General features: G+C 47.4%; 3 protein-coding genes across 3 annotated transcripts; 2 read left to right on the top strand and 1 right to left on the bottom strand.

The window, feature by feature from the left end:
* The first annotated feature begins 9,262 nt into the window (after positions 1-9,262).
* LOC135881412 (neurotrypsin-like) lies at positions 9,263-36,628 on the top strand. Its single transcript, XM_065408065.1, has 15 exons — positions 9,263-9,334; positions 11,768-11,813; positions 15,036-15,272; positions 17,779-17,902; positions 19,609-19,784; positions 20,400-20,547; positions 21,452-21,630; positions 22,033-22,174; positions 23,457-23,659; positions 24,864-25,005; positions 25,565-25,770; positions 27,823-27,901; positions 32,625-32,747; positions 34,161-34,441; positions 36,321-36,628. The coding sequence occupies exons 1-15, from the start codon at positions 9,263-9,265 to the stop codon at positions 36,626-36,628; spliced, it is 2,466 nt and encodes an 821-aa protein (XP_065264137.1).
* Positions 36,629-100,224: 63,596 nt separating this feature from the next.
* On the top strand, positions 100,225-222,735 carry ZSWIM8 (zinc finger SWIM-type containing 8). Its single transcript, XM_065407085.1, has 26 exons — positions 100,225-101,235; positions 161,770-161,923; positions 164,787-164,881; positions 174,760-174,932; positions 176,764-176,871; positions 180,142-180,223; positions 180,666-180,786; positions 181,231-181,432; positions 182,624-182,799; positions 185,675-186,674; positions 188,804-188,935; positions 191,434-191,613; positions 192,936-193,119; positions 193,700-193,798; positions 194,800-194,924; positions 198,504-198,738; positions 201,552-201,704; positions 202,573-202,795; positions 202,980-203,269; positions 204,530-204,753; positions 205,069-205,551; positions 209,329-209,497; positions 212,105-212,278; positions 218,175-218,294; positions 219,638-219,816; positions 221,712-222,735. Exons 1-26 carry the CDS (start codon positions 101,058-101,060, stop codon positions 221,913-221,915), a joined length of 5,463 nt encoding a protein of 1,820 aa, XP_065263157.1. The 5' UTR covers positions 100,225-101,057; the 3' UTR covers positions 221,916-222,735.
* An 11,767-nt stretch (positions 222,736-234,502) lies between these two features.
* Positions 234,503-267,555, bottom strand: NDST2 (N-deacetylase and N-sulfotransferase 2). Its single transcript, XM_065407692.1, has 13 exons — positions 266,199-267,555; positions 256,093-256,180; positions 255,585-255,739; positions 253,842-254,027; positions 253,061-253,189; positions 246,551-246,733; positions 245,637-245,733; positions 244,761-244,884; positions 242,829-243,003; positions 242,402-242,572; positions 237,661-237,770; positions 234,864-234,966; positions 234,503-234,628 (listed from the first exon to the last, which is right to left on the bottom strand). Exons 1-13 carry the CDS (start codon positions 267,189-267,191, stop codon positions 234,503-234,505), a joined length of 2,640 nt encoding a protein of 879 aa, XP_065263764.1. The 5' UTR covers positions 267,192-267,555.
* Positions 267,556-288,358: the final 20,803 nt, after the last annotated feature.

Here is a 288,358-nt window from a genome sequence, read left to right as displayed (position 1 = left end):
ACATAAAGCGTCTTCACCAGATGCGCTGCAGTCACGCAGCTGTATCGGTACAACTGGGTCGCTGCAGCACTATATGTATAGACATGGCCTTAGTGAACAATAGAAAGAGGGAGGGGGCATAGCACAGGTGTAACAGTAATAAGATAATGTTACCTGAATTCGTTTCTGCTGTTACTTGTATTACAGTAGTTCCTAGAGGCCCCAACCAAGATCAGGTCCCTGTTGTGCTATACAGTTTACTTACAGACAGACCCTGCCCCAATCAGCTTACGCTCCACGTGGACAGGACAAAACAAGTGGTGAGAGAGGAAGCAGGAACAGAATGGCAAAGTGACTTATCAAAGATGACACAGCAGGGCAGAGTGAGGAATTGAAACAAGGTCCCCAATTCCCAGTCTGGTTGCCCTTCCCACTGGAGAATTTTTGTTCAGTCTGATAGTTCCAAATTGTGGTTTTCTCTAACTATAAATTCATGAGCATTGGTTGCATTGGATTGTCCCACAGCCTAGCCAGTATAAGATGGCAGACATTACTTGTTGGCATTATGGGTCTTGAAGAGGAATCTGAAAGAGAAAGAGGATGATGTCCCTACCTGTTGGTTCAGGGAGGAAGTTCTGTGTATAAGGGCACACCTCACGTGGCCTGGATTTTGTGGTGCATTCTTCATTTCAGGGTTGGTCTCCTTGGCCCACAACACTGCCAAGCCAGATGATGTTCTGTGGATGAGAGACTTGCCAAATACTGTTTGGTTAAATAGAATGTGCACTAAGCTGCGAGCAAAGAGGCCATGAATTCTCAGATCACCTCTCCCTCTGACTGCTCTGTCTATTCTGTACTCTAAAACCTTTAGTATTGAGCATAACCTCATGCCCCTTACTCAGGTGGAGAGACAAGTATCTTGTTCTAAATGTATCTGATATGAACATCAACAAATAGCCTCTTATTACAGGATAGGGTGAAAAAGAGGGAACTCATCAGGGTTTTTTTTTTTTTCCTTCACCCTTCATCTCAAATAATTCATTCAAGTCACTTTAACTGTATGTTCCATGCTAACTAATCCCTGCTTTTACAGTCGCATTAGTAAATATGCAGTGCTTCTCACTGATGTAGTTGCCTTCTCTGATCATTTCAATCTCTGCTATATCTTTACCATAGTCATAGTATGCCACACTTGGGTCTTACAGTTGCTAAAGTACGGAATGTGCTCTGTTGTTTGTGTTTTTTTCTTTTCCATTAATGCACTTAGGCATTACAATACTTGTTATTTCTTTAAAAACTACTTTTGACAGTTCACTTGGCTCTGGATTTCATGCTGTGATCATTAAGTGTTGATGCTGACTGTGTCCTGGGCAGTTATAGCTGCTATGATCACCCTCTATCTGACTATTACACTTGTAATTAAGCAGAGAGTCTGGGGTGTTGAGACATTTACTTGCTCACTAACAGAAAAAGTCCCTGGGATGCTTACTGTGTGCAACTGTGCAGAGGATGATTATCTCCTCTTAATGAGTTCTGTGGGAGCACTGCTGGATGATGTACATGGTGATATTGCTGGATCATGGAAGCTGGATGTACGTGTTAGATTCTGCTGCTCCATGTAGCACCACAGACTTTCTCAAGAGTGCCTCACCTTCATAGTAGGGAAGTGGGGAAAGTGTTAATTAAATGAAAGTTTACTTATCTGTTTTTCCCTCTCTAAGATTTATAGGATTTAAGCAAACCTGTTGGAATTCCTTGATCTTATTCTCCCTGTTTCTTCCACTCACCTTACAGCCTGGCTATCACCAGCTCTGGGCATGATTGCGCTCTTAAATTCCTCTCTTATCATTTTATCATATAAGGTGTATGGAGGAGGCAATATTATCTCTTTACTTCCCTGAACACAAACAGTGATCTCATAGGAGGCAGGAAATCATTCAGAATTCCTGAGGAGTACACAGACTTGAAGGCATGGGGTAACTTTCTTCTTGCACCCGTTCTACCTTTGATGGGTGTGAGTAATATAAAAAAAATGGCCTAAGGTAATGCCTGTAACTTTGTAGGCTCACTGACTTCTGGGCACAGTGCCAACGGGGTCTGTATTGATATAGTGTGGATTTGCTAAATAATAGGTGTGATTATTCAGATTTATTTTAATACCTTCGCGCTTCAACCTCTCTCTTGTGGGAGGGGATATCCCTTGACATCCCCACAGCACATTCATGTCACTAGAGTCTTAGAAGGAAGAGAGTAACTTGACTCTTTGGCTGCTAAACATTCTCTTCTCTCCCTGCCATCCACCCACCCAAACAACAGTCACAGGGAAATCCACTGCACTACAGTTATGGTTCAGGCAGCAAAGCTGATCTGGATTAACTGGCTCAATTAGTTACAAGCACATAGATGAGGAGGTTGGGGAGTGGGGGTGTACAGCTCCTGTGTTAGGGTGTGTGACCTCCACATTACTGAGGAAGTAAAAGATTGCCTCTCAAGGATATGAAGTCAGTGACACTTCCTGATCTTTAAACAAATGATGTTCTCTGTGCTGAGCCCACAAGGATGAGGGACTAAGGCTATGTCTACACTACCCAGCTTTTGTCGCTACAGCTGTGCTGCTAAAAGTTGTGCGGTGTAGCTGCTGTTTGTCTGCTCTCCTGCCGACATAAAACTTCCACCCCCAAAGACCAGCATTTGAGTTGTCAGCAGGAGAGTGCTCCTGACGACAACGCGCTATTCACACTGGCACTTGTCATGGCAAAACGTTTGTCTTTTTTGGGGGAGGGGAAACACCTCTGAAAGACAAAAGTTTTGTCATTCAGTTGCCAGTATAGACAGCCTAAGGCCCAAGGCTTGAGGCAATGAATTCAGGAGGAGTCTTGCCATTGACTTCCATATGAACAGGATTTGACACTACGGCAGCAGCAGAAAGCAATTCCACCTCCCTCCTTCTTGACAAAGGGGGATTGAGATTATGACACTACGCCCCATATTCTTCAGAGAAATATTGTTATAATGTGATTATAGCATATCTAAGATGTATTTTATGCAAGATGGGTTGTGTGAGATATCATTGGAAAGGTTATGATTTACTAAATAGGGTTATCATATTTGTATGCATGTATCATTTTGTTATCTGAAGTTAGGAATATTGTCTATGCACCTATTACAAATGTGTTTACACCTGGTGAATGCCCACTAGACAGAATACAATCAGTCTAGATTGCTGGCTGGAAAGGGCCATCAGGAAAAACAATAGGTCTTTGAAGATGCTAATCTCCCACCTTCCTGGAGAGCCTTCCTGTGTATGCTGTAAATAGACTGAGATATGGCTGCAGGGCCATGTGATCATGTCTCCTGATACTGGACTCCATGATAAAATTAGTACTTTTCCACTGACGGGGGTGGGAATCACACTGGAAGACAAAGGATTCCTGCCATATGTAAAATCTATTTAAGGCAGGGGAATGACATAATCGTGGTTCCTTCTTCACTGTCTGCCTGCCCAAGATGACTGCTATGATGACTGCCTAAGTCTGAACTGGGGAAGAAAGGATTGAACCTAGGCTGGAGGGTGTCTTGTCTGTGAAAGAAATACCTGGAGTTTTAAGCTGCAAGCAAGAGCAGCTTGCTTTCAAGAACCTCTGCAGTCTGCCTAAAACAACATTTAGGGTGAGAATTTGCTAGTTATAACCAGTTTCTTTAGAATATTAAGCTTAGCTTGTGTGTTTGTTTCATTTGCTAGGTAATCTGCTTTGATCTGTTTGCTATCCCTTATACTCACGCAAAATCTATCTTTTGTAGTTAATAAACCTGTTTTTGTTTTCTCTAAAACCAGTTTGTAGAATTCATAATGGGGAGGGGGGACAAAAGGCTGTGCATATCTTAGAATCATAGAATATCAGGGTTGGAAGGGACCTCAGGAGGTCATCCCTGCTCAAAGCAGGACCAATCCCCAACTAAATCAATCTCCCTCCACATTGAGGAAGGGGACGAATTTCAATGAGCTTACGCTGCATAGTTATCTGTGCCTCACAAGATGATATAATTTTGGGTTTACGTTCCAGAGGGGGTATGCACTTGAGTGCTGGGCAATTCCTTAGCTGAGCTTTCTCATGCAGAGCTGATCTCAGCATCTGTGTGAAACTGCAGCTAGGCATGTTCCTACCTGTTTGTGTGCTGGTAAAGCCTGAGGGCTTGGCTGATTTACCTCAGCAATACAATGTGAAGGGAGCCCAGCTGGTGGGACAGGTGGGCTCAGTGGTACCCCAATTCCAAGTGGCACCCCAGGGGAAACCCATCACAGGCATGTTGCATCTCTAAGGGGAAGACCTTAATCCTGAGCTGTGCTCATTCAGTGCCCACAAATAGGTCAAAGGGAAGGATAACTCTGTCTCTGTGGGGGCAGAGCAATGTGCAGTGTGGGGGCAGTTCATCAGTGCTATGTTTACTGCTTGCCACTACTATGGAGGAGACCAGGATCAGCTCCTCAGGTCAATAGCACTGCAGGGGAAGGGAAAGCTTTTCCTTGCTCAGAGGGGTCAGTGCAGATCACATAGGAGCAGCATGGGTAGGTTGGCTGTGGAGGGATTCTAGTCTGCTGGCTATGGCTGAAAGGTTTGTCCCACAAAGGGACCAAGGGATGTGCTGTAATCAAAGGGGGGGGGGATTTCTCTACAGATACACACTGGACTGAGGTGATTTGCACCTAGTTAGGTCTTGTCTACACGGGAAAGTTATAAAGTAAGGTGAGGACTTTAACTGGTATAGCCCCCTCTCCCCCCATTTGGATACTTATTTTAGTATAAAATGGCCCTTTTCAGTTTAGTTTGTCATTTTTGGAAGCAGTTTAAACCAAGCTGGAAAAGCCACTCTTATTCTGAAATAAAGGTGTCCACAGGGGGAGTAATCCTGAAATACTATAGTGGTTTAATGATACCAGTGTAATTACTCAGGTATAACTGGTAAAACTTTCTGTATGGACAAGCCCTGATCTCACTTGGACAGCAGCAGAGTACAAAATGGTGTGTTCTGGTGGGTAGGGAAAGGGCAGATGGGCAAAACCCAAAGGCTTCCAATGGCCAAAGTCAGTTTCATTTGCTACCACATGTTTGTTTCCTTGATGCAGTTGCCAAACTAAAATAGTGTCAGGTCTCAACAAGAGTGAAATTGTAGCCCTGATAACAGTCCATTGCAGAGGCGCACATGCTGCAAGTTCAAGTGTCTCATTGTCTCTAGATCATTGGGCTCAACAGGTACTGATCAATGGCTCCATGTCTAGTTGGCAGCCGGTATCAAGTGGAGTGCCCCAAGGGCTGAGTTGCCATTTTACTCGCTCAGTTTGAGCACACTCCTCCCCTCAGCTTGCATTAGGAAAAGCAGCCCTAGAACTCTGAAATCCATGGGCAGTGAGTATTGTAGGCCGGGGGAGGCTGAACTTCCCCAAACAGCCAGGCGTGGCCCCTCCCACACTCTGCCCCCAGACCCCCTCTTCCATGGCCCAGGCTGGCTGGGGCGGCGCCACCCACCTAGTGCTCTGGGGCTGGAGACTCTGCAGCCGCGCTGCCCGGCTAGGGTTACCAGGCGTCCAGTTTTCGACTGGAATGTCCAGTCAAAAAGGGACCCTGGTGGCTCTGGTCAGCACTGCCGACCGGGCCATTCAAAGTCCAGTCGGCGGTGCTGCGGGTCTAAGTCAGGCTAGTCCCTTCCTGTCCTGGCACTGCGCTGCACCCCAGAAGCGGCCAGCAGGTCCGGCTCCGGGCACTGCCTCCGCCCCGAGCACTGGCTCCACACTCCCATTGGCCGGGAACCGCAGCCAATGGGAGCTGGGCGGTGGTGCCTGTGGGTGAGAGCAGCACGTGGGGCCTCCAGGCCCCCACCTCCCCCCGCCTAGGAGCTGGACCTGTTGGCCACTTCCGGGGCGCAGCGCGGAGCCAGGACAGTCACGGAGCCTGCCTTAGCCCCACTTACCGGGAGCCGCCCGAGGTAAGCCCACACCCCAACCCTGAGCCCCAACCCCCTCCCCAGCCCTGAGCCCCCCCAAACCCGGAGCTCCCTCCTGCACCCCAAACCCCTCATCCCCAGCCCCACTCCAGAGCCTGTACTCTCAGCCGGAGCCCTCACCCCTCTGCACCCCAACCCACTGCCTCAACCCACAGCCCCCTCCCGCACTCCGAATCCCTCATTCCCGGCCCCACCCCAGAGCCCGTACCCCCTCCCACACCCTAACCCCCTGCCTCAACCCGCAGCCCTCTCTCACATTCCAAATCCCTCAGCCCCACCCCCAGCCTGGAACCCCCTCCTGCACCCCAAACCTCTCATTCCCAGCCCCATCCCAGAGCCTGCACCCCCAGCCGGAGCCCTCACCCCCTCACTCCAACCCCCTGCCAGCCCAGTGAAAGTGAGTGAGGGTGGAGGAGAGCAAGCCACTGAGGAAGAGGGAATGTAGTGAGTGGGGGGTGGGGTCTCAGGGAAGGGGCGGGGCAGGGGGTTTCGGTTTTGTGCAGTTAGAATGTTGGCAACCCTATGCCCGATCGCGTGGCAGTCTGGGACTGGGGGAGCTCAGACGGGCTGGGGCTGGGGTGTCAGCCGCAGTGGGGGTGCTCTGGGCTCCTGTGGGGGAGGAAGGGGCAAAAGGGGAGAGGCGGGGCCTCCGGCAGAAGGGGACGGGCTGGGGGTTAGCCTCCCCCAACGGCCGGTTCACCAGCCGCCCATGCTGAAATCCCTTTCTTCTCTTCCCCTCCCTGCCACTGCTGCTTTCTGTGGCAGGGCCTTGCTAGAGGCAGAGCCCACCAGGGTGAGGCTCTGTTTTCAGCCTCTCTTCTTGTCTGCCCTTCTGCCTCTCTGTCTGCTTGCTTAGTGCTGTCAGTTCAGAGATTTGTTCCCAATTAAATGATTGCAATTCTTGGCCAGACAAGCAATGCCCAGCGCACACTGCAGTAGGATCCACCCAACAGCAACTGCTCCCTCCTCCCATCTTCTAACAGCATTGCATTGCATTTGATAAGCAATTGTGGATGAGACAAACCAGCAAGACTGGAATCAATGATTGCTGGTAATGAGCAGGGAGAGAGAAAGAGGCTTTGCATCCAGTCAAGAGGGACTTCAACAGCCTGTTCCATGTTTTTGTGTTGAAGGTCTCCTGGAAATCTTATCCAGTGGACTAGTGGACTTTCCCCTTCTGAGATGCAAGACGAACTCTTTTCTAAGGCGAATTCCACATTTCCATGCTGCAAAATCCCAAAAGAGTTAATTCCCGAAGAATAAAAAAGTACAGTTATAGGGAATGTCCATTGAATTGAGCTGAGACCAGCACAGAGAAGGTGTAAAGACCCTTAAAATTCCTGAACTGTGTCAAATGGATCCACTCAACAGAAACTGGGAAGTGGACGGAGGCAGGCCCTCTGCTTATATTTATTAATGATAAACATTAAGGGGTGTATAAATATATCCACTAGCACTGCCCATAGTGGGCAGCAATAACAGCCAACCCCTGTGACAATTTGGGGTTCCACCCAGACTAGTGAGGGGTTGTGTCACCGCCTGCCCTGCAACTCTGGATGCCTTCAATGCTGTGCTGCTGCGGACTCCAACAGCCAGCAAACATGCAGGTCCTAACCTGGCTTCCCCTGTCCAGTTACTGTTTGAAGAGTGATCCCAACACCTCCTGTAGTCCTAGATTTCCCTAAAACTGGCTCCAGCAATGTTCAGCCCTCTTCTGGAATGCTCAACAAAGTTATTTAGTTTGCTGCTCCTTTAAAGAGCCAGAAACACCATCTTGTGAGCTTGGCTGGAGCTAACAATCTCTTCAAGTCAGTCAGAGTACGGGGCTGGTTTAGAGAAAACGTAAAACAAATTTACATAATCAGAGAGTTTTTAATTGAGTTTGGCATGCCAATGTGCTTTTCCTTGTCTTTGGTCACACCTTGCTCCATTTACATGGGAGACCCATTCCAGCAGGCAGTACTGCATTCCTGTGTCTGGAAAAACCCTCTTTATTAACTCCCCCCGACATGCCTGGTTTAAATACATTTTAATCATAATTCCAGCAGCTCTGTGTAATTATTTGTGGGTTGACCGTACATACATCACACATGAAGATTAATCATCAATGAGCTGTTAGTTTTCCAATGACATATTACTTGACATCTTAGAGATGCAGATGATAACAGTAGCAAGTTGGGGTACACTGAGCTGGTCAGGCCAGCTGACACTTAGTGCTAGACACCAGTGCTTCTGGCTTAAGGCTGCTCTTTGGGTCTTATCCCCTACCAAGCACCCCCACCCACCAAGTGGAAACAACTTTCCAGCCTTAGCCCAAGGTTAAAGAAATGCTTGGCTGAAAAGATGAACCTTGGAGGTGATCAGGATCTGGCAGATCAGCAATGGGAACACCCTCGAATTGGGGTGGGGGTTATCCACTGAGAGTTCCCTGTCACCTATGCTGTTCTCTTAGGAGACGTCTTAACCTGAAATGCTCTGTCTCTGATTTCCCTGGGTTCAGAGACCAGAGAAGAGGGTGTTCTCAGGGAGCTGTAGGTGGTTGAGCAAGAAGACAGAGGTTGGAGGATAAAGTCCAGTTTCTTCAAGACATAATCTCGTGCAAGCACACAAAGGATTTCCCCCCACACCTTCAGTTTTATTGCTGGAATTTTTCTAGCTGGGAGTTCCAAATCAACACCTCCCAGTTCCACCAATCCCTTGCAGGCAGGAGAGAGATGAGGAAGAGAGAAGAATCAGTGGGGGAAAGGAGGGAAGTGTCAAGAGAGGAGAGAACTGCTGGGCTAGGCAGCAAGGTAGGCAGGGGAAGAGAAGGAGGCTTGCACTAGAGAGAGATGTATACCTAGAGCAAAAAAAGAGGCTGGGACAGCAAGAAAGAGGGAGGGGAGAGAGCTAGGGTAGGAGGCAGAGAGAGATGAGGTGTGGAAGCAGCCTGGAAGGCTGAAGGCTGTACCCTGCCCGTCTGCACTTGCCTCCTGCTGTTTTCGAAGGTAGATCAGAAATTCTCGGGACACATTCTCTTCCCCTCGCTCCAGAACAAGGAAATAGAAGAGAGAAGAAAGCAAAATCACAAGCTGCTGCTGTGAGCTTTCATTCCCTTCCTTCCCTTCCCTGCATTGAAACGACAGAGTTGTGCTGTACAGATCCTTCCAGTGCTGTGCTGCTCCAGCCCTGCTCCCTGGAAAATAGAACAAGGGAAGGAGGGAGAGGAGGAGGCAGCTGAGCCCAGCAGCAGTGAGAATGTGAAGCCTGAAGAAGCTTCTGCCCACTTTGCTCAGGAAGAAGGATGGAGCTTCCCAAAGCTCTCAGGTGCCTGACCCTGCTGCTGAGTTTGTTACCCTGCCTCAGATGTGTGGAGGTAGGAGATTTTTTATGTTATAGCTTCTTATAATGTCACATGACTTTTTAATATCCTGTGCAAGTGGACATTCCACTTAGCAAATATGCTTTCTGAAGCACCCCGGTATCTTCTGTCCCTGGACCAGAGGGTTTATACTGGAAGGAGGGCTATTTATCTTCTTTTGCCTCTGTAAATGCATAATCAGAAAACACAACCCACAGGAAGCTGAGCAGGGTGCATGGGGTGCAGCTGCTTTGGCTCATGTTTTCTCAAGCTCTGCAGTGACCAAAGCAGGAGGGTCTCTTTGTCTCTGCCCATTGCCGATAGATTGATCTCAGCTATTAGTGTTGTGGACTGATAATTTATAGCTACATGGACCTGGGGCCAAGGATGTAGGACAGGGTATTTGCACTCGTGCTAAAATGTGAGGGGGTTGACCCCGCTAAGGGGACCTGTCTTTGGTGAGAGGGCTTTGGGAGGAGCACATTGCTCCATGGGTCTGGACTGCAGTCCCTTCCTTCACGGTCAGTCTCCAAGTTGTGGTGGATCAATTGTCCACACGGTCCATTATTAATCCAGCCTATCACATGCAGACTGGCCTGGGCATGCACATCCTGTGGGTGCAGGGAGTTGGGAGACATGGATTCTGGTTCTGTCACATGTCTTGCTGTGGGAGCTTGGGCAAGCACAGGACTCCTGTGGCTCAGCTTGCCCGGCTCTGAAATGAGGAGAATCATTCCCATCTCTGTAAAGTGCTTTGAGATCTTCAGATGACTGTCGCTATAAAAGTGCAAAGTATTGTTGGTTTACTCTCCATTGTGTGGGCTCAGTGCTGTATGACACAGAGAGAGAGAGGGGCTCCCTGCTCAATGGAGTGTAAAAATCTAACTGCTGTTTACACACACACACACACACATGTACACCCCCCCCCACACACAAACGCCCCTCCTTGTCCCAGCTGATCTGGCATTTCCAAAAATGTCATTGATACATTTCTGATCTAGAATTTCAGGTCTGGCTTTTCTGGGGTGATCTTGGTGCTGTCCCATTGTCGACAGCACTTGCTGATCAGATTCAGTTCTGGCATAAGCAGGTCTGACCCCTGTTAAAACCAATGGGAATTGCCTCAGTTTACTCCAAAGATGGATGTGGCCCACAGTCTTTAGTACAGCCAAAGAATTAGCTTCAATCCCAAATTGTTCTCTCCCCCCTTTACAGAACGAGAGGTGAAGCTGAGAGAGACGAAACCATGGCAGCTCCAGTAAAAAGAGAGAGTGAGAACAGCTCCCGATGGCAGGTCCGCCCAGAGGATTCAGGGGACCTGGGGCAAAGCAATTTCGGGGGCCCCTTCCATAAAAAAAAGTTGCAATACTATAGAATACTATATTCTCGTGGGGGCCCCTGTGGGGCCCGGGGCCTGGGGCAAATTGCCCCACTTGCCCCCCCCCCCCCCGGGCGGCCCTGCCCGATGGCTAGGCTTCTAAAGATACACTTGCCCCCACTCTGTAAATTAGCGATCCTTGCTCATGTAAAAAGCTGCTGGTTATTTAGAAATAAACTGGAGTGTGAGGATCTAGCAGAAATACTTCAGTCTCTTTGCCTCACTCTGTTGCCACTGGTCTGGGAAGAGCTTACACCTGCCTGCAAACCCTGTGAAAGCACCAGGTCATGTCAGAGCGGAGATCTCCCTCCCCCAGCCAGCAGTGGTGTTGATACCACCAGAAAGCATCTGCTCACACCACGGTATGCAGCTGGAGCTAGGCAGCAGCCACAGAAACCCCAGAGCTTTGTTTCATATCCCTTGTGCTTGTTCCTAATATGTCAGGCCCTGTTTGGTGTAGTGTGAGGTATCATTGCACTTCTTAAAGGCCCTGTTGAGTTCCCTCTTATAGACACTCATCGTTTTGATGAGGGTGTCCTCTCTGAGTGTGAACACTGACTCCTGAGGGCACCACCTCATCAGGTAGATGCCCTCTCTTCAGACCTGTTCACTATCACTGCCATAGGAAGTTGCTCTTCCATGCTTGTGCAAGGAGAGAGGGAGGGACTGCTAATACATTTTTAGAGGGTATTACAATTTCTTTCAGTCTCCCCTTTTTCCCTCTACATCTTGCTCAGGCCCCTATTTGTCCCTTCCTCTCCTGCTTGCTCCAGCTCCCCATGCCTCCCAGAGTACTTGGATAAAAGCCTGAAGATGACTCGCAGCAGCCCTTTAGCGGCATGGTTGTTGTATGAAGGGTAAGCTTCTGCAGCCCACAAATTATTCATTTTGTTGTTCGTGGGCAGAGCTGTGATTGGGTTCTAAGAGGAGTAATAGGGGAATCAGGGAAGAGGTGGTTACTAGGGTGTGTTTCCTCAGAGCAGCCAGAGACTGAGCAGCTTTCATGACTTGCCCACGTTTATTTCACGGGATAATCATCTCTCTGCTTTTGCTCTGTGTTTCTTTCCCAGGCTCTCCTGGGATCGCAGCCCAGCCAAAACCATTTGCAGAGTGCAGGTAAGAACAAGAAGTTACTAATTCAGTCACCCAGTCAGATTCCTCACTGCCGCAGTGCCCTGAGACTGTGAACAGAATGTAAACTGTTGGCTTGCTCTCATCCTCTGTCTCGTCCCATCATGCCATTTTCTGTTCTGTTGCACTCTTGGGTTTCTGTTTCTCTCCCTCCCTCACATTTCCAGCCTCATTTTTTCTTCATCTCCAATACTGCTGCAGTTTTCCTTTCATCCCACATTTTCTTTCCCTTTCCTCTCTCTTTATCTCTTTCACACTGTCTCCTTCTTTAATCTATTTTAATAAATATTGAGGTCTCACCGACCCCTCATCATGGCTTTGTCGGTGAATCCAAGTCAGGCTACAGATCGTCTTCCAAGTGACTCTCTCTAGACATTTATATTGCTTTCTTCACAGTGTATCGGTACCTGCTGATATAGACTGCACCACAGCCCGTTCCAGCTGGGCTTGCAAACATCTCTGTTGTTTTCAAGGTCAATGGCACCAGGGCCGGCTCTAGGTTTTTTGCTGCCCCAAGCAAAGAAATTTTGGCTGCCCCCACGCCAGCCCCGGGCTCTCCCCCCCACCTGCACCCCCTGCTGCCCCAACCCTGGGCTCTCCCCCCCACCCCACCCCACCCGCATGCCCTGCTGCCCCAACCCTGGGCTCTCCCTCCCACCCGCACCCCCTGCCGCCCCAACCCTGGGCTCTCCCCTCCACCCCACACGCACCCTCTGCTGCCCCAACCCTGGGCTCTCCCCCCGCACCCGCACCCCCTGCCACCCCAACTATGGGCTCTCCACCCCACCCGCACCCCCTGCCGCCCCAACCCTGGGCTCTCCCCCTCACCCCACTCACACCCCCTGCTGCCCCAACTCTGGGCTCTCCCCCCCACCCAACCCTACCTGCACCGCCTGCCGCCCCAGCGCTGGGCTTCCCCCCACCAGCGCTGACTCCGCCAGCTCCCCCCTCACCTCCAGCTGGTCCAGCACTGGCAGGGTCGGGGTAAGCAGTGGGTCTCCCGGGCCGCGCCTCAGCCCAGGGTCCCTCCAGCCGGGGCTCCCGCCTCCAGGACCGGCCGGGACCGGGGAGGACAGAGCCGGGGGACCACCCCGGCAGGGGGCTGAGGAGCCGGGGCAGGGCAGCCCCAGAGGGAGCGGAGCCCCGGAGAGCGGGACGCGGACCCCGCATGGCAGCACCCCGCCCTCTATGGCCCCGCTCCTGCTGCTGCTCCTGGCCGCCCTGCCGCAGTCCCTGGGCGGCTCGGGCTGCTTCGCCCAGCCCCGGCTGCGACGCTGGGGGGCGGCCGCCCTGCAGCACCTGCAGGTGGCTCCATGTGCCCCGAGGGGCAGCCCCCAGCCCGAGTGTCCCGTGCTCGGAGCCCGCCCGGCCATAAGGTGCGGGTGCTGTTCCCCGACGCGAACCACAGCGGCCCCAGGGCGCCCCCGGTGCAGGACGCGCTGCTGCTGCCAGGGCCGGCTCTAGGCTTTTGCCGCCCAAGCGCCAAAAAAAAAAAAAAAAGAGGCTGGCTGGAATGCCGCCCCTGAAAATGTGCCACCCCAAGCACCTACTTGTTTGCTGATGCCTGGAGCTGGCCCTGTATGGCACAGTATAATTCTTTTGTACACATCAGCTCTTTGTCATACAGGACATATTTATCCTTGCTGTTGCAGAAGGGTTTTCTAAGAGTGTTGGCTTCTGTTTGTTTATTAAATGAATAGAGCTATTATACTGAAATTCATTCCAGGGTCTTCTCACACATGCTGCGCTTGGAGAGACCTATCTGGTATAGAAAGCCAATTCTGTTTTTCCCTCTCTTATTCCAGATGAATGAAGGAGGATTTCAATCTGTCACAAAAACTACATACTTAATTTACTGATATTTTTTTCACAGGCAGGAATTTTGGATAAACACTGGTCTGGATTAGAATGGGTTCTCTGTACTCCCTGGAAGCCCACTGCTTTCAAACAGACAAGCTGCTGTACTCACGTAAATAAAGAACATGCATATGGTGCATGCTGGAATAAGAGTCTCCACATGGGGGACTATAAATTCACTGCCTCCTTTGCAGAATCTGATTTCACAGGGTCCTGGGTATGGCTCAGCTGAAAGATGAAGTGTGGCTTTCAAGTAGGCTTATGTCCAAATGTAGGGCTGTCTTATTCAGGAGTCAGAGTGGGTGGGATGAGAAGTAGTATTAGTGGAGCTTGGGTTCTGCCTACCATCCCAGAGTAGCTGGGAGTCCTCATTAGGGTCCAGAGTTAAGAACATAAGAACGGCCGTACTGGGTCAGACCAAAGGTCCATCTAGCCCCGTATCCTGTCTTACAACAGTGGCCAATGCCAGGTGCCCCAGAGGGAGTGAACCTAACAGGTGATCTCTCTCCTGCCATCCATCTCCACCCTCTGACAAACACAGGCTAGGGACACCATTCCTTACCCATCCTGGCTAATAGCCATTAATGGACTTAACCTCCATGAATTTATCCAGTTCTCTTTTAAACGCTGTTATAGTCCTAGCCTTCGCAACCTCCTCAGGCAAGGAGTTCCACAAGTTGACTGTGCGCTGTGTGAAGAAGAACTTCCTTTTATTTGTTTTAAACCTGCTGCCCATTAATTTCATTTGGTGGCCCCTAGTTCTTGTATTATGGGAATAATACAAGAACTAGTATTATAATACTTTTCCTTATCTACTTTCTCCACATCACTCATGATTTTATATACCTCTATCATATCCCCCCTTAGTCTCCTCTTTTCCAAGCTGAAAAGTCCTAGCCTCTTTAATCTCTCCTCATATGAGACCCTTTCCAAACCCCTAATCATTTTAATTGTCCTTCTCTGAACCTTTTCTAATGTCAGTATATCTTTTTTGAGATGAGGAGACCACATCTGTACGCAGTACTCAAGATGTGGGCGTACCATGGATTTATAAAAGGGCAATAATATATTCTCCGTCTTAGTCTCTATCTCTATCACTCATTTCAGATGATGGGGGAGTTCACAGCTCTCAGTACTATTATTTTTCAGGAAACATTTGATCAGATCACATTTACAAGGCTTTCTTCACAACCCCAGGGCAGAGAATCTTGATTTGTAAAAGAAAATGAAGGTTCAATGTTGCAGAAATGGAAGGAGCCAGCAGAAGAGGGCTGTTATGTGACACATACTGGCTTTATCCAAGCCCTTCTTGGCAGCAAGCCATCCTGAAAGCTTCCTTTCTGTCTCCAGGGTCCGGCTTGTGTGGCGTTGGGCCCCTCGGGTATTACAATGGCTTGTTGGCTGTCACTGAGTCTGGGTCAGAATGTTTGAATTGGGCAGAGTTCCCTGATTATGTCCAGCAGTACCCAGACCGGGGCTTAGGGAACCACAACTACTGCAGAAATCCAGACAGGGGAGCCACGCCTTGGTGCTTCTACCGGCTTGCTTCTGGAGCAATTGGCTGGGCCAGTTGTGACTGTAACCAGGGTAAGTACCCCTCAGCATCGCTGTTGGGGTCTTGGCTGCGTGCTCTCAGACCTTACCCATGGGCGGGCGGGGGGTGAGGGGAGAGGGGCGGTGGAGGTGCCAAGATGCATACAGCATGGTGTTGGACCCAGAGCGATGAGCACAGCACAATAGTTGGTCAGAATTTTCAGAAAAGTTTGGCTTCAGTTTAGGCCACTAACCAAGGACTTGTCTCAATGAGAAAATTATACAGGTCTAAGGTGAGGTGTGAATTTATAACCCCAGTGTGGACACTCTTATGCCAGTATAAAAGCATCTTTCTCCGCTTAGCTTAAACTGCTTCCAAAGCGACATAAGCTACAGTCAAAAGAAGCCACTCTTAGGCTTGGTTCACACTAGGAAGTTAGGTAGCTATAAATATGTTGCTTAGGGGTGTGAAAAATCCACCTCCCTGAACAACGCAGTTGAACCGACCTAAACCCCGGGGTAGACAGCGCTAGGTTGATGGGAGAATTCCCTCGTTAACCTAGCTATGGTCTCTCGGGGAGGTGGATTACCAACGCCGACGGGAGAACCTCTCCTGTTGGGGTAAGTAGCATCTTCACTGAAACTCTACAGTGGTGGTGCTGCAGCATTTTAAGTATAGACACGCCCTTGTTCTGGAGTCTGAGGCTATGTCTACACTATGGACCTTACAGCAGCACAGCTGTACCACTGTAAGGTCTCCCCTCTCTTTGTCAGCAGAAGAAAGCATAGGCACTGGAACTAGAGATGCTGCTGCACCGCCTGGCTTGAAGTGGTTTCCATCATATCCAGGGTTTACAGTTTGGTTTAATGATTCTCAGCACCCCCACTATACAAATTGTTCCAGCAGCCCTGGGAGAGAACTCTCCTGCCAACATAATTAAACCACCCCCAACAAGCAGCATTAGCTACGTCGGCAGGAGAGCCTCTCCTGCCGACACAGCGCTATCCACACCTGCACTTTTGACGATGAAACTTATGTCGGTCAGGGGGACGTTTTTTCACACCCCTGACTGACAAAAGTGCCAGTGTAGACAAAGCCTGAGTGTCCACATGGGAGCTATACCAGTATAACTATAGCAGTTTAACTCTGGGTATGTCTACACTTAAAGTGCTACAGAGGCGCAGCTTCAATGTAGACACTCATTACAGTGATGGGAGGGGTTCTCCCATCGCTGTAGTTAATCCACCTCCCTGAGAGGTGGTAGCTAGGTTGATGGAAGATTTCCTAGGAGTTAAGTTAGCATAGCTATGTCTGTGTGGATTGTTCACCCCCCTTAGAGACATAACTATGCCAATGAAAGGTCCTAGTGGAGATCAGCTCTACAGCAGTGTAATTATACTGGTGTAACTATAGCAGTGTATGGAATAAATATCTAGAAGCTGGCCTTTTGTGAAAATCTGGCTATTAGTGTCACAAGGGAAGCCCATTATTTCAGTGCCTAAATGAGAGCTGAGCCCTTTAGAAAATCTGGCCCCAGTTGTGGGTGCCGAGCCCTTGAACATTTGGCCTCACAGCCTTATTTGCATTGTGTTAAGAAACAGTATTTCAACCCCTTTTTAAAAATACCATTTTAACAAAACGAGGCTCCACCTTCTCCCGCCAGCACAAACACTTTCAAATATGGCTTCCTCCAAATGAGAGATGCCTCGTGTGGGTGGGGCCTATGCCTGCCCCTCCCTCCTGTGTCACTTTCTTTTTCCTCAAAGCCATTTCTATTTGAGGCCAGCAAGGTATAGCTGTGTGTTTCTGTCCCAGTGCTCAAAGCATGTGGGTGGGGTGGGGTGAGGTGGGGGTGGAGGGCAGGCCCTTCCCAGTAACTCTCAGTGGGGTGAGGAGCTCTCCAGGTGTTGATGGAGATCTGTTCTATTGTAGCAATTTAAAGGGAGTGAATTCCTGCCTCCCCCTTTTCCTGGTGCAATCGCAGAGGAACAGCCCATTGTTACTGGCCCTCTAGTCATACCGCTTCCTGTGGGGCCATTGACCTTGGGGACAGTCTAGTGCACATTCAAAATTCCTGATTGGTTACACAATCAAGTGTCTCAGTGTAGGAGTTTCAGAGATTGATAATACCTAAAACCCTTTACATTCGTATACCTCACAGCTGATTACAAAGATGGATAAGTGGAGTTATCCCTATTTCACAGATGGGGAAACTGAGGCATGGCGCTGAAGGCAGATCCCAGGTCTCTGGGCTCCTCAGTCTCCTGCTCTATCCATTGTACAGCCCTGGCTCTCAAAAGAAGGTGGCAAAGGCCAGCCTCCCAAACAGCTGTCACTGAAGTGGGGAAGGTGCCGGTGTGGTGCTTCTCATACAGCACGGCCTGAGTAATAGCCCTGGCAAATGGGGGTGAGAGAGGCTGGCTGCAGCTCAGCCGCAGCATGGGAAATCAGGGTGTCCAGCCCGTTTCCAGAGCCACCTCGCACAGGGCCTGAGCAGCATGCATGGCTGCTGAGAGTGCAGCAGGAGGCACTTTGGCATCAGAGTCTTTCTTTCGGAAGGTGCTGTGCGGCTGTCTGAAGGCGGCAGGGTGGAGCTGTACTTCAGCGGACTCTGGGGCACCATCTGTGCTGACCGTTGGACAGACTGGGATGCCAGTGTGGTCTGCAGGCAGCTGGGAGTCAGGTAGGAACTTCAGAGGCAGATTCCAGGGATCACCCGCAAAGAACAGTCTCTGTCTCCTTGGTGTCTGAATTTGCTCTGTCCCCTGGTCTCCCAGTTAGCAGTGCTGAATGTACACTGCTGTTTTCCTTCTGTGGCCATGGCCCATCCCCTATCCAGACTCCCAATCACCACTGGCAAGAAGAGAGTCTAGACTATCAAAGCTCAGTGACTTTCTCTGAGAGATTCCGTCCCAAGCCCCATCCCTTTCCCCTCCCACCGGAACAGGAGAAGGAAGGAGCTTTGCTAATTCACACTGGCACCCCCCACCTGCCTTACAACATGAAATAACGGTGAAAATCCCATTGGCTCTGCTCCCGCAGCAGGCGAGAGACTGGCTCCTCTTCCTGCCAGGGAGGCCTGGCCCCTCTCTCTGGAACCTGCAGCCTTCCTGAAAAAGGAGCAACTTGGCACAAAGGCTGCCTGTGTGGCAGGACAGTTTTGGCCTTGGCCTAGAAGGTTTCTACTGAATTTTGTATCCCCTGGGAGTGGTGCTGGCTAGTGACCTGGCAAAGCAGCGTTCATCACCTTGGGGGACCCAGTGAAAAGCTCAAAGGGCCCCCAGAAGGGGAGTGCCGACATAGTGCCACCAGTTCTGTGGGAAGAGCCAGGAGCTCATGCTTAGCACTGGGGTCTCAACAGTCAGTCTGCTGAGCTGCCCCTGATTTGGAAAGGGGGAGGGGGTTCTCTCCTTATGAAGGGGGCTCAATGCCTGCCGAGCATTCAGGGTGGTGTTTCAGCACTGCCCCAGATTCTCCAGGGGGAGGAGAAACATGCTCCTGTCTCCTCCTGAACTTGCCCCATCTCAGGGATTGCTGCCCTCCCTTCAAGCAGCTGGCCCCACCCCCTGGTGATGTACCTGAGTTGGGGGCAGGGCTTCTACCTGAAGGAAGGAAGGAAAAGAAGAGGGTCATTCAAGAGCCACTAACATCCACATGAACATGAAAATAAAAGGAAGGCCCATGACTTACCCCCAGCCTTGCGTTTATGATAACTGAGGCCAGTGCAAATGAGCACAGCTGCACTTTAAGACAGCCTACAGCTGACAAACTCCACAAAGACCAAAACCAGTCAGGGTCCTGTAACACGGTCCTACAGAGCTGCCAGTGTCCCCTGGAGAAGCCGCTTGCCAAGCCTTCCTTAAGAGCAGTGATTTGAATCCTCTTCCAGCCCGGGCCCCACATTACAAATAGAAGAAGTTTCAGGACTCATCTGTCCAAAGTGGGAGGATGGGTCATCATATGCCTCCTTGCGAACCCATGCTGCAGAGAATCAGCCCTGCTCCTCTCCCCGCTCTTTGTTTCTGTGCCTCGTTCTTTATCGCTAGCATGACGAGCAGATCCTTTTAGACCCACCTGCTCTCACTACTTTCTGCCTTTGAGACATGATCCTCTCTGCATGACATCCTTATGTCTTCTGCAGCAGCTGCTGGGAATGGGGAAGGCCTCTGTGCCCATTGGTGGCTTGCCACTTGGTTTCAGATGGCAGCCCTGGGTGCATGCCTGCCTCTTTGCGCTTGGTGCGTATACAGTACATCGTGGCTGGGGTCCGATTTAAGTTCAGGTTACAGGCACCACATGAAAATGTGGGAGTGACAGTGAGGGGGGATGGTGACTCAGACAGTGCCAGAGATGCTAGTATTGTCCTTGTGCTCTCCTCTCTTTGCTCAGTGAGATAGGCACAGCTGGGAAGAACAGCCATGCTGCCTTGGGGCCAGTTCCACTCCATCTGCAGTCGGCAAACTGCCATGGGGATGAGAAGGCCCTGCTGCAGTGTGGCTACCAGGAAGCTGCGTCCAGATCCTGTAACCAGGGAATCGCAGCAGCAGAGTGCGTTCCTCCTGCAGGTAAATCCCCAGGGAAGGGAGCTGGGAGAGAACATGTGGAGGGGACCCCCGTCTCTCAGGGCCAAGTGACCCAATTCACAGCGTTGCCACCAGGATATAAAATCCCAGCTGGTAAAGTTGCGGCGATGGACAAGATGATGCAGGCTTGGCTTGGGCTACTTACTGCTGTAAAAATGGGCTCCGGTTTCCAGCTGAGGAACAACCAGCCCCTCCCAGCCCTGAGCACCCAGAGGGGAGGCATGTGGGGGCAGAAGAGAGCTGCTCCACTTCTCCCACAATCTGTTCATAAAACAGTGGAAAATGTCAGCAGTGAGCAGCCCCTCGCCCTCGGTAGGGGTTCCCTGAGCCAGGCCTCTGCCCCAGGGAGCATAGCCCCTGCTCATCGACGTCCCTTGAACATTTGTGCCTTGGCTCGCCTTTGGTGAGCCATCTCTTGGCAAACAGCCCCCCCCACCACCACTAGGGGAGGGCTAACAGCACAATCACTAGTGTTCAGAGGTGGCTGGGAAAGGCCAGGGCAGGTGCTGGTGCATCCTGAAGCCCTGTAATGGGTCTGCATCCCCAGCCATCAGATGCACTCTCTCTCTTCTGCTTGCTCCCTTTTCTGAAGAGCAGGTGCCGGGGCCCCGCTGCGGCTGGCTGGGGGAAAGGAGAGCTTTGAGGGGCGAGTGGAGGTCTACCACGACGGCAGGTGGGGCACCATCTGTGATGACCAATGGGACGACCGGGATGCTGAGGTGGTTTGCAGGCAACTGGGGTTCAGGTAAGTCCCCTTCTGGCTGGTGATGGGGTTCGGGGAGACTTTGGGACGTAAGAATTGCAAGGGTAGATCAGACCCATGGTCCATCCAGCTCAGGGTCCCATCTCCCACAGTGGCCAGCAGCAGCTGTGTCAGAGGGAGGATGTTCTTGTCATCCATGTAAATGTCTAGTCCTTTGATGAATCCTTCCAATCACTTAGCCTCAGTAATACCTTGCAGCAATGTGCTCCACCTGCCACGTGTGAATGGTGCATATTGCCTTTGATCAGTTTTAATCGGATTGCCTTTCAGTTTCACTGACTGTCCCTTTGTTCTTGTGCCACACGAGAGGTAGAGGCAGCTCCTATTCACCTTCCTCTAGACTTTTCAGTGCTTTTATGAGAGCTGCTAGGTGCTCAGCACCCCTGAAACTCAGGTCACTTAGAGAGGTGCCTAAATAGGGACTTCAGAGCCTAACTGTAGATTTGATTTTTGAAAATCTTGGCCCTGGGTGTTTGAGTTTTGCCCATCCCTGCTGTTGAAATGTCATTGTCTCCTTGATCTGCCATGTTTCTGGGTCATCCACGTTGCCAGCAAATTGCCAGGATATGATGTAATCATGTCACCAATGTTCAGACATGAATAAATGGATTTTACTTATTTACTGTCATGTACCAATTGCAAAACCTGCCTTTGAGATACTGAGGTTTCACATTGGGCTAGTGAATGGGCAGGTCACGGTGACTGAAATGCAGATGAGCTATGGAATTAGCTGGAGAATCCCGGACTGCCAGCCCCCTTGCTGTAACTAGGGCCCCAACAAAGGTAGCATCCCTATGCACAAGACTTTGTGTCCCACTGTAGGTGAGGGTGGGGGCGGGGGGAGGTGTATCTTCCCTCCCTCTGTGTATGTCTGTGTCCTCTGTAGTGGGACTCCAAAGGCCTTGTCATGGGCTCACTACGGGCAGGGCTCTGGCCCAATCCTGCTGGATGAAGTGGAGTGCTCAGGGAACGAGCTGTCACTGGACCAGTGCAAGAAGAATAACTGGGGACAGCAAAACTGTGATCACATTGAGGATGCGGGAGTGTCCTGTGACCCCTTCACAGGTACAGATCCACCCCACCTCCCCCTGTGCATCCTGTCCCACCCCTGTATTCCACAATCCTCTCAACATATAGTCTGTCCTCCCTCCAGCGCAGGCACCTCTTTCCCGCTGGGCAGAGAGTGGGGCAGAGGCAGGAGCAACTCAGAGCCAGACAATGTAGCCTTTCCACTGTCTTGCATGGGTGCAGCAGAGGCCAAGGGGAGTCCTAGCCTGTGCCTTGTGGGCGAGCGCGTCTGCGAGGCCTTTCTGCAAAGCAATAGGGTGTTCCTCTGCTGAGTCTAACATGCACTTGCTATCTCTTCGCGCTCTCAGACTGCACACAGCCGTCAGCAGAGGAGGGGCTGGGGATTGGTTCCTTTCTCCTTTACTAATTGCTTGCCTTTTCCTCTCCCGTCCCCTGCAGAGGGCACGGTCAGGCTGGCAGGAGGCCGCACCCCCAGCGAAGGGAGAGTGGAGGTTTATTACAGGGGAGACTGGGGCACGGTGTGTGATGACGGCTGGACGGCTCTCAGTGCCCAGGTGGTCTGCAGGCAGCTGGGCTTCAGGTACTGGAATGATGGTATTTCTAGAGGAGCTGGTTTTACAGGTGGCTAAGTTCCCTATTGGAAAGGTTTAGGTGCCATGTCCCCTCACTGGGAAAGCTAGGCCTTAGCGTCTCCTGCCCATGCTTTGTTAGAGAGCTGATCTCCGTGCTACCAGCCTTCCCAGGGAATGGTGAATCCTTTCTCTGGTACCTTCCAGGTTAGAGAGCGGGGCAAGTGCCAGTGCCCCTTCCTAGGGAATGCTAAGCTTGAGCATCTCTGCCCCTGGCCCACTTAGAGAGCAGTGTACATGCCTGGTTCCACCTTCATGGATTCCTCCCATTAAAGAAAGAAAGATCTGTGCTTCTAAAGGATACTCCTTACATATCCAGCCATATGACCTTGGGCTGTGGGCTCATCAGCTCTCAGTTCAGATGGGTTCAGCTGGCTCAGTGCTTGAATGGGACACCTGCGAGGAAAATTGCAGTGGTGTTTGTGATTGTGGAGATGGTGCTTCCCTTTAAGCCAGTACTGAACTGATGCCCCAAAGGGGTGTGGGGAAGTGCTGTCTTTTGGATGAGATTTAGAACTAAAATAGTCTAGTCATTAAAGATCCCTTGCACATTTTGGTATGAATTGGGGTGTTACCTGGTGTCCCTGTCAAATTCCAAGTTAGACAGTTGGCAAAATGGCAAACTAAATTTCTCCCTGCAGTTTCAACTGGATACAGTGTTTTTCACTTCCTGTCCTAAACTGCTCTGTAGTTTTAAACAGATGCCATGTTCTACTCCAGAGTTGGCTGCATTTCAGTGGTGGGTGAGACAATTCCTGTATGTGTATCTTGTCCATAAAATAGTATAGAAATATAGGCTATTTTATACTTAAAGCTGATTTTTTTTTGAGCAAAGGAACAACTCCTCTCCCTACCCATTCCCTCCTGCTGGGCCCCTGGTGTCATACCTGTGAAGCAGCCCCTAGTGAGAATTGCAAAGCACATGCAAGTGTGATTGTATGACCGATGGACACCAAGCAGTGGATTGGTTTTATCAGGTCCCCCCGGGAAGCTGAGCCTATGGAGATGTCCCGGCTCCTCCCACACTGTCTCCCATGTCACGTCAGTCAATGGAATGGGTTAGGAAGGTTTGTCTCCTTTACCATCGAGTTTTTCTCCATGTTGGCCTCCTTGGCTGTGCGGGTTCTTGAGGAAACAGGGCTCCAGCTAGATCTGGGAGTTGGGGCAGCATGCAGCGTTCTGGGGAGTGGTGAGAGATGATGTTTGACGTGCTTTTCCATTTCCTTCCCCTAGTGGCCCTGCCAGCCTGGCATCTGAGGGGGAGTACACACCCGGCCAAGGCTTTATCCTTCTGGACGACATGGCTTGTACAGGCACAGAGTTCTCTTTCCTGGACTGTCCCCACAGCAACTGGGGGCAGCATGATTGCTCGCATGCCGAAGATGTGGGGGTCCGATGCTCCCCTGAAACCAACAAGATCATCGAAGACACTGCTGGTACCTTACTCTTCCTCTTTCAATAGAGGGTGCGGGGAATGGCTTACTGTTCCATCCCTTCTGGAGATTAAGGCAGGGGAGGGAGCTCTCCTAGCCTGTGGACTGCTCCATGGATGGGGTTGCTTATGGGGAAGGGATTCCAGTGGCCTTCCTGCTATGATTATGCACCTGCTGTGAAGATTCCTAGTTATCCCATAGCCGGACCACCGAGTTGATGGTTCCACATGTTAAACGTGATGCACAGTGTGACCATTTCCTGCTGATGCTAAAAGATTACATTTTCTAAGGCATGTTCCGCATGGCCACTGGCCTGTTCTTCTCATGCCCCCACCAAGCCCATGATCCCACCCTCACACTTCTCCTTCCCACTGTGCTGGCCTATCTATCTCCCCCTTCCCTATGTGCAGTTTTCTTTTGCAAATCTGTGTGACTTCCACTGGCAGTGACTCCACCTTGTAAATAGAAATGAAACCCTGGGAGCCGCAATTGCGGAAGGAGGAGCTGCTGCCCACTGCTCAGTAGTGGGACGCTTAGACCTTGTTTACAGAGGAACATTGTACCCTTTTGACTAAACCAGTTTAGAAACTGTTAAATCAGTGCAAGGACTTTGCAAAGACAAATGGACTTAGGCTAAATGGATATCAGGGGCTGTTAAGTTGAAATCAGTGTCCATGCAAGGGGGTGACACCCATTTAATGAAATTGGTATGTAAATGGATTTAGTTAAATTGGTTCAATTTCCTCATGTACACAAGGCCTTATTCCCCATGGCCTTCCGTACAGCAGGCATATCCTTACTCTCCAGCTGGATTTTGTCATTTGGCTTTACAGCAGGACTTTCTGACCTTTCCCAGGGGGAGGAAGTCTCTCTCCCCACTTGAAATAAGCTCATCATTCTATTCCCAAGGTGCATGTGCGCTTGCCCACTGTTGGCCCCATATTTATTAACTTTCCCCCCTCTCTTCCTTTTCATGTTCCCCTCTTTATTCAGCTTGTGGTAAATTAATTTCTTACACCCAGTGCCCTACTTCTTCAGCAGGGATGTGGTGATTGGTGGAGAGTGTGGACGCTGCTTTATAGATAGAACTATTGGTGTTTCCTGGCTTCTGATGTCAATTCTGTGGGATTCAGCTTTCTGTCCAGATCCCCAAGTCTCACTCGATGCATTTCCCTTTGTTATGATCACTGGGCTTATTCTCATGCAGGGCCCCCTGTGCGGCTGGCAGATGGAGAGAGCACCAAGGAGGGGCGGGTAGAGGTGTTCCTGAATGGGCAGTGGGGCAGTGTCTGCGACGATGGCTGGACAGACAAGGATGCAGTTGTGGTTTGCAGGCAGCTGGGTTACAGGTAAGAGGATCGGTCAGTGTAACTTGTAAGCAGGGGTCATTTCCTTCTGCCTTGTCCTCCAGGAGGGAGATTTGGGCTGTTTTGTATGTTTGAGCATTGCTGTGTGTACAGGATAGCTGTACTCTCACACACACCCTGCAGCTGTGGGGTGCTGGGCATACTGCAGGATTGGAATAGTGTACGTCTATGCAGAGAAACCGATATTATTGCCACAAGAGTCTTTTGCTTCACATTCAGGATATGTCTACAGTACAGCTGGGACCGTTCTTCCCAGCCTGACTAGACAGACACAGGTTAGCTCCGCTCAAGCTAGCGTGCTAAAAATAGCAGCATAGCCAGGGTTTGCATGGGCAGCAGCTTGGGCTAGTCACCTGGGTACAGAGTTGCCTGGACCCCTGGGGTCCATACTTGGGCTTGTAGCCTGAGCCGCTGCTCCTGCTACCCCTAGCTACACTGCTATTTTTAGTGCGAGTCTGTGTACCCGAGCGTGAACCACACCTCCCTGCTGCAGTGTAGATGTACCCTCTGTGTAGATGGGTCATCCCTTCTCTCGTTGCAGTGGCGCAGCAAAAGCCAGGACGATGGCGTATTTTGGGGAGGGGCACGGCCCCATCCATCTAGACAACGTGGAGTGCAGTGGCACAGAGCGCACACTGGGGGAATGCGTCAAACCCGACAATGGGATTCACAACTGCTGGCACAGTGAAGATGCTGGTGTGATCTGCGACTATATGGAAGAGAAGGCCCAGGACACCAGAAACGCAGGTGCTCCTGCCCCTTGCCCTGAAGAGTCTCCTGCTGGGAGAGGCAGGGCCGTCCAGAGGGGGGGCAAGTGGGGCAATCTGCCCCAGGCCCTGGATCCCGCAGGGGCCCCCATGAGAGTTTTTGGCGGGTCTTCGGCGGCACTGAGTGAAGGACCCGCTGCCAAAGACCCGGAGCTCCTTCCACTCCGGGTCTTCGGCGGCAATTCGGCGGCGGGTCCTTCACTTGCTCTGGGACCCGCCGCCGAAGTGCCCCAAAGACCCGGAGTGGAAGGACCCCCATGACTGAAGACCCCAGGCCCCCGGAATCCTCTGGGCAGCCCTGGGGAGAGGCTGGCACTGAGCAGATGTGAGCTTCCCAGCCGCTAGTGCAGCTATTCCCCTTGTCTCAGTGTCTTCTGTTAGAAATGTGGCCTGGAGTCACTGTGTGCTGCCCACAGCCAGCACTGCTGCTCCACCCCTTATAGTGCCTCTGAGCCTGCAGGAAATCCAGGCCACCAGTGTTTCTGCCCCATTGTGCAGTGCAGAGTGGCAGTAACTGTGCTCTCCCTTTGGTCTCTAGCAGGCTGAGGAAGTGGATTCTGCAGAAAGGGCTGAATGGCTCCTGCCCCAGACTTGGAGCTAGAATCACAGCGAATAACCATCTCCAGTCAAAGGCAGGGCCGGATTAACCTTTTGTGGGCCCGGCGCCAAACATATTTGTGGGCCCCCATGGGGGTAATGGAACATGGTGTGGAGAGGTCAGGTCCCTGGAGGTAGGGGCCGGCCAGGGGCAATGGGGCATGGTGGGGGCGGCCCCACTCTGCTCAGCCCGGTGTGAGGGCACTGTTTACAAACCGGCAGTCGCCAGACGCACACAGGCCCACCTGGCCCTATGCTGCCAGTGGGCCCTTTCCCCTTGGGGGGGGCGGGCTCATGCCGTGCCACACAGCCCCCCCCCCCCCCGCGCCCCGCGCCCAACAGCCCCCAACTCCCTACGCCCAGCGTCCCCATCCAGAGACCCCCCCACAGACTGCTATGCCCAGTGCCCCTGACCCACAACTGCCCAGCACCCCCCCACAGCCCCATCACAATTGCCCAGCACCCCACACAGAACCCCCACTCCCTAGTGCCCCAACACACACACAGATCTCCCCCACCCCCATTGTCCTTCCCCACAGCCCCACCACCACAACTACACAGCACCCCACACAGACCCCCCACTGCCCAGCACCCCAAAACACACAAACCTCCCCCACTGCCCAGCGCCCTCCAACCCCTCACAGAGCCCAGCACCCCCTACAGACCCACTCCCCCCACCCTGCACCCCAGGTTTCCCCCCGGGGCTAGCGGACCCAGAGCAGCTCGCGTTCCCAAAGCCCTTTCTCAATCCAACTCCAACCCCCAGCCTGAGTGGTGCTGGGGCAGGCGGGGAGCAGCGTCCAGCCTTGCAGGGGGGATGAAAGTTCTGGCCAGGGGCCCCCCGCACACCCAGCTCCGGGAGGAGATGCTGCTCTCCAGTGCGCACAGCTCCTGGCACCTGCCACCCCACGCTGGCTCCTACCTTGTTGATCTCCCAGGGGCAGAGAGAAGCCCCCATGGGGGGTTGGCAAGGGGGAGGGGATCCAGTGGCCAGATGGGGGCTTATTCCGCTTCCCCCCCAGGGAGGGACAGCAGAGTCAGAGTGCAGCACAAGTGGAGTGGGCTGGGGCCCCTTCTGAGCATGAGCCTGGCACCATTGTAAACCCGGTACTGGTCAAATACCATTCTCACCAGCCCCACAGAAACAAGTGTGCTGCACATATGGCTTTCACAGCAAAGTTCTTAATCAGACCAGTCTACTTCCTGGAGGATGAGGGCCCCCCAGGGAACAGGGGGTGGTGGCTTGATGCTTGTCAGTTAAGCAAAGGGGGGGCTGCCTATAGGGTGACCAGATGTCCCTATTTTATAGGGACAGTTCCAATATTTGGGGCTTTTTCTTATATAGGTGCCTATTACCCCCCACCCTCTGTCCCGATTTTTCACACTTGCTGTCTGGTCACCCTACCTGCCTAACCATTCTGGTTTTGCTGTGCAGGCTCAGCATCTGGCATGTGTGGGATGCACTTGCTTCACCGTCGCAAGAAAAGGATAATTGGTGGAAACAAGTCCCTCAGGTACTGTCCTTTGATGGCTGGGGAGAGCAGAGCTGGCACCAGCTTGCCTGCAAGGAGGCAGGGATGTGGCAGGCCATGCCAAGAGGCAATGGTGCTTTTGAGAACCCTATTTTCTTCCCACAGGATGCAGGTTTCCTTGGGACAGCCAAATACCATAGTGGGCCAGAATGGGGATCCTGCTGTTTTGTTCTGTGCTGCTGGCACAGCAGCCCTGGAGACTGAACTCTATGTACTCACAGGATAGGGGCTGCAGCTGTGCAAGCTTTCCCCCTGCTACCTGGGTACGAGTGGTTCAGTCTCCATGGCCGATTTAGCCTGAGGCCCCTCTGCAGAGGCTATCATGAGGGGCAATTAATGCCAGTTGTGATAATGCTCTCAGTGACAGGAATGCTTTCTGCCTGGGAACAGAGCCACTGGGCTAACTCATTATACACAGGTTTCAGAGTAGCAGCCGTGTTAGTCTGTATCAGCAAAAAGAACAGGAGTACTTGTGGCACCTTAGAGGCTAACAAATTTATTTGAGCATAAGCTTTCATGGGCTACAGCCCACTTCATCAGATGCTTGTCATAGCATCTGGTGAAGTGGGTTGTAGCCCACAAAAGCTTATGCTCAAATAAATTTGTTAGTCTCTAAGGTGCCACAAGTACTCCTGTTCTTTTCATTATACACAGGCCACCCAAAAAACACCCAGGATGACTCTGGGTCTCTGATGATCTGGCCCAGATTTTAACTGATGCCTCTCACAGCCAACTTCTCCTAATAGAAAGCAGCCTGGAGCAAGTTGTGTTATTGATATATGTTTAAACTGCCATCAGCGCCCAATTAGTTAGTACAAATTACCAGGGGAATAATCTCCGTGATCCCGTATTGCAGTATCTATCTGTAAAAGTGGGAGGATAGTGTTGTGCCCAGGGCAGGGCCGCCCAGAGGATTCAGGGGGCCTGGGGCAAAGCGGGAGAGCTGCGGCGCTTGTACTCACCCGGCGGCGGTCCGGGTCTTCGGCGGCATGGGGCCCTTCAGTCGCTCCGCGTCTTCGGCAGCACTGAAGGACCCGCCGCCGAAATGCTGCCGAAGACCCGGACCGCCGCCGGGCCAGGGCTCGTGGGGCCCCTGCGGGGCCCGGGGCAAATTGCCCCACTTGCCCCCTCCTCCCCCCGGGCAGCCCTGGCCCAGGGTCCCAGTGGGGGCCAGCTATGGTCACTCAATTAGGGTGAACTGCAAAGAATGGGGCAGACAATCCCCATAAAGCTGGTGGATATTCTGTGACGATGCGGCTCTGGCGGGACCCAACTGAGAGTGCCAACTCAGGACAAAGTGCTTAAACAGGGCAGTTACAGCCCAAGGCTGGGGTTTTTCCACCTCTAAGGCAAACCAAACCAGCCAGACTAAGAGGACTTCGGTCTCACCCCACTGGCTAACCACAAGTCTCACAAGCAATTTCCTTAGACACTCCAGTTTCCCAGTATCACCACCAGTGCCACTCGTTATGGGAACAAATGGTTATGAAAACCAATACCCCAATAAAAGAAAAAAAGTTCTCCTGATCCCAAAGGACCAAGCCCCAGACCCAGGTCAATATACAAATCAGATCTTACCCACAAATCACGCTGTTGCCAATCCTTTAGAATCTAAAATCTAAAGGTTTATTGATAAAAGAAAAAGATAGAGATGAGAGTTAGAATTGGTTAAATGGAATCAATTACATACAGTAATGGCAAAGTTCTTGGTTCAGGCTTGCAGCAGTGATAGAATAAACTGCAGGTTCAAATTAAGTCTCTGGAATACATCCCCCGCTGGGATGGGTCATTCAGTCCTTTGTTCAAAGTTTCAGCTTGTAGCAAAGTCCTTCCAGAGGTAAGAAGCAGGATTGAAGACAAATTGGAGATGAGGCATCAGCCTTATATAGTCTTTTCCAGGTGTAAGAACACCTCTTTGTTCTTACTGTGGAAAATTACAGCAAAATGGAGCCTGGAGTCACATGGGCCAGTCCCTGCATACTTTGCTGAGTCTGAAGGCATATTTGCCTTCTCTCAATGGGTCCATTGTATAGCTGATGGTCCTTAATGGGCCATCAAGCAGGCTAGGCAGAGCTAATCCCAGCTTGTCTGGGATGTCACCCAGAAGCATAGCATAAATTTGCCATACAGACAGTATAGAGCCAATATTCATAACTTCAACCACAAAATTGATACACACATATAGACAGCATAATCATAACCAGTAAACCATAACCTTGTCTTAGACACCCCATTTGACCCCCTTTATACAAGATTTGGGTGCCACTACAGGACCTTGGTTGCAACAATGATCTATATGGTCCCAGTTTATGTCAATAACGTCACATATTCCAATACTTAGATTTACCAAGCCAGCATAAAACAGCTTCTTTATTACCTTACTGGTTACTCAGAAGTCCAAACAACACAGTTCCCTTAAAGTGATCCAGCCTCAGGCCTCCATCCAGGTACCCACGTCAAATATGATGAAAATTTCTGTAAATCTTATTTCATCATGTAAAAGAAAAGGTTCCAACAATCCCAAAGGATTGGACACATTACTTCCCAGGTTAATGAATGTTTCAGATCTTACCCATATACACGCTACAGCCATTTCTTAATAACTAAACTAAAATTTATTAAAAAACAACAGAGAGAGAGTATGGTTAAAAGATCAATATACATACAGACATGAGTTCAATTCATTGAGGTTCAGATTCATAGGGGATTTGATAGCTGCTTTCAGCTACTTGAAAGGGGGATCCAAAGAGGATGGATCTAGACTATTCTCAGTGGTACCAGATGACAGAACAAGGAGTAATGGTCTCAAGTTGCAGTGGGGGAGGTTTAGGTTGGATATTAGGAAAAACTTTTTCACTAGGAGGGTGGTGAAGCACTGGAATGGGTTACCTAGGGAGGTGGTGGAATCTCCTTCCTTAGAGGTTTTTAAGGTCAGGCTTGACAAAGCCCTGGCTGGGATGATTTAGTTGGGAATTGGTCCTGCTTTGAGCAGGGGATTAGACTAGATGACCTCCTGAGGTCCCTTCCAACCCTGATATTCTATGATTCTATGATAGCATAGATGGTGAGCTTTGTAGTTGCAAAGAGTTCTTTCAGAAATAGTTCATAGGTTATAGTCCAATGTCCAAATATCATATTCAGGGTGTACCAGCTTAACTGGGACCTCAGTCTTGTGACACAAACTTCCCCTGATGAAGCCTAAGCAGATCTGAGATGACAGAATCAGGACCCAAGGATCTTTTATCCAATTTCATGTCCTTTTTGACAAGTTGGAGTTCAGAAGGTAATGAGCATGACTTTGAAGGAAGTCCATCACCGGTACTTAGCTATAGAATTAACATAAGGCAAGTTGCTTGTTCCTCCACCATTCACAGATTAGTTGCTATAAATCTCAAAGAGAGATGAATGCACAGATATCCCTTGTTTACAATTCATTTAAATGCTAGGATGTTCTTTTGATCTCTGAATTATCAGAATACAGCATAGATAGGGACTGTTGATTACATCATTGATCCTACTCATACATATGTAAATACACAAACATTATCCCTCCACATGTCTTTTGAGGGTTATTTATTTTGCAGGATGTTTAACCCTTTCTGGCCATGTGTCACTGTTGTCAAGGGTGGATCATTGTTAGTTATGTGGGATTATATAAGAAATTAGCCTAGGCACCATCCATCACAAGGACGGGGCAATAATAATATATTACTGTATTCTAATGTTCAGTTGAATTAAGAAATGATTGCTACAAATCGGCAGGAATGCTATTACCCAGGGATACACCTTCATATGTGAGGAACAGAGATAAACTATTTGTATATAAGAATATGCCCACTGATCTTTAACTCTACATAACCTATTGAACTGAAGAGTACCTAGACTTGCTTCTTTCCAGCAACCACACTTAAACCCACATCCAGCCATGGACATATAATTGCCTATTATTCATGGTGGGGATCTTACACCTTTCTCAAGCAAATCAAGTGCCTGCCTCTCTTGGAGACAGGATACCAGACTAGTTGAACCATTGGTCAGATCTGGTATGGCAATTTTTTTGTTCCATCTACAAGCAACCTGGAAAATACCAGCAATTGTCCTTCCTTGCCAGCTTTGGGCTGCAATTGTTCTATTACCCATTTCCCTAAGGGCTCCTGGAGACTTTTTCTGAAGTCCAAGATTCTTCATGCTCAGTCCCACCACCACATCATGTGTGTTAAAGCAACAGTGATGCCCAGACTCTAGCTGCGAATTGAAAGGCATTGCAATACTGGTTTCTATTTTCTGCATTTTGCCACTTGTGTGTATTCCAAAGTGCTTGTGGGACAGTCCATCATGGACTCCAGTCCTCGTTACCTGCCCCCACCAAGTCACTTGGAATGCTGGTTTCTGCTTTCAAAGCTGAGGACAGGGATCCCAGGCCTGTTTCCTGTCTTCCCCAAAGCAGTGACTAGCAATGCTGAGGAAGCTGGAGGTGATACGGCTGGAATCGCTCCTTAATTTTTATTGTGCTCCCAGTGGTGAGTACAGCTTCACTAACTACCTCCCTCCAGTGGTGATTCCTGATGTTACCTTGACTGAAGAGCAGCGCTAAGGGAGGATGAGAAGTGGCTGAGGCAAGATGGGGCAGTGTGGGTGGGGCGGGAGAGGACAGCACCATGCCATTGTGTGCGTACTGCCCATTATTCCTCTGTTTCTCTTTCAGAGGTGGTTGGCCATGGCAGGCCTCACTGCGGCTAAAGGGGTTTCACAGAGACACTCGTCTGCTGTGTGGCGCCACGCTGATCCACAGCTGCTGGGTCGTGACTGCAGCGCACTGCTTCAAAAGGTAACGGGGGGAGGGGGAGTTCTGGTTGGGGGGGGTGAGCAAGGGACAGGGAAGATAATCCCGTCTGACTCAGTCACCGCCCTGCCCCCACGTATAGCATCAGTTCCTTCCAAAGAGGATGTGATCTCTGAGGAGCGGGGTTCCTGTAAACAGTTGCAGGAGCCATGAGCTCTGTGCACTCCCAGCACTGCTGCTGCTAGAGAGGCCAGCCGAGAGCTAAGCCATGACCCAGGGGTTACTGAGCTATTTGTGTGGGGCACGTGAGCCTGTAACTTCCAAGTGCTATAACGTGGAATAAACCTGCTCTTTGGTACCCTGCCTATAGTTTGAGGAACAGTAAACTGGGGTGGTCAGGAGCCTGGAGTGGCTTTGGTCCAGTCACATGTTCCTGCTGCCTCAGTCTAGAGCAAAGGTCCCCAAAGTGTGGGGCGCGCACCCCTAGGGGGGCATGGAGAAACGTCCGGGGGGGTGTGCAGAGGGCCCAGGACAGCCCCCACAGGGGCAGGGAGGGAGCACCACCCAGCCCCTCCCCGCCCCCAGCTCTATTCCGGTCCCGCCCCTAGCCACGTCCGCCAGCCCCACGCCTGGCCCCATCCCCAGCCTCGGCACAGCTCTGCTCCTGGCCCCATAGAATCATAGAATATCAGGGTTGGAAGGGACCTCAGGATTTCATCTAGTCCAACCCCCTGCTCAAAGCAGGACCATCCCCAATCCCATGCCAGCCCCAAGCCTCAGCTGCTGGCCACAGCTCTGTTCCTGGCTCAGGGCCAAGGCTGGGGGCAAGGCCAGGAGCAGAGCTGCACCTGGCCATGGGCCTGGCTGCTGGCCCCCACTGCAGCCCAGCTGCGGCTCCGCTCCCACTCCCAGCCTCGTCCCCAAGCCACGGCCCTGCTCCCAGACCCACCCCTAGCTGTGACCCCAACCTTGGCCCCCTTATCCCGGCCACTGCCCACCCCCTTTCTCCCACCCCCCTGGAGTCACAGTCCCGCTCCCGGCCCGGTGTGTGTGTGGGGGGGGGGGGGAGAAGGGCATGGAGATGGGTAAGGGGGGTCACGACCCTCAAAAGTTTGGGGACCACTGATCTAGAGGATCCGGAAGATAATTCATAGCCTGGTTCATGTCAGACAGAGAGTTGGGGTGCTTGGTGGCGGCATGAACAGATGTTCCCTTCACTGCTAATGGGAACCACCAGTCCCCTGCTTAGCACTGACTTGCTGGGGACTGGGAGGAGCTGGCTCTGAGGCAGCTTGTGAAGTGACCAGACAGCAATGCTCTCGCCTGATGCGCTTGTGGGCACTGTAGTGGTACTGTGGCCTTTCTGCCAGGGGCATGGTCCTGGATCCAGCAGTGCAGTGCTCATGCCCCAGGTGGTCACCACGTGAGCTCTTAGGCGGCTCTTTGTCACCTGGCCAGGTTTGGCACTGATGTGCGCCGCTACCTGCTGCGGGTAGGCGATTACCACACAGGCGTGAGGGAGGCGTTTGAGAGGGAGATTCCCGTTGAGAGGATCATCCTTCACAGGAACTACCGGTCCAGCAGCAATGACAATGATATCGCCCTGGTCAGGATGCGGGGTAGGGGTAGCCACTGCCTCTCCTTCAATCGCCACGTCCTGCCCATCTGCCTCCCTGACAGGAAGGAGAAGGCTGCCATTAACAGGCAGGCCTGCATTATCTCCGGCTGGGGAGACACAGGTGAGTCAGAGGCAGGGCCGGCTCTAGGCACCAGCAAAGCAAGCAGGTGCTTGGGGCGGCAAATTTGCAGGGGCGCAAGAATCCAGCATGGGAGCTGAGAACCAACAGGGAGCCCTGGGAGCTGTAGTTCCTTGGTTAGCTCCCTGCCTATAGAGCCAGCCCTGGAGCAGGGAAAGAACTACATTTCCCAGCATTCCCTCGGCCGCAATTAACAGGAAAGGGAGGGGGAAGGAGTGTGGAACTGAAACCTCATGCTGCAGCTTGCTGTAAATGGTAGGGACAGAGCCAGCTCTAGTTTTTTTGCTGCCCCCCACCCTAGCCCTGGGCTCCCCCCGCACCCCTGTGTTGCCCCAGCCCTGGACTCCCCCCCGCCCACACCCCCTGCTGCCCCAGCTCTGGCCCCCACCTGCGCCTCCTGCCGCCCCAGCCCTGGGCTCTCCCCCAAAGAAAGAATTGGGTGGACTAAATGGACATTGCACCTCTCTATCTGAAGCCTAGCAAGGCAGGTACGTGGATCCCACTAGAATTTAAAATGAAAAGTAAGGGAGGGGAGGCTCTACTAGACTGGGCAGTTTTAGATACAGTACCAGGCACGTAGGAGGATTTACACTTCTGAACCATGGAAGCAGAAATTGACTTTTCTTTTCCAGATTTAGCTATTCAGAAAGGGAATCCAGCACCTGCCTTCCAGATTTGAACACCCTCAAAATTCAGGAGTGCTCAAGCTCAATTTGGGCAGCTGTTACTTCATTTCTCCCAAATCAAATATACTGATCCACTGTAACTTGCTGTAGAAAAAGTAGAATAAATTGAGCAAGAAATGCTTCCCAGTGGTTATTAGGACTGGAATTGCTATTTTCAACAGCCATTGCTTTTATTATTATTATTATTATTTTATTTTTAAGTTTTAGTTTTATTTGTTTAAAAGGAAGACAGTGATATTGCATTGGCAAATTCCCCATAGAAACAAAGAATGGAACAAAAGAATAATAAAGGCACCTCAACTTTTCCTCATTTATGTAGGACAGTCTTATAATATGCATCCAGATAGCCTTCAATCACACAAGCTGAAAATTATTCCACTTTACTGCAGTTCTGTAACCATATGGGAGCCAATCCTGTCTGTGTTCTGTGCACATCCAAAATTCCTGCTGAATGACCCGCCCTGGGAGCGAGTTACCAGTGACCCAGGGCTGGGGCGGCAGGAGGGTGCAGTGGGGGGGCAGCCAAAATTTTTTTTGCTTGGGGCAGCAAAAAACCTAGAGCCGGCCCTGGTCAGAGGTGGATGGTGCTCATGGGAACAGCCTCAAGGGAGCGGGGGCTCAAATGCTGGGATATTCCCAGGTGAAAGGACTTGTGAGGAAGAAGCCCGGACAATAGAATGGTTGAAGGGATGGGCAGATACCATGGTGCAGTATAAGAACCTGAACAGAATGGATGCGCTGAGATGGAGGCAGCATGCTCACCTAGAACACCTGTATTCAGTAGTCTGCACTGGCTACTAATTTATTTCTCGATACAATTCAAGGCAGTGTCCCTGATTCTCTTACTCTCTTTCTGTGCCCAGTGCCATTTTGTGTTCTCTTCTGGGGTCTCCTTTGGAGCTGTGAGCAGCAGAGACCGACATAAGTTTCAGTGACAGAAGCGCTGGTGAGGACAGCACTATGTCGGCAAGAGATACTACATCGGCGGGAGAACTACAGCTGCTCGTTAGGGGTGGTTTAATTACGCTGGCCAGAGAGCTTTCTCCCGCCGGCATGGAGCGGCTACACGAGAGACCTTACAGTGGTGCAGCTGCAGCAGTACAGCTGTGCTGTTGTAAGGCCTGTAGTGTAGACATAGCCTGAGTGGTGAGTTGTGCTGTTCTGTTCTGTTTCAGGGAAGTCCTATTCAAGAACATTGCTCCAGGGCATGGTGCCCCTTCTCCCAAGAGAAGATTGTGAGGCTCGTTACGGGGGCAAGTTTACTAACCACATGATCTGTGCTGGAAACCTCTCTGAAGATAAGCGGGTGGATAGCTGCCAGGGTGACAGCGGTGGGCCACTCATGTGTCAGAGGTCAACTGGACACTGGGTCATTCTGGGGATCATTTCCTGGGGTTATGGGTGTGGCCGGAAGGACTCCCCTGGAGTTTACACTAAGGTCAGCAAGTTTGTGCCCTGGATCAAGAAAGTGACCAAGCTATAATGCAAGTCCCTGAGCTCTGAGATCTTCATCATTTAATCCCTCTTGCCCCTACAGAATTAAAACTTTGGCCCACACTTGGGAAATGTAGCTTCCTTCTACCTCCACGGGGGCTGCTGCTTCTGTGTGTACCTGGCAGAGACTTGTTTTGTCCTTGAACACTGAGAAGAGACTTAACCACCGGGGGAAATAATTATGCCTGTCTCTTGGAAGTCTTTGCTCTCATCGTAGTCCCTCATCTCTGAAGCAGGGAAGTGGATATGAGCTGGCAAGACAGACTGCTCTGCTCCTGTAGCTATCAGAATCCTGTAGAAAAATCATACATGTCCCTCTGCTCCCAAATGGGGGGATGGCTCTGTCAGTATCACCTACAACTTTTGCATGTTCACACATTTTGGGCTTGTCTACACTTGGAATGCTATAGCAGCACTGTTGCACCACTTCTGTGTAGACACTACGTACGCCGATGGAAGGGGTTCTCCCATCGCCGTAGGAATCCACCTCCCCAAGAGGCGGTAGCGCTGTCTACACAGGGACATAGGTCGGCTTAACTACATCACTTGGATGTGCATTTTTCACAGCCCTGAGCAACGTAGTTGGGTCGATCTAATGCTCTAGTGTAGACCAGTCCTTTGATGGCACTGCAAGAGAAGATGAGATTCATGAGAAATGCCACCAGGCTTTGCTGCAGGGATCTTTGTAGCGGATTGCTTGTAGCCACTTCCCAGATCCTACCTCTTGGACAGCAGGACTGGGTTGGGAGGAGCAGGATGAGGAGGCTGCACCTGTTCTCCTCTTTCCCCCCCCCCCCAAGAGGTTTTTTTCTCCCTTTCCATATCCCCATGAGGGACTTGCTCTCTTTTGAATATGAGCTCCACTCCCATATTGTCCCTGGGAACATCTCTATCCCTGCTAGGAGATTCCCAGCCTTCCACATGTGCTCCCCTGACCCCATATGCTCCAAATTCTCTCAGTGTTGTGAGACTCATGATAAAATTGCAAGAGCTGGCAATATTTTTGTTTTTTCTTAAAGCTCCAGCTCCTGGAGTCAGATGATCACATGAGAGTCTGTTCTCATTTAAAAAAACCCAAAAGTATCTAGCCATCATGGTTGCAAAGGGAAGCTTGAAAATGTGACCACCAAAGGCTGAAAACCCAGAAGGTAAACAACTTCCCACCCAATCTATTGTTAAAGCCACTCTCAAATGTTTGGGTCATGATTTGGCAATACCTCCATCTACCTGAGGTAAACCCCCATCCCCTTAGCACCTCACAGTCTTTAGTGTATTTACCCCTGTGAGGTAGGGAGAGCCTGTTATCCCCATGGGGGAAAGAAAACAGAGACTTAGTGACAGGAAATCCGTAGCAGACCAGGGACTTGAACTGATGTCTCCTGCAGCCTAGCCTAGCCTAGCCCAGTCCCTTACCCACTGGGCTTGTTTTTGCAGCATGACCCTTTTCATCCCCCTCAGGAATCAGAAGGCCAGTTGGTATAAATTGATGTAGCTGTATTGAAGTAGCTACACACTACGGATCTGGCCTATGGTCTCATTATGAATAGAATTAATGTGATCTTAAGAGAAAAGATGGGTTGTGATACTCACCAAGACTCTTCCTTGTTTTCTGTTTCTTCCACCCTGGGGTGGGTGACCAATGTAAGAAAATCCTAGGACTTCATTTATTTATTGGAGACAACTTATGCTTTTTGAGTAGGTGGAAGCAAATGAAGACAGACAGGAGTTCTCAGTGTACCTGTAGTTCTAGCTGCACACAGCAGAGCCAGGAGCGAGAGGACAAATTAGAACTACAGATGGTAAGCAATAATACCTGACCAAGGGGTTGAAGATGGTGCCAAATATCCACGCCTTCAGCGTAATGCTAGAGGATGGGACCAGTGGTTCTTGTGCTAGCTGTGCATGCTTTGGGTTCAGTGTCACTTTGGAGGGTATGCATTTTCGGGGCTCACATGCATGCACCCGCTGCCATCACGCATGGGAGGGTGTCTGCACACATTGCATGTAAATATACTACTAGTGTACAATAGCTGTGCAAGAATAGGTGACTGACACAGGGCTTACGCACATAGTGGGTGAATTAACAAGACAAGTGTCGCTAGTGTTTCAGTGCATGAACACTATGTTACAATAGTAAACCTCAAGGCACATAGTGGTGGGGTTCCAGACACGTGTTTTAGGTTTGATAGGCGGCAACTGTATACCACATTTGCCTTAGCTCCACCGAGAGACCTTAGTTTAAAGGGAACCTACCAGGTTAAAAATCTAGCAGATTTCCCCACTTACATTAAACTGAATAGTTCTCTCTCACTCTCTCCCCTGTTTGCATGGTGGTTGGGTTGTGAATACTATAGTGGCAGAATGTTTCAAACAAGTTTCTGCTGGGATTGTTAAACTGTGTTGGTTGAGGGATGGGACTTTGTACAGAACTTGACTTTGAGTCAGATCTGATTTGTCAGTGCCCCGTTAAGGGCTGAGTGTCTGCAGTGCCATATATATGAAGTGCATCCACAGTACTGTAACCATGTGGCCTGTACCACCAGGCCTGACCTGTGTAGAATGGGGTGTGTGACTCCTTGTGGGTTTGCTGTCCCGCAACTGCTGGCAGAAAATCCCCATCAGACAGATCAGCTTGCTTCCTCCCTCAATTTAAATGACATGTTGCAGGGAGGGGAGGCCCTAGGGAATGGGGGGTGAATATTTCCTAGAATTCTGGTGTGGAGTGAATTCTGCCACTGATTTCCATAACAGCAGTGACAGTAACTGACTGGGGAGCACACTGTGGCTTGGCTTTTACTTGGGGCAGACCAAAGACACTGTTCTCAGCTCACGTGGAGTTTCTGCTTCTCTAGCTGCTGACACCTGTCCTTTACAGCCTTGCTGAGCTGACCAGCTGTGCCCAGAATCCCACCAGGCAGAGTTTTTCTTGTGAAGGGAACAAAACTCTCTGTATTTAGCTGAGCTGGCAGACAGGGTTGATGCAGGTGACCCACGTAAAAAGTTACCATTTAACAGACACAGGCCAGTGTCTCCTCTTTGAGCCTACCGTGTTCACATTGCTGTTTCTCCTGGTCTTCACAGTCACCATTGAAGTTGTGAGATGCCTTCAATAAGTCCCTGGGATGCTACGTAAGGCAGAATGAATGAAGGGGTATCACTTGTACATCATCTCATTCATTTTCCACGCTCCTTACCAGTACCCAGAAACAAGTCAAGTCTGTAAATACTGTTCTTAATTCTCCTGACCTGCCTGTTTCAGAACAGCTCTCTTGATAGTTAATTTGGAGTATAATTCCACATTGACTTAATGTACCTTGTCACAGGGGAGTAATGGAATGGCCTGGCTGGATCAGACCAGTGGTCTAGTCCAGTCTCCTGTGTCCAGGAGCAGCCAGTATCAGAGGCTTCAGAGGAAGGTGCAAGAAACTCTGTGCTGGGCAATTAGTTGAATAACCTCCCCTTAGGGAAGCTTGTGCCTGACCCTTGTACCCAGTTAGTGGGTAGTTTATGTCTGAAGGGGGTGGTTATGACTGTTTAAGGAGCGGTAGTTCAAAAGGTTATAACTTTTTTTTGACTCCTGGCTAAGGTGACTTTCCCCACTTCCCACGGAAATGTCTAATACTTCATTTAATTCAGCTAAGCTCTTGACCTCAATGCAATGTGCTGGCAATGCGTTCCACATATTAATTTTGATGCTACACAATACATAATTTCCTTGTATTGGATTAAAATGTATGCCTTTCACTTTCATTGAATGGCCCCTGATCATGTGTTCTCTTACTTATTAGTGTAAATAGGAGTGCTTGTTTTCTCTATACCATCCATTATTTTATGGGTGGCCTCTTCTCTAAACAGTCCCTGTCTTTTCAGTCTGTCTTCATACAAAACTATCCATGTTTCTAGTAACTTTTGTTATCTGTCTCCTTCATGCCTTCTGTGTCTGCTAGATCTTTGAGCTCTAGTAACCAGAACTGAACAGTCCCCCAGGATAGGCTGTATCATCAGTTTATTTTCTAGTGTACTTTTTAGCTATGTTAAAACTTTGCCCACTGTTTTGATGGCTGCTGCGTTTGAGCAGAGCTTTTTGTCATAGTGGGGCTCAGGTCTCTGCCTCAGTGGCAGTGCTTTTTTCAGAACCCAGGAAATGGACTTGGACAATGTGCATTAGTCAACATTGAGTTTCATTGGCCACCGCATTGCCCACACGCCTAGCTTTGTTAGGTCCCTTTGAAGTCCCTCATAAACTTCTTCAGTCTTGACTAATCTACATAATTTTGCCTTTTGCAAATGTTACCATCTTGCTGTTCACCCCTTTGTCATATCCTAAATAAATACTGGTCACTGCCCCCAAAACAGCACATGGAGGGAGGCGGGAACCCTTTTATTTCCTTTTTGAAAATGGACCATTTATCCCTACCGCTTTCTATCCATCAGCTAGTTTCTAATCTATGACAACACTCTTGCTTCTCACCCCTTAACTGATGAGTTGTCTTGATAGCTTCTTATTAGTGACTTTGTTAAAGGCTTTTTGAAAGATTGAACCATGTCAACCCCATTCTTCTTCATCCTCCCTCTTGTGGACATGGTCAAAGAATTCTAGTAGATTAGAGAGGCAGGAATTTCCACAACAGAAGCTGTGCCCATTGTTTCCCTAGGATGTTCATCCAAGAGTTTATATTTGTGTTTTTAAATGTTCATTTCAAACAGTTTAATCAGGTACAGAAGGGAGGCTCACGGATCTGTAATTCCCGGTAGCACTTCTAGCACCTTTTTAAAGTTGGAGCCATCAGCAGCTTCTCCTTACACAACCGCTGAAGGGAATGGCTATAGGAGTGAAAAATATGTCTGTGGGAAGGTTAGGCTTCACCACCAGCATTAGTCATCTGGGTTGAACCCTAAACCTGGGGTAGCGATGCTGCATAGGTTATTTCTCTTTTTGTGATGTATACGAATTCTTGAAGATCCCTGGCTGACTAAACAGTTTGTTTTTCTTCTGTTTTATTCCAGTGGTTTAGGTGCCTCTTCTTACCTGCCCCATGCCTAGTAGAATACCTGTTTTGTCCTGGAAGATTGGCAGCTGTCCTACATTTCCTGGGCTTGCAGTATGGGAAGAGGTGTTATACTTTGATGCTGCATGAAACAACCTCACATTGTAGCATGACAGAGCTGGTGCTGGGATAGGAGCGCATGCCCCACTAGGTCAGAGTTCGGAGGCAGTAACTATGCCAGCTTGACTGTTTAAGGAGAGGTAGTTAGACTCATAGACTTTAAGGTCAGAAGGGACCATTATGGTCATCTAGTCTGACCTCCTGCATGATGCAGGCCACTGAAGCTGACCCATCCACTTTCCCTTAACTCAGCTGTTGAAGTCTCCAGATTGTGATTTAAAGACTTCAAGTCACAGAGAATCCTCCAGCTTGCGACCCCTGCCCCATGCTGCGGAGGAAGGCGAAAAACCTCCAGGGCCTCTGCCAATCTATCCTGGAGGAAAATTCCTTCCCGACCCCAAATATGGCGATCAGTAGAACCCCGAGCATACAGGCAAGATTCTCCAGCCGGACCCTCATTTTACCAGCGATGACATGTTATTGCCTAATTGACTAAAATCATGTTATCCCATCAAACCATTCCCTCCATAAACTTATCTAGCCTAATCTTGAAGCCAGAGAGGTCTTTTGCCCCCACCGTTTCCCTCGGAAGGCTGTTCCAAAATTTCACCCCTCTGACGGTTAGAAACCTTCGTCTGATTTCAAGCCTAAACTTCCCCACGGCCAGTTTATATCCATTTGTTCTCGTGTCCACATTGGTACTGAGCTGAAATAATTCCTCTCCCTCCCTGGTATTTATCCCTCTGATATATTTAAAGAGAGCAATCATATCTCCCCTCAGCCTTCTTTTGGTTAGGCTAAACAAACCGAGCTCCTCGAGTCTCCTTTCATAGGAAAGGTTTTCCATTCCTCGGATCATCCTAGTGGCCTTTCTCTGTACCCGTTCCAGTTTGAGTTCATCCTTTTTAAACATAGGAGACCAGAACTGCACACAGTACTCCAAATGAGGTCTCACCAGCGCCTTGTATAACGGAAGCAGCACCTCCTTGTCCCTACTAGAAATACCTCGCCTAATGCATCCCAAGATCGCATTAGCTTTTTTCACAGCCACGTCACATTGCCGACTCATAGTCATCCTGCGGTCAACCAGGACTCCGAGGTCCTTCTCCTCCTCCGTCACTTCCAACCGATGCGTCCCCAGCTTATAACTAAAATTCTTGTTAGTCATCCCTAAATGCATCACCTTACACTTCTCACTATTAAATTTCATCCTATTACTATTACTCCAGTTTACAAGGTCATCCAAGTCTCCCTGCAGGATATCCCGATCCTTCTCCGAATTGGCAATACCTCCCAACTTTGTGTCATCCGCAAACTTTATCAGCCCACTCCTACATTCGGTTCCGAGGTCAGTAATAAATAGATTAAATAAAATCGGACCCAAAACCGAACCTTGAGGAACCCCACTGGTGACCTCCCTCCAACCTGACAGTTCACCTTTAAGTACTACCCGCTGCAGTCTACCCTTTAACCAGTTCTTTATCCACCTCTGGATTTTCATATCGATCCCCATCCTTTCCAATTTAACCAATAATTCCTCATGCGGTACCGTATCAAACGCTTTACTAAAATCGAGGTATATTAGATCCACCGCATTTCCTTTATCTAGAAAGTCTGTTACTTTCTCAAAGAAGGAGATCAGGTTGGTTTGGCACAATCTCCCTTTCGTAAACCCATGTTGTAATTTGTCCCAATTGCCATTCACCTCAAGGTCCTTAACTACTTTCTCCTTCAAAATTTTTTCCAAGACCTTGCATACTACAGATGTTAAACTAACAGGCCTGTAGTTACCCGGGTCACTTTTTTTCCCTTTCTTGAAAATAGGAACCACATTAGCTATCCTCCAGTCCAACGGTACCACCCCCGAGTTTACAGATTCATTAAAAATTATCGCTAAGGGGCTTGCAATTTCTGGCGCCAGTTCCTTCAATATTCTCGGATGAAGTTCATGCTGCACAGTTGCCTCTCATCAGGGAAAGTGTTCCAATCCTCCATGAATCCAATACCTCCATCCACAGTCAGTGGTTGGCCCTGGTGTTCACTCCCTTTCTGACCTGTAATGCCTGCACAGGTGCCCTTATCAGCCCTCTCTTGAAACCAGTCCAGGCTCTGACCAGCTGGTGCTGGATTAGATGTCTATCACTTTGAGCTGTATGCTGTGCAGATAATCTCTATGAATTACATTCCCTGCTACAGTTAATCAGGCAGCTGTTTATTAACTTCTGCAGGAGGCCAATTACCCTTGTATTGGAGGGTAACAACTGTTACATACATGGCTATAGAAATGCGTAAGGAAATTGGGGGAGTGGCTTATTTGAAGTGCTATCTAAGGCTTTGTCTTCACTACCCGCCGATCCGGTGGGTAGCAATCGGTTTTTCAGGGATCGACTTACCGCGTCTAGTGAAGACGCGGTAAAATCGATCCCTGATCGCTCTGCCGTCGACTCCGGAAATCCACCTCGGCAGGAGGCGGCAGCGGAGTCGGCGGCAGCGCGGCAGCGGTCGACTTTCCCGCGTCCTCACCGCTAGGTTAGCCGACCTAAAATACGCAACTTCAGCTACGGTATTCACGTAGCTGAAGTTGCGTATCTTAGGTCGGACCCCCGCTGCAGTGTAGACCTAGCCTAAGCCGCTGCAGCACAAGAAGCTGCTGTGACCCAGTAACAATGTGGAGCAGCGTGTTTACATTCACATGCAGCGGCCACTGGGGGAGATTCTCTCTGTGGATGGGCCTGAGAAGATCAATTGGTTACAGTGTGATTTTTTTTTTTTTCTGAGTCACCTTGACAGATTCACAAGAGTCTCCTGCAGCCAGAGAAGGTGGATACATGAGTGGGCACAGGCATTGAACAACCTCAGGACTAACAGAATGCTCCCAGGTTCTTGGGTGCTCCTTGTGAAATCGGTCCAACTGTGACATGCTCAACTGCACCCCCCTTGTGCTCTGTTTTTACTTGTTTACAGAACATTTAAATCCCCAAATGCAGGGAGAACGTCTCACTTGGGGAGGAGCCAACCTGGTCTTGTTATAACCCTCTTCTGCCATCCAGGGGCTGAGCCCCTCCTCTGAGCGCTAGATGGAGTACCTCTGAAATTAGTTAAGTGCTAAAACTGTTATATCCACCTGGATGAACAATGACAGCTCACAAAACATGTTAATAAACAGATTGCACTGTCACTGTGTGGGATTGTATGTTATTTTGTGGTTAGTTCTCCTATGTGGGTAGGGTTACCACCTGGCTGGTATTTGACTGGCCTGGCTGGTTTTTTTAAAGGATTTGCCAGTGGCCAGAAAAATAATTTAATCTGCCCTGGGGGGGGGGGGGGGGAGGGGCGCAGGAGGGGAAGGGGTTTACATGGGCTAAAGATTTGCATTATTACCACAATACGGGGGATAGCTAATGGTAAAAGCTTCATGTCCAGCTAAAGATGCTGCCATGTTCCCACTGCCACCGTTTAAGCAATAACAGATCAAAACTGTTGAACATACAGCAGCTGTCTGCCCACGGACACACAAGTGCACTGTGTGTGTGTGAGAGAGGGTTTGAGTCACGCGAGAGTGAGGAGATGTGCGATGTTATCAATCTTATCTATGTGTGTTCTCTGTCTAGACACTATCAGTGGCTGTTCAAGGTGGGGGGTTGCAGAGTTGGCTTGTGGTTGGGGGTTGGGGTTGCCGAGGGCTTGCCCTGTGGGAGGGCATGCCGGGTTTTTTGCATTTCAAAGGTGGTAGCCCTACATAAGAATGGCCATACTGGGTCAGACCAAAGGTCCATCTAGCCCAGTACCCTGTCTTCCAACAGTGGCCACTGCCAGGTGCCCCAGAGGGAATACACAGAACAGGTAATCATCAAGTGATCCATCCCGTCGCCCATTCCCAGCTTCTGGCAAACAGAGGCTAGGGACACCATCCCTGTCGATCCTGGCTAATAGCCATTGATGGACCTATCCTCCATGAACTTATCTAGTTCTTTTTTGAACCCTGTTATAGTCTTGGCCTTCACAACATCCTCTGGCAATGAGTTTCACAGGTTGACTGCATTGTGTGGAAAAAAATACTTCCTTTTGTTTGTTTTAAACCTGCTGCCTATTAATTTCATTGGGTGACCCCTAGTTCTTGTGTTATGAGAAGGAGTAAATAACACTTTTTTATCTACTTTTTCATAGATTCTAGGACTGGAAGGGACCTCGAGAGGTCATCGAGTCCAGTCCCCTGCCCGCATGGCAGGACCAAATACTGTCTAGACCATCCCTGATAGACATTTATCTAACCTACTCTTAAATATCTCCAGAGATGGAGATTCCACAACCTCCCTAGGCAATTTATTCCAGTGTTTAACCACCCTGACAGTTAGGAACTTTTTCCTAAGGTCCAACCTAGACCTCCCTTGCTGCAGTTTAAGCCCATTGCTTTGTGTTCTATCCTCAGGCTAAGGTGAACAAGTTTTCTCCCTCCTCCTTATGACACCCTTTTAGATACCTGAAAACTGCTATCATGTCTCCTCTCAGTCTTCTCTTTTCCAAACTAAACAAACCCAATTCTTTCAGCCTTCCTTCATAGGTCATGTTCTCAAGACCTTTAATCATTCTTGTTGCTCTTCTCTGGACCCTTTCCAATTTCTCCACATCTTTCTTGAAATGCGGTGCCCAGAACTGGACACAATACTCCAGCTGAGGCCTAACCAGAGCAGAGTAGAGCGGAAGAATGACTTCTCGTGTCTTGCTCACAACACACCTGTTAATACATCCCAGAATCATGTTTGCTTTTTTTGCAACAGCATCACACTGTTGACTCATATTTAGCTTGTGGTCCACTATAACCCCTAGATCCCTTTCTGCCGTACTCCTTCCTAGACAGTCTCTTCCCATTCTGTATGTGTGAAACTGATTTTTTCTTCCTAAGTGGAGCACTTTGCATTTGTCTTTGTTAAACTTCATCCTGTTTAACTCAGACCATTTCTCCAATTTGTCCAGATCATTTTGAATTATGACCCTGTCCTCCAAAGCAGTTGCAATCCCTCCCAGTTTGGTATCATCCGCAAACTTAATAAGCGTACTTTCTATGCCAATATCTAAGTCGTTAATGAAGATATTGAACAGAGCCGGTCCCAAAACAGACCCCTGCGGAACCCCACTCGTTATGCCTTTCCAGCAGGATTGGGAACCATTAATAACAACTCTCTGAGTACGGTTATCCAGCCAGTTATGCACCCACCTTATAGTAGCCCCATCTAAATTGTATTTGCCTAGTTTATCGATAAGAATATCATGCGAGACCGTATCAAATGCCTTACTAAAGTCTAGGTATACCACATCCACAGCTTCTCCCTTATCCACAAGACTCGTTATCCTATCAAAGAAAGCTATCAGATTGGTTTGACATGATTTGTTCTTTACAAATCCATGCTGGCTGTTCCCTGTCACCTTACCACCTTCCAAGTGTTTGCAGATGATTTCCTTAATTACTTGCTCCATTATCTTCCCTGGCACAGAAGTTAAACTAACTGGTCTGTAGTTTCCTGGGTTGTTTTTATTTCCCTTTTTATAGATGGGCACTATATTTGCCCTTTTCCAGTCTTCTGGAATCTCTCCCGTCTCCCATGATTTTCCAAAGATAATAACTAGAGGCTCAGATACCTCCTCTATTAGCTCCTTGAGTATTCTAGGATGCATTTCATCAGGCCCTGGTGACTTGCAGGCATCTAACTTTTCTAAGTGATTTTTAACTTGTTCTTTTTTTATTTTATCTGCTAAACCTACCCCCTTCCCATTAGCATTCACTATGTTAGGCATTCCTTCAGACTTCTCGGTGAAGACCGAAACAAAGAAGTCATTAAGCATCTCTGCCATTTCCAAGTTTCCTGTTACTGTTTCTCCCTCTTCACTAAGCAGTGGGCCTACCCTGTCTTTGGTCTTCCTCTTGCTTCTAATGTATTGATAAAAAGTCTTCTTGTTCCCCTTTATTCCCGTAGCTAGTTTGAGCTCATTTTGTGCCTTTGCCTTTCTAATCTTGCCCCTGCATTCCTGTGTTGTTTGCCTATATTCATCCTTTGTAATCTGTCCTAGTTTCCATTTTTTGTATGACTCCTTTTTATTTTTTAGATCATGCAAGATCTCGTGGCTAAGCCAAGGTGGTCTTTTGCCACATTTTCTATCTTTCCTAACCAGCGGAATAGCTTGCTTTTGGGCCCTTAATAGTGTCCCTTTGAAAAACTGCCAACTCTCCTCAGTTGTTTTTCCCCTCAGTCTTGATTCCCATGGGACCTTACCTATCAGCTCTCTGAGCTTACCAAAATCTGCCTTCCTGAAATCCATTGTCTCTATTTTGCTGTTCTCCCTTCTACCCTTCCTTAGAATTGCAAACTCTATGATTTCATGATCACTTTCACCCAAGCTGCCTTCTACTTTCAAATTCTCAGCGAGTTCCTCCCTATTTGTTAAAATCAAGTCTAGAACAGCTTCCCCCCTAGTAGCTTTTTCAACCTTCTGAAATAAAAAGTTGTCTGCAATGCAGTGCAAGAATTTGTTGGATAGTCTGTGCCCCGCTGTGTTATTTTCCCAACATATATCCGGATAGTTGAAGTCCCCCATCACCACCAAATCTTGGGCTTTGGATGATTTTGTTAGTTGTTTAAAAAAAGCCTCATCCACCTCTTCCACCTGGTTAGGTGGCCTGTAGTAGACTCCTAGCATGACATCACCCTTGTTTTTTACCCCTTTTAGCCTAACCCAGAGACTCTCAACACTTCCATCTCCTATGTCCATCTCTACCTCAGTCCAAGTGTGTACATTTTTAATATATAAGGCAACACCTCCTCCCTTTTTCCCCTGTCTATCCTTCCTGAGCAAGCTGTATCCATCCACACCAACATTCCAATCATGTGCATTATCCCACCAAGTTTCAGTGATGCCAACAATGTCATAGTTGTATTTATTTATTAGCACTTCCAGTTCTTCCTGCTTATTACCCATACTTCTCGCATTTGTATATAGGCATCTAAGATACTGGTTTGATCTTTCCTCCCAGTTTTGTCCTGACCCTCCTTTCTCTCTGCCAATATAGCCCACACTCCCTCTCGTTTCCGACCCATCTCCCAGGTCTCCATGTTCCCCACTTACCTGCGGGCTTTGCTCACCTGTCCCCGTCGAACCTAGTTTAAAGCCCTCCTCACTAGGTTAGCCAGTCTGTGTCCAAATAGGGTCTTTCCCCTCCTCGAAAGGTGAACGCCATCTCTGCCTAGCAGTCCTTCCTCAAATAGCATCCCATGGTCTAGGAAGCCAAAGCCCTCCTGGCGACACCATCTTCGCAGCCAGGCATTCACCTCCATGATGCATCTGTCTCTGCCCGGGCCCCTACCTTTGACAGGAAGAATCGAAGAGAATACCACCTGCGCTCCAAACTCCTTCACCCGTACTCCCAGAGCCCTGTAGTCACTCTTGATCCGCTCAGTGTCACACCGCGCAGTATCATTTGTGCCCACATGGATGAGTAGCATGGGGTAGTAGTCAGAGGGCTGGATAATCCTCGACAATGCCTCCGTAACGTCTCGGATACGGGCTCCCGGCAGGCAGCATACCTCCCGAGATGAAATGTCAGGGCGACAGATGGACGCCTCCGTCCCCCTCAGCAGAGAGTCTCCGACCACCACTACCCTACGTTTCCTATTCGCAGTGGTGGCAGCAGACCTCCCAGCCTTAGGGGTACGAGGCTTCTCCTCCTTTACTGTAGGGGGTGATGCCTTCTTTCCTGTATCAAGAAGAGCATAACGGTTACCTATTACCACAGCGGGAGGGTTCGGAGCAGGGGTGGAGCACTGCCTGCTGCCAGAAGTAACCAGCTGCCAGTGTCCACCCTGAGCCATCTCCTCCTCCACCAGTGGTGAATCAGCAGTCCTGTGTACTGGGACAGCCACCTCAGCTGTCTCCACATGGACACTGTCCAGGAACTGCTCGTGGATTCGGATGCTTCTCAACCTAGCCACCTCCTCCTGTAGCTCTCCCACCTGCTGCCTGAGAGATTCCACCAGCAGGCACCTTTCACATTGGATGGTCCCCCCAGCCTGGATATCAGTAAGTGGAAATTGCAAGTTACAGTCTCTGCAAAACCACACCAGGATCTGGGTAGAAGCATCCATGCTCAGGCACTCTGTCTGGCTACAGGCGCAGGTGGAGGAGACAGAAGCAGTGCTGGCACAGGTGTTGCGGGTCTTCCTAACCATCGTAAGCCTCCCTCTGTCAAACTCCCGTCTGCAGCCCCCTGTCCGCTGAAAGGGTTGTTTAAGCAAGAAGTTTTAGGTTTTAAGGGGAATAAAGGGAAAACAGATAGAACCCTCACCCCTTCCCACTCCCCTTCCAAACTCCCTTGCGAAACTCCCTGTTAGCAGCCCCTGGTCGCAAAAGCTCCCTGGTCGCTTGTGCGCTGCTTTATAAAGCCCTGGCCTGTATGAATGCCCCGCCCACTGATTAAGGCTCAGCCAATTACCAGAGGCTTCTAGGTTTCAAACCTTCCTTTGAAGCTCACAGCTTCCAACTGCCAGCCACAGCACATGGTCCTTCAAACAACCAACCAAACAAACAGACTGACAAACACAAGCTCAGCACACAGCAAGTAACCCCCAAACACAAACAAACTCACACTACAGACAGTCACTTACCCCAAAAGGGTGCTGTATTGCTCCTCCTTCACCTGGAGAACTCCCTTGCGAAACTCCCTGTTAGCAGCCCCTGGTCGCAAAAGCTTTCTCCATACCAGTCATGATTTTTATAGACCTCTATCATATCCCCCCTTAGTCGTCTCTTTTCCAAGCTGAAAAGTCCCAGTCTTATTAATCTTGCCTCATACAGAAGCCGTTCCATACCCCTAATCATTTTAGTTGCCCTTTTCTGAACCTTTTCCAATTCCAATATATCTTTTTTGAGATGGGGTGACCACTTCTGCATGCAGTATTCAAGATGTGGGCATACCATGGCTTTATATAGAGGCAATAGGATATTTACTGTCTTACTATCTATCCCTTTCTTAATGATTCCCAACTTTCTGTTCACTTTTTTTGACTGCTGCACATTGAGTGGATGTTTTCAGAGAACTATCCACAACTCCAAGATCTAATTTAGACCCCATCGTTTTATATGTACAGTTGGGATTATGTTTTCCAATGTGCATTACTTTGCATTTATCAACATTGAATTTCATCTGCCATTTTGTTGCCCAATCACCCAGTTTTGAGAGATCCTTTTGTAGCTCTTCGCAGTCTGCTTGGGACTTAACTATCTTGAGTAATTTTGTATCATCTGCAAATTTTGCCACCTCACTGTTGGTCCCTTTTTCCAGATCATTTATGAATATGTTAAATAGGACTGGTCCCAGTACAGACCCCTGGGGGACACCACTATTTACCTCTCTCCATTCTGAAAACTGACCATTTATTCCTACCCTTTGTTTCATATCTTTAAACCAGTTACCGATCCATGAGATTCCATCTTATCCCCTGACAGCTTACTTTGCTTAAAAGCCTTTGGTGAGGGATTTTGTCAAAGGCTTTCTGAAAATCTAAGTACACTATATCCACTGGATCCCCCTTGTCCACGTGCTTGTTGACCCCCTCAAAGAATTCTAGCAGATTGGTGAGGCATGATTTCCCTTTACAAAAACCATGTTGACTCTTCCCCAACCAATTATGTTCATCTATGTGTCTGACAATTTTGTTCTTTACTATAGTTTTAACCAGAAGTCAGGCTTATCGGCCTGTTAATTGCTGGAATCACCTCTGGAGCCCTTTTTAAAAATTGGCATCACATTAACTATCTTCCAGTCGTTTGGTACAGAAGCTGATTTAAATGATAGGTTACAAACTAGTTAGTAGTTCTGCAATTTCATATTTCAGTTCCTTCAGAACTCTTGGGTGAATACCATCTGGTCCTGGTGACTTATTGCTGTTTAGTTTATCAATTTGTTCCAAAACCTCCTCTAATGACACCTCAATCTGGGACAGTTCCTCAGATTTGTCACCTAAAAAGAATGGTTCAGGTTTGGGAATCTCCCTCACATCCTCAGCCGTGCAGACCAATGCAAAGAATTAATTTAGTTTCTCCACAATGGCCTTATCGTCCTTGAGTGCTCCTTTAGCATCTTGATTGTCCAGTGGCCCCACTGGTTGTTTAGCAGGCTTCCTTCTTCCAATGTACTTTAAAATGTTTGCTATTACTTTTTGAGTCTTTGGCCTGGTCTACACTATGACTTTAATTCGGATTTAGCAGCGTAAATCGAATTAACCCTGCACCCGTCCACACAATGAAGCCATTTATTTCGAAATAAAGGGCTCTTAAAATCGATTTCTGTACTCCACCCCGACGAGCGGAGTAGCACCAAAATCGATATTGTCATTTCGAATTAGGGTTAGTGTGGCCGCAATTCGATGGTATTGGCCTCCGGGAGCTATCCCACAGTGCACCATTGTGACCGCTCTGGACAGCAATCTGAACTCGGATGCACTGGCCAGGTAGACAGGAAAAGCCCCGCGAACATTTGAATTTTATTTCCTGTTTGCCCAGCGTGGAGAGCACAGGTGACCACAGATAGCTCATCAGCACAGGTAACCATGCAGGCCGATAATCGAAAAAGAGCACCAGCATGGACCGTACGGGAGGTACTGAATCTGATCGCTATATGGGGAGAGGATTCAGTGCTAGCAGAACTTCGTTCGAAAAGATTAAATGCCAAAACTTTTGAAAAAATCTCCAAGGGCATGATGGAGAGAGGCCACAATAGGGACTCAGATCAGTGCCGCGTGAAAGTCAAGGAGCTCAGACAAGCCTATCAAAAAACAAAGGAGGCAAACGGTCACTCTGGGTCAGAGCCGCGGACATGCCGCTTCTACGCCGAGCTGCATGCAGTTCTAGGGGGGGCCGCCACCACTACCCCACGTCTGACTGTGGATTCCGAGGCGGGGGTAATCTCATCAGCTACACCTGAGGATTCTGTGGACGGGGAGGAGGAGGAGGACGAGCTTGCGGAGAGCACACAGCACTCTGTTCTCCCCAACAGCCAGGATCTTTTTCTCAGCCTGACTGAAGTACCCTCCCAACCCTCCCAAGCCAGTATCCAAGACCATGACCCCATGGAAAGGACCTCAGGTGAGTTTACCTTTTAAAATATAAAACTTGTTTTAAAAGCAAGCGTTTTTTAATGATTACTTTGCCCTGAGGACTTGGGATGCATTCGCGGCCAGTACAGCTACTGGGAAAGTCTGTTAACATGTCTGGGGATGGAGCGGAAATCCTCCAGGGACATCTCCATGAAGCTCTCCTGGAGGTACTCCAAAAGCCTTGCCACAAGGTTTCTGGGCAGTGCAGCCTTATTCCGTCCTCCATGGTAGGACACTTGACCACGTCATGCTAGTAGCAAGTAATCTGGTATCATTGCATGACAAAGCCTGGCAGCGTATGGTCCCGGTGTTTGCTGGCATTCAAGCAACATCCGTTCTTTATCTCGCTGTGTAATCCTCAGGAGAGTGATATCGCTCATGGTAACCTGGTTGAAATACGGGAATTTAATTAAGGGAACAGAGGTGGCCGTTCCTACTGGGCTGTTTGCCTGTGGCTGAAAAGAAATCCTTCCCTGCAGTTAGCCAAGCGCGGGGGGGAAATTGGCCTTGAGCTTTTCGCGTTTGGCTAGCAGGGATCTTCCCTGATACTAGCCACGCGGTGGGGGAAGGGGTAAAGCGATCATCCAGAGAATTGGATGGGGGGGGGGGTTAGTTTGTTTTCTGCTGCTGAAGGTTAACAGGAAAACCGCAGCACTCAACAGGCTTTGCTTGGTATGTGGGAAAGGAGGGCGCAGAAGCCGAAAGACAATGGCTTACCATGGCCGCATGCAAGCCGAATTCTGTTGCCCGGACCTGCGTCTGTGATCTCTAGCAGCAAAGCCACAGGCACTCAATATTAAGAGGCAAAATGCGACCTTGCACAGAAATCACATGTGCTATGTAATGTGAATAGTGTTGGTCACCATGAAACAGTATAAGCATTGTTCTGCAAAATGTATCTTTTAAAAAAATTCTCTCCTTTTTTCCCTCCCTCCAGCAGCTGCAAATTTTTCAAGCCTCCCTCCTCCATCCCGAAGGCTATCTCAGATAAGGCGTCGGAAAAAGAAGACGCGAGACGAGATGTTCGCGGAAATCGTGGAATCCACCCACAGTGAAAGAGCTCATCTGAATGAGTGGAAGGACACGGTTTCAAAGTATAGGAAAGAAGCCAGTGAACGTGAGGACAGGAGGGACCAACGTGAGGACAGGAGGGACCAACGTGAGGACAGGAGAGATGTTCGAGATGAGAGGTGGCGGCAGGAAGATCAGAGGAGGCAGGATGCAACGCTGGGGCTGCTGCGTGAGCAAACAGACATGCTCCGGCGTCTGGTGGAGCTTCAGGAACGGCAGCAGGATAACAGAGTGCCGCTACAGCCCCTGTATAACCCCCCTCCCCATGTTCCATAGCCTCCTCACCCAGACATGTAAGAACGCGGGGGGGGGGAGGCTCCGTACACCCTCCCATTCCACCCCAGTGGACAGCCCAAGCAAAAGGCTGTCATTTTTTTAACCTTTTTTTAGTGGCCTTTTCCTTCCCGCCGATCCTCCTTCCAAACCCCACCCGGGTTCTCTCCCTCTTTTTATAATCAATTAATAAAGAATAAATGATTTTTAAACGATAGTGACTTTATTTCCTTTGAAAGCAAGCTGGGGGAAGGGGGAGGGTGGGTTCCTTACAGAGAATGAGTCAATAAAGGGGGTGGGTTTTCATGAAGGAGAAACAAACAGAAATTTCACACTGTAGCCTGGCCAGTCATGAAACTGGTTTTCAAAGCTTCTCTGATGCGCAGCGCTTCCTGGTGTGCTCTTCTAATCGCCCTGGTGTCTGGCTGCGCGTAATCAGCAGCCAGGCGATTTGCCTCAGCCTCCCACCCCGCCATACAGGTCTCCCCCTTACTTTCACAGAGATTGTGGAGCACACAGCAAGCAGCAATAACAATGGGGATATTGGTTTGGCTGAGGTCTGAGCGAGTCAGTAACGATCGCCAGCGACCTTTTAAACGGCCAAATGCACATTCTACCACCATTCTGCACTTGCTCAGCCTGTAGTTGAACAGCTTCTGACTCCTGTCCAGGCTGCCTGTGTATGGCTTCATGAGCCATGGCATTAAGGGGTAGGCTGGGTCCCCAAGAATAACTATTGGCATTTCAACATCCCCAACGGTTATTTTCTAGTCCGGGAAGTAAGTCCCTTGCTGCAGCCGTTTAAACAGATTAGTGTTCCTGAAGACGCGAGCGTCATGAACCCTTCCTGGCCAGCCCACGTTGATGTTGGTGAAACGTCCCTTGTGATCCACAAGTGCTTGCAGCACCATTGAAAAGTACCCCTTGCGGTTTATGTACTGGCTACCCTGGTGCTCCGGTGCCAAGATAGGGATATGGGTTCCATCTATCGCCCCACCACAGTTAGGGAATCCCATTGCAGCAAAGCCATCCACTATGACCTGCACATTTCCCAGAGTCACTACCTTTCGTAGCAGCAGCTCAGTGATTGCTTTGGCTACTTGCATCACAGCAGCCCCCACAGTAGATTTGCCCACTCCAAATTGATTCCCGACTGACCGGTAGCTGTCTGGCGTTGCAAGCTTCCACAGGGCTATCGCCACTCGCTTCTCAACTGTGAGGGCTGTTCTCATCTTGGTATTCTGGCGCTTCAGGGCAGGGGAAAGCAAGTCACAAAGTTCCATGAAAGTGCCCTTACGCATGCGAAAGTTTCGCAGCCACTGGGAATCGTCCCACACCTGCAACACTATGCGGTCCCACCAGTCTGTGCTTGTTTCCCGGGCCCAGAATCGGCGTTCCACGGATAGAACCTGCCCCATTAACAACATGATCTCCAAAGCACCGGAGCCCGTGGTTTGAGAGAATTCTGTGTCCATGTCCATGTCCTCATCACTCTTGTTGCTGCGCTGCCATCGCCGCCTCCTCCTCTCCTTGTTTTTCTGGTCCTGGCTCAGCATAAATTGCACGAGAACGCGTGAGGTGTTTACAGTGTTCATGACTGCTGTCTTGAGCTGAGCGGGCTCCATGCTTGCCGTGGTATGGAGTCTGCAGTGTTCACCCAGGAAAAAAGGCGCAAAATGGTTGTCTGCCGTTGCTTTCATGGAGGGAGGGGTGAGGCTGTACCCAGAACCACCTGCGACAATGTTTTTTGCCCCATCAGGCACTGGGATCTCAACCCAGAATTCCAATGGGCGGGGGAGACTACGGGGACTATGGGATAGCTATGGGATAACTACCCACAGTGCAACGCTCCGGAAATCGACGCTAGCCCCGGTACATGGACGCACACCGCCGAATTAATGTGCTTAGTGTGGCCGCATACATTCGACTTTATACAATCTGTTTCCAACATTCAAATTATATAAATTCAGATTAATCCCGTAGTGTAGACATACCCTTTGGCTAGCTGTTCTTCAAATTCTTTTTTGGCCTTTTTTGGATACATGTGGGTATCAGTGTAAGCAGAGTCAGGATAAGCTCTACCCTGACATCTGGTGGTGAATTATGGCGAGGGTGCAAAAGAACTTCAGGGGCTGATCTTGTTTGCATAGGCACACCCACCCACCTAGCCTGGGACAACAACAACTGAAAGTGGTTACTCTGGCTGGTGTGGGATCCCCAGTTTCTCTGTTATTGGGGCAGGAAGAATAAAGTGTTGTTACCCTGATTCTGTGAATGAAGGCCAGTGGAACTGTTGTATGACAGAGGAACTCACCAGTAACTAAGTAGCACTCGCTAGACAAGGGGCATGGGTTACAAAACCCAGTGAATTGAGAGAGGGTGGGGACAGGTATGTGTACCTGATGGTATGGGTACCTTTTGAGGGCCTGGAACACCAACTGTACTACCTCCTCCTCTCTTCACTGTTGAATAGCAGAGCTAAGTTTGTTTCCATTAGGAGTCTAGCTAGAAGTTACTGAACTGAATTCACTTTGGGCCAATGGTGCACCAGCACTGGGGCTCCCCTACTACAAGCTGAAATCACTAAAAGAGCTAAAATTGCTGAGCTGAGATCACTGAGTGCTGTGTTAACCAGTGGGGGAGCCTGAAGATATCTTGCTAAGCAGCTGGCAGAGCTGAGCAGTTTGTGGGACGGTTGGAGCGGCCCGTGGGACGGTTGGAGCGGCCCATGGAACAGTGAGCGGAGCGGCACAGAGCAGAGCTGAGCCATTTGCGGGGGCAGCTGGAGCGGTTCATGGGACGGCTGGTGGAGTGGAGCGGCTGGCAGAGCTGAGCAGTTTGTGGGATGGTTGGAGCGGCCCATGGAACGGGGAGCAGAGCGGAGCAGTTTGCGGGGATGGCTGGAGGAGCGGAGTGGAGCGGCGCAGCGCAGCGCGGCTGGTAGAGCGGAGCCATTTGTGGTAAAGGCTGCAGCAGAACTCCACGGAGAGGTGGGGCAGTCGGCCTCGGACCACATAAGGTGCCCCTTAACATCCCGTGTGCCCCCCCCATTTCTGCCCAGGCTCGGGGGGTAAAACTCTGCAGATAAACTTTTGAACTCTGGGGCGGCACTGACCAGGGACAGAGACTTTGGGGTTGTTGGACTTTGGGGTTATTGGACTTAAGACCCTGAGGGGAAAAGGACACTGCCAAACTTACTTGGAGGTGGGTCTTTTGCTCATGGTTTGTGTTATGAATCCTGTTTGAGGTGTTTCCCCAACATAATGCCGCATTGTTTCCCTCCTTTATTAAAAGGCTTTTGCTACACTCAGACTCCGTGCTTGCGAGAGGGGAAGTATTGCCTCCTAGAGGCGCCCGGGGGGTGGTATGTAATTGTCCCAGGTCACTGGGTGGGGGCTCGAGCTGGTTTTGCATTGCGTTATTGAAACGGAACCCCTAGATACTGAACCCGGCCCTTGTTGCTGCCAACTCAGAGGGGCAGAAGGGTTACATCAGTATTTTGATCAGTGCCAGACTAAGCCAGTTGAATTTTTCTGTTAATCTTACATTGAGAGAGCAGCTTGGACCCTAAAGCATTTTACAAACATAAGGGATCAGTGTCGCTTCATTCACCACCAAAATGAAACACAACAGCTCTTTCAGCGGCATACTCTGCAGCCCTTGAGAACGAGCGAAGGCTATTCTCACACTTCAAAATCAAACCTCTTACATCTAAAACTCAGAAAGTTTTGGTTTAAATCACCTTCATAATCTGTCAGTGTCAGAACTGAGTTTTTTCTAATACTATACTTTAAACCAACTCATGTACTACAGATGGAGAACCACTGCCCTGCTCCATGGGCAGTGGAAGGAGGGGAGAAGTGACCCCAGTTTGAATTTGGCCAGGACACTTGTGCTAACACTCCTTGTCAAGGCTGTATCCCCACTTTGAACTTTAGGGTACAAGTGTGGGGGCCTGCATGAGGACTTCTAAGCTTAACTACCAGCTTAGTTCTGGTCCGCTGCCACCATTCCCTACCCTGGGAAGCTTTGAGAACTTTTTCACCAATTCCCTGGTGAATACAGATCCAAACTCCTTGGATCTTAAAACAAGGAGAAATTGACCCTTCCCCCCTCCTTCCTTTCACCAACTCCTGGTGAATACAGATCCAAACCCCCTTGGATCTTAAAACAAGGAGAAATTGACCCTTCCCCCCTCCTTCCTTTCACCAACTCCTGGTGAATACAGATCCAAACCCCCTTGGATCTTAAAACAAGGAGAAATCAATCAGGTTCTTAAAAAGAAGGCTTTTAATTAAAGAAAAAGGTAAAAATCATCTCTGTAAAATCAGTATGGAAAATAACTTTACAGGGTAATCAAACTTAAAGAGCTCAGAGGACCCCCCTCTGTCTTAGGTTCAAAGTACAGCAAACAAAGATAAACACTCTAGTAAAAGGTACATTTACAAGTTGAGAAAACAAAGTAAAACTAAGACGCCTTGCCTGGCTTTTTTACTTACAAGTTTGAAATATGAGAGACTTGTTTAGAAAGATGGGGAGAACCTGGATTGATGTCTGGTCCCTCTCAGTCCCAAGAGCGAACAACCCCTTAAAACAAAGAGCACACACAAAAGCCTTTCCCCCCCCCAAGATTTGAAAGTATCTTGTCCCCTTATTGGTCCTTTGGGTCAGGTGTCAGCCAGGTTACCCGAGCTTCTTAACCCTTTACAGGTAAAAGGATTTTGGAGTCTCTGGCCAGGAGGGATTTTAGTACTGTACACAGGAGTCCCACTCACAGTACAAAGTGTTATGGCTTCAGGCTGTTTACACATGTCTGTTATCTCCAGGCTGCTATTGGGAGTTTTGCACTGAAGGGAGAATAAACCTGTTAGCACTGCAGCAACTTCATATCTGACTTTAGGGTTCCCTCATGGACCTGTATTTTTTGAGGGGAGGGCAGGGGAGGAGGAGAAAGGGGTAGGTAATTTGATTTAACGGAAACACTCAATTCCATTACATCCCCAACTTGCCAAATTCATCCCAAGAGCATTTTGAAAGTATATATCAAAACCCAATGGGGGCTTAGTGCCAAAGCAGATGGCTGGTGGAATGTTTGATGTGGATGTTGAAACCAAAGCCTGAGTCAGCAGAACAGGAGCGCCAGCTCTACCGTTTTTGTAGCAATATAGCTAGTCCCGTTAGAGAATACCAGCCCAACCCCTATAATGGACACAGTTATACTGAGGTAAAGGTGTCATAGCAGACTAGCTTATTCTCCTTCCTGCGTGGGAAGAAAACATACTGGTATAAGCAACTTTATACTGGTGTCAGTGCATCTGCTCAATGGGGTTGTGCCTCTTTAAGTATCATAGTAGTTGGTAAAACGTATGTATAGGAAAACATTTGGCCTTCAGAGTTGCTGGGGATGGGGAGACAAAACCCAAACAAGTGTAGTCTTTTCCCTGGCCTCCCTCCCCTCTTGAAAACCCACCTGTTGTGTGCAGGGAACGTGAGAAAGGGGCCCCTCTTTATCCTTGCAAGATTGCAAGATTGTAGCCTGTCTTCTGACATGAAGAACAGGCAGCTGCTGTTTGCCAACTTTACCGAAAGGGAAGCTATATTACCATAATGTGTGAACCAAGCATAAGGTCTGATTATTTCTCTTCCTATCCATAGCTGCCGGTGCCCTGGTACAGGCACCAGGGTGGCTTTGGCTCAAAGAGCTCAAAGAGCTGAGCTGGAAAGAAGATGTCACTCAGGCCTGCACTTAGATTAAGGAGCAGGCCGGGGGAACCAGCTGGCAAGAATTAAAACTGCAACAAATTAATTCTGCTGCAAAGCCCTTGCTGAACACCAGGGATCCTAGAAACTTGTTTGCTGCGGGAAAAATACAGAACCCAGTTTATCTGAGCCTCCATTATCCAGCTCTCCATATTAATCAAAATGGGGCTGACTGGCCACGCCCCACGCGGCGGGGCTTGGGCTGTCAGCCCCGGGCAGCCGGGTTTCTGCCTGGGGCTGACAGACATAGAAGTATGTGGTATATGTAAGAAATACAAATTGCAGTTCTATTAATTGTATTATACTGATTGATAGCACCGGCAGGCTTCAAACGTGCTTAAAAATTGTAAATATGTCAAACATTGCATTCAACTGATACCTATATATATTGCGGCTAGAGAAACTAAAGTTCAGCATTTCATTTGGATTTTTATGTCTTTTTATTGGAGAATTTTGGGGGTTTTTTTAATCACAGAAAACAAGGATCCCTGCTGAACAAATTGAAACTCCAAACTCGTGCGAGCCCAGGAGGGGTCAGGAGCAGGGGCGGCTCCAGGCACCAGCACTTCTGGGGCAGCAAGCCGCGCGGGGCGGCCTGCCGGTCGCCGTGAGGGTGGCAGTCAGGCCGCCTTTGGCGGCTTGCCTGTGGGAGGTCCGCCGGTCCCGAGGCTTCAGCGGCAATTCAGTGGCGGGTACGCCGAAGGCGCAGGACCGGCGGACCACCCACAGGCATGCCGCCAAATCCGCGATACCAGCGGACCTCCTGCAGGCGTGCCGCCGAAAGCCGCCTGCCTGCCGTGCTTGGGGCGGCAAAATACATAGAGCCGCTCCTGGTCAGGAGCCAGCAGATAGCTCGCAAGTGCTTTGCTGTATAGAGGTCATACAGCAGCTTCTCTGTATTTGTGTGCATCAGATATCATGCTGGATGTTGGGCATTCCTCCCCTTGCTGGGTAGGGTAATAAGCACTGCAAAGAGATTTGCAATAGCAGCTTGCCCTATTGGTGACCAGGTGGTCACAAGAAGGTAAAAACAGTGACCAAGATGGATCTTTAGATGACTGGATCAGCCTGCTGGAGTCATCTGCAGAGAGCTTACATTTCTTCTTCTAGTGACATCCCTGTGGGTGCTCCACTTCAGGTGTTGATGCGTTTCTGCGCCTTTGATCAGAGAATTTCAAGACCAGTGCCTGTCCAGGTTGCACATGCATAGTCCCTGTCTCACGGAGCCATTGGTGCCTCATGTAGCATGTGTGTGACCTGATCCCCTCAGTTCCTTCTCAACTGTCCTCGGCCTGAGATGGAGCTCCCAGCAGTGTCACGAAGTTAGCTCATTTAGCATTAAAATAGTTTGCTTAGCATAGTTTTAGCTTAGCAGTTTGATTACTTACCCTTTTCCCCATTTTCCTTCCTAGTTAAAAAAACAAAACACTTTTTTTTTTTTTTTCAGAGACTGACTAAGTTCATCCTTGGAGTGAACCGCTGACTTTTCAGTTATGCCTGGTTCACCAGGCTTTAAGCACTGATGGCACGTCAAGACACCATGTCAGTGTCGGGTGGACACGCACAGTTTGTCCGCTGCTTGGGTGAGTCACACATCCTTCAGAAATGTGCTCATGGCAGCAACCTAAAGGCTTGAGCGTGGAGGGACAGGGATCTGCGCCCAAGCGCCTCTTAATGGAGGAGTCTCTGCACCCAGCTTCAGACCCAGGCCAGCAGACTCCCTCTGGACAAAGATCTCCAGAGACCTCACCCTCTTCTCAGAGAAAGGCTTATTCCTCTAAAAAATCAAGGAAACGAGCAATGACTTCTCCTCAAAGAGAACCGACCAAAAAGAAGCGATCTCCAGCTCGGTGTCTCTCCTTGGTACCAACCACACCGCTATGAGACACCAGGATTCTCCGTTGTCGCCCGCACAGACCTCTGCTGATCCCAAGCACTCCGGTGTGGAGTTGAGAGGCAAGAGCAAGCCTACCTTCTCCACTGTGGCACCGTCAATCCCGCTGAAGGAGACGGCACAGCGACCTGCCACCTCTGCCTGCTCTGCCAGCTTCATCGGCACTGATGACCATATCAACAATGCACCGGCAACTCTACTGCCAAAACCATCAGCACAGTCTACTGCGACACCGAAACTCTGAGCACCAACCTCTTCAGCGCCAAGCCACTGGCACCATGCCACTTCCTTCATCAGAAGGACCTATTAGTATCGTCAACGTCAGATTCATCACTTTTCAGCACCAATGGCTCCTCGGTGCACACGGTACCAGAACAACCCATCTCTCCAATAGCCCCTTCATTTTCCAGCGAGGAGGAACAGGATGAGGAAGAAGGTGTTTTTTCCTCACACCACTCCTCATCCATCAGCAAACCTAACCCCTGGATCTCTATGATCAAGGTCTCACTATAGGCAAGACATACAGCTATGGTATGGGCATCCATGGATGGGACCATCCATGCTGTTTCCCACACAATGCCTTACTAGGCAGCAGTCCCTATACAGAGGGGATTAGATTGCCCCCAACACCCTCAGTGCCTGCAACATCAGAGCCCACAAGTCCAGGAATGTGAGGAGAACATAGAGCAAGACACCACACCACCTACTAACAATTCCTGCTCTTCCCCGGACGAGACCATAATGCCTCCGCCGCCCAGAGCCCCCACCAACTTTAAGCACATTCAGGAACTTTTTAAATGTGTGGCTGACAGATTAGAGATCCCTCTTGTGGAGGACCCAGAGGCCCAACATAAACTGCTGGGCATCCTGCAAGCCTCCTCAACTTCCAGAATAGTGCTCCCGATTAATGATGCCTATTTCCACATAACAGTACATCCCACTCATAGGAGGTTCCTCAGATTTACCCTGGGAACAGACCATTACCAATACAAGGTCTCACCTTTCAGCCTATTCACAGCACCATGAATTTTCTCCTAAATTCTCGCAGTAGTAGCAGCACACCTGCGCAAGCAAGGGATAATATTCCTCCACCTGGATGACTGTTTACTAAAAGCTCCCACTCGGGCAGACACTGTCGACATTACTCACAGGATGATTGCCCTTTTCCAGAGTCGGGAGTTACAGATAAATGCACAAAAATCAACTTCAAAACCCCGTCAACAGCTGGACTTCATCAGGGCCCATCTCGACTCCCTGGAAGCCAAAGCGTCATTACCAACAAATAGGTTTATTACTATGATCAACCTCATCTCTTCAGTAATTAATAGTCCTCACACATCAGCATGCACCTGCCTTCAACTCTTAGGCCACATGGCTGCAACCACATCTGTGGTATGATGTGTGTGTCTCCACATGTGCTGTATTCAGGGCTGACTCAGAACTGTCTATATGCCACACAAACACGGCCTAAACAGACATCTTACGATGCCAAACAAAGTCAAAGATTCTTTACACTGGTGGACACAACCCAACAACGTGTGCATGGGGGGTCATAAGAACATAAGAATGGCGATAACGGGTAAAATTAAGGTTCACTCGGGATACATCCTTTATGATACTGTGACAAAGTTCCTCCTCTACCTTGGTGGGTCCTGCGCTTATTGGTGGATTTGCTCGCTTCACAGATTCACCCTGTGGGTCAGGAAACAGTCCAGAGACCTTCCCCTCTGGTAGAATCTATAGTCCAGGTCAATTCCTCCTGTGTTTGATCAGGAGTTGGGAGGTATGGGGGGAAGCCGGGCCCGCCCTCTACTCCGGGTTCCAGCCCAGGGCCCTGTGGACTGCAGCTGTTTAGAGTGCCTCCTGGTACAGTTGCACGACACCTACAACTCCCTGGGCTACTTCCCCATGGCCTCCTCCCAACACCTTCTTTGTCCTCACCACCGGACCTTCCTCCTGATGTCTGATAACGCTTGTGCTCCTCGGTCCTCCAGCAGTACGCCTACTCACTCTCAGCTTCTTGCACACCTCTTGCTCCCAATTCCTCACACACACTTCCTCTCCTCTGGCTCCCCTGGCTTGACTGGAGTGAGCCCTTTTATAGCATCAGAGGGGCCTTAATTAGAGTCAGGTGCTTAACAGCCTCACCTGACTCTTAGCAGGTTAATTGGCGTCAGGTGGTCTATTAGCCTGGAGCAGCCCCTGCTCTGATCACTCAGGGAACAGAAAACTACTTATCCAGTGGCCAGTATATCTCCCTTCTGCTACTCTGCTGTTCCCAACTGGTCTGGGTCTATCACATATCCCTCCCCCCTGCTCAACACCAAGGGGTTGGGCAGCTTGGGACGCCAGACAGTGTACACGTGATAAGCCATCGGCGCTGCCATGGCGACTCCCTGCTCTGTACTGTATGCGGAACTGGAAAGGTTGGAGGGATAAGAACCACCTGGTTACCCTTGTGTTCTTTTCCTTGTTCCGTTGCATCCATTGAAGAGGGGCATGGTCGGTCACGAGGACAAATCTGTGCCCCAGCAGGTAGTAACGCAGTGTTTCCATGGTCCATTTTACGGCGAGGCATTCTCTCTCCACCACTGCATATTTTTGTTCCCTCGGAAGGAGTTTCCTGCTGAGGTAGAGGATTGGGTGTTCCTCTTCCCCAGCCATCTGCGACAGGACAGCCCCTAGCCCCACCTCGGATGCATCTGTCTGAAGGATGAATTCCTTGGTGAAATCCGGGGCTATCAATACGGGGTTACTGCAGAGGGCAGTCCGTAGGTCTGCAAATGCCCTCTCTGCTGCGTCAGACCATCTGACTGGATCCGGACCACGGGCCTTCACTAAGTCCATTAGGGGACTTGCCCTTGTGGCAAAATGGGGAATGAGACGCCGGTAATACCCCCACTACCCCTAGGAATGCTCGGAGCTGCTTCTTACTACTTGGTCGTGGCCAATTTTGGATGGCCTCTAACTGGTTCAGTTGAGGTTTCACCAGACCTTTTCCTACCATGTAGCCAAGATATGTGGCCTCTGTGAACCCCACAACACACTTAACAGGGTTTGCCGTAAGGCCAGCTCGCCCGAAGGTATCAAGGACCTCCCCCACCTTCTTCAAGTGGGTTTCCCAGTCTGGGGTATGAATCACCACGTCATCCAAGTAGGCCGCAGCATAGCTGGCATGGGGGCGTAATAACTTTGTCCATGAGGCGCTGAAAGGTAGCTGGGGCCCCATGTAGTCCAAAAGGAAGGACCGTATACTGGAAAAGACCCTCTGGTGTAGAGAACGCCATCTTCTCCTTTGCATCTTCAGCTAGGGGAATCTGCCAGTACCCGTTTGTCAAGTCTAGGGTCGTTAAGTACCGGGCATTCCCCAGACGGTCTACTAATTCGTCTATGCGGGGTATAGGGTAGGCATCAAACTGGGATATCTCATTTAGTCGCCGGAAGTCATTGCAGAACCTCGTGGTGCCATCAGGTTTGGGCACCAACACTATTGGGCTGGACCACTGACAGTGAGATTCTTCAATGATCCCCATCTCCAGCATTTTCCTGACTTCCGCTTTTATTTCCTCCCTGCTGGCACCCGGTAGGGCCTCATTGTTACTCTGGCCCCAGGGTTCGTGACGATGTGATGATATGTCCCAGTTGTGCGACCCGGCTTTGTTGAGAATACATCTTGATATTGGGCAATCATCTCAGTTACCTCTTTCTTCTGGGCTGTCGTTAGATCGGGAGACACCCTCACCTGTCCAGGGTTTTTGTTCCCTGGGTATAGGTCTTCCCGAACCTCTGTGCACGCCTCTCGGGTATGCCAGTGTTTCAGAAGGTTGACATGATATATCTGTTCTACTTTTCAACGTCCCGGTTGTTGCACCTTGTAATTTACTTCCCCTACGAGTTCAACTATTCACTATGGGAGTGACCCGGGCTATCCGGTCCCTCATCTGTAGCACATGCTCTATTATGTTCTTCCCCTCACTGGGTTCCTCCTCCCAAATTTCCTTGGCTATGTCCAGGATGCCTCGGGGGTTGCGCCCATATAACAGCTCAAAGGGGGAGAATCCAGTTGAGGCCTGAGGTACCTCCCGGATAGCGAACATAAGGTAAGGTAGTAGGGTGTCCCAGTCCTTCCCGTCCCAACTTAGCACCTTCCTTATCATAGCCTTGAGGGTTCGGTTAAATCTTTCTACCAACCCATCAGTCTGCGGATGATAGACTGAAGTTCTCAGGGTATGTATATGGAGCAGCGTAGAGAGGTTCTTCATTAGCTTCGACATAAATGGGGTTCATTGGTCTGTTAATATCTCCTTTGGTAGCCCCACTCGGGCAAAGATCCCCACCAACTCCTTAGCTATCGTTTTAGAGGCCGTGTTTCGCAGGGGGACGGCTTCTGGGTAGCAAGTAGCATAATCCAGAATGACAAGTATATATTGGTGGCCCCGGGCTGTCTTCTCCAGGGGTCCCACTAGGTCCATGGCTATTCGCTCAAAGGGGACCTCTATGATGGGAAGGGGTACTAAAGGTGCCCTCAAGTGGGGACGGGGACTGTGCAGCTGACACTCTGGGCAGGACGCACAGTACCTCCGCACTTCTTCATGTACTCCGGTCCAGAAGAACCGTCGTAGGACCCTGGCCAGGGTCTTCTCTATCCCCAAATGTCCCCGAAAAAGATGACTATGGGCAAGACTTAATACAGCATTCTGGTGTTTTTGAGGTACTAGGATCTGCTGTACCTTCTGCCCCTGTACTGGTGCAACCCGGTATAAGAGATCCTTCTTCATTATGAAGTAGGGTCCTGGTCCCTGGGTTTTCCCTTCCACGGGGACCCCATCTATTTCAGTCACCTCCTTCCTAATGTTGTCGTACCTTGGGTCTTCTGCCTGGTCCCGTCCAAAATTTCCTCTCCCGGGGCTAATCTGCCCGAGATCTAGGGGGCCAGTCTCTGTTGCCTCTACTGGTTCAGAAGTGTTAGGGTGGGGGTCAGACTCGGGTGCTTCTCCCTCCTGGGTGGCCTCCTTTTCAGCTGCTTGGGTCCGCCTACCTACGAGAGCGACCCTCTGGCTTTGGGTCAGTATTCGGGTTCCCAAGGCCTTAGCTGCTCTCCTTTCCCTTTTTGTCTTTCTACCCTGTCTGGGAGTGGAGAACAAATCTGGGGATATTTCAGAGAAGACTGGGGGTTGACAGTCTACTGTGGATGCCTCTCTAACTTCAGGGTTTCCCCCTTTCTCCAATCCCCTTACTGGGAGTAAGTCTCCAAACCCTGGGAAGTCCACCGGGTATGGGAGTTTAGGGACTACACCTGCTGCTACCTCAGAAGTGTTCCCCTGAATCTCGATTTTTACTGGGATGGTAGGGTAATAACCAACTGTCCCATGGACACAGGTTATCCCCGTATGCTTAGCCCACAGCAGCTGACTATGCTTCACAAGCTTCCCCAAGACAAGCGTGATAGCACTCCCCGAATCAACCAGTGCTGTGGTCTCTACCCCATTTAGTTTCACTGGTCTGGTATACATATGTGGGATTAGTGAGACCCCCACAAGGTGGATTAGGGACCATGGGTCTGCCCAGTTCCCCAGGTTACACTGCATAGGCTCCTCAGCATTGGGACACTGTGCAGCTATGTGTCCCCACTCCCCGCAGGCATAACATCTGTATGGAGCCCTAGGCATTCCCAGGTCTCTTGGTTTGGGCAGTCTAACATCCCGATCCTCTTCTCCCTCAGTGCTCTGACTCTTTGTGGCCTCTAGTGGGCCTTCAGCCCCTCTCTTTTTCCACCTGGGCCCTCGTGGTGGCCCAGTCACCCGACCTTTGGGGCTTGGTGCTGCTAGTTTAACCCGGGGTGCCTCTTCCTTAACTGGTCGAGTCAGCTCCCTCGCCGTCCTTCTCTCTACCAATGCGACAACCTCGTCGTAGGTGCAGGGTTCGTTCTGGCTTACCCAGGCGCGAAGGTCTGGCGGTAGTCCCCTCATGCATTGGTCAATGACCAGAACCTCTAGTATCTCTTCCGGATTCCGGGACTCAGTTCGCAACCACTTTCGTGCGAGATGGATGAGGTCATACAATTGGGACCGCGGGGTTTTGTTTTCCTGGTACCCGCACTGCAGTCGTTACCCCAGATCTGGCCAGGATCTCTGCTTTCAGCTGGGGGTAGTCTGCTGCAGCCTCTTCAGGCAGATCATAGTAGGCCTTTTGGGATCTCAAGGCCAGGCCTCCCGTAGGGCTGTCCTCTCAAAGGCCAGAAGGTATGCCTCTACATCATCCTCCCGCGTCATTTTTTGCAGCCAATGGCTGGCCCGTATGAGCCGCATCCCTCATGGCCACGGTTCAGCTCTGTAAGGGTCTTTACCTGGCTTCTCAGTTCTCGCAACATAGCTCGGTCTTGAGCAGCCTGGTCCATCAGCAGGCGATTAGTCTCTTGCTGCAGCCGCACTGCCTCCTGTTGGGCGGCTGCCTGGACACGGGTAGCCTCCTGCTGGGCCGCCATAGCTTGTATCAGTGCCCGCACTACGTCATCCATTGTGGTGAAAAAATAAATAAACCCTCTCCTTTTTTTTTTTTTTAAATCACCCTCCTTCTTCCACCGCGCTGTGCACCCTAAATCCCACTCCTGACACCAGTTGTGACAAAGTTCCTCCTCTACCTTGGTGTGTCCTGCACTTATTGGCGGATTTGCTCACTTCACAGATTCACCCTGTGGGTCAGGAAACAGTCCAGAGACCTTCCCCTCTGGTAGAAGCTTTAGTCCAGGTCAATTCCTCCTGTGTTTGATCAGGAGTTGGGAGGTATGGGGGGAACCCGGGCCCGCCCTCTACTCCGGGTTCCAGCCCAGGGCCCTGTGGACTGCAGCTGTTTAGAGTGCCTCCTGGTACAGTTGCACGACACCTACAACTCCCTGGGCTACTTCCCCATGGCCTCCTCCCAACACCTTCTTTGTCCTCACCACCGGACCTTCCTCCTGGTGTCTGATAACGCTTGTACTTCTCAGTCCTCCAGCAGTATGCCTACTCACTCTCAGCTTCTTGCACACATCTTGCTCCCAGTTCCTCACACACACTTCCTCTCCTCTGGCTCCCCCTGGCTTGACTGGAGTGAGCCCTTTTATAGCATCAGAGGGGCCTTAATTAGAGTTAGGTGCTTAACAGCCTCACCTGACTCTTAGCAGGTTAATTGGAGTCAGGTGGCCTATTAGCCTGGAGCAGCCCCTGCTCTGGTCACTCAGGGAACAGAAAACTACTTATCCAGTGGCCAGTATATCTCCCTTCTGCTACTCTGCTGTTCCCAACTGGTCTGGGTCTATCACAATACTCACAATCGATGCTTCCTTGATAGGCTGGGGAGCTCACCTGCCACACCATATAATCTAGGGCAGGTTGTCTCCCTCCAAAACACTGCTACACATAAAGCTATTTGAACTCTATGCAATTCGCAATGCATGCCTCCACTTCCTGCCGTTGATAAGGAACGAGACCATAAGAGTAACGACCAACAACATCGTTTGCATGTTTTATATAAATTGACAGGCAGGAGCCCAATCCCACTCCCTATGCACCGAAGCCATGAAACTGTGGAACTGGTGTATCTGAAACACAATATCAACATCTCAGCCTCCTATCTCCCAGGCTGTCAGAACACTACAGCAGACATATTAAGTAGATAATTTTCTCATGATCACAAATGGGAACTAAATGACATGGTCCTGCAAAACATATTTCAACAATGGGGACACCTATCTATTGATCTCTTTTTGACATCACAGAACTGCACATGCCCACAATTCTGGTCGAGAGCAGGTCTGGGGCCCCAGTCACTGGGGGATGCCTTCCTCCTCAAATGGGAAGTGCCACTTCTATATGCGTTCCCACCAATAACACTACTATTGAGGGTAATAAACAAGATACATCCGGACAAAGCGAAAGTCATACTGATAGCCCCAACATAGTCCAGAGAGACGTGGTACTTTTACCTGCTGTGGATGGCGCTATGTGCACCATGCACTCTCCCACTCCAACCGGGCCTGCTATCACAGAATAATGGACAGGGCCACCAACCTGGAGAGACCACCTGAAGGCGTGGCTCTTACATGGTTCCATCATGGTGAACCAGCCTGTTCGGAAGAGGTTAGATACATATTACTAAACAGTAGGAGGTCAACCACATGCAAAACCGACCTTCAGAAATGGAAGAGGTTCGCCATATGGTGCCAAGCCAAGCAAGTCACTTCGGTTTCCGCACCTCTACCCTTGATATTGGACTAAATTGTGGAGCTAAAAAACTCGGGACTATCCACTATTAATGCCTTCCATCACAAGATTGATGGAATGTCACTGTTTGGGCACCTGATTACCAAACGCTTCCTTACAAACATTCAGAAAATTTACCCTGAAGTACATGCACCCACGTCACCATGGGACTTGAAGCTGGTATTATGCTGCCCCCCTGGGGCCCCATTCGAAACCTTAGCAACATGCTCTCTGGTACATCTATCAATGAAGGTAGCATTTTTAGTAGCTCATTGTGTGGGTGAGTTAGGAGCTCTCATGGCTCACCCTCTTATACCATTTTTTTCACGGACGAGGTCACCCCAAGACCACCTCTGAGATTTATACCTAAAATATCTTCATCCTTCCACATAAATCAACCAATCCACCTGTGACATTCTATACCTTAGGGGAGAGTGCTGTAACCCCCATATTCCTCATTTTCATATAATCGTGAGCTTACATATAAAGCATGCCTTGTAAGGTATCAGGGGAAAGGTTATGATCTGCTGAAAGTCATTTTTCTATCCATATATTTATATCATTAATGCATATGAAGTTATGAGAATTGTGTAGTATGGTTGTCACTAAAACATACTGTAAATTGGTTGAATCAGCCAGATATTAGCTCCCTAGAGGCAACAGCAAGGAAAGTAACAAACGCCTGGGCGGAGTGTCAAACAACCCATCAGCAGCCATTGTCTAGCAAGGGAGCTACAATGCAGTGACTTACCTGCATGAGGCCAAAACAGGGGAATTGCTCAGCCTTGCTTGGAGAGACTCAGTAGTGCTCACCTGACTCTGAAGGGAGGGTGGGGGACAAAGCCAAGAGGGAGGAAAGGACATGATAAAAGGGAGAGATGGTTGCCATGCTCTTCCTCTCTCTTCCACCTACATCTACAGACACCACCACACCAAGCGCCTGAAGTGCTGATCAAACGGGAGAGCCTGGCTGAAGAGCAACCAGCCAGCCTGTAGTGAGAAGCATCTAAGTTTGTAAGAGCATTGAAAGTGTTAAGATCAGCTCAGAATGCATTTTGCTTTTATTTCATTTGACCAAATCTGACTTGTTGTGTTTTGACTTATAATCACTTAAAATCTATCTTTATTGTTAATAAATCTGTTTGTTTATTTTACCTGAAGCAGTGCGTTTGGTTTGAAATGTGTCAGAGGCTCCCCTTGGGATAACAAGCCTGGTACATAGCAATTTCTTTGTTAAATTGATGAACTTATATAAGTTTACAGTGTCCAGCAGGCATTACTGGACACTGCAAGATGGAGGTTCCTAGGGTTGTATCTGGGACCGGAGATATTGGCTAGTGTCATTCGGTTGCAAGTAGTTGGGAGCAGCTTACATGCCAGAGGCTGTGCATGAACAGCCCAGGAGTGGGGGTTCTCACAGCAGAGCAGGGTAAGGCTGGTTCCCAGAGTCAAGGATTGGAGTGACCTAGTGGATCACCGGTCCAGACAACACCTTCCTGTATTCTTTCCAAAACTTCAGAAGAGCACACAGGACTCAGTACTACATATCCTGGATGTTAGACGTGCACTAGCATTCTACCTCGATAGAACTAAGCCTTTCAGAAAATCCCCGAAGCACTTTGTCTCCACTACCAAATGCTGTAAAGGAGCCGCAATTTCCACACAGAGACTTTAAAAATGGATCTCAGTGTGTATTCACCTCTGTTACCAACAAAAGAACCTACAAACCCCATCCGGGATCAGAACTCACTCTACTAGATCTGTTGCTACCTCAGTAGCCTTTCTAAACAACGTACCACGCATAGACATGTGACCGGGGATCCCAGGGGAGCCAACTGAGGTCACTTAATTAGGGTGAACTGCAAAGAATGGGGCAGACAATCCCCAAAGCTGGTGGATATTCCAATACTTAGATATTTACCAAGCCAGCATAAAACAGCTTCTTTATTACCTTACTGGTTACTCAGAAGTCCAAACAACACAGTTCCATTAAAGCAACCCAGCCTTAGGCCTCTACCCTCTACTCATATAAGAAAGTTCTACCAATCCCAAAGGATCGGACACATTACCTCACAGGTTACTGAATATTCCAGATCTTACCCAAATATACGCTTACAGCCAATTCTTATTAACTAAACTAAAATTTATTAAAAAAGAAAAGAGAGAGAGTATTGGTTAAAAGATCAGTATACATACAGGCGTGAGTACAGTTTCTGAGACCAGATTTATAGTAGAGATGGTGAGCTTTGTAGTTGCAAAGGGTTCTTTCAGAATAAGTTCATAGGTTATAGTCCAATGTTCATATTCAGGGTGAATCCAGGTTAGGACTGGAGATGTCAGCTTTTTGGCTTAAGCTTCCCCTGCATGAAGCATCAAGCAGATCTGAGATAAAAAGGATCAGGACCCAACGGACTTTTATACAGTTTCAGGCCCCCTTTGACAGGTCGGCGTCCCAAGGCGAACAACAGGCAATCAGGGAGACTTTGAAATAGACCTATTTGCTAAACATCACCGGTCATTAGCTATATGGATTAACATAAGGCAATTGCCCATTTTCCACCATTCTCAGGTGATTTGCTATACATTTCAAAGTGAGATGAATACAGTGATATCACTATGTTTACAGTTCATTTAAATGTTAATATTTCCTTTTGATTTCTGAATCAATAGCTATAGTGACAGACAGGAATTGTCTGTTTACATGTGGCTAACATCTGACAAGATATAAGTACACACATAAAATTAGTATCACCTCCAATTCTCTAACAATACAGGTTTGCATTTCAAAGTTCTAGCCTATCTAGCATGGAAAGGCCCTAATTACCATTTACATACTTTTCTAACATGTCTCTAAAGGTTGGCTCTGGGTCATTTATCCTGCAGGATGCTTAATTCTTTCTGGCCATGCATCACACTTTGTATAAGATTCGTTGCAATTATATCACAGTGGTAGCAATAATGATTTGCATGGTCACATTCTAATTAGATAATGTCACAAGACATATGTAGAGCTACCACCTGGGCCTCTGAACATACGTTCACAAAACACTATGCAATCACCCAGAGTTCAAGATCGGATGCACTGCTAGGGCTAACAGTGCTGTCTTCACTCACTAATGCAACTCCGAAGCCTCTTCCATCCAACGTGGGGCACTGCTCTACAGTCACCTGAAGTGGAGCACCCATAGCGACATCACTCAAAGAAGAAGAGAAGGTTACTCACCCTGTGCAGTAGCTGAGGTTCTTCGAGATGTGTGTCCCTGTGGGTGCTCCACTACTCACCCTCCTCCCCTCTACTTCGGAGTTCAAATTCCGGACTCCTCAGTAGAGAAGGAATTGAGAGGGTCGGGTCATGCACACGCTAGATGAGGCACCAACAGCACCGCGAGACAGGGACCATGCATGTGCAACCCGGATGGGCACTGCTGCTGAAATTCTCTGATCAAAGGCCCAGGGATGCACCAACACCTGAAGTGGAGCACCCACAGAGACACACATCTCTAAAAACCTCAGTTACAAAAGAGAGGGTTTCTTACCCTGTGCACTATCACCTATCCATCAAAATACGGACCTGCCCCAGCAGTTGAAACGATCTGCTCTGTTTAAAGATGAGCTACACAGGAAGAGAATGGGCTTGTCCTCTTTTCTTTAGGAGAAGTTTTCGAGGAAGGTTTTTATGTTAGAATATCAGTTTCTTCCTGCTGTTTTTCCCCACAAAGTCTTTATAGATGGCTAGAGAACAAGTAAGACTATGATCTATCATAGAATCAAGACCTGATTGAGAGAGGAAGTGTGTATTATTCAGACTGTTTAAATGTTTTGTTTCTGTTAGTGCCAGTAACCAAACACAGAGGCGGTCAGAAATGCTGTTTTTTTAAGGAATCTCTCATTCTCTTCTTGGCTATTCTATCATATCTGGTTGGTCTTGTTCAGAATACTTGCTATTAATGAAACTTAACCGGGATTTCCAAAGAATGAACTTCACTTTTCTTGTTCTAACAGTTTGTCCCATTCAAACTTACTTTAACTTATCTACTGTAAATAGTGGATTCTCTGTAACTTGAAGTCTTTAAATCATGGTTTGAGGACATCAGTAACTCAGCCAGAGGTTAGGGGTCTATTACAGGAGTGGGTGGGTGAGGTTCTGTGGCCTGCAATGTGCAGGAGGTCAGACTAAATGATCATGATGGTCCTTTCTGACCTTAAAGACTATGAGGAGACTAATTAAAAAGTCAATGCTTTCAATAGCTGAGAGCTTCCCATTTCCTCCAGCAAGACTAGGGAAAGGAAGGTCTTGCGTGCTGCATAGCTATTGAATAGTTTCGGTGAGCTCTCAGCTGAATCCCTTTAGCTTCCCAAGCAGTTAAACCACAAATAGCTTTGTAAACTCTGAATATCCTTTTCTGATCACTAAGGCCTTGTCTACACTACAAAGTTTTGTCAACAAAAGTGACATCGACACTCAAATCGACATAATAAAAATCGGAATGTCATGTTCACACTCGCTCCCATTGTTGGCAGAGCGCATCCACAGTGGGGGCACTATCATCGACAGTGTGAGCAATGCACTGTGGGTACCCATCCCACAGTCTAGCTTGACACCTTCTGTCGCTAGGTGTTGTAGGAAGGCGGAGCAAATCGTGGCGCATCTTGGGACCAGGCTCAATGTCCCATGATGCATTACGTTCTATCCCAGCACTCCATGGGCTTCCAGTTTTCTTTCATGGCATTTTTGCAATGGCCTTTGTTTGCTGTGCATGCCGGCATCTTTGTGAGAAGGGATGGATCCCGCCCTGTTCTCCTATGCTGTTAACTGTCATGAGGACATCGCAGATGGCAGTGCAGTTATTCGTGAAATTCCTAACTGAGGACGACTCCCAGGTGCCTGACATTCTGTGTGATCTGGATAGGAGCAACTTTAGATTGCTTTTGGCATTTGCAGAACAGCTGCATAGGATAGATCATCACTTTTGGGCTCAGGAAACAAGCACAGAATGGTGGGATCATATTCACATGCAGGTGTGGGATGATGAGCAGTGGCTACAGAACTTTCGGATGCAGAAAACAACTTTCCTGGAACTGTGTGCGGAGCATGCCCCAGGTGTGGTGCAAGGACCCCAGAATGAGAGCTGCCCTATCAATAGAGAAAAATGTGGCAATTGCTGTGTGGAAGCTGGCGACTCCAGACTGCTACCAGTCGGTTGCGAATCAATTTGGAGTGGGGAAGTCGACTGTTGGGGCTACGTTAATGCAAAAGTGTTCAGGGCAATTAATCACATCCTGCTATGAAAGGACCATGACTCTAGGAACTGTGTGTGAAATAGTGGATGGTTTTGCAGAAATGGATTTCCCTAACTGTGGAGGGACGATAGATGGCACACATATTACAATTTTGGCGCTAGACGACCTTGCCACGGAGTACATCAACAGGAAGGGGTACTTCTCCCTGGGGTTGCAGGCACTTGTGGATCACCATGGGCATTTCATTGACATCAGCGCAGGGTGGTCCGGGAAGATGCATGACGCGCGCATCTTCAGGAACACCAGCCTGTATAGAAAGCGACAAGCAGGGACTTTCTTTCTAAACCAGAAGATTACAGTGGGGGATGTTGAAATGCCCATAGTGATCCTGGGAGACCCGGTGTACCCCTTACAGACATGGCTCATGAATAAGGCTACATTTTAGTCATGGGTATTTTTAGTAAAAGTCATGGACAGGTCACGAGCAGTAAACAAAAATTAATGGCCCGTGATCTGTCCATGACTTTTACTATATACCCCTGACTAAAACTTGGGGGGAAGCATCTCAGGGGGGTGGCCCTGGGGTCACCGCAGGTGCTGGAGGGGGCAGCCCGGGGGATGACACGGGTGCTGGGGGGGTGCATGTGCTGGGGGGGGCGCAGCCCCAGGAAGCACCACGGGTGCTCGGGGGGGCTTGAGTGCTGTGGGGGGCACTGTGGGTGCTGGGGAGGGGGTGCAGCCCGGGGGGCACCTTGGGTGCTGGAGAGGGGGACAGCAGCCAGTGTGAATGGCCCAGGGGCTGCCTGAGCTGCTCAGGTGACTCCTGGGCCAGATGCACTGGGCTGCTGCAGAAGTCACAGAGATCACGGAAACTCACAGAATCTGTGACTTCCATGACAAACACGGAGCCTTACTCATGAAACCTTACATGGGACACCTGGACTGCAGTAAAGAGAGGTTCAACAACAGGCTGAGTAGGTGCCGGATGACAGTTGAATGTGCCTTTGGCAAATTAAAGGCACACTGGCGATGCCTTTATGGCAGATTAGACCTTAATGAGGATAATATTCCCATGGTCATAGCCACGTGTTTTATGTTGCATAATCTTTGTGATGCTAAGGGTGAAAGGTTTGCTCAGGGGTGGAGTCTTGAGGCAGACCACTTGGCTGCTGATTTTGAGCAGCCAGCTACCAGGGATATCAGAGGAGACCAGAGGGGGCCAATTCGAATCAGGGAGGATTTGAGGCAACACTTTGAAAATGAGAACCAGTAATGTACATCTCTGTGATTGGTGTTACATTACATATAGTTTTCTAGGAAGCAATGGTGACATTTGGGGCCTTACATTCTAGTAAGCAAATGATTAAAATGCCTGTGCATGTATTGGTAGTGCTTGCTTTCTCAATTTGTAGGAAACAAATAAAGATGAGTTACCATTTGAAAAATTCACTTTTATTGCACAAGAAACAGCACACGCAAACACACAAAGATGCTTGGTGGGAAAGGAGGAACCAGGGAAGGACAGACTTTCACAGCTGTGTGTAGGTCCAACTATCATTGTGAAAGTTGTCCAAGGGGGTAGAGTGAAGGGGAAACCGAGAAGTCCTGGAAAGTGGAAAGGCATGTGCAGGCAGAGTTTGGGGATGGGGGGCAGGGCCGGCTTTAGCAGGTGCAGGGCTCCACGCCGGGACGCGAATTGTCTCGCGCCCCCCCGCCCCAACTCCGCCCCGGCCCCGCCCCCTCCCTGCCCCATTGGATCCCTCCCCAAATCCCCGCCCTGGCCCCGCCCCCTCCCTGCCCCATTGGATCCCTCCCCAAATCCCCGCCCCAAGCCCCGCCCCCTCACTGCTCCATTGGATCCCTCCCCAAATCCCTACCCTGGCCCTGCGTCTTCCCCAAGCACGCCACATTCCTCCTCCTCACCCCTCCCTCCCAGGCTTGCGCTGATTAGCTGTATGGCGGCGCAAGCGCTGGAGGGAGGGAGGGGGGAGAAGCAGGACGCGGCTTTTTTTTTTTTTTTTTTCCTTTTTTTTCTTTTTTCCCCCGCTCCACCAGCAGCCCCAGACGTTGCGGGGCCCTCTTAGGCGTGGGGCCCCATTACGGGGAATCGGCCAAATCGGCTTAAAGCCAGCCCTGATGGGGGGCATGGAAAAGAGTTCTGAATGTACTTCAGGGGAGGGCGGGCACGAATCTGCTCAGTCTGCAGCATTATTAAGGACTTCAGCATCTGCGTTTGCTCCTCCATTACTTTAATCATCCTCTCAGTTGCATCCTTAACGAACACGTGATTCTCTTTTCTGTCCTGCCTTTCGGCTTCCTAGTACTCCTTGCGTTCCCTTTTCTCTGCATTGGAGCACTGCAGTACCTCCCGAAACATGCCTTCTTTGCTGCGTCTTGGGCGCTTTCTTATATGGTAAAGACAGTCGGCCAGGGTGTGTGTGGGTGTTCCTGAAGGCCACATCTGCCGAAGCACAGGGGACAATGAACAGAAGCAGGATTATTAAATTCACACACAGCATTGAAACATTTCAGTAAAATACACCTTTTGCAACATAACAATCACTTTCTTACTTACTCTTGGTAGGCACACATCTCTGCAAACACCCAAAGCATGGTGAGTGTTGGCTGCGGGGAGGTGCGCTCCACATGGGGAAAAGAGCATACACTCAGAAAGGGTCATGCTGCAGCAGACTAGGGAAAAAATTCAAAAATTCTCCCACACTTTTCCACAGGCGGGGTTCATTCTAGCAGACATCTCACTGCTGAGGGTAAGCAGGGAAACGAGGGTACATCTACTCCATGCTTGTGGCTTCTGCCCTGCTCCCTATGCTGCTTGCCTATGTGCTGCTTTGGTCCCTGCACACGTGATTGCTGAATGGTGCGGGAAAGTTTCCTACAATGGGGGGAGGAACAAAGCAACTCTGCCATGGAACCTTCAGCAGAGGATTGCCAAGTACCTCCAGGAAACTTTCCTGGAGATCTCTCTGAGGATTCCCATGAGATCTTGGTGGGCATCAACATCCTGTTCCGCCGAACCAATTAGCTACACAGGGAAATGTCCAGCTCACAGAAACACAGCCCAGCCTCTACATTTCTATACCCTGAACCCACCTCTGCACTACAGAAACCACAGCCACTTACCAGGTGTCTCCTCTCCTGCTTCTTGCTCGCCGGAGAGCAACTGCTGAGACTGGCTAGACACCTCTGGAATGGAGAACAGTTCCTGGCTGCCTGCCCCACCTGTGACCCCGCCAGGAGCTCCACATCATTGTCTAACTCCACCTCTTCATCAATAACTTCATCCTCTGGGTTAGGTCCTCTTTCCGCCGCCTCCAGGCCCGCCGAAGAATCCACAGGGCTCTTGGTGGTGGAGGTGGGGTCACCACCAAGGATGTCGCCACCAAGCTCCTTATAGAACCAGCAGGTCTTTGGTGAAGCACTGGAGCGATGGTTTGCCTCCCTCACTTTATGGTACGCCTGCCCTGCCTCATCTACTTTATCTTCATTCTGCACTGCAGCGTGTCCCGATCATAGCCCTTTTTGCACAGGCCTCAAGAAATGTGCTCATAGGTATCCCAATTCCTACATCTCAAGCGCAGCTGGGACTGCACAGCCTCCTCTCCCCAAATACTGAGCAGATCCAGCAGATCCACAGTGGTCCAAGCGGGAGAGTGTCTGCTGTGATAACCCGCCAAGGTCACCTGGGAAGATGCGATGAGACCTCTCCATGGCGAGCAAACAGGAAATGGAATTTCAAAAATTCCCAGCACTTCTAAGGGGGAGGGGTTGTTTACCTGGCTGAAGGGCAGTGGAGATCAAACTGCTCACCAGAGTGGTCACAATGGGCATTGTGGGACACCTCCTGGCACAGGCGCCGACTTTGCAATGTGCCAGGGTTGCTCGACCCCCGGCTCTGCCCCAGGCCCCGCCCCCACTCCACCCCTTCCCCCAAGGCACAACCCCTCCCTCCCCAGCTAACACTGGGAGGAAAACATGAAGACTATCATAATAGTGGAGTCATTCTCTCTGCAGAACCCAGTGATCTTCGCCCTACCAAAATCACACAAGATGTTACCTTAAGTTTAGCCATAGTAATTAATGGTAGGTGCTCAGAAATTTTAGTCACTACATTCCTTCTCAGCCCAACTCACTGAGAAGAGAGATTTATTTCCTATTCAGCTAGCAGCAACTGAGTCAGCTCAAAGGGATAGGTCAGTGGTTTGAGCATTGGCCTGCTAAACCCAGGGTTATGAGTTCAATCCTTGAGGGGGACACTTAGGGATCTGGGGCAAAAACCAGTACTTGGTCCTGCTAGTAAAGGCAGGGGGCTGGACTCGATGACCTTTTGGGGTCCTGTCCAGTTCTATGAGATAGGTATATCTCCATATATTATACAAACACCTGTCTTCAGTTCCTGAAAACAGTCTGCCCATTTAGAGAAAGCTGTAAATATTAAAAATAGAAACTGATTACTTAAATCTAGGACTCTTGAATCTCCCTCCACTTTCCATTCAATTAGCCTTTTTTTTGAATGGTCACAGCTACTAGATTTACAGGTAAAAGGGAATTTAACAAACAAGACTGATCTGCAATTACCCACATAATTTTAAAGACAGGCTACAGACTACCATGAATGAGACCCTACTTACTCGGGCATGGAACAAACAAAAATGAGAACTAGTTTTTGTCCCCTTATACAGTGGCAGAAAGATGTCTGAGATATACCCAGTAGCCCTGCAATGTTTAAACAAAAACTTTTATTTAAGAACTGAAATCTCTGAATCTTACCAGTGCTCAAAAGCAGGAAAAACTGTGGTAAGGCACATTTTGTTAAATTGAATGCTCACATGCAGTTAAACCAACACTATTTGTTAAAGTGGAAATACTTTATGATTAGTCATGTGGCTTATACATAGCTTCATTGATTGTTGGAGATAACATCTTCTGTATTTGTATAATGACCCTAAACTTTGAAGCCTCTAACTGAAAGCAGCCTACACTTATGAGCTATAGCCTTTACTAATTAGGAGAGCCTGTACAAAATACTATTTATCATTTTTGTATAGATCCATGCCTGAACATTCACAGTAGCCTTTTCTTTCCTGTACTGTCCTGATATTCCTCTGTTAATCCTTACACCTGACTAAGTGCTAAAATAGTGTAAACTCAGGTTCCTCATCAGTCCAGTTTAAAAAGATTTGAATGACATAGGGACCAATTCAGTGCTTAAGTACTTTGCTAAATCAGGGCCATAATGCAAATTTTGCTATAGCCGATTTTATTTAAACAGTAAGCAAATTTCATAGCACTTTATGCCCTTATTATATGTCTAGGAGAGGGAGCTTTGAGAGGGCTATCTGCTAGCTTGCTAGTTTATTTCATCACTGCTAATTAGCCAGGAACCACTAAGAGTATACTACTGGTTTTGTGGTAACTGTAATGACTGGATGTGTGGTGTGTCTTTAATAGTGGCTGTTTATTAACCAGTCTGCTTGCTTTGTCCTCAGCAGGATGTTACGGAGGCATGAGTAGCAGTTCCATAATGAAGGTGTGTTAAAGAGCCCCCCGAAGCAGCACTTCAGTGCATCTTTTTTCCTGTTAATTGTAATTGGGTTCTGAAATTGTATATAACTTGTGTGTGAGAACACTGCTGCAGTTTAGAAACTTCATTTAATTATTCCATTGGCAACAGATTGATAATGCAGTTTCCCTGTAGAAGGTATTACTCTAGCTAGCAGCATTGCACACTAGGAAGCAATACTATATTGAAGAGTCTATTTAGACAATTATTTCGATACAGACATTAAACAAAATGCAGTTTCCTCACCTCATCTCTTTTGCAGTCATCAAGATTCTCTATGTGGAATACCAACAACGTTATCCACCTTTTCTTTCTTAAGACAGGAAAAAAATGTTTTTTCTCTTATTGTGGAAACATGCAAATATCTTTGCATATAATCCACCGAAAAGATTGTTTGTCCAAATTTATCAGTGGAACACCTATTGCATTATTTCTCCTCTTTGGGAAATCCATAATCCCATGCTCCAGTTCATTCCATGTTATGTCATTTTAGCTTAATGCCAGTTCCTGAAGTAACATCTTAGTCTGATTATTCATTCATCTATTTGTATTGCGTAGAATCGTAGGACTGGAAGGGACCTCGAGAGATCATCTAGTCCAGTCCCCTGAACTCATGGCAGGACTATTATCTAGATCATCCCTGACAGGTGTTTGTCTAACCTGCTCTTAAAAATCTCCAATGATGGAGATTCCACAACCTCCCTAGGCAATTTATTCCAGTGCTTAACCACCCTGACAGTTAGGAATTTTTCCTAACGCCCAACCTAAACTGCTCTTGCTCCAGTTTAAGCCCATTGCTTCTTGTCCTATCCTCAGAGGTTAAGGAGAACAACTTTTCTCCCTCCTCCTTGTAACAAACTTTTATATACTTGAAAACTGTTATGTCTCCTCTCAGTCTTCTGTTCTCCAGATTAAACAAACCCAATTTTTTCTATCTTCCCCCATAGGTCATGTTTTCTAGACCTTTAATCATTTTTGTTGCTCTTCTCTGGACTTTCTCCAATTTCTCCACATCTTTCCTGAAATGGGGTGCCCAAAACTGGACACAATACTCCAGTTGAGGCCTAATCAGGGCAGAGTAGAGCAGAAGAATTACTTCTTGTGTCTTGCTTACAACATTCCTGCTAATACAACCCAGAATGATGTTTGCTTTTTTTGCAACAGTGTTACACTGTTGACTCATATTTAGCTTGTGATCCACTATGACCCCCAGATCCCTTTCCACAGTACTCCTTCCTAGGCAGTCATTTCCCATTTTGTATGTGTGCAACTGATTGTTCCTTCCTAAGTGGAGTACTTTGCATTTGTCCTTATTGAATTTCATCCTATTAACTTCAGACCACTTCTCCAGTTTGTCCAGATCATTTTGAATTTTAATCCTATCCTCCAAAGCACTTGCAACCCCTCCCAGCTTGGTATCATCTGTAAACTTTATAAGTGTACTCTCTATGCCATTATCTAAATCACTGATGAAGATATTTAATAGAACCGGACCCAGAACTGATCCCTGCGGGACCCCACTAAATATGCCCAGGACCGGCTCTAGGCACCAGCAAAGCAAGCATGTGCTTGGGGCAGCACAATTCCAGGGGCGGCATTTTTTGCTTGGGCAGTTGCACTCTCGGAGCTTGGGGCGGCAAATTTTTTGCTCGGGGCGGCAAAAAACCTAGAACCGGCCCTGAATATGCCCTTCCAGCTTGAATGTGAGCCACTGATAGCTACTCTATGGGAATGGTTTTCCAACCAGTTATGCATCCACGTTATAGTAGCTCCATCTAGATTGTATTTCTCTAGTTTATTTATGAGAAGGTTATGTAAGACAATATCAAAAGCCTTACTAAAGTCAAGATATACCACATCTACCGCTTCCCCGCCCATCCACAAGACTTGTTACCATGTCAAAGAAAGCTATGAAGTTGGCTTGACACAATTTGTTCTTGACAAATCCATGCTGACTGTTACTTATCATCTTCTAAGTGTTTTCAAATTGATTGCTTGATTATTTGCTCCATTATCTTTCCGAGTATGGAAGTTAAACTGACTGGTCTGTAATTCCCTGGGTTGTCCTTATTTCCCTTTTTATAGATTGGCACTATATTTGCCCTTTTCCAGTCCTCTGGGATCTTTCCTGCCTTCCATGAGTTTTCAAAGATAATCGCTAATAACTCAGATATCTCCTCAGTCAGCTTCTTGAATATTCTAGGAGGCATTTCATCAGGCTCCGGTGACTTGAAGAAATCTAACTTGTCTAAGTAATTTTTAGCTTGTTCTTTCCCTATTTTAGCCTCTGATCCTACCTCATTTTCACTGGCATTCACTATGTTAGATGTCCAATCACCACCAACCTTCTTGGTGAAAACTGAAACAAAAAAATCATTTAGCACTTCTGCCATTTCCACATTTCCCCCCCTCACTGAGTAACGGGCCTACCCTGTCCTTGGTCTTCATCTTGCTTCTAATGTATTTGTAGATGTTTTCTTGTTAAACTTTATGTCTCTAGCTAGTTTAATCTCATTTTGTACCTTGGCTTTTCTAATTTTGTCCCTACATACTTGTGTTATTTGTTTATATTCATCCTTTGTAATTTGACCTAGTTTCCACTTTCTGTAGTTGTAGTCTTTTTTGAGTTTCAGATCACTGAAGATCCCCTAGTTAAGCCAGGGTGGTCTCTTGCCATACCGCCTATCTTGCCTATACAGTGGAAAGTTTGCTCTTGTGCCCTAAATAATGTCTCTTTGAAAAACTGCCAACTCACTTGAATTGATTTTCCCCTTGACTTGCTTCCCATGGGAACTTACCTACCAACTCCCTGAGTTTGCTAAAGTCTGCCTTCTTGAAATCCATTTAGGGCTGTCGATTAATTGCAGTAAACTCACATGATTAACTCAAAAATTAATCGCAATTTAAAAAATTAACCGCAATTAATGATGCTTTTAATTGCACTGTTAAACAATAAAATACCAATTGAAATTTATTAAATATTTTTGGATGTCTTTCTACATTTTCAAATATATTGATTTCAATTACAACACAGAATACAAAGTGTACAGTGCTCACTATATTATTTTTTTACAAATATTTGTACTGTAAAAATGATAAATAAACAGTATTTTTCAATTCACCTCATACAAGTACTGTAATGCAATCTCTTTATCGTGAAAGTGACATTTACAAATGTAGGGTTTTTTTTGTTACATAATTGCACTCAAAACAAAACCATGTAAAACTTTAGCACCCACAAGTCCACTCAGTCCTGCTTCTTGTTCAGTCAATCGCTAAGACAAACAAGTTTGTTTACATTTGCAGGAGATAATGCTGCCCGTTTCTTATTTACAGTGTCACCTGAAAGTGAGAACAGGCATTTGCATTGCATTTTTGTAGCCGGTATTGCAAGGTATATATGTGCCAGATATGCTAAACATTCATATGTGCCTTCATGCTTCGGTCACCATTCAGTATCAGGTGAATTGAAAAATATTATTTCTTTTGTTTTTTACTGTCCAAATATTTGTAATAAAAATAGTAATATAAAAAGTGAGCACTGTACACTTTGTATTCTGTGTGGTAATTGAAATCAATATATTTGAAAATGTAGAAAACATCTAAAAATATTTAAATAAATGGCATTCTATTATTCTTTAACAGTGTGATTAATCGCGATTCATTTTTTTAATCACTTGACAGCCCTAAATCCATTATGTTTATTGTGCTATATAGTATACAGGTCTGTCGCATCTTAGGCGCATTTAACATGTGTGATTTCAGCTTTACACGGTCGGCAAAACCAAACAAACAAAAAGAGAAAAATAACAATTTAAATACTGTTTCTGTAGTGCGGGCGATTCCGCCCGCCATTACACTCAATGTAATTTTGACTATACACAATTTTCGCTTTAGGCGCTGACTGTGGAACGTAACCCCAGCGTAAGATGAGACAGACCTGTATACCTATTGGCTGTGTTTAACAGGAGGTCAGACTACATCAGCAGTGCTCAAACTGTGGGTCGTGAGCCCATTTTAATGATATCACCAGGGCCAGTATTAAATTTGTTGGGACCAAGGGCTGAAGCTGAAGCCTGCGCTCTGCTTCCACCCAGGGTGGTGGGGCTCCAGCCCCCTCTTCACCAACCCAGGGTGGCGGGGCTAGGGATCAGGCTCTGCCTGGGGTCACATAGTAATTCTGGTTGTCAGAAGCAGGTCGCAATGTAATGAAGTTTGAGAACCACTGGACTAGGTTATCATAATGGTCTCTTCTGACTTTATAATCTATTAACAGCATCCTGCTTAGGCACCAACTCTGTGGGTGCTCCGGGACTGGAGCACCCATGGGGAAAAAATGGTGGGTGCTGAGCACCCACTTGCAGCCCCCCTACCAGAACCTCCCCCTCTCCCCAGTGCCTCCTGCCTGCCAGTGGGCCCCACCGATCAGCGCCGCCCCCTCCCTCCTGACACCTCCCGCCTGCTGCAATCAGCTGTTTCACAGCGTCAGGAGGCGCTGGGGGGGGGGAGGGGGGATGAACGAGGGTGTAGCATGCTCGGGGGGAGGGGGCAGGACTGGGCAGAGAAGAGGCAGGGCAGGGGCAGAGCGGGGGTGGGAAGAAGCAGGGCAGAGGTGGGGCCTTGGGGTAAGGGATGGAGTGGGGGCATGGCCTGGGTGGAGCCCGGGGGAGCACCCCCCAGCAGATTAAAAACTCAGCGCCTATGGCTTCCTGTGCTAATTGAAGGGGAGTTGCTACATTCATACATCAAATCTTATCCTGTGGTTACATTAGTCACTACTGAAGAGAGAAGTTATTCTCTTAAACATTGTGATAGAAAGTAACAGTAATTTTAAGATCTGGTATATATAATATCTTTGATTACTCAATTTTCTATCAGAGCTATGTACCAGTGACTCCTTTTACAAATAATGAAACCATTTTTGAAGTAGCCTTTAATATTATGCTAACATCCATATTATATACCAAATTCCACTAAAGAAAAACTCGCTGAAGCCTTCTTTCTATCTTTATCAGGAAAGGATTAGACAAAGACTGGAGGCTGCTAAATCCAAAAGGAAGCTTTTCTATTCCAAAATTCATGATTCCTCAGACTAGTTTTTGTTTTTCACTGTTTTCAACCTCAATGTTCAACTTCTGAGATCATTTCAATGCTTCTCAGATCATGCACCTGTAAATGTCTGGCTAGAAGCACAGGAATCAGAGACTAAATAACCACATGAATATTCCCTTTCTACATGATAAAAAAAATAAAGAACTACTAACAGAACAGAACTACTAATAAGATAATCACTCTTTGCGGATTGTGCCTTCCTAGCACACATACAGGGAGATCTCCAATGCATCGTAGATCGCTTCGCTGAAGCATCAAAATTGTTTGGCCTCACAATCAGCCTGGAGAAAACTGTGGTGTTGCAGCAATCATCTTCACCACTCCGTGCTATATCCCCTAGCATATCCATTAGTGGAATCCAACTAAAGCAAGTTGGCAGTTTTACCTATCTCGGCAGCAACATCTCCAATGATGTATCTCCTGACAAAGAGCTCATGAACAGGATACAGAAAGCTTCTCAGTCACTAGGAAAGCTACGTAACAAAGTCTTGAAATCCCACAACATAACCCTCTCAACAAAAATAAAACTTTATAATGCTGTGGTGGGGCAGCTGCCCCACCCCTATGAGAGATTGGGCTAGGGCAGGCCAGAGCAGCTGCGCAAAGAGGCAGCCAATCAGGGAAGGCCTGTGGGAGAGCCAATTAGGGCTGAGCAAGTGGCGGCCAATCAGGGGCAGGCTCAGCCCTATATAAAGGCTGCCTAGGAAAGGAGCAGGCAGTCTCTCCCAGACCTCCAACAGGGAAGGTCTGTTTCCTGAGCTAGGAGACCAGCACCTGGGACAGCGCAGTACTGGGCAGGCTCGGGGGAGCCAAAGGAAACTCCAGCCCACTACCTGCCAGGCTGTGGGCCCTGAGGGAAGAGCCTAAAGGGTCAGAGGGGAAGTGACCCAGGGAGAGCGGACAGCAAGCAAGGGGAGAGAATGAGGGCAGGGAGGCTGCTCCTAGAGGGTCCCTGGGTCGGGACCCAGAGTAGCGGGTTGGCCTGGGTCCACCCCTTCCCCCTTATATTGCACCTGGCTGTGGGAAGTGGCCATATTGAACTACACCATACCCCTGATGGAAGGGGTCAGACCTTGGGGTGTGGATGGCCACTGCAGCAGGTGGAGGACTGCTGTTAATCCCCCACCCCCCGGAAGAGGGTTAGAACGGACTAGGGGGCACTGCTGGAGGGCAGTGTCCTGAAGGGGACGCCGCAAGCAGAAGGGAGCAATGCAGGTCCAGGCGCCAATGGAGGGTGAGAGACGGATGGGACACCACCAGGAGAGGGCGCTCCCCATGGACTGAGCTAATTCCCAGAGCGACCAGCGGGATGCGCCGCAGGGGTGAGTCCCAACCCCGTCACAAATGCTTTTGTGCTCACATCTCTCCTCTGTGGCTATGAGACCTGGACACCATACAAATGGCATATCAAACAGCTAAAGGCCTTCCATTTGTGGTCTCTGCGCACCATTATGGGGATCCGCTGACAGGAGAAAATTACTAACCTGGAGGTTTTCCAAAAGTCAAATGCCATAAGTATCGAGGCCATGCTGATAAAAGCCCAACTACGCTGGGCTGGACACATCATTAGGATGAATATCGACTTCCCAGAAAAATTTTCTATGGAGAATTGGCACAAGGATGTTGGAGTCAAGGCTACCCCTGAAAGCACTACAAGGACAGCATCAAGAAGAGCATACACTTTGGTGCAATAAAACCGGATGATCTTGAGAAGACTGCGTTAAATAGATCAGCCTGGCAACACACAACACTCAGAGCTTTTCAAGCCTTTGAAGAGGACAGAAATAATCGATTGTTAGCTGCAAGGGAAAAGTGTCATACTACTGCTATAGCTACCAAGAGGCTCACCAATGACTTTGTCTGTCCAATCTGCTCACGAGCATACGTGTCACACTTTAGACTTCAGAGTCACTCCAGAACCCACTCCAGAAAAAGAGAGAGCATGAAAATGTCATCATCAAATTGACAGACCACACATACACACACACATACACACACACACACACACACACACACACACACACACACACGCTGAAAAAAATAAAGTATTTGTTCAATCCATCAGTGAACATAACAGCAATATTTTGAAATAAGTGACAAGGGGACAGTCTATTCCCCATAGATTTTGAGGGAGGAAGCATTTAGTATACTATAGGAATGATTATGACAAATCAACAGTCCCTCTAGCAGACAATTGATCTTGGAAAACAAACTACTGTCTCCAAAAGCAATTGATCATTGGAACTTCCCCCCCCCCCCCCCCAAAAAAAAGAACTTAAACTGAACAAGTTCAGTTGCAACTTGCCAAAATTACCACATACCCCAGGGCATGCTCATTCTTTATATCTCCTCTACTGGTTTACTTAGAAATAAAGTCAGCTGTATGCTTTTAGAAATCTGCAGGGCCGGCCCACAACATTTTGGCACCTGAGGCGGGGAGCTCAAATGACACCCCCATGCCCCCTCGCTTGGGCCAAAACTTTGAAAGGTCTCAATTCTGCCTTCTTTCTGTTCTACTCCTCTCATGGTACTGCTCTGCTACCTATCCCAATAAAGGAGAACTAACAACTTAAAATGCCTTGTTCAAAAATTTTAAGTAACACTTAATTTTCAAGGAAGCTCCCTGAGAAGCTGGTGTTAATCAGTCCAGGCTCCCGGGGGTGCTAGAGAGGTACATAAGAGGCTCCTCCTCCTCTCTCTCCCTGCAGCTCCTGCTACTTTCTGTTATTCCCTCTCACCTTTTCTCCTGCCTGTCTGTTATGTCTCTTGTGCCCTTCTTCCTCCAGCACAGCACTCCACCATCTCTGTGCAGAGAGAGCAGAGAAAATACATATGCACCAGCAGCAGACACAATTTTCTACACTCTGGGTCCTAGTGGCGCCCCCCCACAGTCTGGCACCTGAGGCGGCTGCCTCAGGGCATGTCTTCACTACCCGCTGGATCGGCGGATAGCGATCGATCTATCGGGGATCGATTTATCGCATCTAGTGTAGACGCGATAAAATCGATCCCCGATCGCTCTGCCGTCGACTCCGGAACTCCACCGCAGCGAGAGGTGGAAGCGGAGTTGACGGGGGAGCGGCAGCGGTCGACTCGCCACCGTCCTCACAGCCAGGTAAGTCGAACTAAAATACGCAACTTCAGCTACGCTATTTGCGTAGCTAAAGTTGCGTATCTTAGGTCAACCTCCCCCCCCCCCCCCCCGTAGTGTAGACCTAGCCTCAGTTTGCCTCATGGTAAGGCCAGCCCTGGAAATCTGCCATTCCACCAAAGCCCTGTCTGCTTTACCTATACTACTTGTAATGGCAGACAACAAAAATAAGTGATTTAGATCATGATATTTTACATTTTTTGCAATAAACTATTCTCCCTCAGAACTCCAACAGCAACGGGGGAGGTGGGGGGGGGAGGGGGAAAGGGATTTGAGAACCTAAAAATGCCACAGATAATGGAAGAATAATACAGTTTGCATGAGAAATAGCAGTTTTGAATTTAATAAACAGACCTTTCGAATGCACAGCACAAAGCAAAGACCCATCCCATTTGTTCTCCTTTGCAGGTCACCTTTAGAGACTGGGGGGGAGGGATAGCTCAGTGGTTTGAGCATTGGCTTGCTAAACCCAGGGTCATGAGTTCAATCCTTGAGGGGGCCACTTTAGAGATCTGGGGCAAAATCAGTACTTGGTCCTGCTAGTGAAGGCAGGAGGCTGGACTCAATGACCCAAGGTCCCTTTCAGTTCTAGGAGATAAATAAAATTTAAATTAATGGAGATATTCTATTACACAATGTGTGAGAGGGAAATTAAGTCTGGTTAAAATCAGACCTTAGATATCTCAGCTGGGAGAATCTCATTGTTGCAGGATATGAAATCCCAAGCTCAGCTGTTCTTGCTGTTGAGTTTGTCTAGCAGACTCAGAAAGGATAAATCTTACATTTGCACAGTGCTTTCCATACCACAGGAAAATGAAAGCACCTTACAAGTTCTATCCATTATATCACTCACCCACCACTGTAATGCAGCCATTTCTGGGATGGAACATGCAATGTTTGATAGTGCACAGCAACAGTTTAGAACAGGAAATGGAACAGGTGCAGGATCAGTTTTCCCCAACTTGCAGATGCTGAATTTGGAAAAGCAAGAATAAGGAGGAAGAATAAGATTTGTCTAATTCACTTTCTTTCCCCTTCTTAAATACTGTGGTACTGTCTGCACAGCATCCTAAAGAAGAAAAGCTCACTGACTATTGAGTCATCTCTGCAGGGCTCGTTGTTGAATTTTCTCCTGACTTGCAGAGAAGGGTTGAAACTGTCAGATGTAGTTTTTCATGCTGTCCTCAAGAATAACTTTACCCTTTGTCTATGGGGAGAACTTGATGGGAAAATATGGCCCTGCCTCATGTAATGCACATAGCTGGAAAAATTAACACAAAGGAACTTCTTTATTACAGTGGGGGTTCATAATCACACCTGTACTCACCTGCATGCTGGCCAGAGGAAAAAGCAACACACTCTGGATGGGTTGTACCAGCTTGAAGCAGCACATTTCTTGTCAGTTGAAATGCTTTTCCAGATCTCTGGCCACATGCCGCTTGCCTAATGACTTTCCTTGCATCTTCCATACTATCATCTCCCTAATGTTTCCGTGAAAGCCACAAAACATCACTTCACGCAACAGTCCCACAACTTCCACTTGAGATGTTATGAAGATATGAGGGGAAATCTATGTGGGGCTTCTCTTGTTTTCCAAGCTCACCTATTTAAGCAATTGCTTTTAATACACCTTAATATCAAGGCCCCATGTCAGACCACAGAATCCCACCCTTAGAGTTGTTTTCTATTCATATTGCCATAAAAGTATGTCTCTTCCCATCCCCCTTAGAACAAATATCTTGGGTAGAGATTTTTCAGAGCAGATGCAATCCCCCAGACTGACTTGAAAGTTTCAACTTTGAGCTTTATTTCTTCAGATCCCCATGATCTTTTAAGTCACATTTTGTCTTCAGCTGGCTAAAGAAGGAGCCTCTCCACCCCCCAGGATACTTGAAAGAAACTGAAACAAAAGACAGTGACTACAGGGGTTGTGAGAGATTGCTGGACCCAGGCTAAAGGGAGATTAGCCTGTAAAAGGGAGCATTCTGGAACTGGTGAGGAACTTATCTGTATTTAGTTCGATTAGGCATAGATTTGCGCATTTTATTTTATTTTGCTTGTGACTTACTTTGTTCTGTCTGTTACTACTTGGAACCACTTAAATCCTACTGTCTGTATTTAATAAAATCACTCTTTATTTAGTAATTTACTCAGAGTATGTATTAATACCTGGGGGAGCAAACAACTGTGCATATCTCTCTATCAGTGTTATAGAGGGCGAACAATTTATGAGTTTACTCTGCATAAGCTTTATACAGGGTAAAACGGATTTATTTGGGTTTAGACCCCATTGGGAGTTGGGCATCTGAGTGCTAAAGACAAGCACACTACTGTACGCTGTTTTCAGGTAAACTTGCAGCTTTGGGGCAAGTGATTCAGACCCTGAGTCTTTGTTAGAGCAGACTGGAGTGTCTGGCTCAGCAAGTCAGGGTGCTGGAGTCCTGAGCTGGCAGGGAAAACAGAAGCAGGGGTAGTCTTGGCACATCAGGTGGCAGCTCCCAAGGGGGTTTCTGTGAGCAATGCTAGCTATGATCATGTCTATTGTTGGGAGTATTGATAAGGCTCCCATCTCTGTAGTAGAGGGATACACTTTAAATAGCTGAGATTAAAAGCTGACACATTTACCCTAGTACCTGGAGCAGACACCATGACCACAGAGTGCTGCTATTTTAAACTCCAGAAGAAAGCTTTCTGAGTGAGATGAAAGTAAGAGCTAGCAGTTAATAAAGATTACTTTATTAACCAGGCATTACTGTATCAGACAGTGCCTCCCCAACTTAGTTCAGGCTTAAATGTACTTCTGACAGGAGTAAATTCTAGCTGTGAGGTCCTGGTAGGTAGACTTCCTTGACCTTAAGCTTTCTTGAGCCTCATGGGGGGATAGTTAGCAAAATTGTTCTACTTAAAACATAGTTGTTGCTAAAATGAGAAGAAGGCTGTTTCCTTGAACTATAAGGATAGGGATTCATGTTAGATAACTTACTATTGTCCAGCCAAGGGATTTGGGTATGCATGGTTTATCAAGTAATACCAAATCCACTGTGGTCAGGAAAACTATCCTATGAACTTGCTAACCACAATGGTGGTAGAATATGGCTCCTAGCAAAAGATGTGAGATGAAGAAAAATGGAAATTATAATGGACCTCAGTTCTCTGGCTACTCAGAGGCTACAGCCATTGAGACACTACACTCCTTCCAGCAGGAGAATCCTTTTCTTCTCGCATTGTTCAGTGACCTTGGATGCCTGCATCAACTTTTGCTTTGCAAGCTAGCAAAGAAACCTAATTCATTGTATTAAAGCTCACAGGCAGTGCTTAATTTCTAATGAAAGGTGCCATGGCTCAAGCAATTATTTTACATTCATAACTGATGCAGCAAGCACCAGAGGTGCCAAGGCTCTGAACTGCCAAGCCCTTAATTTATGCCTCTGGCATAAATTAAGCACTGCTTGTAGGCCAGATTTTCAGCTGGTTTATGTTGGCACAGCTCCCTAGAAGTCAGTAAACCACAGCTGTTTACTCCAACTGGGGATCCAGGCCCTTGTGTTCAGTTAAAAGCAGCCTTCTGTATCCTCCCCTCAACACTGTACAAGGACCAAGAACAGTAATTACCCAATTGTCTGACTATGTTATTAGCACAAAGAGTAATTACAGCAGCCATTGTTAATTAATAATATCTCTTTTACTAGCAAGAAAACAGGTCCCAGGCAATCTCTTTTCACATGGGAAAAGTCTCTGCATATTGGAGATTTTTAATTGGTTGAATAAAATTATTGTAAAAATCTACCAGAGAATCTTGTCTAAAGGAATATTTATTTAAAAAGATGGATTTCTATCCTCCAGAAACATACTCGGACCCCCATCCTACACACCTTTATGTATGAGCGGCTTTAGTTTAAGCACACGAGAACTTCCTTTGAGATCAACGAGGATATTTATGTACTTGAAGTTAAGCATGTGTTCAAGTATTGCAAGACAGGGGCTGTAGTGAGGGGCTTTAACATAAATCCCTGACAAGAGCAAAGCAACCATATTAAAGGAATAAACTGACAGGGCATTATGTAGTAAAAGTCTATGTAAAAACATTAAATAAATAAATTCCCTACATACCCAGCCACCATCTGAGATACCTTCTTATGAAGAGAGTCCAGAAGAATTGTTCAGATTTTTTAGAACACACCACCACATTAGGTTGCATGAAGTCCTGAGCAGGATCATCTTAATTGACTTTAGAGCCGGTGAAGTACTTCTTTTCTTTACTGGCTAGGACAGCAATCTCCCCCCCTTAGCCAGTATTCTGGACTCAGAAATAGAGTAAGGGAATGATACTAGACTTATGCCCCACAGCCCCCACCTCTGCAGACATTTACATACACATGAGTAGTCCTTCTGGAGTCAGGTGAACTACGTACATGTATAAGTTAAGCATATGTTTGCAAGTTCAGGATCTTAAATGCTATGGCGATAGGTACCATAGGAACCTAGATAGAAAGTGTAGCCTATAGCCACAAGAGTAGTTCCCCTTGAAATCACAGATACATAAAATAGCAATGTTAAGGAAGTGCTTGCCGATCAAGGCCTGCACGCTAAATTAATGTGTAAGATTAGACCAATTCTGAGAGTTTCTAAGCCAAGTAGCTTTGCTCCCTTTATAGAGGTTTACATCCGCCCCCCACCACCACTGTTTCTCATTACTTCTGTCTTCATCTCCTTAGTTCCTTTCCTCCTAGACTCTTACCTCCCCCCTTCCAGCCATAAAAAGGGCAATGCGCACTCTGCCTGAGTTTGCTAGACATTCATTTATTGTAGTCCAGAGAGAAAACTTAGTACTGAGCATTCCCCAAATTCACATATTGGCTATAAAATAATCTCAGACAAACAATGTAAAAATAAGCACTTTCAACACTGGGATAACAGGGGGGAAAAGGCTTATATAGAGTCAGTACTCTTTTACTTCATTAGCAGCCTGGTTTTTCTAGGTCTTCCCCCACAAAAGTGTAATTCTCCTAGCTCACTTTTATTTATACCTTTTGTCCAGCAGTAGGTGAGATCACCTGTGTTCTGGGCGGAGCAATGTATCTAGCACCACCTTAGCGGTCTCCTTATATAAATGGAATGGGCGGTGGCTCATTCTTCCTAATATTAGTGTTACTCTGAATATCTAAATACATTTCACCCCACACACAGGCCTATCTTCCTCCAAGCTTTGTTGGAGCAAGAAGATTCTTTCTTGGTCTGAGGTAAGCGGAATGGGCTTTATAGTTTGATTCAGACTGCTGAATATGACTCCTTCCACTAAATATTATTCCAGATGTAATATTCATGCAGGAATTCCCCTCATCTTATTTCTTTTGTGTTCTCTTCTTTTCCCATAGACTTTCTTCCCCAATTAAAAACATGTACTTTTAAAATTAAAATTTAATTGTGGGGTTCTTTGCTTGTTCTGTGTCAAGGACTTCAGATCAAATGAGAGTGAAGCTAAGGTATCCATGTCTCATGCAGCATCACCAGTAATAGATGTTATGAGCCAAATTCTGCTCTCAGTACCAGGGCCGGCTCTGGCTTTTTTGCCGCCCAAAGCAAAAAAACGCCCGGCCGGCCAGAGCAGCAAGGGGGGGAGGGGAGGAGGAAAACAAACCTGACCCCGGCCGGAGCGGCGAAGGGGGGGGGGGGGGGAGAACAAACCAGCTGGCCGGAGCGGCGAAGGGGGGGGGGGGCGGGAAACAAACCTGCCCCCAGCCGGAGGGGGGGGGGGGGAGACAACAAACCGGCCGGAGCGGCAAAAGGGGGGCCCCGGGAAACAAACCTGCCCCCGGCCGGAGCGGCGAAGGGGGGGGGGGAGAACAAACCAGCTGGCCGGAGTGGCAAAAGGGGGGGGGCCGGGAAACAAAGCTGCCCCCGGCCGGAGCAGCAAAGGGGCGGGGGGGAAACAAGCCTGCCCCCGGCCGGAGCGGCGAAGGGGGAGGGGGGGAGAACAAACCGGCTGGCCGGAGCAGCAAAGGGGGGGGGAAACAAGCCTGCCCCCGGCCGGAGCGGCAGGCGGGGGGGACGACAAACTGGCCTGCCTGCCGGAGCGGTGAAGGAAAGAAAAAATAAAAACAAACAAAAAATACCTGCGGGGCGGTGGGAGCGTGGGTGCAGGGGGACTCCTGGCCCTGCAGACCCCGGGCAGTGGAGTGCGCACCCCGGCTAGCGGGGGGGGGGGGGAGAGAGAAGGGGGGCGGCCAGGGCTTCCTTAAGCGGAGCGCTTGCCACGCGGCCCCTCCCGCTGCCCCGCCTGCTGGGAGGGCTCCGCGCCGCTCCCTTCGGCAGGCAGGGAAGGACGCGGGCTGCCCTACCGGGCTTGATGCAGGGCGCTCCCCTCCTCCGCCCCCTACAGGGCGGCGGGAGCAATAAACCAAAAAGAAAAAACCTGCAGGGGCGGCCAAAGCGGTGAAGCGCAAAACAAAACAAAACCAAAAAAAAAAAAAAAAAAGGATTAGATGGAATGCCGCCCTTTGAAATCTGCCGCCCCAAGCACGAGCTTGCTCGGCTGGTGCCTGGAGCCGGCCCTGCTCAGTACCATGTGTGCAATTGTGTTCAATCGGTTTGCACACAGGGCCGGCTGGTGCCTGGAGCCGGCCCTGCTCAGTACCATGTGTGCAATTGTGTTCAATCGGTTTGCACACAGGGCCGGCTCCAGGCACCAGCCGAGCAAGCTCGTGCTTGGGGCGGCAGATTTCAAAGGGCGGCATTCCATCTAATCCTTTTTTTTTTTTTTTTTTGGTTTTGTTTTGTTTTGCGCTTCACCGCTTTGGCCGCCCCTGCAGGTTTTTTCTTTTTGGTTTATTGCTCCCGCCGCCCTGCATCAAGCCCGGTAGGGCAGCCCGCGTCCTTCCCTGCCTGCCGAAGGGAGCGGCGCGGAGCCCTCCCAGCAGGCGGGGCAGCGGGAGGGGCCGCGTGGCAAGCGCTCCGCTTAAGGAAGCCCTGGCCACCCCCCTTCTCTCTCTCCCCCCGCCCCCGCTAGCCGGGGTGCGCACTCCACTGCCCGGGGTCTGCAGGGCCAGGAGTCCCCCTGCACCCACGCTCCCACCGCCCCGCAGGTATTTTTTGTTTGTTTTTATTTTTTCTTTCCTTCACCGCTCCGGCAGGCAGGCCAGTTTGTCGTCCCCCCCGCCTGCCGCTCCGACCGGGGGCAGGCTTGTTTCACCCCCGTCCCTTTGCTGCTCCGGCCGGGGGCAGCTTTGTTTCCCGGCCCCCCCTTTTGCCGCTCCGGCCGGTTTGTTGTCTCTCCCCCCCCCCCCTCCGGCTGGGGGCAGGTTTGTTTCCCGCCCCCCCCCTTGCTGCTCCGGCCAGCTGGTTTGTTCTCCCTCCCCCCCCCTTCGCCGCTCCGGCCGGGGGCAGGTTTGTTTCCCGGGCCCCCCCTTTTGCCGCTCCGGCCGGTTTGTTGTCTCTCCCCCCCCTCCGGCTGGGGGCAGGTTTGTTTCCCGCCCCCCCCCCCCCCCATTTGCTGCTCCGGCCAGCTGGTTTGTTCTCCCCCCCCCCTTCGCCGCTCCGGCCGGGGGCAGGTTTGTTTACCGGGGCCCCCCTTTTGCCGCTCCGGCCGGTTTGTTGTCTCTCCCCCCCCCCTCCGGCTGGGGGCAGGTTTGTTTCCCGCCCCCCCCCCCCTTTGCTGCTCCGGCCAGCTGGTTTGTTCTCCCCCCCCCTCCCCCTCCCCCTTCGCCGCTCCGGCCGGGGTCAGGTTTGTTTTCCTCCTCCCCTCCCCCCCTTGCTGCTCTGGCCGGCCTGGCGTTTTTTGCTTTGGGCGGCAAAAAAGCCAGAGCCGGCCCTGTTTGCACAGGCATAACTAATAAACAATTCCATTGATGCACAAGAAGGAATAGAATCCAGGTCACTTCCTCTTGGTTATGTTGGCTCTGCAGGATTAATGGAGTAAAAAGTACTAAACATTTATTTTAGTCACTCAAGTGATAGATACTGACTGACTGATACATGCGTGAGCAGATCTGCTGAACAAAGGGTGCTTTTTTCTTTATAGTGATGCTCAGAGTAGAATTACCCTTCAAAAAAGATAATTTATCCCTGCAAAGAGTGCTTGATTCCCTGTCTCTGTTTTTGAATTGTTTGCTTAGCTTGGTGCTCTGCTCTGCTACATATGTGCTATGGACAGAGGCCAGCTATGCAAAAGGAGAGTATTGGAGCCATTTACTGTGGTTATCAAGATACATTTACTTTTAGAGTAATCTTAGACATTCTAAAAGGTGTTAAAATTCCCACATACTTTTTGTAACAAGACTTTTGGCTAACCCTGCTGTTTTGGGCCTGCCTACTGGCAATCAGTTTCTAATGCATGTGTGTAAGGTACTGGCCACTGACTGTCAAAGCAGCCACCTGAGCAAAATGAGCTTACCTTTCCTGAGGAATTCCAACAATATAGAGGGCCTTTCCCACCCAGCACAGAACTGGATCTATGCCCAGCTTCCCATGTACACGTGAGCACCCCCCTGTTTGCAAGGGGTTATCCAGAGTGTATTGCATTTTGGGGGAGGAGAGTCTTCCTTCTTCAAGAGCAGTGAGGTGAGGCCTAGGTGTCCTGTACCTTGGCTGCTGCAAGACCCATAGAGGCCTTGGATGGGGATGCAAGTTAGCGCATCCCTGGGAAAGTGGGTGAGTTGCAATTTTCAAGGTTGGGCCTGTATCTGGAGTCTGACCCTCTCAAAGATGGGGGCCAGGACCCAGGCTCTGGAGCTTATTCAAAGAGAAGAGGGGAGGGAAGCCCAAAGCTGATAGAAGGGGAGAGCATGATGGGGGAAGGTGCACCAATGTTGTACATATAACAGGAGGGAAAGCGGCATCAGCAGAGAGATCTGGCAGGAGCTGGGCTTGAGAGGCATTTATTAAGTGATCGTTAGAGGGGTGCAGCTGAGTGGGAGGAGTGAGGATAAGCAAAAGCCTCATGATTCAGTGGGTGGGGGGGAGGAGAGGAAGCAGTGCCCGTCTCCCTGTGCTTTGGGGAGTTCTGTCAGCACCTGGCCCTGAACAGTCTTCAGTGGGGACTGCCCACATATGTCCTGCAGGGGATAAGCTTTCCCTGCTTGTATTGGGTGGAGACAGCACCTGTTCTCTTCCATCTCTTAGGTGTTCTGGGTCACCCTCACTCTGAACTGTTGCCTGGTAGAAGACTACAAATCCCAGTATGCATTGTGAGCCCCCCCCCCCCCAACTACATATCCCAGTATGCTGTGTGAGAGCCCACTCCCTACAGGAACTACACATCCCAGCATGCATGGTGAGCACCTCCCAAAGGTGACCAAGTGTCCGGTTTTCAACCAGAACACTCGATCGAAAAGGGACCCTGGCGGCTTTGGTCAGCAACGCCTACCAGACCATTAAAAGCCTGGTCGGCAGTGCTGCGGGTCTAAGTCAGGCTAGTCCCTACCTGTCCTGGGGCACTGCACTGTGTCCTGGAAGCGGCCAGCAGGTCCAGCTCCTAGGTGGGGGCCCCCCACTCCCATTGGCTGTCAACCGGCCAATGGGAGCTGGGGTGGCAGTGCCTGCGGGTGAGAGCAGCATGCGCCGCAGAGCTTCCTGCCTTCTCCCCCCGCCTAGGAGCTGGACCTGCTGCGCCGCTGACCAGGAGCCGCCCGAGGTAAGCCTGTGCCCTAGCCCTGAGCCCCCCCAAACCTGGAGTCCCCTCCTACACCCCAAACCCCTCATCCCTGGCCCCACTCCAGAGCCCACACCCCCAGCCCAGAACTCATACCCCTCCTGCACCCGAGCCCTGAGCCCCCCCAAACCTGGAGCCCCCTCCTGCACCCCAGAGCCTGGACCCCCCAGCCCAGAGCCCATACCCCCTCCTGCACCTAGCCCTTAGCCCCCCCAAACCCCAGAGCCCACACCCTCACCCCCCCTGCACCCCTGCCCCAGCCCAGAGCCCCCTCCCGCACTCCGAATCCCTTGGCCCCACCCCCCAGCCTGGAGCCCCCTCCTACACCCGAAGCCCCTCATCCCCAGCCCCACCCTAGAGCCAGCACCCCCAGGCCAGAGTCCTCACCCTTCCCACACCCCAGTGAAAGTGAGTGAGGGTGGAGAAGAGCAAGCTACCGAGGGGGAAGGGGAATATAGTGTGCAGGGGCGGGGTCTCAGGGAAGGGGCAGGACAGGGGCGGGGCCTCGGGGGTGGGTCAGGGCTAGGGTGTTCGGTTTTGTGTGATTAGAAAGTTGGCATCCGTAGCCTCCCACCCTATAGAAAGTACACATCCCAGAATGTCTGGTGAGCGCCCCCTCTCCCTACAGGAACTACATATCCCAGCATGCCGTGTGAGGGCCCTCTCCCTATCGGAATTGTACATCCCAGCATGCACTGTGAGCCTCTCCCCCCGGAACTACACATCCCAGAATGTCTGGTGAGCACACCCTCTTCCTACAGGAACTACATTTCCCAGCATGCACTCTGATGCCAGCCCGAGGTGTTTTCCTCCGGCCGGTGGGGACTGCTAGTCCCAGCATGCACGCGGGCCCCGTGGCATGCTGGGACTGGCGGTGGCCCGCGGGGCGGACGGCAGCGGGCGGAAGCCGGAAGCGGCGCGGCGGAAGCGGGTCCCGGCTGGCGGGGGTCGGCAGGTGATACTGGGCGGCGCAGAGCCATCTTACCCGGCCGGGGAGGGGAGTCCGGCCGCTGCCTGCGCCAGGAGAGGAGCCGGGACCGGGCTGCGGGGGAGCCTGCGCGGGGAGCTGGGGCTATGGGGCGCTAGAGACCGGCACCCCGGAGCCGCGCGGTCCCAGCCCCGGGAGGCGGCGGCGGCGGCAGCTCCGCGTCCGTCAGCCGTTGGAGCGGCGCCCCCGCACTTGCCCGCCGGCCCCATGGAGCAGGAGACGCTGCCAGCGCTCTGGTAGCCACCCCCGGGACACCGCTTCCTCTTCCCCTTCGGGGCACCGATCCGGGGCATCGCTCCTCCCATCCAACACCTCCTGGGCAGCCCCCCCCCCCCGGGCACTGACCCCTGGGGCCACCGCTCCCCCCACCCCCTGGGCACTGACCACGGGTACCACTGCTTTCCTCCCTCCACCCCAGGGACCGACCCCAGCGACACGGCTCCTTTCCTTCCCCGGGCACCGAACCCTGGGACACTGACCCGGGCACCGCTCCTCCCCAGAGCCCTCCAACCTTCCCTTGCCCAGGGCGCTGCTTTTCCCTTCGCTCTTCCTCCTACACCTGGGGCTGTTTCACCCGCGACGCGCCCCCTGCCTCCCAGGCAGTGCGTGAGGACCACCCCCCATCCCGACCCCTCACGAGAACAGGGGAGGTTTTACATCCATTCAAACACAGGAAGTGTCCCACCTCCAGCCCCCTACTACCTTTTTTTGTGACGGGGAGAAAGCAGATTTTTTTTTCACTTGTAGTGAGAGAAAAGCACAACCTCAGGGAGACCTGAATCTATAGTGAAACTTAAAAGAAACAAACAACCCCCTTTCCCCCCATCAGACTCACCAGGTCACTTGCAGCTGAAACCTTCAGACTTTCCTGTGTCTGTCAGACACACGCCTGTGGCACGGCTGGAAGCATCATTCAACGGACTAACCAAGTCCTAGGGTTTAAGTATGTTTTGTGGACATAAAAGTTTTTAAACTTTTTAAAGAACTTGGTATCTTTGGGATTTTTACGAGTTTCCCTTATTTTATGTCACTTTCCTGATCTCCCCGCTTGAGACAGCTGTTGCTCTGTTTTTTCCCTGGTGTTGTAGTATGGGGACCTGAGTGGAGCTGGACTTTTAATTATCGATAAAAGTTGTCCTGGAGTCACGTTCATCCATCTGTCTGAGTGATCAGGTCTGTCCCTTTCCTTCCTCGTGTCTATTGGATGTGATGGAACTCATGTTTGCGGAGTGGGAGGACGGGGAAAGGTTTTCGTTTGAAGACTCTGACCGCTTTGAGGAAGACTCCCTTTGTTCCTTCATCTCTGAGGCGGAGAGCCTTTGCCAGAACTGGAGAGGATGGAGGAAGCAATCAGCTGGACCCAATTCCCCCACTGTCAAAATGAAAGGTGAGAGCACTGAGTTTCACTGGGATGTTCTGGGAGTTTGAGTGAAACTTTTGGGCCACATGGGGATGGGGAAACAGACATGTTGGAACCACCCAAGGCATCAGCCAAAATCAGTTTCCTAGTAGGGATAGCTTGTGAGTAGAGGTTGCACAAAATTGTGCTAGAAACTTGGATGCAATGATGGTTTCCTATTGGAGGAGATTGTTAGTGCAGGCTTTCTGTAGTGCTCTTCTGTCTCAGACCACATTTGCCAAAGCTGCTGTTGGGAAGCTGGAGGGAAAAAACCAAAACCTATGTTGCAATAAGCAAGGTGCATACTTCAATGGAAATAATTAGTCACAGGTTCCCAGTTGTGTTTAACTGAATAAACTGCTACATAAAGATTCTTATCACGACAAACGCTCTAATGAAGTTGTGTGTAGGCTTCCCCCCCACCCACTTGTGTACAGCAGTCTATTTTCATGTTCACTCTTCTGTATTTCACTTTATTCTTCTAGTGCCTATAGCAATTTTCAGCAGTAGCTGTTGAGCAGGCAGGTACAGAGATCTTATTGCAAGGAGTGACTGAACCAGTAGTGTGTCAGTTCTGCCCCAAGGTTGATTATATTCCTGCCCTACTGACAATTATCCCCTTCTGGCTGGAGAAAGCCTAATATACAGTACCAGCCTTCAGAAACTGATTTCCAAATAGTGGTAGCTGCTAACTTTTTGTCTGAGCTGACACGCATTTGTATTAAACCATTTTATTGAACAATTGTATTAAATCACTTGTCTCAAGTGACTTTACCTCAGAACTCAGATACCGATTATACTGAGTAGAGCCAGGCATAATGATAGAAGAGCTAGTTCAACCTTGCTTACATAATGACCATTTCTCTTTGTCCTGTCCCTCCATAGCTCTGTCAATCCCCATTAATTCTGACCTGTGTGACCTCACCTGCTTTTCTATTACTGCACTCCCCACAGCTCTGCACCTCTATCCTGAACTACAGCACTTGCTGCTTTTCCAAGCCTAGGGTCCTTCGTGAACAGAGAATGTTGTTTGTAATACATTGTGCTGAAATATGGTAGTTTTGTGATGTGCACAAATGTCCTCTTGGCATTAGATTAGGACCAGAAAATGCGTTTTACTTTGAACCATCATCTTCACATGACAGCCTAATTTTTCTCTGCTTAGTGAACTTGAACACTGGCACTAGTTCAGGATATTTAACCTCCTTTGTCTCTTTCTGCTGAGTGTCATGGGGCTATGAACAATGACTGGGAAGGAAAGGAGCTTGGAAATCTTGCTGAATGAGAGTGCAAGCTGGATGTTTTTTTGAGGTGCTGCTGTCATGATACATTTTGGTTTCAGTACTGAACACTCCCAGGTAAAATGAATAAGGAATGGTAGCACCATGAAGTGTCTAGCAAAGCCATGTTATACTGATAGGTAGACACCAGAGCCCTGTTCAAAGCAGCATATAGACAACATGGCTCTTTTGTTTTTGTGTGTTTCACTTTAAACCCAGTTGCACACACTGATGCACTGAAAGACAAAGGTGTTGTAGAGCTGAAAAAGTCCCAGTGCAGAGAGGAAAGTCCCCTTGAGTACTACAAAGATAGGGGTGTGAGACTGGTCCATGCAGGGTCAGGGGTCAGATTGCAGGCAGTGGCGTAGCCAGGTTCTAAGTGTTGGGGGAGCAAACAAAAAAGGCGCCCCCTTGGCTCCTCCCATTCCCCCCCCCCCAGATTAACCCCGGGGCCCGGCTCAGGACTCCTGCGGGCTTCCCGGGGGTGTGGATACCCCCGTCCCCCCGCGGTCCCAGGAGAATCTCTCCTGCCCAGCCCGCTCTGCAGTTGTCCCCCGCCGGGCTGTGCCGCCCGGCCCCACCCGTGGGGTCCCGTCCCTCCTGCCCCGGGCTCCTGTGCCGCGCCAGTGCCTCCAGTCCAGACAGCGCGGCCTGCGCCCCTGCCCTGTGGCCCTGGCCCCGGGGAGCCCCTCGCCCGGATCCCCCAGTGCAAGGCACCGGACCCCCGCCGCTCACCTTCCGTCCTGCGCCGCTGCCTGTCCCCGGCCGATCCCGGCCCCGCGCCGCGGGCGGATCCCAGCTCCGGCTCGTGAGTCGCTGGCTGAGCCTCGCTCCATGGTGCATTAGCAAGGGGCGGGGAGCGCTTGGCCACCGAGCCCTGAGCCGCTGCAGGAGGTGGCTGCGGTGATGTTGGGGCCGCGCTGAGCGTGGGGCGTGATGGCCGAGGAGCCGGTCCCCTTCGCGCGCCCCCTCCCCTCCATTGCTCCTCTGGCCGTGCTGCCCCCAGCGCCGGCCCGGCAGGCACCGCTTTTGGGAAATGTGCTGAGGGGAAGTGGCTGCTTCCCCTGCACCCCGCTAGCTACACTACTGATTGCAGGAGAAAAAAGGTGGAGGTACTCTTTCAAACTCCGCCCACAAAATAAGGGCTGCCCATGAGTCGCCAAAATGAGGCAGTGTTCACTATAGATTGTGCAGATGTTCAAGATACAATTGTGTGTGCTGCTAGGCTCTGTTGATTTCTGCTCCCCCTCAGTGGGGCTTGAATATTCATTCCCATGGACTCTTCTAGGATACTTTGACATGGTTTCTTCTTGACTGAGTTAGAAATAAGTGGTGATATCTCCCAATTGTCATCCACTGGTGGCACCAAAATGAGAAGCCACTCAGTCAATTGTGCAGGTCTGTGATCCTCACTCTCCTTTCTAACATGAAAAATAAAATGGTTAAAATATATAAATGATCACTAAAGCCTTATTGAGAGGAATGGGGCAGTTCACACTTCTGAGAGCGATAGTTCCAGGCTTTCTGCAAATTCACATGGAGAGCTGTACTGGTTATACTTGGTTCACATTTCTGAGGTTTTCTTTGCAACCATAACTACTAGAGATTTACCTTTTCTTTTTAAACGGAAACTGATATTCTGGAGAACAAGACGGTAACTTCAGAGAGGTGCTAGTTCTGCATATGGTGTGTACTGGCTGTTTCTAAGCAGTAGTCAAGGTTAATCTGTGAAATGTAAAACGTGCACTTTGTTTCACTTCATAAGCATAAACATAGAGGTACATCATTTAAAGAAATGAAAAGCACACACAAGAACACAGCATAATTAGGGCAGTTGGTAGCAGATGTAGACTGGATTTTCCTGAGAGTTCCACTGAGTTACTGGAAACAGGGTAGTTAAATCCTTTTTATGCTCACTCAATCCACCTACCATGAGACTGATCATAGAAGTGTAGGGCTGGAACGGACCCTGGGAGGTCATCAAATCCAGCCCCCTGCACTGGGGTAGGACCAAGTGAACCTAGACCAGCCCTGGCAGGTGTTTGTTTAACTTGTTCTTAAAAACTTCCAATGATGGGATTCCACAACCTCCTTTAGAAGCTTATTTCAGAGCTTAACTATCCTTATAGTTAGAAAGTTTTTCCTAATATCCAACCTAAGTTTCCCTTGCTGCAGATTAAGCCCATTACTTTTTTTTGTCCTACTTTTAGTGGACATGGAGAAGAATTAATCTCTGTCCTCTTTATGACGGCCCTTACCATATCTGAAGACTGTTATGAGGTCTCCCTCAGTCTTCTTTTCTCCAGACTAAACGTGCCTATTTTTAACCTTTCCTCACAGGTCAGGTTTTCTAAAGCTTTTATCATTTTTGTTGCTCTCCTCTGTACTCTCTCCAGTTTGTCTTATTGTGGCACCTACCCCAAACTGGACACAGTACTCCAGCTGAGGTCTCAGCGGCACTGAGTAGAGTGGAACAGTTACTTTCTGTATCTTATATACAACACTCCAGAATGAGATTAGCCTTTTTCATCACTGCATTACATTGTTGGCTCATGTAACCCCCCAGATCTTTTTCAACACTACTACTGCCTACCCCGCTAGTCCCCAATTGTATTTGTGCATTTGATTTTTGTTCTTCCAGAGTGAAGTACTTTGCACTTGTCTTTATTGAATTTCATCTCGTTGATTTCAGACCAATTCTCCAATTTGTCAAGGTCACTGTGAATTCTAATCCTGTCCTCTAAAGTGTTTGCAACCCCTCCCAGCTTGGCGTCATTTGCATATTTTATAAGTGTACTCTTTGCTCCATTATCCAAATCATTAATGAAAATATTGAATAACACTGGATCCTGGACAGATTCTGTCTGGGATTCTGCTAGATACGTACTCCCAGTTTGATAGTGAACCATTGATAACTACTCTTCAAGTACAGTTTTTCAGTCAGTTATGCACTCTATTGTAGTGATTTAGTCTAGACCATGTTTCCCTATTCTGATGGGTGGTTTGGAAGAATATTTGAACTTCTCCAGTGTGATTTAAGGACTGATATGTGTACTACTTTTTCAGCAATGTTTAAGTGTACTGAACACTCATACATCAGAAATTTAGGATAATTGCACCTGCTAAACTCTCATCTCATTTTAATTGCTCAGTATGAGCAAATGGCAAAAAGACCTTCTTGTCATACTTTCTCTGTATTTTGGGATGGCATTTTCAGCAAATTCACACAATATGTTTTTGCTTTCTTTTCAGATGAGGAATCAATAACATTAAGTAGGAATACATTTTGTCCCCCATATGGGTGCTAGTACTTGTTGAATCTACACTAGCACTCATTAATTTAGCTGAACTGGTAATAACTTAATTAGGGAATTTCAGGAAAACATTCCCACTGTAGTCAAAGCTTTTGAGAGCAACTAAAAATCCTTCCTAACTTGCTATTTAACAACTCTTGGCAATAGTATACATTTTACTTCAGAAGAATTGTTGATTTCATTACTTCAGTCCATTAAATTGCTTGTTCCTGCTTCTTAGACTCAGGTCATAAGGGGCTATCATGATCTTCTAGTCTGACTGCCACACTGCAGACCACAGAACCTTATCCACCCACTCCTGTATTAGACCCCTAACCTTTGGCTGAGTTACTGAAGTCTTCAAATCATGATTCAAACACTTGAAGTGACAGAGAATCCACCATTTACACTAGTTTAAACCTGAAAGTGATCCGTGCTCCCTGCTGCAGAGGAAGGTGAAAAACCCCCAGGGTCTCTGCCAATCTGACCTGGGGGAAATTCCTTCCTGACCCCAAATATGGTAATCAGTTGTACCCTGAGTATATGGGCAAGACCTACCAGACAGACACCTGGGAAAGAATTCTCTGTAGTATCTCTGAGCCCTCCCCTTCTAGTGTCTTCATCTTACTCATTGCGCTGAAAGTGAAGAAAGATACAGTCTTACACCTGATGTTTGGTAATTGCCTTTTTGCAGTATTGATCAGCAGCTTTCAAATTTACTAGTTGGACTGAGAAACCAGGCACCCAGTGAATTCAGCACTGTGAAGACTGGAAAAATAAGTTGAGCTAGCCAGCTTTCTACTGAACCATGTTATTAAATGACTTTCCCACCTTCCAGAAATTTATGGAATTCAGCAAACCAAGCCCCTGTAATGTTTCACAGCTCCACCCCTCCCGTATCATTTGATCCCACCCATTAGCCCTTCAAGGACTGCGCCCAGCCTCCTTTCCTCTCTAAGCTTCAAGGCAATTTTTTATTTTCTAATAGGCATATCAAAGACCTCAGTGGTCTCATCATTGACCTTTTAATTTGTTTAAAATAGTTAAAAATTTCATTTACACTTGAAACTAGATGCTAATATTTCTAGTATGAAAAATCTTTTCAAGCATATGATCATGTAAACACTTCCGTGGTAGATAAAACAGCTCAAAATCCAATTGCCTCCCCTGCAGATATGCACACACAAATCCATTGTGTTGGGTTTTTCTGAAAAATGTTTTTCACGTTCCTGTCTTCCCACCCCCAGTCTCTTCTGTCTCAAGTCTCTCAAGGACAGATGTTTACCAAACACTTCAGAAGGCTGCCAGGAATACTGAAGAACTGTGAAGTATTGTATTCCCAATTCTTTTTGCTCAATTTGTATTTGTGCTTTCGCACCAGCTTCTCCTGAAAGTATAGTGACAACTCAAACCTGTGTAGTAATAAAACTATTCATATACAGGCAACTCATGTGAAGAAAAAGCTTAAATTTGCTTTTACAGCAAACTTGAATAGTTGTACAGTGTGTTCTGAAAGGCTAGAGCTTGTACAGAGAAATTGTGGCAGCAGGTGGTCATCTAGAAAACATCCTCATTAGTTGCAGAAGGTTAGTAGCAGCAGGTTTAAATTAATAGGCACCAGGTTTAAAACAAACAAAAGGAAGTATTTCTTTACACAACACAGTCAACCCATGAAACTCTTTGCCAGAGGATGTTGTGAAGGCCAAGACTATAACAGGGTTCAAAAAAGAACTAGATGGGCAGGGATGGTGTCCCTAGCCTCTGTTTGCTAGAAGCTGGGAATGGGCGATAGGGGATGGATCACTTGATCATTACCTGTTCTGTTCATTCCCTCTGGGGCACCTGGCATTGGCCACTGTCGGAAGACTGGATACTGGGCTAGATGGACCTTTGGTCTGACCCAGTATGACCATTATTATGTTCTTATGGTAGGACTCCTTTGAAGAGTTATAAATTATAGTATACTATGTCAGTTGGAAAAAAGCCTCTGCCAAACTACTGGGAACACCCACTGTGTTAAGTTTGGGGTGCCATGCTTTGAAAAATCAAACTGGAGCAAGATAGGAGAGCATCTAGAACAGAGGTGGGCAAACTATGGCCTGCAGGCCACATCCAGCCCGCGGGACCTTCCTGTCCGGCCCCTGAGTCTAGCCCCCAGCCCCTCCCCTGCTGTTCCCCCTCCCCCACAGCCTCAGCTCGCTCCGCTGCCAGTGCAATGCTCTGGGCGGCGGGGCTGTGAGCTCCTGGGGCAGCGCAGCTGCAGAGCTGGGGCCTGACCTGGTGCTCTGTGCTGTGCGGTGGCGTGGCTGGCTCCAGCCGGGTGGCACGGCTGCCTGTCCTGGTGCTCTGGGCAGCACGGCTGTAGCGCCGCCAGCCACCAGTGCTCCAGGCAGCACGGTAAGGGAGCGGGGGGTTGGATAGAGGGTAGGGGATTTTGGGGTGGTGGTCAGGGGCCAGAGGTATGGATAGGGGTCGAGGTGGTCAGACGGCAGGGAACAGGGGGGTTGAATGGGGGCAGTGGTCCCCAGGGGGCAGTCAGGAATGAGAGGAGGGGTTGGATGGGGTGGCGGGGGGCAGTGAGGGGCAGGGGTTCTTGGGGCAGTCAGAGAGAAGGGGTGATTGAATGGGGCAGGGGTCCCTGGGGGGGCAGTCAGGAATGAGAGGAGGGGTTGGATGGAGTGGAAGGGGGCAGTCAGGGGCGGGGTTTCTGGGGACAAGGAACGGGGAGGTTGGATGGGGCAGGAGTCCCGGGTGGGCCATCAGGGGGCGAGAAGCAGGAGTGGTTGGATAGTGGGTGGGGCCGGGCCACGCCTGGCTGTTTGGGGAGGCACAGCCTCTGCTAACTGGCCCTCCATACAATTTTGGAAACTGATGCTGCCCTCATTCCAAAAAGTTTGCCTGCCCCTGATCTAGAACACTAGAAGGTTTGGCAGAGAGACCTGAAGAAAGGCTGAGGGCATGATCGGTTTTGAGAGAAGACCCAGTGATAGAACAGTGTCTAAATTTGTAAAATGTGATGTAAAGAGGAGAGTGGCTAAGGGTATGTCTTCACTAGCAACGTTAAAGCGCTGCCACGGCTGCGCTTTAATGTGGCTGTGTAGTCGCGGCACCAGCGCTGGGAGAGAGCTTTCCCAGCACTGTTAAAAAAACAAACAAACACCCCAATGATGGGAGTGTAGTGGCAGTGTAGACAAGGCCTAATTTTCATTAGCTAATAAGGAGAGAAAGAATTAATGGGATCCAGAGAGCAACAGCCCCTCATTCTGTGCTGTCCCTTATGTTTTACTGCTCTCCACACTGGAGAGGTCTATGGAGGTATCTGAGGTATTGTCTGTGTGGTGTACTATATACAGATGTAGAAGAACTCGGGGGTGGTGATATTTAAAATGTGCACTGCGTAGCCTGCTGCTGTGGTGCAGCTTTTACTAGTGTGTTGCATGGCCTGAACTTAATTCCTCTAGTTTGTTTGTGTTGTGGGAAGAGGGGTTTTTGCAAATATAACCCAGTCTTTATGCATATAGAACAGACAGATACAACACACCTGCTCATCATGTCTGAAATGGTTAAACAAATCTGCCCACATAGAACTGCAAATATTATAGTGCATTACTGCTCCCAAATATATTAACAGAGCAACTATTAAAAACCTGGTGGCCAGCGTATAAAAGCCACATATAAACACTCAGCGAAAGTTTCCTGTAAAGAAGTAAAGTAAACCTTTTAAAAACTAGAGAAAATACCACAAAAACACATGATCTGATGAGAGATCAGATACTGCTGAAAATAGGTCTGCTCACATGGTGATGTTGGGGGAGGACTCAGATGCTAGCAGTACGTAGACTTTTCTAGACCAGTGTTTCTCAAAAAACGGTCCATGGACTGGCGCCAGTCCCTGAGATCTCCCTGACACAGTTTAGGAAGGCAGCAGGCCGGTCCCTGATATAAAAAAAAAGTTAAGAAACACTGCTCTAGACTATCAGTCAACCCAGGGAATGTTGTTTCACCTGTTTTGTGGTGGATATTGCAGGTGTCAGTGACTCTTTAAATAGCAGCAGGGTAAACTAAAGTTAATTAGGAAACAGTTCATGGATTATTAGAATAATTGGGGCTATGGAATAAGCTTCATGGGGAGGTTATGGAATCACCAGCACTGGAGAGACTATAAGCGAGGCATTAGGTACTATTTTGTCAGGATCGGTTTTGTAGTGTGCCTAGCACTGTGGGGCTTGGTTTATGACTAGGTCCCCTAGGCGCTACGGTAACACCACTGGTACTGCAATTACTGTAATAATAATCTTCAGTGCAGAAATGTGGGCCACAGAAGCAACACAGAGTTCTTTCCCAAACTCAACATTTTGCTTTTGTGATTCAGATGGTACCCAGCGATATCTCCATCTTTTAGGAGTCTTTTCCTATTAGGTGAATAACTACCTAAAGCATATGCCTGCCTCTTCACCTTCATTATATTCCCCACCCCCTTTAGAAGCCCAAAGTAATTATTTCCAGGCTCCCTTGAGACCATTTAGTGTGCGTGTGTGTCCGTCCCCCTCCTCCCTCCCCCTCCCCCAAGAACCAGATCATAAAACGTTACTGGGGAGAAGTTTGATTTTTTTTTTTCTACTAACTACCATTGGGTTGGACATTGGAAAAACTCAGATATAACCCTCCCCCTAAAATTACACATTCCGATTCCCTTTCTTTCACTAGTGTCTTATGGGTTTTTGTCTTTGCCTTGGTTTGGAATTTCTCTCACCTTTTTATTCAGAGGTCTTCCTGGATTCCCTTTTAGTACTTAATATCTATCCTCACCCACACGCCTTGTAGAGACCCTCCGATTGCTAGAGGATTGGAGATCACAGATGAGTTTCCAAAAGAATTATAGTAATCACGCCTTTCCTTCTAGGGACTGAGTGCAAGGCTGTTTTACCCCAGGGGATGAGGATCTGTGTTTGGTCCTAAACTCTGATTTGCTGCTAAGCCCCCTTCTATTTTCTTCCCTTCCCTTTCTACCTTCTCTGTTTGTCCTTATACTTATTTAACCTGTGCTCCTGCTCATAGCTCGTTTCCCAGTGGTAACAGCAGAAGTGGCGTTATCTTTGTCAGTTTCATTCTGCTGGGCCACTGGTATGATCTGGTGCTGTGGGCATGGAGAGCAAGGAGAGACTAATTATATTGCTGTCACTGCCCAGAGTTCTGCCCCCAGTGCATCCCTGGGTCACCAGTTAGAATAGCAGTGTGGAACTAAGAAAGAGCTGCTGCTGCTCTGATGGTTACAAATATAGGTATGGGGAACATGCGATTCCTCCCTCCATTAAAACTGTGTGGGGGCGGTAAAACCATGAGCTTTGCTGCAGTGAGAAGAGCTTCTACTATGTAAGAGTATCCCAGGTGATTTTATTGAATCTCAACTTCTAGATTTGCTAAGCCTGTTCTCAAAACAGCTAACCTTTCTAAAATGAAGATGAATATTTTCAACTCTCTCAGCTGATCGTTAGTGATGTTACATGTAAATTGTTCTGTCCCCAAAAGCAATTATTTGGCTCCTTAAAATTTCCAGACTTGGTTCATCTCCAAAATGGCTTAGTGGATTCATGAGACTAAACTGGCAATAGTCCAAGTTATACAGATCTGTGCTCTGTATTTGCACTGTCTCTGGTTCAAATGTGGTGAATGTAATCTGCTTCAAGAGCCAGTGGTCAAATGCAACATACTGTGACAATTTATAACTTGGGAACTCCAGTTCAGTTTGAAGAAGAGCAACAAAACCAGAAGATGATGTTACATAAACTGTTTATAGGGAAACTTTACTCTTTGTATGTTTTTCATGGAAGCTATGCCTCCCAGAATGCTTTAGTTAAACAGAGGAATTAGGAGGGCATAAACAAGGGAGGTTTTCAGGTGAGATTTGAGAAGTAAAGCCTGTTCCACTTACCAGGTAGCTACAGAAAAGGCTTTCATGTCAGTAGTGGCAAGTCTGAGGAGGGACATGAAGCTTTGCATTACTTCACTGAGAAAAATAGTTAGTGTGTGGATTACTTTGTTCTTTGTAAGGTGTGGTGTAATAACCATATTGTAGTGTCAGGCCTTGCTCTACTTCCACAGTAGTTACCTTAATGTGTCAGCAAATGCATGCTCAGTATAATGACTTAAATATTCAAAGTGTTTTTCTTCCTGAAATACTGAAATGCCATATGAAAACAGCTATTCGGTATAACTGAGCTGAGGCATATGGGCTGCTATGATGTCTAGGTTTTCTTTTTAAAAATATATGTATAATTAAGGGTTACTGTATAGGATATTCATGAAAACTGAGATGCCCTGACATGTTTTCATATGTGCTTAGAGTTGAAGGCAGTCCTAATGGCTCACAGTAGGTTGTTGGCATGGATGTCATGTAATGCTACTGATTAGTCTCTAGTCCAGGGGTCGGCAACCTTTCAGAAGTGGTGTGCCGAGTCTTCATTTATTCACTCTAATTTAAAAAAAGAACAGGAGTACTTGTGGCACCTTAGAGACTAACAAATTTATTAGAGCATAAGCTTTCATGGGCTACAGCCCACTTCTTCGGATGATATGCATCCGAAGAAGTGGGCTGTAGCCCACGAAAGCTTATGCTCTAATAAATTTGTTAGTCTCTAAGGTGCCACAAGTACTCCTGTTCTTTTTGCGGATACAGACTAACACGGCTGCTACTCTGAAACTCTAATTTAAGGTTTCGCGTGCCAGTCATACATTTTAACGTTTTTAGAAGGTCTCTTTCTATAAGTCTATAATATATAACTAAACTATTGTTGTGTGTAAAGTAAATAAGGTTTTTAAAATGTTTAAGAAGCTTCATTTAAAATTAAATTAAAATGCAGAGCCCCCGGACTGGTGGCCAGGACCTGGGCAATGTGAGTGCCACTGAAAATCAGCTCGCGTGCTGCCTTCGGCACACGTGCCATAGGTTGCCTACCACTGCTCTAGTCCATACTAGGTTTTTGATTGTTTCTGGGTGCTGGATGATAGTATTTTTACTAGTTTGCTGTGGAAAAAGATACACACAAGCTCTGGAATACACACGTAAATATAAGTAAAACCGCCTTCACTAAATAAGGACACTCCACCAGAGAGCTCGCTCGCATCATGGAACCTGCTTCAGTACGGGCGGGCGGGGATGGGACCCACTAACTACTCACCCCTAGTTGTCCCTGACCACCTCACAAAACAATTAAACAATTAAAACTCATACTTGAGGAAGACTGCATCCTGAAATAAATCTTTCCCATACTCCCTCGTCTGGCCTTCAAACAACCCCCGAACCTCTCCAAGCTCATCATCAGAAGCAAGCTCCCCACAGACCAGGACCCACCAACTCAAAGCAGCACCAGACCCTGCCAGAATAACAGATTCAAAACCTGCGGACGTATCTCCACTGTTACAATGATCAACACCTTCCACAATGCACCTTTCAAGATCCATGGGTCCTACACATGCCTATCACAACATGGGGTGTACCTCATCCCGTGCACTAAATGTCCCAACAACCACAGCTATGTGGGTGAAATCAGGCAATCACTATGCTCTCAAATGAACTTGCACAGGAAAATGATAAAAGGCAAAAACACCCCATCACCTGTGATTGAACACTTTTCACAAAGCCATTGCTCAATATCTGACCTCTTAGTCCTGGTCCTCAAAGGAAACTTGCACAACACTTTAAAAGGCAGGCCTCAGAGCTTAAATTCATAACTCTGCTGGACACTAAAAACTACGGATTTAGCAGAGACACTCTCTTTTTATGGCTCATCACAGCAATGTGCAACGAACCCTGTTGTCTGCTAACCTTTAATTGCCCTCTTCATTTTAAGTGGTCTCCTACGGCATGTGTGAAACCCCTACACTAAACAGTTTGTCCTGCCTTGTATTTAGCTCAGACGCTCTGGTTACTTTCTCCAGATCAGACAAAGAGCTCTGTAAAGCTTGTCCCTTCCACCAACAGAAGTTGGTCCAATAAAAGATATTACCTCACCTATGTTGTCTCTTTCATATCCTGGGACCAACACAACTACAACAGTGCTACAAACAGGAAAAAAAGATAATCAAACAAGCAAAATGTTAAAAAGAAGTATGAAGCCACTGGAAGACTTGCAGCAAAATTGAAGAAATGAGAAAAGTGCACAGGAAGGATCAATGAGTGCTCCCCAGAACCATTGTGCGAATGACACCTGGGTATTCCTGGGAGATCTGGGAAGGCCACTACCTGAGCTGATCATGGTGAGACACGTTATTGCTCCATAGTTCGTATTGAAGCTAGCTTTCCATTATAAGCTTGATTATTCTTGCACTTGGACACACACATACTTTTGCTCATTTCATATTGTAAATATGACATTTCATGGTGTCTTATCAGAGGGTGGGTATTTTTATGAAGACTTGGAGAAATCGTACAAATATCTTGGATTTCAAAATTTCCACTGTTAACTTAGTTCAAAGGTTTTATGAGGCTTTTTTGTCTCTCCATAGCTCAGAAGTAGCCTATCCTAACAGTCAAAACTGATTTATCTTTTGGTGCTTGAAGTGTAGGAATGTCTTTTAGTATGATTTCAAGGGTTGTTACAGTAATTAAAGATTTACAACTCATTTCACCCAAATACTGAAATCTGTTTAAGGCTAAAATCCAATTATAAAAGTTACTTAAACTGTTCGTCATGGTAAAAAAGTAAATGTTGCAATTTTAGTTGAAACCACCTTAACCCATTCATCCCTTTCCAACCAACCCCAAAGTTAATGGCACACATCTTATCAAATAGATTAGATTAAATAGTCTTTCCTTTGAATGCATTGATCTTTAACATTTTTAAAGAGGAATATACACAGAATATTGATACAATTATTATCGAAATGGTAGTGGGTCTTGTTTTGATAAAGCATGTTCAACATAATCTAAATTATCTCTTGTGAAGCGCTGTGCTCTGGAGGAATGGGCAGGAGTCAAGAGGCCCTGGTTCTCGCCAGGACTTGTGTGGCCTTGGATGAGTCGCTTTTTTCTCAGTTTCCTGAACCGTAAAATAGCCATACTTATTTACCCACCTCTCACATGTTTTGTGAGGCTTAATTAGCTAATGACTGTATAGCTCTTTTAACACACAGTACTAAAAATGCGAAGTATCACTAATTTTTCTGTCCTCCCTAAGCACACTTTTCTATAGAGTAGGGATGGGCAAACCTTTTGGCCCAAGGGCCACATCTGGGTATAGAAATTGTATGGCAGGCCATGAATGCTCACGAAATTGGGGGTTGGGGTGCGGGAGGGGGTGAGGGCTCCAGCTGGGGGTGCAGGCTCTGGGGTGGGGCCAGAAATTAGGAGTTCGGGGGGAGGGGGGGCTCTGGGCTGGGGCAGGGGGTTGGGGTGTGGAGGGTGAGAGCTCCGGCTGGTTGTATGGGCTCTGGGGTGGGGCTGGGGTTGGGGGTGCAGGAGAGTGCTCCGGGCTGGGACCAAAGTGTTCAGAGGGCAGGAGGGGGATCAGATCTGGGGCAGAGGTGCAGGAGGGGGTCAGGGGTGCAGGGTCCGGGTAGCGCTTACCTCAAGCAGCTCCCAGAAGCAGCGGCATGTCCCCCCTCTGGCTCCTACGCGGAGGTGCGGCCAGGCGGCTTTGCATGCTGCCCTGTCTGCAGGTGCTGCCCCTGCAGCTCCCATTGGCCGTGGTTCCCGGCCAATGGGAGCTGCGGGGGCAGCGTGCAGAGCCCCTTGGCTGCCCCTACACGTAGGAGCTGGAGGGGGGACATTCCACTGCTTCTGGGAGCCGCGCAGAGCGGGGCAAGCTCCCGACCCCGCTCCCCGTCTGGAGCTCGAGGGCCGGATTAAAACATCTGGAGGGCCGTAGTTTGCCCACCCCTGCTATAAAGCCTTAGGACATTCTGCAGAAGTAAACTGCTTGTTTGAACTTACAGAGACAGCCCAGCAACTTTATCTTGGCTTTTAGATGACTGCAGGAAAAAAAATTCAAACAAGAACATTTTGTAATCCAACAGTTTAAATTAGGAAAAGTCAAATTAATTTTAAAGCATAAGCACTATTTTGGCAAAGCTATCAGCTGATTTCTTTATATCTTTCAAAAGCCTGAAGTTGCTGAATAGATTCAGTGCCCTGGGGAGTTTCTAAATTCTCCAGGTCACAGGGAATTAGGAGGACCCACTAATTCTATCAGCTGTTTAAAGTTTAGGGGATGTGAAAGGAAATTGACTCATCTGAGCCAATGAAGTACTTGCATTTAAAATTAAGTGCTTATGATTTTCACTGGCTCAGCCAGGAGGTGGTTTCCTATTACTGCCCGAAAACTTGGCTGCGCTTTAAGCCAGTTTATCTGGCTATCAGCCGCTGGAATTTTAAGACATGAAGCAAACGTAGATTCAAAAATTAAGGCAGTGTCCAGTTACGCTCCAAGGAAAAGTGCGGTAGAAAACTTTGTGAATGACAGTTTTCCAACCTATAGCTGTTGGGAGCCAGGTGCAGTTGAAAATATCCAAGATCCAAAAATGGAAGTGAGGGATGGGTAGAATAGCAGACACATCTGCTTGTAGCACCCATGAGCCTCTGAGGTAAGATAGAGAACACGGACAGAGAGAATGTGCTTCTCCCTGGTAGCACACTTGCCACAGAAGATGGAGCCTCAACTACGATCTAGGGACAGGACCTTAAAGTGGAATTCCAGCCTCTTTCCCAGTTGAAGTGGGGAGGGGATCTGGACATTACTTCTAGATGGTCCAATATCTTGTATCATTCTTTTGTTTGGGTTTAGTTCTCTATCAGGTGTCTGATAAAGTTTCCCAGCCCCTCTTTGTAAGTGACTGTGGGGGAAATGGAGAAATTAAGGGAATAACATAAGAACGAAATAACGTGGGATTTTTGGAAGAAGAAATGGTATAAGGGAAGCGTTGGATGCCACAATGCAGGGGGAGAAAGAAGTTTAAAAAAAAAAAAAAGTCACACTGATAAGAATGTAGCAATGCCATGATCTACTATAGACTATAAAGTAAAATGAAGGCTGTAAGGGGATGATGTAACAAAATGAACCTTATCCAGAATTTCCAAGTGTATGTAATGAGAATCTCAATGACATAGTCCATCCATCCTGCATGACTTCCAGATGGAAAAGATGGAAAACAAGAATTGGGTGGGGAAAAACTGGAGGCACAAGTTCTTGCTCCATCTCCTGTGCAGTGATACGCAATATTGAAACTCCTTCTGCATGTATCATGGCCATGCCCCTTCTTTCAGAAATCTTCGTAAGAGATAAATATTGCACTAGTGGAATTGCAAGGAGTAAAAGGGCTAGTGTTCCAGAATCTAATTTATCGCGGTTGTTACTTGACTTCCCACCAATAAATTACTATAAAGAGTTAATTGTGACTCTGTCTGCTACACTTGTGATTTTGGGGGGTATGTCTTCATGGTTGGAGATCTAGCCAAGGAATGGAAAAAGTGAGACAGCCTTAACAGTAAATATAGCCAACTTACCATCTGGCCTCTTTAAATATATTAATGAAAACAATACCAGCATGTGGCCAAACCATTCTCACTGGCATCTTGTCAATTTGTATGAGAGAACCAGACTCTTCCTTGAAGTAAATATGCTAAGGAAAATTTTGCTGAATCTGTGAATACTGAGTGTGACTTTATGGAATCTTCACGCTTTATTTTTTCCATATGTTGGACTTACTGTTCTCAGTAATGTGTGTTTTCTATTAAGTGATGGCTACCAAGTAGACTAACTCTTCCATCGTCTAATTTTCTTCTTACCTAAAGAAAATCACCTTTATGACTAGTTGGTATTGGGACGTGTTTGGACTAGGCAACTTTCTGAATAGTCTTACCCCTAATTTACAGAATTTCATCTGGTTCATCCCCTGGAGGCCAGTGCAGGGGGATTAGATTTTTCTAGTGCTTTCTCAAGACTAGTTTAAATATGCCAAGTGATATTTCTCCTCTCTTGGGGTACTATTCCAGTATCTCACCTAAATCTCGCTCTTTTTTGAGTGTCTTCTGCATATTATCACTCATGGGATGCTCTGACTGGTACAGCCTGAGCAGTAGAACTCAGGCTTCAATGCCTTCCTTATCCTTTCCCTCAGTAAATGTCAAATGTTTCTGGGCCAAGGTATAAAAGGGGATGGTGTTCCAGCTGCCTCATTTCCTTCCAACCATGAGTGGCTGAACGAAAGTGGAACTGTTCTGGAATACTGCCAGACCGCACAATTACTAGTTAGTTTAGTTAGTTATAATTTTAGATTTAACTTAGAAAAGTCTTTGGTGCCAAGATGGCATAACCGAAGACAAAAAAGCCCAGATTTAAGAGATGCATTTCATGTCCAGCTGTGTTTCTGGTGTCCGATACACATGCAAGATGTTTATCGTGTTTGAGTGAAGGGCATTTCCCTTCAAAATGTTTGCTTTGCTTGACCTTCATGATGTGAGCGAAGAAGGAAAGACAGAAGAGGCTTCAGGCCATCTTACTCCAGAAAGCTCTGTCAGCACAGTTGACTGGAACTGAGAGACAGCAAACCTCCAACAAGTCTCAGAGACTGCCATAGTCTGAGCAAGTATGGAGGAAGGAAAAGTAAATCCGCATCTTTGGCACCGAGTACTAAGGAATCTGGTAGAGGAAAGGTTTCAGAGTAGCAGCCGTGTTAGTCTGTATCCGCAAAAAGAACAGGAGTACTTGTGGCACCTTAGAGACTAACAAATTTATTAGAGCATAAGCTTTCGTGGGCTACAACCCACTTCTTCGGATGCATATAGAGTGAAACATATATTGAGGAGATATATATATATATACACACACATACAGAGAGCATGAACAGGTGGGAGTTGTCTTACCAACTCTGAGAGGCCAATTAAGTAAGAGGAAAAAAACTTTTGAAGTGATTATCACTTCAAAAGTTTTTTTTTTCCTCTTACTTAATTGGCCTCTCAGAGTTGGTAAGACAACTCCCACCTGTTCATGCTCTCTGTATGTGTGTGTATATATATATCTCCTCAATATATGTTTCACTCTATATGCATCCGAAGAAGTGGGTTGTAGCCCATGAAAGCTTATGCTCTAATAAATTTGTTTAGTCTAAGGTGCCACAAGTACTCCTGTTCTTTTTTTTGGTAGAGGAAAGAATCCAAAGATCAAGACTATTGCATACATACAGTACCTAGTGTTATCAGACTCTGTCTCTAGGGCCAATCCACAAGAGAAGAACAAGGCTATTACAGTGACTGCAAAGGACTCCATCCTTGTTGTTGTCGGCCTCCTTGTTAGGGGGCAATCTATGCAAAAAAAGGCCCACCAAGTCTGGATGTATTTAAAGAACCTGGCCCCAATAAGGAGACTTAGTCTGAAATCAGGAGACACTCTTCAGATCTGATTGTTTTGGATACAGAAGAGCTGGATCAAAAAGAGAAGATGAAACAACCTGTTATGTAGGCTGAGGATACGACTCCAAATACTGAGGATCCAAGGACCTGGTACTGCTATGGATGAAGGTTGTGATGCTGACATGCCAGATGCCAGCACATGCCAGAGTCTCGGGACAATTCACTTGTATGTGAATATTAAAGAAGTGTTAAGTGTTAGTATAGGTTCAAACTAATTCACTCCTATGCTGATGGAGGTAAGTGACCAACCCTTTGGGGTTGGTAACCTGAAATGGTGTGATTTTTGGTTTATGTAACCATTATCACTAAGTCCAGTTTGGCAGGGTGGTAAGATATGCTGGAGAGTCTTAAGGGGACTGTCTGTGACTCAGTGGTAAAACTAATATAGTGATCCAGGAGTTCACATTTGTTATTGGCGTGGTGAAATCGAATTATAAACTATACCACCAGTTTTGGGTGTCTGCCCTGTTTTCTGACAGTCTGATCGGAGATTGGCACTTACAGTTCAGAGCCACTCCAGACAGCGCGACAATGGTTACGGCACAGATTCGTCGATTGGCTCTGCGTCTGTCTTGGTTGCTAGTGAATGCACGTATGTCACTGGAACAGAAACCTGAGATTTTACTGGCACCAATTCAAATAGATAGTCCTCCAGAGAAGTGGAGGAGGATAGATTAGGTTAGAATATTTCTTGTAATTCTACCACCAAAGACTCCTTTTGGATCTCCAGAAAAAAGGTTTATCTCCATAGCCTTCATTCATCATAGAAGGTTACTATCTCCAGTTCCCTCTGAACCAAGAATGGGTCTAGATCAGAAAATGAATCTGAAGAAGAAATCTTATAAGCAGACTTGGTTACTTGTTCTGTATCTGTATGGTCAAAGGTATTTTCAGTTGGACCAGCATGTGGAGTTTTGGCTGGAGCAGCAATCCCCTGATTGGTTTAGGATGTTTTATTGGCTTTCTGTACCTCATCAGGAAATTCCAATGTATATTAATACACCTTTGCTGACTTGGTACCGTGAAGGGATTCAAGCTTTGGATCCAAAGGAGTTGGATCCAGTGGTCCATCAAAGTCCTGCTAGATCTTCTACATTTGTAACAGATATTTGTCAGAGGAAGAATAAGTAATGAAGATTCAAGAGTCAGATCCAGACTCGAGGGACTTTACTTCTCCAAATGAAAGGCTAGGGGTTTGGCTTCATCATCTTCATATGGTGCGATGCTCTTCTGTCAGCTAGTGAGTCAGATGACAAGGACATTATAGATTCCTTTGATTCATATTGAGGAAGCTTTACATCCTGTATTTGACATTTTAGGAGGAGCTACTTGACAAAGTTATACTTCCTTTATTGGAAGGACTGTCAACCTGCAAAAACAATTTGGATTGCACCCTCATCAGCTCAGCCTATGTCAAAATAGGCTGATAAATTGTACTAGTTTCCTCAGGAAGGTCTTGCGGTGTTTCATACTCACCCTTTATCCTAATTCACTGGTAGTAGATGCTGCGATGCACAAATCAGAGTGCTCAAGTTAATTCTACTCCTTCTAATAAAGACTGGAAGAGACTGGATGTTTTTGAAACACAAGTATTTTCCTCAGCCGCTTTAGGCATGAGAATAGCGAGCTATCAAGTTGTGATGGTGAGATATTAATAACATCTGTGGGGAAAGATGATGTCTTCCATGAATATTCTGCCTCAGGAGCACAGAAAATTAGCAAATGCTCTTTTGATATAAGGGCAGAATGTTGCTAAGTATCAGTTGAGGGCTATATCTGACTCATCAGCTGCTTCAGCCTGAGCAATAGCCGGTTGTTTCTTTATTTCTTTAAGAAGGCCTGCTTTGCTGAGATAGGTGGGTCTTCCTACTGAGACAAGGATCAGAATTGAGGATCTTCTGTTTGAAGGATATGGGTTGTTTAGTGGACAGACAGCTGAAGGGCTGGAGAAAATGAAAGTTGTGAGATCTATGGCTAGATCTTTGTTTTTTTCCCCCTCTTACAATTAAGTGATTGTCATCTGTTCCACTGTCAGAGACAATCCCCGCATTCTTCATTCCTCTTTACTCCTATCAGAAGGAATTATTAGCCTCAACATTATTCTCATAACTGCAACATCAGCAAAAGAAGAGGTCCTTTAAACATCATAATAATAAGGGGAAATCTGCAACTACAATGTCTGCTACTACTAATGACTACTAACTGTGGTCTATAACCTATCATTTAAATTAGCTTCTGTACCAAATGACTAGAGGACAGCTAATCTGACGCCAATTTTTAAAAAGGGCTCCAGAGGTGATCCTGGCAATTACAGGCCTGTAAGCCTGCCTTCAGTATTGGGCAAACTGGTTGAAACTATAGTATAGAACAAAATTGCCAGACACATAAATGAACATAATTTGTTGGGGAAGAGTCAACATGGTTTTTGTAAAGGGAAGTCATGCCTCACCAATCTGCTAGAATGCTTTGAGGCAGTGAAAAAGCATGTGGATAAGGGGAATCCAGTGGATATAGTGTACTTAGATTTTCAGAAAGCCTTTGACAAGGTCCCTCACCAAAGCCTCTTAAGCAAAGTAAGCTGTCATGGGATAAGAGGGAAGGTCCTCTCATGGATTGGTAACTGGTTAAAAGGGTAGGAATAAATGGTCAGTTTTCAGAATGGAGAGAGGTAAATAGTGGTGTCCCCCAGGAGTCTGTACTGGGACCAGTGTGTTTCAACATATTCATGAATGATGTGGAAAAGGGGTTAAACAGTGAGGTAATGAAGTTTGCAGACGATAAAAAATTACTCAAGATTGTTAAGTCCCTGGCAGATTGCAAAGAGCTACAAAGGATCTCTCAGAACTGGGTGACTGGGCAATAAAATGGCAGATGAAATTTAGTGTTGATAAATGCAAAGTAATGCACATTGGAAAACATAATCCCAACTGTACATATAAACTGATGGGGTCTAAATTAGCTGTTACCACTCAAGAAAGAGATCTTGGAGTCATTGTGGATAGTTCTCTGAAAACATCCACTCAATGTGCAGCGGCAGTCAAAAAAGTGAACAAAATGTTGCGAGTCATTAAGAAAGGGATAGATAATAAGACAAAATATCATATTGCCTCTATATAAATCCACGGTACACCCACATCTTGAATGTTGCATGCAGATGTAGTCCCCCTATCTCAAAAAAGATATATTGGAATTGGAAAAGGTTCAGAAAAAGGCAACAAAAATGATTAGGGGTATGGAACAACTTCCATATGAGGAGAGATTAATAAAACTGGGACTTTTCAGCCTGGAAAAGAGACAACTAAGGGGGGATATGATAGAGGTCTGTAAAATCATGATTGGCGTGGAAAAAGTAAATTTAAGAAGTGTTATTTACTCCTTCTCATAACACAAGAACTAGGGGGTCACCAAATGAAATTAATAGGCAGCAGGTTTAAAACAACGAAAAGGAAGTATTTTTTCACACAGTGCACAGTCAACCTGTGGAACTCTTTACCAACGGATTTTTGTGAAGGCCAAGACTATAACAGGGTTAAAAAAAGAACTAGATAAATTCATGGAGGATAGGTCCATCAATGGCTATTTTTCGGGATGGACAGGAATGGTGTCCCTAGCTTCTGCTTGCCAGAAGCTGGGAATGAGTAACAGGGAATGGATCACGTGATGATTACCTGTTCATTCCCTTTGGGGCACCTAGCATTGGCCACTGTCAGAAGACAGGATATTGGGCTAGATAGACCTTTGGTCTGTCCCAGTATGGTCGTTCTTATGGTCTATACTTTCTTCAAGACAACAGATTTGACATGAGGATACAGAGCTGCAGTCCAGTGTTATTAGACACTTATGCCCCTCCCCACCAATTTGGGGACTGCTTTTCCCATTTTACTGTCAGGGCAATCGATAACATCAAACAGGTGGATTCTAGAGAAGAATGCATGTGATTACTCCATACAGTTCAAAACCCTTTCTTATTCCAAGTCTATCCCTTTCTGCCCCCCAGTCAGGGATGCAATTCAAGACAGCCTGCTGAGGGAGGAGATCGGTTTCCTGTTGCAATCAGGGGCAAGAGAAGGCGTCCCTCATAAGCACAAAGGGAGAGGTTTTTATTTGCATTATTTCTTGATTCTGAAAAAAGATGGTGGCTCTGGCTCCATTTTAGATCTCAGAAAATGAAACAATTTTATAAAAATTTTGTTTCCGCATGTTGTCTCTAGCTTCCATAGCCCCTTCTCTTTCCCTCCAGGGTTGGCTTGCACCTTTGGATTTAAAAGATACATATTTCAATAAGACCATGTCATCACAGGTATCTACGTTTTATGGTAGAGAGAACCGCTTTCAGTACAGAGTCCTATGTTTTGATCTGTCCTTGGCTCCAAGGGTATTTTACTCCTGGGGGAATTCTGAGCCAAAAAATTAAAAATTCTGCACACAATATTTTAAAATTCTGCATGTTTTGCTGTCAAAATAACACAGTATAATCATGCCAGTTTCAATTATTTGGATAATTTATTTCAAAATATCTCTCAGCAGATATGTCTGTTACAATACAGACAACACAAGAGATTCAGGAAATGTTTTTTGGCGTAGGTTTCTTATTAGAGAGAATTGGTTAAAAGTTCAGTATACATACAGACATGAGTACAGCTCTGAGATCAGATTCATAGTAGAGATGGTGAGCTTTGTAGTTGAAAGAGTTCTTTCAGAATTAGTCCATGGGTTATAGTCCAATGTTCATATTCAGGATGATCCAGATGGGACTGGCAATCTCAGTCTTACAATTTAAGCTTCCCCTGCATGAAGCATCAAGCAGATCTGAGATGAAAAGGATCAGGACCCAAGGGTTTTTATACAGTTCCAGGCCTTCTTTTGACAGCTCGGAGTCCTTTATCGAACAACAGGCAATCATGGAGACTTTGAAGTAGACCTATTTCCTAAGCATCACCAGTAATTAGCTACAGGGATTAACATAATGCAATTGCCTGTTTTCCACCATTCATAGGTGATTTGCTATACATTTCAAAGAGAGATGAATACAGTGATATCTCTATGTTTACAGTTCATTTAAATGTTAATATTTCCTTTTGATCTCTGAATTAACAGAATACAGCATAGAAAGGGACTGTTCAATTGCACTTAAAGCAGGTCTGTACAAAGGTCAGCTAAGCTGCTTATTCCTCCAAGGACAGGGGCAGTTTGATTTCTCTGGCAGGTGGTGAGCAACAAGTGTTTGAAAACTTCCTGCATAAATGTAAGAGGGTTCTCCCTGAAGCAGTTGGAGAAAATTGTGGAAAATCCACACCCCTGAGTGATGCAGTTAAACCAACCTAACTCCTGGTGTGGACAGAGCGATGTCGTTGGGAGGGATTCTCCTATTGATATAGCTACTGCCTCTCAGGGAGGTGGAGCACCTAAGCCGGCGGGAGAAGCCCATTGGCGTAGGTAGCATCTTCACTAAGCGCTGCAGTGCTGCAACTGCAGCACTGTAAATGTTGACAAGCCATAATATGTTGCAGAGGTCTTGGGAGAATCCTTCCATCTGACAGAGCAAATGTCACCGCCTATATTTGACCAACATCTCATAAAGCTGTTGTGCTTTCTTTATCTTGTCTTTCCCTCCTTGCAAATGTTAAAGGTGTGCTTGTGGTTAGCTCTTCTTCCACTACAGCCTTATGGGAAGGTGTGTGTTTCACACCTTCCCTGACTTTCCCTTAAAAGCTGCTATACCAATTCCCTTTCCATTGTCCCACTCTCTTATCTTTTTCTTTAAAAACCCCATTGGATCACGGAGGAGGAATCTGCTGTAACTTTGTGACATCAGGTAATGCATACTGGGAGTCGCATAAGTATCCTGTCCTAGACACAGAAAAATCGAATTGCTGGCTTAATGTAGGGCTGGTGGAAGGTTCTGGATTGACAGCCTTGGAAACTGGTGTCTACAGCAACCCCACAGGTGGCAGTGCAAGCTTCCCCGCGTCCCTGCCAGTGTGCTGCAACCCTGAACTGGAATGGGGATAACTAATTTTCCATGGTCCACTCATTTTTTGATATCTCTGCTAAGGCTATCAATAACATTGCTAATTATGAGTGGGTTTCGTGACACCTCTACAGGCCTGGAGCCAGATTTTTAAAGGCTTTTAAGCTCCTAAAGATGTACATAGGGGCCTAGTGGGATTTTAGATGTGCCTAGACACCTACCTATGCACTGACTTTAATGGGAATTAGGCACCTAGGCTCTTTTGGAAATCCCATCTGCATCTTTAGACACCAAAATACCTTAAAATTCTGGCTCTTAGACCTCCAATTCATATTCCATTGGTCACCAAGCCGTCAACAGATGGTATCTGCTTTTGGTTACTGATCTCGGCTGGATTTGAACTTTTGACTTGGAGGTGAAAATCCCCATATACAATTACCTGAGCCATCCATTTAAAACAACCTACAAACTACCATGATAAAATTAGCCTTCCTGACTCATTCAGTAATAAAGCACTTCAGTGTTTGCCATCACATTTGTTTGGCGGTAAGTGATACTACAGTGGGATTTAGGCATGAGGAAGAATCTGGTTAGAGATTAATTGTGCACACAACTCTTCATAGCAGGCACTGATGGGAAAAGAAATACAATAAAAGTATAAGCTGTATGGTATTTGGTAAGGCTGTCTAATGCGCCGGAGATGGCAGGGGTTCTCCATAGAAACAGATACCAGGTCAGAAGTGGAGTCTGATTTTTCTGGTTTGGGTTCCACCATTTATTTTACCTATGTTTGGAAAACACTTGGCTCTTCTCTGCCATTGATACAGCTTTGAAACAGGGATATTTCAAATGTTACGATATGAGCATGAGTAGCTAATTTTATGTGATCTGTGGCCTCAGTGTATATTGTATGGGGGAGCGCAAAGAACTGGCAGTAATGAGTATTCCTATAAGAGAACAGCAGCTGTTTGTTCTCTGTGCTCTGAATACACAATATCAAGGTTATGCAGCACGTGTTCTGCAAGGAGAGAAAGTAAGATTAGCAGTGCAATGAAAATGACTAGCCTAAAGCTGATCTGCTTCATTGGCTGTAGAGTTATTCAGAATGCAATCTGCCCAGTTTATCATGCAGCCTTGGCCAGCTCTGGCACAAGTACTGATTTGTAGCACTGTCTGGCTTTACAAAAACCTGCTGTTCATTTTAGGATCCTAACAGCTGTGGGTACTTGCCACTGCTGCTCTTTTTCTGAAATGAACCCTTGCGGGGACGGGATTGAAAAAAATGTGCTCTTGGATTGATCTCCTCTGGAGAACCCAGACAAGTTGTGTATGCCTTGTTTTTGTTGATGCTGAGTGGCACATTTTGGATCTCAATCATGCTTGAGATTTGACTGGATGAAAGAGAGTCAAGGAAACAGCTTCTTGATATTTAGCTCTCTAGGTTCTGAGCTCATGCAGAGACAAATTGATCTCATCTGGTGTGCTTAAATCACTCAGAAGGCATCAGTAGAATACTAGACACAGAACTTGGCTGTTAGCACAGACACAGCACAGAAGATTGACATTCCCTGGCAAGTTTCAGAGTAGCAGCCGTGTTAGTCTGTATCCACAAAAAGAACAGGAGTACTTGTGGCACCTTAGAGACTAACAAATTTATTAGAGCATAAGCTTTCGTGGGCTACAGCCCACTTCTTCGGATGCATATAGAGTGGAACATATATTGAGGCGATATATATACACACATACAGAGAGCATGAACAGGTGGGAGTTGTCTTACCAACTCTGAGAGGCCAATTAAGTAAGAGAAAAAAACTTTTGAAGTGATAATCAAGATAGCTCAGTACAGACAGTTTGATAAGAAGTGTGAGAATACTTACAAGGGGAGATAGATTCAATGTTTGTAATGGCTCAGCCATTCCCAGTCCTTATTCAATCCTGAGTTGATTGTATTGTATATGCCATCATGTGCCAGCAGTGCCCCTCTGCCATGTACATTGGCCAAACCGGACAGTCTCTACGCAAAAGAATTAATGGACACAAATCTGACATCAGGAATCATAATACTCAAAAACCAATGGGAGAACACTTTAACCTGTCTGGCCATTCAATGACAGACCTGCGGGTGGCTATCTTACAACAGAAAAACTTCAAAAACAGACTCCAACGAGAGACTGCTGAGCTGGAATTGATATGCAAACTAGATACAATCAACTCAGGATTGAATAAGGACTGGGAATGGCTGAGCCATTACAAACATTGAATCTATCTCCCCTTGTAAGTATTCTCACACTTCTTATCAAACTGTCTGTACTGAGCTATCTTGATTATCACTTCAAAAGTTTTTTTCTCTTACTTAATTGGCCTCTCAGAGTTGGTAAGACAACTCCCACCTGTTCATGCTCTCTGTATGTGTGTATATATATCTCCTCAATATATGTTCCACTCTATATGCATCCGAAGAAGTGGGCTGTAGCCCACGAAAGCTTATGCTCTAATAAATTTGTTAGTCTCTAAGGTGCCACAAGTACTCCTGTTCTTATTCCCTGGCAAGATTGGGTAGATGTGGATGGGAGAAGCAGTAGAGTTAAATGGGAAATGTGAGTTGTACTTCCTTCCTTCCTTCTTGCTTGAGTTTGGACTTGTGTTTGGAGAAGTTTTATGTTGCCTCAAAGCTAAGGTCCCCTGAAGTTACTTTGTACATGTATGTAGCCAGCTACCTGGAGTAATGCACATTGGGAAGAATAATCCCAACTACACCTATATAATGTTGGGGTCTGTTACCATTCAATAAAGAGATCCTGGAGTCATCATGGATAGTTCTCTGAAAACTTCAGCTCAATGCGCAGCAGCGGTCAAAAAGCCTAACAGAATGGTAGGAACTATTAGGAAAGGGATAGAAAATAAGACAGAAACTCATAATGCCACTACATAAATCCATAATATGCCCACACCTTGAATATGGGGTGCAGTTCTGATCACCCTGTTTCAGAAAGGATCCCAGTGGAACTGGAGGAGATTCAGAGAAGGGCAGCAAAGATGATCAAGGGTACGGAATGGCTTTTATACGAGAAGAGACTAAAAAGATTAGGGCTGTTCAGCTTAGAAAAGAGACAATTATGGGTGATATGATAGAGGTCTACAAAATCATGAAAGGTGTGGAAAAAATGAAGAGAAGTGTTACTTATCCTTTCCCACAATACAAAAACCAGCAGTTACCTGATGAAAATAATAGGCAGTGGGTTTAATACAAATGAGGGAGTACGTTTTCACACAATTAACCTATGGAACTCATTGTCATCAGATGATGTGATGTCCAAAATTATAACTGGGTTAAAAAAAAAAAACCTAAATAAATCCATGGAGGATAGATCCATCAATGGTAATTGGCCGAGATGATCAGGGATGTAACCCCATGCTTGGGGCGGTCCTAAATCTCTGACTACCAGAAGCCAGGAGGGGAGGATGGAGTTGGATCTCTTACAAATTGCCCTGGTACTGGCAACTGTCAGAGATGGGATACTGGGCTAGATGGACCATTGGTCTGATGCAGTATGGCAATCTTATGTTCTTAAGTAAAATTGTGCACTGGGCTCTTCTCACTAAGCCAGTACCTTTTTCTGGGAGTTGAGTTCAGTAATGGAGGAATGTGCTAGGCTTCGTGTCCTGGAATTAAGAACTTGCAGGAGCTGGCTTTCTCTCCCTTTTCCTAACATGTTTGCAGTTATAAAATGTAACATGGAACAGGTGAAGGGGAGCGGACACCTCCCAATGATATCAGTGGGTCACTTCTGCTTATGCCAGATGTGAATCTGGCCCCTTGTTTTTAGGATTTCATATTGTATATGATGAAGGGATGATTCTTTCGAACGACTTGCCACTGAAATGATCATTGCTGATGTTGGAAATAGAAGGTGGGAGAAAGGGCAACCCCCTTACTCCCTAGACGCACTGCTTCCAAACACACCCATTGGCAGGTGTGCTCACTCTTGCACATACTGCTGATTGATCTCTTGAAGACATACTCTTGTATCATTGTACCAATAGGTGCTGCAGAAGAATGTGGCAACCTTTCTTTTCTGGTCTATGGGTAGTCAGGAGGCCTGGGACCCCAGAATTGCCCACTGTGCTCCCAGTAGTACTTTATTTAGTTAATTTGTGATATCTCCCCCTTTTTGATTATACTGTGGCTAGCGTAACCCTTGGCAACTGTGCTGGCTGTTTGTGCTGGAAGGGCAGGTATGGCAGCTACTCTTAGTTTGGTGGATAGTAGAATATTACAGTACTATGAATCAGGAGGGTAGATTATTGGTTCCCAGACCGTTTTAAATCTCTGGTATTGCATATGTGTAGCATGGCGAGCTTCAAATTGATGGATCTGGCAGCCGAGTATTCTCTCTCCAACGCTCAGCCAGGCACTGAATTTGTTGCCTCTGGTGTTTAACTCTGCTCTTGTGTGGGCATGGGGCTGTGAAAAACTCCAAGAGTCTAGTAAAGAAAAATTCTGAACTCTTTTCCAAAACCCTTTTCTTACAAATGTGCCTAAAATTCAGAAGAAGCAGACGCTGCTCTTATTGCTGCATACTATAAAAGAAACATCACCTATGTCCAGCTTGCGTACTCTTTTCAAGACTGTTTTAGTCTTAAAAAGTAGGAGAGCTGTGGTGGTGGTGGGGGTTGGAACTAGAGGGTCTCAAAGGAAGCTTTTATGCAGTTTGGTCATGACTGTTTTACACAAGAACTGAGGGGCTGCAGAGGAACAGGAATAGAGGGGAACTGGCATAGAAGCAGAGATGGGATTTGATGAATGTTAGCAGCTATTTTAAGCAAAGCTGCAGTCAGGGGTTTAACACAATGTCCTATTGATCCTACTTCTACTCTCCAGCTCAGTGTGTGAAGAAGAGGCAAGTGTTGACTAGTGAGAAATAAAATAGTTTAACCCCTCTTAGATGCCAGCCCCTGACTATCTGCTATCTTTTCCCTGCACCTGGATCCTGTTACCTAATGAAGTGCTCTGATAGGCACTCTGCCGGCCGAGTGTGATACTGATATGATGTTGGGCTTACACCACCATGTTATGTCTGGACCTTGCTAATGGGGGTGCTCTGGTGGATTTGTTTTAAGCCCTACCAGCTATCTTGTTGAAGTTTTTTGAAGTCTCTTTTCTCTTTAAAGATAAACCTTTCACTACTCAACCATATTTCTGTTCGATGAGTTAGCAGAAGCCTGCCTCTTTCAGACATGCCCACTCCACCTCTTCAGAGCTGCTAACGTTGGGGGAGGGAGAGACTTTGGAAACCATACTATCTAGGAACAGTTCTGTAAATCTGTATGTGGCAATGGCCAACAGCAGTCTCTGTAGTTAGGTATTCAATGTCCGTTTGTAATCATCCACTTTCAGTTGGTCATGACTTTCTCAAACAAATTCCTTTTGGGCTTAAGTTTCCATGCTTAGCACAAAGGTTCTTTCTTAAAGTTGAGCAAAATTAGCCTAGCCATATTTTTTTTTAGTTAAGTGCTCAGGGAAAAAACAAACACCATATAAAGATGATCAGAAATGTTGTGCTTTCATAACTTAGATGGCCAAAGCTAGAAACTTCAAACTTGGCTGATTTGTGCCTATTGATATCTAAAAAATTTATCCAATCTCAACCCAGTTTTCTTAAGTATTTTTAAAGTTGTGTGTTTAAAATCTGAAACTTTTTGTTTGTGAAGTATAAGAAAATGAATATTCCTACTCAGTTTTTGGATGCATTTTAAAGAGTTGCCAGAGGAGAAACCTCACTTGTTGCCTCAAAAAATCAAATACTTCCTAAACGCAAAACCAGACAGGGCTTGTCTACACCACAGGCTTAAGTCGACTTAAGTCAATATCCAGCTGCCGCAGTAATTGAGTTGGTAGTGCATGTCTACACCACAATTCTTGTATCGGTGGAGCACGTCCTCACTAGCAGCACTTGCATCGATGCTGAGAGGAGTGCACCGTGGGTAGCTATCCCATAGTGCAACTCACTGCAGGGGATTTTGGGAATGGCTTGCAATTCCTAATGGGACCAAAACATTTTCTCAGGGGGGACTGGGAACATGGCTTCAACGTCCCATGATGGGGTTTTCTCCCCCCACTCCCTGATCTCAACTGCAACCCATAATATTTTGTGCCATTTTTCAAAAGGCTGGCATAGCCATGAGTACGCCATCTCCTGAGAAGCATGGATCCCACTCAGCTGTGCACTATTATTGTGAGCATTAAAAACACCACAGGCCTTATCCTACAGTATTTCCAGAGCTGGGAGAGGAGCCGCCACGCGGAACATGGCAACATCCTTCAAGTAGTCTTTCTGGAAGCCAAAGAACGAAACAATTCCCAGTTGTTGCTGGCAGTTGCGCAGCATCTGATTCTGGTCCTGAGAAACAAGCACTTATTGGTGGGATCGCATCGTTATGCAGTTATGGGATGACGAACAGTGATTGAAGAACTTTCGTGTGTGGCCACTTTCCAGGAACTATGTGCAGAGTTCTTCCCAGCCCTGCAGTGCAGCAACACTAAAATGAGACCCACTCTGACAGTGGAGAAGTGAGTGGCAATCACAGTGTGGAAGCTTGCAATGCCAGACTGCTACCAATCAGAAAGGAAAAAATTTGGAGCTGTGGGAGCTGTTATGATCCAAGTATGCAGGGCCATTAATCACCTTTTGCTAAGAAGGATAGTGACTCTTGGCAATGTGCAGGAAATACCTGATGATTTTGCCGTGATGGGGTTCCCTAACTGCAGTGGGGTGATAGATGGCATGCATATCCCTATGTAATGGTCCTCACTCAGGTTCTGGTTGGGAAGCGTGGCCTAGTGGTCCCAGCCATAAGCCTGGACTGCCAAGGGGTTTGTGGGGAGGGGAGCCTGGGCCGCTCCACTCCACTGGGCTCTGGCCCAGGGCCCTTTGGGCTACCAGTAATCTGGCAACCAAGGCTGCTTAAGGCTGTCCTCCCTCGGTCTGCCTCTTCCTCTCATCTCCTCCCCGGGGGTCAGCTCAGTCCAAAGCCTTTGCCTGGTGGGAAAATCTAAATGAAAAGAAGTAAAAGGGAATTACCAATGTCCAAGGTCACAGGATACTTCCCTCTCTGTCTCTCGGGTGGGTCCTCCCTTACCTCAAGGAGGGCCTCTTTAGGCCTCTGCTCTGCTGAAGCTGTGGGCTGCAGGTCTGCTCACCTCCATCTCTGCCACCCAAATGAGCTACTTCCCTGCCTTTTAATTCCTCCAGCAGATGGAGCATTTCCTGCAAGTGATCCCTTAACCCCTTGTTGCTCAGGGTGTGATGGAATGTACAAACCCCTCGCTATCTTGACACCAGACAGCCTTGCTGAAAGGGATACTTTTCAATGGTATTGCAAGCACTGGTGGATCACTGGGGGCATTTTACCGACATCAACGTGGGATGGTCAGGGAAGGTACATGATGTCCACATCTTTAAGAACGCAGGTCTGTTCAGAAAGTTGAAAGTGGGGATTTTCTTTCTGGAATGCAAAATTACCCTTGTTGACGTTGAAATGTCAATAGTGATGGGAGACCCAGCCATACACCTGGATAGCAGCAAGGAACAGTTCAACAATAGGCTGAGCAGGTGCAGAATGGTGGTTGAATGTGCCTTTGGCCATTTAAAGGGTTGCTGGTGCAGTTTGCTTACTATGTTAGACCTCAGTGAAAGCAATCTCCCCGTGGTTATAGCTGCCTGCTGTGTGCTCCATAATATCTGTGAGGCAACAGGTGAGAAGTTTCCACAGGGGTGGGGCATGGAGGCTGATAAGTTGTCTGCTAATTTTGAGCAGCCAGATATCAGGACAATAAGAAGAGCATTTGGAGCACTGCCTCTCAGGGAGGCTTTGAAAACCCGATTTAGTAATGACCCACAGTAATGTGTGCTGCTTCTTTAGTTGTGCCTTCCCATACTGTGAACCTTAGTGTGCCTGCTGGGTTTCTGTCTCCAGCAAATTCCCTCTGGTTTCTCAGTTTCCCAGTTGTCACGGACTCACAGATCGTGCCCACTCTTGGCCCCGTGCGGTCCATGGGGGTGCCCCTTTCAGTGAGACAGCCCTTCTAGGGGGTCCACTCTCTCTCGGGGTTAGGCCCCTCCACCTCTCTGAGCCTTAGCACACCTGTTTCTCACCGTGGGCCCCCTCAGGGAGTCCACTCGCTCTGGACCCCTGGGGCCTCCACCCCCCGAAGGGGTTGATGCAACCCTGTTCTCTAGACCGGAGTGACTCTCAGCCAGCGTAAAACAGGAGGGTTTATTGAGCATTGAACACTGCACAGGAAACTCTCAGGGTCTCAGGCCTGACCTCCCTCAGCACAGCACATCCAAGTCTCCCCTGCATCCAGGTGGGCATCTGGTATCACCTCCCCCAAGCCCCACCTCTGTCCATTGTCTTCTCTCCAGGTAAACAGGGTCGTAAACTGGATCGCCTGGGCCTCCTGTCCTCTCTTCTGTCCTCTGGCCCCCTCTGGCTGGAACCGGCTGGTTAGGTCACCGGGGTCCTCTCTTCACAGCCCATTGTCCTCCTACTGGCCAGAACTGGCTGCGACTCCTGAGCTGGGCCTCCGGGTCGCCAGGTCACCAGTCGCTGGGGTATCCATTCTCCGGGCCATTGGCCGGGGTCCCAAGTTCTCTCGCTGGTCCTCTGTAACAACAAACTCCCTCTCCCCTCACCTCGTTAAACCAGTAACACTCAGGGAAACTGAGCCTCACCTCCTCTGCCTGCAAACCATTGGAAAAACACAGAAAAAACAAGAAAATCCCCCACTTCATCACACCAGTACCTCTCCTTCCCCCATGGTGTGAAGTAATAACGATTATTTCATTCTCAGGACCTGGACTTTTATTGCACAAACGTATTAGAAGTGAAAGATCAAAAAAAGAATGTAACCTTGGACAGTCATTAGAATAAAATTTGGAGGAGAAAAACACAGTGATCTAGTCTTTTAGATACAGTGGCCTTTTATTGCTAGTACCCTCCTCCTGTGTGGAGTGGAAGAGATATAGCTGTTCCCCTCCCCCCCTCCCCCTCCGTCCTGGAACGTTTGGGAGAGGGGGAAGGGAAATATGGCGATGCAGGAATGCCGTTCTGCAGGGGCTGCAGAGGGAGTCTACCCTCAAGGTGTTTCTCCTGAAGTTCTACCAGATGCCTCAACATGTTTGTTTGTTCCTTCAGAATCCCCAGCATCTGCTGCTGCGTGCCATACTCATGCTTCTGGGCTTCTCTCCTGCTCGCAAAGTCCATATCCAGTTTTTCAGAGAGAGAACTCCTCCATGCTCTCTGCTCGGTGTCAGCTGTCTCAGAGGCATTCATAATCTCATTTAAACATGTCATCACCTGTTCTCTTTCACCTTCTTCTAATCTAGGACAGCCTTCTGCTGGCGTGGAGGATGAGCTGAAGGCTATGCTTTCATCAGTAAGACATGGAAAGCACAAAGCAATTATTGTCAGTGCATAATCAGGGTCTAGTGCACAGCTGATATATAAAAATCACCCCCCTTATTCCACTGAAGTACAATGCAGAACATTTTCATTTACACAAGATGTTCATTTAACTGGCTTGCTATACTAGGCATGGTGAATATGGCCTGGGAACATGGGCATTGGACCGTCTGGAGCATTGGGTGGGCAACCCGCAATGGGAGCACAGATGGCATTGGCCCCCTGCTCTTTGTAACATGGATGTTGTGAGGCAATCGGGGACCACTGTTGACCTTACCAAACTGCAAGCCTTGGCAGTTAGGCTCAGGCAGTGGGCCTGCGGCAGCAAGAATGCGCAAGCAGATTTCCCTTTCTCCTCCACCAACCTCCCCAACTCTTCCCCTTCTTCCCGTCCACTGCTGCTAGTCATGGCCCAAGGCTTGCAGCTTCTAAGCTCAATGCCAACCGCTGCCATCCAAACCACTAGCATGTCTGGGAAACCGTAAAGGAGCAGAAGAAAAGCACAATGTGGGTGAGATCACACGCACTGTTGCTTGTTGTCCAAGCAATCAAAATGAAAACTGCCACCGTCTCCCCTAGGTGAGCCTAGCTGATATCACTCTCCTGAGGGTAAGAGGCGGCAAAGGTACAGATGCTGCAAACATATGGGATATAGACTGGGTCCTTATGCTGCTATGCTATGTACTGCAGTGAGGCCAGCAGAATTAATACTGGAGTGGTGTGGGAAAGTGTGCTGCCGCAGTGGAAGACATAAGGCAGCCTTCCCCAGAAACCTCCTGCAATGGATTCCAGAGTACCATCATGTATAGAGCCCTACCAAATTCATGGTCCATTTTAGTCAATTTCATGGTCAGAAGATTTTTAAAATAGCTGAAATCATGACATTTACTATTTAAATCTGAAATTTCACGGTGTTGTAATTGTAGGGGTCCTGACCCAAAAAAGAGTTGTGAGGAATTTGCAAGGTTATTGTAGGGGAGTTGCGGTATTGCTACCCTTACTTCTGCACTGCTGCTGGCAGTGGTGCTGCCTTCAGAGCTGGGCAGCTGGAGAGCGGTGGCTGTTGGCCGGGAGCACAGCTCTGAAGGCAGCGCTGCCGCCAGCAGCAGTGCAGAAGTAAGGATGGCATAGTGTGGAATTGCCACCCTTACTTCTGTGCTGCTGCCTGCAGAGCTGAGCCCTCAGTCAACAGATGCCACTTTCCAGCTGCCCAGTTCTGAAGGCAGCAGTGCAGAGGTAAACGTGGCATGGTATGGTATTGCCACCCTTACTTCTGCGCTGCTGCTGGTGGGGCACTGCCTTCAGAGTTGGGCGCCTGGCCAGCAGCTGCTGCTCTTTGACCATCCAGCACTGAAGGCAGTGCAGAAGTAAAGGTGGCAATACCATGACCCCCCTAAAATAACCTTGTGATCTTCCCTTTTGAGTCAGGACTCCCAATTTGAGAAACACTGGTCTCCCCTGTGAAATCTGTAATATTGGGTAAAAGCACACAAAAGACCAGATTTCACCGTCTGTGACGCATTTTTCATGGCCATGAATTTGGTAGGGCCGTAGTCATGAAACTTTCCTGGAGATCTCTTTGGAGGATTCCCGGGCCATCCCTGTGTGTATAAACAGTCTTTTCTGTGGGGCACCTTCTGCCTAGCAAGTGCGGCCATTGGGAAGCAGATAGCCACTGTACCTCATCATTTTTTTTTAAATTACACATACAGTATAAGAACATGAGACCCCCAAATATTAATTAGAATTGCATATGCACCAGAGGTGCGTTCCCTAGCATCACGCTCAGCCGCGATGCTGTTCTGCGACTGGCTGGACTGCTCCAGGGTTTCAAACAGCTCCTGGCTGTCGGGGAGAATGGATCCCTGCTCACCTGTCTCCCATTCCCCTCTTCCTCATCCTCGTCCAAGACCACCATCTCAGTGTTGCCTGTGGTGGCTAATGACTCAAACTCCTCAGAGGTATCCACGCTGCTCTTGGGGATTGTTGTGGGTTTGCCACTGTGAATTGCATGCAGCTCATTGTAGAAGCGGCATGTCTGCGGTGCAGAACCAGAACAACTGTTCACCTCCCTTGTCTTCTGGTACGCCTGCCAAAGTTCTCTGATTTTCACACAGCACTGCTGTGTGTCCCTGGTGTAGCCCTTATGCCCTATGCAATCTTTTCATATATATCTAAGTTTCTATGGCTGGATCAGAGCTGTGCTTACACATACTCTTCTCCCCACTGACCAATGAGATCTACCACCTCTGGTGTACTCCAGGCTGGAGCGCGTTTGAGATGTTGAGTTGCCATGATCAGCCATGCTGCCGAGCTCCAGATGCTGAACAAACAGGAAATGGGAATTCAAAAGTTCCCGGTGCTTTAACAGGGGATGGGTTGTTTCCTGTGTACCTGGCTGCTGAGCAGCGGAGTTGAAAACACTCAGCGGTCACAACAGAGCATTGTGGGGCGCACTGTCTACACTGCTGCTTTGTTGACCTACCAACATTGATTTAAGTGCTATGCCTCTCGCGGAGGTGGAGTAATTAAGCCGACATGGCAGGAGAGTTTTTTGTTGGTGGAATAGACCTAGTAATGTAGATACAGACATTATTAAGTCGACATAAGCTGCCTTACGTCAACCTAACTGGGTAGTGTAGACCAGGCCTCAGTATCTCAAAATGTATATGCTTATCTAAGTTATCTACATATCATCTGATTTCTAAGGAAGCTGTGAAGACCGCAACAGAAAACAGAAGAACATATTGAGCCATCAAATATTTTGGCTAAACCAGAGCTGTTTTTGATGGATCAAACAGAACCCTCAACATTGATTCTATATTATAAGAGAGACAACGTGGGTGAAGTAATATCTTTTGTTGGACCAACTTTTGTTGGTGAAAGAGACAAGCTTTTGAGCATCCTGGGACCAACATGGCTACAACAACACTGCAGATCATATGTGTTATAAATTATTTGTCTGGAAGATGCAGCTTCAAGGTCTATGTACATGTAAGGGTGAATTAGTTATCCTATTCTTGTAAAATTAGCTTTTTGCAATATGTGAGACCATATACAACCACTTCTTAAAAATATTTACTGTGGTGACTGTAACTTAGTAGAATTCATGTAGAGATACTAACTTATTTTTCCAATTAGAATAAGTTTTTAATCCCTGACCCTAACATGGTATCTGGTATTCACGTTTCCAGCGGTTGTTGGCTCTTGCCCACATCTGTCCAATATGTTCTTAACAAAATTCTCTGGTGCTTATTCCACTTCCCAGCTGTGTGTTGTTCATAATCTAAGTCTAAGACATCTTCCTGTGGCTTAGCTGTGATGTGGGTACCAAAGCTTCTTCCTATTTAGTTTTAAATTTTAAAATGATCTTTCCATCTGCTGCTTATCTCTCACGGAATCATACACCTCTGTTTTTAAATGTCTATTAACTGCTGTGGAGTGAATTATGAAATCCGAGGTATATGACTTCAGATGGGAGAAAAAGCAGCATAAACAGATGATCCCTTAAATGCAGATCCCATTTTCATTGCAATGCTGTTAGTAAAGTGAAAGGGAAGTAAGAGAAGCAAAACTGTTTCTAAATAAAACAGAGAGAACCAAAAAAGTGCCACCTTGGCTAAACAACAAAGTAAAAAACTGGTTGAAACTATAGTAAAGAACAAAATTGTCAGACACATGGATGAACATAATTGGTTGGGGATGAGTCAACATGGTTTTTGTAAAGGGAAATCATGCCTCAACAATCTATTAAAATTCTTTGAGGGGGTTAGCAAGCATGTGGACAATGGGGATCCAATGGATATAGTGCACTTAGATTTTCAGAAAGCCTTTGACAAGGTCCCTCACCAAAGCCTCTTAAGCAAAGTAAGCTGTCATGGGTTAAGAGGGAAGGTCCTCTCATGGATTGGTAACTGGTTAAAAGATAGGAAACGAAGAGTAGGAATAAATGGTCAGTTTTCAGAATGGAGAGAGGTAAATAGTTGTGTCCCCCACGGGTCTGTACTGGGACCAGTCCTATTCAACATATTCATAAATGATCTGGAAAAAGGGGTAAACAGTGAGGTGGCAAAATTTGCAGATGATACAAAATTACTCAAGATAGTTAAGTCCCAGAAAGACTGCGAAAAGCTGTAAAAGGATCTCTCAAAACTGGGTGACTGGGCAACAAAATGGCAGATGAAATTCAACGTTGATAAATGCAAAATAATGCACATTGGAAAACATAATCCCAACTGTACATATAAAATGATGGGGTCTAAATTAGCTGTTATCACTCAAGAAAGAGATCTTGGAGTCATTGTGGAAGTTCTCTGAAAACATCCACTCAATGTGCAGCAGCAGTCAAAAAAGCGAACAAAAAACTGGGAATCATTAAGGGTACGTCTATACTTACCTTCGGGTCTGGCGGTAAGCAATCGATCTTCTGGGATCGATTTATCGCGTCTTGTCTAGACGCGATAAATCGATCCCGGAAGTGCTCGCCATTGACGCCGGTACTCCTGCTCTGCGAGAGGAGTACGCGGAGTCGACGGGGGAGCCTGCCTGCCGCGTCTGGACCCGCGGTAAGTTCAAACTAAGATACTTCGACTTCAGCTACGTTATTAACGTAGCTGAAGTTGCGTATCTTAGTTCGAAGTGGGGGGTTAGTGTGGACCAGGCCTAAGAAAGGGTTAGATAGTAAGACAGTAAATAGCCTATTGCCTCTATATAAATCCATGGTATGCTCACATCTTGAATACAGTGTGCAGATGTGGTCGCCCCATCTCAAAAAAGATATATTGGAATTGGAAACAGTTCAAAAAAGGGCAACAAAAATTATTAGGGGTATGGAATGGCTGCCATTATGAGGAGAGATTAATAAGAATGGGACTTTTCAGCTTGGAAAAGAGACAACTAAGGGGGGATACGTTAGAGGTCCATAAAATTATGATTGGTGTGGAGAAAGTAAATAAGGAAGTGTTTTTTTACTCCTCATAACACAGGAACTAGGGGTCACCAAATGACATTAATAGGCACAATGCACAGTCAACCTGTGGAACTCCTTGCCAGAGGATGTTGTGAAGGCCAAGACTGTAACAGGGTTCAAAAGAGAACTGGATAAGTTCATGGAGGATAGATCCATCAATGGTTATTAGCCGGGATGAACAGGGATGGTGTCCCTAGCCTCTGTTTGCCAGAAACTGGGAATGGGCGACGGGATGGATCACTTGATGATTACCTGTTCTGTTCATTCCCTCAGGGGCACCTGGCATTGGCCGCTGTTGGAAGACAGGATACTGGGCTAGATGGACCTTTGGTCTGACCCAGTACGGCCGTTCTTATGTTTCAGTTTTCCCATGTGATATCAGTGAGCCTTTCAATGATTTCAGAAGGGATGTCTATAGCTGGTTGTCTGTACACCCTCTCGCTTTCTTCCTCTCTTCTCTGCCACAATTGTAAGTAATAAGCTTTTCTGCAGTTTCTCTTGGGTCAGAAGTTGAATTCTGTTAGGCATAGTGATCATTTGTACTTCCAAACTAGAAAACCTTGCACTTTCCTTTTTCTATAGGCCAATTTTACCATTCTGAAATGGTGGTGATTCTTTTGAGATGAAATGGGTATAAAGGCAGGTTAATCCAGTTTCAGCACTGAAATTCATACAATGACACTAAAAAGATCTATGCAGAGAATTATAGGTTAATTCCATGAACAGTAAAATACAATGTTATATGGAATGTATTCTCACCTACTAGCATTGATTTTACTTGGTTAGCCCTATTATATATAAGCTTCCTGCCCCAAGCAGCTTACAGTTGAAGGCCTCAAACTTGCAAACTGATCCATACAAATAGACCATTCCTCCACACAGAGCCTAATTTATGTCAGCTCCACATGAATGCAGAGGTCGCCCCATACTGATCAAGTGTCAGCGGAGGAACAGAGGTAGCTACTGAGTGAATGGCTGATAGGTATGGCACACATTTTGTTAGCTCTATGGGTAAAGGGATACCTTGTCTTTGGAAGGCAGGGCTAAGGATAATAGGCTTAATGGAAGAAATGTGTGTTAGGGAGAAACTTGGAGGGGAAAAAGAGCAAATACCCTATTTTCTGTTACTTGCTATTACAGAAATCCTTTGAGCTGCAATTTCTCATGTTCGTTCTCAGGCCAAAGGTGAGTTTAAAAAAAAATAATTTTGCTAAATTTTGTTCCTCTTTGTTTTAGATACTGAACTAAAGGGGGAAAATGAGGAGGTTGGGGATAGGTATTTAATGGCTAGTGGCCTTTTTGGGTTCTGATCATTTAGTTTGAAACTAACTTTTCCTTCGACTTTGTGCTCATGAGACAAGTGCCTTAGATGTGCTTACAGAAATGTAGTTCACAAAGTTGCATTTTGCATATCTGTGACGAACTGGGACTGTTCTTACTGTGGTCTGTGAATGCTGACAGGGGGATGTGGCTAGGATAGTCTGCATTGGGGGATGGGAGACTGGCCGAAGGAGAATACCTGAGCATGTAACATGAGAACCCAGGAGGGGGCTGGGGCGAGGTGACACTTTTGCCCGGGAAACTGAACAAAGGCTGGGGGAGGGATTGCTGAAGGCAGAGTCCGAGGAGCTGGCTAGTGACCAGGGCTGGGAGGCAGACGGGGGCTCTGACCTCCCAGGGGGGCTAGGGTGCCCGGGGACCCCAAGATGGACCTAACTGAGGGGGTCCTGTTGTCTGTGCCTGCAAGACCTGTCTTGGACTGTATTCCTGTCGTCTAAATAAACCTTCTGCTTTACTGGCTGGCTGAGAGTCATGGTGAATCGCAGGGAGCCGGGGGTGCAGGGCCCTGAGTCCCCCCCACACTCCGTGACAATATCTAAACCCAGATGTTTAATTAACAAACATAAATTTTGCTTGATGTATTTGTGTGGGGCTTGAAACTTAGAAAGAAAGAAAAAATGCTGCAGTTTGTAATTCTCTAAAACCAGGAAGTAGCTTTTCAGAGAGGAGGAAATAAAGGGAGAAGAAGAAAACAAATAGACACATGAGAACACAGCAAAACTGAAGATGGAAATGGGCAGAAATTAGAAAACAAAATCATGACTTCAGGTTTCAGAGAACTTAAATTTATGCATGTTACAGTCAAACGTAGTGAGTGTTTCCATGGCACATGGCCCGTATCTCTTAACTTCTTTATTTTGGGGAGTGGTATGGAGATGGTAGAATATTGTTGCTGATGGGACTTGAGTCACACAACTACTTACTTCTGTTTAGAGTTGGTTTTTCTACAAAAATTACATTCCACAACAATAGATATTATTTTTCCCAATTGCAGGCTCTGGAAAAACATAGGAAAATTGTTAATGTTAAGGAAGCACTACAGTTGAAATTTGCAAACCACAATTTTGTAACCTAAATTGTTTCCACTGGCCAGCACTGCCTCCTTCTTCTTTCCCCATCTGGGCTGTTTCTACTGCATCGCTTCACCTCACCTTGCTTGTGCCCTTGTTTCTTTTGTAGATGCACTGTAGTTCTCCATTCTGTGTATGTTGCATGTTATGTTTCAGTCTGCAGCACACAGTAGATGGCGTGGTTTGGGACAGTTATAAAATCCAGGTGCTGGAGGTAGCAGAAATCGAGAAAGGTGCAAAGTTTGATGTCTTACTGTATGGGTTATTTAAAAAAAAAATTGCTCTACTCAAAAAGTGTGTACCAAGGAGATTTCTAATAGGAATTATGAGCCCTGTCTTTATACTAAATCTCATCTCACACTGTCAGAATTGTCCAGTTGCACTTATATTTATCTTTTCTGCTGCATGTGCTGAACCTTTTCAGTTGTGTATAAATGACAGTATCATCACTAGCAAACTGGCAGAGAGTATAATTTGATGTTGAATACACCGAATATGCACGCCAGTGTCAAAGTTAGACTCAGGACTCATAGTTTGTCAGACCACTCTGTTTTATTAGCACAGTGCTCTGCTAATACATTCAGATAATGTGAGCCCCCATGCAAGATTCAAACAGTCTTATTTATACAGATAAAAGGGTGCGAACTAAACAAAGGGACAGAGAGAGCAAAATAGTAAGATATGCATGGAGCACAATATGCATATCTTGCTTCCTTATTAACGCTTATCGATCTAAGACTAATGCTTCACCAATTGCCCTTTAGTGGGGCAATTCATTAAGCAGTTAATTAATGTCTGCTTTCCTGACCCCCTGGCTTGCAGCATTTCTCATTTCTACTTAAAGGTACATACAGCATTCTTTAATTCATTCTATTTCTTTAATATAATTCATTTCACTTTCACAATCCCTCCTTTTGGTCAAGCTTACGCAAAGACCAACAATTACTGGGTTCCACATATTAATAGTTCTTTATCTCTTTGTTCATCAGTGATATTTAACATCATCATATTAGCACTCTGTTTTGGGGCAGTTACCTGGGTGGCATACCTTACACAATTCTGGATACAACAGGAGATTAACTGAAAACATACAAAAATCATTAGGATTCCACACAGGATAGTCAGGGCTCCCTGAAACAACCAGTTTCCTATGCCAGAGAAATTGAATAGGTTACTTAGCCACTTCCATAAAGAACTTGGCTTTTTATGGGGAAGATATGCAATTTGTTCTAAGTGACTAGCGCGATCTATTACCTCATTGGTGTTGTCAGGTATGAACACACAACATTCTTTTCCAATGAGAGCACAGGTCCCTCCTTTGGCCGCCAGCACTATGTCCAATGCCTGACGGTTTTGGAGGGCCATCTGTTGGATCACCCCTGTTTCTTTGGCCAGGGTCTTTAAACTCTCTCCGGTTTCATTTGCCATAATTTTAACTACTGCTTGTAACCTTAGGAGCTTTTTTGCATGGTGTATTACTCCCCCAAGTGGGATAAGGGAACCGCCAATGGCCTCTTCCCAGGTCAAGGGGCTTATGTTATTTACATACCATTGGGCATCTGATAAGTCCCTTCTTCTTCGCCTGAAATTACTAAGGCGTTCTCGTGGGAAGGACCCTAGCACTCAGAATTGTGGGAAGAGTCAGGCGGGATAACAGATACCTGACCAGTTAGCTGGTAACACAGTATAAGCTTTGGTTCCACAAACCCAATGATGGCCTATTAAGGCTGGGAAGGGTTGGTTGCACCCATTTGTCACATAGGTGCCTACAAAGGAGGAGTAATATCCTCCGAAGGGCACAGGGTAATTCTCCTTACGAGGAGTGGTGTTATTTGCATGGCATTGAAAGATTGTATTGTTTTCACTAAGATTACTGTAGGGGGAACATGAGATTGATTTTTCTGTTTGATCCCAGGTCGAGAAAAAATTCATATCCCCATACCCGGCCCGCCACTCTTTAGTTTTGTTCGAATAATTCCATACACCATTGGCCACAATATGCTGAAGGCAATGACTTTTTCCCAGATCCAGCCCTGTCCATTACACACTCAACACCAATGACCTTTTTCCTCCATCACACTTATCCATTTAGATACATTTATTCCCACTGCTTCCCAAGTGTCATTATTGTTCCATGTTTTGTTAAACGGACGAGGTCCTCCAGTGAGGTCTGGGGAATTGAGTGGGATTGCCAGGACAGGAACACCAGCTTGAGAGTGGGCTGGGATGTGGCTGCAGACCCAGCAATTAGAAATATTAAGGGTCTGAGCTATCCACACTTGCTGCTGGATAAAAGAATTGTCATTGTGGACTCCCCAGACCTTAAGACACCAGCAGCCGAGGAACAGGCGCCACCAGAGGCTCATGTTGGACGCAAGGCCCTTCCGGTTCTGACAACCTCAACTGAGGGAACCGCAGTCACGGTTTTACATCCACCAGGCAGCAGGCGCTAGGCTCACTACTGCTTCTTTTTGGGCCTTGCTTTAGGTCCTCGTCTGCTTCTGGCAACCCTTACGAGAGCGTAGATGGTAAGGTATTGCAGGCTGTTCCTCTACGTCGTCTTCTGGAGTCAAAATTGACTCTGCGTGGTCCTGAGGTGATTGGTTTGCTGGGGGGGTGCCTTCTTACACTGCGAAGCAAATATCCACGCTGTGATGCCAGACAGTTTAACAGCCATCTGGATAGTAAGCAGTACCTGATGATTCTTTGATGTCCTTTAAGTCTCTTTACTTCTTCTTCCTTGACTCTGGCTATAACAATGGCCTTCACACCTTATCTTTTCCTGATGCATACATTCCTTATTCACACAGATTGAGAATACAAACAGTATGCAAAAAGGCATTGCAAATTAAACCTTGCTAAGTTTTACAATCAATAACCAAGACAATTTACATTGAGACCCAGGCCTTCAATGTTCCTCTAATCTACTTAACATAGACACAATAGAGAATCCTGTTTCTTACTTACTAAACCTTAAAACAAAGAAATGTATATTTAACTAGAGGCCTACTTTGTAATACATATAGGAAACCATAGTAGACATTATAACTTATTCTAAAACAAAAGGGTGACCATAATCAGTCATAAGGATTGTTCTGGTCTGTCATTCCTTTCTGCTATTCAAAAAGGGTGGCTGACAGGATGAAATCAAATCATACATTAATTCTTATGGGACATTATAAAATCCTGCTCCTACATATCCCCCTTTTGACACTAAGATTATTAATCGCCAGTGTCACTTCTTATTTAGTCCACGTAATAGAAAATACTGGGAGGTGATTTGGGCCTGTGGCTCTAGCTTTGCATACATTTGTTTTATCCAACAGCACATTTTAAACATTGCAATTAAACACATACAATTTAAAATTAAAAACAATTAGGGTTAGTAACATTAGTATGCCAGTAGTTGTGGGAGACCATTCAGAAAATATATTATACCAATGGTAAGCTGTTATGTCTTTTTGCAGTGGCAATTCTTAACATGTTGCCATTTGCATGTATAATATGAATGGTTCGGTTTTTCACATTGCCTTTTTGTTTGTTTTAGGAACTATGTTACCTTTTTACCTTTTGTAAATACATTACTTACATTACATTTACATTTGTCTATTGGAAGGTTGCTAACACTTTCATTCTTTTAAAACACTTTTCCCCCCAAGAATTAACACATACACGTAGCCCATTATACAGTACTTTGGTCTTATTATTCATTTTATCCCACATACAGGATTCTAGTGAGATGTCTTTACTACAGGGCTTTGGAGCAACAGGCATGGATAAGCATACCCACTTTTATTTGTTTCTTATTAGGTTGTTCTGTAGCTGATATTAGCTTTTTCTGAAAGACAAAAATAACATTTTTCTACCCCTTTTGGGGTGGCATTCATTATTGCTTAAAATATTCCTTTCTTTCACAAATACCCTTGCTGATTGCAGACAAAACAAGAGGAATTACCTCCATATTTTCCTGTGTTTTTGTTCTATAGGCAGGCCAGGTTTCAATGGCTTCTATCTTTTAAGAGTTATGGGGAAATTATCCCACTGTTCAGTCATTAAATCCATGAGGTGGTGTACCTCAGTTTTCCCTTTACAGCAGACCAAGGTTACAATGTCTTTCCTGCTGTATTAAGCTTTAAGTTTGTTCACAGGTAACAGCTGAAAAGCATTATTACCATAAAGGATTTTTTTTCAAAAATCATACACACTATACATTGTTACAGGGGTACTTATTAACATTAAATTTATTTTAATTAAAGGTAACTTGTTATACCGTGCCTTTTATTTAGACAATTTGTTTGCTGACCAGGTATGTTCTTTATCTGCAATTTCTTTGTGCTGGCAGTTCTCTCACTTTCTTTATCAGTTAGATAATTTGCATCAACACAGGCTTGGCTTTTGGATTTAAAACCATTAGCAGAGCTCAGAGACTCTGTCTTAAAAGGAACACAATTAACTTTTACCAGAGTTTTGATTACTTTTAACTCTTGCTTCCAAAACACACACAGATCTGAAAAAGAAAACACAATCTATTGTGGCTCCTTTGGAGCCCTAATAGGATTTTAATTAAGTAGCATGTTTCGTTTGCATTTTTTTTACCCACTTCTATAATATACACTGCACACGTCTGCACATTCCTTCTATACTTTAACTTTTAAAACATTAGCCATATTAATTTTTACATAAGGTGTAACTGTTTCTTTTGTTTTTACAGAGTTTTATGTACCCTTATTAAAGTGACATTACACAGAGCCATTGTAAGGCTCAGTGTTTCTAACATTGCATCTTTTTGTTTTGTGCACCTCACCCCTGCTATTGCTTCAGAGGGCCACTGTCTTTATTCTTTTCCTACAGCTTTCATTTGCTATTTTGTTACAAAAACAAACAAACAGAATCCAGAATCTCTCCCTATTCTTCTGATTTTGACTGCCCTGCTGCAGTCATGACTTGGTCTTTATTTGAAAACATTTAAATTTTGTAAAGAATCAAGTTACCCCTTAAGGGTTAAATACCAAATCTCAAAGTCAACCAACACTGATTACCTGTGTCTGGCAAAAAGGTCTGTCAGTTTTGCAACTTTGAATTAAAGAGTCAAATGGATTTTTAGTGGCATTATAAACAAAACAAAACCAATTTATCTTAAACTTACAAAACAGGAGTTTTACAAACCTCACATATTCCCACAGACAGATACATACACATTTTCTCTCCCTTAACATCCCTCTTACACTGCTTTGTTTTTACATAGCTGTACATAGATTACATTACCTTTATACATTTGGGGCAGTTAAGTTCCAATAGAACCCACCCCTATGTTCTTTTAGCAAATTTGACTCAATTGTCCATAGTCAAATGATTTTAATTAGATAGTCTCTTTACCTGGATTATTTACAGACATTCCTCTGGAAAAGGGCCCATTTTCCCTTTAGAATGGCTGCAAAGAAACCAAGAATTCTTTTAACAAGATCCTTTTTAACATTTTCACAAAGTTTAACTGTTTAATTCTCTCCAGCCTCTGTAGAGTTAACTTTTCACTCTCTTTCCTTAAATCACTTGTTTATTTCCCAAAATGACACCTTTATCAACTCAGATTTCACCATTTTAAGTATTGTTCCAGGGGTTCATACTTGCACTTACTCCTGACACTATGCCCTTAGGGCTTCCAACCTGGTTTTTTTTTTTTAGTTTCTTTATCTGTTGCTTGCCTGCTTGTCTGGGCCCAATCCTGCTTTTTCCAATGAACCATTTTTGTGAGTGATATTGTGGTCATTTCACAATTTTGAAAGAAATGCTTAAGGAAAGGGACCAGGAAGGGTGGGGGCTAGTTGAGGAGCCCACCCTCCTTGCTGAATTAGTAATGGAACACTAAAGAATCAGTTTCTGAGGCAGACAACGAAGGGGAACAGAACAAGGGGCATTTTATCCTTTTTACAATGAGAGGGGAGTATGAAGGGAGTTGGGATCGATCCGGGGTTTTTTTTTTTTTTTTTTTTTTTTTCAGAGAACAGGGTGAAGGGGAGCGCTCAGTCTGGTGGTGGGAGAGGAGGCTTTTAATAAAGCTTTTAACTTATTATTTGAATATTTGAGAGAGGCGAGTTTTGATTTTGTCCACCTACGATTTGCCTCTTCCCACCACTGCATGAAACAATTAACCTCTTCTTTAGCCAATTTAGTTTTAGGCTGGCCGAGTTTGTTTTTTTTTAAGATGTCCACTCGGTCCTTGTTCCAAGGTTTTAACAGTGGCCACTGAGTTTTGGGATCTCCCTGAGTTAGCCTAGACCATTTTTCCAGAAATTTACAGGAGTCCGGACCCTTCCTAAAACTGAGCCGGCGTTCCTTTAGGGAACTGTCCCGACTTAGACATCTGGTTACCAATACAGGAGGACTTTACACACACCAATCACACAAGAAGGAAATTCGGGTTCGTCAGAGCGATGCCCGGAGCAACACACAAAAGGAGCCCACAGGCTACTGACTCAATCGCCCTTGCTTTCACACCAAGGGTTTTACCCAAGGTGCGGTGCGGCTGCGATTGTGCAGATTTCACTCACTCAGACCGCGGGGACAGGAACCCCTTGGTCGGCCGATCCCCGGACGGAGATGGCACCCAGACTCAAACACTCCACAGGGAGGACGGATAGACACAGAGACAGGACAGTCCTCAGTCCGGACAAAACACAGAAATAATTACCTGACCAGATTCCTGATGTCAGATCCCGGGATCCCTACCAGAACAGAGTGGGAACCAACAGGTTCAATGGCGTAGACCTCACTGTGGTCGTGCACCCTTCCGTTCAGGAGGAGGACCGCTCGGGCCAAATGCCCAGGTGCCGGCTGCCACGGTCATCCTACAAAAATGGTCAGGAATCACACGGCCCCAGTGAAGACGGTTGCCATCTCGGTGGAACCTCCAAATTGTCAAAGTTAGACTCAGGACTCATAGTTTGTCAGACCACTCTGTTTTATTAGCACAGTGCTCTGCTAATACATTCAGATAATGTGAGCCCCCATGCAAGATTCAAACAGTCTTATTTATACAGATAAAAGGGTGCGAACTAAACAAAGGGACAGAGAGAGCAAAATAACAGGAGTACTTGTGGCACCTTAGAGACTAACAAATTTATTAGAGCATAAGCTTTCGTGGGCTACAACCCAATAGTAAGATATGCATGGAGCACAATATGTATATCTTGCTTCCTTATTAACTCTTATCGATCTAAGACTAATGCTTCACCAATTGCCCTTAAGTGGGGCAATTCATTAAGCAGTTAATTAATGTCTGCTTTCCTGACCCCCTGGCTTGCAGCATTTCTCATTTCTACTTAAAGGTACATACAGCATTCTTTAATTCATTCTATTTCTTTAATATAATTCATTTCACTTTCACACCAGTAACCCATTCTATTTGGACTCCATTTAATTTCTCTTGTATTCTCATAACCCCCTATTTTGTTGATTTTTCTAGACAATTTTTTTTTCTCCCTCCAAGCTCCCTCAACAGTTCCCTTATTCATCTGGTTTGTTACTGTGCTGAAAAAGTCAGAGCTTACTTTTGAACACGGTCTGTTTCGTAAATCACTGTTGTCTGCCATTTGCTAAGGTCTGGTTTACTGTTTAAAAAAATGGTAGTGTTACCCCTGCATAATATTCTAACCATGAAAGATTCATGTTTCCTCCATCTAGATCTGTTATCTCTTCCGCCTTACTTTGGGAGTGTCCCATCTATCTTTTTGATAACAGGAATTCCTCCCCATTTTTTTTTTAATTGCTTATTTTAGACTTTTAGTCAGCCAACAGGCCTTTTTGGAGAACGAATGAACTAGTTGTTGGATTTTTCCTGTCCGTTCCATTTCTCGATGATGTCCTGTTTTCTCTTTTCCCCTCGTTAGATCTCACAGATTTTCTGTAAAGTGTGTTTGATTTCATGTCTCCCTTACCTTTATTCAGAATATGTAGTCTGTTGATCTCCTGATCTCGCCCTAATTCACCCACTCCTTCAGTTCCCTTCTCTATAGTGTTTATCCATTGTGACATTCAAGTGGTCTGATAAATTCCAAATTGCTATGGTATCCTACTTTTTCATGCATACTTCCAGTTCCACTGCTTTATTGCCTACCTCCTGGGATTCAGATGGGGTACCAGACCTCTTTTCTCCCTCATCGTTTAACTCTTTCCTGCACAGGCTTTTGCTCAGCTGGTATGCCTCAGGAGGGGTGTGAGGAAAGCATGCATTGGCCCCAGCTGACCTGTGAGAGGATGTCTTGTATTAAACAGCAATGGTGGCTTTTGTTTATTTTTAAGGAGCAGTGCTGAGAGGCTGCAAGTGGTAGGGCTGGCTTTAATATTTTTTGATGAGTCTGCAAAACATTTTTTCAATGTTGTCCTCCCACCCACCCACCTTACACAAATATAAGAAGGTCACTGCATCCAGAAGTTTTATCACCATATACAAGATTAGCTTTGATATTCTAGAAGGATCCTCGAGGTGACTCTTCAGGGCGTGACAATACTTAAATAACTTGTTCTATTAGGGAGGAATGCTAATGATCCTTAAAATCGTGGACTGAATAGAGACACTGGATTTATAGCTTGTTAAAACAATCTATAACCCCCAACTAGCCCCCTCCCAGCTTTTTTCCCTATGACTGGAGAATTATTAATGGTCCACTTCTCTTTGAATGGTCCCTTGAAATATATGTTCACTACTTACGCTAAACAATCTGTTCCCCCTTGTATTTAGCTGTGATGTGCTGAGTACATTTCCCATATCTGAAGAAGAGCTCTGTGTAAGTTGAAAGCTTGTTTCTCTCACCAACAGAAATTGGTCCGATAAAATATATTCCCTCACCCACCTTCTGTCTCTAATGATTCCTATAGTTGAAGTTGCAACAGGGTTTCTGTTCAATGCCCAATCTTCAAGCCTCTTTAAAAAATGTACATGCAGAGTTAGATTGGCTTGAAGACTGGCATGCATGCCTCAAGTCGAGTCTGTGATGAAAGTTGGGGTCTTCTACTTAAGGAGTTCCTGAGATACAACCCCCTTGCCCGCCTCAGGATACGCCTGATTTTAAAATTCCTCTTTCTTATAATAGAGGGGAAATGGGGGTAGGGAGAGAATTTACACAAACTTATATTGTTAGAATTCCCAGGTTGAGATCTAGTGTCTGATACCATGATCAAGTTTCAAAATCAACACATTGAAAAATTAGGATTTTTTTTGGCTTTGTGGAAGGGGGTCCTCAAACTGATGTGAGCTATGTTTGGCTTTTGAGAGAGAGAAAGACACCTTTCCTCACAAAATGCCCCATAGCCTATGGAAAGGAGCAGTGGCTGGGGGTCAGGACAGCTGCCATGAGTTCATCTGCTCTGCCACTGATTGCTCTTAACATATCTGTACACTTAGCAGGTCTTCTTACTGCCCATGGTTTCTTGGAAAGCAGCAGCTATCATTCCTTCCCAACATCTTATAGATAAGAGAGCTGAGAGGCTGCACAAGGCTGATTTAGGTAGAGCTGGGACTAGAACTCAAGTTTCTTATATGGTGGAACCAAGTCTCAGTTACTCAGTCAGTCACATGCTGCCCTATGGAATGGTCAGCGCTGTTGTTAGCATCCACTGCTCTAATCGCGAGGCCACATTCCTCTCTCAGAGCCAGGAAGAGAACACAGGAATCCTGACTTCTAATATTCTACTGCTGTCTAGCTGAGTAACTCCTTTGCAGAGTGTTTTAGCTGAAGTTGAAGAGGGATGTGGTGTGAATTCGAAGGCCCCATTTCAGTCCCTTACTGCAAAGGAGCATTGACTAGGTGACCCTTGTGGTCCCTTCTAACCGTATGGTTCTATGATTATGGTTCCATAAGATGGCATTGCGCTTAAGAACATAAGAACGCCCATACTGGGTCAGACCAAAGGTCCATCTAGCCCAGTATCCTGTCTTACAACAGTGGCCATTGCCAGGTGCTTTAGAGGGAATGAACAGAACAGGTAATCATCAAGTGATCCATCCCCTCTCGCCCATTCCCAGCTACTGGCAAACAGAGTTCTTCTGCCAATTGAGTTCATTTTGCAGCTAAATTTCTTTTTAAAACTAGGGTTTTGCATCCTCTAAATATACCCAAAAAGTCAAATAAGCATTAAAATTGTTAGGTAAAGGGCCAAATAGATGGTTCTGGCAGAGCCAGGAATCGTACGTAAGTCCCTCTTATCTACTTGGGGAATGTTTTTATGACAGATTGACAATATCCTGAGCGTACCTTGTGGAATTAAGTTAAACTTTATTGAACTTTGGGTACATTGTATTAAAAGTGCAATTGTGTATGTGTTGTTAGGGCACTGTAGGTACTTTGTCTAGTAAAGGGGGGCATGCTTGTGTTCTTCCTCTGTTATTAGTCCTTTTAAGCCACGCCCCTGGTGAGGTGTGCATATACTAGTTCAAACTGGATTTTCCAGGGACCAACAGCCAAAGAGAGGGTTTTTGGATAAATAGTCTCATTTTAAACTGGCTCATGGCCTTCTTCCTGATCCTGCAAACGGACAGGACACCTGGTACACGGAGGGCCCCAGTCCTTTGGGAAGGATTGGAAGGACTGGGCTTACTAAAGTCTCATAAGACTGTATGCTTGTTCTGAGCTGAAGTGGTGATGAACTGGTAACCACAAGGAATCCCTGTTGCGTAGCAAGTTGAAGGACTGTGCCTGCTAGAATTTATGTTCAGAGAACTCTGGTAAGCTTATTGGCATGCATGGTTCCTAAGGTTCCTTTATTGCTTTTAATAATTTTTTTCTGTAATGCTTTTTACTTTAAGAATACAGTAGGCTTGCACAGAAAGTGCTGCATGACACCTCTTACCTATAGCAATTACACTTGAAACGACAGCAGACAAGTATCCTCGGGCAACCTGTCTGTGCTGAGAGTAGCTGTTCATGGAGCTGTGCAGCCTGGAAATACCCCTGTCAGAAGGGAGGGAGACAAAGGTCTCCAGCCAGAAAGGCAACAGCTGGGGAGCACCCTTGCTTAGGGGAAATATAGATGCATTTGCCCTGAATTGTGACAGTTTTCACTGCAGAGTTAACTCAAGTTATCCACACTGAGTTGCTCCTCTCAAGTTAGCCTAATTTGAGTGGAGTTGGCCTGCATCCACACTGCAAGGTGGTCGTTTTAACAGCTGACTAGTTGTGCTAACTTGAGCTGTATCCTGTACCCCCCCAAGGGTCAGACAAATATAATTAAAAGGACCACCATGCTCGATGTAAGGGTTTTTTGTGTGGATGGGACTCAAGTGAGGGGCAACACTCTAGATAACTTTGCAATGAAGACAAGCTCTTAACCATGCTGACACAGTAAGAGTAGCCTAAATCTACGTGCTTGGCTATGCTGTCTGTACAGTGGAGCTCCTGCTGCATACTCACCTATGCTAAGCACTGTGAGAGAGACAGATGCATTTGCCTAGCAAATAATTGCACTTAAATACATTTCTGTGTGTCAAATGAGGACGGCAACTACAAGAACACAAAGAATGATCCTGTGGTTAAGACAATGGCCTGGGAGCCAGGAAAATGGCTTTATCTTTGACTCTCTATGTGATGTTTGGCAAGTCACTTAAACAAGGACTCTCTGGAGGAGTCTACTAATTTTGGCTCAGGTCTCTGTACTTCAGAGTCTTGGTGTTTCAGCTAATAGTGAAAGGGTTGGATCTGTGCCAGGGATAGGTGTAAATCAAGAAAACTCTGCTGTTCAAGGATGAGGAGGCAGGGGATCAAATAGCCATGAAAAAAGTGAGCTGGATGGCCAGGGATAAGGCCAGGTCTACTTGTCTGAGGTCAGTATATAGAATTCCCTGGAAAACTGGAGGCGGAAGGATGGCCTTTTGGTTAAGGTACTGGACTGGGACTCAGTTCAATACCTGACTCTGCCACAGACTTCCTGTGTGATGTTGGCAAGTCACTTAATCTCCCTGCCTCAGTTTCCCCCCTCTGTGGTTGACTTGCGACTGAGGAGCATTCTAAAGCATTGGGAGCTCCCACATTGCCAATCATGCTCTGCTCTGGAAGTTTTCTGTACTGGGGGGATATCCCATGCGTTAGTGGTGTTGTGCTTTGTGCAACTGCTGTTAATTTTTTTAACTGACAATAGTGCTTACACTCCAGGTTTTTGGTAGCCATGCATGATTTTACATGTTTTCCCAAACTTTTTGTGAACTGGTATTTCAGCCTTAATTCTGAATAGTCACCTTATTGCTGTATCCCAGTGGTGATCAAGTGTGGGAATGATGTAGGCCAATGTTTTGCTTAGTGTGATGTATTTAATTGTCAGTAGTGCTTATGCTCTGTCTTTTGACAAAATGAAGACTCTTTAAAAAGAGCTGTTGTACATGCAAGTTCTCTGTGTGGTGACTATGTCTGGAGCCCTGTTGTCAAAGAATGACCCTGAGGCAATATTCAATATTGTCTGTGAAGATATGATTTCCCAGCCATGAGAGAGTAAACCTGTCTTGTTGACAGAGAGATGTTAGAATCTCATGGCAGCCTGGCTCATTCACATGTTAAATAAACAAAAAAACAAAAACAAGGAAATTTCACTTTACAATAAACTTGAGGGATGAGACATGACCATTAGAAAAATTAGTGACAGACTTTCAGCCCTGGCCACTGGTTTATAAAGGCTTACACTTTTAAAGTGATCTTTTCAAGGCAAATCATTTGAATCATTTTTAAAAACACAAGTTGAGATTGCCCTTCACATTCGTAGGTTTCTCAAAACGAGGGGCTCTGCAGTTGTGGGTTTTGTGAGCCCTGAAATCAGGCTCTGCCATGCTGTCTGGCCCTTTGCAGTAGGATGGTGATTGTGTCAGTGTTTTGGGGGACTGGTGAGTCAGGATATAGAATAGAGAGCACCTCTCAGTCACCCATTTAAATCCTCCCAAAGCTAAGCAGCGATTTAAGGGTATGTCTGCACTAAAGTAAAACACCCGCGGCTGGCCCATGTAAGCTGACTTGGGCTCTGGCTGCTTGGCTATAAAACTGCAGTGTAGACATCTGGGTTTAGGCTGGAGCCCAATCTCTGGGCGTCCCAGAGCCCAGGCTCAGCCCAAGCCCGGACATATACACTGCAGTTTTATAGCCCAGCAGCCTGAGCCCTGCAAGCCTGAGTCAGCTGACACAGGCCAGTCGCAGGTGTTTTATTGCAGTGTAGACATACCCTAAGTTGGTACCATCTGATAGTTGTGAAATGGGTTTGTGGTCTATAATAAAGTGGGAATTTTCTGAGTCCTGTGTGTGCCTCAGTTTCCCCTGTATGTTTTATGGCTACCCAGTGGGGGGAAAGGACTGAGTTTGCTCTCAGGGAAGGCTGAGAGACATAGGTGTGTGTGTGTCCGTCCTCACTGTCTGGATGGAATAAATAAGGCTTGTCAACAATTGAAATATAGACACTACATACACTGATGGAAGGAAGGGGTTCCTTTGTCAGTGTAGATTATCTACCTCCCTGAGAGGTGGTAGCTAGGGTGATGGGAGAATTCTCTCATCAGCCTAGTGCTGTCTATCCTCGTGGTTAAGTCGGCTTAACTATGCCATTCAGGGGTGTGGATTTTTCACACCCCTGAGCAATGTAGTTAAGCCGACTTTAATTTTCTAGTGTTGACCATGCCATAGAGTCATTATGGAACAGGCTGAATCAGATCCAGATCAACAAGGGGTCCAGAGAGACAATACAAGCTCCAATGACCCATGGGTTGACACACTCAGCATGGAAGCTAAGCAGAGACCCCAGCTCAAGAACAAAGAACTGGAAGGCGTGACATGGGGGCTAAGTTGGCTCTGGAAGAACTAAGCTCTGGTCTACACTACAGACCTATATCGGTATAACTACATCGCTTGGGGGTGTAAAAAATCCATATCCCTGAGTGATGCAGTTATACTGACCTAGCCCCCTGTGTAGACAGCAGTATGTTGGCAGGAGAGCTTCTCCCGCCGACATAGTTGCCACCTCTCGGGGAGGTGGATTAACTAAACTGACCTCCTGTCGGCTTAGAGCGTCTTCCTTAAAGTGCAGCTGCGCCAATGCAGCATTTTAAATGTAGATGTGTCCTAAGAAGGTCTGAGAGAGAGCGAGAGCGAGAGAGCCTGAAAGTGGAATTCACTACAGTTTGGCTGGGACTCTGGGCTGATCAGAATGGTCTATGCTTTAACCTTCATTTCTCCGTTAACCTAAGGATTTCCTATGCTGTGTGCCAGTTGACTAATAAGCCCTACTGTTTTGAAAAGCTGTTTGAGTGCCCCTGCAAATACTGGGTGAGGTGCATTAGTTGCTGAAGAGTGTGCAAGTCTCTACCAGGAGTCTGTCTCGGTTGTACTCACTGAGCAGAGCTCACCGTGTGAAGCAGGAGTGCTGAAGCCCCAGAGGTTCAGACCTGGTCTGCACTAGAAAATTAGATCGGTTTAACTACATCGGTTAGTGTTTTTAAGTGTAGACAAGCCCTTGGTCTCAGGAGGTGGTAAGGATATGTGACCTACTCTAAAGAAAGAATGAGATCTCTTGAGGGTAGAGCACTCTGAAGGGGCTACTCCAAGAGACTATTCCAAAGCTGGGGGCATAGCATCGATCCTGTGAATCCATGTCATGGTCTCATTCCCACTCCCAGTGGGTAGATATGCACATCACATAAACCACCATAATAACTGGCACTCATTCACTGCCTCCACTGAGATTCAGTTGTTGTCAATTCAATTTTTGTCACCAGCACTAAATTCACTTAGAGAGAGACAGCTTCAACTTGCCGTCTAAACAGGTTTTTTGAAAATACTAAGGCTAGGTCTACACTGGGGAGGGAGGGGGATCGATTTAAGATACGCAAATTCAGCTACGCAAATAGCGTAGCTGAATTCGACGTATCCTATTTGACTTACCCCCACTGTGAGGACGGCGGCAAATCGACCTCCGCGGCTCCCCTGTCGACGGCGCTTACTCCTCCTGACAAGGTGGGAGTACGCACGTCGATTCGGGGATCGATTTATCCGTCTAGATGAGACGCGATAAATCGATCCCCGAGAGATCGATTTCTACCCACCGATCCGGGCGGGTAGTGTAGACTAGCCCTAATTAAAAATTGTTTCAGATACTTCACTTGCCCCCAGATCCCCTTGTCAGCTTTTCCAGTTTCATAATCACATTTCAAACTTTTTAGATCTTTTCTTCTCCTCTGGCACTGTGTGAAAGACCCAGACAAACAGGGAAAACTGACTCAATACTAAGTGCTGCTAAAAGGACAAAGGAATGATTTGTTAAAAATATTTTAGTTATAGTAATCTCAGGAGTTAATTTGTGCCTGCATTTTTACCTAGTGTTGTAACAAATGTGATTTTAAAATTTCATTGTGTCTCACAAATAAAATGGCCATGGGGTTTTGAAGGCCAGACAGTTCCAGATGGTTGGAAGCACTTGACCGAAAATGAGAATAGGTCTGATCTATCCTCCTCCAAACTCTGGTTTCACTGTTAAATGTAAAGGAAGGGACACCCCCTTTCCTTCATAATTCAGTTATGCTCAGATTTTTTGGATTTAACGATGGGATTAATGCACCACAAAATAGGGACACCCCCCCTCTTCAATGCAGATTAAAGGTCACTGTTTCACATCCTTCTGGTGTTGGAAAAACAATGCTAGTCTGTAAAGGATTGACTCCATTAACTACCCCTCTAATTAAAGGGAATGCGGCTTAGCATGTCTAGTAATTTCAGTGTAATCAGATGATCTGAAATGTAGACGTTTGAAAGCTGTGTATGCTCTTTCCATCTGTGTTCATGTAATCCCTCAATTTGACAGGCCTGTTTGTGTTGGGGGAAATCTTGGCTGTTCTGCTGCGTGCATTTTCATCCCATCCTATCCCATCCTCTCAAGTTAAGAGTGCCGACTGTTCTGACTGGAGGACTGTCTCTGGGCAGAGTGAGGGAAAGCGCTTGGTGACATCAGTGCTTGGGTTTTCCTTTGAAATGTTGCCTGGAGGCTGGTGGGCAGGGAGAGGCTGGGGCTGGATTGGTTTACATTCTGCCTGCCAGCGGAGGTTTAAAAGCTGGTTAGGGAGATTGAGACATAAAACATGGAATATCAGAAACTGTATTAATTAGGTACTGGACAAACAAGGTTTTGGCGGGGGGCTGGGGGGTGGGCAGTGTTTGACCAGGGCCGCTGTCCCAGTGGGGGGATGGGAGTGGGTCTCAGCAAAGCCGTGGGGTGCTTGGAGATAAGGCCATTCCGGGATCTCTGGTTTTAGGGCCCAGGGCTGCAGTTTTTTTTTTTGTTTTTGTTTTTTTTCCAAGAGTGCAGGGTAGGCTGGATCTCTGCTACTCTGAGTAGTTGTGGGATCAGATTCCCTTTGTCTGATAGCTAAAAAATGTATAGGCTGATCTACATATATAAAATGTATCTGACTGCATGGTTCGTCCCCTTCATAAGGCACTTCTGTTCTTGGGTAATTATTTAATGTTTGTATTACCCCAGCACCAAGTACTCCCAGTCAGGATCAGGGTTCCATTGCGCTGGGTGCTAGACAGATGTGTGCAGAGGCACTGTGCCCCTTCACTTAAGAATGAACAATCTAAAGAGAGGTGGCAGTGAGAGGACTAAAACCATACACTGATGTGTATCTATTAGGGCTGTCAATCACAGCTAACTCAAGTGATTAACTCAAAACAAATTAACGTGATTAAAAAAATTGATTATGATTAATCACAGTTTTAATCACACTGTTAAACAATAATAAAATACCAGTTTAAATTTATTATAAATACTTGTGTATGTTTTCTTCATTTGCAAATATATTGATTTCAATTACAAACAGAATACAAAGTGTAGAGTGCTCACTTTATATTATTTTTATTAAAAATATTTGCACTGTGAAAAAGAAACAAAAGAAGTAGTATTTTTCAGTTCACAAGTACTGTAGTGCAATCTCTTTACTGTATCATGAAAGTGCAACTTACAAATGTAGAATTTTTTTTACCGTAACTGCAACTTAAAAAAAAAAAAAAAGCCTACAAGTCCACTCAGTCCTGCTTCTTCTTCAGCCAAACACTAAGACAAACAACTTTGTTTACATTTACGGGAGATACTGCTGCCTGCTTCTTATTTACACTGTCACTTGAAAGGGAGAACGGGCGTTCGCATGGCACTGTGGTAGCTGGCATTGCAAGGTATTTACGTGCCAGATAAGCTAAATATTCATATGCCCCTTCATGCTTTGACTTTGTCTATCTTTTTTACAGTGCAAATATTTGTAATAAAAAATATTAATATAAAGTGAGCACTCTACACTTTGTATTCTGTGTTGTAATTGAAATCAATACATTTGAAAATGTAGAAAAACATCCAAAAATATTTATAATAAATTTAAATTGGTATTCTATTATTAACAGTGCAATTAATTGCGATTAATTTTTTTAATCATTTGACAGCCCTAGTGTGTGTGTGTGTGTGTATATATATATAATATTACATTAAATAGGTTAAAAGAAAGTTATTTAATTTGAAAGCTGAGAACTCAAAAGTTAGGGAATGCCTGAATTAAGGTTTCACAGGCAACCATAGGTCAGCCTCCTTCTGCATATGCATTATGATACAGTTTTTAATTATGTGATTGCTATGGCCCTACTTGAATTGTGGGATGATTGTCAAAAAATTGCAGCTGAGCTGTGAACAAGTCATGGGAAATTGTGGAAAAGTAATAATGGATAAATAATAAATAATATTTGCAGTAATAAAGTCCATTCTTATTTTTCTGCGATTTTCTGCTGTCAGCCACCCAGGGCTGAGTGCGGGGCCCCCTTCTGCCAAAATTGTGGTGGAAACCTAATGTTGCGTCATCTGCAATTTCCACAATATCACAAGTTAAGTAGAGCATTAATGGTCGCATAATATTTTTCTCCCACAGGATCCCTGCCTCATATATTGCATTTGATGGACATGGTGATCGTAACATTTGTTACGAAGTGCCAGCCAGTCCCTATCTGCCCCTGAAGCTAGCCATTGTGAATTGGCCTTCCTAATGAGTTCAGAGAGAGTCTCTCATGCATATGAAGCATTATAAACTCTTTGAGGCAGGGACTGTCTTGTGATGTCTTTGTGAAGTGCCCAGCACAATCCTGCCCTGATCCTGGTTGGGACCGCTGGACACTTTAATATTAATGAATGATTAATATGACTGGAGATCAGCTAATTTCATCCCCCTGTGTCTTCCCTCCATTGTCTACAGTCTGGTCCTGAAAGCTCAAGCTCACCAGTTGTGAGGAGTCTTTGGCTGGAGTCTCAGGAGCTATTTTGTAAAAAGAAAAGGCTTTGTTCCCAGCCAGGCCATCAGAGATGAATAGAGCAAAGCAGGCTACGGGGTGTAGTCCAGTTTAGTAATTATTTTGGTGTGGTTGATATGTGAAAGGGAGGGATCTTAAGTTATATAACCAATTCACTTCTTCGGATTAAAGAAGAGGATGGAGGGAGAGCTGTAGGGGAATTAGTGTGGATTGGGAAGCTGGTGATCTAGGAGCTCTTGACAAATTCGGCAGTACCGTATTCCCAGTGGTACTGTTAAAAGTAACCTCTGCACTAATAAATAGTGCCTACTTAATGTCTGTGTATCTGCAGTTAATACCAGTCACAATTGGTGGTATTTTGTGTGGAATAAACAAAATCCTATCATAATTCAGTTTTTCCTTACCAATTTTCTGGAAAGGAGGAGCATGAGATGGCAGAGTATTGCAGCTGAATCCCTTGGAAAGTTTCTTCTTTCTGGTTACCATGAGACACATGTATCATGCAATCGTACGGCTCCTGGAGTATGTGGAACTATGAGTACTTTACAGATTTCAATTTAGCCTTGCAGAGCTCCTGTAAATTAGGAAATAATATGTCCATTTTATAGTTGGGGAAAGTAAGATTAGCCCAAGGTCACAGACTGACAAAACTGGGATTAGAACCTTGGTCTCCTGACTCCCCTTCCTTTGCTTTAGCCACAAACTCATCCTTCCTCCATTTTAAAGTTTCTGGGGATGGAAGGGAAGATATTGTTTTCGCTTATTGGGATTTTTAGATATGAGAGAAACTAACCCTCTTATTAGGATTCATTGGGGCCATTGAAGAGCCTGTGGGGGGAACCCCAGACATTAAAATAAAAATCTGCATCCCTTTGTAGCACTGACTATCGTAGCCAGGCGTGTCCACCAGTATAATTAGTGAAGTCTCTGCAGCCTTGGGTATGTTAAACTGATTCAGAATCAGCAGAGGGGGCTTGTGCTGTTTTTTGGGTTATACTAGAATGAAAACATGCAATTTCTCATCTAGTAAATGGAAAAAAAGCCTAACCACCTTCAGGATACTCCCCACAGGGTTCTAACAGAAATATGTGACGTAATTTTTTACCTTTTCAATAAAAAGTCTGGCATGATTCAGCGCACCCAGGTAACAAAACATCTGGGTCATTGAAGCCTTATTGGGCCAACAGAACTCTCCACACACAAGCAGGTGGGTTCACAAGAGTGTGCAACTCCTGTGCCCTGGGACTGGGAACAGACATTGGATTGGCAGGTGACTCTCCAGAAAAGTCTTATGCTGCCACTCCCTTGTATCTAAACCCAATTGGAGGAGAGAAATAAGAGGAGTAGCTTCCATTCCTTCTGTTTTCACCCACTGATTAGTTTGGCTCTATCTATGGGTAATTGTATCTAATATTGCTTGTCCTGTTAGATGGTTTGGTGATTCCACTGGTGGAACTGTCTGCGAAGCAGGTGGCGTTTCACATTCCATTCGAGGTAGTGGAGAAAGTCTACCCCCCCGTACCTGAACAGCTGCAGCTTCGGATCGCCTTCTGGAGCTTCCCAGAGAACGAGGAGGACATCAGGTAATATATTCTGTTCTGGTCGCATTTGTGCTTTGAAACAAATTGATCTCAATACAGGAGAGTCCTGGATCAAATTGGGGTCCCTCACTCTCTTGGTACCATTCTAATGCCTGCATCTTAGGCACATTTTGTGTGGTTTTTTCCCTAGTTTGAATCTGTTGCTGAAGAGGCAGGATTTAACAGATCTGAAATTCTGAAAAAGACATGAATTCCTGTGGAGGTCTTTCAGGGTGCAGTGAGACTAAGACTTGGGCTTGTGCTCTGGCGCTAAAAACAGTTGTGTAGATGTTGTGGCTTGGTCTGGAGGTTGGACTCTGAAGCCCATCCCCTCTAGGGCATCATAGTCCAAGCTCCAGCCCAAGCCTGAATGTTGACACACTGTAGTGTGAGCCCAAGTCTGTAGACCCAGGCTCTGAGACTCACTTCTGCTAGTTGTGTAGACGTACCCTTAGTCATAGCAGTTCAAGAATTGGAGAGGTACTGAACTCCTGGGTGGCGGGCCAGAGAAGTGGTTTGATTTCTTACATGGTTTCAAATATATCGGTGGTTATTTGATCAATAAACTTTCTGCTTTCAGTTCTTTTGGAATTTTGACTATCGGGTGGTTCTTCAGGAATTTCCCATAAATCTCTCCAGTTGTGGGATGCGAGCGTGTGCATTCAGTGTGCAGCCAGAACCCTCTAGTAAAGCAGTGCTCCAGGAGTTCCTTTAGAAAGGGGCCCCCTTTCACTACTTAGATGAAAGTAAACATTTCTCACAGGCAGGGGAAGGTCCCTACAGGAGGAGGAGTCCCAGATGTGCACAGTAGAGCTGTAGAGGAATACAGGCAGCTAGTTTCACTATGTGATGACCGTAAAAAACATCCAATAACTTGCCTAATGGGTGCAATGATAGCAAATCTCATTAAGCATTTTGGTGACTGTCTCTTAAAAAGGAATCTGTAGTCATGGTACATATTTGGAACCAGTGACACTGGGAACTGAAAAAGGGCCTGTAAAGCTAATCTGAGTATCTGAAGAAGGTTTAACTTCAAAGCCTGTATGGTAACATGCAGGGTTAGCAATTTCCTGGGGAAAAACTGGTTTAGGACAGGGTACGATAAATACCTGCTTAAACCCAGTTTGAACCAGGAAAGTGGGGGGGGGGCGGGGGATTGCATAGTGTCCAGCAAGCATAGAACAATTTTTTTCAAACTTTGGATACATCCATTCAAAACTAAGGAATAGACTCGGTCTATCCACTACATCAAATAATGCTAAAGAATGCTGTGTGCCCAAATGGACCTGGACTGATAATCTGCAACTCTGCATGCTTCTGATTGATTAATACTTCAAGCCTACAACTCTGTACTGTGGTTTTCATACAATCGAATGTTTTTGACTTTTGTTTATATATGATTAAATACTGAAATGTGAATCATGACATGTATAACTTGTGTATTAATATTGCTCCCACTGCAGTTTTATTTTTATTTGTACAATCCTAAATTAATCTGCGAAACTGCTGCCTTGTGTAACCACAATTTGAATATGTAACTAAAACTAAGTATAATGTGGTGTTCATTAACTAAACAGTTTTTAAAATAGAAAATGCCTTAAACTGTGACTAACTAGTTTTTCCCAAAGAGGTAAAAACCATGATTTTCCCTGGGAAAAAATCGCCTCTGGTAATGACTTGCTATCCTGGTAAAATGTCTAGAAATGTCAGTGATTACTCACAGGATCAGTTAGACAGCGATTAATGATTTTTGTAGATAAGGTGTTAGAGAAAAATGACCGAAAAGGATGGACCCCACTTTAAAAGTGAAGCAAGAATGACTTTCAACAAAACCTAACTTATTTAAGACCCAAAAAGAAGATGGTGTACAGATGTTCAAAAAATATAATGAACACTGTATTAACAAAATTGGAGACAGTCATTAACTGCCCAAAATATTGAAATAGCAACTACTGACTTCCTGGCTTTTTTGCCAGAGCAACATCACAACTACCATAAATTTGAAAGAGCGGTTGCATTCTAAATCCCTATTTCATCCCTCAGCCCTGAAGAACCATTCTTGAGTAAGGTATGAAATTTCTCATCCTTCATCCCAGCTGAATTTTTTTAAGTTTAAAATAAAATCTGTGTAGTCGATTCGCGTTAAGCCTGCATAAAAATATATATTCCTCTTTACAGGATCAAAGCACTGTACAAACAATAGTTCATAAATTTCCCTTTAAATTTAATTTGCTATGAATGTAGTTTTTAAGTGAGGCAAAGTGCTCTTGACATTTTGTGAAGAATTCCGTTAACAAAATCTTAAGATTTTAATCTAAAGCTTAATTTGAATTGCTCATATAGTTTGTGAACCAAATATTTTTTCAGATGTGTTCAATATTAAATTGCTGGCCCAAACCTTAAAATACTAACTTCAGATTTTCGAGACGAGGGGATCAAATAACATTCCTACCCACTCACCCCAAATCCCTAGCAAAAACAAAAGATAAAGAACAACAACTATGGAAGACTGATGACCAGGTCTGATGGTGCATCAGCTGGACTCTGTTTCTAAATGATGCATCTGTCTCTGTCTCTCTCATACAGAACCAGAGAGCCACTTACAATGGATCTTCCCTCTTTGGTGCTATGGAGGCAGAACTCTTTACTGCAGTCACTCATCTCTTATGCCTCACCTACCCAAATAACCAATTAAACAAATTCTCCAAATTTCAGTTTGCGCCCTTTCATGTCTCTTGGCTAAAACTATCCTTATGAATTCAAAGCAGTGAACACTTAGTGCTCCCGTAGGTTGGGAATGGGATGCAGCTCTGCTTTTTTCCAGTGAAGATTGTGTTTGAAAGGGAAGTATGTTTGCTTTGCTTAGGTTGTACTCCTGCCTGGCGAATGGCAGTGCGGATGAGTTCCAGCGGGGGGAGCAGCTGTTCCGGATGCGGGCTGTCAAAGACCCTCTGCAGATAGGTAAGAATGCTGCATCTGAGCTCCTATAGGTATTTTATAATCTCAGACAAAGGAGTAATGGTATGACCAGAGCCTCAAGATGAGCCTTCTTTTCCCAAGGACTCTTGTAGTTTAACCCAGGATGCTTCTGTTTACTGGTCCTCTGTTGTAGGCTTTAAACTCCCTGCTGAGCCATCCACTTCTTCGCGTTGGGAGTTCTGGACAAGTTACTTTGCTTCTTGGAGCCCCATTAGTCCAGGTGGAAAACTGAGTGAAAAGCAGGCACTTCCCTGAAATTAGATCTGAGCATCTCTTGGGGAATTTTCATATAATGCATTTGTCTCCATGATATTCTACTTCTTTATCAGTAACTTAATATATAATCTGGCTTTCTAATGGCAGGATGAAATTCATGCTGCTAGTAAAATAAGTGTATTGCAGAGATGAAATGTGCAATTCTGATGAATCCTTGTGTGCAGGTGCGGGCTGTATGTATGTAATTGTACTACAAAAGGGGAAGAAAACCTGGTTTTCATCCCCCTCTATGCTCATCTTGTTCTTCTGCTTGTTACTGTAAGGCAAATCCTTATTTGTTGCATTTCTTTACTAGGAAAAAATTACCACAACCCTCCTCTTTATAGGCAAGACAAGAAGGAATATCAAGTTAGTTGGCCACAGACTGATTTTAGACAGGAATAAATTAGGAGAAATAAGGACATTAGAATGGCAAATGAAAGAGCTAAGACACTCAGATGCAGACGACCAAGGGAATGTTTACAATGTAATCAGAGGTTTGAGTCTAGCACTGTAGACATTTGTGAGCTGCCTTTGCTCTAGCTAGCTCGAATAATGATAGCAATGAAGCCTTGGCAGCATGGACTAGCCGCTTGAGTACATTTCCCCAAGTCGGCTTGTAAAATGTGTACTTCCCTGGTTTCATTGCTACTGTGCCTACACATGCAGTTACACCTCTGATTGGAGAGTAGACATTCCCTTAGTGTTGCTGTTTCTGGAAGATGGGCAAAATCAGGAGAGGGCTACACATGCATGAAATGTAAGCTGCAGGAGGACTTACAGTGGCTCACACATCTGCTGAAGATGTTGAGAAACTGGGGAAGCTGAATGCATGTGGTATAGAGGCGGAAGATGGGAGAAGGTGGCAACAAGGAAGGGAAATCTGTATGGAGCTGTTAAATCTCACCATTGCTGACAGATGCTTTGCCCTGGATGGATATGAAATGAACAGATTAAGAAGCAGAGGACCATCAGCCTGACAACCTATTGAAAGGGAGCCACAAAGCAGGGGAAAAGAAAATGGTCTTTGAGATGTCTGACTCAGAGCAGAATGGCAAACAGCCCCTTGGGTGTTGAAGCAAGGAAGAGGGATTTGAGAAAACGACCAGGGCATCTGGCAGGATTCTAGGGAATGTCCACTTAGTGCAGCCCACATGGGAAGAATCTCTTACATGCATGAAGTTTTAACAGAACCAAGGACAACTTCAGGGGTCTTAGTAATGGACTGAAACAGGGTCAGTGAAGGTGACTCCCATTGGTCAGGGAGGTGACATAATTTCCACCATTTCCCCTGATTGTGTCCTCTATCCTGTAAGCATTACTCAGACTTGTCTGGGTTGAGTCTGTTAGCTAGTCTACATCCATGCCACGGTCTCTGTGAGACACTAGATAAATTGCTCAATAGCACGGGCAGGATTGGAAGAGATTTATAGACCTGATGCCATTAGCAGCCTAAAGGCATTGTAACAGCCCCTAATGGCCCTCTGCTGCTATAGACCTCATGGGCAAGTTGGAAGGTAGATCACAATGTTTTTTGCATATAGAGGCAGCCTGTAAAAATGCCACTGCTCAGCACTCCTAAGGGATTTCAACTAGTCCAAGACTGACTGTAATAACAATAGTTGGAGCTCTGGGGAAGGAGGCAGTGCTTCCTCATATTCGCAGAATATGGGCTATCAACCAGGTCAGTGACTAATCTCGAGCTAATCAGTGGAATCGAGCCAAATATGATTCAGTTGAAGTTTGAGAGCACTTACAAACCACTGATATCAGGACTAAAATGCTGACAGGGCCCTGAAGAAAGAGTCGTACAGTAGCTATTGGACTTCGAAGAAATGCAGAATGTGTTAAAACGAAATTGGCTGAAATTCAATAATGCCTGGGAAACTAACAACAGAAAAAGACAAAGTATTTAATGTGGGGAGCAGGGCTGGTGCGGGGGGTGGGAAGCCAGTACAAATTACCAGGTCCCGGCTTCCCCCCTCTCGTCGCCTTACTGGGGCCCGGCGGTCCAGAAGGGGGCCCAGCTTCCCCCCGGTCCGCCCTTGCTGGGGGGCCCGACAAATTTTTTTAACTGGGGCCCTAACCCGCTCTAGGCGGCCCTGGTGGGGAGGCTACCATCAAAACTTGTTCTAGTAATAAAAGGGCAACAGGGAAGTGTAGAGCAATGTTGGGAACCTTTAGGAAAGGGATGGATAATAAAACAGAAAATATAATGCCGCTATATAAATGCATGGTAGGCCCACTCTTTGAATACTGCATGCCATTCTGGTCGCCTCGCTCAAAAAAAAAAAGTTAGAATTGGAAAAGGGCAGAGAAGGGCAACAAAAATGAGTAGGAGTATGGAACAGTTTCTATATGAGGAGAGATTAGAAAGACTAGCACCATTCAGCATAGAAGGGAGATGACGGGGGGGGGGGGGGGGAATATAGAAGTATATAAAATCACGAATGCTGTGGAGAAGAAATAGGCAAGTGTTATTTATTCCTTCACTTCGTCATAACATAACAACTAGGGTCACTCGATGAAATAAATAGGCAGCAGGTATGAAACAAAGGAAGTACTTCACACAGCACACAGTCAACCATTGGTCTGACTAGTATGGCCATTCTTGTGTTCTTAATGTAAAATTAACAAAGGCCAGTAAATATCATACAACAACTTGGCCAGTGGAGGAGGATGGGGAGGCTTTAAAAAAGGGGGAAAGGGGGATGGCAAACTGCATAAGATAAAGTAAAGGGACTTTTCATCTCTATATGCAACTGGGCCTCTTTCAACCAGTTATGCACCCACCTTAAAGCCTCACTAAAATCAAGATATATCAAGTGTATTGCTTACCTCCTATCCAATAGGCCAGTAACCTTGTCAAAGAAGGAAATTAGATTGGTTTGGCATGATTTGTTCTTGACAAACCCATGCCGATCATTCCTTATAACCCTATTATCCTCTAGGTGCTTATGGATTGTTTATTAATTTGTTCCAGTATCTTTCTATGTATCAAAATTAAGCTGACCAATCTATAATTCCCTGGGTCCTCTTTGTTCCTTTCTTTAAAGATAGGTTTTCCATTGCCCTTCTCCAGTCCTCTGAGACTTCATCCATCCTCCTTGAGTTCTCAAAGAAATTACTAACAGTTCTGAGATGGCTTCAGCTAGTTCCTTAAGTATCCTAAGATGAATTTTATCAGGCCCTGCTGACTTGAACACATCTAACATAGCTAAATATTCTTTAACTTGTTTTTTCCCTATTTTCCCTATTTTGTCTTGTGTTCCCTCCCACTAGCGAGTAATATTTATTGTGTTGAGTATCTGGTCACCATTAACCTTTTTAGCGAAGGTATTAAACACCTCAGCCGTCTTGATGTTATCAATTATTAGTTCTCCTTCCTGACCAAGTAGAGGACCTATGCTTTCCTTCCTCTTTCTCTTGCTCATAATGCATTTAAAGAACTACTTTTATTGCCTTTTATGTCCCTTGCTAGATGTAACTCCTTTTTTTGCCTTAGTTTTTCTGATTTTGTCCCTATATGCTTGTGCTATTCTTTTGTATCCTCCTTAGCAATCCATCCGTGTTTCTACTTTTTGCATGATTCCTTTTTGATTTTCAGATCATTTAGCGAGCTCACCACACATCTAACAACTGTGACAAAGTCAGGCCAGAGGGCTGCAAGAAGATGCTCATATTAGGTTGCAGGAGGTAGGGAGCAGCCTATGGGGAGCATCCACTGAACCCAGAGCTCAAATAATTATGGTGGGCAACAGAAAAATAACAAGGACAGGTGTGAGGGTCAAAGGGTCAAAACTAGTGACCCCAAAGAGGACACCAAGCAGAGAATCCCGGACAGTGCCCACGGTTCCTCAAAGGTGTCAAGGAAGCCAGCGGATTCTGCCCGGAGACATGAACGCAGGGAGGACTGGAAATAGGCCCCACAGTTGTAGAGAACCCCCTCAGCCAACATTCTCTCCCTGGTTTTATAGATAGCCACTTTGGCCATCGCGAAGAGGAGGTTGACTAGCAGGTCCTGCAACTTTGTGGGGCCACAGATAGAGTGTGCGTATATAAAGAGGTGGGGGGGAGAAGTGTAGCCAAAAACATAAAAGGAGGTCCAGGAGAAGCCGGAATAGGGGCTGTAACCTGGCGCATTCAAGATAGGCATGCTCAGGGTCTCCCTCATGCTGCAAAAGGGACAGGCGTCAGGGATGGAGGTGAACCGCACCAAGTACATGCCCATTTTCACAACTCCGTGAAGGAGCCGCCAGCTGATATCCCCATGGGACTAGGTTAGAATACAGGCTGGCCCAACGGGGTTCCTCACCCTAACTATGTGGCAACAGGTTCCGTCACTTAGTGTCGGGGCAGGACACGAGAGTGAGGCGATGGAGAGTATGGAGCATGAGCGTGTACAGATGTGCCCTTGGCGCAGTTCTGAAGCAAACCGGTTGCAGGTCGTGCAGCCGGCTCGAGGCATACAGTGGGGACGGACGGGGGGGCTTATGGGACAGGGGCCAGAGGAAAAGGTCTAGAGGGCCCGGGGGGTGGTAACATTACCTCCTGTAAGACCCGCTTGAGGTAATCTTCGCCCTAGAATGTTAAAGGCCCCTTTTCCTACAAGCTGAGAAGGGGTTACCTCAGTTTAGGGACACCTGAATCTAATTAAGAGCTGCCCGAGACCTTTTAAAACGCTTCCTCTGGTGAGAGCAGGTGGGAGAGAGAGAGAGATACAGGCTAATGGCAGCGGGGAAATAGGCTTCTCCAGGATGAGAGGCTGTGCTCCTTCCCATAGAGGAAACCAAACCTGAGTGTCTGCTAGGGGAAGGACTGACACCCCTAGGCAAGCAATAGACAACACCCTGCCCCACTGACAAGGCAGGGAAAGGTATCCCCCTTTGTTTTTGTGTTTGTGAGACAGTTTCCTTTTTGTTTCGTGGCGGATCACCCTGTAGGCCGACCCCGAGGCCTACCCTGAAAATACGGCCAAAGGAGCACAGAAGAGGGAAGACAAACACTGCCCAGAGTGGGGCTGATTTACCCCAGGCCCGCCACGGCCAGAGGGGGAAGTGCTAAGTCTGGTGAGACAAAGAAGTTACCTTCCCACACAACATATTTATCATATTCATAGTGGCACTTCCCATTGTTGCCATGTTACAAGATGGGAAAAAAAACCATACTTGAAAGCAGTCTGTTCACCTCATTTTGCTTGTAAAGAGATACATTCATAACGCAGTAATGACAGCAGCACTGACTGCTAGGTGGCATGAATGCTTCCTTTCTAATCCTGTTTTCACTTGCTTGTAACTTTCCAAACTTCTGCCTTTCTGACTTGAGTCTATGGGACAAATAGAACCTCAGCAACACCAGTCAGCAAAATGGCAACTTTACTGTGAAGGAATAGACGCTATATACATAAGACATCAGTTTAACAACTCTAGTGGTCTGGGTTAAGATGCCTTAGATAGAGCTAAGAAACATTAGTGTGGAGTGTTCTGCCAGTGAGGATCACGCCTTCTTAGCTGTCAAATTTGAAAGAAACTCAAGGGTTTGGTGTTTAGATATTCATAATGATCCTCTTTGGTGTCAAACTCAAAAAATGCCACATGATATTCATACTTGTTGACTGAACACTTACGCACTTTCCCTCATAACTAGCTTTCTGGAGCCATTGCATTTTTGCGGGGATGGCAGATAACCTCCAGTTTCTTGTACCTGATTTTGGAAGTTATGAATCTATACGAGTATATAGCTCCTTGTAATGTGCTCTTCTGGGGATGTGTAGAAAAATGGCATATTGACAAATATAGGGGTAAAGTGGAGAGCAAGAGGGAGAGAGACGGTTCTTTGTGTTTCTACAGCCTTCTAAAAGGTGACCAGCTCAACCAGGTGTGCAGTGGGCATGCTTCTCCCCATGCTTTCCAGCAGAGAGGGGAGAAATCGCAATTATGATGCAGTGTGATCTTCTAAGCAAACGGATGGGTACAATAAGATTGATCTCTGAAATGGCTATTGAATGTTGAAGATACTACAGGACTTTCCTCCTCCTTTGCTATTAGAACCATTCTCCCCTCCCCAAACTTCTGTAAGTGATCTTTCTTCATATACACACAAAATGTCACTACAAGCTCTTGACATCAAGGTGTCACCATGTCCCTCCGTCCTTGTTCTCTGGAATTCTTCTGATGGCTCTCCTAGCATGCATAAGCTGAGTATTGCTGCAGCTCAGACTTGTGACATGCTTAATTTTTGTTGTCTCCCCTGATATATTTCCTAGAGTAGTGAAGAGACTATTTGAGCTGTAGCATCCAAATGTAGAGCATAAATTAGACCTGTAGCTGGTGATGAGCAGTAATTTTGTGGTGAATGCTTCCTTTCATTTTGATTTTGTTCCACATTTTTCTGCCACTTTAGTGATTGGGTGGCATTCAAATGCACTAATCACGCAGATCAGGAGGAGGATTTGAATCCCAGTGCACAGCAGCAATAAAAAAGATAAACAAGGTACTAGCAAGTTTGTATTAGCATAGAGATTAAGTACCAAGCAAGAGGTACTACACTGTATATGAATGGTTAGAGAATATTGTGTGCAGTGATTATAGCAGTCTTGTAAATCATTATAAAATTTCAGTAGCCTGGGTGTGCAGTCTGCTTGCCCACCCTGACTGTGATGCTTCTGGGAGAACAATTTTACATACCTGTCCAAAAATACAATTTTTTTGTCATCCCAGGGCAGTGAGTGTGTCGGAGTCTCCAAGGCTGAATATTATTATTTTGGAGGTGGTGCAGCAGAAAAGAGCACAGATACCAAGTCTGAGGAATTTAATTGAGGCTACATTAAAGGAGTTGGGACTGATATTCATTGCTAAAAAGGGATATGTCCAGATGACAGAGGTCTTCGAGAGACTTTTGAAAAGGATTGGCATGCTTTGTTAGCTTTTTCCTGCTCCTGGCATTTAAAATGTCTCAGTGAGTAACCAGTATTTGTAGAGGAAGTTGCCTTATGAAGAGAATGTGTATGCACTGTATGTAGTAGTTATTCCTGAAGCCAAGGGACAGTGAGGTTTTTCCAGCCTTCCTGAACGTAAATATTAGGGCTGTTGATTAATCGCAGTTAACTCACACGATTAACTCAAAAAAATTAATCGCGATTAATCGCAGTTTTAATCGCACTGTTAAACAATAGAATACCAATTAAATGTATTAAATTTTTTGGATGTTTTCTACATTTTCAAATATATTGATTTCAATTACAACACAGAATACAACGTGTACAGTGCTCACTTTATATTATTTTTGATTACAAATATTTGCACTGTAAAAATGATAAACAAAAGATAGTATTTTTCAGTTCACCTCATACAAGTACTGTAGTGCAATCTCTTTGTTGTGAAAGTGCAATTTACAAATGTAGATTTTTTTTTGTTACATAACTGCACTCAAAAACAAAACATTGTAAAACTTTAGAGCCTACAAGTCCAGTCAGTCCTACTTCTTGTTCAGCTAATCGCTAAGAAAAACAAGTTTGTTTACATTTACGGGAGATACTGCTGCCTACATTTACAATGTCACCATAAAGTGAGAACAGGCGTCCGCATGGGATTTTTGTAGCTAGCATTGCAAGGTATTTATGTGCCAGATATGCTAAACATTCATATGTCCCTTCATGCGTCAACCACCATTCCAGAGGACATGCTTCCATGCTGATGACGCTTGTTAAAAAAATAATGCATTAATTAAATTTGTGACTGAACTACTTGGAGGGGAGAATTGTATGTCTCTGGCTCTTTTTTGCCCACATTCTGCCATATATTTCATGTTATGGCAGTCTCGGATGATGACTCGGCACATGTTGTTCCTTTTAAGAACACTTTCACTGCAGATTTCACAAAATGCAAAGAAGGTACCAAAGTGAGATTTCTAAAGATAGCTACAGCACTCGACGCAAGGTTTAAGAATCTGAAGTACCTTCCAAAATCTGAGAGGGATGAGGTGTGGTGCATGCTGTCAGAAGTCTTAAAAGAGCAACACTCCAATGCGGAAACTACAGAACCCAAACCACCAAAAAAGAAAATCAACCTTCTGCTGATGGTATCAGACTTCGATGATGAAAAGGAACATGCATCGGTCCGCAGTGCTTTGGATTGTAATCGAACAGAGCCCATCATCAGTATGGAAGCATGTCCTCTGGAATGGTGGTTGAAGCATGAAGGAACATATGAATCTTTAGCGCATCTGACATGTAAATATCTTGCAACAGTGCCATGTGAACGTCTGTTCTCACTTTCAGGTGACATTCTGAACAAGAAGCAGGCAGCATTATCTCCTGCAAATGTAAACAAACTTGTTTGTCTGAGCGATTGGCTGAACAAGAAATAGGACTGAGTGGACTTGTAGGATCTAAAGTTTTACATTGATTACACTACAGTACTTTGTATTAGGTGAATTGAAAAATACTATTTTTTTTTGTTTTTTACAGTGCAAATATTTGTAAGCAAAAATAAATATAAAGTGAGCACTGTACACTTTGTATTCTGTGTTGTAATTGAAATCAATATATTTGAAAATGTAGAAAACATCAAAAATTATTTAAATAATTCTATTATTGTTTAACAATGTGATTAATCGCACGATTAATTGCGATTAATTTTTTTAATTGCTTAACATCCCTAGTAAATATGTAATAGAAGGAATTCAATGTTTTCTCATGGAATAATTGGATTGGTTTCTTTTTAAAAGGGTCACTGGAATTTCTCTTTACCATTTATTTTAGTTTCATACAAGAAGATGCTTTAGTGCCAGAGAATACAAGTTATAAAAATAGGATATCTACAAAATCACAAGGAGGCATGGACTTACCTTTACTCCTTCTGGAGCAATAATTCCTGGCTTGTTGGTGGTTTCTGTAGTGGAATAAGTGCTAACAGGTGCTCATGCATAACACAGAGCTGCCCTATTTTACTCATTTCAGCATTCTGAAAGTTGATCTGGTTAGAAGTTTTTTCTTAGAATCATTTGGTTTGGCAGTAGCATCTGAGGGTTCATCTAGCCGATTCATCTTCAATATAGCAGGACTGAATTAAGTCATCCTAAACCATGCCTAATGCAGGTGTCTAGTCCAGCCTTGAACATCTCTGCTGATAAAGGTTCCACAATTTTTCGTGCAAGCTTGCATGGCTTTCCTTGACTATAGATTAACATTTTAGATTAAAACTGGTATTTCTGAATCTCTTGCAAGGTGTAGATGGCTTGCTTCTAAAATGTGATATACATCTGACATCAGCCAAATGGGAAGAGCCCAGTGCTGGAGATTTAACAAGTTGCTGTCCCAGTGTGATTGTTCTAATAATCAGAAGAACTTTACTGTTTAACATTAAAGTACAATGTTAAAGTGACAGGTTTCAGAGTAGCAGCCGTGTTAGTCTGTATCCGCAAAAATAACAGGAGTACTTGTGGCACCTTAGAGACTAACAAATTTATTAGAGCATAAGCTTTCGTGAGCTACAACCCACTTCTTCGGATGCATAAAGTGCACGTGCACAAGTGTTCCTTTCCATTCTGCACAGTGTCACACACTGATGCGCAGGGGACAGTAACTTTGGCCTATTCTCCAACAGGTTTCCACCTGAGTGCCACAGTGGTACCTCCGCAGATGGTGCCACCAAAAGGTGCATACAACGTGGCAGTGATGTTTGATCGATGCAGGATCACCTCGTGCAGCTGTACCTGTGGAGCCGGGGCCAAGTGGTGTGCCCATGTCGTGGCCCTCTGTCTCTTCCGGATACACAACGTAGGCCTTTAAATACAATTCTGTCATTTTCTATGTACCTTCCTGTAATGACATAGGGGCTTTGGATAGAAGCTCCATAATGTGACCCCTGCTTAGTTCTCTCTAGTGAAGTTATTCTTGACTGTTCCTTATCTAATGGCATGACAGTTGTGAGTCATGAAGCTTTTGAGACTGGAGTCTTTGTATGGTAATGCAGGCCCTATGCATTCACAGTTTGACTCTAAAGTTGATACTGTGCATCCCACTGTGATTAGATAAGATATCCCACTCTGCCCTATTTAATGTTTCCCTAATGTTTCTTCCTTCAACCTGCAAGGGTCAGCAGTGGAGTAAATCTTGTGCTGGAAGTCTTTACAAGCATGGGATTTCTTGGGATTTGAAAGCTATTGTGCTGTTCAATCATCCTGAGTTGCATTTCAGTCAATCTCGGTCTTCGTATGCACTCACTCATTTAACATGCTGTGGGTAGGGTGTCTGCTCCCTGCCAATCTGACACCCAAAGTGTGAGTCTTGATTTTTTTATTAGTGCCAGCCATATGCATGGCAATGTACAAACCTAGTGAAGAGGCACTCCTTGCCCCAAGGTGCTCCAGTTGAAAACGGGCAGAATATAATGTTAAGACACACAAAATATACACGTGGAGGGTCTAGTCTTTTGTTGCAGATTTATCTGCTTAGTGGATTGTTTTTGAGAAGCTTTGCAGAAATACATTTTAAGGAGGGATTTGATTGTGGAAAGGAAAAGAAGATTCTGCATTGCCATGGAGCAATTACGGTCCATAGTGGTTTTTAATCAATCCCAGGCTCTCTAAATACATAAATAGATGCTAATTACCTGTTGAAATTCACTAATAGTTTCAGTGGTATTTCACAATGGATAATCATCATGAGCTTAAACTGATACTTGCTGCCTTTAGTCTCCAGGTGGCAGCTGAGTATTTTAAACCCAATTTCTGCTCTGAAATGGTTTCTCCATTGAAAAGTTGGTGTGGGAGGCTGAGAGTAGGCAGCAGCTTTCCTGATTCACAGCATTAGGTAAAAGAAGGTTTGGAGCCCCCTGTGTGACAAAAGCAAACCAGCATCTCTCCCACCAGAAAGGCATTGCTTATTATTGAGAGCATTGTGGTGTTTGCATTCACTGAGTGCAAACAGGAAGCTGCATGTAAAGGGTATTGCTATATGCAGACATACTCAGATTCAGAACTAAACCAATTATCAATGCTATCTTACTCATTGAAATGCTCTTGCTTTATTCCAGTTTACATTTAGGTGGCTTCTGCTGGGAGATCTTGTTCTGCACAGTGAAAGAATTTATAGAATTGGCTTTTGCTGGCTCTAATATATTTTTTTAAAAGCCTCTAATGAAGAGAAACTGAATTTAGAATTAGAACGAATAAGCATCTAACAGTGTAAGTGGAATGAGTGGTGATCCACAGAGCTGTTTCCTTTGCCAAAAGCTAAAAAATAATGGCCTGTTTTTGAGGTTTGTTTGTGAATTCTCTGCCAGTGTTTGTGCAACTGCTAGCAACAACAGAGCTTATGCACAGCTGTTAGCAGAATTTCCATGACAAGGATCCTTTTCTTAAAAACAGGTTCTATAAAACCAAGCCATAGATGGTTTGAGTTTAGGCTATAGCATTATCTTACATGATTACAAGAAAAATCCATATCCACATAGAGCCAGGAACCTGTGCTAGGACCCTGCTGGAAACACCTGTGCTTAAACATGGCTGTTACTAGCACTGATTCAATCATCTGGTGGACAGGGCTTAGTTCTGTCTGACCTTGTTGACAATAGTACTCTTACATCTCCTCTCCTCTCTCTCTCCAGGCATCTGCAGTATGTTTGCGAGCACCTGTTTCAGAGTCCTTGTCTCGGCTGCAGAGAGATCAGCTACAGAAATTTGCTCAGTACCTGATCAGTGAACTCCCACAACAGGTAAGTGGAGACAATTCTATACCAATGGAACCCTGTTAAACTGAGATCCTCCTGGGTTGCTTTGATCTCTGTGTGTAATGTTTTCCTTCCCAAACAGCCAATTACTGTATCTGATCACTTTCTAATAACTGGGGAGGCTTTCTTTTGTTGTTTACCACATGGTTTAATAGTTATTTGTTGTCCGGTAAAGGATTAGAATTGAGTCCTAAAAGGGGAGAGGAGAGTGATGCTTAGTCATCTCAAGAAATTGGATATCACATGGGCATAAACAGGTGCGTAGCTCTTGGTTATGAAGATCATACATCTGCCAAAACAAAAGAAATTAACAAGGGGGAAGGGCATAGTGTTCAAAGTACAATTCAGTGTTTGTTGCCTCTTTATTGTGTATAAATTTAGTGCTGATGAAAGCTGCCTGATTTGACAGCCCTGAGAACTGTCTACAGAACATATACAGCATGGCCAGCGGCAGTGAAGGATTCCCCACCCTGCCTCACCAGTGTTTCAGCCCTAATCTAAAGAGGCCACCTCACCTGTAAGGGTGAAAGGATAGTTCAGTTTCTGATTCTGAGCTGTTCAATCTTGCCATCTCTGCTGAGGCTTGCAAAGCAGAGAGACAACTATGATGGACTTTGTGATGCGGATATCACCGTACTTTCACACAGGCTGCTGAACAGTCATTGGATCATAATAACTTTTGGTCTCTACCAGCCTGGGCTGCATTCAAACCAGCGAGGATGAGATGTAAGGTTTTTACGTAAGCTGGTATTTCTTAACCAGTGGGTCAGGAGCTGAGAAGGGTTGAAAATTTTAGTACAGCTGGCAAAGAAAATCTCACTCCCGCACACACCCTTACCCTTCAAGGCCAAGTGTTGTCTGTCTGCCTCTTGAAACGCACGCAAATTACATAGGCTTATTGTTGTTGGTGATATATTTTTTTATTCTTACTTTTATAGTAAATATAAGGAGGTCTTGAAAAGTTTGAACTGAGAGTAAGGGTTGCTAACCTGGAAAAGCCTCTCAATCCCCCTGCTTCCTCTATTTTTGAATGTATGTGCATTCAGTGCACAGTGGGTGCACAGCTTATTTCCACTAGGGGTTAGGACACTCAAAATGTGCACAAAGCACCTTTAGTAACTCATGGAACTTTAATAAGAACAATGTAAGTAAGACCCCAACCACCAAAAGTATTAAACTGCTTAGGAGCAAAAAATAAAGCAATCACATCAATGTAAAGACCATAACATACAGGTACTGTCCCTTTGCTGTAGATAAACCGTGAACCAGAAGCAGTTACATTTCTTCCTGCTGGAGTATGTAAGAGAACCAGCCTTTCTCGCCCCCCTCCCGATTTTGTGGATTTAGGTATTTGGGCAGTGATTAGAAAAAGGCATCCGGAAACACGAGTAGTGCTGCTGTCAGTTGTTCCTTAGCAATGAATGAGCTGTCTGGTTGGTATAATGGAAGGTGTATCATCTCCTCCAATAGTGCATGCCCGCTGTGACCCCAGGAACAGCTGGATGATTAAATTATTGCTATTTTACCAGATGATCTGATGGGATGTTGCCCAACAGGAAAGTTTTAGGCTTTATTGGAAAATCTATCTTAATCTGTTTAATATAATCTTGGATCATTTTCACTTCCCAAAGGGCCTTCGATAAGGGAGGGAATGCCCCAAACTCATCCCGCAGCCCCCAGAGTGTTGGGGATCAAGGTGTCTTGAGTGTGGATGCTTGTGAGGACTTTGTGTATATGATATAAAACATCGGTTCTGTGAACCACTGGTGGTCCACGGAAAGCTGGAGTGTCACATGAGGTGGCTTTTTCTCCTTATTTCCAGCTGATGAAATATTGCCACAGGGAAGCTATTTACTCACTAATGTGGAAGAGAAGTGGTCAACTGGAGCATGAATGTAACAGGTAGAGTTCTTGAGATAATCTCTCTGAAGATGATGTCTATGCTGTGAAAAGAGAGAGCCCTGATGTCGAGCATTTGTAATTTGTTACCCAGTTCTCCTTCCGAGGGCTACTTGCACTGGGGAACACAGTCTCCCTATTTCAATTAAGCACACAAGTTTGTTTTGCTGAGGTATTGCTCCCTCAGGCACTTGTTGCGTGTAGTGAGTATTCCCTTCCTGCTGCAATTCCTCAGTGCTGCAGCCTTCAATGTGTGAGGTTGTCTTAGCAAGTGATCTCTCACCTCTTGGATTTCTCACCTCTCTGCATCTTGCAAAATATAGTAATGGGAAAGCTGCAAGAGCCGCCTAATGCCTAGCCTGTTTCTCCAGGTGCCTCATAGACACGAAATGTCCCCACTGAACAGTTCTGGGTATTGTTTTCCTTCAGTCTGTTTATAAGTGAAGATCGGCCCATATTGTTCATAAATTCCTGACTGTGTAGGAGGGTGTGCAGTGAGTATTTTATGCTTTAGTCTCATGTACATGATCACCTTTACCCCAGCATTTTGCTATGCAAAGTGGGGGTGGGTTGAGAGAGGAGGCCTGTCTTTGACCCTCTGTTGTATCACTCTTAAGTCTGAGTTATCTTCATAATCCATTGTGCTTATTGTGAGCATGAATCCTGGTAACAAATGGATCCAAGACTGCAGCCCTGTACTAGTTTGAAAATCAGGAAAGCCAGACTTCCTCCCTGCATTGTGGCTCCTAGGAAGGCCGGACTAAACCTAGGATTTAAAGCTCCAAATCACCTGGAGACAGTGCTATTCAGCTTCTTAGGGAACGAGTTGGGATAAGAAATGGAACCATATATAGTGGGTACAAGAAAATGGTGGTGGTGACCTCTCAACTTCAGCCACTCAAAAGAGAAGCTTGGAATTTTACTGCTGTCTCCCACTCTCCCCCAGAAGGTTTGATCAGCCACTCCTTTCTGTGTTGCTTTGGTTTACCTGTTAGGATGCAAATTCTATGATGCAAACTTTGCATAAAGGTTTACATTAAAAAGAAGAAAGGTGAAAAAGTGGAATGACTAGGGTTATACTATGGTATCAGCAATAGCACATGGCGTTCCCTCCACTCTCCTGTTTTTTAAAAGGGCTATTACACATGTCCGGCATGCAGGGACCTCTGGGTTGAAAACAAGGAAAGGAGCCTTAAAGGGTAACGTGTATTTAATTGTTTTTAAACTGCTCTGACAAGCCAACAGTTCCTCAGTAACAATAATGAAAATCAGAGTAGCTTCTTGGTTTCTTATGACAAGGCAAGACATGCAGATTTACTTTCAAGTCACATTCAACATGTTTCTCTTGTGTTTTAGATTCTTCCTACTGCTCAGCGCCTACTGGATGAGCTGTTATCATCTCAATCCACTGCCATCAACACAGTGTGTGGAGCCCCAGGTAATTTGGATAGTTTTTATCTGATCTGATTCTCTGTTATCTGCCTCAAGGATGGGAGCAGATATTTCTCCCTTGGGTGATGTTACTGAATTACTGGGACACTGCTCCTGAGATTGCTGTGGGAAGACGAGGAAAGGGGATAAGTATATGTGTAAACAGAGTTGCTGGAGGGAACTGCTGGTGCTGCAGACTGATGAGAAGGCATGGTGTGGAATCTTTAGATACTGCACAGCTTGGCTATTTTCAATGGAAGATATTTTCCATTAACCCATTGTGCAATGACTGCACTATGTTTCCAGGCCCCATGAACAGTTCTGAGACTTGCTTTCTGGAAGGGATGAAGTTAAGGTGCATTGCTTATATGCGGCCTGCAATCTCTTGGGTTGTGGGGTGTAGACTGCATCTCTCCGACACCTGCAAACTGTGTATGTTCTTTCTCAAGATCCCACTGCTGGTCCCTCAGCCTCAGACCAAAGCACCTGGTACCTGGATGAATCTACTTTAAGTGACAACATAAAGAAAACCCTTCACAAATTCTGTGGGCCCTCTCCTGTTGTCTTCAGGTAAACTGCGTCATCTTCAGAGTAAGGACTGTATCCCTGCCTACAAAGGGTTGCGGAACATGGACTCAGAGTCCATGGGAGTGCTCTCCTTTGCTTCTACATGGACTGTATGGTGTATAAGTGAGCATCGTGCCATGAAACTAAGGATGCTTAATTGTGGGGTCACTCTCCCAGGTAATGTTCTCTGTCTGTGCATGTCTGTTGCAATGTTGAGTCTCAGTAGATAAAAACCCTCTCTAGCACTCATTTAGTCTTTTCACAACTTGTGTATATATATATAACTTGCCTGTTCCTGTCTGACTCCTGTATGCTTACTCTTAAGTGATACACATTTGTCAAAGCCCTTCTCAAGCTGCAAATATTTGATGGCCCAGAATCTATTTTTGTGCTGCTGTGCTCTGTCTTGTCTTCATTCCTGTACTCCCTCCCCTTTCACTCTCTCAGTGATGTGAACTCTATGTACCTCTCCTCCACGGAGCCACCAGCTGCTGCCGAGTGGGCATGTCTCCTGCGTCCCCTGAGAGGGAGAGAGCCTGAGGGGATCTGGAACCTGCTCTCTATTGTTCGGGAGATGTTCAAGAGAAGAGACAGCAATGCGGCCCCTCTGCTGGAGATCCTGACTGACCAGTGTCTGACCTATGAGCAGGTATTCAGTCCCTCCTGGGGAAGCAGATCAGTCACTGGGGAACCAGTCAATGGTGATGACTGTTCAATGCTGTTAGAATTCATGGCTTGAAAAATTTACAGTCTTTATGTGCATTGTGGGAGAGGCACATTCCCTCCAAAATGAACTGCTCTTCAGTGAGCTTTTGTGGTCTGACTTTGGGTGCTGGATCGGTGATGCTCACAACTCCATTGCATCCCATGATGATGTCATATGTGTGTATTTGTATTAACACTGATATGTGGTTTTAAATCCTTTTTGTCATCGCTTGCCTGTGCCTCTTCTGTCCAGTCAGTGCAGTTTACTCTGTTGATTTTTCCAAAACAAAGTCCATCTGCTATGACCATTACTTTTGCATTGACTTTAAGGGATATGTTGGATGGCACAATTTCAGACTCTTCAGTTATTTAGTAGAAAATAGCTTTTGGAAGCTTTGAGCCTTTACTTTAAATCTGTTAACAATAGTAATAACAATAACAACAATTTTGTGTGAATTTAGTGGTAGGGAAAAGGTTCATTTTGGCAATCCTAGACACTGAGGTTGTCACTCCACAATGCAGGTGTAACCATGCGTTTCTTCAGTGCATGCTTCTCTCCCCCTTACCCTATCATATGCCTCTACCTTAGTTGGAGTAGGAAAATCAAAGGTTTCTCTCTCCAGGCCCATTCAGTCCTTGCTCTTTCTGATGATGCAGCTAAGAGGAGAACCATTTGTGAGAGTGGATATTATCTAGGCATCTGTTCTTTCACAACCAGACTGAGCCTACAAAATTCATTTCACATATGTCACTCAACTGCAACCAGGTGGTGGTAACTTTAGTCACTACCAGTGTGCTGGATTTGCCTCTATTGTACTGCAGAGTATATTTTTATAGCTCTTTTCCCCATCTCCAGTCATTCTGCTCTTGTTTTCACTCTTGTGTGAGGTTCCATCCAGCCCTATGTTTCTATGGGTCCCTTCTTTGTGTGCCTCTGCTTTAATGCCCATAATTCATTTAGAAAGAAATAAAAAACAAGGCATTGCATGCCTAGCAACAGAATTTAGTATTCCTGATCGTCATTTACGATTTACTTCCAGAATTCAGGTCCTCCAGCCTGTGCAAATGTGGAGTGGGTGGGACTCGGGAATCAGATGTTTGGGCACAGCTGCATTGAATGTATCTTCTTCTGCAGATAACGGGTTGGTGGTACAGCGTGCGAACATCTGCATCCCACAGCAGCGCTAGCGGGCACACTGGCCGCAGTAATGGTCAGTCAGAAGTGGCTGCTCATGCCTGTGCCAGCATGTGTGATGAGATGGTGGTTCTCTGGAGGCTGGCTGTCCTAGACCCAACTATCAGCCCACAGAGGTGAGCACCAGGATCTGATAATCTTTAATGGATTCCTTAAAGAGTCCAGTCCAACCCCCACTATTTGCTCTGTGGTGCACACACACTCTTAGCTTTCTTTCCTTACATGTATAGTGATTGAATCATACTTTCCTCATTCGGCAAACTGTTCTGCTGTCCATCCTCATGGCCAAGATGGGCTCTAATATCCAAGATAAACTTAATCACTTTCAGCTTTAATTGCTAGTATTACTCTTTGTTTTTAATCCTGATTTCCAGAGTGAATAATTTGTCTCTTGTCTGTGTGGTTCCTTTTAACATGCAAGTATGGTTATGCACTTGGGCTGTCTCCATCAGGAGAGATTAGAAAAATTTTCTGGAATGGCAATGCGCTGAAGGATTCAGTTCAGTGATAACACCCAGCCTCTTCTTCATAACTGGTTTCTGGGGTTCCTAGTTTATAACTGACATAGTCTTTGCTAATTATCTTGCACTGCTTTGCATTACATTTCAGCTCCCACTGGATCAGCCAGGTGGAAAAGATGTCCAGATACAACTGTATTTTTGGTTTATCCTGCTGTACTTGCTGTATATTTTAGCTTAGTATAGACTGCGGATTTGAGCCCTACTTGCATATATGTATATTCATTAGGGTATTGATGTATGTTTAAGAATACTGGCCCCTGCAGGATACCATTTTTGTGTCTGCCCCATTCTGATGTAACAACTGATAACTCATTGCCTCTTATTAGTCAGTCCTCCTTACTATACTAGTCAGACCATACTTCTCCAGTGTCTGTGCAGCTTGGACAGTGCTGTCAAATGCTTGGCTGAAATCCAGTTTAACAACGCGCCCAAATTGCCCTCACCGATCTACCCTGTTTCTACATTGAAAATGCCTATTCAGTTCAGTATGGCATGCTTTGTTTTATCAATCTGTAGCTGTAACGTGCTAGATTCCTCCACATGTCACACATACATTGTAATGCTTTTTTAGTACTTTAACTTGCAATTTAGTAGTTTCACAGGTTTCTTCTTTACCCAGATTATTCATTATTCTTAATCTTTTTTTAATGTTTGGAACTATATTTTGCTTTCTGCAGTCTTGGGCAACCTCATGTGTATTCCAAGATGTAGTGACAATTATTGCTAGTGGTCCTGTTTCCTCAGCCAGTACCTTCAGGCCTCTGGGACGAAGCATGATGCTTCTGTAGGTTTTATAAATCACAATACCTTGCTAACTTGCACACAATTGACTACCCTCTCCATTTAGCAAAAATTGAATAGTAGATGCTGTGTTCAGGACTCATGTTAAGACTTCTTTAAGTTTTACAAAATGTAATAGCTTATTTCATGTTTTATAAAATATTTGCAGTTTGCAGTATTAGGCAAGATATAATGCAGTGCGTTGTCTGTGTGTTATGAAAGATCACAAACAAGAAAAGTTAACTCTCGGTTTGTCAGAATGAATGAAGCCAGGATGATCTTTTTGGCATATTTGCTTTTTAGCTCTTTGTTCACTTTCTAATCTTCTAAATTATTATTAAACATTAATGTAAGGTCATAACTTTGTAGGGTACATCAGTGAGATTAAAAAAATTGTGATCACTGCCCCTAGAGAGTTTACAGTTTGAAATAGAAAAAAAAATATGCAGAGACACAAAGAGAAGACAGTAGGGAACAAGGTTTAAAACAAACAAAAATGTGAGTCATGTTAAGTAGTCAGTAAAACATAAAAGTTGTTTTGTTGTTTATAAGGCAGGGTCAAATCATTCTTCCCTTCTATATAGTGGATGTCTATCTTAACATTCCAGTCATCTGATTAATTCCAAATTGCTAAAAGTTCGTATTTCATTTCATGCATAATTCAAATGCCTCTTGCTTTATTTCCAATTCTCCTAGAGTTCTTATAGAGTCACCAGAACGGTGCCCACTTTCAATTCCTTTGACTTGTTTTATTCTCATTCCTGCATGCTGTTTCTCAGTAGATCACAGTGAGGCTTGCTACAGCCTTCCCAGCTTGTCGCAGCTTCCCCCTATCCTAATGGCACCTTTTCTATGAGTAGTTCCCCTCCCCCTTGCTACTTTTTTAACTAATCCCCCTCAGCCTATTCCTAGCTAATTGGTTTTCTTAGTGGTCAAACAGAAACAGTTGGTGTTGTAGAGCTCCTTCTTTCCTAATAAGTCCAAACTCTTACATCCTTTGCTCAGTTTACCTCTACCTTCTTTTGCTTCTGGGTCTGATAAAATCACTAGAAGATTGAGGTGTTTAGTGGTGTTCCCCAGAACTCTGGAATCAATGGCAAAGGTAGGAGGGACGTTAACTGAGAAACTTGGGATTTCCCCCGTGATTTAGAAATGTTTTCCTTGGCACTTTGGATGGTTTGTGTAGGCTTTAGTGCTCACGAGAGGAGGACCAATAGCACTGATTGGAGCCGGGCATGGTACAGCTTTCTTCCCTATGCAAACTTTCTCACTTTGCTTTGCCAGTGATTCTTATTCCTGATGTACAACAGTTCCCTGTTGTAGTCCTTGGCTGTTTTAGCAGAGTGCTAATGTCACATCTGTGATGGGTGAACTACAGGATGTAGCTGTTCAGGAGCTCACAAGTCAGTGCTTCATCCTGAGCCCCCAGTCTACAACACATTCCCATGTTTGACTTGGCAGCATTTGGCTTCCATGGCATAGGCCTGTCATTGACACGTCTCTTTCCTTTATCTTCTCTGTGCTGTTTTCTGACCGACTAATGCCATTTACACTAATTCAGCAGAAGGGTTTCTTGGGGGGAGGGGCAGAGGGGAGGATGAGGTATTCTGTGAGGTTGGGGGTCTTTTGTCATGGTGTGTTTTATGGCTGCTTTCTGATCTGTCTTCTCTTCCCTCTCCTCTTCCTCCAGGCGCAGGGACCTTTGCACCCAGCTCAGACAGTGGCAGCTGAAAGTCATAGATAATGTCAAGAGGGGGCAGCACAAGAAATCCCTGGAGAAGCTCTTCCAAGGTTTCAAGCCAGCTGTGGAAGCCTGTTACTTCAACTGGGAGGAGGCCTATCCCATCCCTGGCATCACCTACAGCAGCACTGATAAGAAGAATTCGTTCTGTTGGGTAAAGGCCGTCCAGCAGAGGAACTGTCGGTTGCAGTGTGTGGAAACCACGTGTGAGGCTGGCAGAGGCCATGGGCAGGAACCTGGGGGAACCTGTCTGCAGCCAGGGGACAGGTCACGCCCCTCTTCGCAAGAGCCAGCTGTCCGTCCTAAGGAACTCGTTGGGAAGCGGAAAGTTGTCTCTGAAGCCCCCCAGAGGGCTCTGCGCCGACTTTCAGCGGAAGGAGATAAGGCTGTTTATAAGACAGCAGTAGGCAAGGCCAAGCTGCCGGTGGGGAAAAGTTTAGCCAGTAAACATAGTGGGAAACGCCGAATGAGCAGTGAAGACAGCTCTCTGGAACCAGACTTGGCAGAGATGAGCCTGGATGACAGCAGCTTGGCTTTGGGGGCGGAGGCCAGTAACACCTTCAGTTTCACGGAGAGCCCCCTGAGTAGGAGCTACAGGGACACTTTTGAAGATGACGGCGGGGTGTACTTCTCGGAGGGTCCTGAGCCCAGTGTCAGGAGCAATCCCGCTGCCAAGAAAGCTCCAAAGGATCCCGTGGAAGAAGTGGGCAGCGGAGACGACGATCTGCCTTCTGCAGATGAGAACGGTGCAAGCCGGAAGCCAGAAGTGGGAGAGAATGGTGCAGCAGGGGGTGGGGAGGAGGGAGAAGAGGAAGATGATTACCAGGTATACTATCTGAATCCACAGGAGGTGGCCAAGGAGGAGGAGGACAAAGCAGAGGGTGGGAATGAAGAGGAGCAGGACATCTTTGCTGGTATAAAGCCCCTGGAGCAGGAGAACAGGATGGAGGTGAGCGAGCTCTAGCTGGAAAATAGCAACGTGATTATTTTCCTTAGTTTTTGTGAGTGTAACATATCTAAAGTAAGTTAAAAGAACATTATAAAGTTTGCAAAGTCAGGCAGTCAAGTGAAGAAAGGCAGGAATTAAAGTTGGTTGTGCTACATTATTTTGGTCCCCATTATGATAGTCTTTATACTGTTTATTTTTTTTCTGACCTCAGCGGAAGGGTGAGATTTGGAATCATAGGGTGAGGCTCTGGAGGTCAGTGTGTTCTAGTGATTGCTAGCGCTTCTGCCCATTTCCCCCAAAGCTTGACCCTTCTGTCCCTGGCCTAGTTTTGTCTGTTCCCCATCCCTGGCTGCTTTTTCCAGTCTCCTCACCTAGCCATTTCTAATCTCCCCTGCCCCTAGATTCCTTGTCCCTAGGTTCCCAGCTCCCCATCCCAGCCTCCTTGCCCAGTCATTTCCAGTCCTCCACAATCACCCGGTTCCTTGTTCCCAGCCCTCTCCTTCCCCTGGCACACACAATCAACCCAGCTCCTTGTTTCTAATATCCTTGTCCAACCAGTTCTAGTTCCTCCCTCCCATCATTTTGTCTGACCAGTCTCATTCCCTGTTCCCACTGGCTCCCAGGCCCAGTCTCCCTCCCCGGATTCCTCGTATAATCTCAGCATTCTTTCCCCCAGCTCATTCTTAGATCTGTTTCTCCTTTTCCTCACTCCACTGGTTCCCAGTCCTAGTTTCCTTGCTCTGCTGGTCCCAGTCTGCCCTCCCCCTCAGCTCCTCATCCAATCTGTCTCCTGCCACCTGCTGGCTCCCAGTCCTAGTCTCTTGCCCAGCCAGTCCCTCCAACTTTCAGCCTCAGTTTTCCTCTCCCTCACCAGCTTCCAGTCCGAGTCTTCCCTCCCTTCTTCAAGTTGTCTTTATTCCAATCTGCTCCCCAAACCCCAGGTCCAGCTCTTGTCACCTCTGCATTCCAATTACACAGGTTCCTTCTCCATACTGCTTGGGCTCAGCATTGAAAGCACAGGAGAGGCAGGCTCCCTGCTCTCAATACTGTTGTCCAGCCCTGGCTGCAGCAATCCAGAGGGGCAAGTGCAGGGGAAGTCCTGTGAAGCTCAGCCCTGTGTGGATAAATTTTTGGGGAATTTAGCTGTGAAGCTCCAAGTCTCTCATGAGCATGGGCAAACGGTGCTTTTTTCCCCAAAGGCTATAACTTGGCTAAATTTGGGTGGATTTTAATGGGAACAGCCAAAGGCACATCCCTGACAAAGGCCACTCCCCTTCCAAATTTCAAGTCTCTACTCCTAAGCATGGGGGCACTAGAGCTTCTCAAAGAAAATGTTAAACATGAACAAAACTAACATATTTCTCCTAGCCTCGCTCTGGAACAGCTGAATTGCTGAAAATGTATTCCTCTTAGCCTGAGGCAGACACCCAATCAGGAAAATTTCAGCCCAAAAAGTTAGTTTGACAAAGTGACAAGCAAATGAAAACAGGGTCTTATAAAGATAAATGTCAGGCAATAGGTTGTGCTACCAGCCCCGTGTATCAAAACCTCAAAAGTATGCCTGGAACTTTGCAGATGAGTGGGAGGAGCTTATGTCGAAGTAGACAGTGCACTGACGAAGGGGTATTGGGATGCTGGGAAAGTGAGAGAAACAATTAATTATACACGTTGGTTTTGTTTTTAATTTTTGTTTGGGGTTTTTCCCCAGTCTATTCATAGACACTTAGATATCTATGAAGATCAGAAGGGGCCCCCATGATGATCTAGACTGACCTCCTGTATAATGCAGGCCACAGGACTTCACTGAATTGATTCCTGTTTGAACTAGAGCATACTGTTTAGAAAAATGTGCAATCTTGATGTAATTGCCTGTTAGTGCTTTGAGGGAAGGGGACTAGACCCCTTGGAAGCTGTGTTTTTGAGAAGCGCTGGAGAGCATGGTGGAGCTGTTCCAGGCAGAGGGGCTGCATAACAGAAGGCAGGAACATGAGCGTTGGCTACAAATCTGATCTGAGATCTGTGTTTAACTCTGTCTTTAGGGACACCAAATAAGAAAGTGGGCAGGGTGGGGTTAACTCCAGCTGTGAGGCTCATGGACTAAATCCGATCCTCTATCCCTTTATTTTCAGATCCTCTTTGCCTGTGCAGAGGCTCTCTATGCACACGGATACAGTAATGAAGCATGCCGTCTGACTGTAGAACTGGCCAGGGACCTACTGGCCAACCCTCCAGATCTCAAGGTGGAGCAGCCCCCAACCAAGGTAGAGAGGTGCCCTTGTGAACGGAAGGGAGAATGGGGAGGAATACACAGGATTGCCAGTCAAAAATCATGAGTCATACGGAAAAAGATCATGAAGTTTGCCCTAAAATCATGAGGTTAAAAATAATTATATTGTGTTTTGGTCTGTATTTTGATTTTTTTGAACTCCCCCTGCCTGTCCACTGTGTCAAGGGCACAGAAACACTCGGGCAGCTGAACAGAATTTCACCATGAAGCAAGCCTCAGATGCAGTAACATCTGCTGGTGATTCCTCTTCTCTCTGCACAGGGCTGTGCCGAGCCTTGACCTGCCCTGAACCCCCTTTAGATCGGGCTTCTCTGGCGGTTCAGCATTTCACCTGAAAAGGGGCAATGGGTCCTTCAGCATGACTTGAAGGGACTTTCAGTCATCCCTACACTCTCACTAGACCCAGCGCCTCACACAACCTTCCTCTCCCTGGCCTGCACTCAAGTGTTCTTGTCTGCCGGATGGGAACCACAATGAACAACTCCTACCAATGGTCCCTTGTGGATCTACACCTTCCATTTGAACAAAACACGCAATTTAACATTGCTTTAAACATGCTTCCAGAGTGCAAATGTCACTGTGTGCTACATAATTAAATGCCAATACCAAAAATACGGCCTTGTTTTTCCATAGCCCTACATTTACTTCACTTACCTGATCTTCATGGATTTTCCACACCTCTTCCGTATTTAAACCCTCTTCCTTTATAACAGGCACCATTGCTTGGACCCTGAGAGAGCAAACTCCTCTGGAAATTGAGCACATGTTAACAATGCATTTTTAGTCTCTAGAGTTGTCTTCTAATGTGGTGGAAGCTTTGGGATCTTGGAGTAGAGAATTGGAAGTGGGAGGAAATGAGAAAGGAAAGAATGGCTGGGAATCCACATGGCATTAAGCAGACTCTGCTCGTCTTGGTGGTGTCCCTGCCATTGAAAGGGAAAAGGTTATAGAATCATAGAATATTAGGGTTGGAAGAGACCTCAGGAGGTCATCTAGTCCAATCCCCTGCTCAAAGCAGAACCAACCCCAACTAAATCATTCCAGCCAGGGCTTTGTCAAGCCGGGCCTTAAAAACCTCTAAGGATGAAGATTCCACCACCTCCCTAGGTAATACATTCCAGTGCTTCACCACCCTCCTAGTGAAATAGTGTTTCCTAATATCCAACCTAGACCTCCCCCATTGCAACTTGAGACCATTGCTCCTTGCTCTGTCATCTGCCACCGCTGAGAACAGCCGAGCTCCATCCTCTTTGGAACCCCCCTTCAGGTAGTTGAAGGATGCTATCAAATCCCCCCTCACTTTTCTCTTCTGCAGACTAAACAAGCCCAGTTCCCTCAGCCTCTCTTCATAAGTCATGTGCCCCAGCCTCCTAATCATTTTCATTGCCGTCTGCTGGACTCTCTCCAATTTGTCCACATCTTTTCTGTAGTGGGGGGACCAAAACTGGACGCAGCACTCCAGATGTAGCCTCACCAGTGCCGAATAGAGGGGACTAATCACTTCCCTCGATCTGCTGGCAATGCTCCTACGAATGCAGCCCAATATGCCATTAGGCTTCTTGGCAACAAGGGCACACTGCTGACTCATATCCAGCTTCTCATCCACTAATCCCCAGTTCCTTTTTTGCAGAACTGCTGCTTAGCCAGTCTGTCCCCAGCCTGTAGCGGTGCATGGGATTCTTCCGTCCTAAGTGCAGTACTCTGCACTTGTCCTTGTTGAACCTCATCAGATTTCTCTTGGCCCAATCCTCCAATTTGTCTAGGTCACTCTGAACCCTATCCCTACCCTCCAGCATATCTACCTCTTCCCCCCAGTGTAGTGTCATCCACAAACTTGCTGAGGGTGCAATCCATCCCATCATCCAGATCATTAATGAAGATGTTGAACAAAACCGACCCCTGGGCACTCCGCTTGATACTGGCTCCCAACTAGACATCGAGCCATCGATCACTACCCGTTGAGCCCAACAATCTAGCCAGCTTTCTATCCACCTTATAGTCCATTCATCCAATCCATACTTTTTAAACTTGCTGGCAGGAATATAGTTATATAGTAATAGTTTGTCCAAGCCAGCATCCACCTGCTAAAGTGGTCCAATATTGGAAGAATTGGCTTAGTGAGGAGGCAGGAGCCCCCATTGCATTGTCATATGAGGGAAGGGTAGACAGATGCTGTGGGGGAGGAGCCATCCATAACCAGTGGCAGTTGGAATTCCGCACCAAAAGGAGATAGCGTGCAAAACTGGGTCTGTTTCATCACCCAGAAACTGCTGGATTATGGAGGGGGACAGGGCAATAGGTAGAGCCAGGACAAAACAGTGCTTCCAGAATAATGGGTGCGCGCTCTCCTCAGTGCACAGGTGGGGAGGAGCTCCTGCAGGCAGGAACATAGGGGGAATCACTGGCACATCCTCACACTGCTGGGATCAATTCATTTCCTAACAAACCTGTTATGAACTACTCCTCTCACAGGGGAAGAAGAACAAGGTGTCGACCAGCAAGCAGACGTGGATGGCAACCAACACCCTGTCCAAAGCTGCTTTCCTGCTGACTGTGCTGAGTGAGAGGCTGGAATACCACAACCTGGCCTTCCGCATTGGCATGTTTGCCCTGGAGCTACAGAGGCCTCCTGCCTCTACCAAGGCCCTGGAGGTATAAAGTGGTTCAGAAAGACTGTACCTGTGAGCAGCACCACACTGCTGGGGTTTCCCCCTTCATGCTCAAGTATTCCCCATTTGAGTTCTGTGCATCAGGTCCTGCCTTTAGGAGTTCTCTCAGAATTAGTCTACATAGAGCCAAGCAGGCACTGAGTGAGTCAGTGAGTGACCTAGAATTTTTGTAGCAAAGGTTACTCCTATGTTGAAGACACCTTGGGCTAAATCTGTGGGAGGAAGTTCAGCGCTTGTCTACAGGAGAAAATTGCAATTGTTTACCTTAAGAGGTAAACTTAAAATGATTTAATTAAACCGATGGAAACCCCTGTGTGGGCACTCTAAACTGGTCTGAAATAAAGCCATTCTGGAGCTCCCCACAGGGTTTACACTGGTTTAACTAACTCATTTTAAATTCACACCTTAGGGTAAACTGGTGCAACTTTGTAGGCCATCACACTTGCCCATACTATGTATTTAGACATCTAAATGCGTACACAACGGTAGGTACACAACTTCACACACTTTAACTAATGCCCATAGGCCGCCTTCTGTAAAAATGTGATCTGTTCAGACCTTGGTTTTGTGAGTTGCTGCTCCTGTCACTTTCTAACTAGCAAGATTGCAGAATCCCCTGAAGGTGCAGATATTACCAGGCTACTACTGAGGAATAAACTTGTTACCCTAAGGTTATCTACATTCATACTTAACAGTGTCTGTTGAGAAGATTAAATGTGGGTCTGGCATTCACCGGATGCGTAAGCTGGCATGGGAAACAATGCTTTAAAAATGGAAAGAACACTACAGTGGAAAAAAACACACTGTAATGCAACAATCTTTGTTCAGTGGAATATGTACTGGAATATTGTCCATTCCCCTCCTGGACAGTCCTTTCCTCCTCAGCTGTTGTATTGCACAAGGTAACATCCTTCTCTGTAGGATTGGGAATGATCTACCTTTCTAGTGACCTATCTGGCTGGATGCTTCTCCATATGTCCTTGTGAAGACTGACCTTTTTTCCCCAGCCAGACCTCAGAGTAATTGGTTGGAAAGGGAAGGTGAGGAGAAGGTTGTGTATAGAGTAAAGCAAGTCTATTAAACTTGCATGTCCTATGGGACGGCCTCCAGCTGGCCACCATCCTCACTATTGTCTCTGTGTGGGAGAAGGCAAGGAGTGGCATGAGATCAGTGGATTGTATACTAATGAATCAATAAAAACTATTTCAGGGTTATTCCTATATTCAATCATCTGCGTAGGGCAAGATGGTTCTATGTCCAACGGTCTCTGATGGCTTCTTTTTGCTTCCTTCTGGGTACCCTCAGGTGAAGCTGGCATACCAGGAATCTGAGATTGTGGCCTTGTTAAAGAAGATCCCTTTGGGCACTAATGAGATGAACACCATTCGAGGAAGGGCTGAAGAGCTGAGAGAAGGGACCTTGTGTGATTACCGCCCTGTCCTTCCTCTCATGCTGGCCAGCTTCATATTTGATGTTCTATGCACTCCAGGTAATGTCTCGGTTGGTGTGTATGCAGAAGGGGCACGTTCCTAGACTTTGAACCTTGGGGACAAAAAGAAGCTTTCAGGGAAAATCTGCACTTCCCTTATGATGATTGCAGCCCTATTCTTACCTGTTCACCCTAAAGTTATACCTACTTCTGCTGTTCCCTCCACACTGGTATGGAGACTCTCTCTTCTTCAGTACTGACCTCCTTCCTAGCTCCCCTTTCATACAAAAGCATTGGGAATCTTATCACATTTCTGACCCATCTGTGTCCCTGTAAAACAGTCACGGAGCTTTTAAATATATTTTTACAACCCCACTGCTGCGTCTGTTGGGGGAAACAAATACATTAACCATCAGAAAGAGAACTGGGCTTCCAAACCCATCCTGAAGCAGAGCTTGCTAGGGTTGGAGGGGTCCAGTTGAGGGAGAGGGAGAAAGCAGCAGACCTGTGCCATGACCTTAGGGCCGGAATGGTGGTTTGAAATGGGAGCACAAACCCCAGACAGATCCTAGAATACTTTCTGCTTTTGGGTCCTATCTTCATACAGCTGGGCACTAACTGCCCTCTCCTGTCTCTCCAGTGGTTTCTCCGACAGGATCCAGGCCTCCAAGCCGTAATTGGAATAACGAAATGCCTGGAGATGAGGAACTTGGTTTTGAAGCAGCTGTTGCTGCTCTTGGTAAGAATCCAGCTCTTCCTCCACCTCAGAGGAGGAGGAGGAATTTTCTCATTCACATTCCAAATCCTGCCCCTTTTTGTGGAGTGAATTGGCGCCTGTTGACCTGGGTTCCAATTTGGTGCAGAAGTGGAAGTGTTTTAGTGGGATATTGTCAGAGCTGGGGAGGGAATCTGGGACTGGGATAACAGGAGATCCTGTGTGTCGTGGGAGAAATGCAGCTGAGGACTGAAATTGACAGGTGGGCTGTTAAAGGGGTTAGAGAGAGTGTTTTCAACCATCTTTGCTGCTATTCGGCCTGAAAGAATTGACAGCTAAGTATTGCTGGAGCCTGAACAGTGCAGAGATTAACAGGCAGTCAGTTCAGCAGGGGTTAAAACTCGACAATAAAAACCCAGTAGAATTACTCTATGGGATACTCACTGTTAGCTCAGACTTGGCTCCAAATCTTCATGGGTGAGTTGCACAAAATTCCTGGCTTCCAATTCATGTGTTTTAGCAAGAAAGTGGTGGTGTATATAGCAGGCTTGTGGTATTATGTACGTGAGTTTAAAGTAGTGTATGTGTGGTGTTATCAGAACAATTTTCTCTCCACCACCTCCTCCCCAGAAGGAAAGATACACTGATGGTGTTTGAATGTTTGCTAAGTGGCTGCTGTAGAAACTGGAGGCGGCAAAGAGCGTGAGCAGTCTGAGTGTCTAGTATTCCACTTCCTTTGTCTCCAGGAAGGAGCCTCAGGCAGGCCTGGACACTCACCTTTTGGCCTGTCAGGATCAGGTTGCCCTGGCAGTTGCAGTGCAGACTTCTGGGACAGACTCCAGCTTTCATTCTCAAGGGCATAAACTATGTGTAATGTCAACAAGCAAAATAGGACAAACTCTTTCCTTCATGACTAATAGGGGGAGATGAGCAAAAGAGTACAGGGAAAGAGGTAAAATGTATCAGACGCTCTTAAGCCTCTTGAATTCACTTGTCTCTGCATTTTTCTCTTCTTGGCCCTGCAGGCATGAAGACGACTGTGAGTGAAGCAGAGCACCCTCTTCTGTGCGAAGGAACCCGAAGAGAGAAGGGTGATCTGGCTCTAGCTCTGATGATCACATACAAAGATGACCAGTCTAAACTGAAAAAGGTGTGTCCCTTTAAGTGATCAGAACTGAATTACCCTGTGTCATATCCCACTCATGGCCTTGGGGCTGCATTGTATTGCTTATATTATCCTTCCAATGCAAAATCTGAGTGCATAGCATATGTTACTCTGCAGAGGCATAATTTCCAAGGGGTTCCTAAATTCCAGCATGGCAGCACACATCTCTCACACTTAGTTCTCGTTCGCTACATATGATCTCTCCCTTCATCCATTAGGATGCTGTCACCTGTGCCCTTGGATTTTCAGGGTAGTTCTATATCTGCCCTGGATGCTGGCTCAGTTTTGCCCCAGGGATATTGGCCTGCATTCTTTGCCTTGCCAAAGTGTTAGTCCTGTGTTCTTTGAGGGATTGGGCTCTGTTTTACATGTTGTCCTAGTGCCAGTCCACTTTGCCCTGTGACCTGGGTACCTGTATAGAAAATTGTAACCAACATTTTACTTCATACAATAGAACCTCAGAGTTACGAACACCTGGGGAATGGAGGTGGTTCATAACAGTGAAATGTTTGTAACTCTGAACAAAACTATATGGTGGCTCTTTCAAAAGTTTACAATTAATACAACTTTGAAACTTTGCTGGGCAGAAGAAAAATGCTGCTTTTAACCATCTTAATTTAAATGAAACAAGCACAGAAACAGTGTTCTTACTTTGTCAAATCTTTTTTTAAACTTTCCCTTTTTAAAAAAAAACCTCTGCTGCTACCTGATAGCTTCTGCTTCCAAATGAGGTGTGTGGCGTGACGGGTTGGATCACAGAAACCCCATTGGGAACTGCCAACTGATGTGCCAAGACTACTTCTGCCCCTGCTTTCCCTGCCAGCTCAGGACTCCAGCACCCTGTCTTGTTAAGCAAACATGCTAGTCTGCTCCAGCACAGACCCAGGGTCTGAACCAAGTGCCCCAAAGCTGCAGACTTAACTGAAAGCAACTTACAGAAGTGTTCTGTCTTTAACACTCAGATGCCCAACTCCCAATGGGGTCTAAACCCCAAATAAATCCATTTTACCTTGTATAAAGCTTATACAGGGTAAACTCATAAATTGTTCACCCTCTATAACACTGATAGAGAGAGAGACATGAATAGCTGTGTCGTCCCCCCCCCCCCCCCATGGCTTTAATACATACTCTGGGTTAGTTAATAAGTAAAAAGTGATTTTATTAAATACAGAAAGTAGGATTTAAGTGGTTCCAAGTAGTAACAGACAGAACAAAGTGAATTACCAAGTAAAATAAAATAAAACATGCCAGTCTAAGCCTAATACAGTAATAAAACTGAATACAGATAAAATCTCACCCTCAGAGATGTTTCAATAAGTTTCTTTCACAGACTGGATGCCTTCCTAGTCTGGGCACAATCCTTTCCCCTGGTACAGCCCTTGTTCCAGCTCAGGTGGCAGATAGGGGATTTCTCATGATGGCTCCCTAATTTGTTCTGTTCCACCCACTTATACATCTTTTGCATAAGGCGGGAATCCTTTGTCCCATTCTGGGTTCCCACCCCCCTCCTTCTCAATGGAAAAGCACCAGGTTAAAGATGGATTCCAGTTCAGGTGACATGATCACATGTCACTGTAAGACTTCATTACCCACTTGCCAGCACACACATATACAGGAAGACTTACAAGTAAAACAGAGCCATCTACAGACAATTGTCCTGGTTAATGGGAGCCATCAAGATTCCAAACCACCATTAATGGCCCACACTTTGCATAATTACAATAGGCCCTCAGAGAGTATTTTTTATTTCTAGTTTCAGATACAAGAGTGATACATCTATACAAATAGGATGACCACACTCAGTAGATTATAAGCTTTGTAATGATACCTTACAAGAGACCTTTTGCATGAAGCGTATTCCAGTTACATTATATTCATATTCATTAGCATATTTTCATAAATCATATAGAGTGCAACGTCACATGATTGACCAGTCAGTTTGTAACTCTGGTGTTCGTAACTCTGAGGTTCTACTGTAATATATCCCAACTCAGCTGCATGTGTACACGTGTATATCTTATTTGCACTTGGAAGGACATAATTGTGGAGAACAATTAAAGAATTGCTGATTCTGCATGAAAAACTTTGAAGCCCATTCTATTGAGAGACAATTCTATTCTTCTAGAGTATTTTCAGTATTCTTCTACCTTCTTAAAGAGTTTGCCTGTTCTGCTGCTCTTTCCCCTATTTCATGTTACAATCCTCTGCCTGTGGCATTACCAGTAATCTAGACATTAATTCACTGAGACATCAAAATTGGTTACTTTTGTGTGAATGAACAACACAAATGGATAAATTCTTAAAACCCAGATTGTTTTCATGCAAATATTCCCTAGTAATAAAAATAGAAAAGTGAGGATCAGAAACTATTGTTAAAGAATAATAGAGTGCATTTCTCTAGTATATAGAAGTCTCAAAGGCCTTTCAACACTTCTATACAGTAGGTCAGTATTTTACAGTTAGAGAAACTGAAGCACAAAAGTGTAATGACTTGGCCAAGGTCACCCAGTGAGTCTGTGGCAGAACTGTGAATAGAACCCAGATCTCCTGGCTCCCAGTTGTGTGATTTAACCACCCGATGAGAATCAGAATTGTTTCCATATTGAATGTTGGAGGGGTCATTGGCTTTTTAAGATGCATGTAAACGGAGAAGGAGCAGTCGGTACCATTTGAGTCTACCCTTCCAGAATGGTGCAGTCATGTGAGTATGGAACCTGTCTGGCTGATCTCAGAGCCTGCTTTTCCTAAAGGAGCTGAAAAGGACCTAGGGGTTACAGTGGACAAGAAGCTGGATATGAGTCAACAGTGTGCCCTTGGTGCCAAGAAGGCCAACGGCATTTTGGGCTGTATAAGTAGGGGCACTGCCAGCAGATCGAGGGACGTGATCATTCCCCTCTATTCAACACTGGTGAGGCCTCATCTGGAGTACTGTGTCCAGTTTTGGGCCCCACACTACAAGAAGGATGTGGAAAAATTGGAAAGAGTCCAGCGGAGGGCAACAAAAATGATTAGGGGGCTGGAACACATGATTTATGAGGAGAGGCTGAGGGAACTGGGATTGTTTAGTGAGCAGAATGAAGGGGGATTTGATAGCTGCTTTCAACTACCTGAAAGGGGGTTCCAGAGAGGATGGATCTAGACTGTTCTCAGTGGTACCAAATGACAGAACAAGGAGTAATGGTCTCAAGTTGCAGTGGGGGAGGTTTAGGTTGGATATTAGGAAAAACTTTTTCACTAGGAGGGTGGTGAAGCATTGGAATGGGTTACCTGGGGAGGTGGTGGAATCTCCTTCCTTAGAGGTTTTTAAGGTCAGGCTTGACAATGCCCTGTCTGGGATGATTTAGTTGGGGATTGGTCCTGCTTTGAGCAGGGGGTTGGACTAGATGACCTCCTGAGGTCCCTTCCAACCCTGATATTCTATGACATGTATTTTCTTGACACTCTTGTCTAACATAATTTATTTTCCTTCAGTAAGAAACTGAATTAGTACCTTGCCCATATCCTTTGGAATAATGGGTGTTCTCTCACTCTGCCTCTAACCCAATTTTTCTCCCCCTATTAAAGATTTTAGACAAACTGCTAGACAGAGAGAGCCAAACACACAAGCCACAGACTCTGAGTTCCTTCTACTCATCCAGCAAGCCCACAGTAGCCAATCAGAAATCTCCTTCCAAACATGCTGCCCAATCCACCACAGCTATCCAGCAGCTTCCAGGGACGTCAGTCACTCAGCAAGCAGGTGTAACCACAGCAGTCCAGAGCAGTCCTTCTGAAAGCTTTGTGGAGAAGAGTGCACAGGGTAAGAGATCTGCTGTTCCAGTGGGATCATGCAGAATGCCCGGTCTTTACTGACAGGAAGGGAAACTAAAGTACTTGTTCCTTTTGGGAGGAGGCCAGGGCTGATTTGTGTAATGGTCTGGATAATCGACTGTCACTGAACTCCTTCATCTATTGCACCTCTCTCCTAGGGTAAAACCCACTTCAAGCATTTATGTCCACTCTGGTATTACAGAACAATTCACTGAACTCTTCAAGCTTCCTGTCTCTAGAGAGCAAATGGTAAACTGGTTCCTGATTCATTTTAAAAGACTGCTCTAGTAACGTCTTTTATGTCGGTATTACAATGCTGTGGAGTTACCAAAAAAACCCTATGTACAGCTTCAGGGGCATCTGTGACATCAACAGACTAGAACAGCAAACTAGATGAGAGTGGGAAGTAAAGGTGAAAGGGAGTTAACAGTGGGAGAGAAGCATAAATTCCCCTCCCTGAAGTTTGTTTCCCCATGTGCTCTGTGTCCTTGGTTTAATGGCAAACGTCACATGACATGTATGGGAATGGCAAGCAGTGCAAGAGAGGTGTTCCCTTCTAACCTCTTCCTACCAACACATGATTTGAGGACTTCAATGGCTCAGACACAGGTTTGATACAGGAGTGGGTGGGTGAGATTCTGTGGCCTGCGTTGTGCAGGAGCTCAGACTAGATGATCATAATGGTCCCTTCTGACCTTAAAGTCTATGATTCTATGGTTATAGCTGGAGACTATAGCAATAGCTACAGGAAAGGTTCCTGGAGCATTTCCCTTCTAAACCCCTGGCTTCAGCTGCATGGAACTCTCTGAAAGTTTGAGCTGTTAAACTGAACCGTTCTAAGCCTGATCTCTGACAATGGGTTTTTTAACTTTGAAGGAAAACAGTTCATTGATTATGAACAAAAGGAATTAGAAAAATACATTTTGCTCCCCTTTATTTAAAAACAAAAACAAAAAAAGGTCTTGACCTTTCTTTGAGCAGCTAAAACTGCTGGGGCGGGAAGTTGAGCATGGAAATAAATCTTCTTGGTTGGCTGCAAAAGTACAAGCTGTCCCCTCTAAGGCCTGGTCTACACTAGCCCCCAACTTCGAACTAAGGTACGCAACTTCAGCTACGTGAATAACGTAGTTGAAGTCGACATACCTTAGTTCGAACTTACCACGGTTCAGACGCGGTCCACACGCGGCAGGCAGGCTCCCCGTCGACTCCGCGGTACTCCTCTCGCCGAGCTGGAGTACCGCAGTCGACGGCGAGCGCTTCCGGGATCGATATATCGCGTCCAGACCAGACGCGATAAATCGAACCCAGAACTTCGATTCCCAGCCGCCGAACTAGCGGCTGGGTGTAGACAAGGCCTAAGTGTGACACGATGGCTGCATCCCCCAGGAGCTTGGGGGGGAGGCATTGTCTCTCTGCGCTCTTGCTGGGACACTGCAGTTCTGCGCAGTCCCATTGCAAGGCTGAGGCTTAATGCCACAATTTGTCCTCAAGTTTTGAGTGGCAGAAGTGTTTTGCTGGTTCTTGTGGAAAAACTTCATGGCTTAGTAAACTTTAAGTGCTGAGTGTGATTTTTGTTTTGTTTTTTCCATGTGACCCTGTGGGAGCCTGACACCACTGGAAACATTATGCATATCTGTAGCTTTACCTCTTCTGCATATGCATTACAGTATAGTATAGTTTTTAATTACATGACCATGTACTAATTGCTGTATTTTCCCCCTACAACCTTATTTATACATGATGAGGAAACCGCTTAAATGGCTTGCCCAAAACCCCATAATAGGTCAGTGTCAGAGCCAGGAGTAGAATTCAGTCTACCTCCCTTCAGTATTGGTTCTTAACCACTAGATCATCTTTTCTTTAGTTGCTAAATTAGCAACTCAGCGATTTTGACACTCCTGTGTTTCTTTCATTTGCATGTCCTAGCAACCCTATCCTGATTCTCAGCTAATACAGTCCCATGTGTTCTGATTCTGTCTTTACAGGAAAAGAATCTTCAAGAACATTTTTGGAAAATAAGTGATTATTTAATACTTGCAGTGACTTTAAAAAAGAATTGTGAGAATTTAAAAAGACATTAAAACCTCTTTGTTTAAAGCTCTTCTAATGTAAAACCCTATTATTTTTTTTCTTTTTAAACAGCCCCACAAGAATATTCTGTTTTTTAGGGACCTTTTAGTATGAAGATTTAGCCTAAGGATGTAGGAATACTGTAACTGAAAGCTTAAGAGAATTCACTATCGCTGTGCTACCACTGTAATGTAAGAAGGGATAATTTGGATTTTCCTTGGCAGTTGCAATTGGAACAAGTGACCTTTTAAGAGTCGCTTCTAGAAACAGCTCTTTTCCTGTTGTATGCTGAATCCTGGCCTTTGCTTATTGGAAATGTCCTGCTCTTCTTCTGAAGAGCATGAGGGGAAGGTGAAGGTGGACAGGGCAGGACCTGAAACACAACGTAAAGTGTATTCACTTAGTCTGGGGCAGGATTATGTATGTGGAACTCAGATAAAAATACCAGAGCACCCTGTCTTAACTCGACTGAGGAGTAAACCTGTACATGTAAAAGCCAGCTGTGCTTTTAGTACCCATCTCCTAGGATGAGAAAAGGGGGATCTGTATCAAAATCCAGGTCTGGCAGATTATCCTTCACAGCCCCAGGTGCTTCACCTGGCTGCATTTCTTTTGAGCAAGAGAAGCCGCATTTATGCCTTTACAAAGGCATGGTGGTGTTCAGAGACATCTGGCTTCACATACGTTTCAAGACTTGTTTCATTGTCTCTTGCTGCTTTCCCGTTTGTCCAGAGAGCTCTCAGAGGTCTCCTTGCGAGACGCCTGGGGAGTCCAGTGTCGTGAAACAGGAGGGGAAGGTTCCCAGTCGTCTGGCCCTTGGAAGTCGAGGTGGATACAATGGGAGATGCTGGGGCTCACCTGTCAGGCAGAAGAAGAAACACACAGGTATGAGAAACACACAGGTAGCTGTGCTAGGCCCTCTGCAGGGACAAACCAGTTCACCCACCATTCCACTCTCTTGTCAGTCTCTCCCCTCAGTGAAAAAAGCAGTTCTTGTCTGTCTGAAAGCTCTTTGGGGTGGGGACACAGGTCTTGCCCTGTAAAGTCCCTTGTGTTTAACACTAGCTGTGTTCTAGCTAGCGAATTAGGTATGTTGGATCTGAATGGGTGCACTGTTTCCACAGTGCCCCCAGCTCCTGCTGGCCCAGGGAGCAGGGCACCATGATTTTGGGCTCTGTGCCAAACTCAGATACGCTGCCACTGGCTCACTGGCTGAGTTACCCCCCTTTCTGCTGCTTTCTGTGGGAACTGGGTGTGTTTGGGGGTAAGTTGCCTTGGGATTGCGGGAGGGGAACTCTTCTGTTTAAATTGGATGGGATGTTAAATATTGTATATACAATGGGGACGTTGTACTGCACTATTTCGATAAAACCATAAAATAAATATGCAGTCTGCTGGGCTTGGTTGTTGATATGTACAATTGCTTCGATTCTCGTCATCAAAATGTACCAAAGATCTACATGGAGTGCGCGTGGCAGGGAAATGTGTGCAACAGGCTTCCCTTCCCCCTCCGTTGGGACGCTGTGGACTTCTCTGTATTTTGAAACTACAAAATCAGTGCAGGGTTGGTTGGATGAACTGGCCAGATTTGTCTGTGAATGTACATTCCAGTTGTGGTTTGCAAAGAAATGAAACCCTCCTCAGCTGTTTACACTGCCTGTGGTGTGAACGGCTTGGAACCTGTTCAGGTGTGCAATGGTCCTGGAGAGGAGCTTGCCCGTTGACGTGCCCTTTGTTGTCTGTGGTGTTGTAGGCATGGCCAGTATTGACAGCAGTGCTCCCGAAACCACCTCTGACAGCTCTCCAACCCTCAGTCGGCGGCCCCTTCGTGGGGGATGGGCAGCCACCTCCTGGGGCAGAGGACAGGATAGTGACAGCATCAGCAGCTCGTCCAGTGACTCACTGGGCTCATCGTCCTCGAGTGGCAGCAGGAGAGCCAGTGGTGGAGCACGTGCAAAGACTGTGGAAGTTGGCAGGTAAGATCCACTTTCCTCCCTCAGTACATGACACCTCGTGGCTTCCTTGGTCCGGAGTCAAGTGTGTACACGGGCATGTGTACATCTGTGGAGTGCCTGCTGGTGAGAGCTCGCTGAGCCTGAAGAGAAGAGCTCTGTGAGTGCTTGCTCCTGTCCGAGTGGCTCCTGTATCTTGTCATTCCAGGTATAAAGGGAGGCGGCCGGAAAGCCATGCACCTCACGTCCCAAACCAACCCTCGGAAGCAGCTGCTCACTTCTACTTTGAACTGGCCAAGACCGTTCTTATCAAGGCGGGTGGAAACAGCAGTACCTCCATCTTCACTCATCCCTCCTCCAGCGGTGGGCACCAGGGGCCCCACCGCAACCTCCATCTCTGCGCCTTCGAGATTGGGCTCTATGCACTAGGGCTGCACAACTTCGTGTCTCCCAACTGGCTCTCTCGAACCTACTCATCCCACGTCTCTTGGATCACAGGTTAGGGCAGCATTATTAGGGTTCTCTTTATCTGGAGGGGTGGGGAGCTTGATCTTAGTAACATCACTGCTGAGACACCGATGCACACAGCTGCAGCCTGCCATGGACAGCTGCACACACCAGGTGGCAAGGATTTTCACAGGCGGTGCTTACTACAGCTTGGGGAGGATTCCAGTGCCAATACCTGCTTCTTGACTTTGCACCATAACCAGCTGCAGTGCTCAGAAGTCTCTGGGCAAGGCGGGGGCCCATAGGATTGTCTTAATGGGATAGGGCCTCTCTGAGGATCTCTGCTGACGAGAGACACTTGCAAAGCATTGTTGTGGCTGAGCGTGTTGGAGACTTTGGCCTTCCTCCTCTACCCCATTACACTCAGACTAGCTTCCCCCCTGTGGCTTGAGAGCTCAGATAGCTGTAGTGGAAAGCTAAAGGAATGTTTATGAATTTCTCATATAAGGAAAAATTAGTTCCCTTTTCTCAGGCTGGAATATCCCCCAAGCCCTCTACAAGTGTCTGACTCCTTCCTGTGCATTAGCATACATTCAGGCATTCTCCAGGCCATCTAAGGGGAATGTTAATCCAGTGGCAGTGGGGGACACTTGGCTAGCTTATCCTGTTGCTGCCTTCCATCTTCCCCCTGTAGACAGCGCTCTGGCCTACCATGCCTGTCTTGCTGGTCGAGCAGCTGCACAGAGCTGTCTCTAGGATTCCGCAGTGCTGCTGTGTCACTACTAGCATGATGCAAGAGCGTGAGCTCCCTGCTTATTCAAGGCCCTGCCTTTGCCAGTCGGACACGAAGCTTGAGGAGAGCACTTGGGTTCCACCTGCCTTCCCCAAGGGAAGTCTTGTACTTTGGGGAATTCCAGGCTTCTCCCCCTGCAGAGTCATGGCGTCTCTAACCTTAACCCTCCTGATAATATCCAATGGCTGGAAGTGGAGACGAGACACATTCAGACTGGAAGCAAGGTGCACATTTTTAATCATTGGAACAGTTTACCAAGGGGCGTGGTGGATTCGCCAGCACTGACAATTTTAAAATCCAGACTGGATGTTTTTCTAACAGATCTGCTCTAGGGATGATTTGGGGGCAGTCTCTGGCCTGTGCTATACAGGGGGTCAGACTAGGTGAGCCCAATAGTCCCTTCTGGCCTCGGAGTTGATGGGTCTATGATTCTCCCCAGAAGAGCTGATTGGTGCTGTGATTGAGTCTGTGGAGGGTGGTGTGTGATGCTCGTCCTTCTCTTCCCCTCTGGTTACTAGGGCAGGCCATGGAGATTGGCAGCGCAGCCTTGAACATTCTGGTGGAGTGTTGGGATGGACACTTGACTCCTCCGGAAGTGGCATCATTGGCAGACAGGGCTTCAAGGGCCAGGGACTCCAACATGGTGCGAGCAGCTGCTGAACTGGCACTCAGCTGCCTGCCCCATGCCCATGCCCTGAACCCAAATGAGATCCAGAGGGCCCTGGTGCAGTGCAAGGAGCAGGTGAGCATCTCTTCCTGGGGGCAGTCTGACCTCCAAAGGTCCTGGACATGCCAGGGAGTCAGCTGGTATCAGTGGGATTGGCTCCTCCCTGCCTTGTGAAGACAGAGTAACACAGCACTGATTTCAGTGCTGCATTATAGAGATTTCTCCTATCCTTTGTGGGCAGTCTCTGGTTATTATCCTGCTGGCTGGCTGCTTTGGGCAGCATTGGCCATTCTGAGGCATGTTGCAGTTCTTGGTATCTTACCTGCTGCAGTTTTCTCCTATCCCTCATGCTGTTGGGTTTGTTTTCTCCACTCTCTACCCCCTTTTCAGGATAACCTGATGCTGGAGAAGGCCTGCATGGCCGTGGAAGAGGCAGCCAAAGGAGGTGGGGTGTACCCAGAAGTCCTGTTTGAAGTGGCACACCAGTGGTACTGGCTCTATGAACAGACTGTTGGTGGGACCCCGGCGCAGAGAGAAGGAGCCACTGGTTGCAGCGCCAGTGGTGCCCGGGCAGGCTCTGAAGCAGTGCGCGGATTGACAGACAGCAGGGTGACTGCTGAGCCCACCACTGTGACAGTGGCAGCTGCAGTGACAGCAGCAGCCACAGTAGTGCCGGTGATCTCTGTGGGGTCAACTATCTACCAGCAGCATACGATGGCCGGGCCGGCAATGGCACATGCACACACCCAGGGCCTGCACCCCTACACTACTCTCCAGACCCATATACCCTGTAACCCCCAGTATATTGGACACCCAATCCAGCACATGCCACGCCCAGCAGTCTTCCCTGTGCCTGGCTCAGCGTACCCCCAGGTGAGTCACCATCAGTGGCCTGGTGTTCTATAGATAATCCTCTGTGTTCATGATAACCTAGCTCAGCTTCTTTGAGAGGGAACATAGTCTAGTGGGGTGAGCTTGGGGTGGGAACCAAGATCTCTGGAGCTCCAGTCTCCGCTCTGCCACTGATTCACTTAGTGGCCTTGGCAAGTCACTTCAGGTCTCTAACCCAGCTTTCCCATCTGTAAAGCAGATTTATTTACTTACCTCCCATGGGTGGGTAATGCATGAAAAGCAACTTGAGAACATTAAGTGTAGTATTAGCTATTGGCATTACAACTGTATTGCTATAGTGCCCAAAGTATGCTTGGCACACTACAGAAATGTCCCATCCCTGAAGAGTTGGCAGTCTAGGCAGCAGAGGTGTAGGGAGGAGGGGGTTAGATTTATTAGGAACTGGATAAACTTTTGGGAAAGGGGGAGCCTATACAGGAAGGATGGGCTCCACCTACACCAAAATGAAACCAGATTGCTGGCACTTAAAAAGGTCGTAGAGCAGTTTCTAAACTAAGGGCTGGGGGAAAGCCGACAGGTGTGGAGGAGCACATGGTTCGGACAGAGATATCCCTTAGGGGAGGATCTATTAATGGAGATTCTCTATGTTCTAGTAAGGAGGAGAGTATGGAAGATAAAATACAGGTAGGATCTGATGAGAAACAGTCAAATGATAAAAAGTCTCATTCAATTACATCATGTAATGGGTGGCAGCTAAAAAGTGACAAGATTTTAAAGTGCTTATATACCAGTGCTAGAAGTCTAAATAATAAGATGGGTGAACTAGTGTGTCTCGTATTAAATGAGGATATTGATATAATAGGCATCACAGAAACTTGGTGGAATGAGGATAATCAATGGGATTTGTACCAGGGTACAAAATATATCGGAAGAACAGAACACATCGTACTGGTGGGGGAGTGGCACTATATGTGAAAGAAAGCATAGAATCAAATGAAGTAAAAATCTTAAATGAACCAAACTGTACCATAGAATCTCTATGGATACTAATTCCATGCTCGAATAATAATAATATAGCAGTAGGGATATATTACCGACCACCTGACCAGAATGGTGATAGTGACTGTGAAATGCTCAGGGAGATTAGAGAGGCTATTAAAATAAAAAAAATCAATAATAATGATAATGGGGGATTTCAACTATCCCCATATTGACTGGGTACGTATCACCTCAGGAGGGGATGCAGAGATAAAGTTTCTTGACACCTTAAATGACTGCTTCTTGGAGCAGCTAGTCCTGGAACCCACAAGAGGAGAGGCAATTCTTGATTTAGTCCTAAGTAGAGCACAGGATCAGGTCCAAGAGGTGAATATAGCTGGACTGCTTGGTAATAGTGACCATAATATAATTAAATTTAACATCCCTGTGGCGGGGAAAACACCACAGCAGCTCAACACTGTAGCATTTAATTTCAGTAAGGGGAACTACACAAAAATGAGGAGGTTAGTTAAACAAAAATTAAAAGGTACAATACCAAAAGTAAAATCCCTGCAAACTGTATGGAAACTTTTTAAAGACACCATAATAGAGGCTCAACTTAAATGTATACCCCCAAATTAAAAAACATAGTAAGCATAGTAAGAGAACCAAAAAAGTACTACCGTGGGTAAACAACGAAGTCAAAGAAGCAGTGAAAGGCAAACAGACATCCTTTAAAAAGTGGAAGTTAAATCCCAGTGAGGAAAATAGAAAGGAGCATAAACTCCGGCAAATGAAGTGTAAAAATATAATTAGGAAGGCCAAAAAAGAATTTGAAGTACAAGTAGCCAAAGACTCAAAAAGTAATTGTAAAATTTTTTAAGTACATCAGAAGCAGGAAGCCTGCTAAATAACCAGTGGGGCGACTGGACGATCGAGATGCTAAAGGAGCACTCAAGGACGGTAAGGTCATTGCGGAGAAACTAAATGAATTCTTTGCATCGGTCTTCATGGCTGAGGATGTGAGGGAGATACCCAAACCTGAGCCATTCTTTTTAGGTGACAGATCTGAGGAACTGTCCCAGATTGAGGTGTCATTAGAGGAAGTTTTGGAGCAAATTGATAAACTAAACAATAATAAGTCACCAGGACCAGATGGTGTTCACCCAAGAGTTCTGAAGGAACTCAAATGTAAAATTGTAGGACTACTAACTGTAGTCTGTAGCCTATCATTTAAATCAGCTTCTGTACCAAATGACTGGAGGACAGCTAATGTGACGCCAATTATTAAAAAGGGCTCCAGAGGTGACCCCAGCAATTACAGGCCAGTAAGCCTGACTTCAGTACCGGGCAAGCTGGTTGAAACTGTAGTAAAGAACAAAATTGTCAGATACATAGATGAACATAATTTGTTGGGGATGAGTTAACATGGTTTTTGTAAAGGGAAATCATGCCTCACCAATCTACTAGAATTCTTTGAGGGGGTCAACAAGCATGTGGACAAGGGGGATCCAGTGGATATAGTGTACTTAGATTTTCAGAACGCCTTTGACAAGGTCCCTCACCAAAGGCTATTAAGCAAAATAAGCAGTCATGGGATAAGAGGGAAGGTTCTCTCATGGATTGGTAACTGGTTAAAAGATAGGAAACAAAGGGTAGGAATAAATGGTCAGTTTTCAGAATGGAGAGAGGTAAATAGTAATGTCCCCCAGGGGTCAGTACTGGGCCCAGTCCTATTTAACATGTTCATAAATTATCTGGAAAAAGTGAGGTGGCAAAATTTGCAGATAATACAGAACTACTCAAGATAGTTAAGTCCCAGGCAGACTGCAAAGAGCTACAAAAGGATCTCACAAAACTGGGTGACTGGGCAACAAAATGGCAGATGAAATTTAATGTTGATAAATGCAAAGTAATGAACATTGGAAAACATAATCCCAACTATACACATAAAATGATGGGGTCTAAATTAACTGTTACCACTCAAGAAAGAGATCTTGGTGTCATTGTGGATAGTTCTCTGAAAACATCCAGTCAATGTGCAGCGGCAATCAAAAAAGCAAACAGAATGATGGGACTCATTAAGAAAGCGATAGATAATAAGACAGAAAATATCATATTGCCTCTATATAAATCCATAGTATGCCCACATCCTGAATACTGCATGCAGATATGGTCACCCCATCTCAAAAAAGATATATTGGAATTGGAAAAGGTTCAGAAAACGGCAACAAAAATGCTTAGGGTTATGGAACAGGTTCCATATGAGGAGAGATTAATAAGACCGGAACTTTTCAACTTAGAGAAGAGATGACTAAGAGGGAGTATGACAGATGTCTATAAAATCATGACTGGTGTGGAGAAAGTTAATAAGGAAGTGTTTTTTACCCCTTCACATAACACAAGAACCAGGGGTCACCCAGCGAAATTAACTTTAAACAAACAAAAGGAAGTACTTCACGCAACGCACAGCCAACCTGTGGAACTCGTTGCCAGGGGATGGTCTGAAGGCCAAAAGTATAACTGGGTTCCAAAAGGAATTAGATGTGTTCGTGGAGGGATAGGTCCATCAGTGGCTGTTTAGCCAAGATGGTCTGGGATGTAACCCCATGCTCTGGGTATCCTTAAACCTCTGACTGCTAGAAACTGGGACTGGGTGACGGGGGCATCACTCAAAATTGCCCTGTTCTGTTTATTCCCTCTGAAGCATCTGGCATTGGCCGCTGTCGGAAGACAGGATGCTGGGCTAGATGGACCTTTGGTCTGACCCAGTATGGCCATTCTTATGTTCCTATGACTGATACCCAGCTTCCTTTCTAGGGTGTCCACCCAGCATTCATAGGAGCACAGTATCCCTATTCTGTAACAACACCATCTCTGGCAGCTACAGCAGTGTCATTTCCCGGTGTGCCCGTCCCATCCATGACACAGATTGCAGTGCACCCGTACCATGCCGAGACAGGACTGTCACTGTCTTCCAACGTAGCAAGTGAGTATCTTGGCCCCCAGACTCTGTATGTAATAGAAGTGTGGGTCATAGTCCTCCCAGCTTTATCCCAGACAGGACCGATGCACCTGGGACAGGACTATCACTGTTTTGAAATGTGCCCAGCGTGTGCATCGCAGCCCAGAGATGCACATGCAGAAGGAGGTTAGGCCCATGATGGGGAAACACCTAATGCACCAATCAGAAGTAAACCAGCAAGTGGAACTTCACAGTGTCGATCCATTGAAGTTTCCAGAGTTTCACCCCCTCAGACTGAATTGAGGCAGATACCTGCTAGCAGTCTGACTCCAGATAACTGGATGAGCTTTATTTCTCTCTCCTCCCATCTGCAGCCCTTCAAGTAAGGGAAGGCACGTGTGTCATTTGTGATGCTGTGAGGTACTTGGGGCAGGAGGCAGCCAAACTTCTGCCACAGAGACTTCCAAAGCCTTTGTCATCTTCGTGAGAGCTTGGAAATGGTCTTGCCCCAAATGCACTTGCTTAGGAGAGAGGGTTGTGTCAGCAGGAGTACGTCAGGGACAGTCTCTGAGTGACTCTGCCATGCTGCAGTCTGGCTAGAGTTCAGCCAGTGTGCAGTGCTGGGAATAGCTGCTGTGTGTGACTATCACTGATCTGCTCCTGTGGGGCATGGCTCTGGCAGGTGAAAGCTGGACCTGGGCTGAATTACTTCCTACAAGAGCAGTATTGCAATTGGAAGTGGGCTGGCTCTTACTGTAAGTACTGCCAGTGCCTCCCAACCGATAAAGTTCTGGAAGAGCCAGCACAGCGGGGGCATTTGCTAGACATGTTGTCCTCCCTCCCATCCAGATGCTCAGGGAAAAGGGGCTCCTCTTTCTGCTTTTTTTTAAAATGCACTTTCACTCATTTTAACTGATGTAAAAATGACTAGAAAAACCTTGGAGGTCTCAGGATCTTAAAACTCCCCAGGTCTGCTCAGCCCAGCGCCTTTACTTTCAGCTTCAGACTTCAGCTGTGCAGTGGTTGTAACTCTCAGCTTAGAAAAGCAGTTGCTGTTCTCTTCCCTGATGTGCTGGAGTCTGCAGGCTGCTTGCTCATCCTAGGTTAATGTAAATGAATACAAAGTGCCCCCTTTCTGACTGCCAGGATGCGACTTTCCTGAGTTTGGATTCTCTTGCAGTTTATGTACTCTCTAGTTTTTAAAACACTGTTGCCAATGCCTGGATACTGTTCAGAAAGTGCTTACCCATGTGATGGTGTCTAGGTCTGGGTGATGCTCAGCACACCCCTAGGGGTCAGTCTCCCTGGCTTGCCTTGGCAGGGATTTCACTTAGCTTTGTAATTTGTGTTTCTGACATCTTTCTGTCTGCTTGTGTGATGAGGTCAGATAGATCTGGTCATAAGACACACATTGTCTCCTGGGGAGCGTGCATCTGACACATGCTCATCTCTTAACTAACGTATACAGCGACAGAGAGCATATTTTGAAAAAAACATGAATGAGAAGAAATGAGAACATAGACTCCTCCCCAGGCTGACTCGCTTAGCCAGATGGATGTAGTTGCATATAGGGAGGCTGTGAAATAATGGCATCTACTCTGAAGCTGTGAGGCATGCCACAACTCTCCCTATTAATGCCCTTCTCTGGGGGAGATTCAGATAAACTTTGATCCCTTGCCTGAGTCCACCTTATTGACTCACTTAATGTTACTTAAGATTGTACATGCATAAATTGACATAACATACCAGCTTCTACCATGTGTACTTGGGGAGATGTCCCCCTCAATTCCTTCTCTGCCCTCACAGAGCTTTTTTAGAGGTTTTCCCTCTTGAGTATCGGTTTAGCTTCATTGATGCTGGCTCTGGTGGAAGCTCAGCTGTCATCTCCATGGTCAGAGATGTAAAAGCACCAGTGGCTGGTCTACAATAGGACGCTTGCCATACTGAGCTTTGTTGGAGTCACAGCGATGCTACAACGACACTGCAGATGTAGCTGAGGGAGGGGGAGTGGATCCCACCTCACCTACTGTTCCACCCTTCTTAATAGTGTTCCTTCTGAATGACTGTCCCAGCCAACTCTCAGTGGAGAACTCAGCTGAGGTACCCTGGGCAGAGACCCACCTCCTTGGGCAAGTCACCATCAGAGGTGTTACTTAAGCCTAGTAAAGGCACTGAAGTCAACAGCTCTCGTGACTCATGCTGCCCTCTGTTCAGCTGAGTTGCCCACTGTTCGCACAGACATTGGTCTGAAACATCATTTCAGTTTTCCTCAAGCCCGAGTTGCAAAGAAATCAAATGGTGTATTAATGAGTCCTAGCGTCTGTAGCACATGGTGTGCAGAGTAGGGCAGGAATGCATGCAAACTGAACCTCTTTAGAAGACTCAATCCCTGTTTCTTAAGCAAAATATGGATCCTATTTCCACTCTGTGCCTTGCAGCCCAGTTTTTTCCAGTCCACTTAAAAGGTGTCTCTGCTGTTCTCCACCAGTATGATTGCAGCTTTCAAATGGGGCAGTTAGCAGGATGGCATGGGTGGAGAAAGGGGTGCATGTGTCATGAGGGAGAAGGTGAGTTAAGAACCTTTTCCTAGGCTTGGTTGTATGTCCTAATGCTGCTGTTTCTTCTCTCCAGTAGGGAGTGTCCATGCGGGGTCAACATTCCCAGCAATTCAGGGGGCTCCCTTGACGGCTCTTTCCTCGCAGCCCAATTCCCTTGTTACCGGGGGCTTTCCTTCAGAGGATGAACAGCACAGTCAGCCTGTGAGCCCCCAGGGTCTGCACTACCTCCACTCTGCCTACCGAGTTGGTAAGGACAGCCAATCGTGGCTCCCATGGCCCTCTCGAGAGGGATTCAGGGCAGGGCTGCAGGAGGCTCTCACCGCTGTATGGTAATTCCCTACTGCACCAGTCTGGTGATGATGGCACCCTGGGGAAGGATTGTTCACTGTCACATGTTGATTCTGAGGTGTGGAGACAGGGCAATTTCAGACTGTCCAGTATCTCTGCTGAGCACTGTCAGTCTGCTGTAGCTACGCGGACAGGAAGGGTAGATAGACATGCAATGGGGAAACAGTCCAATAATCCAGCAAATGAATGTTCAGGAGTTTGGGTAGGTTATGAAGGGGATGAAATGAAATACAGCTCTGCAGGCAAATGAGTGTTCAGCAGCCATGTGGGAGACTGGGATTCAGTTTCTGCTGCTCCTAGCAGAGCTGTTAAGCTATGGCCATGCCTCCAGTTCTCGCTCTCCCTGGGCCGCACATGTGCCCATATGCATTCCTGGGCAAACTGGCTACAAGACAATAAATAATCCCCCAGAAACCCCACCTGGACTGTCACTGGCCTGGGGGTGTTGGAGCCCCAGGGCCTGTGACTGGTCTCAGATCATATTAATTTATATGGTGCTGTAAATTTTACAAATACATTCCCTGAAGGGTGTCTACTGCGAGACAGGTACGACAGACACAGGGCAGTAGGTTGAGGCAGGGAGAGCCAGGGTAAATCTGGGGCGAGAAGCTGTAAGGGAAGGGTGCCTGGAAGAGAAGTGGCTTTTCAGGAGTGCTCTGAGGGAGGAGAAGGTGCTCATCAGCCAGTAACGGGGGGAGTTCTTCGCGTGATTGCACGTCTATTCCATTTCAGGGGTGCGCACGCCCTGTGCACTAGCGTCAGAGATTTTTCCTTTAGCGGTACCTGTCCATGTGGCGCATGCACTCTCGGCAGCCTTGTGCTGCCGTGCCATGGTATAAAGGGCAAAGCTACCCCAACCCCCCTCAGATCCTTACCGCCTGTGATGGTTGTCGGTGCAGTCTACCTTGCTACTGCAAGTGTTCTCCCTGTCTGAGTGTTTATATTGGGTGTAGTTTTTTTTTACTAGTAGGTTTCCTTTTTCTTCAAACTGGTGTATTAAATGCACACTATGGTTCCTGGCAGTTTGGGGTGCCAACGCCCAGTACCGGGGTATGCGTCAGTCCCGAGGCTTCAAACCTTGTGATGGATGCAAGAAGCCAGTGCCAGTCAGTGACCTGTGCTCCAGGTGTTGAAGTGCCTAGGAGAAGCTCACATCAGGGACAGGGAGGCACCAAGCTCCCCTGCTTTGGGTAGGAGCGCTCCTCCTGTCATGGCAGAGTCTCGATGCTGATCATCTTCTCTGGTAATGAAGAAGCAGCATTGAAAACTGCACAGAGGGACCTGTTGTCTAGGAGATCATGGTCCCTGGCACTACAGTCCAACGAACAAGCTGGGAAGGAGGGTAGCGTGTGCTTGGTGCCAAGGCACTCCCCAGTCCAGACAGCTCCAGCACCGGTATGGGTGCCGTTGAGACCCACCTCTGAGGAATGCCATTCAGTGGTATCGTCATCTCTCCCTGTGCTGTCAATGCTTGAGGCATGTGCTGCGACAAGCCATCTGCTGAGTCTCTTGGTGCCAGCTATGCCCGTGGTTCAAGAGACATCTCATCTGGTACTGAGTGATTCTTGCATGTATTTACCAGCTACAAGAATTCAGTACCCGGTTCGTCAGGCACTTCTGGACACTCTGGGTACCCCCTTGTACAGTACTGTTGAGACGCAGGCAGGCAAAGATTTCCCTGATGCTGTCCTCTCCGGACTCCTGGCACCAAGAGGTTCCATACCTCCTTGGTCGGATGATTCAGGATCATTGTCAGAGTCAGAAATCGGGTTTTATGTGTTGCAGCCACATCACATAAGCCATCGTTCTTCTCCAAGAGGTTTTCACCTCAGGTATCCAGCAGAGCCTCCATGTTGGTTGGCCAGTAGGGAGCTGCTCTGTGACCATATCAGTGGCTCTCTTGGAACCTGTGGGGTTTTCCCCCTGCCTCCAGATTGTCTATGAACCCTCCCTCCTCTGCATCCTTCAGCAGATGTCATGAAGCATGCAGGCAAGAGCTGCTTCCGGTACCGAGCTTGGTACTGAACACGGGTAGTCTGCCTCAGTGACTCCCCCTTTGGAGGAATTAGGGGAAGCTCCACCTCAGCCAACCTTGGGTGTATCCTCCTGATTGCCCGATGGGCGGTAGCATACAGTGTTTCCTCACCACCCCCAAATGATTACAGGGCCCACCAGGGCTTCTTAAAGAGGGTGCCTCCCTCCCGAGATATCCCAGTCTCCTGCATGGCTGCTGAATGCTTGTTTGCCTCAAGGAGTAAAGGGAAAAGTTGCAGGAGGGTATCGCCTGTGCCGCCTCTTTCGTTCGCCGTGAGCTCATCCAGACAGCCTGGGAACACCAAGCAGTTAGTTTGACATTCTCATTAAGGACAGGTTGCCAGTTTCTCCTACCCTGGTGTTTTCCGAAATGCTCGCCTGCTTCCTAAGTGATTGGCCCCACATCCAAAGCCTCACACAACCAATGAGGAGAGGCAGCTGCATGCTCTTGATGTCAAGCACGCCCTGGCGTTCTACCTGGAACACACCAAGCCCCTCCGCAGATCGAGCCAGCTCTTTATTGCGATAGCACAAGGATTAAGGGCCTTCTGGTGTCCTCTCAGAAGATTTCAAATTGGATCACCACCTGCATCCGTACTTGTTACGAGTTGGCGCAGGCTGTGCCTCCACCGATATTGAAGGCTCACTAGACTAGGGCTTAGGCATCTTCTGCTGCCTTCCTGGCACACATCCCTATCCAGGACATCTGCAAGGCCGCAACGTGGTCTTTGGTACACACGTTCACAATGTATTATGCCATTACCCAGCAAACCAGAGATGACGCTGGATTTGGCAGAGCTGTGTTGCAATCGACATGTCCATAATCTCCTACCTGCCTCTGATGGTACTGCTTGGGAGTCACCTACAATGGACATGAGCAAGCACTCGAAGAAGAGAAGACAGTTACTAACCATTCGTAACTGTTATTCTTCAAGATGTGTTGTTCATGTCCATTCCATGACCCGCCCTCCTTCCCCACAGTCAGAGTTCTGGCAAGAAGGAACCGAGGGAGGGGGGAACTGGTGGTGCCTCTTATACCAGTGCATTCGTGCGCTACTCCATAGGGTGCCAGAGCCGGTCCCCTATGGATACCACTGAGGGAGAAACTTCCAACACTGATGCATGTGGCAAGCACGCATGCCTAACATGGAATGGACATGAGCAACACATCTCGAAGAACATCATTTACGAAAGGTAACTGTCTTTTCTTACAGACAACACTGTGGTGATGTTCTGTGTGAACAGAGAGTAGGGGCCAGTCATCGCTTCTGGGCCAAGAAGCAATACTGCTTTGGGAGTTTTGCATCAATGGCTCAAAGCCTCCTGCCTTCTGGGTGTCCAGAAGAGTCTGGAAGACCTGTTGAGCAGATCATGTACCATGAGTGGTCTCTCCACCCAGATAGAGTCAGACACATTTTCCAACCCTGTGGCGTTCCCCACATAGACCTGTTTGCAACCCGACGACACATCAGCTTTGTTCATGAGGAGGTCATAGTTTGGGGTCTCTGATAGATTGTCTTTCCAGGACAACAGAAAAGTGTCCAACGTATGCATACCTTTGGTTCAGCTCCTACCCTGGGTGCTGTTAAAAACCAAACACTTGCATTATCCTCATAGCACCGGTGTGGCCTTGCCATCATTGGATTTCCACACTGCTGACCCTCTCTACCAGGGTTCCACTGACACTACTGCCAGACCTGGACCTGATCTCATGGGACCACGGTCACCTCCTTCATCCCAACCTGGAGCCCTTCACCTTACAGACTGGATGCTCCATGGTTAACACCTCAGGAGGAGTTCTGTTCAAGGGATGTGCAAAATGTCCTCTGGAATAGTAGAAAATCTTCTAGGTGCACTTACCTCTTTAAGTGGAAAAGATTCTCCCTCTCGTCTCACCAAAAAGGTGTTTCTTGGTTCCAAGCTCCAATAAAACATGTACTGGACTATTTGTTATACCTGCAACAGCAAATTCTGCCCATTAGTTCCATCAGGGTGCACCTAGTAGCTCTCTGCTTTCCGCTGTCCAATTGGTAATCGCGCACTTCTTTGCAACCCCATGTCACTTGTATCTGCATCCGATCCGCAAAAATGACCTGTGAATAGCTACAGATTTACAAGGTTTTAGACGTAAAATTTGGATCCGCAATCCACAGAAATGGTCTGCGGATGCGGATATCTGTGGATATGAAGCGGATAGCTGTGGATTTGCAGAGCTCTATCTATTGAAGTCTGTCTGGTCAGAAGGAATTGAGGGGACTCGGGTCAGGGGTAGCTCTGTCCTTTATGTCATTGTGTAGCAGCGTGAGCGGAGGGTACATATGCTGCCCCGACAGGTACTGCTAAGGGAAAAATCTCTGGTGCTAGTGCACTGGGTGCACACACCTGAAGTGGAATGGACATGTGCAACACATCTCATAGAACAACAGGTACCAAACAGGTTAGTAACTGTTTTCTGGTTGCAGCCACAGAGGCAGGATGATAACAGTCACCGAGTGGAAGCGGTAAATGAGAGCACTGAAGCATGAGGGCTGAGAGGGAGCGTGAGTTGGGGGGGAATGGGGTGGAGGCCTGTAGGTGAGGACAAGGAGCTTGAAATTGATGCTGTAAGTGATAAGCCAGCGAGAGGATGGGGGAGGGCACAGCTAGGAAGAGGAGCGACCAGACTGGAAAAGCTGAAATGACAGAAGTGTGGGCACTGCAGCATAACTGCATGGTCTGTCTCTTGCAGCTGAACGTGCTGCTTTAGATTGTCTGTTACTGCCGGGCCACTGTGCCCCGTTCTGGTGTCCGCAACTCAGGAATGGTTAGCTGGAGAGGGTTCATAGCACAGCTACAAGTACGATTAAAGGGCTGGAAAACGCACTCAATCTGGTTAACTTAACCAAAAGAAGATTAAGGGGTGACTTGATTTGTCTAGAAGTACCTACATGGACAACAGATACTGGATAATGGGCTCTTCAGTCTAGCAGACAAAGGTATAGTAATGTCCAAAGGCTGGAAGATGAAGCTAGACAAACTTGAGACTGGAAGGAAGGCACAGATTTTTAAGAGTGAGAATAATTAACTGTTGGCACAATTTACCACGGGTTGTCATAGATTCTCCATCACTGGCGATTTTTAAGTCAAGATTGGATGTTTTTCTAAAAAAACATGGTCGAGTTCAAACAGGAATTATTTTGGGGAAGTCCTATGGCCTGTGTTATGCAGGAGGTCAGACTACATGATCACAACTGTCCCTTCTGGCTGTGTAAGCTCTGAGTCCATGAACAAAGGGGAACCAATAGCAATGCTATTAGGATGTGCTGCTAGGATACCAAACTGCCAGCTCACCTAGCAAAACATTTGGGGTCCCGCATGCAACCAGAACTGCCAAGAGCGCTAATGAAGTCCCTTTGCAGCCCCAGGGAGCTGTTTGCTCGGCAGAGATTTCCAGCCTGGGATTGGTGTGCACTTTATCTCCTGTTTGCTGCCAGGGGATCTGCTCTGTATGCAGTGGTGGTGTAGCCATGTCGGTCCCAGGGTATGGTGGGTGAGGTAATGCCTTTTATTGGACCAACTTCTGTTGGTGAGAGAGACGAGCTTTTGAGCTTACACAGAGCTGTTCCTCAGGTTGGGGAAATGTACTCATGGGATCTGATGTCAGCCTACAGGATGGTATAGAGCTAGGTCAGCTGGATAGGGGAAGAATCTCCATGGGGTCAGGGTGCCTCTTCCTTGCTTGTTTGGAATGCTGTTTGACTCTGACTGCCCCCTTCCTGCAGGGATGCTGGCACTGGAGATGCTTGGCCGGAGAGCTCACAACGACCATCCCAACAACTTCTCCCGCAGCCCGCCCTACACAGAGGATGTGAAATGGCTCCTGGGGTTAGCTGCCAAGCTAGGTAAGGAGCAGGGGAGCTCTCTGGCCCTTGCATGCAGGGTTCTGTGCCCTGGAGGGAAGGCCCTGTTTCCTCATCTCCCAGGGTAGAATCAGTGGGCCTCAGAATTGAACAACTGCACCAGGAAAGAATTGGTTGGGTCCACTTCTGCCTCCGTTCCCTGGGGTGTTTGGGAGAATCCCAGCTCCCCTCAGCCCATTCAATGGTGACCTCTCTGGAGCACATGGAGTTGGACAGGACACAGTGCTCCAATAATTTCATTAATTGGCATTTTCAACAGCCCCTAGGTGTTGCAGTCCAGGCCACAGACCGAAGACACCCTGTGCCACCCCTGCCTTTCCTGGTATTCATGCTCTCTGAGACCCTCTGTAATGATAAATGCCTGACTTACCAGGAGAACTGTGTGGAGAAAGGCAATTCCATTTCACTGAGGATTTCGATATTTCCAAACTTACTTTCAATAAAGAACAAAAATAAAAAATGGAAATTCTTTGTGAAAGGGAATGGAGCCCAGGGGCAGGTGGATTGCACCACAGCTGTGGACCCTGAAAGCCCTGGCTCTCCAGCCCTGGGCCAGACTGAGTGGCTGGCTGGGACCATGGAAGCCTGGGAACCCCACATGCACCCTGTCTGGTTTCTTTGGTAGTTCAGCAAAATGGCACCATCTCCACAAAACATTCCGATTTTGCCAGCTGGCAGATTGCAACAAAACAACGTTCCGTCAGGATTTTTGAACAGCACATGTCTCCAGTTCTATATCCCCAGCCCTCTTTGGTCTGGTCTGAACAGCAAATTTCTGATTCTCCCACTTAGCCACCCCTGCAAGCGGGAAGAGCAGGCCTAGATGACAGTGCCCGAAGCCCAGCTACACTAGGGCTTCCACTGTTAGTGTCACTGGGGAGCTGCACTGGTTATAGTGCAGTGGTGGAAACGCCAAAATTGTCCAGTTTTACCAAGGACTTGATGTTGTGTGTCCATGTGTCCCAGGAGGGAAGGCAGAGGGAATGGAAATGGAAGCTAGCTAAGTGTCTTGGTGGTTGGATGATCCCCCCAATGCACAGTTTCCTTTCATGTTCCTTTAAAGGGATGTAAGTTGGGAGAAACGCCAGGAGTGGGGCCGTCTCTCCTCACCCCTGATAGATACTTATGAGTGTGAACTCTTGTCCCCTGGAGTGTGGTTGTGTTTCCTGGTCTCTGCCTCTCCCTCGTACGGGAAGTGCAGCTCCAGACGCTGGTCTCTCCAACTAGAGCCAGTGTTGCCAACTTGGGAGTTGATTGATTTCTCATGGGTTGGTTTCTCCTCTCTCCTTGACATCCTGTTGCTCTTGCCCTCCTTTCTTGTGCAGGTGTAAACTATGTACATCAGTTCTGCGTTGGCGCAGCCAAGGGGGTGCTGAGCCCTTTTGTGCTGCAGGAGATCATCATGGAAGCACTACAGAGGCTCAACCCTGCCCATGTCCACAACCACCTGCGCACTCCAGCCTTCCACCAGCTGGTGCAGCGGTGCCAGCAGGCATACATGCAGGTAGGGCGCTGCCTGACCCCTGCTGCCAGGCCAGTTTCTCTGCAACTGCAGGCACTGCTCTGGCATGGGGAGGGAGTGGAATCCATTGGCTGCTCTGATTGGGCTGATCTGTCTAGCTTTCTGAACTGGTGCATCAAATGGGAAATCTCTTCCCAGCACGGAGAGACTGTCTCCAAAGCACGCCACAGTACCCATTCTTCCCCTCCCTGTCCCACTGGCACCTGCCAGCTGGAGTGTTTGCCTCAAGGTGCCTGCTCCTGTCTCCAGCCCTGTGGTGGAGCGTCTTACCCCATTGCTCCATGCACCCTACACCTTTCATTGTTCTCTTCCTTCCCCACTTCTTCCTGCCTCCAAGTTCTACCTTATTTTTCACTCTTGCATCCTCTTCCCCTGCCCCCCCCACTCCAGGTTTTCTTCCCACATCTCCTGCCCAACCTGGCTGCCTCTCTCCCTCTGTTTGGGTCCCCTCTCTTACCATTTGTAGCTCCCCTTCTTCAGGTTTCCAGACCCCTTTCTACCCTTCTCCCGCACTTCCATTCACAGGTGTGTAGAGGAGGCAGGCTGGCCAGTGGCCCTGGGAGTGCCTAGGTATCCCAGGTTTATTGAAAACAGGACAAATCCCAATTTGTGACCAGCTGGGATGGGATAGGGCTGTGCCTCCAACCCAGGGCAGTCCTGGCAAAAATGGCCAGGGGACCAACCCACACACCTGTTGGTCTGTGAATAAATTATCAGAGGGGTGAGGACACTGATCTAATAGCTCTGTTGAATATATTAACCTGCCACCTAGAGGCTGTTTGGTGTAACAGATCTCTGTGTGAGAACTACTGAAGCTTGACTTGAAATGTTTTTGCAAAATACGTGAAAGGAACATCCTCTCATGCACTGGGCCAGCAGCACTGGGGCCTCAGCCAAGAGACTGGTGGGGGTGACTGTTTCAGGCCCCTGGAGCAGAAAACGTGGAGTTACCCTGCAGCAATTTAGCATCAGTGTTACTCAAAAGGGATAGGTTTCAGAGTGGTAGCCATGTTAGTCTGTATCAGCAAACTGGGAGTGGTTGGGTCATTACAAAACCTAAACTTAATTTCCCCAATACTAATTTCTCCCTACTGTTACTCACACCTTCTTGTCAACTGTCTGTAATGGGCCACTCTCATTACCACTTCAAAAGTTACTTTTCCTCCCTTCGTATCCTGCTGTTAATTGATTTATCTTGTTAGAATGACCTCACGCTTGGTAAAGCAACCCCCATCCTTTCATGTATTTATACCTGCTCCTGTATTTTTCACTTCATGCATCTGATGAAGTGGGTTCTAGCCCATGAAAGCTTATGCCCAAATAAATTTGTTAGTCTCTAAGGTGCCACAAGGATTCCTCCTTGTTTTTTCAAAAGGGATAGCTTCCCTTGCCCTGGTAGCAGTGGGAAGGAGGTGTGGAGCAGACACCGTGAACGTGCTGGGGTGGATGGAACTATAAATGGCCCTTGTGTGTAACCTGCAGAATGCACGTGGCCTGGTGGAGGCTGCATGTGTGGAGCTGACTGGGGTGTGGGGGATTTCCTTATCCCATGGGAATTTTCTTTGCTGCACTCTGATAGGTTCTCTCCTTCAGGAGCTTTGTAGTAGCTGCCTGTTGCAGAGTAAGGTGGAAGACCTGGATTTTCATTCAGTGTCCCCGTTGGTTTCTGTGGGGTGTGAGGCATAGCGCTGTCATCTGTTGTAGCAGTTATCCTGCTGGTCAGAGCCTCTGAGTCTTGGTGCTGGTGTTGGTAACCCTTATTGCAGAATCCTGTGATGTTTCACCTTGGGAGCAATTGAGCCCTGTGCTGAGCACTTCACAGCCAGCGTTAAGGTGAAGAGAGCAAACACCTTAATGCTGTCTCCTTGTCCCCCCAGTACATCCACCACCGGTTGATCCACCTCACCCCAGCTGACTACGATGACTTTGTGAATGCCATCCGCAGCGCCAGAAGCGCCTTCTGCTTGACTCCCATGGGCGTGATGCAGTTCAACGATATCCTCCAGAACCTAAAGCGCAGCAAGCAGACCAAGGAGCTGTGGCAAAGGGTCTCTCTGGAAATGACCACCTTCTCCCCGTGACAGCAGGCAGAACGCTACAGACTTGCAGACCCCCACCCTGGGTAGCTTTAGTTCCAATCACACCATCGTTCCTTATGGTGTCTTTTTTATTTTAGTTTTAACTTGTTGGAAACCACTGATCTGATGTATTTATACCGTGACATTCCTCTCCAGCGCCACCGCATAGTAGTGCTCGGCGTCACTTGCTCTTCCTCTGACCCCCCGCAGGCCACGGCCTTCGTAAGGGGGAGGAAATAAGAAGCAGTTGACCTGGCTTCCCTGCGGTGTATCCTTGATTTCGCCCCGTGCCCCCGAGGCTGTCCCACGAGCGGTTTGCAGTGTGTGTGCGCGTGTTTGAGGGCGGGGAGAGTCTGTCTTCAAACAAATATTTATTTTGGCATTTATAAATGTGTAAACTTCTTTTTTTGTATGGGCTTCTCTCTCTCTTCACACGCCAGCTTCTGTCAGGGAGGCTGGGGCCACGCTCTGCAGAGCCAGAGCTCCCAGGCCATTCCTCGCAGCAACACCTGCTGAGAGAAGCTGGAGTAGCAGGGAGCTCCTCGCTGCCCACTCACCTCCACAACTCCCTGCAGCAGCTTCTGATGGGAGAGGCTCGGACTTGGAGAGTTGTGTACCGGGACTGTGCTCAGCTGCCTGGAGGCCTGGCTGAACTGCTGGGGCTCTTTCCCAGGAGGGTTGCTGCCCAGGCATTGCTGGCTCCGTAGGATGTTCTGAGTTGTACAATCGTGTTCCTTTGGCTGGGGTATTACTCTCCTGTAATCAGTTTCTTATCCCTGGTCTCTTCTCGTTTCCTGATTAAACACTCATTTTCTTAGACTGATTTCCCTCTTCTCTCGGCTCTGGTGGAATGTTCCTGCCGTGGGCCAGTGATAGCTCTTGAAGGGCTCACAAGTACTTTGCACTTGGGCAAATCCAGGCTGGTAGAGGTGGGCGTGGGGGTTGTCGCTTTCAGTAAAACCGTGGCAGGTTGGAGAATCTTTTGCCTGGCACAGCACTGGAAGAGGACTTTTCTCCAAATCGTTCAATAGACAGCACCTTAGCTGGCCTATCTATCGGGGGCTGCGGAGTTCCTTCTCAATTCTCATGGCTGAGTGTAAAAGGAGTGGGGATTCCCATGTGTTCTTGCTTAACGTTCACTGGCCACCAGGTTCCCTCATCAGGGCTTGAATGCCAAGGCTCTGTTTGTTAATTTATTAGTGAGCGATAGAATAATTGGCTCTTACTGTGCATAGAGTGTCACGTCTCCAAAGTCCTGTACTAACAGAAACTACTCTCCCTTAACGGTACCTAACCTTTATATGGTATGTAGTGACAAATATTAGCTCTCTGCTCAGTTTGGAGAGATGCTCAGCTGAATAAGTGAGTGAGACTGTGGTGGACGTGCTACGGAATGTTCATTTGAGAAAACATTTCTTTTTATATCAAGGAAACATAAAGAGTTGCTGCCATGTTAAATAGACATGTTAAAAAAATCCTTTCATGTGTTACTGCTGGCTCCTCAGATCATTAAACCTGAAAGGAAATTAAGAATCTCCTGCACTTTTCACTAGTTGTGCATTTTGCTCTTCATTTGCCTTGGCCAGTACCAACAGAGTTTAACTCTCTGGCTCTTCCTGCGTTTGAGCTTCGAGTGCCATCGGGGGATGTTTTAATCCAAACGAGCTCCAGTGACATTCGGGAAAAAATGTCATAGATTTTAAAGCCAGAAGGGACCATCTTGAGTGCTGGAGAATCCACCGCACTCCTTGGTAAGTTGTTCCAGTAGCTATTGACTCTCACTTGAAGTGGATGAGAACGGTTTAAGTTTGGTGGTAATACTCAAGTGTTGGTTCTCCCCTGCCTGAGGCCCCTGTTAAAAGCTCCAACATTGCCCTTTTGTTTCCTACCCTAGACAGGTGAAAAACAAATTTAAAAGCTGCTGTAATAATGAGCCTCCATAAACATCTACGTTTGACAGAGGTGAGGTTTTTGCTGGTGTCTCACTGAATGTGAATTCAAACTTTGGCCCCCTTATGAGCCCTGGAGCTTTCAGTACCCTGGCTATCCACTCAAGTACACTGGAAGACTGGCATTGTAAAAGGTAACGGGTGGTGCTGCATAACTGACGGCTGGGTTTGACTCAAGTTATCTGCAGTGCTGAAAATGGAGACGGCCAGGTGATCCAAAGAGAGGTTTGGGTTCCTGGCACATGGGTGTGCTCTCTGTGCTGGGAGGGGGTTGTCCGCTCAAAGTAGGGCTACCTCCTGGGGTCACTGCTGGGTTATCAGGAAGGCTCTGAAAGAAAACTGTCTCCCAACCTTCCCGCTTCCCCCAGGTTTAAGTGAAGAACAGTGGGGGCGGGATGGGGGAGACAAAGGAGAACATTTACTATCATCTCCAAGAAAGGCAGGAAGTACAGGAGAAAGCGGCAAAGCTACACACCTTACGTAAGTGCTAGGAGCACAGGTGATAGTCCTGAGTTGAGGATGTGGGTTTAGCTTAAAATGTGCGATAAAGGGAAAGGCAGACTTGGTTAAACCACAATATGGAGTTGGAGACTAAACTTACAGTGAGGAGATTGTGTGTGTCTAGATTCACCTGAACCACCATCAAGAGGAGGTGGCAATGCGGAGAAGAGTATTGTCACTGGGATCCGTAGTTTGGGCTAACACAGCAGAGACTGCTTGTATGAGGTTAGTGGGGAATTTCTCGCTGGAAATGTACCAGCTCTAATTCCATGTAGCCCCTATGATCTCTGTAGCCAAAAGGAGGTAGTGGGACAGGTGATCTTTTTCTGTGCGCATCACCGTGTATGTCTCACAGTGGTGTCTTGTACTCGTTTTCTTTTCTGCTTCTGTGAGGGGGGGGGGGAGATGGGGAGCCTTCTGTGTTCATGTGATTGGCCACTGCTCCCAGTATAGGGAGGGGAGCTGCAGCCACACCAGAGCCTCAGCAGGCACAGCAAAAGGGATAGGGGAGTTCACCGGATGGGACAGGATCTCACTCAAGACAAACGTGGACTGAGCAAAATGGCCAAGCCAGGCAGGGGTCCAGGTAAAAATAGTTTTAGGGGTTTCTGCCTGTCTCTCACAGGACTTCCCCCAAGGCCCAGGAATAAGGCTTCTAGGAAACCGTCTCCTTGAGCTATGCTGGAGTGCATGTCTGAGCGTGAGTAGGAGCATTTAATGAGGAAGGTATTTTTTCCCCTGCCATGCGGTCTAAGGGGCTCTGAAGTTTCCTCCATGTTCCTGGGAGAAGGCAAACAGTCGCCCTTGCAGGATACCTTGGCAATGGCACATTCCCACCTGCTACCACAAGAGCTTTTGGGCAGCTTGGGCAGGCTGTGTGGCAGTCAGGACATCCCTGATGAGTAGCAGTGTGACTTCAGCTAAGTTGAGCCCCAGTGGCACCCAGCAGCCTTTACTGATTTAATAACATTCTATTATTAAATCAGCATTTGTTGCCCAAGATGACTTTCTTCCTGCTGGTTACTTCTGAGAATAGGGGTGAAGGAATTAGCCTCACGATTTCATCTTCTGAAGTGGGAGAAAACCTGCCAGGGGCAAAGGATGGCATCAGTTAAGATTTGGTCTCGTTTCCACTGAACCTGGAGGTTTTTTCCTGAGGCCCTGCCCTAAACTCGAGGCCAGAGGAGAGAATGTGGCATTGCTTAGACCTGAGTAGGGCTCTAAATCTCACTCAGTCTGAATCCTTGAGGAAGCTAGATTTACTCTCAGCCTTCTCAGAGTGCCTCATGTCCCAGCAGGGTGCATTTCAGTCACTCCCCTCTAGGAAGAGTTCCACATGGCTGAGGACCTGTGGCCTTACAGGGCAATTGCATATTCAGCCTGGACCAAGGGTTCCCACAACAAAATTTTTGGTGGCCTTGAGTCCAGCCACCAACTCTTGCTGGTGCCTGCACTGACACTCCCCTCCCCGCCTCAAGGAGCCAGCGGGGGCCCAGGCGAATGGGGGGGGGGGGGGTGGATGCAGGGCCAGAAAGGCAGCAGAGCCAGAGGAGATGAGGGGATGGATGTGGTGCTGGGGCAGGCACCAGAGGCCATGAGGGTGTGGGGTGAATCCTGCTGCTGTATGACCAGAGTTGAGGATCAGGTGCTGTGCCCCACCTGGAGCAGTGGGGCGGGGTGTGTGTGTGTGTGTGTGTGTGTGTGTGTGTGTGTGAGAGACATCGAGGAGCAATGGGAGGGACCAGTTGCACTTTTGTGGCCTGAGTGATTTATGGGAGTCCTCAATTGATTGGAAATATGGCGCCAGCTTTCTCCAAGGCCAATACTTAGTGAATAGCCCCTATGCCAGATGAGGCAGGAGGCTAGTTCATGTGCTCTAAGGCACAAGTGCTCCATTACAGTCATGGGTCATAGTATATGATCCTGTTACCTCCCACCCCCAACTGGAGACCAAGGGCAGGTTTGTCATAATAGCCCTTGCTGAGAGGCCGGTTAGGCAGGGGCACCATTTCAGATGGGGGAGGGGGGACAACTTTAACTGTAATTCCAGATAACTTGGCAATTAAGTGACAGGAGCCCTGTATCTAATTCCTATCCAAAAGAAAGAAAATTAAATCAATATTAGACCCACTCAGCTCTAATCATGAATCATAGAAGATTAGGGTTGGAAGAGACCTCAGGAGGTCACCTAGTCCTACCCCCTGCACAAAGCAGGACCAATCCCAACTAAATCATCCCAGCGAGGGCTTTGTCAAGCTGGGCCTTAAAAACCTCTAAGGATGGAGATTCCACCACCTCCCTAGGTAACCCATTGAAGTGCTCCACCACCCTCCTAGTGAAAGTGTTTCCTAATATCCAACCTAGACCTCCCCCACTGCAACTTGAGACCATTGCTCCTTGTTCTGTCATCTGCCACCGCTGAGAACAGCCAAACTCCATCCTCTTTAGAACCCCCTTCAGGTAGTTGAAGGATGCTATCAAATCCCCCCCCACTCTGTTCTTCTGCAGACTAAATAAGCCCAGTTCCCTCATCCTCTCCTCGTAAGTCATATACCCCAGCCCCCTAATCATTTTTGTTGCCGGCCGCTGGACTCTCTCCAATTTGTCCACGTCCCTTCTGTAGGGGGAGGACCAAAACTGGACACAATACTCCAGGTGTGGCCTCACCAGTGCCGAATAGAGAGGAATAATCACTTCCCACGATCTGCTGGCAATGCTCCTACTAATGCAGCCCAATATGCCGTTGGCCTTCTTGGCGACAAGGGCACACTGCTGACTCATATCCAGCTTCTTGTCCACTGTACTCCCCAGGTCCTTTTCTGCAGAACTGCTGCTTAGCCAGTCGGTCCCCAGCCTGTAGCTGTGCATGGGATTCAGGGCCGGTGCAAGGATATTTTGCACCTCCCACCCCCACCCCTCCCCCCGGAGCATTGCTTATTATAAACTTTCAAAAATGAATACTGCATAATATGGCATTGTTCATTAGAATTAATACATATTCGGCTTGAAAATTTATTAATTTCATTATTTAGACTACATATTTAATGAAAATAAATGAATAACCTGACAAGGTGTGGGGCTGGCTTTGGGTACGGGGGTGCGGCAGGGGCTGGCTGGAGACGGGGTGTGTGGGGCTGGCTGGCTTCGGGCAGGGCAGGGGATGCGGAGCTGGTTGGAGATGGGGTGCGGGGTTGGCTGGAGACGGGGGGGTGGGGCTGGCTGGCTTCAGGGAGGGGGGTGCTGCAGGGGTTGGATGAAGACAGGGCAGGGGGTGGGGGGCTGGCTGGCTTCGGGAAGGGGGGTGCTGCAGGGGTTGGATGGAGACGGGGGTGCGGGGCTGGCTGAGGGCAGGGTGGCAAGTACCAGGGCCATCCCTAGATATTCTGGGGCCCTATGCAGCCCACCCGCAGGGTGCCCCAGTCCTCCATGGGGGAGGCGGGAGCGGGGGGGAGGCCTGGCTTCCGGGGGGGTCGGGGCTGGCTTGGGGGGCCGGGCGGTGCAGCTGGGGCCGGGTCTCTGTACTTCCTGCTGCCCCGACCCTGCTGCAGAGCTCAGGGGAGTGGGGGCAGGGCGGGGCTGAGCCCTGGGGAAAAGCGGGTGCAGCGCCCCTGGTGGCGGAAGGATGAATGACATCACTTCCCGGCCGAGCTGATCAAAGCCGCAGCGCCCCCTCGCACAGCGGCAGGAAGAGGGTTACAGGTTTAGCCGGCGCCGGGTGGGCACTGCTTTTTGGCGCCCTAGGCAGCTGCCTAGTTTGCCTAGTGGATGCACCGGCCCTGATGGGATTCTGCACTTGTCCTTGTTGTACCTCATCAGATTTCTTTTGGCCCAATCCTCCAATTTGTCTAATACTAACATGTTCCGACATCTTGTGGCAAGACACTGGTTGGGTTTAAAATTTTAATGTATAGTCTTACTTTGTTACTAATTCTGCGGAGAGAGAGACACCCCCATCAGGACTCCATCTCAGCTCTCGGAGGGGAGGGGGTTTAGTGGGTTACAATGTGGGAGGGGGGCAGCTACATCTGGGTACTACTAAAGAACATCAGAATGGCTATACTGGATAAACCAATGGTCCACCTAGGCCAGCATCCTATCTTCCAACAGTGGCCAATGCCAGGTGCTTTAGAGGGAATGAATAGAACAGATAATCATAAAGTGATCCATCCCCTGTCGCCCACTCCCAGCTTCTGGGAAACAGAGGCTAGGGACACCATCCCTGCCCATCCTGGCTAATAGCCAGTGATGGACCTATCCTCCATCTTATCAGAACCCTGTTCTAGTTTTAGCCTTCACAACATCTCCGCCAAAGAGTGCCAGAGGGTGACTGAAGAAATACTTCCTTGTGTTTGTTTTAAATCTGCTGCCTATTAATTTAATTTGATGACCCCTAGTTCTTGTGTTATGTGAAGGAGTAAATAACATTTCCTTAGTCAATTTTTCCACAACATGATTTTATAGACCTCTATCATAGTCCCCCTTAGTCATCTCTTTTCCCAGCTGAAAAGTCCCAGTCTTTTTAATCTCTCCTCATACAGAAGCTGTTCCATGCCCCCAATCATTTCTGTTGTCCTTTGCTGTACCTTTTCCAAATCCAATATCTTTTTCTGAGATGGGATGACCACATCTGCATGCAGTATTCAATAAGTGGGCATACCATGGATTTATGTAGAGGCAATATGATATTTTCTTCCTTATCGATCCCTTTCCAACATTCTGTTCGCTTTTTTGACTGCCGCTGCACATTGAGTGGATGTTTTCAGAGAACTATCCACAGTGACTCCAAGATCTCTTTCTTTAGCGGCAACAGCTAATTTAGATCCCTTCATTTTATATGTACAGTTGGGATTATGGTTTCCAATGTGCTTTACTTTGCATTTATCAACATTGAATTTCATCTGCCATTTTGTTGCCCAGTCACCCAGTTTTGTGAGATCCTTTTGTAGCTTTTTGCAGTCTGCCTGGGACTGAACTATCTTGATGAGTTTTGTATCATCTGCAAATTTTGCCCCTCACTGTTTACCCCTTTTTCCAGATCATTTATGAATATCTCAGTACAGACCTCTGGGGAACACCACTATTTACCACTCTCCATTCTCACCATTTATTCCTACCCTTGGTTTCCTATCTTTAATTATGCCTTTTGTTATCTTAATCACCCTGCCTCTGTTTGTAAACAAACTCCCCACCCCCAGGGTGGAAGCCGGGAGCAGCACAGAACTCATCACATTTCAGCTGTGTGCAGTTAAGAGATCCATCTGGGGCTAGGCCCTGTGCTGTGAGCAGACCTCAGGTACAAAACTTGGGGGGTAGGGTAGAGGCCCCCTGCCCTCCCTAAATGGCACCCCTGCAGTTAGGGTCTCTCCTGCTAGCAGGGTGGTATTTCCCCTTTGAGCCGGAAACAGCCGAGAGACAAGCAATTTGTGCAAGTCACTCAGGAGAGGCTCTTAACACAATGCAGAGAATAGACTCTTCCCCAGACTCAACTGCTCTCCTGGCTACTCACAGGCATGGCTTAGGTTCACCCCATTTCCTGGTGGTCTCCTTTTTCACACTGCTACCAAAAATGGCCAGCCCACATACAGGCTTTGGGCCGCTGTGCTCAAGAAAGGGCGCTCCCCGCCCCATCACGAATCTGCTCCTGGAAAGCTACTGGCAAACAACACACCCTTTAAAATACAATGGGTGCTTGGTTCTTCCTGATTTCTGTCACCTGCAGCTTCCCAAGAGGAAAGTTGGTTTTGGATGTAATCAGTTCAGAGACTCTAGCCTTAGGATGAATGCTGTAGGCAAGCTGCTCTTACTACTTGCCTCACAAAAGTTTTCTTAAAGTGATTTTTAATCCAGTGACTCAATTTGTTTGGGTGCAGAGAGTGGACCCCCCCTAAACCCTGATCATATCTGATCACAGCTCTGGAGTTCCTACCTGGTTGTACTCATGTCTCAGTGTCCTACATGGAAGGGAAACTGATTACAGAGGGTGTTCTGATATTCCAACCCTGCTGCGAGGTGACTTTCACATGGCAGTGCCCCAGAGCTCCTGTCTTGTGGCTTTCATTTTTGTGGGACAGGTAAATGAGCTGGAATTCTCCTTTCATGTGTTGAGCCTTACTTTAAATTTGCTAGATATGGTGGGCTGTACTCATGGCCTAGAGTAACTAGCCTAACTCAGAACTCAAATGCTCCCTAATGCAGCCAATTCCTTTTGGGTCCTTTTACCCTGTCAGTCCCAGGCCATGGTTAATACATTCTAAGCTGGCAAGAGCCCCCTGGCTCCACTGATTGCATTTTCGCAGCTATTTAATTTTAGGCTTGTTATAGCTTCTGTGAGAGGTCATTGGTGTGGGTTACTTCCTTTCTCTGCAGTAACTTTTGTGTGTTCGCTTGTTACTCTGTGAGGTTCCTGGGCTGTCAGAGCTCCTGGTGATTAGTTGTCCAGAGCAACAATGCAGGAGAACTAGATACATTCATGGCGGATAGGTCCGTCAGTGGGTATTAGCCAGGATGGTGTCCCTAGCCTCTGTTTGCCAGAAGCTGGGAACGGGTGACGGGATGGATCACTTGATGATTACCTGTTCTGTTCATTCCCTCTGGGGCACCTGGCATTGGCTGCTAGTGGAAGACAGGATATTGATCTAGATGGACCTTTGTCTGATCCAGTATGGCTGTTCTTATGTTCATTTTGCCTAATTTGGAGCAACTGCTCTGACTAAACCCTTTTTGAATCTCTTGGTAAGCTATGTATTATTGGCATGAGACACTGTCAGGCTTCAAGTTAGCAGGGTCACACTAAGGCCACCCCAACCTGAGTGTGCTGGTTCTTCAGGTCCAACCTGGTTTTGTGTTCGTAGGGTTAGAAGGCTTTGGCTGGAGAATGGGGGGCTACTTCAACAAATGTGCCGGTGGGGGTTTCTGTTTTAAAATCAACTCTTCTCCATCAACTAGAGTGGATATGAATAGCCATAAAATGTGATTTGTCCAGAGCAGTGGCTCTAGCATAAGAGCTAAGAATGAACTTCCACATGAGTGAACTAGTTTGTGTGGTAAAATAGCTGACATCTCTATTGGACAAAATAGCCACTTCCCAGTCTGAATGGAACAGCTGTGACAAAGTCTCGGACTCAAACCTGAGACAATCAAGGTAACAGGAAAAGAAACAGTGCAAGCCCAGTGGCAGGAAGTAATGACAATGCCCAGAGCACTCCCCTAGGGGCGCTTAGTGGGGCCAGGGCCTTCCTCTTGGAGAACACTCACTAGAGTTCTATAGGAAGGCAGGGTGTAAAGATACCTGCACTGCTTATGCTGAATGCAGCTTCCTGCTTCTGAAGTGTAATAGCAACTCCCTGCCGCTGGGGTAGTTTTAGCTACCCAGTGAATTGAGGTTAACGTGATGTGAACAAGCTCAGGCTGCTGGCCAGTGATCTCTGAGCAGCATTGGACCACCCGAAGCTGGAGCCAGCCCTAAAGAAAAGCCTGTTCCTTGCTGCATGTCAGGTGAGGACCATCCCTGTGCTGCCACCCAGCAGCCAGCAAGACTTCTGCCTGCAGTTTCTTGACTAGAGCAAGCCTTTACCAACAGCTTTGGGCTTGCACAAGCTGGCCAGAAGCCTACAGGCAGGCTGGTGAAACACGGCAGCACTGTGAGTGATGAAGCTCTCCTGGCACTGCAAACACCCACAATGTGTATTGAGACGGGAGGGAACTGTTTCGCTGGCCTGCCCCATTTAATTTTATGGCTCAGTGGTAGTGGTGCTGCTGGTTGTAACATCTGCCCCCTTTTGTCACTGCACATCTTCATGCCCCTGTTCCTAACACCCACCGCACCCTTCCCAAATACCAGCTTAGGTCACTATTCTAAGTTGTAGCTTCTTTGTTTCCTGCCTTTGCCCAAGCACAGGGATGTGTGGGTGGTGGGGAAGGGGGTGATCCCAGAACCAGAAAGAGGACAACACTCCAAACCGTCACAACTCATAGAAAATAAGTGGTACATTTATTGAATCCACTGAATGCTACTTCTAGCCTTTATTCAGACACTTGTGCTCAGCTTCGAGAGCCAAGAATTTCTCCATTATCATCATTCAATGTGAATGACACTATACATGAATCCAGTGCAGGAAGTGGGGCTCTCCTCTGTTCTAACGGGGGAGATGGGTTTCTATTTCTGTTCCTCTTTTTGGTTGCACAAGGTTAGCCCTTCCTTAGGGCACATGGAATAAAATACTATATTGCATACTATATACATTTACATACAATGGTAAATGCACCATTTAAAAATACACAATACCTAAGGCTCAATGGAAAAGCTTGGTTGAAACAGCTTCTCTCCCCTTTAGAAAAAAGGAGACCGCAGAAGTTGCCATACATTGTATTCCTGTCTGGGTCAGATACCAGTCCAAGTGACCCCTGCCATACTATAAGGCTGGAGAAGAAGTAAAAAGGCTGTTTCCAGAGCCACTCTCCTCCGTGCAGCGAGATGGGGGAAGTTGGAATTTAGATGCCCATGGCTCAGTGAGAAAGAAAACAACCACTCCAGACAGCAGCAGAGGCAAACACGCAGGGACTAGCTCTTCCAAATTCTTATCAGAATTAGTACCCTGCGACTGCCTAGCACTCTGGGTATTCCCTTTCCAAGTGTGGCCAACCTCACGGACTGCAGAGGAAAGCAAAACCCCCCTAATGCAGTTGGACAATTGTCTCCGCAATAGAAGCCCCAGCCCCAGCCCCTTGGCAGCGGAGCTGCTTTTACTCTCACTAAGCTATCTGGCTTGGTACAGGGGGTGAGAGTGTCTCTTCCCTTTCAATTCACAAGGACCAGGGCCTTGTTCTTTTGCACTGAGGGAGGATCAACAAGCTCTGCTCTGAGTGCCCTGGATCTTGCCTAGATTGCTCCTACTCAGCTTTTGAGCAGATGACATCCTCAGGGGCGCCAGATCTGTTGAAGGGATCGGATAGATAACTAAGTGCTAGTCAGAGGATGTTCCTGTTTGACTCAATTCCTCTCTCACTGATGTCCACTGAAGAAACTAGCTTTGTGGCCTGGTATCTTCTGGCACCTGCCATCACGTGGATGCTGATGCAGCCCCAGAAAAGAACTGGACCAGGCTGCCCGGTATCAGTAATGCCTGGGAAATACGTAAGAGAGGAAGCAGCCACCAGGACACGATCCTCAGTTATATTCAGAAACAGCAGCACGGCTTAGAGCCTTTCCAACCAGGGGCCTTAGGCTAACTCACCAAGCCCATTCCCAGGAGGAGGTAGAGGACATATCTGGCAACCTCTATTCCCCTCCCTCTGGAAGACAACAGACAGATTCTTTATGACAACTTCTGCAAGCCTCTGCCCCTTCACCTAGCTCCCTGGACACACTATCCCACGGGCACAGCTGCAGGCAGGGCCAGGCAGTCCACTTTACAACACCCCCCTCTCTGAGCAGGGAGCCTCAGCTGAGGATGCTGTTGAGGGGAGCCACACAGGTGACCAACAGCAGGACCCGTCTCTGAAGAACAAACTCCACGTGCAAGGCGGAAGAGGGAATGTTGCCTTTCATGGCTGGCATTAAAACTGCTCCCCAAAGCTGGGGTTCTCCCGATTCCCCCCTCTCGGGGCTGCAGCGGCTCTTCCTGGTACGAAAGTGCAATTACCACCTTGCTATCAACAACAAAGGCCAGGTGCTGCACCCAAACCTGTCACAACTGGAAGACATTAACCCTCTAGGTACTGAGCATTTCAGACAGTAGTATTATAGGAGCCTGAAAAATCCCAGTCTTTAAAGGGTTAGCATGCTCTCCTCTGGGTGGGGGGGAGGGAAGCCCACGGATGTTCCCTGGGATCACAGTCCTCCTGGAGCAGCCGCTACACTTTGTGCCTTTCTTACAAAAGTTTTGTAACAAACCATTAATATTTAGGGGCTTGATTCGCACTGGGTGCAACAGTCTCGCTGGACCCCCTGCAATGACACATCCCAGGCAGCAGTGGGAGGGGGAAGGGCTCCTGTCACCATCCCAAGATCCTGGCTGCTGCTCTTTTCTCTAGTTTTTTGACTGACAAGAGATGCCATCGTAGTGTATTTTCCACCTGGCTTTTATACCCATGGATAGACAGCACCATGCATCCCGCAGCTCCGGGGCAGGGACTTCCACCTCAGCTCCAGCTGGAATTCTGCAGTTCCTCGCGGAGCCACGTGGGAAGGGGCTGCCCAAGTCTGTTCATCAGCTTGGATAACTCGATGTTGTACTCCCGATAGAAGTCTGTGAGGAACAGCCGAGACTGCAGGGGGAAGAGAGAGCACACGTTAGCGAGGGGTACACGCAATCCTGTCACTGCCCTGAAAGGCATCGCTCTAGCACTTACTTAAGGCCCTGTCTGCCGTCACTGGCATGTAGTCCCCATATCTCAGAAAATCCACCGACACTGCACCTGTCCCTAATTGCCTGAGAGCCCTCTCCTTCAACCCACTATGCCTCTTCCAAGCAAGGCACATTTCCCCAAGCTGGTTACTCACCGAGGAATCCATGTCAGGGTACTTCCTTCCTTTACTCTTTCCCAAGCATTTAGACTTCCCTCCATCTAGCACCTGGCACCAAAATCCTTTTGCTTCATCAAACCTGAAAGGGACACACGTAGTTAAAAATCCTAGGGAAGGAAACGTGTGTCTGTCTGTGTTACTGATCCCTTAGCTGACTCCAGTTCAAAGATTTTAAAATCGAATTCGTTTCTCACTTTGTTTCCTTTTTTTGACACGCCTCTTGGCTTTGACAATGAAAAGCACTAGCTTTACTTTTGGTTATAACGCATGTCAAGTCAATTTCACGTTCAAGTTCAGGCAAAATGTTGTGGTGACCAACAGGAAAATTTAATTTTGGAGGCTGTTTCCATAGGAACTTACACCAATAGAATTTTTTTTAACAATTACTTTAAAACAAACAAAAACACCCTACCTTAATGCCACACTGATTTGACAGCTTCCCATGGTGCTCAAAGCCTCAACTCATGGGCACCTTATGTTATTAAACTACAGATCTAATACAACTAAGAAAACCACCATCTTGTCCCTAAAATGGGCCACATATCAACTTACCACACAAATTCTCAGGGCTGCAAGCTGATCAACACTGCTTCCTCCTCCTCTGCTGCTTCAGCAGTTGCAGGTCATCAGTGACCCACGGCAACTGAAGATGGAGGAGTGTCTAGAATTCCACTAATCCATCACAGCTGCTCCAACAGAGAGCCAAACAGTCCTAATCCCTGACATTTCTCTAATGCCATTCTCCCAAGTGAAGTCTCACTGCACTGTTTTGGGGGGTGAAGTGACATGTCCGCTGTCACACAGGCCATATCTGTGTCTGAGCTGGAAAAGGAACCCAGACCTGACCCTGAAACCTTTACCACTAGACAATGCCTCTGCTAACAATTTCTCAGGCATATCTGGGACCCAATCAGATCCATCAGTCTCCTACAGTGAAAACAGGCCCTCCAGACCAACACCAATGGGAGAGGTCCCTCACCTTATAATAACATATAGCCTCCGATTTAATATATAGCTTACCAGAGATTCAAAAAGGGTTTCGCCAGAGCAGTTGCTCCAAATTAGGCAAAATCAATATAAGAACGGCCACATTGGGTCAGACCAATGGTCCATCCAGCCCAGTATCCTCTCTTCCGACAGTGGCCAATGCCAGGTGCCCCAGAGGGAATGAACAGAACAGGTAATCATCAAGTGATCCATCCCCTGTTGCCCATTCCCAGCTTCTGGCAAACAGAGGCTAGGGACACCATCCCTGCTCATCCTGGCTAATAACCACTGACGGACCTATCCTTTTTGAACCCTGTAATAGTCTTGGCCTTCACAAAAATCCATTGGTAAAGAGTTCCACAGGTTAACTATGTGTTGTGTGAAGAAATACTTCCTTTTGTTTGTTTTAAACCTGCTGCCTATTAAGTTCATTGTGTGACTCCCTAGTTCTTGTGTTATGTGACGGAGTAAATAACACTTCCTTAGTCAATTTTTCCACACCAGTCATGATTTTATAAACCTCTATCATATCTCCCCTTAGCTGTCTCTTTTCCAAGCTGAAAATCCCAGTTTTATCAATCTCTCCTCATATGGAAGCTGTTCCATACCCCTAATCATTTTTGTTGCCCTTTTCTGTATCTTTTCCAATTCCAATACATCTTTTTTGAGATGGGCAACCACATCTGCACGCTGTATTCAAGATGCGGGTGTACCATGGATTTATATAGAGGCAATATGATATTTTCTGTCTTCTTATCTATCCCTTTCCTAATGATTTCCAAAATTCTGTTTGACTGCCACTGCACATTGAGTGGATGTTTTCAGAGAACTATCCACAATGACTCCAAGATCTCTTTCTTGAATGGTAATGACTAATTTAGACCCCATCATTTAATATGTATAATTGGGATTATGTTTTCCAATGTGCACTACTTTGCATTTATCAACATTGAATTTCATCTACCATTTTGTTGCCCCGTCACCCGTGTGCCCCGTCACCCGTGTACCCCCTTTTCCAGATAATTTATGAGTATGTTGAACAGCACTGGTCTCAATACAGACCCCTGGGGGACAACACTATTTACCTCTCTCCATTCTGAAAACTGACCATTTATTCCTTGGTCTAGATGAAGTTGTGATCTGACTTTCTACCCCTTGTATCTCCCAGCCCAGCCCAAAAATAAGATCCAGAGCGTGTCAAACTGCAGGAATGAAGCCAGCAAAAGTCCCAGTCCGTTGGTGACATCATGAGGTACTGAACAAAAACTCAAGGAATTACGGTTCCAGGTAATTTCAACATCCACACCAACAGCACTTGATGACTTCAGTGTCAATGTCAAAAAGGGCTCAGCTCAGGGAGGGATCTAGGAAAACCTTAGGTTACTTCTCCATCAGCAAGCGGAGGACACCACAAAACGAGACTAGTCCAAATATGGGGTGCTGTACTGCCTACAAAAAGAATAACCAGACCTCTCTACCATCCCATGCTCATTCTTGGCTCACGTGAAGCTAAATGACAGGTGGATGAAGGCAAGCAGCATTTTCCAGCCAGCTCTGGGAATCAAGTGCTTAAGCATGTTGTTAGATCAGATAAGCACAGTAGAGAAGCTTCTTTAAACTCACCACACCAGTCAGGCCAACTTGCAATCACTTCTCAAGAGAGGCCAGGGACAGAGCTCATGACAGACCACCTCCCCTTTCACCTGAGGTGAAGGTCACGAGCAATCTCACAATGCAGCTGCCTAGCAATATTAGCAGTGGTACGTACATACTGACGAATCCTTACTTGAGGGCCTGGGTGTAGTTGAAGAGTGGTGTCACCCCCAGAAACTTCTGGATGTTCTCCATGATGGAAGCAGGGCTGTGCCGGAGCTCCTGGCCATCCACAATCAGAATCTGAAACAACAGAGAGTCCACAAAGCTTTCAGTGTGAGCTAAGTCAGCCTCTGGCACCAACCCAGAGAGCAGCCCCTCTGGAACAGGACATTCCCCCAAGAGCCCTAACACTTGCAGCTTCCAAACCCTCAAAGAGCCTGAGGGGAAAAGCTGGTGCTGTTCCTCTTTTGGGTGCTGGCCCTTTGTTGCTGGAGACAGAAGAGTCCTAACGTGACCAACATTTACAACATAAAAGCAGCTCAAAACAGGGTGTCAAAATTTTCAGCCTGTAACTGAGCACCTAGCCTCAGCGCTAGCCATCAATTACATGTATCCTTTTTGACAGCCGATGCTTCCTTTTTACATGACAGTCTGCTCTGGCTCATTTCCCTCCCTCGGAGGATGACAGACAATAACCATCAGCCTCTTTGTACTAGCTGGACTATCCATTAAAGAGGAAATCGTCCAAAAGAAATGACTTGGGGTGAGTTCTGGGGAGCTGGGCCCTAGACCACTCCAGATCCAGTAATGAAACAGAAGCACTTGGCCACAGAAGGAGATGGCTTCTGGCAATTTTGATGGTAGGTCAGGCACTGTGGGGAAGCAATGTATCTCTTTGAAGACACTGAAGTTGACCTCAGAGTGGGCGATCTGCTTTTCCTCTCCTGCTCTGGGATGGGTATCTTCTAGCCAGGGCCGGCTCCAGGCACCAGCCGAGCAAGCTCGTGCTTGGGGCGGCAGATTTCAAAGGGCGGCATTCCATCTAATCCTTTTTTTTTTTTTTGGTTTTGTTTTGCGCTTCACCGCTTTGGCCGCCCCTGCAGGTTTTTTCTTTTTGGTTTACTGCTCCCGCTGCCCTGTAGGGGGCGGAGGAGGGGAGCGCCCTGCATCAAGCCCGGTAGGGCAGCCCGCGTCCTTCCCTGCCTGCCAAACGGAGCGGCGCGGAGCCCTCCCAGCAGGCGGGGCAGCGGGAGGGGCCGCGTGGCAAGCGCTCCGCTTAAGGAAGCCCTGGCCGTCCCCCTTCTCTCCCCCCTCCCCCCCCCCCGCTAGCCGGGGTGCGCACTCCACTGCCCGGGGTCTGCAGGGCCAGGAGTCCCCCTGCACCCACGCTCCCACCGCCCCGCAGGTATTTTTTGTTTGTTTTTATTTTTTCTTTCCTTCACCGCTCCGGCAGGCAGGCCAGTTTGTCGTCCCCCCTGCCTGCCGCTCCGGCCGGGGGCAGGCTTGTTTCCCCCCCCCCCCCTTTGCTGCTCCGGCCAGCCGGTTTGTTCTCCCCCCTCCCCCTTCGCCGCTCCGGCCGGGGGCAGGTTTGTTTCCCGGGCCCCCCCTTTTGCCGCTCCGGCCGGTTTGTTGTCTCTCCCCCCCCCTCCGGCCGGGGGCAGGTTTGTTTCCCGGGCCCCCCCTTTTGCCGCTCCGGCCGGTTTGTTGTCTCTCCCCCCCCCTTTGCTGCTCCGGCCAGCTGGTTTGTTCTTCTCCCCCCCCCCCCCCCTTCGCCGCTCCTGCCGGGGTCAGGTTTGTTTTCCTCCCCCCCCCTCCCCTTGCTGCTCCGGCCGGCCGGGCGTTTTTTGCTTTGGGCGGCAAAAAAGCCAGAGCCAGCCCTGCTTCTAGCGGCAGGAGGAGGTGATGGAAAGGCCCCTGCCCCTCACCTGTGGAGTCACTCTGTGATAAACCTGCATGGACGCAAACCATTGTAAAGAACTGTGGGGTATTTGCAAAGAGTTTGAGAATCCTTCTCCATGCAATTAGTTCATTGTCCAGGGCAGACCTGGACAAGGCTCTGCTCCTTGTGTGCCCAGAATCCCAGGCCAAAGAAATAGTTACAGGAAGCTGTGCTCCAGTTCTGTACAACCATTACACCATTAGCGGTTTTTGGGGGGTTCCTCTTTGGAGAAACCCAGTTTTTAGGACCAGTTCTTTCTTAAAGGGGCCATTAAACCCACCCAGTCACTCTGGCCGTGAGACTGGAAGGTGCAGGGCTTCTGCAGGTGCACCATTTCAGCCAGGAAAGGGGGGCAATCTTATGCAAATCTCTGTTGCTAGTTATGGTAGGTAGCTTTTGTAAAGCAAAGTGGAGAGATCCCATTGCTTATATAGGGAGAGAAAGTCTAGGCTTCCAGCTCAGACAGCAGGTCACGGGTCCACAGTACAGTCCTAGTAATAATGAGGATTCAATGAATAAATAATATATCGCTTTCCATCCATCACTGCCACAGGACTCTCCCAAATCACTTTGTGTTGTTATCCCGTTTACTGGGTGACTGCAGCTCAGCAGATCTGTGACTTGGGCAGTGGCTACACACTGTCAGCCCTGTGCTCGCTCCACTCAGAGCCCAGTTGCCTGACCTCAGCTCTGCAGATCTGTGCTTGTAACTAAGCCCTTTGCTTCTCTCCCTGATGGACCGTGCCCTTTGTGGTGTCCTGGAGAAGCAGTGTTTCCTGGGTCGGTCTTCCAAAGGGGACATATCCATGTCTTTTTGCATAACTAGCTCCTTCAGGGTATGTCTTCACTGCAGGGTTTACTTGGGTGTTGTCCCTAGCCCCACTCCTGTCCCCCCACGAACGCTCTGAGTTGAATGGTGCTTTAAACCCAGGCTAGCTGATTTCTCTGGGAGCATGGGCTAGTGAGCTGCTGCTGCATTCAGACTGGTAACCCGCCCACTTTGCAGAGAGGACACAGACGAAATCACTTCAGTGCCAGTAGGCCTCCAGCACCTCCCACTATTCCCCAGAAGGGCAAACGTTCTCCTTCAATTGACTAGAAAAGGACGATAGAGAGGCTCAGCTTACTGCAGCGCTGAGAATCATGGGATATGCCCCCCAAAGTAAGTGACACACACAAGGGACAGCAGCACCAGTGAAGATGCAGTAACTTGAGTAGGGCTTTGCAGTGTGGTTGCTCACCCCCAGGCCAGGCTAACCTAAGTGCTGATCACCCAAGTTAACTCTCCAGTAGGGATAGCCACAGTCTTATTCTAAAGAGTCCTAGTCCCTGCCCGGTGTGGTAGCCGGTGCTCTGATGCTCATTCTGTAGAGAAATGCAAAGTCAGCCAGAGAGGAGAGCTCAGGTGATTTTGTACAGAGCAGGAGGGTTCCCAAGTTCCATGTTTTCACAGTGCTCCAGGGTGGTTGTGATTAGTTCGGCTGAAGAGTTTTCTTGCTGTATTATGTCCTGACATCATTTTAAGTGCCGTCCTCTGCTAAGAGGGTATTGTCCTCTCTTCACTCTCATCTGCTCTAACAGTCCAGTCAGCTTGAATACGAAGGCAGGGAGATGTGAGCCCAGGGATGTGCCCGCACACTTTATGCAGGACAGATTCCTTCCACCATCTCCCTGGCTCTGACCACCAGATGAAAGCCCTAGCCTGTCTCCTGCGCTGGGGATGCTGCAGTTGCTGCATTTGAATTAACTGGTGGGGTTTGCAAGCTGTTGGCTTAAGCCAGAATTTTCCAGGAGATGTGGAGGGAACAGCCCAGGGCCGGGGCTCTCCCTGGACAACATACTGCCTTAGAGGAGTTAATATCTGTTACTCCTCCTCACTGCAATTGCACAACTCATCTGCTCTTGTCAGGCACTGGCTCTGCTCCGACAGCAACCAGGCCATGTACACAGATTCTGGCTTTGTTTTACCTTTGCCTGTTAGTTCTATAGCAGTACTACGTTTTCTGGGAAGCAGAACCACTGCCTGGTCTTAGAGCTATTGCTGCTGCAGGGAATAAGTGCCTGAAAATGCATGATGGGATCTGCTGGTTCATACACCGCCTGAGAATAACTCTGGCAACAGAAGCCAAGATCCAGGCAATCTTGCTTTACATCTGTCAGAAAAGAGAAGTTGCTAAAATGTTTTCTGACTCCAAGCACACGGGACAGTTTGTAAATGTCTTGTCACAATGAAGGCAGATTCAGAGACGGAAACAAGCTGTAGTTTGTGTTGACTGACCTAGAAATCTATAAACAGAAGGCAGGCTGCACTCCAGAATTCAGAAGTCTGCAGACTCCAGACACCTCTGCAATAAAATCCACACTCAGCAGTGCTACAGGCTTCATGAGATGGGGAAGAAACAAGTGAATGTGACAAGCAGCAGAGCCCAAAGCCTCTGGTGAAAGCTACGGTATCACGGCAGTAGCTGAACACCCATTGGGCATCGTGAGTGTCCCAGGGGGACACACTGCCAAGATAAAAGGAAAAGAACCTAATGCTGCAATAAGCTAGTGCTTCCTGGACCTCCTAATGCTGCTGTGCCGTCTGGGCGCTCAGCCACCTACTACACACAGGCATTTGGAAACCTGTAGACACTCGATCCTGACTGGATAGACACAATGAATAACAAATCAGCCTGATTCTCTATCAGGTAACATGGAAGGAAGGAAGCAGCAGTTTATATCCCCCTCCCCAAAAAAGAGTCATAAGCTAAAGTGAAGAGAGAATGAGACAGATGGGGAGTTTCCTGTCTCTACAGCCACCAAGCTGAACTCTGAACCTATTCCCTGTGCACCATGCTTCACTCGGGACTGTGACACCCAGCCCCTGGGCACTAGGGCTTTCTGACCCTCTTCCCCAGAGTTGCTGATGTCCGAGCAGCGCTGCTCATTAATCCAGAACAACCTTCTGCCAATTACTAGAGACACTGCCAAGCGCAGCAGAGCTCTGTACCTGCCCAGAGGGGTAATACGTCAGCCATCGTTCCAGGTGAGTCGAATACATTCCAGGGAGCAGGCATCGGCTCTGCAGGTTGCGCAGCTCCAGGTGGGCCTGGGACTTCGCAGTAATCACCTGGTAAAAGGTGTAATTGAGAGCCACAGGGTCGCTGTGAGCGCGCTGGTGCTGGGAAACAAACACATAGTTAGGAGGTCAGAACACAGAACTCTGCCCTTCCCTAGCCAATGTGCATGCAGCCCCCTGCTCTCTGCTGCCCTTGGGCAGCACAAACACACCCCAGTTCTCCTGTGAACAAATCCACAAGCTCCCATCAGTACTAACCTACCCCGGCCTCCTGGAGAAATCCATTCACACAGGGGCTGCATGCCACACTGGAGCAGATCTCCAACCCTCCCCAGGGCCCCCCGGGAAGGAGCGATACCTGGTACCAGGAGTAGGCTCGAATGGCCGGGTTGATCAGAATGGAGATGATTTTGGCTCGTGGAAGCAGGGCCGCGCCACGCTTTGGTACCACCTCTGTGTCAAAGTAATTGGCACTTTTCTCAAACATGAAGTCTGTGCTGGCGTTGGAGGGGATGGGGAAGAATTCCATGTACCTGCCAAGCAGAGCAAACCAGGAGAGCCTGATGGCACATGTGTGGGGAGCACAACCCAGCAGAAAATTGGCACAGGGCAAACCAGCCTGCTGGCACCTCAGAACTATAGAGGGCATGCAGAGGAGCTTGGGGTGGCCAGGCTCATGGAGAGTCAATGAGGGGATGACATAGAACGGGGATAGTGGGGAACAGGGTCTGATGTGGAGTAGGGGGGGATGCAATAAGAGGCAAAGACATTGCCCTGCATGTAGGGCACAGCACCCTCGGGTGGTGCCTGGAACTAGCTGGGGATGCAGACAGGCCTCAGGATTATTCCCAGGGTCTCTGCTTTCAGTAAAAACAAGTGGGCCTTTAGCTGTTGTGTGAAGAACAAAGGACGGCCCAGTGGGTAGCATGTAGCCGGGACTTGAAGATCTAGGTTCAATTCCCTGCTCTGCCACTGACTTGCTGTGTGACCTTGGCCAAGTCACTTAGTCTCTCTGTGTCTCAGTTCCCCCCTCTGTACCACAGGGACATGAGTCCTGCCCTGCCTCACAGAAGCGCTGTGAGGAAAAACACACTGTAGATTGTGAGGTGCTCATATACTAGGGGAATGGGGTACATACAAGAACCGTAGGGCTTGTCTTCACTGGAAAGTTATCTTGAGTTATATCCGTATAACTCCCTGAGTGGATACTTTCGTTCTGGATAAGAGTGCTCACATAGGGGTCTACACTGGTATAACTAGAGCAGTATAAAAATTCCCCATGTAGACAGACCGACCAACCAAATCAAGTGTAGGAGACAAAGACATCTGCTTGGGTCCGTAGAGAGCGTGGAACAATAACTCTGAGGTGTGAACCACCCTGTTCATCTCAATGGGCACTAATTCAGGCCTTGTCTACACTAGCTATACTGGAATAGCTATACCGGCAAACCCTCCTAGTGGAAATGCAGCTTATGCTGCTAAAGGAGTGCTTTTGCTGGTCCTGGATGGTCCAACCTTTTCACTGCTGCGGGCCGCATGCAGTTGTCTGGAGCTCTTCCACGGGTCATGTACATAAATACGTGCTCTACAAAATGACGTCCTCCAAGCAGCGTGACCTCGCATGTACTGTGCGTGCAAGGCCATGCCACACGGAGGACGCCATTTTGTCGAGCAGATCTGTTGCAGGCTGGACACGTTTGGGCCTGGAGAGACTCGGCCCGTGGGACACATCCGGCCCACAGGCCACGAGTTGGACCACTCACTGCTTCACCAAACAAATTTAGCTATACACTGGCGAAAGGACTTATACTGGCAACCCCTTTTTTAGTATTGGATTTTTGCCACATTTGTAACTATGCCAGCAAAACCTTTGTGTGTAGCCCAGACCTCAGATGTCAGTGAGACTACGTTAAACGTGAACACATCAGAGCATGTGACAAAAGAGAGCAAGTATCGTATGGAGATTTCCCCAATCTGCTCGTGGGCAGACTTTCACAGCACGTGCAGGGTTGCAGGGGCATGCGTGGCTTCATTTCCCTAAACGGGGGCTCTGCTTTCAAAGTTTAGGAAAACCTGGGCTAAGGGCTTATAGCAGGGGTGTAGCTGGGGCGTAGCAAGTGGAGAAACAGAGCGAGCGCTTGTGAGACTGTGAGCACCCAGAGGTGCAACGTGCCAGACAGAAATGGAGGGCTTGCTAAAACGCTTGAGGTGGATGGAGCCCAGGGACATTCAGGAAGACGCGACATGACGACTGATCCCTATAGGGGAGCACAAGAGCTAGGATGCTTACCAGTCAATTCCTTTATGATAGTTGGGCCCATTGAAGAACTGGATCTCTTCGAAGGTGGCTGAACTCGGGAAGTTACTAGTGACCGCTGGGTGCATGGTCAGGAAGAAGTGCACAGCTGTTGTGCCTACAATGAGAAACAACAATTAGTGGAGCTGGGGTCATCCAGGGTAATGAGAGAGGCTGGCGTCTCCTGACGACTCTGCTGAGCACAGTGAGAGCTTCCAGCATGCCGATGGTCAGCCAAGCCAGGTACCCTTACCACGCAGCGACAGTGCGGCACGGGCACAGGGCACAAGAGCTGCCAGGGGCATAGGCACACCAGCAGAGATCCCCAATGGCTCATGTGAGGGGGATGGCAGCTGGGCTGGGAAGAGGTTCGCCCATAGGGCTGAGGCCCCCATTCTACACAAATGGCTGGCACCTGTCATTGCTGGAAGTGGCTCCTCAGCTCAATTCCTCTCTAGCCAAATCACTGCCCACAGCAATCCCAGATGAGTTACTGACCCCATGTTCAGACCTGGTCCCAGATCCCTGTGCAGTGTGTCAGCATGAGAGGGCGCAGACCTGTTACTGGGAAGGCACTAGAGGAGCACATCGGCTCGGCTAAAGAGGGTAAGGACTTCTGTGGGTAAACCAAGAGCCTGCACTACTTCTCGCAGTGACTTAGCAGGTGCGGCTCTTCCCTGCGAGTTCAGATTATGCCCCAGCAAAGTGGTAGGAGCATTGTGCTGATGGAGGTGCTCCACTTGGGTGGGACAAACCAGAGACCCTAATCACATGTGATCACTGACTGCTGCTGTACAGATCTACAAATGGTCCGTCTGCACAGGAGGCAGCCGAGCCAGGAGTTTATCTTTAAATGGGCTACACAATTACCAGTTTTCTGGGGTCCAACGACAAGGAATTTGGGGAGCCGGTCACATGTTTTCTCTTTGGACCAGATATCCTTGTGCCTCTTATCGTCACAGGGATTCTGCACAACAGAGTGAACAGGATTTAATATTAGTGAGGGAGCTGATGAGGGCTCCTGCGGATAGAGCGTAACACACAAGGAACAATTCACAACTACATCCCCATTCCGCTGAGTGCCGGCACGCTGCACTGCACAGACCAAGCCACGGGAACATCTTCCAAAGCACCCAAGTGATTTAGGAGGGTAGGTCCCTTTTGAAAGTGCTACCCGCAATTCCTGTCCAAAGTAACCAAGATGTGGGCCCATCATCACTGCTGGGCTGAGAAGCAATCCCTTCCCTGCTGCATCCCAGCACAGCAGCTCTGGCAGATTGACAACTCCATCACCTTCACTTCATTTCATCTGCTCATTAACATGCAGAGAACTGCTGTGCTGGGATGAAATGGAATAAGCATGTTTTTATTTAACCAACACGAATTCTATACTGTGAAATTATGTCAGGATAAGTCACATTAACATGCCTGCAAGCTCTTCCAGCCCCACGGACATTCCTCCCCCTCCCCAGTTACATCCTCAACTAGCCAAGTACCTGGGACCCCCTCCAGGCCAACGAGAGTTCTCTCTGTCCCCACAGCTCACACCAGGAGCGTGGCCCATCACTCCCTTCCCCCAACGTCCTATCTTTGGGATCTGGGGAGCGAGGCAATAAGGACCAAACCCCACGGCCATGCGTTCGACCCTTCTGGGCACTGGAGCGGCAGTGTCACCATGGCAACCCTTCCCTCTTCATGTACCTTCCAAAGAGAAAGCAGCCTCCTGCAAGAGGCCACGGGGAGGAGTCCTGAATGGCCAAGGGAGATCAGAACAGCCTACTCACCTGCCACAGTGGGTTCTTCTCCTGGGGAAAGATTTCAAAGTACTTCTTTGCTAGCTGGACAGGAGGCAGAGTCTGCAGGCGAAGGTTGGTCCAGCACTGCACAAACTTGACCAGGCTCTCAAAAGTGTACAGCCCCAGCCGGTCGTTCCCATAGTTAGACAGGTGTGTCATGAAGATGCTGATCTGCAAACAGGGAACACAAGGAGCATTTACAAGTCAGGTAACAGCCCTGCGTCATCCCAGCCTGCTCTCTGCCACCCTTCTGCATCCCATCGCCAGACAGAAGCTGCTGGCTTCCCAGGTCTGCTCTGGCTATCTGAGCTGGCGAATGTGCATCTCTCCTAGGCTATGGGGCAAAGGCAAGAGAATATATTGTGCCCCCTGGATTACTGCTCTGCAATCCACACCTCTGCTCCAGGCAATGGGCACCGCGGGGAGAGGGAAGTGGGTTATTTTCCAAATAGCCCCAATTGGACTAGTCCTGGAAAATCCCGAGTGCAGACCATGTGTGAATCAGAGTGCGTTCTCTGACAAAGCCCCAGCGCAGATACTAGTGCCACAGACAGCTGGAACAGGGAGCCTGCTCGGCCCTTACAAAACACTGACTAGTGGGGACAGGGCCTACCATGGTCTTAGCTACCTGGTCCTAGCTCTCCCGGCAAGTGCGCTGTGCATTCCCAGAGACAGCAACTCACCTCTCCTAGGAGCCCCAGACCCGGACACTCACAAGTCAAACACATTCCCATCCTGAACGAGCCACGGCTCCACATTCCAGGTGACCACAGGACAGTTTTGGACGCTAGGCTGAGGCCAAAGTAGTGATTTGTCCACAGTGACCCTTTTCAAGCAGTCAACAGCTTGGAAAGCCCCTGTCCAGGAGGGAATTGGGAGCAGAATGTCCTGTATGCTCAGAACTGGAATTCAGTTCTTCCTCCTCTTCCCATTGTTAGAGGGGATCACAAGCCCTGAGAGCAGGGCACTCCCTGCACTGGCTGCGGCATGTGCCAGCTTGAGCAGGGGACACTGAGAGCTGGGCAGGGGAGTGCTGAGGCTGGCTTTGGGTGTCAGGCAATGTCCTGGCAGAAGCAATCCAGGGCAGACTGGATGATCTCACAGGAGCATCCCAGATCCCGAGTCTGTGGGAAGCCAGCTTCGACTCACCAGCAGCATAAGGAACAATCTTGGGTTCACTCTTTAAATCACTAAAAAATACACTGGGACCTTATGCTGCTGGTGAGGGAACAGACATCCTCCACCAAAAGGTCCTCCCAGGGGGTGTGGGCATCCCCCTGCTGAACTTCTTGCCAACTTTTGGGCATGGGACCCTCCCAAAGCTCAGGGGCATACGCATATCCTCCCTAAACTCCCAGGAGGCACCTTCTGCCCACCAGGTTACAGGGCTCTGCAGAGCTGGTATGAGACGCTCTCAGACCTACAGCCAGCACGAGCTGGTGCATTCACCCTGCCTTGCTGAACCGCCTACTCCCGTCATTGCATTCGTTTGTCCCCCAGATAGTTTGCTGTTAAGAATTTTAGCGCTCGGCTGAAAGTGCTGCCAGCTCGAGTTCTGCACACGGCTTTGACGGCTCAGTCCCTGTGACGCTCCAATGCACTACCGGGCACAAATGCTGCAAGGCCAAAAGGTCAGCAGCACAGGAGGCAAGTCCCTCACTGGGAACACTGGGAAGGAAGCAGATGGTTTAGCACCCCAGGGTGCAAGAGGGGCCTGGGCAATCATGTGGGTACCCACTGCTGGAAAGCTGGAGGCGAATCACTGTGAGGCTCGGGGAGCAGGTCCACCTGGCAAGGTGAGAGGAACAGGCTCAGGAGTAGCTGTCCGTACATCAGGAGAAAGCATCCATTTCTCCAACTGCTTGGGGAGCCACTTGATAGACAGGGATCATTGCACAATGACCCCTTTCCTCACCACTGACACAGCCCTCCTGCACTGGGGGTGGGGATTCAATCACCACACCTGCTCACCCGGAACACTGCCTGCGTGACAAATGTGGCATACAACGGGGGCAGTCAAATCTCCAGGCCTGCCATGACCAGTTCTGGTAACATCATTGCCCATAAATGGTCCCAAGCAAGAGGAATCGCAACCAGCCAAGCCAACCAGGACTTTGCAGGGCCACTGCCCTCCTCTTCCTACTGAGTCCGGCTGTCTTGTAACAGTATAACATGCATGCCCCATCAGATCAGCTCTGGTGGCCTGCCCTGCCCTGGGTGGTCATGCCAACACAGCCCTGAGCAAACCTGCTGATGTAATCTATGACCAAGCCCTGCCCCTCAACTGACCCATGACTAGCTTGGCAGTAAGCCCCCATCTGCAGCATGGCATTATCTCCCCTGCTCAGCCCTGACAAGGAGCTGTAGACAGAGAAGCCTGGAGTTCAGAGAACAGATGATGAGGGAGTCTTTAGCAATATAAAGCAACAGCTGTGGGTACAGCAATGGCCTTAATGGCATGTAGTGTGAACAGAAGGGCCTGTGAGAAGTGCTCAGAAACATCCCCCTCTGCTGCTAGGAAATACAGCCAGGGCACGTGGCATTCCTGAAATTAAGGCTTGCTCACTAGTCAGAAGATCAAACATCATCTGTTGACACTGCAGAGTTATCCATACACCCAGGACTCCTGCACGTGGGCCACACTCAGGCAGGCTGGAAGCACCACAGAGGAGTGCAAAGAGGCTGTGCCCCCAGTCTGCTACGGATCACTGACGCGATGCGGGGCTGGCGGCTTTCTCCAAACACTGGGATGTCTCTATCACTGGGGTTGGAGAGCAAAGCTCTGGGCTCCCTCTGCAAACAGGAGCAGTGAAGATGTGCTGATAGCACAGCCCTCCTCTGCTTGCAGGGATGAAGGGAAATGAGGGAGAAATACCCAGCAGAAGGAAAGGCGCAAATACAGGAAGAGACTGAAGGGGCTCAGAGGAGGCTAGAGAGTTACAGTGGGGAGCCAAAGCCAAGGTGCACGGTGCTCTGGGGACAGTTTTATCTGCTAGAAGACACCACAGCCCTTGAGAGATGCCAAGGCGGTGCCTGCACTGGGCAGCCAAGGCCTGGCTGCTGCAGCGGGGCTCTTGGAAGGGTGGAGTTCACCTTACACCACACTGAGGGCACCAGATAATCTGACAGACCGCGCGGCAGTGAGCTACAGAACTGAGCCTGTCCAGAGTGATGCCAATGATACAAAGACTGACTCTCTGGACACAGGCATGTGTATCTCCTTCTGCTGAAGGGGACAGATAAGGCGATGACAACTGTTAACGTAGGTGGATTTGCTGGCTGTGTAAAGGTAACGGCCTCAATCGTGGCCAAAACCTGACTTCAGAGCTGAAAGCAGGAATCTTTACAGCTTGAGCTAGAAAGTCAGGCTGGGGCTGTGGAGCAGGTACAGCAGGCTGCATAACACACACTGACCAGTGGGTTACAGGAACAGTTACATTATTGGTGGGTCAGTCGCAGCCTGTGATCGTGTCAGGGACCCAGCGTGTGTTATAAGAATTTATCATTACACTCCCAGCCCTGCCTCTAGCACCAGAGCTGAGCTAAACAGGAGGAAGGTGGCTGAATAGAGGGCTGGATTTCCCACAGTGCTGCGTTCCAGCCAAGTCAGAGGGAGGTGCTGCTATCCAGACCCACAGGCCCCAGGAGCAGACAATGCACCAGAAGAACAGCAGCATCACTAACGTATCTGACAAATCCTGCAAATCAAGTGAGGTGCCGAAGGATGGGAGAAGGGGTCCTATGGGTTCCACCTGTCCACTGGACAAATGTAACCCAGTAACCCCTGATCTCTCAGCCTGACTGCCACCACAGGCAGTATTGTAAACAGGAGTGCAAGTAGGGTGGTACCCTCCAGTATGCAGTAACAGCAAAAGATTTTTAGCGGGTACGGGGTACTGGAAAGACTTGGGGCTAGCCCCCACCACATAACAGCACAATACATATGCTAACAAACTTAAACAAAGCCTTTGTTTAAGTTTGTTAGCATATGTATTGTGGTTAAAGAATGAATGCCCTCCCTAGCTGCATTCTGCTCCTCTACCCGTACCCACGAAAAATCTCTTGCTGTTACTGCGTACTGGAGGGCTGTTAAGTTGGTCAGGAGTCCTCAAGAGGGCAGGAGTGGTGGGGACGGAAGGTGTTTAAACTGTATTTTTGATTCTGTTTCTCCCCATTGGTCTGAATTATCCATGACATCCATACTGCATCACATCAAGTCCAAATCATTAGAGAAATGCCTCTGCCTGCACTGACCAGAGGATGTTTGGATTCTGATGTCAGCCCAGTTCTGCAGCCTGACAGGAATCAGGTGTTGTCCCCAGTGTATACAGAATTCTTCTTTGCAGCCAAACTAGTCTAACATGCATTTTGTTAACTGGAATTGGAGCAGCAAAACAAAGAAAATAAATGCTTCATTTTCCAGCTTTGTGGGTGAGAGAACTATAAGTCAAGATTATAATGCTGGACACTGACGGTCTTAAACCAGCTGCCTCAGGAATCTGCCAAGAACTTTGCTGAAAATATGTTCCTCATTTTAGCAACGGAGCTAAGACTTATCACACATCTGCCCACCTTTATTCGAATGAAGCTCCTTCTGATCTGACAGCTCAGGCATTGTCAGTTTCATCCAGAACAATTTACAAACTTGGAACCTAATTCTGTAAACTCTTAATCATTTGATCAATCCCATTGAAGACAATGGGATTATTTGCATGGCTATGGACCACTTTTGTAGACTGGTAAGAGTTTCAGGAGTTTGTTCCTATAAAGGAAGTTGAATCACCCATTGAAATGCAATGTTTGGGTACAATACCATAAAGCAGTTTAGGATACAGTTCTACTTAAAATTTGTCTTTTAATAAGTCAGACATATGCTGAAATGGCTCCTCACCCAACTCCCATATTCCATATAAACAAACCGAATATTACATATTTGTGGGGAAGTGAGTAGTTAAGCATGTTGATGTCTGTATGTACAAAGGGGGGTGTCAGAGGAGACGGAGAGAGCAAGGGAGCCCCGGGCTGGGCGGAATCACATGGAGGGTCATGTGAGGAGGTCACGTGCCCCCCCTTGTGTCCCTCCCATAAGTGCAGTACCAGCAAGAAATGATTTCTACTTGCACCTCTGACTGGAAACCACAGGCCGGGAGTCTGTTTGACTGAAGGAGGGGAACAGCCAGCGTGGGTTGGTGCTTTGTGCATTAGGACACAGTCATCTGGTCACCACTTTTTACATAACAAAACTGCCCTCTTGGATAGAGAGGGGGAGCCCGGTGGATTGTGATCTCTGGATTTCAGCAAGGCTTTTGGCCCAGCGGTGCCCTCACTCCCAATGCAGACACTGGGGTAGGGAAGGGTAGGGAAGATGAGTTGAAATGATCCAAGGGACCAGAGAATGATGAATTTATGAGAGAAGATGAGAGTAATAATGGTGGTTTCCCTTAAGCTGTGAGGCTGGTTATAGGGGTGGAAAACACAATAACTCTGACTGGATAATAATACCCATACCAAGACAGGACACTTCTAGGGGACAGGGGGAGTAAACTGGTTTAAGTTTAACAAAGGAAATTAGGGAAGATCTTTGGACCCAAGACCAATGAGAAAGGGGAACATCTTGGTTCAACACACTCACTAGGTATCTGTAAGGAAAGAGAATGTCTGGGAAGTTTAGCAAGGGAGTGATAGACAGAGGGATGGACTAGGAAATGCAAGGCCCCTTCGGCTGCCTCCTTCTCAATTTTCTGAACCTGACAGTCTGAGCGCACCTTCTCTCTGTTTATTTCTCTGGATTTAAAAAAATAGAGGTGGGAAAGCCCCCAGCTGCCATCCGCAGCAGAAAGCTGGGAAGAGACTGGAGAGTGCAAAGACAGTGCATTACTCTGGAGTTTGCTGGAGCCAGGCAGTGGGGGGGGGGGGGGGGCAGGAAAGAGCTGTGTCAGACCTGGAGCTCCTGAAAATGCCTCAGGCAAGACAGCAGCATCACAGGAAAAACTGTTTCACATGTATCCAAGTTTCAAGGAAATGGATATGGGGGGGAGGGGGAGACACCCTAGCAATGAAAGCCCAGAGGAGGATTTGTCACAGCGCCCGGAGATAAGCCAAATGCAGACAGATGCACAAACCAATAAAGGGAGCCAAGGACTTTTGGCTCAGCAATTCGTTGGGGGAAGACTGCAGCACGGGTGAGAGGAGCTCCAGCGTCTGGCTGGGCTCAGCACGCCAGCCCCTTCTTCCAATCCTGTGCTTGAGGAGGTTTGCTCTGGCTGACCCTGAACTCTGATACGAATTGACAGGGGACAAAAGGGCAGCAGGGTTTGCCAAGAATCGCCCTAAGTAGCAAGGGCTGCTTTAGCCTTCTCTGTCCAGGTGAGCGGCTGCCCCCCCTTCCCCCAGTTCTCGCTCTCCCACTCTAGGCAAACCTTGCATATGAGAGCTTCCACCCCCGCACTCTCCATGGACACTGATAATGGGCCTTGCTTTCCACGCTGGCAAGCTTACTGGGTTCAGAAGCACGGTCAGGAAGAGTTCACCACCCCGAATGCTTTTGTCCAACTCCTTGGAGCCCCCAGGATATTCGTTGTAGAAGATGGTGTGAGTAAAAAGCCCACACGTCTGTCGAGGCAGCACCTAGTGGAGCCGGAGAGAGGGAACATTAGAGAGGATGCTGAGAGCATGTGCATGGGTGTGTCGAGGCAGCACCCTACAGAATGACCTGGAGAGGACACCACGAGCGAGGGACCCAGAGCGTCACAGGTTTACAGGATTCAGACATTCCCCTCATTCACTTGCTCATCCTGCTCTGAGTAATGGCGCAGGGGGTTAGTGGGATCTCAGCTTCGTGCTAGCGTGCATGGTTCTCCACCACATTCCCACAGGGGCTGACCCATCCATCCGACACACAGGTCAGGGCAGGTGCTGCAGATGTGCCTCCTCGGAAAGAGCCCTGGAGTCTGAAGAGGAAGAGTTGGCTCCTGCAGAGATGGTGCTTTCATGGGCCGGGATGCATGGCTTTGGAGACACGTACTTGCTGGCGTTTGGGAGTTTTCATTCTAAAACCTCACATACGGTAGCCTCTACACTGCACTGACTCGGACCACAGAAGCACAACAACGGGCTCTTCCTCAGCTTTGATGGATGGTTTCGGAAAGGTTCAGCACTCAAGGTACTGGGTGGAGCTTCTCAGCACTGGTAACCTAGAAGCCTCCCTCAGCTGACTGCCGCCATAGCTCCTCCCAGAACTAACCCAAAGGGCTCCACTCTCCCAGCTGGTAACACTCACCATGATGTCGTTATGGATGAACCCTCGCCGGTACCGGGCGGGCCGCAGGTGGGGATACTCCTCAGTGCTGGTCACCTGGATGCCCCAGACGGATTTCCAGGCCTCATAGAGCTGTGTATGGATGGGATAAACTCCAGAATGATGGGGGGCCACAGCATAGCCCAAGTCCGTGGGGATCCCATGTTCCTGGAAGCAGAACACAGCTTTCGCTCAGTATTTAACTCCCCATTGTCTTTAATGAGAACCACAGCAGTGCGAGCAGTCTCCCCGGGGACCCTGTGTGAAATGGGAAGCTCGGAGTGCTGCCAGAATCTATCCATACAGGTAGCAAAGGTGCTTATACATCAACCAGGGCATTCAGCACCGCAGCAGCTACTCAACAGCCACGGGTCACTCGGAGCTGTGACAAACAGGACTAATTCACCAGCCTGACCTCAGCCCCATCGGTTACAATGGCCAAACCAATCAGTGCCGCTGAAGAGGCAAATCCCGCTCCTATGCTGTCCAGAGGAGCGTTACCAGAGCAGAAAAGCAAAACCATGCCTGCCAAGTGTGGAGGGAAGGGAAGATGCAACTTGGCTCTGTCTTCGAGAGAGAAATGCTAGGGGCAGCAGGGAGCAAGGGGGCTGTGCAGAGTGGATCGGGGACTTGGAGCCAGGTATTACATCAAATCAACAGGAAAAATTTGAATTTCGTGGTTGGAACTTCATTGAACGGTTCTGGTAATGACAGGAATTAGGACACCTTTGCCGTGGTGGTTTACAATACACCCGGGGCCCCCTGACAGAGTCACAGCCTGTAAAGGCTCATTGGCTAGGGTATTCTATATTGTGTGTTTAATTGCTCTCCGAGTTTTGTATCTCTTTGCAACGGACGGTCACGTTTCTGGGCCTGTGTCTGAAAGAAAATAAAATCAGATATTTAAGCGGGGAAGAAAAGAAGTGAACTGTCGTTATAACATTGTGGTAGCTGTGCTCTGAGGTTAGGAGCACTCATGTTACCCAGGGTCAAGAGGTCCAGTGACCTGGGCATGAAACAACAGACTCTTACTCCAATGGGGCTTGGCTTATAACTAATAAACCCATAGCATGGGCTGAAGAGAGGCTTGTTTTCAAAGGAATCTGCAGAAGATGTTTCACCCCCATGCCCTGTGCTGTGAGTATTAAGCATATGTGGCCCCAGCAGCCCAGGACTTTCCAGATGGTCCTTTCCCTCCACTTGACAACAGGGAACTTCCCTTAAACTGAAGTGACTCTCTGGGAGGCCAGTGTTCCAACCTTGAGCACCCTATGCTACTGATCAGTTGAGGGTAATGCCACGTAGTCCCCTGAAAAACCTCAATGAAGCAATAAGGACAGAGCAGGAAATGCTTCTTTACAGTTTGAGTTTGTACCATACTTTGAATTGGATAGTAGAAGTAGCACCAGAATGATTCAGCAGTCAGTGCCCCATGCCCACACCCAGCACAGCGTTGGGAACCATGCTTTGTAATGTAGTAGGAGCCACACACTGGTGCACAAGTACCAGGACACACGTTCCCCTGGGCACTAATGCTGGGTGTAATACTTTCAGGCAGTAGGGACCATGCACCAGGCCAGGGAGTCACACTCAGCTTTTCAATCCACCAGGATTACCACATTAGTGCCTGGGCTCAGCAGGAGCCAAGCACTCATTTCCGGGTGGATGCTTTGGGATTTTGAAGCAAAGTGAATGAGCCTATGGACTATCGATGTCACCTCTTACCAGCGCAAATTGCTTGTTGAGCTTCATTTGCTCAGCCAACACGGTGACGTTGTGGAAGAGGTGAGGCTGCATGTGACTCCACATGTGTGGGAACCACCAGAACTCTTTCCTGTGTTTAAGTAGCATGTCATCACCTTCATCTTCCTCATCTGTACCTGCAGGGAGCAGAAGGTCCATAGCAGGAGGGTGGTCAGTGACCTGAGGCAGTAGCTAATCTCTTGTAATTCAACACTGGCAGTGCCCAGAGACATCCTGCATTAGTTTTACTCACACACCCCCACCCACCCAACCACCATACTCAGGGTGCTGCCGATACCACCATCCTGCTGGAGGCAGCCCCACTATGCTCAGTTCACAAGAGCTGAAGGAAATGATTTGATCAGACAGACAGCATTTTAGAATCACAGGCTGTTCCCAGCACGCTGTTGGGGAGCTGTGCTAAACTATGGGACACTGCAACCAGAGGACACAGACTCAGGGGAATGTTAGGTGGGTGGAAGGAGCTTACCTGTGTGGTAGAATTTCCCAGAGAAGCCCAAGTTGAAAGTGAAATTGGGGACTAATGTTCTCAGCTTGTTCTGAGTGTTCAGGAGAGCCTGTTTGAATGGAACGGGAGAAAGAAAGATTCACATTCAATTGCTCAGTCACATCTCTGCTTTGTTGCGTCCAGTTCAGTTCTGGAAGGAGGTAGAGTAGCATGGAATCCTGTTGTCCTCCATTGTGGCAAGGCACCGTAGCCCCTGGAGCAGTGGTTCTGAACCCGCGGCCCAATCAGCACACAGCTGCAGCCCATGTGACATCCTCAGGGCCATACTGGTATTTTATATATTGTGTGGATGCGGCCCACATAGCACAGAGAGAGCTGCATATGTGGCCCACAATGATAAATAGGTTGAAAACCATTGCCCTGGAGCGAACCATGAAGCAGGACCATGCCACAGAGGAATTTCCTCAATCCCACCCAGAGGGACCACTTCTCTAGGTGAGGGATGGACTACGCTCCATTACATGGAGTCTAGTCTTGTCTCCTGCACGACCATGTCAGCCCAAAGGCCACAATCAAGTGATGCCCCCTTGTCCACGGTCTCAAAACCACTGAAATGGATGTGAAATGCCTGTTCTGAGACACAGAAGGGCAGCAAATCCCACCTCCCCATTGCAGCTTCTTAAGGCGTCTCAGGCCCAACATCAAGGCTCCCCTCCTCACCCCTCCTAAGCTGGCCGGGACCATGTTGTTGAGTTCCCACCCCAGACCAGACTAATGGAAGGCAAGTTTCTGTGCACTCTGCTGGGTCGGGCTCTCGAGGGTGGAGAGACAAAGGGGGAGAATTCAGTGCTGCTGCAGGGATGAACATAAGGGACCCAGAGCTCACAGCACTGCTTTAAAAGGGACCCAGAGCTCACAGCATCGCTCGTGACGGGTTACTGGATATACATATACTGCTGGGGCGGGCCCCTCCCAGGTGACCCTGCCACCGGGCCCCTCCCAGGTGACCCTGCCACCGGCTAAGTGCTTCAGAGAATCATAGAATCATAGAATATCAGGGTTGGAAGGGACCTCAGGAGGTCATCTAGTCCAACCCCCTGCTCAAAGCAGGACCAATCCCCCACTAAATCATCCCAGTGACAAGCCTGACCTTAAAAACCTCTAAGGAAGGAGATTCCACCACCTCCCTAGGTAACCCATTCCAGTGCTTCACCACCCTCCTAGTGAAAAAGTTTTTCCTAATATCCAACCTAAACCTCCCCCAATGCAACTTGAGACCGTTACTCCTTGTTCTGTCATCTGGTACCACTGAGAACAGTCTAGATCCATCCTCTTTGGATCCCCCTTTCAGGTAGTTGAAAGCAGCTATCAAATCCCCCCTCATTCTTCTCTTCTGCAGACTAAACAATCCCAGTGCCCTCAGACTCTCCTCATAAGTCATGTGCTCCAGCCCCCTAATCATTTTTATTGTCCTCCGCTGGACTCTTTTCCACATCCTTCTTGTAGTGTGGGGCCCAAAACTGGACACAGTACTCCAGATGAGGTCTCACCAATGCCGAATAGAGGGGAATGATCACGTCCCTCAATCTGCTGGCAATGCCCCATCTTATACAGCCCAAAATGCCGTTAGCCTTCTTGGCAACAAGGGCACACTGTCGACTCATATCCAACTTCACGTCCACTGTAACCCCTAGGTCCTTTTCTGCAGAACTGCTGCCTAGCCACTCAGTCCCTAGTCTGTAGCAGTGCATGGGATTCTTCCGTCCTAAGTGCAGGACTCTGCACTTGTCCTTGTTGAACCTCATCAGATTTCTTTTGGCCCAATCCTCTAATTTGTCTAGGTCCCTCTGTATCCTATCCCTACCCTCCAGCGTATCTACCACTCCTCCCAGTTTAGTGTCATCTGCAATCTTGCTGAGGGTGCAGTCCATGCCATCCTCCAGATCATTAATGAGGATATTGAACAAAACCAGCCCCAGGACCAACCCTTGGGGCACTCTGCTTGATACCAGCTGCCAACTAGACATGGAGCCATTGATCACTACCCGTTGAGCCCGATGATCATGAAGCTCCCTCTCAGTGCATCTCTTAATCAACAGGGACCAGGCAGGAGTGCTGGAGCTGGTGAATCAGGAGCTGCCTGGTGACGGAGATGGCCTAGTCCCAGGCAGTTATTTACATTTTAATAGTTTTTCTAAAAAGTGACGGATCAGTGACTGCACCAAAGTGAAGGTGGTAACCTAGCAATAGCAGACTTGGGCTAAATGCTAATGCACAGCGAGGTGGCCACATGGAGCGTGCGCACAGCTCCTCTGGGCCACAGGCACAGAGAGGAAGATCTCTCTGCATCAGCAATATTTCACAAGTTCCTAGGAGTGTTGGAGAGTACATCGGGGTGCCCCAACATGGCTCATGCCACATGGGACATTGGTAAGGCACACTGGTCTCCAGCTGGTAAAAATCACATCCACAAACCCATACTCTTGTGCCATGGAGGGACCACGCATTTAGTAACCAACTGGCATGCATGCAAATCACTGCAATTATAGTTATTTCCAAGGGATGCCTAATGCGCAGTGCCTGTGCCACTAATTCACTAGCTCATGCTGACTGGCAGAGAGAATGAATTTCTGTCTCTTCCCACCTGCTGTGCGCACACATCCCTTGGAGAGGGAGGGTGAGTGCTGGAAGATGTAGGAGTTTATTATCTGAGCCCTCCAGCATGAGCTCTTCAGTGCAAACCTATAAACTGTGTTCACTAGGCTGGGAAAAATTCCTCCTCCCCTCTCGCATGCATATGCTTCTTGGTGAGAGCTAAGAGGAGGAAGGAAATGGGCTCTTAGTGCTGCCTGGTGATACAGGGCAGGGTGCTGATCATCGTCACCATATTGATTATTTCTGGAGTGCCAATGATGCGCTTGAAGCTGTCCAAGAGCCTGCACTAACCCAGCCACCCAACTCCTTTCTGGTCAAGGGGCTGCTGGCCTCTCTCCCAGCATAAAAGGCCAGAAATTTCAGCTCCCCCTCCTCACTCAGATGTCAATGGCAACAAATGCGTAATGAGCCTGGGACAAAAGGTAAGAACAACAGTAGAGGCTAGGCTCCAATCCCCACTGTGCTCATGGGACTATCCCATTCCTAATCCCCCAAGGGAACCGATGCGTTGGGGAAACATGGCCTATGGCATCTTCTGGAACCTATTGTAAGGGCTAGTTTACACTAGAAGCGCTAGAGCGGTGCAGCTGCACCATGTCCGGTGAAGATGTCCTATGTCGATTGGAGAGAGCTCTCCTGTCAGCATAATATAAAACCACCTCCGCGAGCGTGTCAGCAGAAGACATAGCACTGACCACACCGACGCTGAGGTCGGTGTAACTCACGTCACTTGGGGGTGGCTGATTCACAGCCTTGAGCGACATAACCTGTAGTGTAGATAAGCCCTAAATTCATCCAGTGCTTTGGAAAGATTCAGCCTGGCTGTTCTGGGGCTAAAGGCTACACATGGTTCAGAGCAACAGCTTTCAGTCACACCAACCAAATGAACAAGGGGAGGCAGTTCCTGTGCTACTCCGCTGCTAGCTGTGAAAAGCTCCACCTTTATTACCATCTCCAGAGCCACCCTCCTTTCTCTGTGGGAGTGAAAGAGGTCTCCAGCTACTCCTGTTTGCTGGGAAGGTGAGAGAGAAGAGAGGAGGCTAAGGAGCTTAACATTCCTCTGCAGAGGGAAGTTTAAAGCCTGGCTTGGGTTACCAGGACAACCCTTCTGTCAGCTAATAAATCCTAAATAACCCTGCTTCAGAGTGGGCAGCAAGTCTACTGCTTAGAGAGAGTCACCCTGGGGAAGAAGTGGGGCAAAGGGAGCCCAGGAACTGAGGCTTTGTCTTCACTACCCGCCGATCCGGCGGGTAGCAATCGGTTTTTCGGGGATCGACTTACCGCGTCTAGTGAAGCCGCGGTAAAATCGATCCCTGATCGCTCTGCCGTCGACTCCGGAAATCCACCTCGGCAAGAGGCGGCAGCGGAGTCGGCGGCAGCGGTCGACTTTCCCGCGTCCTCACCGCCAGGTAAGCCGACCTAAAATACGCAACTTCAGCTACGGTATTCACGTAGCTGAAGTTGCGTATCTTAGGTCGGACCCCCGCTGCAGTGTAGACCTAGACTACGGAGAGTATTATGCTGCTTTCTGGGCAAGTCTGTTCTTAATTATGTGCTAGACCTTCTACGGATTACTGGTCCTTCGTAAGAGCTCACTCAGAAAACAGCACCACACAGGTTCAATCCCATTTCACACAACTCCCTGCTGGGTAGGAGAAGAGAAATGATAGGAACCAACCAGGGCCTGCAGTGGAAATTCCTCCAACCTTCTCCTGATGAACTGATACCCTAGTCAGGAAAGATGAGTGTGGGGGGGGAGATGGTGTTTGTAATGGAAGGGAGAGAGTGTGAGGACTGGCAGGCAGGAGACCTGGGACCTCTAGTCCCATCCCTGCCACTTGCTCAGTTTATTTTCCCTCCCTATACTCACCTCTTAGGGGGTGCTGTGAGGTGTAGTTCAGTACCATGTGGAAAGTGCTCTGAGGTGCTTGGAGGAAAGGTGCCAGAGAAGAGCACATTGTTATACTTACTAGTACATGAAGTAACCAGACAACTGCAGGCAGGTCCTCAGCCCCAAACTCTGCTCACATGACACTGAACTTAGTCTGCTAATCGCCCTCTACCCCCAAGAAACTGCCAGCTTCCTCAGCTGGTGGGAAAGGGGGAGCCTACCTGTGGTCCTGGCTCTTCTTTTCAGCAGCCTGACCACAGACCAGAAAACCTCCTCTGGATTCCAGCAAACTCAGACCTAGCCTTATTTTTGCTCTGAATCCCTTGGAGAGCTCTGAGTATCTCTATTTGATATCCTCTATTTACCACCATTCGAAGGCTCCTACTGGAATGTAATAATCCTGCCCTTTAGCTGGCCAAAAGGGCCACTGTTGGCTAACAAGCAGTGTTGGCTCCAGGAAACAAGAGACTGGGATTCAAATGCAGCTCACTACCATTAACTCGCCAGGCCAGCCCAGATCCAACCTACCTTACAATTGCTATAATCTGATGGAGAATGTCCTCCAGATTCTAAGGACTAATTTTTCAGATGTCTCAATCCAGCCTGTAATTTAGCTCCAGTAATCAGCTGAGAGAACAAAACTGCAGGCACAAGCAATGGATACCTAAATTCCACCACCCAGATTTGTGTGCACTCAAGAGGATGTCTAATTTCTATCACTTGGGCCTGCAATTAATTACCCTCACAACTGGGGGGCTTTAAAAATTATCCTAGGGCCCTAAATATTTACTTAAAAAAAACATTGGAAAGAAATTAAAAGAAAAGCCCCCTTCTTGGTGTGACCCTTTTAAAACAAAGTCTGCAGGCTCCCACTGCTGGCTCTGCAGAAGAATGCAGCAACAATCACCACAAACTCCTGATGCTGCTGGTGCACAGGCACAGCCCTTTCTATGGGGGGTAGGAATTCTGTGGGAGGAGACAAATTAGCCCTGACTGTATTTTGTTCAATGTGGCTATTTAAGCCGCCAATCCTTTTCTAACATGGCATTATGGTCCTAGACATCACAGTGTTATATGGCTGAACAGTCCTTTATATGATTGGGCCTTTTTTAGATGTAAAATGTTTCACTGAATAGAGATTTTCACTATTCAGCACAAAACCTTTCTCTCTCTCTCTCTCTCTCTCACACACACACACACACACAAAAGAAGAGAGAAAAGAAAGATGAAAGGAGACAGGTAAGAAACGGGGGATGGGGATGGGGTGGGGAGAAGAAGAAAGAAACAACAAGGCTGAGGGGGAAAGAATGTGCGGAAGAAACAAGAGAGGAGTCCACACAGAGAAAAGCAGGAGGGAGGAAAGCAGAGCGCCCAGCTTGGCTCTGAGCTGCTGTCAATCCTGGCATACTTGCACACAGGACAGACTCCTCTGTGTAGAAATTGCGCCCATGGCAACTGGACTGCATCTACTTTGGCAATTTTCTGCAGTTTTCCCACTGTTGCTCCAGCACTGGGTGCAGCTCAAACAGTGCTAGCAACTGTGAAAGCACTGGTGCAGACAGAGTCCAAGCATTTTTAGTGCTCCAACCAAAGCTAGCACCAGGGGGAGAATTGCTAAATATTCTCTGTTTAGGTAAGGACAGATTGTAGGATTCAAAGGGGCAAGTGCCAGGATGCCCCAGCCACCCTCAGACAGTCATTTGAATTCCTTTCTTCTATCTACCTTCACTGGTGAAGTGCAATCATTGGCCTACACCAACAGCTAAGCTACCAGACTCACCAAACAAGACTGCTCACCAAATGACTAGACAACCTGTGTTCTTTTAGAGGTGATCTGCAAAGGAGCAAACATTAGACTTGTGGGTTTGGTTTTGGGTTTTTTTGGGAGGTGCTTATTTGTGGTGCATAAGGAGGGCCTGAAAGGATTGGGGAGGTTAGATAGAAAAACGGGGTTCTGTTATATTAGAAATATCTCGCCTTGACTTCCAGTTTGGCTGGCAGATTCTGTGGCGGATGGGAGCACTAGCAGGATTATGGATTCACAAGAGATTGAAAACTGAACAAGTGAGAGGTGAAAGGATTCTCTGAACGCTAGGAAAACTTTTTTTGTTTTTGTTGTTAACTATGTAACTCCAATTCCTGACAAACACTTGGGAGAAAAGTTCACCCTATGAAAGGTCCACCCCAGCTTTAACTGAAGGTTGAGAATGCTCCCATGCCCATTTTTCAGCAAGAACAAATAGTCAAGGGCTAATATTTATAACATAAAAACAAGCAGGAATTTTTTTTTAAAAAAGAAAACATTCCCTCTGCCAAAGTCACCTATAACTGGCACACATTTGGCCAAGAAACATGGAGGGTTTTCATCCTCCCTGGGATCTACGGAGTTCCTTGAATGTAGATCTGTGAATTGAAACAGCCTGGCTGAAACAGCAGTAATCTCTGGGACCTGAAGCAATGTTCACTTCCCAATCTGCCCTCCCTATCCGCTGTCATCTAATCTAAACTTTCAAATAAAGAGCTGTGGTGGTGCAGTAATGTCCCTGAAGCCCAGAGTTCATGTTAAAAGCCCAAAGAAACACCAGCTGTTTTGTCACGGTTAGGTTCCCCTCCCCACAGCACAAGGCCATTAACAAATCCATGAAGTTAGTTCTTGCTTTAAAAAAATAAAAATTCATGAACCTCTCCTGGTGCTGCAATCACAGAGCCTCTTTTAAATGGATAAATCTGGGCTTTATCTGCTTTGCCTGAGATTCTCTGTTTACTGATCTCAGATTATTCCTCCATTTCACAGTTAAAACCCAAAATGAAACATCTTTTAGAATTATCTGGTCTGGTTGGTTTTTAAAATCATTAGAATAGACTTGTGTCCTGTCTCCAGGGCTTAGGCCAATTGTCTCCTGCTTCCCTCCCAGGGTCAGTGCTCTGCACGGCTAGGAATGGGGTCCCCACCTTTCCCAGTTTGGGGAGGGGTGTCCTGGCTGGGATAATGTAGACCAGTGTCCTTTGAGCTAGACTTTCATGACATCTGAGTGTCCCAAAACACAGAGCTGCAACCGGGATTCATAGTGCCTGGGGCAAGGTGTAAGTGCATCCCCAAGGTGAGTGTGTACACATACAGAAATAATTGTTTGGCACATACTGTCAGCAACCACTTAGCAAAACAATTAATGATTTATTTACAATACCTGCTCCCTGGTCCGAGGCTTGTGCCTTCTCTTTCTCCCCCTTTGAGTTTCCCTCTATCTCCCTTCCACCCTCATTTCCTTTTATTTTACACTCCATAAAAACATTTCCGTTTTTCTTTCACATTCACAAGATCTTCAGGAAATTATTGCTATTTCCTATATAAAAAACAATTTAAAAAAAAAAGGTCACCAGACAAAGTAGCAGCACATACTGAACTTAGGGTGACCAGATGTCCCGATTTTACAGGGACAATCCCGATATTTGGGGCTTTGTCTTATATAGGCGCCTATTACCCCCCACCCCCTGTCCCAATTTTTCACACTTGCTGTCTGGTCACCCTAACTGAACTCCCTGCAGACACAGAAACTCAACACAAAAGACAGTCAGTCCCCTTGCAAGAGACAATTTTACCAGAAGAAGCATTAGGTGGGAGTGACCATACATATGACAGCAAGCCATGTAACACTGAACAAGACCACTTTTCTGCACATAGTACGAACCAGTAACACTTTGAAGGGATGAGAGGATGGGATTTTTAGTCGAAATTCCATCAATTACAGTTTCAATGGATGGCAGAGTAACTTTGAGGAGGGTTAGATAGATGTTCAAGTATTATAGGGCAGTTCTTAAATAACAGATGAGATATAGTAGCTCAGCAGGATAGCCCGATCACTTCATTTAAAGTCCCTGATTCGCTGCGCTAGGTAAAAGCACATACAGTACAAAGGCAAATGCAGAAACACAGGAAATGCCACACCTAAATAGATTCCTGTCCAGATTCCACCCCACTCTCTCCCTGTCCTGTCCTTTTCTGACTCCTTCCTCAGTTATGTCATCACCACCCAGTCATTCAGGGCCACGATCAACAAACCCCCAAAATGGCCCCCCTCAGACTCCTCCCCAGCAGTGAGGCCAAGGGGAGAGCTCCTGGCCTGAGCTCTGGGAGCTGCTCTGTGCATCTCCGCTGACCCTTATTCCCGGATTGCTGGACACTCCTTACTCCCTACACAACAGGTGATCTGCAGAACTGGGGGCAGACGGGCTGAGAGGAGTAGGTGAGTAACCTGAGGCGAGAAGAGAGCTCCCCACTCTCCCAAGTGCTGTCCCGAAAGGTCACAGGAGGGTTAAACACTAGACTGCAGCAGTTTTATTGGTTGGTGTGCCAGGTGCCAGCCTTTGGGGCTGAGAGAGGACATTAGGCTTCTCTGCATGTGATGCTCTCAACAGAAGCTGCTCAAATCAAGATGGAGCTGCTCAGATCAAGTTGCATTCTGGGACCCCCATGGACTCCATCACTATATTAAAGATGAGAAAGAGTAGACTGCTGCAGTCATTCTCACCTTTAACCTACAAGTGCTACTCCTGAGGGACCCACCACCCTCAGCCCTCCATACCAAAAGCCCATCCCACTGAAACTCAACCCCTGCATCTGGAGCCCCCCTGCACCAGACCCCCACCTCTGCACCCAGACCACCCCCCACTGAGCTCTCTGCACTCAAACCCTCACCATGAGACCCACCCCCCTGCACCTTCCTGAGGCCACACATCCAGAACCCCACCCAGCTGCACCAGACCCCCCACCCCACCAAGCCCCACTCCCCCAGGACCCAGGCCCCCCTGCTGAGACCCCACACCCAGACCCCCCACTGAGCCCCACCCACCTTCACCTGGAAGCCCCTGCAGTCCCATTGCCCCTGCACCTAGAACCCCCCAATGAGCCTCTGTGCATCCAGATCCCCCCACACCTAGACCCCTCACTAAGCTGCCTGCACCCAGATTGTCCCACACAGAATCCTCTCACCCCACACCTGGATCCCCCCACACTGAGCCCCTCCACACTTGGATCTTGCCTGGTTAAGTCTGCCTGCCCCACACCTGGTGCGCCTGGTGCAGAAGGGCAGGGCCCCAGTGTGTTTCTGGGGCAGGCCCAGGCCTTGTGCTGTGTCAGAGGCGGGTGCAGCCTCACCACTGAGTCCGTGTCCCCGGGGTGGGAGGTGAGGAGGCTGCAGGGTGATCTCCCACCTTCATGCAGCCAGTGGCCTGTGCTCCCACTGCCATGCTGCAGTCTCCGTATGTATTTATTGACAAATAAAACTTGCAGAATTTTAAAATATTGTACACAGAAATTTTAATTTTTTGGTGCAGAATTCCCTCAGGAGTAAAGTGCAGCCCATGAAGGCTACAGGTCCCAGAATGCAATGCAGCATCTTAATCTGGGCAGCCTCTGTTGAAAGCATCATATGCTGGGACATATAATCTGCATGGGCTACAGTTCTACGATTGCAGCAATCTTAGGGGCAGCCCTGCAGCTCCTGGCAGATTGCCAATGTAGCCCTTGATTGGACCAAGGGGCCTTATTTAGGTGCCACTGGGTTATCCCTTCAGGCTTTACCTCCACATCAGACACCTTCATGCGAGTGCCCTCTTTGCCCACAAATATGTCATCGATGTCCACGAGGATGTAGCGGTCAAGCGTGAGGCAGAGGCGCTTGCCAGTCAGGTAAGCAATGGCGTCCACAAAAACAAGTTTGTGCAGCCAGAAGTTGAGGTTATTGCCAAAGAGGACCCGCTGGATCCCGTCATGCAGACCCAGGTCCTGCACGACAGTGGCATGCAGTGCTTTGTGGGTGGCCAGGTGAGGAATGGATTCTGAAGACTTTGTGCTGGCCAAGAGCACAGGCTCATAGGTGCTGTGGTTTGATTGGAACACAGTCCAGTCATCACCGGGCAGGGGACCCTGCTCCACCTCGTTGGCCCGAGTGATGTAGAGCAGAGGGGCACTGGGGTTGATGTGATAGTCCCGGAGCCCTAGGTTAGAGTGTAGGAAAAGGGGGAATCCCTTGAGCTGAGCACTGAGCAAGCTGTTCTCATTGGCTTTGAAGAACCCTATAATCCCCACTCCATACTCCACACAGTATTTGTCCAACAGCTCCCGGTTCCAAGCATCTAGGTTCACATATTTAAGGACATTCTCATAGATGATAAGAGCATAGCGGCCCCTGTCCTTGTCTGTCAGGGTGGGCATATCCCCCTTGCCAGGGGCAATCTCTGTCCTGTATTTAAACCGGCTGGATTCCAGGATGGCCACAATTTCCTGCCCCAGCTGGGAGTAAATGCTTTCCACAAAGACTAGCACCACAGGCTCAGTGCGCGAGGTGTCAACGGATTTGGTGAGCCTCCAGCTGGCCTGGGGTGGGATCGGGACCCTGTGCTGATTGCTGCAGTCGCTGAAGGGCAGGGGCAGTGGCTCCTTGATTTTGGGGCTGTTGGTAACATAGTAGGCCAGGAAGCACATGGAGATCAGGCTGAAGGCAATGAGCACCAGGATCAATCTGTGGAGCTCCAGCTGTCGCACGTGCCGCACCACTTTCCACAGCTGAATCATGGTGAGGCGGGCGGCCCACCCCCTCCTCAAGCTTTGCACTCAAGTCGCCCTGGAGATCTCCAGCGCCACCGTGGCAGCACCCAGCAGCAGCTCGCGAAGAAGAAACAGTGGCTGCAGAGCGAGGGAAAACTAAAGCGAGCAGCTTCTAGACTAGACTCCCAGGGATCTGCCATTTATCTCAAGTAACCATGGTCCTCAATTCCCATCGCTCCTCCGTGTGCTGCCCCCTCTGCCACTCCTCTCTCTCAGCCAAGTCCTAGAGAGGACGGGGTGCTTATAAACGCCTTTGTTTCCAAGCCCAAATCAGTCAGCCATCCTGCGCGCTGTGTGTGGAGCCGGGGAATCCCACTTGGCGTCTATTCCTCAGCTAGCCGCTTGCCATTCACATGATGGCACCTTCTGGCTACACCTGCAATTAAAGAGAGAGAGAGAGACTTTCAGTAAGTGTTCATAATATTTAGCAGGCTACAGGGATCAGAGGGGCTGGGGTAGCAGGTGGGCATGGAGGCAGGGGAAGGGCAGTCACAGATCAGACCAAGCTGCTGGCGGTAGGAAATGCACCATCAGTAAAGGAATTCAGGTGAGCTGGGGAATGACTCTGTTGGGCTTTCTAGGAAGGGATCTGCAGGGAATAGAGATGGTGCTGTTCCCTCTTCTGGGATTCTCACACACTGTGATGCCAGGAGCCTGCAGCATTTGACGTCCCCTATCCCTCCTTGTGCCATCTATGGCACTGGGCACAAGAGAGGAATCCCCTCCTACCCAAGCCTCCCTCTCACAGCAGCATCACGGGGCCTCACTTCCCCCCTTTTAACCTGCTCTTGTCATAATAACGTCCGTCCCCTCTCCTCCCCTCCCCCCGTTGCCTGCTTCCTTGTGGACTCTAGGGCTACTGCGGTCCCCACTCCCAGGGGAAAGCCTCTCCAATTGCAGCTAGCTCTCTCGCTCCTCCACCCTTGGAATGACACCATCCCATGTTCCCTGGCTCCTGCTTCGTGAGGCTGCCCTGATTCCCACAGGAGACCCTGCTCCTCCTGAGCTCTCAAGCTAATGCCTTCTCGAGTCCCGAGGGACGCTGTCATTTTAACAACAGAGGACATGTACTCCCCGTGTGCACACCGTGAGCTATAAAAGGCAAAGGCAGGGACAGCAGTTTCATTTTTATACGTGAGGAGGGTGCCCAGCAGTGATGCCTTTCCCCAGCACAGGAACTCTGATGCTCAGGCGAGTCGTCCAGCTTTCATTTGAACATATGCACACTCTGCCAGTGACATGTGCCTGACTGACAACCTTGGAGACTAGTGATCTACCTAACAGGCTCCTTGATGCATCACCAATGTGCATCACCAAACCTTCCCATGGTACCAATGTGCCTCATATACTGATCTGGAGGCCTTCTAAGGATGAGAGGGGAGTTCAATCAATCTTTGGTCTCTGCTGAGACTGCCAACAAGGTCAATTAGTGCCAAGTGACTGGATGGTGATGGGGTGGGAACACCTGCTTACATCTCCCACTTCCCTCTCCATTTCACATAGACCACTAAAGAGCATCATGCCATCTTTCAGTCCCGCACAGCCTGGGTGCATTTGGGCCAGGTTACAGGTTAAAGCTGTATATCTCATTACTGATCCCCAGCTCTCCTGTCATTTTTATACCAGCAGCCTTGTTTCACCACATGCTGTTATTTTTACAGGAAAAGATCCCCACAAGGACAGACAAGCACCAATCCTTCCAAGATGCAAACACCAGGGAACTTACAAGATCTGCCCTGATTTCAAAATCACTGCTTCTTTCTCCTTGCCAGAAACACGGTTACCTAATGCAAAGCAGCTTCCCAGGAACTCACAGGAGCACATGGGTCTCACTCCCTCTCATGCACACCCACCCCTTCCCAGCCAGGCAGATGCTGAGCAAGCACCAGGGCCCTGTCACAAGGAAGTACCAGATGTCCCACACGGAGTTAGTCACATGTTCACAATGAGCTCTTTCTGAAAGTCACAAATAAACCCAAAACACATAGATGCACAACACACACACAAACATTCCCTCCTCACCCTATGCAACTGGCACAGCACGTCACAGCTGTTTCCCAGCAACAATGAGAAGAGAAATGAGGGGCTGCTGAAGTGGACCATTCAGCACCTTTTCCCTGTGCCTCCCTCTTTTTAGCCTTTTTGCTCTGATTTTTATTATTCTAATGTACTTGTAATTTGATTAGCCCTATTTGTCTCTGATTGTAAAACAGACACAGGGCCTGTTTATCAAAGAAGGGCTTTAAAATCAAGTGCCACCAGAGGAGAAACTGCTCATGATTAAAAGATGCTGACTTTGTAATGTGCATTTCGCAATAGAAAAAAAACATCAGGGAAAAGATCAATTCACAGCTGGGGCCAAAAGTCAAACTGTAAAGGTTCCCACCAGGCTACTTTCTAAGCTCTTGGTATTACTTGAGACAGAGATGACAAAGCAAGTGGGTTGATAATGATGTAAATATATAGCACCACCATCTTTTACCTGCGGAATGGGGTCAGAATGCTCTTTACTATCATTAAAATTCACAATGCCTTTTGATCTCAGCTCATCGAGGCAGGGACCACTTTTTTGCATGTGTATGTGCAGTGGCTAACACAGTGAGGCCCCAAACCTGATAGAAGACATACTTTACACATGGGGAAACTGAGGCACAGCAAGGGTGACTTGCTCAAGGCCACAGTGGAAGGGTCAGGACTAAGAGACCCAAGAATCCTGCTTCCCCATCTCCTCCTGTAATCCTGGACATCCCTCTTCACTGACAGAGCTGGATTTGGAAGTCTAGCCCAGCCAGCGGGAAGGTGCTGCATTACCTTCATCACAGACATACTGACTATTTTTGAAAGCCTGGATTCTAGATAAGTATACTGTGGGGGGGCTCAGCACCTCTGAAAATCAGGCTCTTAGGTGTCTCAAAGTTGGACATCCAAAAATGCAACACCAAAACTCACTGGCCCTGTTTGAAAAACACTCAAGAAAATGACTTTTCTCCCTCCACTGTGAGCCTTCCTGCACTAACACTGCAAAGGGGGCCCCAGCACCATCACCCTCTTGTTTGGCACCAGAACTCTGGAGGTACTTTACATTAAATGGAATAGCACTGAAAGGAGCCAGTGTTCAAAAAAGGGAGGACAGTAGCTGGACAGAAAGAGCCAATGTGCTATGTCCTTTCTATCAGAGAAGTTCCTGCTCTACAGTTGGGTCTACCAGGCATTACAACCCACATGTCAATGGGCATTAATTGCTATGAGAAACGCCCTTTACTCTGCTTACACAAATGCCCCACTTGGGGCCTTGGATACTCAATCCTGCTTGTGAGAAGGGGTTTTAGGACTGAGAAGCCAACTGCATACCACAGAGCTCACCTTTTCCTCATCCCCCTGCCTTGGGCTGCCAGGGGACACACGTCATCTCCACATACACGGCACAAGAGGTATTTGTAAGCCAAGGAGCCCATGGGCTGGGCATAGAGGTTATCAAATAAATGCTGATTGGACAGAATTTGCAACCCAGAGGCCACTATCAAGGAAGATCCCACAGTGCCCGAGGCACTGATCTTTAGGGAAGCCTGACAGTGCATCCTCAAAAAACAGCACTAGTTCACTTCCCTGATTCTATTTACCCATCTATTCACCCTCCCCTGTCAGTGCTGAACCGTGTGTCTCTACAGCACAGGACTGCACCTTCAGTCTTCTGGTTACACTTCCTCAAAGGAGAACTGCAAGACAACTGGATTGTTCTTTTTAAAGTTGGGGTGACCTGGGATTTAAGCTAGCCTGCTGCACCTGCAGTGCCCAGCTGAGGGGCACGAGGGAAGGATACCCCCTGCACTGGGGACTTCTGAATCATGTGAGTGTTTGGATAACAATGACTCCATTCAATGGTCCAGCAACGCTCCCAAACAAGCCCCATTTGTTACATGGGTGAGCGCAAAAAAACAAATTAAAAAGAGGCCTGTATCAAATCGCTGCTCAAGAATCTGTCAGCTCTGATCTCTCTAACAAGGCCTCCCAGCCAGAGGGCATGCCAGCTGGCACACCCTGCACTGAGCTCTTTGGGGACTGCTTCAGCTGGTTTAGTTAAGAAAAAAAAAAAACACAACAAAAATTACATCAGAAATGGTGAGGGAGGCATCTAGCAGCCATCCCTACCCAAACCGCAAAGCCCAGGCCGATTTCCAGGAGGAGGAATTAAACAGTTCCTTCTTACGGGAGAAGAAATTACCTGTCCTTTCCTGTGTGGTGGGTCAAACTCATGAGGATCTAACACTTCAGAAATATCAAGTTCATAGAGAAGTCAGGGTCTGTTCCAATCTGGGTGTAAGTTTGCCAAGACCGCTTGATCTCAAAAGGTATGGAAGCAGGAGGTCAGAATGTGCAGCCAGGACTGAAAATTACATTAGTCCAAGGTCCCAGCCTCACTGTGTTCAGTCCTGCCACAGAAGCGCTGCTAGATGAATGCGCCAGTGACAATTTTAAGGTCAGCTATCACCAAGGCTAAACCAAATGCTTTGTACCACTTTGAAGCTAAGATTCTCAATTCCATAGTGACACACAGCATTAATGTTGAATTTCAGCTGTTTGTGAAATAAGAAGTACTAAAATCATATTGCAACTGTAGTAGTATAACAGCAAGATAGTAATCAGAATGATGTGGTTTTAGATCTGCTACGCAACCATCTGCAAAGGACTGGAAATTATTTTGTGGGATCAGTCCAAAAGCGTTCAAGACCAGTACATGTTCCTAAGCCCTGACTCTGAACCAGTGACCAGAAACAGAGAAGGTCGATCTCCACATTGAGGTGCACAGAAACTGGAACCCATCTGGGATTCACGGTGTGCCCAGGGACAGGGGAAGTATTGAAAGTCTGATAACATCAGCAAGAACTCCTGTCATGTAGAGGACCCACCTTCTGACTGCACTGCAGAAGGCTCACTGCCCTAGGAAACAACTTTTCTGGTGCAACATTCTCCCCCTCCCCCCCATTAATCACCATCTAATGGATTTCTAGACGCCACAATGGCAGGCTCCTCTCCTTTGCCACAAATGACTCCAGTTCCATGCTCTCCTCCCTACACTTCCTATGCAACAAGAGCTGCTCTGGACACCAAAGACAGCACAAACTGGTTTATACAGTAGTTACAGAAGGAATCTAATTGATTTTCTAGTCCATTCCATTCCACCTTAATACACCATCTCCCAGGAAACACCGCATTTCCTTTGTAAGAAGAAGCATTTTTTTAAAGTAGAAATTCCAAATTCTTGGTGCCATCAGGATAAAAACAAAACAAAAGTACCTTGCTTGTCAACTCCATAGTGGAGCAAAACTGTCAGACACCCCTGCCTCTCCACTCCTCTACAGCTGTATCAGCACTAGGATCTGGAACTACCTGACAATGGTTACCAACCATGCATGGCTCCCCATCTCCTGTGGCTGTGCAGCGTCTGGTCACTAGTGTAGACAGGGCGCGTTTAGCTCCAAGTGCAGAATGAGCGGTCAGCCCTTGGGTAGGCAGGAGGCTGATTACTCTTTGTGGAACAGGTAATGAGCCTGGTGTGGCCTCTGTATGCTGTGTGTTCAAACACAGCTCATTGTGGGGGTGAGGGTGGAGCCATAACTGACACCCATTGCCAGCTAGTGCCAAAGTCTTGGATAGACAAGGCCCAAAGAATGGAGAGCTCAGGCAGGAGATCAGCTCCAGCAAGAAGCATCAGCAGTTGCTGCTCTGACAGACGCTGAGACAAAGTCAAACCAGTTTTGTGATCTGCCTGGGTGAGTCACCCTGAGGAGACAGGCCTCTTCTGGCAGGGATCCAGGGTAAGTGGGAAATCTGCCAGCTGGCCGACAGGCCCGAAGGCATCAGCCTGAAACATGAGGAGAAGGGCTGGAAGACGAGATAGCAATTACTTCTCTTCAGACAGGTGTGTAACTTCACACCCCCTGCATTAGCACAGCCTGCATTAACTCCGCCCAGTGCAGAACTGAAGGGAACTGAGCAGTAGCCTGGAGCTCGAAGTCACGCTGCCAGATCTCTGAGATGCTCGCTAATCTGCAGCAGGGCAGCTCCGAGCTATCTGCCAGGGGTGCGGCTGCACAGGACCCCATGATTCCCGGGGGCCCTGGCTGTCAGCAGCTCCTTCCAGCACACTCTTCTGACCTCCCATTCCCATGACTGGCACCCTGATCCAAGCCACACACTCCTCCTGGCCTAACCCCACTGACAAGCACTCCAATGCCATCCTCCCAGTTGTGAAAAACCTTCCTGATAAGCACCTTCAGCCAGGCCAGCTGTCAACCCAGCCCCCACCAACCTGCTACGCTGATTGCCTCTATGGTGTCGCTACACCTAGAGTTGACCTGACTCATCTTCCTAGGCCCAGGAATTTCAGACTGTTGTATGCACTGATGTGCCGCTGGGCTTGGCTGTCAGCACAAGCCCCTACCTGTGTCGCACGAGCTGGGAGGGGAAGGCAGTCTGTCCCCACCTGGCATCCCAGATGCACAAATCAGAAAACAAAAGAAACCTTTACAAACAAAAATCAGATACTGCAGCATTCAGCAATTTTGAGTGCTACCTACCCCAGTGAAAGGAATGCAAAGAGGCAGCCTGCCAGCTACACACACTGGCTGGAATGAAAAGGAGAGTGTGTGTGTGTCCTGGCAAAGCAAGTGCATGGAAAGGTCAGTGCTCTCAGCAGCTGAAGTGACGTAACTGCTCGGTGGCTGACCAAGCCCTGAAGTTAGAAAGAAGCGGGATTTTCCTCACAGCTTAGGAGTCACAGGTATCCAAGTGGAACCTTCACTTCCTCAACTCATACTTGCCAGAGCTCTCACTTCAGGATATTAGTCCATTCCAAAGGCTTTATCCCTTTATTCTGGGATTAGCTTCTCTTCTCTCCTCTGCCCTTCCTCACACTCTCAGACCCCACACCAACTGCTTGGAGTGGTGGGGAGGAGGAAAAATGCACCGGCTCCTTGTTCCCCACACAAAGACAGAGCAGTGAATGATGCTCCCCGCCCCACCTGAATGATGAGTCAGGTCCCCCCAAACTTGGGATATTTCCACATTAAGCACAGGTTCCCCAGTACACTAGCCATCAACCCAAATTCTTTACCATGTAAAATCCCTCCGGTTTGGACATGAGCACAGGAAATAGCTGCTGTGCCTTCCGCACTAGATATGGACAAGGATCTACCCTCCATTCCCTAACACGCCTCTCTGCCACCACTCAGACAGAAGACTGGTGAAGAGAACAAACAGCTCTCTCTGCAACCAGCCTCTGACAGATAACCTAACCAAGCAGGGAGATGCAGCAAGCACCAAATACGGGAGCTCATCAGACCCGAGGTGTCTCAATCGCAACACCCGCTGGAGCATCCAAAATCAGGACCATTTTCAAAAGTTTGGCTCTAAATAGCCATGAGACCAGTCCAAACGTCTTACAGCTTTTCCCTTTGCTTTGAGTATTTCCTCTTAAAATCCTGTCTTTAACCACCAAGATCAAGCCTAGATTGTGTTCTGTCTCTTATACGTCCCTGCTGAGGGGCTGTGCCTTGCACCGACCCTGACAGAGGGACTGCAGGATCTAATGTGTCTTTCCCATCTTGAACATCTCGGTGCATACAACAGTAGGAATCAGTATGTGACGTTGTGCAGTCTATATGGTTTTAGAAAAATATGGTAAAAAGTGAATATAACGTAACTGGGATATGCTTCATGCAAAAGGTCTCTTGTAAGGTATCATTATGAGCTTTGTAATCTACTGAGTGTGATCATCCTATTTGTATAAACGTACCACTCTTGTATCTAAAACTAGAAATATAAAATATAACTCTGAGGGCCTATTGTAATTATGTAAAGTGTGGGCCATTAAGGATGGTTTGGAATCTTGATGACTCCCATTGTCTGCAGATGGCTGTATTTACCTGTGAGTCTTCCTGTATGTGTGTGTGCTGGCAAGTGAGTAATGAAGTCTTGCAGTGACATGTGATCATGTCACCTGAACTGGAATCCATCTTTAACCTGGTGCTTTTCCAGTGAGGGGGGGTGGAAACCCAGAGGGACAAAGGGTTCCCGCCTTATGCAAAAGATATATAAAGGGGTGGAAGAGAACAGAGAGGGAGAGAGGAGCCATCATGAAGAATCCCCTAGCTACCACCTGAGCTGGAACAAGAGCTGTACCAGGGGAAAGAATTGTGCCCAGGCCTGGAAGGTGTCCAGTCTGAGAAAAACTTACTGAAGCATCTCTGAGGGTGAGATTATCTGTATTTAGTTTGATTAGACATCGATTTGCGCATTTTATTTTATTTTGCTTGGTGACTTACTTTGTTCTGTCTGTTACTACTTGGAACCACTTAAATCCTACTGTCTGTATTTAATAAAATCACTTTTTATTTAGTAATTTACTCAGAGTATGTATTAATACCTGGGGGAGCAAACAACTGTGCATATCTCTCTATCAGTGTTATAGAGGGCGAACAATTTATGAGTTTGCCCTGCATAAGCTTTATGCAGGGTAAAACGGATTTATTTGGGTTTAGACCCCATTGGGAGTTGGGCATCTGAGTGCTAAAGACAAGCACACTACTGTGAGCTGTTTTCAGGTAAACTTGCAGCCTTGGGACAAGTGATTCAGACCCTGGGTCTGTGTTGAAGCGGACTGGAGTGTCCGGCTCAGCAAGACAGGGTGCTGGAGTCCTGAGCTGGCAGGGAAAACAGGAGCAGGGGTAGTCTTTGCACATTAGGTGGCAGCTCCCAAGGGGGTTTCTGTGATCCAACCCGTCACACAGTAATATCAGGGTAAGAACTGTCGCACTGAAATCTCCTGTGAGATAGCAGAGGAAGAAAGCTCCAGCAGAGGGTGAAAACCACCAGAGAGGCCTCCATGCTTACCTGTCCTTGTGGTTTAAACCTTGCAATTACAAGGGAGCCACAATTTGCTTAGGTTTGCAAAAGAACGAGGCTCCTTCCCGCCTGCCATGGCTGGCTCGCATGAGTGGAAAGCTTCCAGCAGACAAAGCACACAGTTAAAGGAATGTTTGTCCTACCATTCGGTTCTCGATAGACAGACCTCCAGCTAAGCACACAGCTCCCCGATCCCTTTGGGGCACTGTTAAATATAACCTGGAATATTTTCTTTAAAGAAAAAGAAACCACATCCTGAGCCCAAGCAACCCCAGCTGCCATTCCACGGGATGTACATGTGCTTTCCAAGGTCTCTCCTAAGGGAAGAAGGGTGGCCACCCTGGAAGCCCCATCTGTGGAAAGATGTTAGGGTTCTATGGCCACTCCCTTCACCATATGGTCAACTCCCCAACAATATCTACCCCATAGGGACCTAGGGGGCAGGCAGGTGGGGGCCAGCTCAGGGGGATGAATCAACCCAGGTCTGAGCTACAAGGGGGACCTTGCATTTGGAGGACAGTCCAAGGCCTAGTTATGAAGGGGATCAGTCTGGGCCCAGCTATAGTGGTGTCTGGGACACAAAGGGATGCAGTGTAATTGATCAAACTTGAAAAGTGGCGTGGAGCCAGTATCATTAGTCATTGCTAAATCAAGCAGCAATTTCAAGCCCCAATCCATTTGCTTCTTATGTCCCAAACCCCGTTAAATAATGCACTGGGATTTGATACACAAAATGCACATTCTTTGGCAGGTTTCGCTATCGCAGGACAGCTCTTCATATTATCCAAAGAAATACACACATTTGGGAGGGGACAAAATATCCTGTCTCTCTGGCTGTTTGTTTTAACACATGACAAACACCAAGTTTCAGAGCCTGGTGTCTTTATCTCGGCAGCTGGAAGAGCTAACACAAGAGCCCCGGGCTCCACAGAGAAAGGAAGACATTCCCTGCTTCTGTGGAAGTGGAGATGTTCTGCAGTGGGCAATCTCCGTATATGCAGGAGGAAGGGTGATAGAGAAAGACATAACTAAATTCTCACATATGGCTGCAACAGACCATCAGGGACACATCAGCTTCGTTCCTGGAGAGGACTATCCAATCCACCCCTTGCAGTGGGAAAGGTGGGCCAGAGTTCTAGCATCTCTCAAGGAAAAGCACTTGGTCCCTACTCAAGGGACCAGACACCATCTCTTGATGCTGAGACTCTCACAAAGTATCATCCTACCTTTAACCTTCCTCTGTGGGGGAAGGTTATTGAAAAGGATAGCAAAACAATTTTGGTAACACCTGGAGTCCTGAGATATCGTTGATTCCAGTTTGCTTTAAGCCTGGGTATGGTCTGGAGTCTGCACTGGTTTCACTGGGTGACAATACCCTGATGGTGATGGATGACGATGAGGTTGACAGACAAAAAGCAGTAACGTGGGTAAGGCCAGGGGGAAACAACTGGAGGGAATGGTAGAGGTGAGAGCAGATGTTCTGGGAAAGCACATGTGCCTTTTAGCACTCCGGTTCATAACCTTGTTGGTTCCTTGGCTGCTTTGGGATGCCTAGGTAGCAGCAGTGATCAAGAATCCCTTTTCCATTCTGTGCTTTGCCAGAGGGCCTTCACCTCCACACAGTATTTTTGCAATGTGCTTCTACTTGAGGCTACAACTAAAGACCACCTGGAAACCTGGGTTGGTGGAGAGCACAGCCACTGCCTACTTAGTGGTGTTCCCTGCAGTGAACATAAACTACGCTACGGGACACCTGTGCACTGCACTGGCTGCCAACTGGTGTCAGGGTCCCTGGTCTGAAAGAGCCCCAGATTTATTGATCTGCTATGAAGCTCACCAATTCTCCCAGTGGGAGTGAGCTGAGAGGAAAGGAGATTTTTAGTCTCCTTATACTGGATTTGAATGTGTTTCATGTGCCTAGAGTTTTAGACAGATTTTTAAAATGTGCCTATATAAATGCACAGATCAATACAGTCACACCATACACTTCCATTAGGGAGCCCCTGCACAAAGAGCTGCAGAACCTTCCCAGGGAATGCAAATGACTCCTGCTCAAATCTCCCTCATCATTGCAATGTACTTTTATAAACACACAATGCTTGGCCCACACGGAGGGACTTCTAACCAGGGCAGAGCATGCATACACACACATACACCACACAGCCTGCTTGTGGCCCCATACCGTACCCATCTAATTCCCCCTGAATCCAGGCCCTCCCCACGTCCTGCTCTGCTGCAGACAGTAGTATCTGATAGAGGTGGGGGTTCCAGAAAGAAAGCTATTACACAGCAGCTTTATGGAGAAAGTAAGCTAAGTGCATGAGGCCAGGCAGACTCCCTGGGCCTCAGTTGTGCCATTCCTGACAACTGGCGATTTGAAGGTGCTAAAGCCTCATTATGGTCAAGGCCCTCTGCAAGACTCAGCCAGGAAACTGCTGCTGGGAACATCCTCTCACAGGCGATTCCCAGCAGGAACATCTCAGCCCCCGACTGCAGAAGGACATCAGGGCAGGATGGAGAGAGTTGGGGGGGGGGAACGGGTTACTCTCAACTTTGTGAAGGCATGTCAGCACTGCAGAGATAGAGGGATGCAGTACGACAAGCAGCCTGGGAGAGGATCCTAGTGCCAGGAACAGAAGTTCCCTTCACCACCACACACATAGTAAAGGTGTCTGACACCTTGGCACATCCTATCCCCACTATCTCCTCTGCTCTTCACACATGGCGTCTCTCATGCTACAGAACCCCCTAAGGTGTGAAATCTCCCTGTTACCCTGCAAATTCAGGATCTCGGGGATAAGGGTATGCTGCTGCTACAGCTTTTGCAGACTGGGCCCAATGTGCAGAGCCCAAACTGGCCACTGGGGGTCCATATAGTCACATCCAGTAGCCAGGGCTAGCTTCAGTATCTTCAGAGTGGAAATCCATCAACTTCATTTAAATTTGTTAGTCTCTAAGGTGCCACAAGTACTCCTGTTATTTCTTCAGTATCTACAGACTCAATAATGTTAAGGGGCTAGGAGAGGAAAGAATTATGTGCCTGTTCCAGAGAAGGGGTGAGCTCTCCCAAGAAAGCGTCTTATAACACTGACGTTGCATACTATGTCACTGCTATAGGCTCTGGTGCTGGCTATTGCTTTAAAAGCAGCTGACAAAACGTGACAGGGAGGTGGGGAAATGTAAAGTACCTCCCTTACAGTAAGGTCTGCTTTAGAGACGGTCTCATCAAGAATGAAAAGGGAAAGGATTCTATTTAAGCTTTTCATACCTGTTTAACTGGTTTCTGGGAGGTTAGTATCATTTATTAAATGTAATACACTAGTACCCAGAGGCCCCAACCAAGATCAGCGTTTCAGTAGGCTGGGTGTTGTATAGCAAGACACAGCCCGGTTGCAAACAGCTTACACTCCAAATTAAGACAAAATGCAGAAAGCGGGTGTTACAAGGAAGGGAAGGGAAGGGGTGAGGATGACCACAGTTATGGTGACAGGAAGGTGAGTTACACGGACTTAGTCAGGCAAGCAATCTGCAGACGTGAGGGGAGTTTGGATTCTTTAAAGATATAAACAGATGAGAGACACTGAAGGTCATCAGTAATCTCTGCTGCCTTGCCTGTGTCAGTTAGGGGCATCATTTCAGAAACATGTTGGGGTGGGTGCAAAACTGTTAGCATATGGAACATTATATGTGATTATACTAGATCCTGCAAAGTTGGCGGGGGGGGGGGGAGGGGGAAGAGTAAAGCATACAGACTTATGAAAAGCCAGTGGGGGACAAACCAAAGTTGGGGGGGCAAATACCTCCTCCTTGCCCCTTAGCAAATGGCACCTCTGGTATCAGCTGCCCGTTTTTCACAGGCAGCATGGCAGAAGTGAGTCTTGAGGAAGGATCTGGAGGAGGACAGCATAGCAGCTTGGGGAAGAGGCATGAGAGACAGTGCAAATGCGCCCGCTGGAAGACCAGGCATATGGGTAATAGAGAGCTGGAAGCTATTGTTAAATTTGTCTTCCTCTATGTGGGTGGAATTATTTCATCTTTCAAACCATCTGCACTCATAATCATTAAAAAAAATATCACAGCAATGCAGGCAAACACACAGTTGCTCCCACAGTACAAGGTTTGCCTTACCACCAGATTTACTCCTACTCCCTACAAAAAATCCAACACCCCCCTTTTACGAATGAACGCCCACCACACAGAAAGGTCCTGTGCTTAGACACTACTTAACCAAGGGTAGATAAAAATCATGATTTAAAAACAATAAATAAAAGTGATGGATTTTAAATTTAAATAATGATTTTTATTTAAAATTGATTTTGTAATTACATGTTGCTAGCTCTTCACTTTCTTCACATTTTACAGACTTTAATTGCCCAAGTGGGTGTTTTGTCCTTGTTTCTTTAATTAACTAACAAACAGCAAGTAGAATTTTTTATTTCACCTACAGATTTTTTCCTACTGTGAAATTTCACATTTAAAATGCTGCCCTATGCTAAAAAGACAAGTCCAGGGCCTCATTAATGTCATTACTGTGAAACAACAAAAACTGAATCACAAAACTTCCAATAGCCCATACTATATTTGTTAGTCTCTAAGGTGCCACAAGGACTCCTCGTTCTTTTTGCTGATACAGACTAACACGGCTACCACTCTGAAACCTTCCACAAGTCAAGCAGCTTTGATACTATGACCAGGCTTTGTTCCTCCATCAGCCTTTGCATTTCCTAATACACTTGGTTAAAGTACAAACAGCCTAAATAATTTTCACTGTTAATACTGAAGCAATTTTATTTGGAAGATTTTATGCCATTAAGAAAAAAGTTCTTAAAAAAAGTACAATTGTAGCCTGTGATGTTGAAAGCAATTAAACATATGTTTAATTTTAACTTTGAAGTCAATGGGGCTACTCATATGAGTACACTTACATACCTGCTTAAGTGTTCCCAGGTTCCTTAATTTTCAGTATTTGTTTTTTTGCCTATGGTAGTTTTGTAAATTCAAGTAAGATACCCTGCTAGCAGTGGCTTAACTAAACCACAAAAGTCCCTCTGTTGCTTTAAACCACAAAAAACACAGTATTTATGGCTTAGTTTATTATAAATTTAATCAAACGGCAATAACACACATTTTCAAATTAATTTTACAAATTTTACATTTACCTGATGTAAATCAATTATTTAAATTGCCCTGCACTCGACTCTGGATTGGGGAGGGTCGGAGAAGCTGGAAAACAGAATCCCTCCACAGACAGGGAAGCAGATTTCAGCCTTATTGAGGAAGACAAAACTCCAAGACCCGCTAGAGAATGGAACCAATTGGTCTAATTCTAGACTTTGTTTTCTTCAGCATGTAAAACACATACGAGCTGACAACTGCACCCAGCATTTGAATCCTGATATCCAAGCAGCTACTGTAGCATGATTACACCAGTATAGTGGGTCTCATGCTCTTCCTTGAATGTTTTCAAAGAAGAGACGTGTTCCAGAGTGTAGAAGATGGGAGTTCATTCTGCACAAATATCTTAATAACAACGAACTCTTATGTTTACATTGTATCTTTCACTTTAAAGGATCCCAAAGCATTTTGTACACTATAAAGAACAGTCATACACAGAGAAATCTCTACACTCACCGCTAGGGCCTTGTCTACACTAGAAACAGCAACTGTCACCACCAGAGGAGCAACGGTATTTGGGTCCATGTGTTTTTACCACTGTGAATACACCTGAACCCTGTCTATACTAGCAACCTAGAGGCTGGCAGGTGCTATAATACCAGTACTAATTTTACTCACGTAGCAATTCCCTTAGGATGAAACATGGCAGCTGTTTAACAGCACACAGAAAACAGTACATGACAGTTTAGTGAAGAACACTGCACTCAAATAAAACTGTAAGGAGAATTTACTACTAATCATGTATACAGTGCTTAAAATGTACACAATGCTCTACAAAACCAAGTCAGAAGTGCTCCCTGCCCTGAAACACTTACAGTCTTAGATAAGAGACAAGATCTGGAACAACAGTAATGGGAAAGGAGCATACAGAGTGATTATTGGTCAGGAAAACAAAGTGGGAACAGTTGCTGGAAGGAGACAGAGGGTTTGGCAGAGACTGTTCTAAGCAAAGGAGGAGCACAAAAAAGGGTGCAAAGGGGAGAGTGGGAGGAGATGAAGGGAGCAACAACAAGTGAGAAGGGGGAAAGCAAAGCACAGAGGTAAGCTAGGAGCAACTACTCAGGGAGGCAGAACACCGTTACAAGAGACAGAATTTACCCAGGACAATAGGGCTAGCTGCCCTCTTATTTATAAAAAAATCACATCACAGGTTCATTAATCAACACAAGACGGGTGAAAGCCTAGACCAGGGGTAGGCAACCTATGGTACGTGTGCCAAAGGCGGCATGCGAGCTGATTTTCAGTGGCACTCACGCTGCCCGGGTCCTGGCCACCGGTCCGGGGGGGGGAGGGGGCTCTGCATTTTAATTTAATTTTAAATGAAGCTTCTTAAACATTTTAAAAACCTTATTTACTTTACATACAACAATAGTTTACTTATATATTATAGACTTATAGAAAGAGACCTTCTAAAAACGTTAAAATGTATTACTGGCATGCGAAACCTTAAATTAGAGTGAATAAATAAGACTCGGCACACCACTTCTGAAGGGTTACCAACCCCTGGCCTAGACTGTTTAACATCTCATCTGAAACACTGTTTCCAGCAGCAGTTCCCCTATCACCTTTCAGGGCCACTGTATTCAGTACTGACTCGGGAAGGAAACGCGAAGCCTGTTAAAAATCACCAACTCCTGCAGTAGCCTAGCTGGAGCTTGGGGGGTGGCTTCCCATCCAAGTATTGACCAGAGCCTGTGCGGCTTGGCTTGTGAACCTGACACATTCACAGCCCAAAGGGGTATGTCTAGTAGAGCTGGGTGAAATTTTTCAACCAAAACTTTTTTGGGGTGAAAAATGCAGATTTGGCTAAACCGAAACATTTGCTGAATTTGTGTCAATTTCACCAAACTGTTCCTATAGAAATTCTCAAAAAAGTCAATTAATTTCGATTAAGTTTTTCGTTTTTGATCCAACACATTATTATCATTATTAATTAATTATTATTATTATTTAGTATTATCATAGTTCCTACGAACTCCAGTCATGGCCAAGGAACCCCTGGGGCTCAGTGCTGTACAAACACAGAACAAAAAGACAGTCCCGCCTGAAATGAACTTTTCTTTTTTGAAATTCCCAGTGAATCAAAACATCCGTTATTCTCCCTGCTCTAGCGTCTGTGTTCACCAGCGTCTTTTGCCAGAGAAGCAGCATTTGGGGAATGAGAAAGAAGTCAAAAAGAGTGCACACATGCAAAGAAACTGCCTAACTATGGTCTCACAATGCTCACTGCCAGCCCAATGGTAGCGCATTTCCTATGGCGAGAGAATCAATTAATCATTGAGTGGTATCACAGCCACATTTTATAGAACCCAGGCAAAAACTATGTTGAGTTGGAGTTATGGTTAAATATCAGCTATTTAATTAAAATATGCTATCGGAATGATGTAAATATATATTAAGGGGGGAGGGATAGCTCAGTGGTTTGAGCACTAGCCTGCTAAACCCAGGGTTGTGAGTTCAATCCTTGAGGGGGCCATTTAGGGAACTGGGATAAAAATCTGTCTGGGGATTGGTCCTGCTTTGAGCAGGGGGTTGGACTAGATGATCTCCTGAGGTCCCTTCCAACCCTGATATTCTATGATTCTATGATCCTAAATACAAGTGTTACAAATCCAGGAATTTCAGAGTCAAGGTTAAAACTTAAAAGAAATCCAAACATATTAAAGGTATGGAAATGATTTCAGTAACAGCATATACAGACTCTTCAAACTTGCCATATAGCTAAAAATCATTGAACCAGGGCCGGATTAACTTTTTGTGGGCCCGGCGCCAAACATATTTGTGGGCCCCCTGGGGAATGATTGTAAAAGGGGCCGGGGGTAAAAGCACAGTGGGGCAGGAGCTAGGGTTGGTCTCTGGAGCAAGGGAGGGATCAGGGGTAAACTGCAAGCGCAGCAGGGCTGGGGAGGGGGTAAACAAATCCCCCCCGCCCCTGCCCACATAGAGCGGGTACCTACCTGGTTCTAGCCCATTCTCTTTGTCTCTCTCTGCACTGAGCTGCCCCTCCTCCCACAGCAGCAGGACAGGTTCTCTTCCAGCCCTCTGGGGTGGGTGTTGGGAGTGGGAGGAGCGGAGGCTAATGTGGTTACTCCTATAACCGGACATTTAGTTTCCAGTCAGCACTGCTAACCGGACACTCAGGTCCCCTTTTCTACTGGAGTTTCCAGTCTAAAACTGGATACCTGGCAACAGGGGTGCCAGAAAAGCCTGAGGGGGGGAGAGGGGCAAGCAATAATTTTTAAAAGTAAGAGGGTTAAGCCTTAAGGGGGGGGCAAGTGGTGGGTGGGCTAGGAAGTGGAGAGGAGCTAGTGGGCAGGGCCATGTCTGCTGTACTGCCCAGGTAGGTTGGAGACTGTGGGGATCAGCTGACACAGTATCCAGGGCCCGTGCAAGGATATTTTGCACCCTAGGCGAAACTTCCACCTTGCACCCCCCGCCCCGAGCATCGCTTATTATAAATTTTCAAAAATGAATACAGTGGAGTCACATCTTACGCGGGGGTTACGTTCTAAGGTCAGCGTGTAAGAGGAAAATTGCATATAGTGAAAATTACCATAAACTTCAGTACACACAGTATACACTAGAACAGGGGTCCTCAACCTACTGCACGCATACCAGAGCTGATTTTTTTTTTTTTTTAATGGCAGGCTGTGGGTCCCGGCCACCGCTGAGCCTGCTGCCAGCCTGGGGTTCCGTTCACTCAGCTGCCAGCCGGGGTCCCAGCCAGCGGCTCCGCTCAGCCTCCTGCTGTTCACCCAGGCTGGCAGGAGGCTGAGGGGGGCCGGTGGCCAAGACCCTGGCTGGCAAGGGGCCGGCAGCTGGAACCCCAGATCGTCAGCAGGCTGAGCAGGGCCGGCGGCCGGGACCCCAAACTGGCTGCGGGCTGAGCTCCTCAGCCCGCTGCCGTTCTGGGGTTCCATCCGCCGGCTCCTGCCAGCTGGGGTCCTGGCCACCGGATCTGCTCAGCCTCCTGGCGGCCTGGGTGAATGGAACCCCAAGCCAGCAGGAGGCTGAGCTGCCGGCTGGGACCCCGACTGGCAAGGGGCCGGCAGCCGGAACCCCAGACCAGCAGCGGGCTGAGCGGGGCCGGCGGCTGGGACCTCAGCCCGCTGCCAGCTGGGGTCCCAGCCGCTGGCTCCATTCAGCCTCCTGCCGGCCTGGGTGAATGAAACCCCAGGCCGGCGGACAGAACCCTGGGTGAACGGAACCCCAGACCGTTCACCCAGGCCGGCAGGAAGCTGAGCGGAGCCGGCTGGGACCCCAGCAGGCTGAGCGGGCTGAGCGGGGCTGGCAGCTGGGACCCCGGCTGGCAGGAGCCGGCCCACTGCCGGCCCTGCTTAGCCCGCTGCCGGCTCAGTGAACGGAACCCCAGGTTGGCAGCAGGCTCAGCAGCGGCCGGGACCCGCAGCCTGCCATTAAAAAAAAAAAAAAAAAAAATCGACTCGCGTGCCACCTTTGGCATGCATGCCGTAGGTTGAGGACCCCGTTCTAGTGTATACTGTACTTTATGGTAATTTTCACTATACGTGATTTTCCTCTTACGCGGTGACTTTAGAACCTAACCCCCACATAAGATGTGACTCCACTGTAGCGTAAAAAAAAAAATTTGGGCACCGCTTTTTGGCTCCCCCAAATCTTGGCAGCCGCCTAGTTTGCCTAATGGTTACACCAGCCCTGACAGTATCCCCAGCCCAGGTGACGTGACAGCCAGTGGTGGATTTAGAGTTAGTGGGCCCCCCCAGCCCTGGGCTCAGCTTCATTTTTGGGGCTCCTCCTTGGGATCCAGCCAAGAAAAAGAACATTCTCTCTTATCTCCCCCCGCCCCCGTGTTTCATTCTTTTTTTCTTCATCCTCCTCCTATAAGTAATAGCAAGTAAATGAAAATAAAGTGAGGTACCTTGATTGTTCTTGTAGTCTAACTTATTTTTCCACAGACCACTTGAAAATCACGGAGGGTCTCGACGGACCACTTAATGATCTTTCCAAATATTGTAAAAAAATGTTGGGGTGCGGGGTCTGGCCAGGAGCGAGGGCGAGGGAGGGGGCTCAGGGTTGGGGCAGGAGGTTGGGGTGTGGAGCGCTTACCTGGGGCAGCTCCTGTTTGGTTCTCAGGATCGGGGTGGGGATGTGGGGGGGGGGGGTGCAGGAGTCAGGGCAGGGGGCTGGGTGTGTGTGAGGGGTCAGGGCTGGGGAGGTGTGGGGGGTGCAGGGGTCAGGGCTGGGGCCGTGAGAGGGGGGTGCCGGGGGCTGGGGAGGTGTGAGGGGGGATGCAGGAGTCAGGGCAGGGGGCTGGGGAGGTATGGGGGGTGCAAGGGTCAGGGCTGGGGGGTGTGGGGTGCAGGGCAGGGGGCTGTGGGGGGTGAGGAGGTGTGAGGGGGGTGCAGGGTCAGGGCAGGGGGCTTGGGGTATGTGAGGGGGTGCAGGGGTCAGAGGGGGCTGGAGGTGTATGAGGGGGGTGCAGGGGTCAGGGTGTGCAGAGGGCTGTGGGTGTGGGCTGGGGTCGTGGGGGTGCTCACGCAAGGTGCTGGAGGGGGTATGCCCCAATCCTAGTCCCTTCCCGAAGGCCTCGCCCCCGCCTCTTCTCCTCCTCCTCCTCCCTGGAGCGGCGTGCATGCTGCAGCTCTGCTCCTCCTCCCCCCTCCTGCCGGAAAGCAGCTGATCGGCGGCAGGGGGGGAACATAGCATGCTGGGGAAAGAGGTGGGGGAGGAGCTTGGCTGCCAGCCTGCCACGGAGCCCCAGCAGCCGGCAGCATCAAGCTTCTGACCCCACAGGAGAGAGCAGGGGGCAGAGAAGAGCGGGGGGGCCCCTTTCGACCGTGGGCCCAGCGCCATGGTAAATCCGGTACTGCTGTACACTGGCTACTCTGAAGAAAGTACAAAAATACACTGTTAGGGCACCCACCTAATTTTAACTTTGCTCTACAGTGATGTCAGACAATAACTCCGATTTTGGTTAATGTATCTCAGTGCCTGTAGTCCCAGATTAGGTTAAACTCAGGTTAAAAAGAAGAGGATATTTTTTCTTTTTCCCCTCATGGTGTCACTGCACAGGGCAGAATTAAGGCTGTTTGGGTGACCTACCTGCATTTCTATACCTTGCTCGGTGCAGCCAGTGCCCAAGAATTACACAATTTTTAGCTACAAGAGAAGTCTGAAGAGTCTGTTATTCTGTTACTGAGGTTATTCAAGGCAAAAAATGACTTTTAAATTCCCACACTATTACTTTGGCGTTCATTCTGGAGAAGACAGGTTGTGTTTTTCATACATAACAAAGAGACCGAGTCCCGACTTCAAGTGCAAAACTCAAACTTAACTATGGAGCTGTGACCAGCATTTTCAGAATCACTTGAAGAGTTCACAGACTGCACCCCAACCCCACCTCGGAGCACCAAGCTGTCCTTCAACACTACTAAGGTGGGGCTGGTTGATGCAAGCTGGTGACCTTTATTCAAACAATACACTCCCAATCTGCTATACCTGTCAGCACTCAGCCTCGCTGTTGTTGCGCTGCCTCTTGACTGCACTTCACCTCTCTTGTGCCTGCACCTTCCATTCCAGCTTATCCAGAGCGACCATACAACATGTCACAGGCAAATGCATCTCAGCCCCAGCTCTTCACTCGAGCAAGCCTGTCAAGCTCTGAAAGAACCTGTGCATTCCACCTTCAGAATCCTGCTCAAAATGGAGAATGAGGGGGACACAGCCAAACACATAAGTTGAAAGGTACACCTCAGTGCCATGACAAGGTGCACCTTCCCCTCAGCCACACTGGGCCATCAGCTTGACAAATATCTCTAATTTCAGCTCCAGGAAATCAACCAATGCAGCCCTCCGGTTTCAATCCCCTTGATTCCTTCTGCTCTGGGGGGCAGCCTTTTACTAGCAGTAACTGATAACTATCTGAGCAAAGCCAAGGGGTGTGCGTAAGGGCTATCCAGAAAGATGCTGCTCTCACTCACATTGCCAGTGTAGTTAATGCAGGGGCCCTTTTCTGACACATTCCCGCACACACCCTGGGGCCTCAATCTTCTCCTGTTCTGCAGAGGTTATCAGAC

Source organism: Emys orbicularis, chromosome 7, assembly GCF_028017835.1.
Source record: "Emys orbicularis isolate rEmyOrb1 chromosome 7, rEmyOrb1.hap1, whole genome shotgun sequence".
Taxonomy (NCBI): domain Eukaryota; kingdom Metazoa; phylum Chordata; order Testudines; family Emydidae; genus Emys; species Emys orbicularis.
The sequence above is the reverse complement of the archived record's forward strand: the minus strand, read 5'-3'. Positions and strand labels throughout refer to the sequence as shown.

Excerpts from the sequence above, each read along its gene's own strand:
- NDST2 (XM_065407692.1), bottom strand. The coding sequence starts at position 267,191 with ATGATTCAGCTGTGGAAAGTGGTGCGGCACGTGCGACAGCTGGAGCTC. Across the intron at positions 254,028-255,584 it reads TCAACAAGCAATTTGCGCTG|GAACATGGGATCCCCACGGA; the intron begins GTAAGAGGTGAC and ends TTCTGCTTCCAG. Across the intron at positions 244,885-245,636 it reads CGTTGGACCCCAGAAAACTG|GCACAACAGCTGTGCACTTC; the intron begins GTAATTGTGTAG and ends TTCTCATTGTAG.
- ZSWIM8 (XM_065407085.1), top strand. The coding sequence starts at position 101,058 with ATGGAACTCATGTTTGCGGAGTGGGAGGACGGGGAAAGGTTTTCGTTT. Across the intron at positions 186,675-188,803 it reads AGCAGGAGAACAGGATGGAG|ATCCTCTTTGCCTGTGCAGA; the intron begins GTGAGCGAGCTC and ends CTTTATTTTCAG. Across the intron at positions 205,552-209,328 it reads CTGGCTCAGCGTACCCCCAG|GGTGTCCACCCAGCATTCAT; the intron begins GTGAGTCACCAT and ends CTTCCTTTCTAG.
- LOC135881412 (XM_065408065.1), top strand. The coding sequence starts at position 9,263 with ATGGAGCTTCCCAAAGCTCTCAGGTGCCTGACCCTGCTGCTGAGTTTG. Across the intron at positions 11,814-15,035 it reads AAACCATTTGCAGAGTGCAG|GGTCCGGCTTGTGTGGCGTT; the intron begins GTAAGAACAAGA and ends TTCTGTCTCCAG. Across the intron at positions 32,748-34,160 it reads GCAGCGCACTGCTTCAAAAG|GTTTGGCACTGATGTGCGCC; the intron begins GTAACGGGGGGA and ends TCACCTGGCCAG.